This window comes from Mobula hypostoma, chromosome 7 (genome assembly GCF_963921235.1).
Source record: "Mobula hypostoma chromosome 7, sMobHyp1.1, whole genome shotgun sequence".
Classification (NCBI taxonomy): domain Eukaryota; kingdom Metazoa; phylum Chordata; class Chondrichthyes; order Myliobatiformes; family Myliobatidae; genus Mobula; species Mobula hypostoma.
In genome coordinates, this window is record NC_086103.1 from 90,650,254 (window position 1) to 90,938,611 (window position 288,358).

At 42.4% G+C, this 288,358-nt stretch overlaps 1 protein-coding gene across 3 annotated transcripts; it reads left to right on the plus strand.

Annotated features, from left to right (window-relative positions):
- The first annotated feature begins 14,742 nt into the window (after window positions 1-14,742).
- Window positions 14,743-239,077, plus strand: lcp2a (lymphocyte cytosolic protein 2a). Of its 3 annotated transcripts, none has more exons than XM_063053707.1 (21): window positions 14,743-14,904; window positions 37,849-37,911; window positions 48,933-48,979; window positions 108,769-108,834; window positions 130,287-130,318; window positions 136,004-136,047; window positions 136,151-136,358; window positions 156,253-156,350; window positions 157,097-157,178; window positions 157,606-157,686; window positions 167,259-167,284; window positions 171,613-171,632; window positions 173,730-173,834; window positions 199,552-199,579; window positions 199,723-199,735; window positions 202,651-202,786; window positions 210,157-210,197; window positions 219,390-219,490; window positions 222,032-222,106; window positions 233,125-233,280; window positions 235,269-239,077. In XM_063053707.1, exons 1-21 carry the CDS (start codon window positions 14,827-14,829, stop codon window positions 235,392-235,394), a joined length of 1,626 nt encoding a protein of 541 aa, XP_062909777.1. In that variant the 5' UTR covers window positions 14,743-14,826; the 3' UTR covers window positions 235,395-239,077. The 3 variants fall into 3 exon arrangements, with proteins under 3 accessions (XP_062909777.1, XP_062909779.1, XP_062909778.1); XM_063053709.1 differs by lacking the exon at window positions 14,743-14,904 and adding an exon at window positions 15,029-15,055; XM_063053708.1 differs by lacking the exon at window positions 14,743-14,904 and adding an exon at window positions 28,067-28,180.
- The last annotated feature ends 49,281 nt before the right edge of the window (window positions 239,078-288,358 follow it).

Sequence of the window (288,358 nt, forward strand, 5' to 3'; positions counted from 1 at the left end):
GTGGATGTGTGATCAGTAATGTTATTCTCAGTGTAGGTGTTTGATCCTTGATGTTATTCTCAGTGTAGTTCGGTGATCAGTGATGTTATTCTCAGTGTAAGTGTGTGATCAGTGATGTTATTCTCAGTGTAGGTGTGTGATCAGTGATGTTACTCAGTTTAGGTATATGATCAGTGATGTTATTCTCAGTGTTGGTGTGTGATTAGTGATGCTATTCTCAGTGTAAGTATGTGATCAGTGATATTATTCTCAGTGTAGGTGTTTGATCAGTGATGTTATTCTTAGTGTGAGTTGTGATCAGTGATGTTATTATCAGTGTAGGTGAGTGATTCGTGATTCTATTCTCAGTGTAAGTGTGTGATTAGTGATGTTATTCTGAGTGTGAGTTGTGAACAGTGATGTTCTTCTCAGTGTCGTTGTGTGATTAGTGATGCTATTCTCAGTGATGTTATTTGCAGTGTAGCTGTTTGATCAGTGATGTTATTCTGAGTGTGAGTTGTGATCAGTGATGTTCTTCTCAGTGCAGGTCTGTGATTAGTGATGTTATTCTCAGTGTAAGTGTGTGATCAGTGATGTTATTCTCAGTGTGAATGTGTGATCAGTAATGTTATTCTCAGTGTAGGTGTTTGATCCTTGATGTTATTCTCAGTGTAGTTTGGTGATCAGTGATGTTATTCTCAGTGTAGGTGTGTGATCAGTGATGTTATTCTCAGTGTGGGTGTTTGATCAGTGATGTTATTCTGTGTGTGGGTGTTTGATCAGTGATGTCATTCTGAATGTAGCTGTGTGGTCAGTGACGTTATTCTCAGTGCAGGTGTGTGATCAGTGATGTTATTCCGAGTGTAGGTGTATGATCAGTGATGTTACTCTCAGTTTAGGTATATGATCAGTGATGCTATTCTCAGTGGAAGTGTGTGATCAGTGATGTTCTTCTCAGTGTAGGTGTGTGATTAGTGTTGCTATTCTCAGTGTAAGTGTGTGATCAGTGATGTTATTCTCAGTGTAGGTGTGTGATCAGTGATGTTACTCAGTTTAGGTATATGATCAGTGATGCTATTCTCAGTGGAAGTGTGTGATCAGTGATGTTCTTCTCAGTGTAGGTGTGTGATTAGTGTTGCTATTCTCAGTGGAAGTGTGTGATCAGTGATGTTATTCTCAGTGTAGGTGTGTGATCAGTGATGTTACTCAGTTTAGGTATATGATCAGTGATGCTATTCTCAGTGGAAGTGTGTGATCAGTGATGTTCTTCTCAGTGTAGGTGTGTGATCAGTGATGTTCTTCTCAGTGTTGGTGTGTGATCAGTGATGTTCTTCTCAGTGTAAGTGTGTGATCAGTGATGTTATTTGCAGTGTAGGTGTGTGAACAGTGATGTAATTGACAGTGTAGGTGTGTGATTAGTGATGCTATTCTCAGTGTAAGTGTGTGATCAGTAATGTTATTCGCAGTGTAGGTGTGTGAACAGTGATGTAATTGACAGTGTAGGTGTGTGATCAGTGATATATTTCTCAGTGCAGGTGTGTCATAAGTGATGTTATTCTCAGCGTAATTTGGTTCAGTGATGTTATTCTCAGTGTAGGTGTGCAATCTGTGATATTATTCTCAGTGTATGTGTTTCATCAGTGATGTTAGTCTCAGTGTAGATGTTTGATGAGTGATGTTATTCTCAGCATAGGTGTTTGATGAGTAATGTTATTCTCAGTGTAGCTGTGCAATCAGTGATGTTATTTTCACTGTAGATGTTTGATAAGTGATGTTATTCTGAGTGTAAGTTGTGATCAGTGATGCTATTCTCAGTGTAGGTGTGTGATCAGATATGTTATTCTGACTGTCGGTGGTAGATCAGTGATGTTATTCTAGGTGTAGTTCTGTGACCAGTGGTGTTATTCACAGTGTAGGTGTGTGATTAGTGATGTTTTTCTCAGTGTAAGTGTGTGATCAGTGATGTTATTCTCAGTGTAGTTTGGTGATCAGTGATGTTATTTTCAATGTAGGTGTGTGATCAGCGATATTATTCTGTGTGTAGGTGTTTGAGCAGTGATGTTATTCTGAAGGTAGCTGTGTGGTCTGTGACGTTATTCTCAGTGTAGGTGTGTGATCAGTGACGTTATTCTCAGTGTAGGTGCGTGATCAGGGATGTTATTCTGACTGTAGGTGGTTGATCAGTGATGTTATTCTCAGTGTAGTTCTGTGACCAGTGGTGTTATTCACAGTGTAGGTGTGTGATTAGTGATGTTATTCTCAGTGTTGGTGTGTGATCTGTAATGGCATTCTCAGTGTCGGTCTGTCATCAGTGATGTTATTCTCAGTGTAGCTGTGTTATCAGTGAAGTTATTCTGAATGTAGGTGTGTGATCAGTGATGGTATTCTCAGTGTAGTTCTGTGATCAGTGATGTTACTCTCAGTTTAGGTATATGATTAGTGATGCTATTCTCAGTGTAAGTGTGTGATCAGTGATGTTATTCTCAGTGCAGGTGTGTGATCAGTGATATTTTTCTCAGTGTCGGTGTGTGATTAGTGACATTCTTCTCAGTGTAGTTGTGTTATCAGTGATGTTCTTCTCAGTGTAGGTGTGTGATCAGAGATGTTATTCTGTGCGTAGGGGTTTGATCAGTGATGTTATTCTCAGTGTAGGTGTGTGATCAGTGATGTTATTCTCAGTGGAGTTCGGTGATCAGTGACGTTATTTTAGTGTAGGTGTGTGATCAGATATGTTATTCTGACTGTAGGTGGTTGATCAGTGATGTTATTCTCAGTGTAGTTCTGTGACCAGTGGTGTTATTCACAGTGTAGGTGTGTGATTAGTCATGTTATTCTCAGTGTAGGTGTGTGATCTGTGATGGCATTCTCAGTGTAGGTCTGTGATCAGTGATGGTATTCTCAGTGTAGTTCTGTGATCTGAGATGTTATCCTTAGTGACGTTCTGTGAAGAATGATGTTATTCTCAGTACAGGTGTGTGATCAGTGACGTTATTTACAGTGTAGGTGTGTGATCAGTGATGTTATTCACAGTGCAGATGTTTGATCAGTGATGTTATTCTGAGTGTGAGCTGTGATTAGTGATGGTATTCTCAGTGCAGGTGTGTGATTAGTGATGTTATTCTGAGTGTAGGTGTGTGATAAGGGATCTTAGTCTCAGCGTAGGTGTTTGATCAGTGATGTTATTCGCAGTGTAGGTGTGTGATTAGTGATGCTATTCTCAGTGTAAGTGTGTGATCAGTGATGTTATTCTCAGTGTGGATGTGTGATCAGTAATGTTATTCTCAGTGTAGGTGTTTGATCCTTGATGTTATTCTCAGTGTAGTTCGGTGATCAGTGATGTTATTCTCAGTGTAAGTGTGTGATCAGTGATGTTATTCTCAGTGTAGGTGTGTGATCAGTGATGTTACTCAGTTTAGGTATATGATCAGTGATGTTATTCTCAGTGTTGGTGTGTGATTAGTGATGCTATTCTCAGTGTAAGTATGTGATCAGTGATATTATTCTCAGTGTAGGTGTTTGATCAGTGATGTTATTCTTAGTGTGAGTTGTGATCAGTGATGTTATTATCAGTGTAGGTGAGTGATTCGTGATTCTATTCTCAGTGTAAGTGTGTGATTAGTGATGTTATTCTGAGTGTGAGTTGTGAACAGTGATGTTCTTCTCAGTGTCGTTGTGTGATTAGTGATGCTATTCTCAGTGATGTTATTTGCAGTGTAGCTGTTTGATCAGTGATGTTATTCTGAGTGTGAGTTGTGATCAGTGATGTTCTTCTCAGTGCAGGTCTGTGATTAGTGATGTTATTCTCAGTGTAAGTGTGTGATCAGTGATGTTATTCTCAGTGTGAATGTGTGATCAGTAATGTTATTCTCAGTGTAGGTGTTTGATCCTTGATGTTATTCTCAGTGTAGTTTGGTGATCAGTGATGTTATTCTCAGTGTAGGTGTGTGATCAGTGATGTTATTCTCAGTGTGGGTGTTTGATCAGTGATGTTATTCTGTGTGTGGGTGTTTGATCAGTGATGTCATTCTGAATGTAGCTGTGTGGTCAGTGACGTTATTCTCAGTGCAGGTGTGTGATCAGTGATGTTATTCCGAGTGTAGGTGTATGATCAGTGATGTTACTCTCAGTTTAGGTATATGATCAGTGATGCTATTCTCAGTGGAAGTGTGTGATCAGTGATGTTCTTCTCAGTGTTGGTGTGTGATCAGTGATGTTCTTCTCAGTGTAAGTGTGTGATCAGTGATGTTATTTGCAGTGTAGGTGTGTGAACAGTGATGTAATTGACAGTGTAGGTGTGTGATTAGTGATGCTATTCTCAGTGTAAGTGTGTGATCAGTAATGTTATTCGCAGTGTAGGTGTGTGAACAGTGATGTAATTGACAGTGTAGGTGTGTGATCAGTGATATATTTCTCAGTGCAGGTGTGTCATAAGTGATGTTATTCTCAGCGTAGGTGTTGGTTCTGTGATGTTATTCTCAGTGTAGGTGTGCAATCAGTGATATTATTCTCAGTGTATGTGTTTCATCAGTGATGTTAGTCTCAGTGTAGATGTTTGATGAGTGATGTTATTCTCAGCATAGGTGTTTGATGAGTAATGTTATTCTCAGTGTAGCTGTGCAATCAGTGATGTTATTTTCACTGTAGATGTTTGATAAGTGATGTTATTCTGAGTGTAAGTTGTGATCAGTGATGCTATTCTCAGTGTAGGTGCGTGATCAGGGATGTTATTCTGACTGTAGGTGGTTGATCAGTGATGTTATTCTCAGTGTAGTTCTGTGACCAGTGGTGTTATTCACAGTGTAGGTGTGTGATTAGTGATGTTATTCTCAGTGTAGGTGTGTGATCTGTAATGGCATTCTCAGTGTCGGTCTGTCATCAGTGATGTTATTCTCAGTGTAGCTGTGTTATCAGTGAAGTTATTCTGAATGTAGGTGTGTGATCAGTGATGGTATTCTCAGTGTAGTTCTGTGATCAGTGATGTTACTCTCAGTTTAGGTATATGATTAGTGATGCTATTCTCAGTGTAAGTGTGTGATTAGTGATGTTATTCTCAGTGTAAGTGTGTGATTAGTGATGTTATTCTCAGTGCAGGTGTGTGATCAGTGATATTTTTCTCAGTGTCGGTGTGTGATTAGTGACATTCTTCTCAGTGTAGTTGTGTTATCAGTGATGTTCTTCTCAGTGTAGGTGTGTGATTAGTGATGCTATTTTCAGTGTAAGTGTGTGATCAGTGATGTTATTCGCAGTGTAGGTGTGTGAACAGTGATGTAATTGACAGTGTAGGTGTGTGATCAGTGATATATTTGTCAGTGTAGGTGTGTCATAAGTGATGTTATTCTCAGCGTAGGTGTTGGTTCTGTGATGTTATTCTCAGTGTAGGTGTGCAATGAGTGATATTATTCGCAGTGTATGTGTTTCATCAGTGATGTTAGTCTTAGTGTAGATGTTTGATGAGTGATGTTATTCTCAGTGTAGCTGTGCAATCAGTGATGTTATTCTCACTGTAGGTGTTTGATCAGTGATGTTATTCTCAGTGTAGGTTTTTGATAAGTGATGTTACTCTGAGTGTAAGTTGTGATCAGTGATGCTATTCTCAGTGTAAGTATGTGATCAGTGATATTATTCTCAGTGTAGGTGTTTGATCAGTGATGTTATTCTGAGTGTGAGTTGTGATCAGTGATGTTATTATCAGTGTCGGTGAGTGATTCGTGATGCTATTCTCAGTATAAGTGTGTGATCAGTAATGTTATTCTCAGTGTAGGTGTTTGATCCTTGATGTCATTCTCAGTGTAGTTCGGTGATCAGTGATGTTATTCTCAGTGTAGGTGTGTGATCAGTGATGTTATTCTCAGTGCGGGTGTTTAAACAGTGATGTTATTCTGTGTGTAGGTGTTTGATCAGTGATGTCATTCTGAATGTAGCTGTGTGGTCAGTGACGTTATTCTCAGTGCAGGTGTGTGATCAGTGATGTTATTCTGAGCGTAGGTGTATGATCAGTGATGTTATTCTCAGTGTAGGTGTGTGATCAGTGATGTTATTCTGAGCGTAGGTGTATTATCAGTGATGTTACTCTCAGTTGAGGTTTATGATCAGTGATGCTATTCTCAGTGTAAGTGTGTGATCAGTGATGCTATTCTCAGTGTAAGTGTGTGATCAGTAATGTTATTCGCAGTGTAGGTGTGTGAACAGTGATGTAATTGACAGTGTAGGTGTGTGATCAGTGATATATTTCTCAGTGCAGGTGTGTCATAAGTGATGTTATTCTCAGCGTAGGTGTTGGTTCAGTGATGTTATTCTCAGTGTAGGTGTTGGTTCAGTGATATTATTCTCAGTGTATGTGTTTCATCAGTGATGTTAGTCTCAGTGTAGATGTTTGATGAGTGATGTTATTCTCAGCATAGGTGTTTGATGAGTAATCAGTGATGTTATTTTCACTGTAGATGTTTGATAAGTGATGTTATTCTGAGTGTAAGTTGTGATCAGTGATGCTATTCTCAGTGTAGGTGTGTGATCAGATATGTTATTCTGACTGTAGGTGGTAGATCAGTGATGTTATTCTAGGTGTAGTTCTGTGACCAGTGGTGTTATTCACAGTGTAGGTGTGTGATTAGTGATGTTTTTCTCAGTGTAAGTGTGTGATCAGTGATGTTATTCTCAGTGTAGTTCGGTGATCAGTGATGTTATTTTCAATGTAGGTGTGTGATCAGCGATGTTATTCTGTGTGTAGGTGTTTGAGCAGGGATGTTATTCTGAAGGTAGCTGTGTGGTCTGTGACGTTATTCTCAGTGTAGGTGTGTGATCAGTGATGTTATTCTCAGTGTAGGTGTGTGATCAGTGATGTTATTCTGACTGTAGGTGGTTGATCAGTGATGTTATTCTCAGTGTAGGTGTGTGATCAGCGATGTTATTCTGTGTGTAGCTGTGTGATCAGTGATGTTATTCTCAGTGTAAGTGTGTGATCTGTGACGTTATTCTCAGTGTAGGTGTGTGATCAGTGATGTTATTCTCAGTGTAGGTGTGTGATCAGTGATGTTATTCTGACTGTAGGTGGTTGATCAGTGATGTTATTCTCACTGTAGGTGTGTGATCAGTGATGTTATTCTCAGTGTAGGTGTGTGATCAGTGATATTCTGTGTGTAGGTGTGTCATAAGTGATGTTATTCTCAGCGTAGGTGTTGGTTCTGTGATGTTATTCTCAGTGTAGGTGTGCAATCAGGGATATTAATCTCAGTGTATGTGTTTCATCAGTGATGTTATTCTCAGTGTAGATGTTTGATGAGTGATGTTATTCTCAGCATAGGTGTTTGATGAGTGATGTTATTTTCAGTGTAGCTGTGCAATCAGTGATATTTTTCTCAGTGTCGGTGTGAGATTAGTGACATTCTTCTCAATGTAGGTGTGTTATCAGTGATGTTCTCAGTGTAGGTGTGTGATTAGTGATGCTATTCTCAGTGTAAGTGTGTGATCAGTAATGTTATTCGCAGTGTAGGTGTGTGAACAGTGATGTAATTGACAGTGGAGGTGTGTGATCAGTGATATATTTCTCAGTGTAGGTGTGTCATAAGTGATGTTATTCTCAGCGTAGGTGTTGGCTCTGTGATGTTATTCTCAGTGTAGGTGTGCAATGAGTGATATTATTCGCAGTGTATGTGTTTCATCAGTGATGTTAGTCTTAGCGTAGATGTTTGATGAGTGATGTTATTCTCAGTGTAGCTGTGCAATCAGTGATGTTATTCTCACTGTAGGTGTTTGATCAGTGATGTTATTCTCAGTGTAGGTTTTTGATAAGTGATGTTATTCTGAGTGTAAGTTGTGATCAGTGATACTATTCTCAGTGTAAGTATGTGATCAGTGATGTTATTCGCAGTGTAGGTGTGTGATTAGTGATGCTATTCTCAGTGTAAGTGTGTGATCAGTGATGTTATTCGCAGTGTAGGTGTGTGATTAGTGATGCTATTCTCAGTGTAAGTGTGTGATCAGTGATGTTATTCTCAGTGTAGGTGTGTGATCAGTGATGTTATTCTCAGTGTAGGTGTGTGATCAGTGATGTTATTCTCAGTGCGGGTGTTTAATCAGTGATGTTATTCTGTGTGTAGGTGTTTGATCAGTGATGTCATTCTGAATGTAGCTGTGTGGTCAGTGACGTTATTCTCAGTGTAAGTGTGTGATCAGTGATGTTCTTCTCAGTGTAGTTGTGTGATCAGTGATGCTATTCTCAGTGTAGGTGTGTGATCAGTGATGTTATTCGCAGTGTAGGTGTGTGAACAGTGATGTAATTGACAGTGTAGGTGTGTGATCAGTGATATATTTCTCAGTGTAGGTGTGTCATAAGTGATGTTATTCTCAGCGTAGGTGTTGGTTCTGTGATGTTATTCTCAGTGTAGGTGTGCAGTCAGTGATGTTATTCTCAGTGTATGTGTTTCATCAGTGATGTTAGTCTCAGTGTAGATGTTTGATGAGTGATGTTATTCTCAGCATAGGTGTTTGATGAGTGATGTTATTCTCAGTGTAGCTGTGCAATCAGTGATGTTATTTTCACTGTAGGTGTTCGAATAGTGATGTTATTCTCAGTGTAGGTGTTTGATCAGTGATGTTATTCTGAGTGTGAGTTGTGATCAGTGATGTTATTATCAGTGTAGGTGAGTGATTCGTGATGCTATTCTCAGTGTAAGTGTGTGATCAGTGATGTTATTCTGAGTGTGAGTTGTGATCAGTGATGTTCTTCTCAGTGTTGTTGTGTAATCACTGATGTTATTCTCATTGTTGGTGTGTGATCAGAGATGTTATTCTGTGCGTAGGTGTTTGATCAGTGATGTTATTCTCAGTGGAGGTGTGTGATCAGATATGTTATTCTGACTGTAGGTGGTTGATCAGTGATGTTATTCTCAGTGTAGTTCTGTGACCAGTGGTGTTATTCACAGTGTAGGTGTGTGATTAGTGATGTTTTTCTCAGTGTCGGTCTGTGATCAGTGATGGTATTCTCAGTGTAGATGTTTGATCAGTGATGTTATTCTGAGTGTGAGCTGTGATTAGTGATGGTATTCTCAGTGCAGGTGTGTGATTAGTGATGTTATTCTGAGTGTAGGTGTGTGATAAGGGATCTTAGTCTCAGCGTAGGTGTTTGATCAGTGATGTTATTTTCAGTGTAGATGTTTTATCAGTGATGTTATTCTCAGTGTAGGTGTTTGATCAGTGATGTTATTCTGAGTGTGAGTTGTGATCAGTGATGTTATTCTCAGTGTAGGTGTGTGATCAGTGATGTTATTGACAGTGTAGTTGTGTGATCAGTGATAATTTTCTCAGTGTAGGTGTGTCATAAGTGATGTTATTCTCTGTGTAGGTGTGCAATCAGTGATGTTATTCTCACTGTAGGTGTGCAATCAGTGATGTTATTCTCACTGTAGGTGTTTCATCAGTGATGTTATTCTCAGTGTAGTTTTTTGATAAGTGAAGTTATTCTGAGTGTAAGTTGTGATCAGTGATGCTATTCTCAGTGTGGGTGAGTGATTCGTGATGCTATTCTCGGTGTAAGTGTGGGATCAATGATGTTATTCTCAGTGTAGATGTGTGATCAGTAATGTTATTCTCAGTGTAGATGTTTGATCCTTGATGTTATTCTCAGTGTAGTTTGGTGATCAGTGATGTTATTCTTAGTGTAGGTGTGTGATCAGTGATGTTATTCTCAGTGTGGGTGTTTGATCAGTGATGTTATTCTGTGTGTAGGTGTTTGATCAGTGATGTCATTCTGAATGTAGCTATGTGGTCAGTGACATTATTCTCAGTGCAGGTGTGTGATCAGTGATGTTATTCTCAGTGTAGGTGTTTGATCAGTGATGTTATTCTCAGTGTAGGTGTGTGATCAGTGATATTCTCAGTGTAGTTTGGTGATCAGTGACATTTTTCTTAGTGTAGGTGTGTGATCAGTGATGTTATTCTTAGTGTAGTTCGGTGATCAGTGACGTTATTCTTTGTGTAGGTGTGTGATCAAGGATGTTATTCTGACTGTAGGTGGTTGATCAGTGATGTTATTCTCAGTGTAGTTCTATGACCAGTGGTGTTATTCACAGTGTAGGTGTGTGATTAGTGATGTTATTCTCAGTGTAGGTGTGTGATCTGTGATGGCATTCTCAGTGTAGGTCTGTCATCAGTGATGTTATTCTCAGTGTAGCTGTGTTATCAGTGATGTTATTCTGAATGTAGGTGTGTGATCAGTGATGGTATTCTCAGTGTTGTTCTATGATCAGTGATGTTATCCTTAGTGACGTTCTGTGAAGAATGATGTTAATCTGAGTGTAGGTGTGTGCTCAGTAATGTTACTCTCAGTTTAGGTATATGATCAGTGATGCTATTATCAGTGTAAGTGTGTGATCAGTGATGTTATTCTCAGTGTAGGTGTGTGATCAGTGATGTTACTCAGTTTAGGTATATGATCAGTGATGCTATTCTCAGTGTAAGTGTGTGATCAGTGATGCTATTCTCAGTGTTGGTGTGTGATCAGTGATGTTATTCTCAGTGTAGGTGTGCGATCAGCAATGTTATTCTCAGTGTAGGTGTTTGATCCTTGATGTTATTCTCAGTGTAGTCCAGTGATCAGTGATGTTATTCTGTGTGTAGGTGTTTGATCAGTGATGTTATTCTCAGTGTAGGTGTGTGATCAGTGATGTTATTTTCAGTGTAGTTCGGTGATCAGTGACGTTATTCTTAGTGTAGGTGTGTGATCAGTAATGTTCTGACTAATGTTCTGACTCGGTGGCTGATCAGTGATGTTATTCTCAGTGTAGTTCTGTGACCAGTGGTGTTATTCACAGTGTAGGTGTGTGATTAGTGATGTTATTCTCAGTGTAGGTGTGTGATCTGTCGTGGCATTCTCAGTGTAGGTCTGTGATAAGTGATGTTATTCTCAGTGTAGCGGTGTTATCAGTGATTTTATTCTGAATGTAGGTGTGTGATCAGTGATGTTATTCTCAGTGTTGTTCTGTGATTAGTGATGCTATTCTCAGTGTAAGTATGTGATCAGTGATATTATTCTCAGTGTAGGTGTTTGATCAGTGATGTTATTCTCAGTGTAGTTCTATGACCAGTGGTGTTATTCACAGTGTAGGTGTGTGATTAGTGATGTTATTCTCAGTGTAGGTGTGTGATCTGTGATGGCATTCTCAGTGTAGGTCTGTCATCAGTGATGTTATTCTCAGTGTAGCTGTGTTATCAGTGATGTTATTCTGACTGTAGGTGGTTGATCAGTGATGTTATTCTCAGTGTAGTTCTATGACCAGTGGTGTTATTCACAGTGTAGGTGTGTGATTAGTGATGTTATTCTCAGTGTAGGTGTGTGATCTGTGATGGCATTCTCAGTGTAGGTCTGTCATCAGTGATGTTATTCTCAGTGTAGCTGTGTTATCAGTGATGTTATTCTGAATGTAGGTGTGTGATCAGTGATGGTATTCTCAGTGTTGTTCTATGATCAGTGATGTTATCCTTAGTGACGTTCTGTGAAGAATGATGTTAATCTGAGTGTAGGTGTGTGCTCAGTGATGTTACTCTCAGTTTAGGTATATGATCAGTGATGCTATTATCAGTGTAAGTGTGTGATCAGTGATGTTATTCTCAGTGTAGGTGTGTGATCAGTGATGTTACTCAGTTTAGGTATATGATCAGTGATGCTATTCTCAGTGTAAGTGTGTGATCAGTGATGCTATTCTCAGTGTAGGTGTGTGATCAGTGATGTTATTCTCAGTGTAGGTGTGCGATCAGTAATGTTATTCTCAGTGTAGGTGTTTGATCCTTGATGTTATTCTCAGTGTCGTCCAGTGATCAGTGATGTTATTCTGTGTGTAGGTGTTTGATCAGTGATGTTATTCTCAGTGTAGGTGTGTGATCAGTGACGTTATTTTCAGTGTAGTTCGGTGATCAGTGACGTTATTCTTAGTGTAGGTGTGTGATCAGTAATGTTCTGACTAATGTTCTGACTAGGTGGTTGATCAGTGATGTTATTCTCAGTGTAGTTCTGTGACCAGTGGTGTTATTCACAGTGTAGGTGTGTGATTAGTGATGTTATTCTCAGTGTAGGTGTGTGATCTGTTGTGGCATTCTCAGTGTAGGTCTGTGATAAGTGATGTTATTCTCAGTGTAGCGGTGTTATCAGTGATTTTATTCTGAATGTAGGTGTGTGATCAGTGATGTTATTCTCAGTGTTGTTCTGTGATTAGTGATGTTATCCTTCGTGACGTTCTGTGAAGAATGATGTTATTCTCAGTGTAGGTGTGTGATCAGTGATGTTATTCTCAGTGTAGGTGTGATCTGTGATGTTATTCTCAGTGTAGGTGTGTGATCAGTGATGTTATTCTCAGCGTAGGTGTGTGATCTGTGATGTTATTCTCAGTGTAGGTGTGTGATCTGTGATGTTATTCTCAGTGTAGGTGTGTGATCTGTGATGTTATTCTCAGTGTAGTTCAGTGATCAGTGACATTATCCTCAGTCTGGGTGTTTGATCAGCGATGTTATTCTGAGTGTATGTCTGTGATTAGTGATGTTATTCTCAGTGTTGTTGTGTAATCACTGATGTTATTCTCATTGTAGGTGTGTGTTCAGTGATGGTATTCTTGGTGTAGCTGTGTGATCAGTGATGTTATTCTCAGTGTGGGTGTTTGATAAGTGATGTTATTCTGAGTGTATGTGTGTGATTTGTGATGTTATTCTCAGCGTTGTTGTGTAATCACTGATGTTATTCTCTTTGTTGGTGTGTGATCAGTGGTGTTATTTTCAATGTCGATGTGTGTTTAGTGATGTTATTCTCAGTGTCGGTGTGTGATCAGTGATGTTATTGTGAGTGTAGGTGTTTGAGCAGTGATGTTATTCTGAATGTAGCTGTGTGGTCAGTGACGTTATTCACAGTGTAGATTGTGATCAGTGGTGTTATTATGGAATCATCGCTGGGATCCCTATTGTTCATGATATATAAAATCCTTTGCACAAAAATGTAGGTGAGCTGATTATTAAATTGGTATATGACACATAATTGTTGTAGTTATGGGTAGTGAAATACATTTTCAAATTGTTCCACTGCTGTTTGCGAGTATTTCATTTGTTGTTTCTGTGACCTCATGGGTTTCCTCCTGCATGCCTAAGATGTATAGATTTTAGGTTGGTCACATGGGTGTGTTTGGTTGACACAGGCTCGTTGGACCAGAGAGGCCTGCTAACGTTAAAATAAAATAGATATATGAATCAGTAGCAGTTGGTAATCTGGGCAACGAGATGGCTGATGGTGTTTAATTTGAAAACTGTGAGGTATTTAACAGGAAAGTGATCCTTTGGCAGCACTGAATTGTGGTGCAGTCTTTGGGTAGAAATCAACGGTGATAACACAATTAGACTGGGTGTGCAGACTTGTGGCCACCAGTCAGTGTGCTGAGTACAAAAATCAGCAAGTCATGGTTCTGCTGCACAAAACTTTGGTTGCTCACCTTTGGAGTTTTGTGACCAGCTCTGCTTTGTTAAAAGAAGGGTGTGGAGACTTTGGGGATGTTTCCGGAGAGCTTCACTCAAATATTGCCTGGATTACAGAGTATTCGCTATAAATAGAAGTCGGTAAACGCAGATAGTTTTGTCTCAAGCACTGGAGGCTGAGGAGTGACGTGATGGAATCTTCTAAGGTTATGTATTGATTGGGTAGATGGTCGGAGTTTTTGTCCCCATTTCTAGGGGGCAAACATTGAAGGTGAATGGGGCATGTCTCAAGTGATTTATAAGGCAAGTATTTTTTTACACAATATGCCACAGGCACTGCCAGCGCAATTATTGAAGCAGTTATGATAGCAATGTTTAGGCTGATAGAAATAAGAAGGATATAGATTATGTCCAGGCAGATGGGATTAGTTTGGATTGACATCATGGCTAGCACAGGCATCATAGTTGAAAGGTTTGCAGAATATAGAGCAGTGTAGCACCATTGATCCTGATTTTTAAAACTGAATTTCAATGTCACTAAATAACCAGTTCAGTTCCATGATATCTCTCCACCTGAACAAATTAAATTCCAAGTTGAAATTAATATGTGATTGTGCATTATTTTTTGTGATTTGTTGCTGGCACTAGAAACCTTACTCAGAAAATTATGAAAACTCCATTGATCAGGCAACAATGCTAAAGAAAGAATAACTTTCTAACTTTTCCCAGTTTGACCACCCTGAGATATTTACTCCACTTCTTTTTCCACAGTTGCTACCTGATTTCCAGTATTTACAGCATTTTTAATTTTTATTTCAACTTTACAGTATTTTACTTGTAAATCTCAATCAAATATCAAATCAATAATAATTTTGAGGATGTTTTTTCTTGGTGTAGTTGATCATTTTGTGTTCTGTACAAGTGGGCAGAATGTACGATTATCATATTTGGTTCAGATAAATATATTCAGCTCATAGTGAATAACTGCTGAATTATTCAGTTTATTAAAACATGGGTCTTGCTAGCTTTTGATATCATGGAAGAAGGGTGATTTCTGCTAAACTTCCTCCTCAATTCTATAGAATAAGGAAAGGAAGTAGCAAAAGGAAATTAGTCGTCCATTTCTGTGCAGATTTTTTGAAAGTAATGATGAAGGACAGCCGAAAGCCCCACTGAAATATTCCTGGCTGCTTCGTATTATTTCAAAGAGCATATTCATCAAACATTTACCGTATTAAGAATCATACGCTGTTTATTCATTAAACGGCACCCTACGCACTTCCTTTCTAACTTCTGTGGAGGTTGTGGTTTGTGACAGGAAGAGAAAAGACCAGTTTTTTTTTTACTGCTGGATGTTATAATATGAAATCAAGTAAAAAATAAACTGAGACATCAACAAAAATGGCTTTCAGAAAACTTCCAAATCGTAACGATGTACTTCAGTGGTCTTCGGCTCATTTGGCAGATTACTTCAGATTGGTAGGCAAATCTAAACAAAAGGTTTTTCTTCTCTCTCTCTCTCTCTCACTTGCTCTCTCTCTCTGCGTGTCTCTTGCTTCACCAATCTCCATGCAACAATCTGCTTTCAGTTATACAGGCCAGGTACTAAGCTAAAAAGTAAAGTTAAAAAGTAAGTAGTTTAATGATCTGCCATAAGTTTCTTAAAATCTTATCTTTAATATATTTTGCTCTTGCTGTAATGTTATAACATTCTCATCTCCACGTTTTTTGTTTGTGCCTTCTTTATTTTATTGCAGAATATCTATGCTTTTACTCAGACTGGCATAAATGATTGCTCATGAGAAGATGGTGGTACTGTGTGCTGTCGTCCTTGTGCACTACAGGGCTGTAACTTAGAGAGCCCTGGATTTTCACCGAGCAGTGATGAAATATTGTTAATGTGCTTCAGGAGAAAAACAGCTTTTGAATATTGTCTTCTTGGAAGTTATTTTTGTTTAACACTTATATTCAAACTGTTCCTTGCATTTGTTAGTCAGAACTTTACTGCTGTAATTTGTCTTGCTCAGCACAAATTGCACTTTGCATAAAACTGAACTCAGAAAACTCTGCTGCCGATATCCTATATCACGACAAATCCCATTCATCCAGTTTCCCTATAGTGACTGACAGTTCTAATTCAGCACTACTCAACATTAAACTTATTGGTTTTAAATCTCTGCCAGGGCTTCTTCTATTTTGTGTAACGCTTTGGATCCCTTAAGACCGTTGAACTCCAGTTCTGGCCTCACACACATCACCAATTCTTGTGACACTGTCCGATGATTGTGCTTTCAGCTGCCTAACGCTGAAGATCTGAAATTCTCTGCCTTACGTTTCTGCCTCTCTTTCTTCCTTTAAGTCCAGAGTACCAACTGACATATAAGAGAAACTGTTTTAGGCCTAACCAAGACATTTTGTGAGCTGAATGTTGTCAAAAGACTGCCAAAGGATACAGCGGGATCAGGTACAGATATGGGTGGAGAAAAAAAAACAGTTTAATCTGGCGAAGTGTGAAGGGTTGCACTTTAGGAGATCAAATGTAAAGGGGAAATACAAAGTTAATATTAGAAAGGCTAACAGCACTAATGTTCTGAGGGATACTGGGGTCCAAGCCCTTAGCTTCCTGAAATTTGTTGCACAGGTTGATAGGGTGTCAAGGCGGCTAATAACATGCTTGCCCTCATTTGCTGAGGCCTTCAGTTCAGGAGTCAGGAAGTTATTTTGCAGCTTTAGAAAACTCTGATCATACTATGTTTCGAATCGGGTTGAGTAGCGTAGAGTAGGCATTCAATATTGGTCATCCTATTATAGGAAGAATGAGGGTTTCAGTGAGGATGCAGAAGTTTTCCAGGAAGATGTACCACAAGGAGAAGTTGGAAAAACTAGTGTGATTTTTTTTTTCCCGGAGCATCAGAGACTGAAGTTTATAACATTATGAGAATTAGAATCGAAGGGATATCTTTTCCCAGGTCAAAATATCTAATACTGGAGGCCATGCGTTTAAAGTGAAGGGGATAAGACCCATCAGGCTTGGGCAAGTTAAGTATCTGATGTTTCTTCTTCCTCTTTAACTTTTCATTCCTTATCTTTTAGGACACAGTTAGCGCTGTGAAAATGGCTCTGGGGCAGTGCTTTGTTCTTTTTGTGAGATGTTGGAATTCTGGGAGACCTCCAGCCTCCTGGATAACCACGTCTGCAGCAGGTGCACTGAGCTGCAGTGCCTTAATGTGCTAAGGAGCTGGAGCTGCAGTTCATGATCTTCAACTCATACGGGAGACCGAGGAAGTGATAGCCAGGATCTACAGGAAGGTAGTCACCCCCAGGTTACAGAAAACACGTAACTGTGTGACTCTCAGGAGAAGGAAGGGAAATGGGCACCCAGTGCAGCGCACCCCTGAGGCCATCCCCCTCATGAAGAAGTATAACACTTTGGATACAGTTGAGGGGAATGACCTACAGGAGGGAGCCGCAGTGACTGGGTCTCTGGCATTGATTCTAGCACTGTGGCTCAAAATAGAAGAGAGGTGAAGAGGACTGCAATAGTGAAAGGAGATTCTATAGTTAGAGGAATAGAGACAATATTTTGTGGACACAATAGAGACACCCAGATGGTATGTTGCCTCCCAGGTGCCAGGGTCAGAGATTGGGTCTAGGATATTCCAAAGGGGGAGGGTGAGCAGCCAGAAGTCTTGGTACAGATTGGTACCAACGACGTAGGTAAGAAAGGTGAGGAGGTTATGAAGAGAGATTTTAGGGAACTAGGTAGAAAGCTGAAAAGCAGGACCTGCTGGGTAGTAACCTCTGAAATGCTGCTGTGCCACATGCCATGAAAGTAAGAATAGGATGATTTGGCAGGTGAATGCATGGCTGACGAACTGGTGCAAGGGGCAGAGGTTCAGATTTATGGGTCATTGGGATCTCTTCTGGGGAAGGTACGACCTGTACAATAGGTATGGGTTACACCTGAACCCGAGGGGGGGGGCAGTATCCTTGTGGGCAGGTTTGCTAGTGTTGTACAGGAGGGCTAAGGAAATGCAAGGGTGAAAAGATGTTTACAGGATTTATATACCGATCTATAAGCAGTAGGAAAGATATGGTTTGCAAATTACAAAAAGGCAATGTTATGAAGCCATGGGGGATTTCAATATGCAGGTAACTTGGGAAAATTAAGTTGGTGCTGGATCCCAAGAGGGTAAATTTGTAGAATGCCTATGAGATGGCATTTTAATGCAATCTGTGGTTGAGCCCAATAGGGGATCTGTTATTATGCAATTAACCGGAATTGATTAGAGAGCTTAGGTAAAGGAACCCTATGGGCCAGTAATCATAATATTATAGAGTTCATCCTGAATTTTGAGAAGGAGAAGCTAAAGTCAGATGTATTAGTATTCAAGTGGAGTAAAGGGAATTGCAGATGCTTGAGAGAGTAGCTGGCCAAAACTGATTGGAATGGAACACTAACAGGGATGCCAGCAAAACAGCAATGACTGGAATATCTGGGAGCAATTTGGAAAGTGCAGAGTAGATATATCCCAAAGAAGAAGTACTTGAAAGGCAAAATGACACAACTGTGGCTGACAAGAGAAGTCAAAGTCAATATGAAAGCCTAAGAGAGGGTACAGAATAGAGAAAAATTACCGGTAATTTAGGGGATTGGGAAACTTTTAAAAACTAACAGAAGGTAATCAAAAAAAGTCAAAAGAAACTGAAGATTGAATATGAAGGTAAGCTAGCCAATAATATTGAAGAGGATAGCAAAAGTTTCTTCAAGATGTCAAAGAGAAGTGAGAGTGGATATCAGACTGCTGGAAATTGATGCTGGAGAGGTAGTAATAGGAGACAAGGAAGCGGTGGACAAACTAAACAAGTGCTTTGCATCAGTCTTCACTGTGGAAGACACAAGCAATATACCAGAAGTTCAGGAGTATCGGGGGTATCGTGTGTGAAGTTGCCATTTCTAGGGAGAAGGTGCTTGGGAAGCTGAAAGGTCTGAATGTAGCTAAGTCACCAGGAACAGATTGTCTCCACTCCAGTGTTCTGAAGGAGGTGGCTGAAGATTTTGTGGAGGTATTAGTAATGATCTTTCAAGAATCAATTGATTCTGGCTTGGTTCCAAAGGACTGGAAAATTGCAAATGTCACTCCACTCTTCAAGAAGGCTGAAGGATAGAAGAAAGAAAGTTATAGGCCAGTTAGTCTGACCTCAATGGTTTGAAGATGTTAGATGTTAAAGATGTGGTTTGGGGTACTTGGAGGTACATGATAAAATAGGCCAAAGTTAGCAAAGCTTCCTTAAGGGAAAATCCTGCCTGACAAATCTGTTGGAATTCTTTGAAGGCACTGTAACGTAGAGGCCAGCGCAATGCCTAACTGTACTTGCAACACCAGCTTAATCCCAGCCACTGCCTGCAAGAAGTGTGTACATTCTCCCCAGTGATGGTGTCTGTTTCTGCCGGGCGCTCCGGTTCACTGCGTGCTTCCGCCGGGCACTCCGGTTCGCTGCGTGTTTCTGCCGGGCGCTCCGGTTCCCTCCCACAGTCCACAGATCTACCAATTGGTATGTTTATTGGTCATTGGTCATTGTAAATTGTCCGGCGATTACACTAGAGTTAAATAGAACGATCTCAATAAACAATAAATAAATAACAAGCAGGATAGACGGGAGAATCAGTTGATGTTGTGTATTTGGATTTTCAGAAGGTCTTTGACAAGGTACCACATACGAGGCTGCTTAACAAGTTAAGAGCCCATGGTATTACAGGAAAGATTCTAGCACGGATAAAACAGTAGCTGATTGTCGGGAGGCAAAGATTAGGAAATAAAGGGCGCCTTTTCTGACTGGCTGTCAGTGACTAGTGGTGTTCCACAGGGGTCTGTGTTGGGACCAATTCTTTTTATGTATATGCCAATGATTTGGATGATGGAATTGATGGTTTTGTGGCTAAGTTTCTAGACAACATAAAGATAGGTGGAAGGGCAGGTCATTTTAAGGAAGTAGAATAACGTAGACAGATTAAGAGAATGGGTAAAGAGGTGACAGATGGAATACAGTGTCAGGAAATGTATGGTCATTGTTACGTACCCCGTAACTGGGTTGCCAAACCAGCAGAAATGGATCACTCAGTTGGAGTCTAGATTACTAGAACTAAGAAAGTTTTATTAAAGAAACAAGCAACACAGTAATCGAAAGGATAATAAATGCAGCAGTTCAGCAATGATAAACACACATGTGCACAGAATTAAGATAACAGCATCAATCAAGCTCTATCGTTGTCTAGGGATAAATGACCAATTTCAAAGTGACACAAAGTTCAGTCCAATTTAGTAGTTCAGTTCGCAGTAATGGTTGCCATGGCGATGGACAACGTGGCGGGAGAGAGAGAACAGGAACAACTGATCATTCAGAAACGGCTTCCACTCACAGACCGGCGATAATTGCTCACAAGCAGCTTTCCGGGCGGGTCCTTGGTGATGTCACCTGAGGTCACCGACTGTGACCCCTCCTCCAGATGCGGTCGATTCTCTGCAGTGAACCCGGCACCCAAGCAAGGGCGGACACACACCAGGTTCCCGCTGATGGTACCTTTCCACCCTGTGCGTTGTCCGGTACTTCCCACCGACTCGTAAGAGGCGCACCGCTTCCAGGGTCTCATTACCTCGGGTGTCGTGTGTGTGTCTTAGCGAACCTGTCCCTTTTTATCCCCCTGCTGGGGTATTGCCTGTCCATCACTTCAAACAGTTCATGGTTCAAAGGGGGAGCATTCGATTTAAGGCATTCGATTCTTGATTAGTCAAGGCATGAAAGAATACGGGGAGAAAGCAGGAGATTAAGACTAAGAGGGAAAAGGATCAGTCATGATGAAATGGTGGAGCAGACTCACTGGCCCAAATGGCCTAATTCTGCTTCTATATCTGATGCTGCTGTATCTTATCTTAAGTTTAAAGAAGATGTATAGGGCAAGTTTTTTTTTACACTGAGTGGTGAGTGCAAAGCATTTCTGCTCAGGGTGGCAGTGGTGCCAATTATAATATAAGTGTTTAAGAGGCTTGTAGATAGGCACTTGAATGTGCAAAGACTAGAAAGATATGGACTTTATGTAGGCAGAAGGAATTAATTTAGTGAGGCATATATTTACCAGTTTAATTATTTTAGCACAACATTGTGGGCTGCTGAACTGTTCTATGTTATTTGTTCACCAGCAAAGTATTTATGTATTATTTGTCTGTCAAATCTTCAGGGGGATCAGCTTCTTTGCCTTTGGGAGAACTGAATGTGTTTATACTGTCACACTTTCAAATGTCTCTCATGCATCTAGACTGCCATTGACTCATGTATGATTTTTGCATATGGGGCCTCATGGGGCTCTAGAGAGTTTAGGTTCATTTGCATCACAGCCTTATTGTGAAAGTTTACATTGACATCGTGGGTTTGTCTTCAACTTGGTTCAATGTGAGAATATTGCATCCTTTATTGAAGAAGTATGATAGGACATACAGTACCTTCAAATATACCCTAAATTCAGAAGAATGTGCATCTTAGTATCAAATGATACCCTGAAGTATCTCTGGATTCTTTTGGTATTTTTGGCTTTAGAAACCTTGTTGTATTTGTTCCTGGACCATGTTTTTAAAATCCACTGTAATTTATGAAGACTACAAGACCATGTTGGTAAATGTGATTAGTATAGATAGGTACTGATGGCCAGCATGGACTGGTAGGCCTATCAGTGCCTTATGACTCTATGCTTTTACGTTAGGCCATGCCACACACCAAATTTCACATCAAAATCTTGGGGAAAAAAAGGGAAGCCTGTGGAGGGAATAGAGAGCTGTAAATAGGAGAACCCTTCAGGGATATAAAAAATTGTAAGAGGCACTTAGAAAATAAATTAGAAGGGCATCAACCAGTCCAGATGTTGATCAGGTCTCCCCTCATCTTAAATTCCAGAGAATATAGTCCCATTCTAGTCAATTTCTCCTCATATAACATAACACTTCATCAAGGCCTTGTAAGGAAACACCAATGCCCTTGAACAGATAAACCTACAGAAAGTAGTGGATATAGCCCAGTCTATCAAGGGTAAAGCCCTCCACACCATTGAGCACATCTACAATGACACCAACCATCCAGTCCATGCTCTTTTTGCCCATAGACCCTAAGACATAGGAGCTGAATTAGGTCATTCGGCATTCCATGATTTCTGATTCATTAGTCCTCTCAACCCCATTCTCCTACCTTTTCCCCATAATCTTTGACACCCCGATTAATCCAGAACCTTTCAATCTCTGCCCTAACTATGCCCAGTGACTTGCCCTGCTCAGCTATCTGTGGCAATGCGTTCTGCAGATTTTCCACCCTCTGGCTAAAGAAACTTTTCCTTAGCTCTTTTCTAGCTGGATGTCCCTCTATTCTGAAGCTGTGCCCTCTGGTTCTGCAACCCACCACTGTAGAAAATATCCTCTCCTACTCTATTTAGGCCTTTCAATATTCAATAGGTTTCATGGACTCTCCCCTCATTCTTCTAAACTACAACAAGTACAGGCCCAGAGCCATCAATTTTTCTTTATATTGTAAGGGTACTGGGTTTGCTGACCATGAAGTTCTAAACTCAAGCGAAGATGTTAAGCCCTATCAGATATAAATAGCCGCAAGTACTCTCTCTAAAGGGAGATTATACTGTAACCACCCAGTTCTCAAAGAATAGTTCACTTCCCTGTTTATTCTCCACAACGAGTTTCGATGCCAATACCCACTATTTGAGCAGTGAGTCCTCTCTCCCTACCAAGGGGAAGATACTTTCAGCTAACAAAGTAGTTTAAAACACAGTTCTTTTTTTTTTCAGCAATACACATTTAAATCCAACAACATTCTAAAAACGCATTTTAAACTAACAGAGGATCTCTGTCTTAAACATTTCCTCATTCTCATGCAGGAGCTCGATCTTAAACATTTCCCCATTCTCTTGCAGGATTTCTTTCTTAACTTGAATAATTGAATCATTATCTTGAAACTTAAAACATTATGAATCATTTCTAAAACACAAGCCATTTCCAAAATCTAAAAAATTAAGCATTTCTGAAACACAAAGGATAAAGCATAAAGCAAAAACAACAAAGGATTTCCAAAACATCAACATAATTTGTATGAACTATGAAGACATACCAAAGACATACCATTTCCGGAAGACTGAAAAATTGCAAACGTCACTCCACTCTTCAAGAAGGGAGAGAGACAGAAGAAAGGAAATTACAGGCCAGTTAGTCTGACCTCAGCACTTGGGAAGATGTTGGAGTCAATTGTTAAGGATGCGGTTTCGGGGTACTTGGAAGCACATGATAAAATAGGCCATAAACAGCATGGTTTCCTCAAGGGAAAATCTTGTCTGACAGACCTGTTGCAATTTTTTGAAGAAATAATAAACATGATAGACAAAGGAGAATTGTTTGATGTTGTTTACTTGAATTTTCAGAAGGCCTTTGAAAAGGTACCATGCATGAGGCTGTTTAAAAAGTTACAAGCCCATGTTATTATGGGAAAAATTCTAGTATGGATGAAACAGTAGCTGATTGGCGGAGGCAATGAGTGGGAATAAAGGGAGGCTTTTCTGGTTGTCTGCTGGTGACTAGCGGTGTTCCACAGTGGCCTGTGTTGGGACAGCTTTTTACATTATATGTCAATGACTTGGATGATGGAATTGATGACTTTGTTGCAAAATTTGCAAACAATATTAAGGTAGGTGGAGGGGCAGGTAGTTTTGAGGAAGAAGTGAGGCTGCAGAAGGACTTAGATAAATTAGGAGAACAGACAAAGAAATAGCAGATGGAATAAAGTGTCGGGAACTGTATGATCATGCACTTTGGTAGAAGAAGTGAAAGGTTGACTATTTTCTAAATGGAGAGAAAATACAAAAATCTGAGGTGTATATGATCTTGGGAGTCCTTGTGCAGGATTCCCTTCAGATCTATTTTTGTAGGTTGAGTCTGAGGTGTGAAAGCCAAATGCGATGTTAGCATTCATTTCAAAAGGACGAGAATATAAAAACAAGGATGCAATGTGGAGGCTTTATAAAGCACAGCTGAGGACTCATTTGGAGAATTGTGAGCAGTTTTGCCCCCCCCTTATCTTAGGAAGGATGTGCTGAAACTGGAGAGGGTTCAAAGGAGGTTCACAATAATGATTCCAGGATTGAACAGCTTGTCATATGAAGAGCATTTGATGGCTCTGGGCCTGTATTAGGCCATAAGATATAGGAGCAGAATTAGGCCATTTGCTCCATCGAGTCTGCTGTGCCACTTATGGCTGATGCTATTTTCCTCTCAGCCCCACCTCCTGCCTTCTACCCATATTTCTTCATGCCCTAGCCAATCAAGAATTTATCAACCACTGCCTTAAATATACATCAAGACTTGGCCTCCACAGCTGCCTGTGGGAGTGAATTCCACAGATTCACCACTCTCTGGATAAAGAAGTTCATAGAAACATAGAAACATAGAAAATAGGTGCAGGAGTAGGCCATTCGGCCCTTCGAGCCTGCACCGCCATTTATTATGATCATGGCTGATCATCCAACTCAGAACCCAGCCTTCCCTCCATACCCCCTGACCCCTGTAGCCACAAGGGCCATATCTAACTTCCTTTTAAACATAGCTAATGAACTGGCCTCAACAGTTTGCTGTGGCAGAGAATTCCACAGATTCACCACTCTCTGTGTGAAGAAGTTTTTCCTAACCTCGGTCCTAAAAGGCTTCCCCTCTATCCTCAAACTGTGACCCCTCGTTCTAGACCTCCCCAACATCGGGAACAATCTTCCCGCATCTAGCCTGTCCAATCCCTTTAGGATCTTATACGTTTCAATCAGATCCCCCCTCAATCTTCTAAATTCCAACGAGTACAAGCCCAGTTCATCCAGTCTTTCTTCATATGAAAGACCTGCCATCCCAGGAATCAATCTGGTGAACCTTCTTTGTACTCCCTCTATGGCAAAGATGTCTTTCCTCAGATTAGGGGACCAAAACTGCACACAATACTCCAGGTGTGGTCTCACCAAGGCCTTGTACAACTGCAGTAGTACCTCCCTGCTCCTGTACTCGAATCCTCTCGCTATAAATGCCAGCATACCGTTCGCCTTTTTCACCGCCTGCTGTACCTGCATGCCCACTTTCAATGACTGGTGTATAATGACACCCAGGTCTCGTTGCACCTCCCCTTTTCCTAATCGGCCACCATTCAGATAATAATCTGTTTTCCTATTTTTGCCACCAAAGTGGATAACTTCACATTTATCCACATTAAATTGCATCTGCCATGAGTTTGCCCACTCACCCAACCTATCCAAGTCACCCTGCATCCTCTTAGCATCCTCCTCACTGCTAACACTGCCACCCAGCTTCGTGTCATCCGCAAACTTGGAGATGCTGCATTTAATTCCCTCATCCAAGTCATTAATATATATTGTAAACAACTGGGGTCCCAGCACTGAGCCTTGCGGTACCCCACTAGTCACCGCCTGCCATTCTGAAAAGGTCCCGTTTATTCCCACTCTTTGCTTCCTGTCTGCTAACCAATTCTCCACCCACACCAATACCTTACCCCCAATACCGTAGTCTCTCACACCATAGGAAACATTCTATCCACATCCACTTTATCAAGGCCTTTCACCATTCATTAGGTTTCAATTAGGTCTCCCCTCATTCTTCTAAATTCCAATGAATACAGGTCCAGAGCCATCAAATGCCTTTCATATGACAAGCTATTTAATCCTGTAATCATTTCCGTGAACTTCCTTTGAACCCTCTCCAATTTTAGCACATCCTTTCTAAGATGAGGGACCCAAAAGTGCTCACAATACTCCAAGTGAGGACTCACCAGTGCTTTATAAAGTCTCAATGTTACATCCTTGATTTTATATTCTAGTCCTCTTGAAATGAATGTTAACATTGCACATCCCTTCACTAGAATTCAGAAGACTGAGGGGTGACCATTGAAACCTATCGAACATTGAAAGGCCTTGATAGAGTGGATGTAGAAAGGATGTTTCCTATGGAGGGAGAGTCTAAGACTAGAGGAACAACCTCAGAACAGAGGGGCATCCATTTAGAACAGAGATGAGGAGGAATATCTGTAACCATAGATGTTTCTTGATGTTGCTTACCACATTCCATGAGACTAAACTGCTCTTTACATTTATACCCTTTCAGCCACTTGAGTGATTTCACAAGCATGTACTATTTCCTCAGCTATCCTTTTAACACTAATGGCTTAAAGGCATCTTTTGGTGATGGAGATCTTAGTTAGCTATCATTAAAGTTCCAGGCACATTTATTACAAAAGTATGCCTACTATATACAACTGAAGTTCACAAAGTGAGACCTCAGCCGATCCAGCGGCCCATTAGTTGCAGACCACAGCCTAAGTTCAGTGTAGAGATGAGTAAACCTTGTGAGCAGAGAGCTGAACACTGTCCCATTCTCCTAGGACCATGACACCCTGATGACTTTTTCAATCTGGTCTGGTGCTTAAACTGGCTAAACAATGGGCCCTTGCTCTTGGACCTGGGTCCAACTGCATTGGTACACTTTATATCTGCCTGGACTCCACCTCCTTGATTTGGCCTGTATCCAACTTTTCCAATCAGGCCTGGTGCTTAAATTGGCCAAACATCAGCTTGTTCCTCGCTTTTGAGTCTGGGCACCACCACCTCACCTCTGCCGTGCCTCAGTTCTGTCTCTTCAAATCACCTCCAAGTCAGCTCAAGAAGCCAAACATTGACATGCTCTCTCTCTTGAGCCTGAACCTGCCACCTTGATTCAAACCATGTATACATGCTGCAACTGTCCTGTACCTTGAAGACTTCAGTTCTCACCACAAAGGTATAGGCGGTACCAAAAGGAAAGATACAGGGTATTGATTACACAGATTATTTTATAGAGAAAGTGTGATTGTTAAAGTAGTCAGTCATTCTGTTTGCTGACAGCAAGTCATCACTGTGTTCCACCAGCACCATCTTCAACCAAAACTGCTGTAAAGCTAGCTTCTTTGAGTAAATAAACCTTTCCAACTATAAACATATCTGTTATCGTAATGCTAAATGATATCATGCACCTGATCTACGAGCTTCCTTGAACTAAGCAACTTAAGAGTCAGCTTGTCTGTTTGAAACAACCCAAATTAAATAATGCATTTGTCTCAAACTCTGCTCTTAAGCAATAATAAAGTAGGTGCATTGACTCTTTACAGACAGAGGGTCCTCAAAATACGGACCCTATTTGCAAAGCTGTTTTACAAAAAGTGTTTTTCATTCACATTTTAAGAACTGAAGACTGACTTCTATTTACAACCAGAAGTTGAGCAATCTGTTAGTTGGAAGTTTACTTACAACTGCTTCATTTTACAAAATTCTGTGGTTAGAAAGCAAGGTTAGCAAAAAAAAAAGGAGGTGAATATCTATCACATATGTTAACGCTTTCATCCTGAGGATAATTTTCATAAACCTCCAAAGTCAGCACATTTTTTCTTTGATAAGGGGCTCAAAACTGCTCACAATACTTAAAGTGTAGTCTAAACAATGGTTTATAAAGCCTCAGCATTACACCCTGGTTTTTGTATTTTAATCCTCTTGAAATGAATGCTAACATTCCATTTGCCTTCCTTACCACCAACCTGCACGAAGACTCCCAAGTCCCTTTACACCTCTGAGTTTTGAATTTTCTCCCTACTTAGAAAATAGTCTACACATTTATTCCTTCTACCAAAGTGCATGACTATGCACTTCCTGACACTATATTCCATTTGTTACTTATTTACCAATTCTCCCAGTCTGTCCAAGTCCTTCTGATGACACTCTTCTTCCTCAACACTACCTGCCCCTCCACTTATCTTTGTATCCTCAGGCAAACTTGGCCACAAAGCCATCAATTCCTTCATCAAAATTATTGACTTATAATGTGAAAAGAAGCGGTTCTGAAACTAACCTCTGCAGAACACCACTAGTCACCAGGAGCCGACCAGAAAAGGCCCTCTTTAGTCCTATTCTTTGCCTCCTGCTAGAAAGCCAATCTTATCTCCATGCTAATCTCTTTCCTGCAATACCATGGGCTCTTATCTTGTTAAACAGTCTCATATGCGGCACCTTGTCAAAGGCCTTCTGAAAACCCAAATAAACACCATCCACAGACTCCCCTTTGTTCTATTCTGCCTATTAGCATGGATATGGTGGCACGTGTGTATCGCGAGGCTCAGTGTCTTACCGGATTTCGAAAAATAGTGTTAATTTATCTGCTTGATTTCTGCGTGTTTGCTCGATTCGGCTAAGCGAACTACACTTACAGCAAACAGTCACTTTTGGTCATTAACTACCGATGCATCAACACAGTTTTGGACTATCCATTCAACTTCGACCAACTACCTCTGGAGTTAGTAAGGACACCATGGACTTCCATTCAACTCATTCCAACCGGAAGGGCCCAGTGCTGGCGTCAAGACCGTAAACAAAGATGGGGGAAGTGTGGAGGCCTGCGTGCTAGGCTAAGGCTAAATCCACACTGGCCAGCGCTACCTAGCATCTTCCTCGCCAATGTCCGGTCTCTGATGAACAAGCAGGACGAACTAAGGATTTGGACCCTCACACAAAGAAGGCTTATGGATTGCAGTGTCATGTTTTTTATGGAGACGTGGCTAAACAGTGATGTCCCAAACAACATGGTGGAACTGGAAGGGCTCTCGGTCTTCAGGGCTGACAGAGCTGCAACAGCGACAGGTAAAAGTAGGGGAGCTGGTTTATGCATCTACGTGAATCGATCAAGGTGTACTAACTCTACCATTGCTTACACTTATTGCTTTGCTGATCTGGAATACCTGATTACTAAGTGCAGACCTTTTGATCAACCTCAGGAGTTTACATGCATCATTGCTGTCGCAGTTTATGTACCTCCGGATGCTAATGCTAAGGTAGCCATGAAAGACCTCAGCGCCGCTATTAGCAAGCTGCAGACATTGCATCCAGATGGAGCCTTTATTGTCTACGTAGTGTGTTTCCAAGGTTTTACCAAAATGTATCATGCACCACAAGGGGTAATAAAACCTTAGATCATGTCAACACAAATGTGGCTGACTCTTACAAAGCCACTACCCTCCCCTACCTGGGACAGTCCGATCATCTTTCATTGTTTCAGCTTCCCAAGTATAGCCCGGTCATAAAACGTGTGAAACCCACAATGAAGACTATTCAGGTCTGGCTGGAGGGTGCTCACTCTGCTCTTCAACACCAATTCCAGCACACAGACTGGAGTGCGCTTGCTGCCCATGTCACCACAGACTCTCAGATTAACATTGATTTATATACCAACTCTGTCCTTGAGCACATCAACAAGTGTGTAGATAGAGTGACATCACAAAAACAAATAAAAGTTTTCCCCAATCAGAAACCATGGATGAACAGAGAAGTTCGCCTCCTGCTCAAAGCCAGAGATTCAGCCTTCAGGTCTGGAGACCGGGAGGCTTACAGCTCAGCCAGGGCCAACCTGAGGAGGGGAATCTCTCAGGCTAAACAAATATACAAACAGAGCATCGAGGAGCATTTCAACTCCTCAGACCCCCGGCACATGTGGCATGGCATACAGGTCATTACAGACTTCAAACCACCTAGTACTGTGCCCCATTCCAGCTCTGTTTCCCTCCCTGACGAGCTCAATTACTTCTACGCTCGCTTTGACCGAGAGAACAAGGAGGTCACCTTCAAACCGGATCTCCCACCTTGTGAACTGCCTCTCTCACTTTCCACCTCTGACGTTTACACCACCCGCAGCAGGGTGAATGTACGGAAGGCAGCTGGTCTGGATGGAATACCTGGCCAAGTGCTCAGAGTCTGTGCAGGGCCGTTGGCCGGGGTCTTCACGGACATTTTCAATCTGTCACTGGCCCAGGCAGTTATCCCCAGAAGCTTCAAGATCGCCACCATCGTGCCAGTGCCAAAACATTCCACTGCCATGGGCCTGGATGACTTCCGCCTAGTTGCATTCACCCCCATCATTGCAAACTGCTTTGATAGACTGGTTCTATCACATCTGAAATCCTGCCTGCCCTCTACCCTGGACCCCCATCAATTTGCCTATCGCACCAACAGGTCTACAGAGGACGCCAACTCCACGGCACTTCACTCTGCCCTGACCCACCTGGACAGCCCCAACTCTTACGTCAGAATGCTGTTCATTGACTTTTGTTCGGCATTCAAAACTGTGATCCCCTCCAAGCTGATCGCCAAACTTTGCCAGCTGGGTATCAACTCATCCCTCTGCAATTGGACATTAGACTTTCTGACTAACAGACCCCAATCAGTTAAGTTAGACAACCTCTCCTCCTCCACTCTCACCCTGAATACCGGCATGCCTCAAGGCTGTGTGCTGAGCCCTCTTCTGTACTCCCTTTTCACCTATGACTGCGTTCCTGTACATGGTTCTAACTCCATAATCAAGTTCACAGATGACACCATGGTGGTTGGCCTGATCAGAGGGGATAACAAGACGGCCTACAGGGACAAGGTCCAGCACCTGGCTGCGTGGTGTGCCGATAACAACCTGGCCCTTAACTCCCAGAAGAGTAAGGAGATCATTGTGGAATTCAGGCGTGCTAGGAGCCACACTCACGTCCCCATTTACATCAATGGAGCTGTAGTGGAGCATGTATCAAGCTTCAAATTCCTTGGTGTCCATATTTCCGATTATCTCACCTGGTCCCTGAACTCCTCCATCCTGATCAAAAAGGCGCAACAGCGCCTTTATTTCCTGCGGAGCATCAAGGAAGCTCACCTCTGTCCCAGGATACTGACGGACTTTTACCACTCTACCATTGAGAGCATACTCACCAACTGCATCTCAGTGTGGTATGGCAATTGTCCCATATTGGACTGCAAAGCACTCCAGTGTGTGGTGAAAATTGCCCAGCGGTTTATCGGCACCCAATTGCCCACCATTGAGAACATCTACCATAAACACTGCCTGGGCAGGGTGAAAAGCATTATCAAGGATGCATCTCACCCTAACCATGGACTTTTTTACTCTCCTCCCATCCGGTAGGTGCTACAGGAGCCTCCGTTCCCGCACCAGCAGGCACAGGAAGATCTTCTTCCCTGAGGCTGTGACCCTGCTGAACCTCACATCACAGCGCTAAGCAATATTGCACCCTTATTGTACTGTCTCAGTACTTTTATATTTGTATGCTGTAGCACTTACTTTTTAATCGCAGTTATTTTGTAAATAATATTATTCTAATATTATTCTAATAATATTATTCTAAAATGCTAATTGCATTTTATTGGCTTTGTATCGGTTCTTGGCACAATAACAATAAAATTGAATCTCATCTAATCTAATCTAATCTAATTATTTCCTCACAGAATTTCAACAGAATTTTTAGGCAAGATTTCCCCTTAAGGAAACCAAACTGACTTTGGACTATTTTGTCAATTGCCTTCAAATACCTCATCTTTAATAATGGACTCCAGCACCTTCCCAACCACTGAAGTCAGGCTAACTGATCTATAATTTCCTTTCTTCTGCCTCCATCCCCTCTTAAAGAGTGAGGTGAAATTTGCAATTTTCTACTTTTTTGGAACCATGCCAAAAGGATCATTACTTAGGCTACTGGGGAGCGTTTAAACTAGAATTGTTGGGGGGTGGGAACCGAACTGAAGAGACTGGGGAAGAGGAGGTTGGCTTACAAATAGAGAAAGCTTGTAGACAGTGCGAAAGGGAGGATAGGGAGGTTGATAGAGAAGGGACGTGTTCAGACCGATGGTTTGAGATGTGTCTATTTTAACAAAAGCAGTATTGTGAACAAAGCGGATGAGCTTAGAGATTAGAGCTTGGAGCTATAATATGGTGGCTATTACAGAGACTTCGATGGCTCAGGGACAGGAATGGTTACTTCAAGTGCTGGGATTAGATGTTTCAGAAAGGACAGGGAGGGAGGCAAAAGAGGTGGGGGCGTGGCACTGTTGATCAGAGATAGTGTCATGGCTGCCGAAAAGGTGGACGTCATGGAGGGATTGTCTACGGAGTCTCTGTGGGTGGAGGTTAGGAACAGGAAGGGGTCAATAAATTTACCGGGTGTTTTTTATAGGCCACCGAATAGTAACAGGGATATCAATGAGCAGATAGGGAAACAAATGGCATGCTGGCCTTCATAACAAGGGGAATTGAGTATAGGAGCATAAAAGTCCTTCTGGAGCTGTACAGGGCCCTGGTGTGACCACACCTGGAGTATTGTGTGCAGTTTTGGTCTCCAAATTTGAGGAAGGACATTCTTGCTATTGAGGGAGTGCAGTGTAGGTTCACAAGGTTAATTCCCGGGATGGCGGGATTGTCATATGTTGAACGATTGGAGCGACCGGGCTTGTATACACTGGAATTTAGAATTTAAAAGGATGAGAGGGGATCTGATTGAAACATATAAGATTATTAAGGGATTGGACACGCTGGAGACAGGAAGCAAATCCCCACTGACGGGTGAGTCCAGGACCAGAGGTCACAGTTCAAGAATAAGGGGTAGGCCATCTAGAACGGAGTTGAGGAAAAACTTTTTCACCCAGAGAGTGGTGGATATGTGGAATGCTCTGCCCCAGAAGGCAGTGGAGGCCAAGTCTCTGGATGCTTTCAAGAAAGAGAGGATAGAGCTCTTAAAGATAGTGGAATCAAAGGTTATGGGGATAAGGCAGGAACTGAATACTGATTGTGGATGATCAGCCATGATCACAATGAATGGCGGTGCCGGCTCGAAGTGCCGAATAGCCTACTCCTGCACCTATTGCCTATTGTCAGATCCTGGAAAGGTGTAATAATAACAGAGTTGTCGTGATGGGAGATTTTAATTTCCTAAATATTGATTGGGATCTCCCTAGAGCAAGGGGTTTAAATGGGGTGCAGTTTGTCAGGTGTGTTCAGGAAGGTTTCTTGACACAATATGTAGATAAGCCTACAAGAGGAGAGGCTGTACTTGATTTGGTATTGGGAAATGAACCTAGTCAGGTGTCAGATCTCTCAGTGGGAGAGCATTTTGGAGATAGTGATCATAATTCTGTCTCCTTTACAATAGCATTAGAGAGAGAGATAGGAACAGACATGTTAGAAAAGCATTTAATTGGAGTAAGGGGAATTATGAGGCAATCAGGCAGGAAATTGGAAGCTTAAATTGGGAACAGATGTTCTCAGAGAAAAGTATGGAAGAAATGTGGCAAATGTTCAGGGGATACTTATGTGGAGTTCTACACAGATACGTTCCAATGAGACAGGGAAGTTATGGTAGGGTACAGGAACCGTGGTGTACAAAGGCTGTAATAAATCTAGTCCAGAAGAAAAGAAAAGCTTACAAAAGTTTCAGAGAGCTAGGTAATGTTAGAGATCTAGAAGATTACAAGGCTAACAGGAAGGAGCTTAAGAAGGAAATTAGGAGAGCCAGAAGGGGACATGAGAAGGCCTTGGCGGGCAGGATTAAGGAAAACCCCAAGGCATTCTACAAGTATGTGAAGAGCAAGAGGATAAGACGTGAAAGAATGGGACCTATCAAGTGTGACAGTGGGTAAGTGTGTATGGAACCGGAGGAAATAGCAGAGGTACTTAATGAATACTTTACTTCAGTATTCACTATGGAAAAGGATCTTGGTGATTGTAGTGATAATGTGCAGCAGACTGAAAAGCTTGTGCATGCAGATATTAAGGAAGAGGATGTGCTGGAGCTTTTGGAAAGCATCAAGTTGAATAAGTCGCCGGGACCAGATGAGATGTACCCCGGGCTACTGTAGAAGGCAAGGGAGGAGATTGCTGAGCCTCTGGCGATGATCTTTGTATCATCGATGGGGACAGGAGAGGTTCTGGAGGATTGGAGGGTTGCAGATCCTGTTCCTTTATTCAAAAAAGGCAGTAGAGATAGAGCAGAAAATTAGAGACCAGTGAGTCTTACTTCAGTGGTTGGTAAGTTGATGGGAAGATCCAGAGAGACAGGATTTATGAACACTTGGAGAGGTAAAATATGATTTGCAATAGTCAGCATGGCTTTGTCAAGGACAGGTCATGCCTTACGAGTCTGATTGAGTTTTTTGAGGATGTGACTAAACACATTGAAGAAGGAAGAGCAGTGGATGTAATGTATATGGATTTCAGCAAGGCATTTGATAAGGTACCACATGGAAGGCTTATTGAGAAAGTAAGGAGGCATGGGATCCAAGGGGACATTGCTTTGTGGATCTAGAGCTGGCTTGCCCACAGAATGCAAAGATGTAGATGGGTCATTTTCTGCATGGAGGTCGGTGACCAGTGGTGTGCCTCAGGGATCTGTTCTGAGACCCTTACTCTTTGTTATTTTTATAAATGACCTGGATGAGGAAGTGGAGGGATGGGTTAGCAAGTTTGCTGATGACACAAAGGTTGGAGGTGTTGTGGATAGTGTGTAGGGCCATTGATTGGATACAAAACTGGGCTGAGAAGTGGCAGATGGAGTTTAACTCAGATAAGTGTGAGGTTGTTCATTTTGGTAGGTCAAATATGATGGCAGAATATAGTATTAATGGTAAGACTCTTGGCAGTGTGGAGAATCAGAGAGATCTTGGGGTACTAGTCCATAGGATGCTCAAAGCAGCTGTGTAGGTTGACACTGTGGTTAAGAAGCATACGGTGTATTGGCCTTCATCAATCATGGAATTGAATTTAGGAGCTTAGAGGTAATGTTGCAGCTATATAGGACCCTGGTCAGACTCCACTTGGAGTACTGTGTTCAGTTCTGGTTACCTCACTACAGGAAGGATGTGGAAACCATAGAAAGGGTGCAGAGGAGATTTACAAGTACGTTGCCTGGTTTGGGGAGCATGCTTTATGAGAATAGGTTGAGTGAACTTGGCCTTTTTTCCTTGGAGCGATGGAGGATGAGAGGTGACCTGATAGAGGTGTATAAGGTGATGAGAGGCATTGATCGTGTGGATAGTCAGAGGCTTTTTCCCAGGGCTGAAATAGTTGCCACAAGAGGACACAGGTTTAAGGTGCTGGGGAGTAGGTACAGAGAAGATGTCAGGGTAAGTTTTTTTACTCAGAGAGTGGTGAGTGCGTGGAATGGACTGCCAACAACGGTGGTGGAGGTGGATACGATAGGGTGTTTTTTGAGAGACTTTTGGATAGGTACATGGAGCTTAGAAAAGTAGAGGGCTATGGGTAAGCCTAGTAATTTCTTAGGGAGGGACATGTTCGGCACAACTTTGTGGGCTGAAGGGCCTGTATTGTGCTGTAGGTTTTCTGTGTTTATGTTTATGCCTTCACAATCTCTTCAGCTACGTGTTTCAGAACCCTGGGGCATTGTCCATCTTGTGCAGGTGACCTTTTTTCCTTTTAACGTTTCACTGTTACCACCTGGAAGTGCAGCTCAGAATCCCCACCATCAGGTTCAGGAACAATTATTACTTGTCAATCATCAGGCTGCTATAGTCATAGTCATAGTCATACTTTATTGATCCCAGGGGAAATTTGGTTTTCGTTACTGTTGCACCATAAATAATAAATAGTAATAGAACCATAAATAGTTAAATAGCAATATGTAAATTATGCTAGAAAATTATTAAATAAGTCCAGGACCAGCCTATTGGCTCAGGATGTCTGACCCTCCAAAGGAGGAGTTGTAAAGTTTAATGGCCACAGGCAGGAATCAATTTTCTTTGATGTTCTGTGTTGCATCTTGGTGGAATGAGTTTCCGGCTGAATGTACTCCTGTGCCCACCCAGTACATTATGTAGTGGATGGGAGACATTGACTAAGATGGCATGCAATTTAGACAGCATCCTCTTCTCAGGCACCACCATGAGAGAGTCCAGTTCCATCCCCACAACATCACTGGCCTTACGAATAAGTTTGTTGATTCTGTTGGTGTCTGCTACCCTCAGCCTGCTGCCCCAGCACACAACAGCAAACATGATCGCACTGGCCACCATAGACTCGTAGAACATCCTCAGCATCGTCCGACAGATGTTAAAAGACCTCAGTCTCCTCAGGAAATAGAGATATAGAGATGGCTCGGTCCCTTCTTTTAGACAGCCTCAGTGTTCTTTGACCAGTTCAGTTTATTGTCAATTCGTATCCCCAGGTATTTGTTATCCTCCACCATGTCCACACTGACCCCCTGGATGGAAACAGGGGGCACCAGTACCTTAGCTCTCCTCAGGTCTACCACCAGCTCCTTAGTCTTTTTCACATTAAGCTGCAGATAATTCTGCTCACACCATGTGACAAAGTTTCCTACCGTAGCCCTGTACTCAGCCTCATCTCCCTTGCTGATGCATCCAACTATGGCAGAGTCATCAGAAAACTTCTGAAGATGACAAGACTCTGTGCAGTAGTTGAAGTCCGAGGTGTAAATGGTGAAGAGAAAGGGAGACAAGACAGTCCCCTATGCAGCCCCAGTGCTGCTGATCACTTTGTCGGACACACAATGTTGCAAGCACACGTACTGTGGTCTGCCAGTCAGGTAATCAAGAATCCATGACACCAGGGGAGCATCCACCTGCATCGCTGTCAGCTTCTCCCCCAGCAGAGCAGGGCGGATAGTGCTGAATGCACTGGAGAAGTCAAAAAACATGACTCTCACAGTGCTCGCTGGCTTGTCCAGGTGGGCGTAGACACAGTTCAGCAGGTAGACGATGGCATCCTCAACTCCTAGTCGGGGCTGGTAGGCGAACTGGAGGGGATCTAAGTGTGGCCTGACCATAGACCGGAGCAGCTCCAGAACAAGTCTCTCCAGGGTCTGTTGAACCAGAGGGAATAATTTCACTCACCTTCTCTGACCCCAGCACTGAACTCTTCCCATAAAACTATGACTCACTTCCAAGGACTCTTCATCTCATGTTCACAAAATTCTCTGTGTACATGATTCTTCCCAACTCCTAGAGACACATTTTTTCTGCATTATATTTTACCTGATATTTCCTCACCTATACAGGCTGCCCAGATTCCCCTTAAAGTACCTTTACATCCTCATGTATAGTCACCGTATCACCGAGTTTAGTTTTAATAGAAAACTTGGAAATATATGTGGTGATGCATTTTTGGAGTACTGATGAAGCTTGGACATACATCATGAATGGGAGGGTCTTAGGTCCTATTTAGGTCAAAAGGGGCCTGTACAAATTCAAAGCTTGAAGGTGGCAGCACAAATAAAAATAAATTTTTAGAAAGCATACAAGACGTTGGTCTTAATTAACTGGAACACAGAAAAGAAAAGCGGGGTGGGGGAATGTGATGCTCCAACTTTACAAAACATTGCTGAGACCTCAGACAGAATACTACTTGCAGTTCTGGTTACTACGTTATAGGAAGGATGTGAATGTACTGGAGAAGGTGCAGAGAGGGTGCACTTGAATGTTGCCTGGGATAGAATAGTTCAGTTATAAGCAAAGATGAGAGAGTTTAGGTCTCTTTTGTCTCTAGTGGAAGAGATTAAGAAGGGACATAACTGATGTACATAAAAATAGTCAGGTACCCCAGGGAACAATTCAAGAAAGTTGTCCCATATGAGAGGTAGATAAAACTAGTGGACATAGATTTAGAGCATGGAGAAGAGACTTGGAGGGAATCTGAGGGGATATTTTCACCCTGAGGGTGGTGAGTAATTGAAATGCACTGCCTGTGAGTGTGGTGGAAGCAGAGACACTGACAGCATTTCAGTGTCTAGATGAACACTTGAATTGCCTGAGCATAGAAGGATGAACTGAGTGCTGGAAGATAGGATTAATACTGAAGGACATCCACTGGTGGATATATAATGGTCTGTTTCAATGCTGTACGGCTATCTGATATTTTGTAATTTCAGCCAAATTATTGATAGAGACTGGGCCACAGCACTAATCCTTGCTTTGCTCCACTTGTCACAGCCTACCAACTTGAAAGTGAACCATTTATTCTGCTTTCTCTCCAATAACCAATTTTCAAATTCCATCAGTGCATTACACCTCAGTTCCACGTGCTCTAACTTTACTAACCTACTGTGAGAGGCATTTTTAAAACCTTCTAGAAATCCAAATGCACCACACCCATTTATTTCCTTTTACAAATTCTACGAGGCACATCCTCAAAGAACTTCTACAAGTTAATCAAACAGGAATTGTCTTTCATAATTCCATACTGCCTCTGCTCAATATAGTTACTTTTTCTCAGGGTGTTCTTTTACTTTATCTTTTGTTGTAGATTCCCGTGTCAATCAGTCTTGGCTACGTTGTATACATGACAGAGAATGATTTTATGGACAATTAATACATACTGTAACTATCCACAGCATGTTTCTTGCTTTTATTGAAAGATTGATGTTGTTTCTGTTCATTTGTTCCTTAAAGAAATTTTGTACAAAACTTCTATCGGCATGCATTGTAGCTAATGTTATCATTCCTTTTGTATTTAATAGCTGGACTGGAAAGACTGCGAAAAAGTTATAAAAAAGAACAGTATTAATGGGCAGAGATTTCTGGTAAGTGATCAGTTTATTTTTGGAGTGAAATATTGGAGTTAAGTTTTATTTTGCTTCAAGTTCTCTCAATGAATATGTGTGTGAAGGCATTGTGCTGTGTATTATAGAGCCACAAAGGGGGAAAGTCCCTGACAGAATATGACTCTCTTTCAGTGTCCTCACCAGCATTGCCAAATGGCACTGATAATTAACTGACATGCAACACAGTCAAGCTGCAAACCCTGAAGATTTTTCACTGAACTGAAAGTCTATCCTCATATCCGCAATCAGAGATAAACTAATAATTCCTTAATTCATTTCATCAACACTTTCCAATGTCTGCATACAGAATGCAGCACTGAGTCCAAATACAGTATGCAATGTTACTTACTGTGTACTCAACAGGCACAGCAGGGAATACAAGAATTTAAAAAAAAATGCTGACTTGTTTAAGGTCAAATTGTTGTAATGGATTTGCCTTTGAAGAGGGCCCTGGATGACATACTGAATTTATTAAGAGTTCTCCAAACTCTGGCAGACGGTTAAGCATTGCGCTCTCATCTATTTAGTAGATTACTGCCATAGATCCCAGTTGTCTTCTGACTGAGAGAACACCAGGGCATGGATGAGTGGATCAAGAAGGCAACAGGAAGAAAAGGCATTAAGGTTAATCACTCATCACAACAAACGTGTGGACAGAGTTGGGGTGGGAGGGCGGAGCACCGCCTTGCGTTCCATTTTAGGACATTATTACCAAGACATTCTGGCTGTCATAAAAGACTAAGATATTAAATCCACAGAAGGAGATGAGTAAAGCAAGCAACTTGTTGATATTGGGAAAAGTTTCAGGTGATATTGCTGTTTCTGACCTCATACAGTTCCATTTGTATCCTCTGTTTTGGAGAGAGGTTGCGCAAGACACACAATATACGTATGTCCTTGCATAAGAACAGGGGTAATCATTTGTTGAGACAATTTACCAATGATTTCCATGCCTTAGTAGACATTGTCCAGTCAGAGCTCAGACCCAGATTGCACACATTTACTCTGAATCATAAGTTTTAGAACTTCATGATTCACAGTCAATCTGATCTTCTTATGTCAAATGTTGCAATTAAAATTCTATAAACAACGACCATTATATGTTGTCTTCACAAGGGCAACACATAATGTGAGTGTGAGCAGGTATGTTGCTCCAGGAATTATTGCTGAAGGAGCCAACCAAATGTTAAAGCAGCTCAGTTTGTGTACCTTCCATGACAAGGTGGGTAGAGAGGTCAGCTATGACAGCCCTTTGAGATCATTGTGATTGTGCTAATGTGCGGACACTTATTGACATGTTCTTCTCACTGCTGCTATCCTGTGGTTTCTAATCACTCACAGAGAGTACCATTTACATACCAGAACTAACACACTAGAGCTTGCCTGCCTGCCAATGTCTTGCCTGCCTAAGAGCTAAGACAGGAGTGTACCAGGTCCATATCACGGAGTTAATTTATGCTGATGAGACAAGCAACTGATATGAGCAACATCTCTAGAAACTACTGGAAGAGATCTCACCTATGTAAAGAATTTGAACTGACCATCAGCTCCAAACATCATACCATTAATAAACATTGATGATGTACAACAAATACTGGACTGAAAGTGTTATACTTGAATGCACACAGCATAAGAAATAAAATAGACAATCTTGAAATTCAGCTACAGATTGGCAAGTATGATATTGTGGCCATCTCTGAAACTTGGCTAAAGGATGGCTGCCATTGGGGGTTGAATGTCCAAAGATATATGGTGTATCAGAAAGATAGGTTAGTAGGCAGAGGGGTGGTGTGGCCCTGTGTATAAGAAATAATATTAAATCATTAGAAAGGAATAACATAGGATTGGAAGGTGTAGAGTCTCTATGGGTTGAGTTAAGAAATGGCAAAGGTTAAAGGACCCTAATGGCAGTTGTATACAGACCTCCAAACAACAGCCAGGATGTGGATTACAAATTACAGCAGGAGATAGAAAAGGTGTGTCAGAAGGGCAATGTCATGATAATCATTGGGGATTTTCACATGAAAGTGAATTGGGAAAACCAGGCCAGTACTGGACCTCAAGAGAGAGCATTTGTGGAATGTCTAAGGGATGGTTTTTTAGAACAGCTTGTTGTTGAGCCCACTAGGGGATCAACTGTGCTGGATTGGGTGATGTGCAATGATCCGGAGATGATAAGAAAGCTTAAGGTTAAGGAACCCTTAGGAAACAGTGATCACAATATAATCGAGTTCACTTTGAAATTTGAGAAGGAGAAACTAAATTCCAATGTGTTGGTATTTCAGTGGAATAAAGGAAATTACAATGGCATGAGAGGGGAACTGGCCAAGATTGACTGGAAAAGGACACCAGCAGGAAGGACAGCAGAGCAGCAATGGCTGGAGTTTCTACGAAAAGTGAGGGAACTATAAGAGAGATATATTCCAAATAAGAAGAAATTTTCGAAAGGAGGAAGGATACTACCATGGCTGACAAGTGAAGTCAGAGCAAAAGTAAAAGCAAAAGAGAGGGCATAGAAGGAAGCCAAAGCTAGTGGGAAGATAAAGGATTGGGAAGCATTTAAAAACTTGCAGAAGGAAACTAAGAAGGTCATTAGGAAGGAAAAGATGAATTATGGAAGGAAGCTGACAACTAATATCAAGGAAGATACTAAAAGCTTTTTTAAGTGTAAAAAGGGTAAAAGGGAGTTGAGGGTAGATACAGAAATAGAAAATGATGCTGGCGATTGTAATAGAAACATAGAAAACCTACAGCACAATACAGGCCCTTTCGCCCACAAAGTTGTGCCGAACATGTCCCTACCTTAGAAATTACTAGGGTTACCCATAGCACACTATTTTTCTAAGCTCCATGTACTTATCCAAAAGTCTCTTAAAAGACCCTATCGAATCCACCTCCACCACCGTTGCTGGCAGCCCATTCCACGCACTCACCACACTCTGCATAAAAAAACTTATCCCTGACATCTCGTCTGTACCTACTCCCCAGCACCTTAAACCTGTGTCCTCTTGTGGCAACCATTTCAGCCCTGGGAAAAAGCCTCCGACTATCCACATGATCAGTGCCTCTCATCATCTTATACACCTCTATCAGGTCACCTCTCATCCTCCGTCACTCCAATGAGAAAAGGCCAAGTTCACTCAACCTGTTTTCATAAGGCATGCTCCCCAATCCAGGCAACATCCTTGTAAATACCTTTTCCATGGTTTCCACATCCTTCCTGTAGTGAGGCGACCAGAACTGAGCACAGTACTCCAAGTGGAGTCTGACCAGGGTCCAAGATTATAATGAGAGACGCAGAGATGGCAGAGGAATTGAATGTGTATTTTGCATCAGTCTTCACTGTGGAAGATATCTGCAGTATATCAGATATTCAAGAGTGTCAGGGAAGTGAAGAATGTGCAGTGAAAATTACAACTGAGAAGGTGCTCAGGAAGCTTAATGGTTTGAGGGTGGATAAATCTTCTGGACCTGGTGGAATGCACCCTTGGGTTCTGAAGGAAGGAGCTGGAGAGATTGTGGAAAGGCAAATTTTGACACTATGAGGCAGAAACTTGCAAAGCTTGATTGGAGTAGGTTGTTTGCAGGCAAAGGGATATTTGGTAAATGGGAGTTATTAAATGTGTGGAACTGAGAGTTCAAGATCTGCAAATCCTGTCAGAGTCAAGGGCAAGCTGGTAGGAACAGAGAATCCTGAATGGTGAGGGATATTGAGGCTCTGGTCAGGTAAAGGAAGTGAGCATGGGTCAGGTACAGGCAGCTGAGATCAAATGAATCCTAAGAGGGCTGTAAGGATTGCCACAGGACTTATAAGTATATTAGGGGAAATATATTTTAGAGACATGCCAAATCTGCACAAACTTCGAAGAAAATAGAGGTGCTGCTGTACCTTCATTTTAATGTCAGTTATGTGCTGGTCCCAGGGTAGATCTTCTAATGATAACGCCAAAGAATTTAAAATTATTGACCCTTTCCACCTCCAACCTCCTGATGAGGACTGGCTCACAGAGCTCCAGTTTCCCCACTCAGTTCTTTCGTTTTGCTGAGTTTGAGTGGGAGGATGTTGTTCTGGTGATGTTCAACCAGATTTTCAATCTTCCTCCCATAAGCCGATTCATCACCATCTTTGATTTGGCCAGGAACTTTGGTGTCATCAGCAAACCTGAATTTGGAGCTGCACTTAGCCTCAGCCATATATATAAAGTGTGTAGAGCAGGGGGTTAAGCATACAGCTTTGTGGTGCACCTGTGCTGATGGTGATTGTGGAGATGTTGTTGCGAGCTTGAACTGACTACAAGTGACAAAATCAAGGATCCAGTTGTACAAGGAGTTAGAGGACTAGGCCTTGAGGCTTACTGATTAGCTTTGAGGGGCTGATCGTGTTGAATACAGAGCTGTAATCAATGACGAGCATCCTAATGTATGCATCTTCACGGCCCAAATATTCCAGGGCAGAGTGAATCAGCAATGAAACAAAGAAACATAGAAAGCCTGCAGCACAATGCAGGCCCTTTGGCCCACAAAGTTGTGCTGAACATGTCCCTACCTTAGAAATTACTGGGGTTAGCCATAGCCCTCTATTTTTCTAAGCTCCAGGTACCTATCCAAAAGTCTCTCAAAAAATACCCTATCGTATCCACCTCCATCACCGTTGCCGGCAGCCCATTCCACACACTCACAACACTCTGCGTAAAAAATTTACCCCTGATATCTCCCCTGTACCTACTCCCTAGCACCTTAAACCTGTGTCCTCTTGTGGCAACCATTTCAGCCCTGGGAAAAAGCCTCTGACTATCCACACGATCAAAACCTCTCATCATCTTATACACCTCTATCAGGTCACCTCTCATCCTCTGTTGCTCCAAGGAGAAAAGGCCGAGTTCACTCAACCTGTTTTCATAAGGCATGCTCCCCAATCCAGACAACATCCTTGTAAATCTCCTCTGCACCCTTTCTGTGGTTTCCACATCTTTCCTGTAGTGAGGTGACCAGAACTGAGCACAGTACTCCAAGTGGGGTCTGACCAGGATCCTATATAGCTGCACATTACCTCTCGGCTCCTAAATTCAATTCCATGATTGATGAAGGCCAATACACCGTGTGCCTTCTTAAACACAGAGTCAACCTGCACGGTTGCCTTGAGCATCCTATGGACTGGTACCCCAAGATCCCTCTGATCCTCCACACTGTCTTACCATTAATACTATATTCTGCCATCATATTTGACCTATCAAAATAAACCGCTTCACACTTATCTGGGTTGAACTCCATCTGCCACTTCTCAGCCCAGTTTTGTATCCAATCAATGTCCCACTGTAACCTCTGACAGCCCTCCACACTATCCACAACATCCCCAACCTTTGTGTCATCAGCAAACTTGCTAACCCATCCCTCCACTTCCTCATCCAGGTCATTTATAAAAATTACGAAGAGCAAGAGTCCCAGAACGGATCCCTGAGGCACTCCACTGGACACAGACCTCCATGCAAAATATGACCCATCTACAACCACTCTTTGCCTTCTGTGGGCAAGCCAGTTCTGGATCCACAGAACAATGTCTCCTTGGATCCCATGCCTCCTTACTTTCTCAATAAGCCTTGTATGAGCGACTTTGTCACATGCCTTACCTTATGAAATAGCACTTGCTGTTGACCTGTTGTGACGATAAACCAATTGGAGCAGATCCAAGTGAATCCTGAGGGAGGAGTTGGTCTGTTGCATAATCAGCCTCTCAATGCCCTTCATCACAGTGGATGGAAGTGCTACTGGATGATAGTCATTGAGGCAGGTTGCTAAGTTCTTCTTGGACACGTTTATGATTGAAACCTGCTTGAAGCAGGTGGGTACTTCAGACTGGCAAAGTGAGAGGTCTTCAATATTGAGCCAGGTGCTTTCTGTGGGTTCACACTCCTGAAGGATGCTCTCACAAGTCTGAGAAGCTGAAATTGTAGTGTTGTCAGGGGCTGTGGGAGTTTGTGTGGGTGCCTCCATGTTCTGTTGGTCAAAACAACCATAAAAGGCATTGAGCTCATCTGGCAGTGAAACCTTGTTGCCGCATATGTTGCTTGGTTTTACTTTGTAAGAGATGATAGCATTCAAGTTTCATCACAGTTGAATAATAAAAATAAAATCTGATTCCTTGGGACATATTTGACATAATTATACTTCTTTTACAAGCATTACCCTTTTGTTGCAACCTTATATTGTATTTTTTATGTAAATACTTAGGATAGAAAACAATATAATGGAAATTTATCAAGCCATGAAGGCTGACATCGTTTCTGCTACTCCAGTCACATGCTGAGAGGTGCTGAACTTTGTTAAGTCCATCTACATACATATATTACTAAATGACAATGACCACTTCATTAAATGGATACACAGGAAAATGCTGATGCTGGAATGTGAGCAAGTCAATTATCAGGGGAGGACTGGGGAGATTGAAGTAAGTGTTGAACAAACTTCCAGTAGAAGTGGTTGAGGTAGGTTCGATATTATCATTTAAAGAAAAATTGGATAGATATATGGACAGGAAAGGAATGGAGGGTTATGAGCTGAGTGCGGGTCGATGGGACTAGGTGAGAGTAGCGTTCGGCACGGACTAGAAGGGCAGAGATGGCCTGTTTCCGTGCTGTAATTGTTATATGGTTATATGGTTATAAGAAGCAGGCAGCTGGAGGAACTCACCAAGTCAAGTAGCATAAACAAGAGAAATTCTGTGGATGCTGGAAATCCAAGCAACACACACAAAATGCTGCCGGAAGTCAGCAGACCAGGGTGCCTCTATGGAAAAAAGTACAGTCGACATTTCAGGCTGAAACCATTCGGCAGGACTGGAGAAAACGGGCTGAGGAATAGATTTGAAAGTTGGGGGTGGGGAGGGGAGACAGAAACACAAGGTGATAGGTGAAACCTGGAGGGGAAGGGATGAAGTAAAGATACCTGGGTGTAAAGTAGCATAGAAGGGCCAAAAGGGAAAAGAAAATTTTGTATTAGTTTTGGAATTCCACCTTCCTCCACCCATCCCCAAACAACATGGATACTGTACATTGTATTCTCAAATCCCCTAAAAAGAGCATGAGGTCATGTATGTTTTATATTATTTACCATAATGAAGTGCTTCAAGGGTTTGGTTATGGTAAAATTAAGCCCTTTCTGAACAATGGTCTGGATCCATTGTAGTTTGTCTATTACCACAACATCACTACAGTGGACACAATTTCACTGGTTCTCCACTTTGCTCTAGAGCACCTAGACAAAACACACATACACCAGGTTGCTGTTTATCAGTTACAGCTCAGCACCACCATCCCATTATTATTAATCAACAAGTTTCAAGGCTTTGTACGTCCCTCTGCAGCTGGATCCTCAACTTCCTCATCAGGAAACCACAGTCATTGTGGATTGGTAATGATATTTCCTTCCAGCTGACAATCGACACAGGTGTACCTCAAGGATACATATTTAGCCCACTGCTTATGATGCATGGCTAACCACAGCTCAAACGCTTTCTACAAATTTGTAGATGACACCTCTGTTAGTAAAATCTCAAATGGCTTTGAGGAGATATACACAAGAGAGATGCTTCCACTGGTTGAGCAATGTCACAATATCAACCTTAAACTCACTATCAGCAAGATCAAGGAAGTAATTGTGGACTTCAAGAAGGGAAAGTTGGGAGAAGACACACCCTTGGAGCGGGTAGGGTCAGCAGTGGAAATGGTAAGCAGTTTCAGATTCCTGGGCATCAGCATCTTGGAGGATAAATCCTGGGCCCTATCTAGTGGCAATCACAAAGACGGCATGCCAGTGGCTATTCTTTGATCAGAGGTTGAAGAGATATGGTGTGTTACAAAAGATTCTTGCTAATTTCTATAGATGCATCACAGCCTGATATGGAGGCTTTAATGCATAGAACTGCAAAAAGCTGCAGAGGCTTGTAGACTCAGTCTGCTTGATCATAGGCAGAGCTGTCCTCACCATCAAGGTCATTTCAAGAGGCAGTACCTCAGGAAGATGGCATCTATCACTAAAGACCCTCAACATCCTTTCGAATGCTTTCGTATTATTATTTCCACCAGGGAGAAGATCATGGAGCCTGAAGACTCAACTCAATGACTCGGGAACAGCTGCTTCTCTGCACCATCACATTTTGAAATGATGCATGAACCCTGAAAACTACCTTGTTATTCTGTTGGTTTACACTAAATTGGAAAATAAATATAGTAATTTTATGTCCACACTGTACTACTGTCATATAATGATAAATTTTATGGCTTACCAGTCAGTGATGATAAATCTGGTTCTGATTCTTGGAAGTCTGGCAAACAGTGAGATGAGGGAATGGCTGGTAGTATAGTTAAACATATGGTAGATGAAACTTAATGCAGGGATGTACAAACCGATGCATTTAGCATGGATATTTACAAGCATGTTTGAGAATTGTGCCGTGGACTGAGCACACAATCAAAAAAAATCAATGGAGGGGTCTCAAGCTTTATAAACAAAGAAACAAAAGGCACATGAGTAAGAAGATTATGTTGAAAAAAAAGCAAAAAGCCATAAAGAAGGCAGGACAGCTGCTATATTTCATGAGGAATGTGAGGAGATTTAGTCTGTCATCTAAGACAGTCGAAAACTTCTGTAGACGTACTGTGGAGAGTATTCTGACAGGCTGCATCACTGTCTGGTATGGGGGAGTGTTACTGCACAGGATTGAAAGAAGCTACAGAAAGTTGTAAAATAAGTCCACTCCATCTTAGGTACTAGCCTTGGTAGTATCTAAGATATCTTCAAGGGATGCTGTCTCAGAAAGGTGGCGTCCATCATTCAGAACCCACATCACCCAGGACATAAGACCATAAGGCCACGAGACATAGGAGCAGAATTGGGCCAGAATGGCAGTCTCATCATGGCTGATCCTGGATCCCACTCAACCCCACACACCTGCCTTCTCACCATATCCTTTGGTGCCCTGACCAATCAGGAAACGATCAACTTCCACATTAAATATATCCACGGACTTGGCCTCCACCGCATTCCGTGGCAGAGCATTCAACAGATTCACTACTCTCTGGCTAAAAAAATTCCTCCTTACCTCTGTTCTAAAAGCTTGCCTCTCAAATTTTAAGGCTGTGCTCTCCAGTTTCGGATACCCCATCATAGGAAGCATCCTTTCCACATCCAACTTTTCTAGTCCTTTCAACATTCAATAGGTTTCAATGAGATTCCGCGCATTCTTCTAAATTCCAGTGAGTACAGGCCCAAAGCCGCCAGATGCCCCTCATTGACATGCCCTCTTCTCGTAGTTATCTTTAGGAAAGCCTGAAGACGCACACTTGGAGATTCAGGAACAGCTTCTACCCTCTGATTTTGATTGGACTTGAACACTGCCTCACTTCTATTATTGCTGATTTAGCACTGTTTTCAATTTAACTATTTCATAGACATATAAACTTACTGTTATTTATTTATTTCACTCCCCCCCCCCCGTATTATCATGTATGTCACTGTACTGCTGCTGCTAAGATAACAAATTTCATGACATATGCCAGTGATATTAAATCAGTGAATCTGATTCTGATTCATCAACTCTTCTGGTAACTTCCTCAAAAACTCTGGATAGATGCAAATTTTTGGAGATGTATGTATCCTGTGCTGACAGCATATTAGTTTAACTCAGCATCATGATCACTGCAAACGCTGTCCTGTTCCATATTTTATGATAAAGTATGCACCCCACATTTGGTATAAGTTTCTTTCTCAAGCACAACAGTTGCATCCAGTAGAATGATGGTTACCGTCTCTCTCAGAGTGACAGTGATGCATCAGCATTCTTTTTCTAGCAACCACACAAAATGTTGGGGGAACTCAGCAGGCCAGGCAGCAAATACGGAGAAAAGTACAGTCAACATTTTGGGCTGAAACCCTTTTTTTGTTTAGCATTCTTTTCCTCCTGCTGTACCCTGCAGGTGACTGCCAAATCCCAGTTATATTACCTTGTTCCTCTCAAAAGTGCATTTTACACTTCACTCTGCCTTCTCTTCTGCAGTTCCTCTCAGAAAACATAGAAATCTACAGCACATTACAGGCCCTTCAGCCCACAATGTTGTACCGACCATGTAACTTACTCTAGAAACTGTCTGGAAATACCCTACCACATAGCCCTCTATTTTTCTAAGCTCCAGGTACCTATCTAAGAATCTCTTAAAAGATCCTATTGTATCTCCCACTACCACCTTCGCCAGCAGTGTATTTTATCATCCTTGTTTACTTGTTCACAGCTGTTCCTTGAAATGGAACCTTTATGCTCATTGTCTGAAATTCTCTGACAGACAGCACTTGTTTCAGCTGCATGGTTCCTTGGATATTTCAGTCTTCGTTTTCTCTGCATTCATTTAGTGTTCCAGCTCTGGTTTGATTCATTCATTCATTAGAACGTTCCTGATAGGTTTAACGTAGTTGTTCTGTCCTAGGCTAGCCACCTGCTTTCAAAACCTCATCACTGTCTCATAGCTTAAAATAACACCCTGGTTTTCACATCCAGCAATCTCTAAACATCATTTGTTTGCACACGTTCTTTGTAGTTAGCGTTGTTTCTGACCTAATTGATTGCACTGAGGTACAGAGTCCATGCATGTTGTAATTGCTTTAACCATTTATGCAACAATATTAAAACATTAAGACACAGCAGAAAGGCATTTAAAAAAAGCTTCACAATATCTTTTCATTTGCTCTGAGTAGATTTTATGTTTGACGTGATGAACATTTCATTCTTATAATGTAAATAATATGGTAGGTATTCCATCGCTCTACTGTATATATTACCATTTGTCTGTTAATTAGGTGTTAACGTTTTTGGTTCAAACAATGGTTATCATTTTCTGTGTATACTCATTGGACATTGGAGCTGTTCATTTAAGCACTATTTCTTGTAAGTCTACACACCAATTTCAAAATTATACACCTCTACTTAACTGATATTTTCTTTCACTTTACAGAACATGTCAGAAAATGACATTCAAAGATTCCCCACACTACGTGTGCCGTAAGTAATTCTAAGGATATTTATGCATGCAAAGTACAGCTTGAAAGAGGGAGTAATTCATGCAAACTATGCGGTACCTACATTACAGTCCATAGCACTGAAATCTGAGTGTTACCATATGAATTGCATTCTTCAACTTATGCGAGGCAACAAGCCTTTCCTTGGCCAACTGTTCATTCTCAAATAGATTTATTTGTAAACAATCCCATTTGCTACAAACATATTGGAATTGGAATATTATTGTAACATGCACTAAGGTATTGTACAGTAAAAAGCTGATCTTGTATACTGTTCATACAGTGCATTGAGGTAGAACAAGGTAAAACAGTAAAAGAATGCAGAATAAAATGTAACATCTACAGACAAAGTGCAGTGCAGGTAAACATTAAGATGCAAAATCATAACGAGGTAGATTGTGAGATCAATATTATCATACTTCGAAACCTTTATAGTCTTATAAAAAGTGGAGTACTTCTGAGTCCTTTAGCCTTGTGGAATGTGCTCTCAGGCTTAGAATGTGCTATCTTATCTTATGCATGTTGGGGAAGGGGAGAAGTGAAAATATTTGGGAAAGGTGGGGTCTTTGATTACACTGGCTGCTTTGCTGAGGCAGCAAGAAGTATGGAGTCCATAGAGGACAGGCTGGTTTCGATGGGGTGCTGAGTTGTGACCACAACTCTCTGCAGTTTAATACAACTTGGAACATGGAAGTGCAGGCCCTGCAGCCTACAATGTTGTACTAACCTTTTACTCTAAGATTAATCAAACCTTTCACACCTAAATAGCTCTCATTTTTTCTTTCACCTATGTAGCTATCTAAGAATCTCTTACATGTCCGTAATGTATCTGCCTTTACCATCACCTCTGGCAGTGTGTTCCATGCACCTACCATTCACAGGGTGAAAAAAATGATCTCCAACATCCCCACTATACTTTTCTCCAACCACCTTAAAATTATGTTTCCTCATATTACACACTTCCATTCTTGCTGTCTACTTTTTCTAGGTCTCATACCAAGACTCTTTATTCTACATGGAGATCATAGACCAGCGGTAAACAATGACCCTTTACTCCTCTCCAAAAATACTGTCTGACCTGCTGAGTTCCTCCATCATTTTCTATGTGTTACTCTGATTTTCAACATCTTCAGAATCTCTTGGGCTTATGTTATACTCCATCTACTACCTCCCTCTGCCTTCTGGGGACAAGCCAATTCTGAATCAATGCAGCTAAGTTCTCCTGGATCGCGTGCCTCCTGACTCTCAGAAAGAGCCTACCATTAGGAACCTTGTGAAGTGCCTTACTAAAATACATATACACTGCTCAATTTGTTTTGTCACTTCCTCAAAGAATTCACTCACGCTTGTGAGACAAGAATTGTCCTTTACAAAGTCATGCTGACTATCCCTAATCATGCTATGCTTTTCCAAATGCTTGTAAATCCTACCTCTAAGAATCCTTTCCCACCACAGATGTAAAACTCACTGGTCTATAATTCCTAGGGTTATCACTTGGAGTAACCCAATTGTCCTTTCTTGAACAAAGGAATAACATCCACCACCTTCCAAACTTCTGGTACTGTTCCTGTGGCCAGTGAGGACATAAAGATCAATCTCAAAGGTGCATACATCGCTTCCTTTACTTTCTATAGTAACCTGGTGTATATCCCTTCAGCCCTGGTGACTTACTTATCCTAATAGAAACATAGAAAACCTACAGCACAATACAGGCCCTTCGGTCCACAATGCTGTGCTGAACATGTCCTTACCTTAGAAATTACCCAGGGTTACCATAGCCCTCTATTTTTCTAAGCTCCATGTACCTACCCAGGCATCTCTTAAAAGACCCTATCGTAGTTGCCTCCACCAGTGTTGCCGGCAGCCCATTCCACGCACTCACCACTTTCTGTGTACAAAAACTTACCCCTGACATCTCTTCTGTACCTAATGTTTTTGAAAAGTTCCAGCACTTCCACTTTCATAACATCAACGTGTTCCAGCATACCATCTGTTTTATCCTGCCCTGACTTCCATCAAGGTCTGTCTTACTAATGAATACTGAAGCAAGGTATTCATAATGGACCTTCCCTATTTCTTCTGACTCCAGGCATATGTTCTCTCTTTCATCTCTGATCAGTCCTACCCTCACTCTGGTCATTCTGTTCTTCATGGGGTTTTCCTTAACCTTCCTTTGCCAAAACCTTCTCATGGCCCTTGTTTTCTCTCAAGTCCATTCTTAATTGTTTCTGATCGCATCCAAGAGATCCTGAAGTGGGAGAGAGAGGAGCCAGAGGTCATGGTACATATAGGTACCAATGACATAGATAGGAAAAGGGGAGAAATCCTGAAAGAAGAATATAGGGAGTTAGGAAGGTAGTTGAGAAAAAGGACCGCAAAGGTAGTAATCTCGGGATTACTGCCTATGCCACGCAACAGTGAGAGTAGGAATGCAGTGAGGTGGAGGATAAAAGCGTGGCTGAGGGATTGGAGCAGGGGGCAGGGATTCAAGTTTTTGGATCATTGGGACCTCTGTTGGCGCAGGCGTGACCTGTACAAAAAGGACAGGTTACACTTGAATCCTAGGGGGACCAATATCCTGGCGGGGAGATTTGCGAGGGCTACTGAGGTGACTAGAATGGTTGGGGGGGAGGGAATCAAATTCAAGAGACTAGGAGAGAGGAGGTTAGTTCACAAATAGAGAAAGCAGGTGGATAGTGTGTGAGAGAGGATAGGCAGGGGACAGAGATCAGGAGCATTCAGACCAAAGAGGTAGGGGACAAGGAAGAAAAAGATAACAAAGTTGTTTGCTCCATGGAGGAGGTGGGACCGGTACAAACAGGACGGTCTGCACCTGGGCTGGACTGGAACCAATGTCCTAGGGGGAGCGTTTGCTACTGTTGTTCAGGAGGATTTAAACTGATGTGGCAGGGGGATGGGAACAAGTGCAGAGAGACAGAGGGGTGTAAAATGAGGGTAGAAGCAAACAGTAGTAAGGTGAAAAGTAAAAGTGGCAGGCAGGTAAATCCAGGGCAAAAATAAAAAAGGGCCACTTTTCAACATAATTGTATAAGGGCGAAGAGTGTTGTAAAAGCAAGTCTGTGTGTGTCAAAGCAAGGAGCATTTGTAACAAGGTGGATGAATTGAATGTGCCGGTAGTTATGAATGAACATGATATAATTGGGATCACAGAGACATGGCTCCAGGGTGACCAACGATGGGAGCTCAACATGCAGGGATATTCAATATTCAGGAGGGATAGACATGAAAGAAAAGGAGGTGGGATGGCATTGCTGGTTAGAGAGGAGATTAATGCAATAGAAAGGAAGGACATTAACCAGGAGGATGTGGAATCGATATGGGTAGAGCTGCATAACACTAAGGGGCAGAAAAAGCTGGTGGGGGTTGTGTACAGGCCAGCTAACAGTAGTAGTGAGGTTGGGGATGGCATTAAACAGGAAATTAGAAATGCATGTAATAAGGGAACAGCAGTTATAATGGGTGACTTCAATCTGCATATAGATTGGGTGAACCAAATTGGTAAGGGTGCTGAGGAAGAGGATTTCTTGGAATATATCTGGGATAGTTTTCTGAACCAACATGTCGAGGAACCAACGAGAGAGCAGGCTAGTCTGGACTGGGTTTTGAGCAATGAGGAAGGGTTAGTTAGCAATCTTGTCATGCGAGGCCCCTTGGGTAAGAGTGACCGTATTATGGTGGAACTCTTCGTTAAGATGGAGAGTGATATAGTTAATTCAGTAACAAAGGTTCTGAACTGAAAGAAGGGTAACTTTGAAGGTATGAGACGTGAATTAGCTAAGATAGACTGGCAAATGATCCTTAAAGGGTAGACGATGGATATGCAATGGCTAGCACTTAAAGATCACATGGATGAACTACAACAATTGTTCATCCCAGTTTGGCAAAAGAATAAACCACGGAAGGTAATTAGGGATAGTACGAATTCCAAAGAAGAAACATACAATTTAGCCAGAAAAAGTGGCTCACCTGAAGACTGGGAGAAATTCAGAGTCCAGCAGAGGAGGACAAAGGGCTTAATTAGGAAAGGGAAAAAAGATTATGAGAGAAAGCTGGCAGGGAACATAAAAACTGACTGTAAAAGCTTTTATAGATATGTGAAAAGAAAAAGATTGGTTAAGACAAATGTAGGTCCCCTACAGACAGAAACAGGTGAATTGATTATGGGGAGCAAGGACATGGCAGACCAATAGAATAACTACTTTGGTTCTGTCTTCACTAAGGAGGACATAAATAATCTTCCGGAAATAGTAAGGGACCACGGGTCTCGTGAGATGGAGGAACTCAGGGAAATACATGTTAGTAGGGAAGTGGTGTTAGGCAAATTGAAGGGATTAAAGGCAGATAAATCCCCAAGGCCAGATGGTCTGCATCCCAGAGTACTTAAGGAAATAGCCCAAGAAATAGTGGATGCATTAGTGATAATTTTTCAAAACTCTTTAGATTCTGGATTAGTTCCCGAGGATTGGAGGGTGGCTAACGTAACCTCGCTTTTTAAAAAAGGAGGGAGAGAGAAACCGGGGAATTATAGACCGGTAAGCCTGACATTGGTGGTGGGGAAAATGCAAGAGTCAGTTATCAAGGATGTGATAACAGCACATTTGAAAAGCAGTGAAATCATCGGACAAAGTCACCATGGATTTGTGAAAGGAAACTCATGTCTGACGAATCTCACAGAATTTTTTGAGGATGTAACTAGTAGAGTGGATAGGGGAGAACTAGTGGATGTGGTATATTTGGATTTTCAAAAGGCTTTTGACAAGGTCCCGCTCAGGAGATTAGTGTGCAAACTTAAAGCACAGGGTATTGGGGGTAAGGTATTGATGTGGATAGAGAATTGGTTGGCAGACAGGAAGCAAAGAGTGGGAATAAACGGGACCTTTTCAGAATGGCAGGCAGTGACTAGTGGGGTACTGCAAGGCTCAGTGCTGGGACCCCAGTTGTTTACAATATATATTAATGACTCAGACGAGGGAATTAAATGCAGCATCTCCAAGTTTGCGGATGACATGAAGCTGGGCGGCATTGTTCGCTGTGAGGAGGATGCTAAGAGGATGCAGGGTGACTTGGATAGGTTAGGTGAGTGGGCAAATTCATGGCAGATGCAATTTAATGTGGATAAATGTGAGGTTATCCACTTTGGTGGCAAGAACAGGAAAACAGATTATTATCTGAATGGTGGCCGATTAGGAAACAGGGAGGTGCAACGAGACCTGGGTGTCATTGTACACCAGTCATTGAAAGTGGGCATGCAGGTACAGCAGGCAGTGAAAAAGGCGAATGGTATGCTGGCATTCATAGCAAGAGAATTCAAGTACAGGAGCAGGGAGGTACTACTGCAGTTTTAGTCCCCCTAATCTGAGGAAAGACATTCTTGCCATAGAGGGAGTACAAAGAAGGTTCACCAGATTGATTTCAAAAACTCAAACACAAAGAATTCTGCAGATGCTGGAAATTCAAGCAACATACATCAAAGTTGCTGGTGAACGCAGCATCTCCAGGAAGAGGTACAGTCGACGTTTCGGGCCAAGACCCTTCATCCGGACTAACTGAAGGAAGAGCTTGTAAGAGATTCCAGCAACACACATCAAAGTTGCTGGTGAACACAGCAGGCCAGGCAGAATCTCTAGGAAGAGGTACAGTCCACGTTTCGGGCCAAGACTCTTACTAGCTCTTCCTTCAGTTAGTCCTGACGAAGGGTCTCGGCCCAAAACGTTGACTGTACCTCTTCCTAGAGATGCTGCCTGGCCTGCTGCGTTCACCAGCAATTTTGATGTGTGTCACCAGATTGATTCTTGGATGGCAGGACTTTCATATGATGAAAGACTGGATCGACTAGGCTTATACTCTCTCTGGAATTTAGAAGGTTGAGGGGGGATCTTATTGAAACGTATAAAATTCTAAAGGGATCGGACAGGCTAGATGTAGGAAGATTGTTCCCAATGTTGGGGAAATCCAGAATGAGGGGTCACAGTTTGAGGATAAAGGGGAAGCCTTTTAGGGCCGAGATGAGGAAAAACTTCTTCACACAGAGAGTGGTGAATCTGTGGAATTCTCCGCACAGGAAACAGTTGAGGCCAGTTCATTGACTATATTTAAGAGGGAGTTAGATATGGCACTTGTGGCTAAAGGGATCAGGGGGTATGGAGAGAAGGCTTGTACAGGGTTCTGAGTTGGATGATCAGCCATGATCATACTGAATGGCGGTGCAGGCTCAAAGGGCCAAAGGGCCTACTCCTGCACCTATTTTCTATGTTTCTATGTTTAAACAGAGAGTAGGAGGTGGAGAGTTTCTTAAATGCATCTATTTTAATGCTAGGAGCATTGTAAGAAAGGTGGATGAGCTTAGAACATGGATTGATACCTGGAAATATGATGTTGTAGCTATTAGTGAAACGTGGTTGCAGGAGGGGTGTGATTGGCAACCAAATATTCCAGGATTTTGTTGCTTCAGGTGTGATAGAATAAGAGGGGCAAGGGGGGAGGTGTTGCATTGCTTGTCAGAGAAAATATAAGAGCGGTGCTCTGGCAGGATAAATTAGTGGACTTGTCCAGGGAGGCTATTTGGGTGGAATTGAGGAATAGGAAAGGTGTTTGTGAAGCTTATAGGGGTGTATTATAGACCACCTAATGGGGACCAAGAACTGGAGGAGCAAATGTGTCAGGAGATAGCAGATATTTATAGTAAGCACAAGGTTGTGATTTTAATTTTCCACACATAGACTGGGAAGCCCATTCTGTAAAAGGGCTGGATGGTTTGGAGTTTGTCAAATGTGTGCAAGATAGTTTTTTGCAGCAATACATAGAGGTACCAACTAGAGAAGGGGCAGTGTTGGATCTCCTGTTGGGGAATGAGGTAGGGCAGGAGACGGAGGTATATGTTGGGAAGCACTTTGGGTCCAGTGATCACAATACCATTAGTTTCAATATAATTATGGAGAAGGATAGGACTAGACCTGGGGTTGAGATTTTTGATTGGAGAAAGGATAACTTTAAGGAGATGCGAAAGGATTTAGAAGGAGTGAATTGGGATAATTTGTTTTATGGGAAGGATGTAATAGAGAAATGGAGGTCATTTAAAGGTGAGATTTTGAGGGTACAGGATCCTTATGTTCCTGTTAGGTTGAAAGGAAAGGTTAAAAGTTTGAGAGAGCCATGGTTTTCAAGGGATATTAGAAACTTGGTTCGGAAAAAGAGAGGGTTCTTCAATAAATATAGGCAGATTGGAGTTAATGAGGTGCTCGAGGAATATACAGAATGTGAAAAGAATCTTAAGAAAAATTAGAAAAGCTAAAAGAAGATACGAGGCTGCTTTGGCAAGTAAGGTGAAAATAAATCCAAAGTGTTTCTACAGTTATGTTAATAGCAAAAGGATGGTGAGGGATAAAATTGGTCCCTTAGAGAATGAGAGTGGGTGGCTATGTGTGGAGCCAAAAGAGATGGGGGAGATTTTGAACAATTTCTTTTCTTCGGTATTCACTAAGGAGAAGGAAATTGAATTGTATAAAGTAAAGGAAACAAGAAGGGTAGTTATGGAAAGTATGACGATTAAAGAAGAGGAAGTACTGGCGCTTTAAAGGAATATGAAAGCGGGTAAGTCTCTGGGTCCGGACAAGATATTCCCTAGGGCCTTAAGGGAAGTTAGTGTAGAAATAGCAGGGGCTCTGACAGAAATATTTCAAATGTAATTAGAAACAGGGGTGGTGTCGGAGGATTGGCATATTGCTCATGTTGTTCCATTGTTTAAAAAGGGTTCTAAGAGTAAACCTAGCAATTATCGGCCTGTGAGTTTGACGTCAGTGGTGGGTAAATTGATGAAAAGTATTCTTAGAGATGGTATATATAATTATCTGGATAGACAGGTTCTGATTAGGAACAGTCAACATAGATTTGTGTGTGGAAGGTCATGTTTGACAAATCTTATTGAATTTTTTGATGAGGTTACTAAGAAAGTTGACGAGGGTAAAGCGGTGGATGTTGTCTATATGGACTTCAGTAAGGCCTTTGACAAGGTTCCACACGGAAGGTTAGTGAGGAAGGTTCAATCGTTAGGCATTAATATCGAAATAGTAAAGTGGATTCAGCAGTGGCTGGATGGGAGATGCCAGAGAGTAGTGGTGGATAGCTGTTTGTCAGATTGGAGGCCGGTGACTAGTGGTGTGCCTCAGCGATCTGTACTGGGTCCAATGTTGTTTGTCATATATATTAATGATCTGGATGATGGGTTGGTAAATTGGATTACTAAGTATGCAGATGATACTAAGATAGGTGGCATTGTGGATAATGAACTAGGTTTTCAAATCTTGCAGAGAGATTTAGGCCCGTTAGAAGAGTGGGCTGAAAGATGGCAGATGGAGTTTAATGCTGAAAAATGTGAGGTGCTACATTTTGGTAGGATTAATCAAAATAGGACATACATGGTAAATGGTAGGGCATTGAAGAATGCCGTAGAACAGGGGGATCTAGGAATAATGGTGCATAGTTCCCTGAAGGTGGAATCCCATGTGGATAGGGTGGTGAAGAAAGCTTTTGGTGTGCTGGCCTTTATTAATCAGAGCATTGAGTATAGGAGTTGAGATGTAATGTTGAAATTGTATAAGGCTTTGGTAAGGCCAAATTTGGAGTATTGTGTACAGTTCTAGTCACTGAATTATAGGAAAGATATCAATAAAATTGAGAGAGTACAGAAGAGGTTTACTAATATGTTGCCTGGGTTTCATCTCCTACGTTACAGAGAAAGGTTGAACAAGTTAGGTCTTTATTCTTTGGAGCGTAGAAGGTTGAGGGGGGGACTTGATAGAGGTGTTTAAAATTATGAGGGGGATAGACAGAGTTGACATGGATAGGCTTCTTCCATTGAGACTGGGGGAGATTCAAACAAGAGGATATGAGTTGAGAGTTGAAGGGCAAAAGTTTAAGGGTAACATGAGGGGGACGTCTTTACTCAGAGAGTGGTAGCTGTGTGGAATGAGCTTCCAGCAGAAGTGGTTGAGGCAGGTTCGATGTTGTCGTTTAAGGTTAAATTGGATAGATTTATGGACAGGAAAGAAATGGAGGGTTATGGGCTGAGTGCAGGTCGATGGGACGAGGTGAGAGTAAAAGTTCGGCATGGACTAGATGGGCCGAGATGGCCTATTTCCATGCTGTAATTGTTATATGGTTATATAAGACCCTGGTCAGACCCCACTTGGAGTACTGTGCTCAGTTCTGGTTACCTCACTACAGGAAGGATGTGGAAGCCATAGAAAGGATGCAGAGGAGATTTACAAGGATGTTGCCTGGATTGGGGAGTATGCCTTATGAAAATAAGTTGAGTGAACTCGGCCTTTTCTCCCTGGATAACGGAGGATGAGAGGTGACCTGATAGAGGTGTGTAAGATGATGAGAGGCATTGATCGTGTGGATAGTCAGAGGCTTTTTCCCTGGGCTGAAATGGTTGCCACAAGAGGACACAGGTTTAAGGTGCTGGGGAGTAGGTACAGTGGAGATGTCAGGGGTAAGTTTTTTACTCAGAGAATGATGAGTGCATGGAATGGGCTGCCGGCAATGGTGGTGGAGGTGGATACAATAGGGTCTTTTAAGAGACTTTTGGATAGGTACATATAGCCCTCTTTTTATCTAAGCTCTATGTAAGCCCAGTAATTTCTCAGGTAGGGACATGTTCGGTCCAAATTTGTGGGCCGAAGGGCCTGTATTGTGCTGTAGGTTTTCCATATTTTTCTATGTTTCTATCCCCACAATGAAAATTCCTATTCTACTATCCCTGCAATGTCAATTCCCAGTCTACTATCCCCACCCAGACTATTCCCATTCTACTATCTCGACCCCAACTGTTCTGCTTCTACCATCCCCACAATGATAATTCCCATTCTACTATCCCTATCCCGACAAGTCCTATACTACCATCTCCACCCAGACTACTGCCATTCTACTATCCCCACCCTGACTATTCCCATTCTACTATCTCGACCCCGACTATTCTGCTTCTACTATCCCCACAATGATAATTCCCATTCTACTATCCCTATCCCGACAAGTCCTATACTACCATCTCCACCCAGACTACTGCCATTCTACTATCCCCACTCTGACTATTCCCATTCTACTATCCCTGCAATGTCAATTCCCATTCTACTATCCCCACCCCGACTATTCCCATTCTTCTATCTCTACACCGACAATTCCCTTTCTACTATCCTCACACCGAGTATTCCCATTCTACTATCTCCACCCCGACTATTCCCATTCTACTATCCCTGCAATGTCAATTCCCATTCTACTATCCCCACCCTGATCTTTCCCATTATATTATCCATACAATGTCAATTCCCAGTATACTATCCCCACTCCGACTATTCCCATACTACGATCCCCACCCTGACTATTCCCATTCTACTATCTCCACCCTAAATATTCCGATTCTAATGTCTCCACAATGACAATTCCCAATCTACTCTCCCCACCGATAATTCCATTTCTACTGTCAGCAGCCCAACTATTCCCATTCTGCTATCCGCACCCCGACTATTCCTATTCCACTATACCCACAATGGCAATTCCCATTCTACTATCCCCACCCCGACTATTCCCATTCTACTATTGCCACAATGACAATTCCCACTCTACGAATGTACTATCGCCACAATGACAATTCCCATTCTGTTATTCCCGTCTCGATTATTCCCATTCTACCATCCCCACAATGACAACTCTCATTCTACTATCCCTGTCCAGATTATTCCCATTCAACTGTCCCCTCAATGACAATTCCCATTCTACTATCCTCTGCACAACTATTCCCATTCTACTATCGCCACAATGACAATTCCCACTCTACTGTCCCCACCCAACTATTACCATTCTACAATCCCCACCTCGATTATTCCCCTTCTACAATCCCCACAATTGCAATTCCCATTTTACCATCCCCACAATGACAATTCCCATTCTATTATCCCTGTCCAGATTATTCCCATTCAACTGTCCCCTCAATGACAATTCCCATTCTACTGTCCTCACAATGACGATTCCTACTCTACTGTCCCCACTCTGACTATTACCATCCTACAATCCCCACCTCGATTATTCCCTTTCTACAATCCCTACAATGGCAATTCCCATTCTGCTATCCCTGCCCCGACTATTCCCATTCTACTATCCTCACCCTGTCTATTCCCATTCTTCTATCCCCAGCTAGAGAATTCCCATTCTACTATCCCCACACCGACTATTCCCATTCTACTATCTCCACCCCGTCCTTTCCCATTAAACTATCCCTACAATTTCAATTCCCAGACTACTATCCCCACCCCGGCTATTCCCATTCTACTACCCCCGCCTCGACTATTCCCATTCTTCTATCCCGACAATGACAATTCCCATTCTATATCCCCACAATGACAAATCCCATGGTTAAGCTCCTTCCTGGCTTCCTTATATAACTTTCCTTATATAACCCTTGGCCAATCCTGGCTTCCTAAACGTAAGTAAGCTTCTTTCTACCATTTGACTAGATGTTCCATCTCAGCCACATGACTGATTTACCTTCAGACCTTTCAGTTTCCCAATCACCTTCCCCCTTGTAAGAGCAGTAATTCACCCATCCCCAATTAAATGTATTCCCATACTGTTTGCTCCAATCCCTGTTCAAGACAATACAAGGGGTGATTGATAAGTTCGTGGCCTAAGGTAGAAGGAGTCAATTTTAGAAAACCTAGCACTTTTATTTTTCTTACATTTATACACTTAGTCCAGCGGTCGTGGAGCATACGGATGCCTTCTTTGTAGAAGTCATTGTCTTGGACCTCCAGAAGTGGTCCACAGCAGGAGTGATTGATAAGTTTGTTGTCTGAGGTAGAAGGAGATGCGTTACTAACTTCAAACTTTCTACATTTTCACTCAGAGTTGAACTGCTCGTGCATGTAATGAAAGCTGTATAACTCATCTCCTTCGACCTTAGGCCACAAATTTATCAGTCACCCCTGCTGTGCACCACCTGGAGGTGCAAGACGCTCTCGTTACATGAACGTGCAGTTCAACTCTTGGAGAAAGTTTGAAGTTAATAACTCATCTCCTTCTACCGTAGGCCACAAACTTATCAATCACTCCTGCTGTGGACCACTTCTACAAAGAAGGGGTCTGTATGCTCCACGACCGCTGGACTATGTGTGCACATGTAGGAGGGGACTATGTTGAAAAATAAATGTGCTTGGTTTTCTAAAACTGACTCCTTCTACCTTAGGCCACAGACTTATCAATCACCTCTTTTAGTAAAGGTCAGGAAGTTGTGGACACTGTCTCACTCACTGAAAGGCCTGTCACCTGACCTGGTTCATTGCCTGTCACCAGATCCATTATGGCCTCTCTAGTTGACCTGTCTACATATTGTATCAGGAGTCCTTCCTAACAAATTCTACCCCATCTAAAACTTCTGGTGGCAATCACTATTCGGGAAGTTAAAGTCACCCATGACACTGTTATTCTTATACCTTTCAAAAATCTGCCTCCCAAGCTGTTCCTCAGTGTTTCTGTTGCCCATTGGGGCCCGTGGATGGTTTATAAAATGCTCCCAGTAGAGTAACTGCTCTCTTTCTGTTTCTGATTTCTACCCACACTGACCTAGTAGCCAGTCTCTCCTCAACAATCTCCCTTTCTATAGCTGTTTCTTGTGGTCACAGGCCATCCTGGGGCAAGATAAGAAGAAAGATTTTCCACAAACTCGAAATGCTAATTATTGTATGCCAAGACATTTTTTTTTTTACTGAGTTTGCATTCATTCTGACTCTAAGATAACGCATAATTGCCAATATTACAAGTCTAAAACTATGCTTTGTTTATAACCTTCCAGGATAGGAACAAATATTTATTTTCAAATAAATTATCTGAGTTACCTCAGTTAACAGAAGTACATCTGAAACTATCATTATCGACAGTCCAAAAGAGGAGTTACATTATTATAGAGGTATAGAGTTATAGCATGGATTTCAGTCTTTGGCCCAAGGAGTCCATGCCAACATCAGTGTCAACCCAGCTAGTTCAAATTTCTTGCATTCAACCCATATCCCTCCAACCCTGCCCATGCATGCATCTTTTCCAAATGTTTTTTTATGACATTATCGTACCCATTTAGAACATTTCCTCTGGGAGCTTGTTCTATATCATCTTCAATGTGAAAATGTTGTCTCACAGGTCCCTTTCAAATCATTCCCCTTTCACTCTAAATCTATGCCCCCAGTTTTTGTCTCCCTTCCCTGGGGCAAAAAGTATTACTATCCAACTTATCAATGCCTCTCATCATTTTAAACACTTGAAGTCCATTTGCCACTCCTCAGCCCACTTCCTTAACTGATCAAGATCCCCTTGTAACCTACAATAACTTTCTTCACTATCAACAACACTTCCTAATTTCCTGTCAACTTACTGATCAAACCATATCTTTTTGCATCCAGATCCTTTATATACATAAATAATGAATAAGAAAGTTTCCAACACTAACCTTTGCAGCATTTCCGTTCTGAGAAAAAGCCAGTACTCTCTGCTTCCCATCTCCACGCCAGTTTTGAAACTACCTACCCAACCTTTCCAGACCAGCACCTTTTCAAAGGGTTTGCTAAAGTCCAAAGAGACAACATCCATAGTCCTACTCCATCTATCATTTTGGTTATTTAAGCATAATTACTTATTCCAAATGTCTGACAGAGAGCAGAACACAGTATTGTTAAGTGGACTGAGCATGAATGAGAACTTTACAAACATTTGCAAGGATGGTTAGTTTTACAAAGATAGTCTTTTTAACAGATCAAACTGATCTCTTAGAGCAGCTGTTGAAGTACAGTTTTATTTGGTTTGGTGTTGGTGTTTGGTGGAAGTATCAGATATGTGAGAAGGTAAATGGTAAAATAGGTTTGAGGGGATGACTCTGAGAGCCAGAATAAATGTGAAGGACAAATGGCCTCCTTCTGTGCCAGAAGCACAGAAGGGAGATTAGCGAGGGCTACTGAGGTGACTTTAAACTAGAATGGTTGTGGGGTGGGAATCAAATTAAAGAGGCTAGGCGAGAGGAAGTTAGTTCACAACAGGGGGATGGGAACTAGTGCAGAGAGACAGAGGGGTGTAAAGTGAGGGTAGAAGCAAAAAGTAGTAAAGAGAAAAGTAAAAGTGGCAGGCTGACAAATCCAGGGCAAGCATCAAAAAGGGCCACATTTCAACATAATTGTATAAGGGCTAAGAGAGTTGTAAAAGAGCGCCTGAAGGCTTGTGTGTCAATGCAAGGAGTATTTGTAAGAAGGTGGATGAATTGAAAGTGCAGATTGTTATTAATGATTATGATATAGTTGGGATCACAGAGACATGGCTCCAGGGTGACCAAGGATGGGAGCTCAACGTTCAGGGATATTCAATATTCAGGAGGGATAGACATGAAAGAAAAGGAGGTGGGGTGGCGTTGCTGGTTAAAGATGAGATTAACGCAATAGAAAGGAAGGACATAAGCTGGAAAGATGTGGAATCGATATGGGTAGAGCTGCATAACACTAAGGGGCAGAAAACGCTGGTGGGAGTTGTGTACAGGCCACCTAACAGTAGTAGTGAGGTCGGAGATGGTATTAAACAGAAAATTAGAAATGTGTGCAATAAAGGAACAGCAGTTATAATGGCTGACTTCAATCTACATGTAGACTGGGTGAACCAAATTGGTAAAGGTGCTGAGGAAGAGGATTTCTTGGAATGTATGCGGGATGGTTTTTTGAACCAACATGTCGAGGAACCAACTAGAGAGCAGGCTATTCTAGACTGGGTTTTGAGCAATGAGGAAGGGTTAATTAGCAATCTTGTCGTGAGAGGCCCCTTGGGTAAGAGTGACCATAATATGGTGGAATTCTTCATTAAGATGGAGAGTGACATAGTTAACTCAGAAACAAAGGTTCTGAACTTAAAGAGGGGTAACTTTGAAGGTATGAGACGTGAATTAGCTAAGATAGACTGGCAAATGACACTTAAAGGATTGACGGTGGATATGCAATGGCAAGCATTTAAGGATTGCATGGATGAACTACAACAATTGTTCATCCCAGTTTGGCAAATGAATAAATCAAGGAAGGTAGTGCACCCGTGGCTGACAAGAGAAATTAGGGATAGTATCAATTCCAAAGAAGAAGCATACAAATTAGCCAGAAAAAGTGGCTCACCTGAGGACTGGGAGGAATTCAGAGTTCAGCAGAGGAGGACAAAGGGCTTAATTAGGAAGGGGAAAAAAGATTATGAGAGAAAACTGGCGGGGAACATAAAAACTGACTGTAAAAGCTTTTATAGATATGTGAAAAGAAAAAGATTGGTTAAGACAAATGTAGGTCCCCTGCAGACAGAAACAGGTGAATTGATTATGGGGAGCAAGGACATGGCAGACCAATTGAATAATTACTTTGGTTCTGTCTTCACTAAGGAGGACATAAATAATCTTCCAGAAATAGTAGGGGACAGAGGGTCCAGTGAGATGGAGGAACTGATCAAAATACATGTTAGTAGGGAAGTGGTGTTGGGTAAATTGAAGGGATTAAAGGCAGATAAATCCCCAGGGCCAGATGGTCTGCATCCCAGAGTGCTTAAGGAAGTAGCCCAAGAAATAGTGGATGCATTAGTGATAATTTTTCAAAACTCGTTAGATTCTGGACTAGTTCCTGAGGATTGGAGGGTGGCTAATGTAACCCCACTTTTTAAAAAAGGAGGGAGAGAGAAACCGGGGAATTATAGACCGGTTAGCCTAACGTCGGTGGTGGGGAAACTGCTGGAGTCAGTTATCAAAGATGTGATAACAGCACATTTGGAAAGCGGTGAAATCATCAGACAAAGTCAGCATGGATTTGTGAGAGGAAAATCATGTCTGACGACATAGAATTTTTTGAGGATGTAACTAGTAGAGTGGATAGGGGAGAACCAGTGGATGTGGTATATTTGGATTTTCAAAAGGCTTTTGACAAGGTCCCACACAGGAGATTAGTGTGCAAACTTAAAGCACACGGTATTGGGGGTAAGGTATTGATTTGGATAGAGAATTGGTTGGCAGACAGGAAGCAAAGAATGGGAATAAATGGGACCTTTTCAGAATGGCAGGCAGTGACTAGTGGGGTACCGCAAGGCTCAGTGCTGGGACCCCAGTTGTTTACAATATATATTAATGACTTGGATGAGGGAATTAAATGCAGCATCTCCAAGTTTGCGGATGACACGAAGCTGGGCGGCAGTGTTAGCTGTGAGGAGGATGCTAAGAGGATGCAGGGTGACTTGGATAGGTTGGGTGAGTGGGAAAATTCATGGCAGATGCAATTTAATGTGGATAAATGTGAAGTTATCCACTTTGGTGGCAAAAATAGGAAAACAGATTATTATCTGAATGGTGGCCGATTAGGAAAAGGGGAGTTGCAATGAGACCTGGGTGTCATTATACACCAGTCATTGAAAGTGGGCATGCAGGTACAGCAGGCGGTGAAAAAGGTGAATGGTATGCTGGCATTCATAGCGAGAGGATTCGAGTACAGGAGCAGGGAGGTACTACTGCAGTTGTACAAGGCCTTGGTGAGACCACACCTGGAGTATTGTGTGCAGTTTTGGTCCCCTAATCTGAGGAAAGACATCCTTGCCATAGAGGGAGTACAAAGAAGGTTCACCAGATTGATTCCTGGGATGGCAGGACTTTCATATGAAGAAAGACTGGATGAACTGGGCTTGTACTCGTTGGAATTTAGAAGATTGAGGGGGGATCTGATTGAAACGTATAAAATCCTAAAGGGATTGGACAGGCTAGATGCAGGAAGATTGTTCCCGATGTTGGGGAAGTCCAGAACGAGGGGTCACAGTTTGAGGATAAAGGGGAAGCCTTTTAGGACCGAGATTAGGAAAAACTTCTTCACACAGAGAGTGGTGAATCTGTGGAATTCTCTGCCACAGGAAACAGTTGAGGCCAGTTCATTGGCTATATTTAAGAGGGAGTTAGATATGGCCCTTGTGGCTACGGGGATCATTGGGTATGGAGGGAAGGCTGGTGCAGGGTTCTGAGTTGGATGATCAGCCATGATCATAATAAATGGTGGTGCAGGCTCGAAGGGCCGAATGGCCTACTCCTGCACCTATTTTCTATGTTTCTATGTTTCTTTGTAAGCAAGTATAAGAAATACGCTAAATGGAATTTTACCTGAAAATTCTAAACATTAGCAGTTACTTCATACGCTGAACCAACTCCTGGACTTTTGTTTGGTATTTGTAGAGGATGTCTGGCTTGATGGACTTCATCCTAGCACCTTCAAAGAAGTGGCACCTTCAAAGAAGTGGCTAGAAAAGTCATTTTAATTTTGCATTGGTTTTAGTTTCCAGAATTTCCTGGATTTGGTGAAAGTTCCATTCAATTGGAAAGTAATAAATATAACTTGCTTTTTCAAAAAGGAGGGCTGTAGGTGGTCAGTCATTTTAACATCAGAAAAATAAACGAAGATATAATTAATCTCACGTTGGTGGGTACTTAGTAATCAGGAAGTCAACATGGTTTTGTAGTAAGGGAATCATGTGTGACCAGTTTTCTTGAAGCAGTAGCAGGTGTGTTGTATAATGGATAATGGACATCTGGTGGATGTGCTGTACTTAGTCTTCTAGATGGCATTTGATAAGGTGCTACATCAAAGAATATTGTAGAAAATAAAATGATGGTGTAGGAGGTAACATCCTACAGAATATTGGCTGATTAACAGGAAACAGAATAGGCATTAATGCGTCTTTTCCTGGCTAACAAATTTAAATTTAAACAATAGCGTCACATGTTAGACACAGACACTCATGATAAAGACTAAAGGATGTTACGTACCCCGTAACTGGGTTGCCAAACCAGCAGAAATGGATCACTCAGTTGGAGTCTGGAGTACTAGAACTAAGAAAGTTTTATTAAAGAAGCAAGCAACACAGTAATCGAAAGGATAATAAATGCAACAGTTCAGCAATGATAAACACACATGTGCACAGAATTAAGATAACAGCATCAATCAAGCTCTATCGTTGTCTAGGGGTAAATGACCAAATTTCAAAGTGACACAACAGTTCAGTCCAATTTAGTTCAGTTCGCAGTAATCGTTGCCATGGCGATGGACAACGTGGGGGGAGAGAGAGAGAGAACAGGAACAACTGATCATTCAGACACGGCTTCACTCACAGACCGGCGATATGGCTCACAAGCAGCTTTTGGGCAGGTCCTTGGTGATGTCACCTGAGGTCACCGACTGTGACCCCTCCTCCAGATGCGGTCGATCCTCTGCAGTGAACCCAGCACCCAAGCGAGGGTGGACACACACCGGGTTCCCGCTGATCGTACCTTTCCACCCTGGCCGTTGTCTGATACTTCCCACCGACTCGTGAGAGGCGTACCGCTTCCAGGGTCTCGTTACCTCGGGTGGCGTGTGTGTCCTGCCTTAGCGAACCTGTCCCTTTTTATCCCCCTGCTGGGGTATCGCCTGTCCATCACTTCAAACAGTTCAGGGTTCAAAGGGGGAGCCGCTCCAGACAGCTCTCTCTCCCCCATCCCTTCATTACACATCTCCAGACGCTGCTCCATTGTTCCTTATCTCTCCTTCCCTTGAGGGCAGGTGGCAGACCACTTGCTGATGTCACTGATGCTAACCCAGGCCAGCAAACATCTTAATTTTGTGTGTATTCTCGTCACAAGGATCATTAACAAACAAGAGAAAATCTGCAGATAATGGAAATCCTAGCAACACACACAAAGTGCTGGAGCAACTCAGCAGGTCAGGTTCAAGTCAAGTCAAGTCACTTTTTATTGTCATTTTGCCCCTAACTGCTGGTAGAGTACACAGTAAAAACGAGACAACATTTTTCAGGACCATGGTGCGACATGAAACAATACAAAAACTACACTGAACTACGTAAAACAACACAAAAACTACACTAGACTACAGATCTACTCAGGACTGCATAAAGTACACAGAACAATGCAGGCATTACAATAAATAATAAACAAGACAATGGGCACAGCGGAGGGCAGTAGGTTGGTAGTCCGATGGCTTGAGGAAAAAACTGTTACATAAATAAACAGCTGTACTCCCGCTGAGTATTTTGTTGGCAACACACATCAAAGTTGCCGGTGAATGTAGCAGGCCAGGCAGCATCTCTAGGAAGAGGTACAGTCGATGTTTCAGGCCGAGACCCTTCGTCAGGACTAACTGAAGGAAAAGTGAGTAAGAGATTTGAAAGTGGGAGGGGGAGGGGGAGATCCAAAATGATAGGAGAAGACAGGAGGGGGAGGGACGGAGCCAAGAGCTGGACAGGTGATTGGCAAAAAGGATACGAGAGGATCATGGGACAGGATGTCCAGGAAGAAAGACAAGCGGGTGGGGGGAGAACCCAGAGGATGGGCAAGGGGTATATTCAGAGGGACAGAGGGAGAAAAAGGAGAGTGAGAGAAAGAATGTGTGTATAAAAATAAATAACAGATGGGGTACGAGGGGGAGGTGGGGCATTAGCGGAAGTTAGAGAAGTCGATGTTCATGCCATCAGGTTGGAGGCTACCCAGACGGAATATAAGGTGTTGTTCCTCCAACCTGAGTGTGGCTTCATCTTTACAGTAGAGGAGGCCGTGGATAGACATGTCAGAATGGGAATGGGATGTGGAATTAAAATGTGTGGCCACTGGGAGATCCGCTTTCTCTGGCGGACAGAGCGTAGGTGTTCAGCAAAGCGGTCTCCCAGTCTGCGTCGGGTCTCGCCAATATATAGAAGGCCACATCGGGAGCACCGGACGCAGTATATCACCCCAGCCGACTCACAGGTGAAGTGTCGCCTCACCTGGAAGGACTGTTTGGGGCCCTGAATGGTGGTAAGGGAGGAAGTGTAAGGGCATGTGTAGCACTTGTTCCGCTTACAAGGATAAGTGCCAGGAGGGAGATCAGTGGGGAGGGATGGGCTGGACGAATGGACAAGGGAGTCGCGTAGGGAGCGATCCCTGCGGAAAGCAGGGGGGTGGAGGGAAAGATGTGCTTAGTGGTGGGATCTCGTTGGATGTGGCGGAAGTTACGGAGAATAATATGTTGGACCTGGAGGCTGGTGGGGTGGTAGGTGAGGACCAGGGAAACCCTATTCCTAGTGGGGTGGCGGGAGGATGGAGTGAGAGCAGATATGCGTGAAATGGGGGAGATGCGTTTAAGAGCAGAGTTGATAGTGGAGGAAGGGAAGCCCCTTTCATTAAAAAAGGACGACATCTCCCTTGTCCTAGAATGAAAAGCCTCATCCTGAGAGCAGATGCAGCGGAGACGGAGGAATTGCGAAAACGGGATGGCGATTTTGCACGAGACAGGGTGAGAAGAGGAATAGTCCAGATAGCTGTGAGAGTCCGTAGGCTTATAGTAGACATCAGTGGATAAGCTGTCTCCAGAGACAGAGACAGAGACAGAAAGATCTAGAAAGGGGAGGGAGGTGTCGGAAATGGACCAGGTAAACTTGAGGGCAGGGTGAAAGTTGGAGGCAAAGTTAATAAAGTCAACGAGCTCTGCATTTTGTTGGAGTCGGATGTAGTCCAATCTAATGTCCATTGGAGAGCAGAATGGACGGGAGAGCCGGCCGGCTAGGGCTTGCTTTTTTCCTGGCACGGACTCCTGCCTGCTCGCTCGCTTCCGCTTCCTCGCACACCGCTTACGACATCCCCACCAATAGAGACTTTGACTAAAACGGCAGGGAGATTACTCAAAAACTTTATGAAATATTGGTCCAGCCTCAGCTGCAATGTTATGTGTATTTCTGGTTGCCACATTATAGATAGGATATGAGGGCATCAAAGAGGAAGCAGAAATAGTCCATGAGAACAGTCTGTGGAATGAAGGATTACTATTACAGGGATGGATCAGAGAAGCTGAGGTTGACCTCTTCACGCAAGAAAAGGCTGAGGAGAGATTTCATAGGAGCATAAAAAATGATGTGTGGTCTAGACAGGGTGGTCAAAGGAAGGCGGGGGGGGGGAAACTTTGTGATATGTGGTTGGAATCTGGAATTCATTATCAGGAGATCTGTTGGAAGTAGATTCCATAATGACAAAGCCCTTACTAAACTCCACATAGACTAGCTCAACTGGACAACAGTTGTTTAACAAAAGCCAAACAGATTCAGCAAAGTCATTCACCAGCAAATCTGCACTGCCTATCCATGTGTAGATTAATCCTGTCTCCCAGAACTTTTTCCCCCAATAACTTCCCTACCACAACTTCCCTACTTTCCAAGTGCATGCTTCTCAAATTGCATGTACAACAAGTAAATAGGAAGGCCAACCATGTTTTGATTTACTGCCAGACAAATTGAATACGGAAATAGGAAAGATATGGTTGAGCTATACTGAGCATTGGCGTGACCACAATGCAATACAGTTTTGGTTACCTTAGATAAGAAAGGATGTTAGAACAGTAGAAGCTTTACTCATCAATGATCTACAACAAGACGAGCCAGTTCTGATAGAAAATAAAACAAACTCAACTGAAACCTTATAACACAATATTGAGTTCCAAAAGCAAAAGCTGCAAGGAAACAATATTGAAGATGATGTGTTTTTCCATGGTTTACGCTAGGCTTCATTGGAATTTTGCAGAAATTTAGAGAAAAATAGGTCAGAGGGTGAAGGGAATTGAAGTCTCAGCCAATTAGATGGAAATAATAGCTTTGAAATAAATTGGCTGGTGTTGTTTACTGTGGATGGGAGTTTTGGTGAACACATAATGACAGCATAACTAAAGAGAGGGCACGGAGGGGATAGTGGCAAGGGACAGTTTCAGTTGAGATCATTGGGCTCTCTTTCAGGACAAGTAGGACCTTTACAAGAAGATGGAGCACCAATATCCTCTGAGGGAAGTTTGCTAGCGCTACTTGAGCAGTGGCAGGGGGTGGTTAAACTAGTGAGGTAAGGGATAGGAATAACAGCAGCATTTCATAAGTGGAAAGATGTTCAAGTAGGTCTGATAGGAAGGATGGATTCTGTCAGGTTAACAACCCATGTAGATGATGGCTGGAATCTGCTTATTTCAATGCATAGAACATAAAAATCTACAGCACATTACAGGCGCTTCGGCCCACAATGTTGTTCCGACCATGTAACCGACTCTAGAAGCTGCCTAGAATTTCCCTAGTGCATAGCCCTCCATTTTTCTAAGCTCCATGTACCTATCTAAGAGTCTCTTAAAAGACCCTATTGTATCCACCTCTACCACCGCTGCTGGCAATGCATTCCACACACCCACCATGCTCTGTGTGAAAATCTTACCCCTGACATCCCTTCAGTACCTACTTCCAAGCACCTTAAAACTATGTCCCCTTGTGTTAGGCACTTCAACCCTGGGAAAAAGCCTCTGGCTATCCAACAATCAATGCCCGTCATCATCTTATACACCTCTTCCTAACCAACCTCAATGGAAGGTTGATTAGGAAGGTTCAATCGTTAGGTATTTATATTGAAGTAGTAAAATGGATTCAGCAGTGGCTGGATGGGCAACGCCAGAGAGTGGTGGTGGATAACTGTTTGTCAGATTGGAGGCTGGTGACTAGTAGTGTACCTCAGGGATCTGTATTGAGTCCAATGTTATTTGTCATATACATTAATTATCTGGATGATGGGGTGGTAAATTGGATGAGTAAGTATGCAGATGCTACTAAGATAGCTGGAGTTGTGGATAATCTCAGGAATACTGCCTGTGCTACGCGACAGTGAGAGTAGGAATGCAATGAGGTGGAGGATAAATGCTTGGCTGAGGGATTGGAGCAGGGGGCAGGGATTCAAGTTTTTGGATCATTGAGACCTCTTTTGGCGCAGGTATGACCTGTACAAAAAGGACGGGTTACACTTGAATCCCAGGGGAACCAATATCCTGGTGGGGAGATTTGCGAGGGCTACTGAGGTGACTTTAAACTAAAATGTTTGGGGGGTGGGAATCAAATTAAAGAGACTAAGAGAGAGGAGGTAAGTTCACAACAGGGGGATGGGAACAAGTGCAGAGAGACAGAAGGGTGTAAAATGAGGGTAGAAGCAAAAAGTAGTAAGGTGAAAAGTAAAAGTGGCAGGCCGGCAAATCCAGGACAAAAATCAAAAAGGACCACTTTTCAACATAATTGTATAAGGGCTAAGAGTGTTGTAAAAACGAGCCTGAAGGCTTTGTGTGTCAATGCAAGGAGCATTCGTAATAAGGTGGATGAATTAAAAGTGCAGATTGTTATTAATGATTATGATATAGTTGGGATCACAGAGACATGGCCCCAGGGTGACCAAGGATGGGAGCTCAACATTCAGGGATATTCAATATTCAGGAGGGATAGACATGAAAGAAAAGGAGGTGGGGTGGCATTGCTGGTTAGAAAGGAGATTAATGCAATAGAAAGGAAGGACATTAACCAGGAGGATGTGGAATCGATATGGGTAGAGCTGCATAACACTAAGGGGCAGAAAACGCTGGTGGGAGTTGTGTACAGGCCACCTAACAGTAGCAGTGAGGTTGGGGACGGTATTAAACAGGAAATTAGAAATGTGTGCAATAACGGAACAGCAGTTATAATGTGTGACTTCAATCTACATATAGATTGGGTGAACCAAATTGGTAAGGGTGCTGAGGAAGAGGATTTCTTGGAATGTATGCGGGATGGTTTTTTGAACCAACATGTCGAGGAACCAACTAGAGAGGCTATTCTAGACTGGGTATTGAGCAATGAGGAAGGGTTAATTAGCAATCTTGTCGTGAGAGGCCCCTTGGGCAAGAGTGACTATAATATGGTGAAATTCTTCATTAAGACGGAGAGTGACGTAGTTAATTCAGAAACAAAGGTTCTGAACTTAAAGAGGGGTAACTTTGAAGGTATGAGATGTGAATTAGCTAAGGTAGACTGGCAAATGACACTTATAGGGTTGACGGTGGATATGCAATGGCAAGCATTTAAAGATCGCATGGATGAACTACAACAATTGTTCATCCCAGATTGGCAAAAGAATAAATCAAGAAAGGTAGTGCACCCATGGCTGACAAGGAAAATTAGGGATAGTATCAATTCCAAAGAAAAAGCATACAAATTAGCCAGAAAAAGTGGCTCACCTGAGGACTGGGAGAAATTCAGAGTTCAGCAGAGGAGGACAAAGGGCTTAATTAGGAAGGGGAAAAAAGATTATGAGAGAAAGCTGGCAGGGAACATAAAAACTGACTGTAAAAGCTTTTATATATATGTGAAAAGAAAAAGATTGTTTAAGACAAATGTAGGTCCCCTACAGACAGAAACAGGTGAATTGATTATGGGGAGCAAGGACATGGCAGACCAATTGAATAACTACTTTGGTTCTGTCTTCACTAAGGAGGACATAAATAATCTTCCGGAAATAGTAGGGGACAGAGGGTCCAGTGAGATGGAGGAACTGAGGGAAATACATGTTAGTAGGGAAGTGGTGTTAGGTAAATTGAAGGGATTAAAGGCAGATAAATCCCCAGGGCCAGATGGTCTGCATCCCAGAGTGCTTAAGGAAATAGCCCAAGAAATAGTGGATGCATTAGTGATAATTTTTCAAAACTCTTTAGATTCTGGATTAGTTCCCGAGGATTGGAGGGTGGCTAACGTAACCCCGCTTTTTAAAAAAGGAGGGAGAGAGAAACTGGGGAATTATAGACTGGTTAGCCTGACATCAGTGGTGGGGAAAATGCTAGAGTCAGTTATCAAAGATATGATAACAGCACATTTGGAAAGCTGTGAAATCATTGGACAAAGTCAGCATGGATTTGTGAAAGGAAAATCATGTCTGACGAACCTCATACAATTTTTTGAGGATGTAACTAGTAGAGTGGATAGGGGAGAACCAGTGGATGTGGTATATTTGGATTTTCAAAAGGCTTTAGACAAGGTCCCACACAGGAGATTAGTGTGAAACTTAAAGCACACAGTATTGGGGGTAAGGTATTGATGTGGATAGAGAATTGGTTGGCAGGCAGGAATCAAAGAGTGGGAATAAACGGGACCTTTTCAGAATGGCAGGCAGTGACTAGTGGGATACTGCAAGGCTCAGTGCTGGGACCCCAGCTGTTTACAATATATATTAATGACTTAGATGAGGGAATTAAATGCAGCATCTCCAAGTTTGCGGATGACACGAAGCTGGACGGCAGTGTTAGCTGTGAAGAGGATGCTAATAGGATGCAGGGTGATTTGGATAGGTTAGGTGAGTGGGCAAATTCATGGCAGATGCAATTTAATGTGGATAAATGTGAAGTTATCCACTTTGGTGGCAAGAACAGGAAAACAGATTATTATCTGAATGGTGGCCAATTAGGAAAAGGGGAGGTGCAACGAGACCTGGGTGTCATTATACACCAGTCATTGAAAGTGGGCATGCAGGTACAGCAGGCGGTGAAAAAGGCGAATGGTATGCTGGCATTCATAGCAACAGGATTCGAGTACAGGAGCAGGGAGGTACTACTGCAGTTGTACAAGGCCTTGGTGAGACCACACCTGGAGTATTGTGTGCAGTTTTGGTCCCCTAATCTGAGGAAAGACATCCTTGCCATAGAGGGAGTACAAAGAAGGTTCACCAGATTGATTCCTGGGATGGCAGGACTTTCATATGATGAAAGACTGGATTGACTAGGCTTATACTCATTGGAATTTAGAAGATTGAGGGGGAATCTTATTGAAACATATAAAATCCTAAAGGGATTGGACAGGCTAGATGCAGGAAGATTGTTCCCGATGTTGGGGAAGTCCAGAACGAGGGGTCACAGTTTGAAGATAAAGGGGAAGCCTTTTAGGACCGAGATTAGGAAAAACTTCTTCACACAGAGAGTGGTGAATCTGTGGAATTCTCTGCCACAGGAAACAGTTGAGGCCAGTTCATTGGCTATATTTAAGAGGGAGTTAGATATGGCCCTTGTGGCTAAAAGGATCGGGGGTATGGGGGGAAGGCTTGTACAGGGTTCTGAGTTGGATGATTAGCCATGATCATACTGAATGGCGGTGCAGGCTTAAAGGGCCGAATGGCCTACTCCTGCACCTATTTTCTATGTTTCTATAATGAAGTAGGTTTTCAAAGCTTACAGAGAGATTTAGGCCAGTTAGAAGAGTGGGCTGGAAGATGGCAGATGGAGTTTAATGCTGATAAATGTGAGGTGCTACATTTTGGTAGGACTAATCAAAATAGGACATACATGGTAAATGGTAGGGCAGTGGAACAGAGGGATCTAGGAATAATCTTGTATAGTTCCCTGAAGGTGGAATCTCATGTGGATTGGGTGGTGAAGAAAGTTTTTGGTATGCTGGCCTTTATAAATCAGAGCATTGAGTATAGGAGTTGGGATGTAATGTTGAAATTGTGTAAGGCATTGGTGAGGCCAAATTTGGAGTATTGTGTACAGTTTTGGTCACCAAATTCTAGGAAAGATGTCAACAAAATAGAGAGAGTACAGTGAAGATTTGCTAGAATGTTACCTGGGTTTCATCACCTAAGTTACAGAGAGAGGTTGAACAAGTTAGATCTTTATTCTTTGGAACGTAGAAGGTTGAGGGGGAACTTAATTGAGGTATTTAAAATTATGTGGGGGATTGATAGAGTTGACGTGGATAGGCTTTTTCCATTGAGAATGGGGGAGATTCAAACAAGAGGACATGAGTTGAGAGTTAAAGGGCAAAAGTTTAGGGGTAACATGAGGGGGAACTTCTTTACTCAGAGAGTGGTAGCTGTGTGGAACGAACTTCCAGCAGAAGTGGTTGAGGCAAGTTTGATGTTGACGTTTAAGGTTAAGTTGGATAGATATATGGACAGGAAAGGAATGGAGGATTATGGGCTGAGTGCAGGTCAGTGGGACTAGGTGATAGTAAGAGTTCGGCATGGACTAGAAGGGCTGAGATGGCCTGTTTCCGTGCTGTAATTGGTATATGGTTATATGAGGCCACCTCTGATCCTCCATCGCTCCAAGGAGCAAAGGCGGAATACACTTAACCTATTTTCATAAGGAAAACTCTCCAATCCAGGCAAAATGCTTGTAAATCTCTTCTACCCTCCCTCTATAGTATCGCATCCTTCCTGTAGTGAGGTGACCAGAACTGAGCACAGTACTCCAAGTGGGGTCTAACCAAGATCTCGTATAACTGTAACATTACCTCATGGATCTTGAATTCTATCCCATGATTGATGAATGCCAACAAACCATCTGCCTTCTTAACAACCCTGTCAACCTGCGCAGCAGCTTTGAGTGTCCTATGGACACAGACGCCAAGATCTCTCTGATCCTCCACACTGCCAACAGTCATACCATTAATATTATATTCTGCCTTCCAAAGTGAACCACTTCACACTTATTTGGGTTGAAGTCCATTTGCCACTTCTTAGCCCAGTACTGTATCCTATTGATGTCCCACTGTAACCTCTAACATCTCTCCAGACTATCCACAACACCTCCGACCTTTGTATCATCAGAAAACCTAATAAACCACCCTTCGACTTCCGCATCCAGGTCACTTATAAAAATCACAAAAAGGAAGGGTCCCACGACAGATCCCTGTGGAACACCACTGGTCACCATCCTCCATGTAGAATATAAACCATCTACAACCACCCTTACTTATCTGTGGGCAAGCCAATTCTGGATACACAAAGCAGGGTGTCACTGGATCCCAAGCCCCCGTATTTTTTGAAGTAGCCTTGCATGGGGAGCCTTATGAAATGCCTGACTGAAATCCATACACACTACATCCTCTGCTCTACCTTCATCAATGTGTTTTTTACATCCTCAAAGAACTGTCAGGACGCTGGAGCAGGGATCCAATCGCAGACCCAGTACTGTGCACACAGTGATATTAATTGAGTAACAAATCCCAAAGTGCAAACAAAGTTTGTCTCAAAGTTCAGACAGAGATCAAAACATCCAGAGAAATCCAAAAACCAGAATCGGGAAATAGGCAAGGTCGATGTTCAGACAGACAGAGTACAGATACAAATGCTGGAAAGGCTCAGGAAAATTCACTGGCACAATCTGGCAGAACATAGGTGAAAACACGGGACTGAAATACACTGAGCAACAAACAGGCAGATGGACCAACAAACAGGTGGAGCACAATGAGACACAGGTGGCAGCAATACAGGTAATAATGAGAAACAGGTGAGAGACGGTGTACTCAGTTATACAGGGGCTGGAGCGGGGACAGGAGCACATGGCAATACAAAACCACAGACTGACAGCTAGGGGCAAACACAAAAAGACAAAGTTCAACTGGAGGTACTGACAAGAATTCAATCAGGTTCGTAAGGCACGACCTGCCCTTGACAAAGCCATGCTGACTAATCCTTAATCAAATTATGTCTCTCTAAATGCTCATAAATCCTGCCTCTCAGGATCTTCTCCAACAGTCTGTCCACTACTGAAGTAACATTCACTGGTCTATAATTTCCTGGGTTATCTCTACTCCCTTTCATAAACAAGACAACACCATCTGCAACCCTCCAATCCTCCAGTACTTCTCCTGTCCCTATTGATGATGCAAAGGTCATCATCAGAGGCTCAGCAATCTCCTCCCTCACTTCCCACAGAAGCCTGGGGGAGTTCTCATCCAGACTTGGCAACTTCCTCCAGAATGATATCACAAGAAAACACAGGACAAACCAAGACTAAAATGGACAAAAACACATAATTGTAATATAGTTACAACAGTGCAAAGCAATACCGTAATTTGATAAAGAGCAGACCATGGGCACCGTAAAAAAAAAGTCTCAAAGTCCCGATAGACTCATTATCTCACGCAGGCGGCAGAAGGGAGGAACTCTCCCTGCCTTGAACCTCCAAGAACCGCCAACTTGCCGATGCAGCACCATTGGAAGCACCCGACTGCAGTGGACTCTGAGTCCATCCGAAAATATCGAGCCTCCGACCAGCCCCTCCAACACAGCCTCTCTGAGCACCATCCTCTGCCCTGGCCCGGCCGCCGAGCAACCAGCAAAGCTGAGGACTCGGGGCCTTCTCCTCCGGAGATTTCGGACCACACAGTAGTAGCAGCAGCGAAGCAGGCATTTCAGAAGTTTCACCAGATATTCCTCCATGCCTCACGTCCAACTCCATCAAATCAGAATTGTGCACGGCACCCTACTTGACAAATAACAGACATCACCATCGGAGTGGCCGCTGTAAGCTGCGTTGCGCTGCCATCTTCTCTTCATTGTGCTAACTTAATGCTTTTCAAAAGCTCTAGCACATCCTCTTTCTTAATGTCTATAATCAAGCATTTCAGTCCACTGTAAGTCATCACCACAATTACCAAGGTCTTTTTCCCTGGTGAATACTGAAGCAAAGTATTCATTAAGTGCCCCTGCTACCTCTTCTGGCTCCATGCACACGTTTCCACTATCACATCTGATTGGTCCTTCCTTCTGGCTCATCCTTCTGGTCTTCACATACTTGTAGAATGCTTTGCAGTTTTCCTTAATCCTGCTCACCAAGGCCTTTTCGTAGCCTCTTCAAGCCCTAATTTAATTTTTGAGCTCCTTCTTGGCACCCTTGTAATTCTCCAGAGCTCTCACAGTACCTAGTTTCTTGAAGCTTTTGTAAGCTTTTCTTCTCTTCTTAACTATTTTTTCTACATCCTTTGTACACCCTGGTTCTTTTACCCTACCGTCCTTTCCCTGCCTCAATGGAACATATCTATGCTGAATGCTATGCAAATGTTCCCTGAACATTTGCCACATTTCTGATGTGCATTTCCCTGAGAACATCTGCTCCCAATTTATGTTCCCAGGTTCCTGCCTAATAGCATCATATTTCCCCCACCCCAATTAAATGTTTTCCCAAATTGTCTGCTCCTTTCCCTCTCCAGCGCTACGGTAAAGGAAATAGAGTTATGATCACTACCTCCAAGATATTCTCGCTCCAAGAGATCTGACACCTGACCAGGTTCATTTCCCAATTCCAAATCAAGTACAGCCTCTCCTCTTGTAGGCTTATCTACATATTTTGTCAGGAAACCTTCCTGAACACATCTAACAAACTCCACATCAACTAAACCCCTTGTTCTGAGGAAATACCAGTCAATATTAGGAAAGATAAGATCTCCCATCACAACAACCTTATTATTATTGCACCATTCCAGAATCTGCCTCCCTATCTGTCTCTGTTACTATTGAGGGGAGGACTATAAAAACACCCAGTAGAGTTATTGCCCCCTTCCTGTTTCTGTCTTCCACCCTCATTGAATCAGTAGATAATCCCTCCATGACTTCTTCCCTTTCTGCAGCCGCAACACTATCCCTGATTAGCAATGCCACGCCCCTACCTCTTTTGCCCCCCTCCCTGTCCTTTCTGAACCATCTAAAGCCTGGCACACTCAGCAGCCATTCCTGCCCGAGACATCCATGTCTCTGTAATGGCCATAACATCAAAGGTTCAAAGGTCGAATTAAATGTCAGAGAAATGTGTACAATATACATCCTGACATGCTTTTCCTACGCCAGTATACATGAAAACAGAGAAGTGCCCCAAAGAATGAACATAAACATAAGAACCCCAAAGTCTTCCCCTGCTCCCCTCCATCACACACGTACGCGGCAGTGAACAGCAATCCGCCCTCCCCCCACCGGCAAAAAAAAGCAAGCATCAGTACCGTCAGCAAGCATCAGTACCATCACTGAGCATCAGTACCATCGGCAAGCCTCAAACTGTCACCGAGCATCAGAACGGTCAGCGAGCACTCAGTACCGTCACCGAGCATCAGTACCATCACTGAGCATCTGTACCGTCAGCGAGCGTCAGTACTGTCACCGAGCATCTGTACCGTCAGCGACCGTCAGTACTGTCACCGAGTGTCAGTACCGACACCGAGCATGAGTACCGTCACCGAGCGTCTGTACCATCAGTGAGCATCTGTACCGTCACCGAGCATCTGTACCGTCAGCGAGCGTCAGTACCGTCACCGAGTATCAGTACCGACACCGAGCGTCTGTACCGTCACCGAGCGTCTGTACCGTCACCGAGCGTCTGTACCGTCACCGAGCATCTGTACCGTCAGCGAGCGTCAGTACCGTCACCGAGTGTCAGTACCGACACCAAGCATAAGTACCGTCACCGAGCGTCTGTACCATCAGTGAGCATCTGTACCGTCACCGAGCGTCAGTACCGTCACCGAGTGTCAGTACCGACACCGAGCATGAGTACCGTCACCGAGCGTCTGTACCATCAGTGAGCATCTGTACCGTCAGCAAGCGTCAGTACCGTCACCGAGTATCAGTACAGACACCGAGCATCTGTACCGTCACCGGGCACTCAGTACCGTCAGCAAGCGTCCGTTCTGTCAGCGAGCATCAGTACCGTCACCGAGCGTCAGACCGTCACCGAGTATCAGTACAGTCACCGGGCACTCAGTACCGTCAGCGAGCGTCAGTACTGTCACCGAGCATCAGTACCATCACCGAGCATCTGTACCGTCACCGGGCACTTAGTACCGTCAGCGAGCATCAGTACCGTCAGCAAGCGTCAGTACTGTCACCGAGCATCAGTACAGTCACCGGGCACTCAGTACCGTCAGCGAGCATCAGTACCGTCAGCGAGCGTCAGTACTGTCAGCATGCGTCAGACCGTCACCGAGTATCAGTACAGTCACCGGGCACTCAGTACCGTCAGCGAGCATCAGTACCGTCAGCAAGCGTCAGTACTGTCACCGAGCATCAGTACCATCACCGAGCATCTGTACCGTCACCGGGCACTTAGTACCGTCAGCGAGCATCAGTACCGTCAGCAAGCGTCAGTACTGTCACCGAGCATCAGTACAGTCACCGGGCACTCAGTACCGTCAGCGAGCATCAGTACCGTCAGCGAGCGTCAGTACTGTCAGCGTGCGTCAGACCGTCACCGAGTATCAGTACCGTCACTGAGCATCAGTGCTATCAGCAAGCGTCTGTACCATCAGTGAGCGTCAGTACAGTCACCGAGTATCTGTACTGTCACCGAGCATCAGTACCGTCACCGAGCATCAGTACAGACACCGAGCATCAGTACCGTCACCGAGCATCAGTACCGTCACCGAGCGTCAGTACCGTCACCGAGCGTCAGTACAGTCACCGAGTATCTGTACCGTCACCGAGCATCAGTACAGACACCGAGCATCAGTACCGTCACCGAGCATCAGTACAGACACCGAGGATCAGTACCGTCACCGAGCGTCAGTACAGACACCGAGCATCAGTACCGTCACCGAGCGTCAGTACAGTCACCGAGTATCTGTACCGTCACCGAGCATCAGTACTGTCACCGAGCATCAGTACTGTCACCGAGTATCTGTACCGTCACCGAGCATCAGTACCGTCACCGAGCGTCAGTACAGTCACCGAGTATCAGTACCGTCACCGAGCATCAGTACAGACACCGAGCATCAGTACAGTCACCGAGCATCAGTACAGTCACCGAGTATCTGTACTGTCACCGAGCATCAGTACAGACACCAAGCATCAGTACTGTCACCGAGTATCTGTACCATCACCAAGCACTCAGTACCGTCAACGAGCATCTGTACCATCACCGAGCACTCAGTACCGTTACGAGCATCAGTACCGTCAGCGAGCGTCAGTACCGTCAGCGTGCGTCAGACCGTCACCGAGCATCAGTGCCGTCAGTGGCGTCAGACCGTCACCGAGCATCAGTGCCGTCAGTGAGCGTCAGTACCGTCACCGAGCATCAGTACCGTCACCGAGCACTCTGTACCGTTACGAGCATCAGTACCGTCAGCAAGCGTCAGTACCGTCAGCGTGCGTCAGACCGTCACCGAGCATCTGTGCCGTCAGTGAGCGTCAGTACCGTCACTGAGCACTCAGCGTGAGTAAAGCATTAGCAAAGACACAGACTTGCACTTACCCCAAAGACTTTGCGTTTCACGCGGCATTTGACATATCACAGGTTCTCTCTCTCCCTAATAAGTGAGAAGGAATTGTCTCCATTTTCCCAGTGAGCGGAGAGACATAACAAACAACTCGCTGGTTTACGATGTTAAAAGTCCGTTACGTCACTTTTTTCGAGCTCTGTGCCTGAAGATCTCAAAGATCCCAGGCCTTCGGGCCCACAGCACTAGATTTTCCAACTCCCCCGACATGACCTCTACCCTCGATCGGCCCATCTCCAGAGCCCCGAGATCTTAGGCTTCCAAATTTGAGTTGAACCCTTGGCATGCCGAACAACGGCCAATTGCAAAACCCCAAGAATGGGTCCCATTCCCACAAAGAACCAAAGTCCGCGTGTCACTCCAGGTCAGGGTCTTCAAAACAACCCTGAAATGGAAAAATAAAGATATTAAAGATGGAAATAGAGCTGTTTCTGAAAATGCAAGCAAAGGAGTCGCTGTTTAGCGCCATCTTAACTTCACTTCACCTTCGCAATAGTTCCATGATTTAATCCAAACTTTAAGTTCATCCACCTTGTTTATGACACTTCTTGCATTAAAATAGATGCATCTCAAACCATTAGGCTGAGTGCATCTTTGCTCTAACATCTGCCTATCCTTCCTCACAAACTTCCTACAAACTGTCTCTATTTGTGCACCAACCTCCCCATCCTCTGCCTCTTCACTTTGGTTTCCACCCCCCTGCAAATCTGGTTTAAACCCTCCCCAATGCATTAACAAATCTCCCCACCAGGATATTGGTCCCCCTCGCATTCAAGTGCAACCTGTCCTTTCTGCTCTGGAAGAGGTCCCAATGATCCAAGAATTGGAATCCCTGCCTCCTGCTTCAATCCTTCAGCCACACATTTATCCTCCACCTCCTTCTATTCCTACACTCACTGTCGCATGGCACAGGCAGTAATCCTGAGATTACTACCTTTGAGATCCTGCTTCTCAGCTTCCTTCCTAACTCCCTGTATTCTGCTTTCAGGACCTCCACCCTTTTTACCTATGTCGTCGGTACCAATATATATCACAACCTCTGGCTGCTCACATTCCCATTTCAGGATAGTGGGGATGCGTTCAGAAACATCACGAACCCTGGCACCTGGGAGGCAAACTGCCATCTAAGTTTGTGTTTCATGCTCACAGAATCATCTATCTGTTCCCCTAACTATAGAGTCCCCTATTACTACTGCCACCCTCAAGTCCATTATATAATGCAAAGTGCATTTTAGGTAAGGCATATAAACTTAGCACTGGCATTAGTGCTGTAATGTTTTGGCCATTACAAAGATTTAGCACTGGCATTAGTGCTGTAATGTTTTGACCGTTACAGAGATTTAGCACTGGCATTAGTGCTGTAATATTTTGGCCATTACAGAGGTTTAGCACTGGCATTAGTTCTGTATCGTTTTGGCCAGTACAGAGGTTTAGCACTGGCATTAGTTCTGCAACATTTTGACCATTACAGAGGTTTAGCACTGGCATTAGTGCTGTAATGTTTAGGCCATTACAGAGGTTTAGTTGAGAATGGGACAGGATGAGTGTCCCAATGTTCTAGGAGTATTTGAAAAGGAGGAAAGGAAAGAGTTGCATTACTAATCAATATTGGTGATGTTGTGGATAGGGTAGAAGACTGTAAAAGAATGCAATTTGATATAGATCAATTACTGATATGGGCAGATTATGGGAAGATGTAAGGGCAATAGGGTTGTTTTAGTGGGTGACTTTCATTAAGTCCCAATATTGACTGGAACTCCATTAATGCAAGGTGCTAAGGTGGAGCAGGATTCAATTCTTGAAAGATTATGTAGGCAAGAGAGAAGATTGCTGGGGGCTTGACAGAGATCTTTGTATCCTTTCCAACCAGATGACGTCCTTGTGGCCAATGTTGTTCTGTTGTTAAAGAAGAGCAAAAGGAATAACCCAGCCTATTTTAGTTCACTGAGATTTCCAACATTGGTAGGTAAGCTGTAAGACAGGAGACTTAGTGATAACATTTAGAAAAAAAAGCACACTGGCTTTTTAGAGACAGCATGATTTTATACAGAGCAGATTATGCCTTAGGAACTTTATTGAGTTTTTTGAGCTGGTGATGAAGGATCAAAGATAAAGGATCATATTTATTTGATATATATGCACATGCAACAAAAACAGCATTCAGAAAATATAATAAACAACTATATTAAAATATATTAACCGAAAGGTTAAAGTATGAAAACGGAATCAAATGTGCATAAATACCACGTCCATAAGATATATAGGAGTAGAATTAGGCAAATTGGCCCATCGAGTCTGATCCTTTTTCTCCCCCTCGTCAGCCACATTGCCTGGCCTTCTCCCTGTAACCTTCAACTCACCATGGCCAATCAACAACCTATCAAGCTCTGTCTTAGTTATGCCCAACAACCTGGCCTCCACAGCTGTCTGTGGTAAAATATTCCACAAATTCACTACCCACTAGGTAAAGAAATTTCTCCACATCTCTGTTTTGAATGGACGTCCTCTATCCTGAGGCTGTGCCCTCTTGCCCTTGACTCTTCCACAATGGGACACATCTTTTCCACATCTACTCTGTCTAGACCTTTCAACATTTAAAAGGTTTCAATGAGATCCCCCCCACATCCTTCTAAATTCCAGTGAATACAGACCCAGAGCCATCAAACGCTCCTCCTATGATAACCCTTTCATTCCCAGAATCATCCTTGTGAACCTCCTCTGAACCCTCTCCAATACCAGTACACTTTTTCTAAGATGAGGAGCCCAGAAGTGGTGAGGCCTCCCTGGTGCGTTATAAAGCCTCAGCATCACATATCTGCTCTTGCATTCTCGAGCTCTTGAAATGAATGCTAATATTGCATTTTTCTTCCTCACCACTGATTCAACTTGCAAGTTAACCTTTAGGGTGTTTTGTACAAGGACATACCAGCATGTATTTACAATGTAAACAGCAATATAACCGTGCTTGGACGTGCTTACAGTGCCATGCAGTGACTGAAGTAATAGATGGGGGTGGGGTGACTAACTAAAATGGTTGATCAAATTAATTGCCTGGCAGAAGAAACTTTTAAGATGGCATGAAGATTTGTTTGAAGAATCCTATAGCACTTTCCAGAAGGGAACTTTTGGAAAAGGCAGTTTTCTGGGTGAGCAGAGTGATGCAGTGATTATTTTCCTGTTTGCTTCTTTGTCTGGATACATCCAAGTCCTGCAGTGATGGTAGACTTGAGTCAATGAAGATGATTGATTAGAGTAACGTAGTGAATGTTGTCTATAAGGACTTCAGTACAGCACTAAAGGAAGTCCCTTATGGAAGGCTGATCTAGGATCTAAGGTGACTTGGTAGATTGGATTCAAAGTTAGTTGAGAGTACCAGTGGAGGGGTATTTCTCTGACTGGAAGTCTGTGACCTTTGATAGAGCATAGAGCAGAACACATTGTGCACTGGATAGACCATTTGGCCCAGAATGTTGTGTTGATTTTGATGCCAGTTTATACTAAATATTCTCTTCTGGTTTATCAACCACATCCCTCCATTCCCTTCATGTTTATGTATCTAAAAGCCTGTTAAATGTGACCAGACTACCTGCTTGCGCTGTTAACCCTGGTAACCTATTCCAGGTGCCTACCACTCTGGGCATAATAATTTGCCCTTCACATCACCATTAAACTCTGCCAGCCCAGCCTTTAAAGCATGCCCTCTGGTGTTTGACAATTCTATCCTGGGGAAAAATTTTTACTGTTTACCCTATCTATGCCTCTTATCATTTTAACATGCGCAATCAGGCCTCAACCCAGTCTCTGAAACTGTAGGGAAACGAATCCTATTTTGTAAAACATTTCCTTACAGCTCATATATCCTGATTTGAGCAGCAACCTGATATTGCTCATCTGCATCCTTCCCACTCATCCTATAATGGAGCAATCAGAAACGTGCACAATATTCCAAGTGCAGCCTGACTAAAGGTTTCTAAAGCTGCAGCAGGACTTTCTTAATCTTATACTCAACACCCCTAACAATGAAGGCAAGCATTACATATAACAAACAACATTACATTACATAGGCATTACATATGCCTGCTTTATCACTTTATCCACCTCTGCACAGCCACTTGCAGTGAACGATGGATGTGAACTCCAAGATCTCTCCACACGTCAAAGCTATTAAGGGGTTTACCATTAACTATATAATTTCTTCTTTCATTTGATCACCCAAAGTACAAAATCTCACACTTGCCTGCATTAAACTCTATTTGTCATTTCTCAGCCCATACCTGTAACTGATTTATATTCTGTTGTATTCTTTCACGGTCCTTTACAGCATCCACAACTCAACCAATCATAATGCCATCTACAAATTTGCTGATCCACCCATCAACATTTTCATTCAAATTATTGATATATTAACACAAATAACAGGATGTTCCACAGGTATCAGTGTTGAGACCACTATTGTTTGTGATATATATGGAATGTTTTAATCAAAAATATTGATGGACTGATTAAATTTGAAGCCAAAACAAAAACTGATGGTGTTGTGAATAGTGGACAAAGTTTCCAGTGGGACATACAGCAGATAGATTGGAGAAAAGAGCAGGTAAATGACAGATGCAGGTTGGTCTGCACAAATATGATGTGCTGCACTCTGGGAGGTTAATTGTAAGGAGAACAGTAAATGTCAGGACACTTCTGAACGGCGATCCCACTTCTAAGCAGAGGGATCTTAGTGCTACAAGGTCATTGCCATAGAGGCAGGTGACCACGCTTGTTATTTCAGAAAAAACAACAGCGCATTTGCACCAACTTTAATTGTCTGCTCACGAATGCATGTACAAGCATATCATAACATCCCCCTTTTTATCAAAACAAAAAGGGACAATTGTACTAACAACTAAAACTCAATTTGTCTGAAATCTGCTTTCCAGTGTATTTTCATGGAATTAACTTTCAAAGCATTCATTAATCATGCCTTATGTCTCTTATGCCTGTCACAAATACATACCACTCATTATTTCCGTTTGTATGAGCATATATACAAAATATAAAACATACTAAAATTCGACTTTAACTTCAAACTACAAACTATAGAACCTCAAATAGGACATGGTCCTTCTTTGAGTATAAACATGACATTAAAATGCCAAGTAGTGTCACAGACTTATTGTTCAATCGTTCATGTGGGACAAAGTCTTCTAGATATTGTGGCCTTTTCACTGTGCGGCCAGAACGAGTTTTTACTGTTTTGTCCAAATCCCGTTGTTTGTTATTTGCATGTTTCAATGTTTGTGTTAGTGTTTGTGTTGTGTCATTAGCCTCTGCTAGTGTTTGGTTGTGTGCATTTGATGCGGTAGGCACACTGTGGTCATTGATCCCGGTTGTTTGACCTGGTTTTGCCTGTTCATATGTGATTAGCTTTTCAAGCGGTTCCTCAGCCGTCTTTCGTAGACGTGTGCGATTACGTCGTTAGATCCCAGAAGGGGCTTGAACTACGTATGAACGCTCATCGAGGCGCCGACACACAATTGCTTTCTCCCAATTCTTTTTACCTTGCACCAGGGGTTGCATGCTCACGGTATCCCCTTGGTTGAGTGGGGCAAGGTCTTTGGCTGATCTGTTGTAATTGTCGGCCTGCTGCTGGACGCGTTGTTTCATACGCTGGCGTTCGCGTACATCTCCGGGTTCCAGTAAACTCGCTGTTGTAGGCAGGAGCGTGCGTGTGCGGTGATTCATCAGCAGCTGGGCAGGACTCGTGCCGAGCCCTTGCGAGAGTGTGTTGCGATGGTCTAGAAGTGCGAGGTAGGGATCTGCTCGCGATGTGCTGCTCTTTGTGAGGATCTGCTTAGCTGTTTTAACTGCTGATTCAGCTTTTTTATTCGCTGTGCTATTTCCGGAGCTGCTACACAAGTGCTCAAAATCCCATTCTCGTGCAAATCTGTGAAACTCCGCTAACGTGTATTGTCGCCCATTATCACTAACCACTTGTGTTGGACTACTGTATCTCGCAAAATGAGCCTTCAATTTGCGAATAACGGCTGTGCTGGTCGTATCGCAAAGAAGATCTACCTCGAAGAAATTGTTGCAGTAATCAACGGTGACAAGGTACTCTTTTCCTTCGAATGTAAACAGGTCGGTACCTATCTTTTCCCACGGCCGAGCAGGTACCTTATGACTCATAAGCGATTCTTTCTGCTGAATCATTTCGTATGTGCGACAAATATCACATGTAGCAATATATTGCTTGATGTCGCTGCTCATGCCCGGCCAAAAAAGACATTGGCGTGCGTGTCTGAGGCGTCCTTCTCTGCCCAAGTGTGACGAATGAATTCTTTCCTTCATTTGCTTTCGCTCACTTTGCGGTATGATGACACGCTCACCTTTGAAGTTTAAGCCGTCTTGGACTGCGAGCTCATCCCTATAGCTATAGTAAGGTGTGAGTTGCGCTGGTAGCACGTCACGTTCAGTCGGCCATCCACTGATGATTAAGTGTTTCAACATCTGTAGTGTGTCATCTTTCGCTGCTTCTCTGCGAATCTGCTCTAGACGCTCATCGCGGATTGGCAGGTGCGATAGCATGTTGACTTGTCGAAGCTGTTCTCCTGACCTGGAGTACTGCTAACTGCTCGCGATAGCGTACCTGGGAGGTGACAGTAGGTGATGTCGAAGTCGTAGCTCTGCAGGTGAAGGAGCATTCCCTGTAGGCGTTTTGGTGCCTTCACCAACGGCTTCTTAATTATCATTTCGAGCAGCTTGTGATCGCTGAGTACTCTTGTGAAGCGGCCAAAAGTGTATGGATGAAAACGCTCAAGTGCGAAAACGATTGCGAGCATTTCCTTTTCGATCGCTGCATAACGCGTTTCTGTGTCCGTTAGCGCTCTGTTTGCATATGCGATCGGACGTCCATTCTGGAGGAGTGCTGCCCCTAGGCCTTTGCTGCTGGCGTCATGTTGGATGGTTAGCTCTTCCTTAGAATTGCAGTATGCTAACACCGGTGCTTCGGATATCATCCGCATGATCTTGGAGAGAGCGTTTTGCTGCTCAGCTGACCGCTCCCATGTTACATCCTGCTTTGTTAGCTGTCTTATTGGCTCAAGGGTACCTGAGAGACTTGGTAGAAAATGGCTCAGATAGTTGACAAATCCGATCAATCGCTGCACTCCCTGCACATCCGTGGGTGCTGACATGTTGAGAACGTCAGCGACCTTTTTAGGATCAGGCTGAAGTCCTTCACTTGTAATGAGATGCCCCAAAAAGGGTATCTCTGTCGCTCTGAAGACAGATTTGTTCTTGTTGAGCCTGATATGCTGCCCTGCACAATGCTGCAATAGCTGCTCAAGTTTCACATCGTGATTGGTGATTGCCTTTTCCTGCGTTTCCCCTTTCCTATACACCAGAATGTCATCTGCGACACAGATCACTCCCAGTAGTCCTTTCAACGCCTGATGCAGCCTGCGCTGGAAGATCTGCGATGAAACCTTGGTTCCAGATGGGAGTCTGAGCCATCTATACCGCCTGAAAGGTGTGTTGAAAGTGGTGAGCACACTTGATTCACTGTCCAATTTCACTTGCCAGAATGCAGAACTCATATCAAGCTTGCTGAAAACCTTAGCCTGGTCAAGATCTGGCAAAATACCCTCTATCACCGGAAGGGGGTAGTGTTCTCTCCTCAGCGCTTTGTTCAATGGTCGAGGGTCAATGCATATACGAAGATTGCCGTTCTTCTTCTCTGCGACCACCAACTGACTAACCCACCTTGTCGGTTCATGGACTGGAGCTATCACCTTGCGGTCTACCAGTTGATCAAGCTCAGCTTTCACCTTCCGCTTCATAGCGTGAGGTAGATGTTGTGGGGGTAACACTGTGGGTTGGACGTCCTCATCAATCTGCAGGTGGGCTGCACCCGGAAGCTCCCCGAGGGCATCATCGAACACCTCTGCATAGCGTTCTTCTGGTGTGCATTGTTTTTCTTTAAGTGTAGATGCATGCACCCTGTGGAAATTGTCATCGTTGACCATAATCAGCTTCATTTGCTGGCTGGCCCTGCTTCTTAGTAATGGTGTAAATTTGTCAATGACCATAACAAATTCGACAGAATACTTGCGGTTCGTCGTGGGGTTACGCAATTTCACTCTGCACATCCCTTCTGCATCCATGGTGGTCTTATTCCACATCATCAGCTTTTTTGTGCATTGTCTAAGTGTGTGGTCTACTCCCTCCAAGTATTTGCGGTGTAAAATGTTAATACTCGCCCCGCTGTCGACTTGGAAGTCTATTGGCTTTCCATTGATGAGCGTCTGTGCGAATACATCACCCTTTGTCTTCAGACTGTTGATCACCAGTGTGACATTGTCGATAAACTCGGTGCTGCTGTCACTGTCAGGTTGGTGATCGCTTTGTGCTTCCACCCCATGCACGGGCTTCTGCTTGCATACCTCTGCAAAGTGATTTCGAATGCCACACGTCTTGCACACCTGTCCGTATGCCGGGCACTGTTGCTTGTCTCTTGCATGTTCCGTGCCACAGTACTTGCAAGGGTTCACTTTGCTTCTGTGACTGTTTAAGGTGCCTTTTGCTCTGGTTCCATCACTAGCACTAGCCTTCTGTCCAAGATGCTTTGAACCTTTCTTGTTAGTGCGAGGTTTATTCCCATGGACAGTAGTGGACCTGCTATCTGCAGCTGTGCTGAGTGCTTGTAGGTCAGATTCAGCCATTTCTGTGCTTTTACAGATGTCAATGCAGTCATTGAGCGATAGCTTTCTCTCTTGTAACAGACATTTTCTGGTTTGGGAGTTGTTAATGCCCAGTACGATCTTGTCTGTCAGCAGACTGTTTGACATACAGGAGCAAAAATTACATGCCTTTGCAAGAGATCTAAGGCTGACAAGAAACGATTCAAAAGTCTTACCTTGTTCTTGTTGCCGCTTGTTGAACAAGTACTGTTCATATATCTCATTTTTCTTACCGATAGCATATCTGTCAAATGTAGCTAAAATCTTTGTGAGGTCTTGGCCTTCAGCCTCATCTGCGAACACAAAACTGTTGTAGACCTCAAGTCCTGATGGTCCAATTGTCTGTAAAAATAATGCCGTCAGGTGTGCTGGAACTTGTTCGTGCAGTTGTGCTATGACGCTGTAGTTAGTCCACATCTGCCGCCATGTCTTCCATCCGTCTATCACTCGGCGATTGACCGTCTCGGCTGGTGGCGGGCGGATGCCGCTGACTGGGGGAGGACTTCTGCCCTGACCATGGTTCCCCGGCACGGGGTCGCCCGCGGGTGCTGGGTGCCACTGAGATTCTGCTGTCTCACCTCCCGGCATTGCTACTGCACCCGTCTCTGTGGCTGTCGTCTCGGTCGACATTTTTCTACTCTTATACTCACCCTCCGATGTTTCAGAGTTGCACTATTATTATGCTGCCAAAAAAATTGGGCGCTGCGGTTGAAAAAAGCATTTTTCCGAGCCCCACCGCAGCCACCATGTTTCGAGACAGATATTTCAGATAAAAACAACAGCACATGCACTCCAACTTTAATTGTCTGCTCACGAGTGCATGTACAAGTATATCATAACAACGCTCTTCTTGGGCACCAGTATAATTGAAGCATGCTTGAAGCAGATGGGTACCACACACTCCCAAAGTGCGGGGTTAAAGATCCCAGTGTACACACTAGCCAGTTGATCAGCGCAGGTGTTTAATACTTGGCCCAGTACCCCTACTTTTTGTGGATTGACTCTCCTAAAGTATGTTGGGATCTCTGGTGCTATAGGTTATATGCTGATAGTTAATGGGCAGGGTTTTATTCGAGCAAGCCTGGTTGAGTTCTCTGACTATGATTTGAAACGCATTGGGACGGAGATGGCAGCATGCAATATCATGAGCACTTGAGTATCGCCAGCTGCTCTTGGTACGTGAACTGCAGACAGCATCAGGGATGAGAACTCACTGGGTAAAGAGAACAGACGGCATTTGACAGTTGGGTGTTCCTAGTCAGGGGAACATGAATTCGACAAATCTGCCACATCAGAGCACCATCGAGAGTTTATCATCAAGGAGTGATGTTCAAATCAGATATGGATACCACCATTTAAGAGGCATTTAGATAGGCTGATGAATATTGCAGGGTATGGAGGGATATAGGTGGAGGCTCTAAGTTTCTGGTAAGTTTTTTTTTCTTTCTTTGTCTATGAGTACATTCCTAATGCGGTGGAAATGGTTTTGGAGTTAGTGATATGTTCTTTGTGAGAGATATATGAACTCCAGAGACCTCCTGTCTCCAGAGGGATATGGACCATGTTAGGCAGATGGTATTAGTTTAATTTTGCATCATGACATGGTGGGCTGAGGGGGCTGTTCCTGGTTTCACTATTCTCAGAATCAGAAACAAAATTTTTATGTATTACATATATTATAATGAAGGAGAATTGGTTTCAGGGGTGTAATACACAGCAGCTCCATAACATTTATTTCAGCTTTTGCTGCAGACTATAAGTCTGTGGGTGGGGCCTGTTCTAGGATGAGAGTTGATTATAGTGAAGGAGAGTTGGTTTCAGGGGTGTAATACATCAAGTTTATTCCACCTTTTGCTGCCCTGAGTCTGTGGCTGGGGCCTGTTCCAGGACGAGAGCTCACTTTTGTTCTAAATGCTGTTTGCTTACTTTTATTGTTTGCATGATTTGTTTTTTTCTCTCTCTCTGCACATTGGGTGTTTGTTGGTCTTTTTAAAAATCTGACCTTTTGGGTTTCTTGTTTTGTGACTGCCTGTAAGGAGATGAATGTCAGTTTGTATAAGGTATATATATATTGATAATAAATGTACTTTGAAATTTGAATAAATGACTCAATGGGCTGAAAGGCCTAATTTAGCTCTTATGTCTGCGGGTCTTAAAGTCAGAATCACTGACATTTTGTAATTTTTTTTTGTTTTAGTGCAGCAATATAGTGCAGTACATAAAATATCAATAAATTATTTAGTATATAAAATAAACAAATAATGCAAAAAAGAAAGCAAAATAGTGAGGTAGTGTTCATGACAAGAAGAAGCTGTTGCTAAAATGCTGAGTGTGCATCTTCAGGTGTCTCTACCTCCTCATTAATATTAATAAGGAGAACAATATATGTTCATAAGACCAAGACAAAAGAGCAAAATGGAAAATTCTATAAAAAGTAGTGGATACAGCCTATTCCATCAGAGGTAAAGACACTACCTCCCATCATTGAGCACATCTACATGAAGTGTTGTCATAGGAAAGCAGCATCCATCATCCAAAACCACAGCACCAAGCTCATGCTTTCGTTTTGCTGCTGCCATCAGGAAGAAAATTCAGGAGCCTCAAGACTCACACCGCCAGGTTCAGGGACAGTTAATACCCCTCAACCATCAGGCTCCTGAGAACAAGGAATAATTTCACTCAACTTCACTTACCCCATCACTGAAATGTTCCTACAACTAATGGACTCACTTTCAAGGACTCTTCATTACATGTTCTTGATATGTATTGCTTACTAACTGTTTTCTCAGATCAAGCTGGTAAAACCTGAGGTAGGGTGTAGCCAAACAAACTCATTTCTAAATTGCTAAGAACCTTTAGACTATTCTAGTGGTGTTTAATAGGTCAATAGTTCCATTTAATATCAGGGAAATGTATACCTGAAGTTCTTGTTCTTCACAGACATCCACAAAAACAGAAGAGTGCCCCCAGAGAACGAGTGACACTAAAAAAATTAGAACCCCAAAGCCCTCCTACTCCCCCCATGTAGAAGCAGCAGCAAAGCAATGACCCTCCCCTCAACCAAAACGTCTGTGAAAGAAAGCATCATCACCCTCCACCCATCAAGCAAAGTCCTCAAAAAAGACCAAGACCTACAGTATAACAAAAAAACTAATCGTTCATCCTGAGAATTTGACATACCACAGGTTCTCACTCCATCCCCAATAACGGGGAGAGAGGACAAAACATTTCTTTTAGAGAGAGACATAGAGAGGAAGATAGAGATCTGGCTTGTTTATCCTGTATTATTATATCTGGACTGTGCTTATGGATAGTCCTATCTGTAATAACTGATCAGTCGTAATATAGTTCGTTGGACACTGACCCTACAACTGGATCAGGCATGTATCTGCAGTAAGCTATGCTTTCTTTTATGTGTTTGTATTTTAAAGCAAGATTTGTGGTGAATGATGTTTGCCATTTGATTGTGCTTCTGCAAGTAATCAGGTTTAGGATGCAGTAATGTGTTGGGTTGTTTCTGGTTTCTTCTGGCATTTTCTGCATTTATTGTCTTGAATTTATTAATCTTTTATCGTGTATTTTTGATAATTATTTGTGTTATATCCTATTATATTGTTATTTCTTTTCTTCTTTATTTTTTTTGTATTTCCACAGCTTGTTGTCTTTGCACACTGGTTGTCCATAGGATCATAAGACTATAAGATATAGGAGCAGAAATAGGCTATTTAACCTATCGAGTCTGCTCCGCCATTTCATCACTTCCCTCAGTCCCAATCCCTTGCTTCCTCCCTGTAACCCTTCATGCCTTGACCAATAAAGAATCTGTTTCAATTACACCCCATGACTTGGCCTCCACCCTAACCTTACCTATGGCAATGAGTTCTACAGATTCACCACTCTCTGCCGAACAAAATTCCTCCACATCTCCATTCTAAATGCAAATCCCTCTTTTCTGAGGCTGTGTCCTCTGATCCTAGACTTCCTCACCACAGCAAACATCCTCTCCACATCAACTCTATCAAGGCCTTTCAATGTTCGATAGGTTTCATAGACATCCCCTCTCAATCTTCTGAATTCCAGTGAGTACAAGCACAGAGCCATCAATTGCACCTTCATTTCCGGAATCATTCTCATGAACTTTCTCTGAACCATCCCCATATCCTTTCTTAGATAAGGGGCCCAAATCTGATCACAATACTCTAAGTGATGCCTTACCAATGCCTTACAAAGCCTCAACCTAACATCCGTCCTTCATATTCTATTCCTCGCGAAACAACTACTATAGGATTTGCCTTTCTCACCACTGAATCAACTTGCAACTACCACTTCTTTGCCTATACCCCTAATCAGTCTAAGTCCTTCTTCAGCCTCCCTACTTCCTCAACTCTACAAGCTACTCCACCTATCTTCATATCATCTGCACACCTTGTCACAAAGCCACCAGTCCTGTTACCCAAATCACAGACATATAACTTAAAAAACAGTCCCAATACAGACCACTGTGGAACACCACTATTCACCGGCAGCAAACGAGAAAAGGATCCCTTTATTACCACTTTTGCCTCAAGCTCCCTCCATGCCAGCATCTTCCCTGTAATACCATGAGCTCTTGTCAAAGGCCTTCTGAAAATTTAAGTACACAATATCCACTGATTCTCCTTTGCCTATCCTGCTTATTTACTTAAAGAATTCTAACAGATTTATTAGGCAGGATTTTCCCTTAAGGAATCCATGGTGACTTTGGCCTACTTTATCATGTGTCGCCAGGTACCCCAAAACTTCATCCATAACCATCGACTCCATCTTCTACCCTAAGTCAGAGTAGGGATTTTGAGGCTTTAGCTCTTTGAGGCTTCAGCTAGAGAAGGCAAAAAACTTTAGAGTATTTCTCCCCCTCCCCCCCACCCAGCACACACAGTTTATTGTTCTTCCCTCTTTATATTTGCTCAGTGAGAACAGTAGAGATGCCAGGCAAGATAGTGGAATGCTCTTCTTGCATGATGTGGGAAGTCAGAGAGACCTCCAGCCTTCCTGATGGCTACAACTGGGAGAAGTACATCCAGCTGCAGCTCCTAACAGTCTGTTTTAAGGAGTTGGAGCAGGAACTGGATGAACGCCAGATCATTCAGGAGGCTGAAGGGGTGATAGATAGAACATAGAGAGAGGTAGCTACACCCAAGGTGCAGGACACAGGAAACTTGGTGACAGTCTGGAAGAGGAAAGGGGTTAAGGATCCAGTGCGGAGTCCTCCTGTGGCCATCCGCCTCAACAACAGACATACCACTTTGGATACTGTGGGGGTGGGGGGATTGGGGATGACCTACGGAGGAATGTCACAGTGGTCAGGTCTCTGGCACAGTATTTGACTCTGTGACACAGAGGGAAGGAGGGGGAAGAGGCGAGCTGTGGTGACAGGGGATTCATTCATTAGGGGAACACAAGGGAGGTGCTGTGGATGAGAAGATTTCTAAATGGTATGTTGCCTCCTGTGTGCCAGAGTCCATAACATCCTGGATCCAGTCCTCAGCATTCTTAAGTGGGAGCATAAACAGCCAGAAATTGTGGTCCCTATTAGTAGCAATGACATGGGTAGGAAGTGTGACAGGGTTCCACAAAGTGAGCTGAGGGAGTTCACTAATGCACACAAAATGCTGGAGGAACTCAGCAGACCAGACAGCATCTACAGGAAAGAGTACAGTTGACATTTTGGGCTGAGACCCTTCAGTAGGACTTCTTGGGAGAGGGAGAGGGAGAGTCCTACTGAAGAGTCTTGGCCCAAAACACTCATTGTACTCTTTTCCATAGGTTCTGCCTGGCCTTCTGAGGTCCTCCAGCATTTTGTGTGTGTGTTAAACAGTCTGTGTTTCAGGGAGTCAAGTACCAAGTTAAAGAGCAGGACCGCCAAGGTTCTGATCTCAGGATTGCTACCTGTGCCATGTGCTAGTTAGTTACGTGGCTCAGGAGCTGGTGCAGGAGGGGAGGCATAAGATTTTTGGATCACTGTGCTCTCTTGTGGGACCTGTACAAAAAAGCCAGTTTTCACCTGAACTGGAATGGGACTAACAGCCTAGAGGGAAGTTTTGTTAATGCTGCACTGTGGGGTTTAAACTAGATTTGCAGGGTGATAGGAACTAGAGTGCCAGATCTCAGGATTGCTACCTGTGCCATGTGCTAGTTAGTTACGTGGCTTAGGAGCTGGTGCAGGAGGGGAGGCATAAGATTTTTGGATCATTGTGCTCTCTTGTGGGACCCGTACAAAAAAGCCAGTTTTCACCTGAACTGGAATGGGACTAACAACCTAGAGGGAAGTTTTGTTAATGCTGCACTGTGAGGTTTAATCTAGATTTGCAGGGTGATGGGAACTAGAGTGCCAGAACACAAATGTTGTTAAGTTTTCAGACGAAGTCAGGAGCCAAAAGGTTATTCATGGTGTGACTAATGTCCTTAGCTGCATTCATTTCAACGCAAGAACTATCATAGGGAAGACAGATGAACTCATAGTATGGATCAACACCTGAGATTATGATATTCTAGCCGTTAGTGAGACTTGGTTGTGGGAGGGGCAGGACTAGCAGCTCAATATTCCAGGGTTCTGTTTTAGATACAACAGAGCATAAGGGCTTAAAGGAGGAGGGGTGGCTTTACTAGTAAGGGAAAATGTCATGGCAGTGTTCAGTCCGGACAGACTGGAGAGCTTGTCTGGTGAGGCATTATGGGTGGAACTGAGAAATAAGACAGCAGCAACCACTTTAATGGGGTCATGTTGCAGACTGAGAGATTTAGAGGAACAAATTTGCAGAGAGATCACAAACTGTTGCAAGAAACTTAAGATTGTTATACTATGTGGAGGATCAGAGGGATCTTGGGGTTTGAGTCTATAGGACACTCAAAGCTGCTGTGCAAGTTGACTCTGTAGTTAAGAAGGCATACAGTGCATTGGCCTTCATCAACCAGGGGATTGAGTTTAGGTCAGACCCCACTTGGAGAACTGTGGAGTTCTGGTGGCCTCTCTATAGGAAGGATGTGGAAACTGTAGAAAGGGTGCAGAGGAGATTTACAAGGATGTTGCCTGGATTGGGGAGCATGCCTTATGAGAATAGGTTGAGTGAACTCGGCCTTTTTTCCTTGGAGCGACAGAGGATGAGAGGTGACCTGATAGAAGTGTATAAGATGATGAGAGACATTGATCGTGTGGATAGTCAGAGGCTTTTTCCCAGGGCTGAAATGGCTAACATGAGCGGGCACAGTTTTAGGGTGCTTGAAAGTTCGTGTGAGATGTCAGGGAAAGTTTTAAAAAAAACACAGAGAGTGGTGAGTGCATGAAATGGGCTGTTGGCAATGTGGTGAAGGCAGATACAATAGGGTGTTTTAAGAGACTCTTGGATAGGTACATGGAGCTTAGAAAAATAGAGGGCTATGGGTAACCCTAGGTAATTTCTAAAGTACATGTTTGGTACAGCATTTTGGGCTGAAGGGCCTGTATTGTGCTGTAGGTTTTCTATGTTTCTATGTGACTTTAACTTTTCACATATGATTGGGACTCCCATACTGTAAAAGGACTAGATGGGATAGAGTTTGTCAAATGTGTTCAGGAAAGTTTCCTTTGTCAGTACTTTGAAGCCCTAACAAAAGAGTGTGTGATACTTGATCTGTTATTAGGGAATAAGACAGGGCAGATGACAAGGGAACACTTTACATCTAGTGATCGCAATGCCAATAGTTTCAAAGCAAATATGCAACAAGATAGGTCTGGCCCATGGGTTGAAATTTTAATTTGGGGAAAGGCCAATTATGATGGTATCAGAAAGTATCTGTCAAGTGTGGACTGGGGCAGGGTAGTTTCAGGCAAAGGTGAACTTAGCAAGAGAGAGGTCTTCAAAAGTGAAATTTTGAGAGTATAAAGCTTGTATGTGACTGTCAGAATAAAAGGTAAAGACAACAGGTGTAGGGAACCTTGTTTTTCAAGAAATAATGAGGCCCAGGTTAAGAAAAAAAAGGTTCATTGTTGCTATAGACAGATGAGGTGCTTATGAAATGTTAAAAAAAATACAAGAGAACACTTAAGAAAGAAATCAGGAGGTCTAAAAGAAGGCATGAGGTTGCCCTAGCGGATAAGGTGAAGGAGAATCCCAAGAGATTCTACAGACAAGTTAAGAGGAAAAGGATTGCAAGGAACAAAATCGTTCTTCTGGAAGGTCAGATTGGAAGTCCATGCTCGGAAATAAAAGAGATAGGGAGATCTTAAATGGATTTTTTGCATCTGTATTTACTTGGAAGTTAGACATAGAGTCTATAGAAGAGAGGCAAGGCAGAAGTGAATTCATGGACCTGATACAGATTACAGAGGAGGAGGTGTTTCTTTGTCTTGAGGCAGATCAGGGTGGATAGTCCCTTGGGCCTGATAAGGTGTTCCCTCAGACCATGTGCGAGGCATGTCAGAAATTGCTGAGGCCCTAGTTGATATAAGTCATCCTTTGTGACAGGTGAGGTACCAGAGGATTTGGGGATAGACAATGTTGTTCTGCTGTTTAAAAAAGCTTTAAAAGTAAACCAGGAAATTATAGGTTGGTAAGCCTGACATCAGTAGTGGAATAGATATTGGAAGGGATTTGAAGAGACTAGATACATGAGTATCTGGATAGACATGGACTGATTAAAGATAGTCAGCATGGGTTCATGTGTGTCAGGTTGTATCTAATCAATCCTATAGAGCTTTTTGAGACTGTTACCAGGAACATTGATGAAACAGGGCAGTGGATATTGTCTACGTGGTCTTTAGCATTTGACAAGATACCGCATGAGAAGCTGATCAAGAAGGTTCAGTTACTCAGTATTCAAGATTTGGGAGTAAATTGGATTAGATATTGATATTGACATGGTGAAAAATGTTAAAGATTAGTAGTAGATGGTTGCCTCTCGGGGTTCATTGTTGTTTGTCATCTATATTAATGATCTGGATGACAATATGGTTAACTGGACCAGCAAATTTGCAGGTGACTCCAAGAGTGAGGTACAGTAGACAGCAGGGAAGACCTTCATGGCTTGCAGTGGATCAGCTGGAAAATTGAGCTGAAAAGTGGCAGATGGAATTTAATGCAGACAAATGCGAGGTGTTACCCTATGGTAGGACCAACCAGGAACGGTCTTACACAGTGAACAGCAGGGAAATGAGCTGTGCCTTAGAACCAAGGAACTGGGAATACTTATAGAACATAGAAATTTACAGCACATTACAGACCCTTTGACCCACAATATTGTGCCTACCCTGTAACCTACTCTAGAGACTGCCAAGAATTTCCCTAGCACATAACCCTCTAATTTTCTAAGCTCCATGTACCGATCTAAGAGGCTCTTAAAAGACCTTATTATATCCACTTCCACCACCGCCGCTGGCAGTGCATTCCATGCACCCACCACTCTCTGTGTGAAAACTGACCCCTGACATTCCCTTGGTACCTATTTCCAAGCACCGTAAAACTATGCCCCCCTTATGTTAGTCATTTCAGCCCTGGGTAAAAGCTTCTAGCTATCCACACCATCAATGCCCCTCTTCATTTTATGCACCTTTGTTAGGTCACCTCTCATCTCCTGTCACTCCAAGAAGAGGCCAAGTACGCTCAACCTATTCTCATAAGGTACACCCTCCAATCCAGGCAACATTCTTTTAAATCTCCTCTGCACTCTCTCTATTGTATCCACATCCTTCCTGTAGCAAGGTGACTAGAACTGAACACAGTACTCCAAGTGGGGTCTGATCGAAGTCTTATATAGCTGTAACATTAGCTCAGGACCCTTGAAGTCAATCCAGTAGTTGATGAATGCCAACACGCCATTTGCCGCCTTAAACAAACTGTCAACTTGTGTCACAGCTTTGAGTGTCCTATGGACACGTACCCCAAGATCTCTCAGATTCTCCACACTGCCAAGAGTCTTACCATTTATATTATATTCTGTCTTCAAATTGGACCTACCAAAATAAACCACTTCACACTTTTCTGGGTTGAACTCAATCTGTCACTTCTCAGCCCAGTTCTGCTTCCTATTGATGTCCTGCTGTAACCTCTGCCAATCCTCCAGACTCCCCACAACATCCCCAACTTCTGTGTCATCAGCAAACTTACTAAACCACTCTTCTACTTCCTCATCCAGGTCATTTATAAAAATCACAAAAAGGGTTCCCAAAACAGATCCCTGTGGGACACATCTGGTCACCAACCTCCATGCACAATACTAACCATCTACAACCATTCTTTACCTTCTGTGGGCAAGCCAATCCACAAAGCAAGGTCTCCTTGGATCCTATGCCTCATTACTTATGAATGAATTTCGCATGGGGAACCTTATCAAATGCCTTACTGCAATCCATATATACTACATCCACTGCTCTACCTTCATCGATGTGTTTTGTTACATCCTCAAAGAATTCAAGGGGAGTTGAGTATAGGAGCAAAAAGGTCCTTCACCAGTTGTACAGGGCCCTGGTGAGACCACACCTGGAGTATTGTGTACAGGTATTGGTCTTCAAATTTGAGGAAGGACGTTCTAGCTATTGAGTGCAGTTCACGAGGTTAATTCCTGGGATGGCGGGACTGTCATATGTTGAAAGATTGGAGCAACTGGGGTTGTGTACACTGGAATTTAGAAGGATGAGAGGGGATCTGATTGAAAATATAAGATTATTAAAGGATTGGACACGCTAGAGGCAGGAAACATGTTCCCGATGTTGGGGGAGTCCAGAACCAGAGGCCACAGTTTAAGAATAAGGGGTAGACAATTTAGAACGGAGTTGAGGAAAAACTTATTCACACAGAGGGTTGTGGTTCTGTGGAATGCTCTGCCTCAGAAGGCAGTGGAGGCCAATTCTCTGGATTCTTTCAAGAAAGAGTTAGATAGAGCTCTTAAAGATAGTGGAGTGAAGGGATATGGGGAGAAGGCAGGAAAAGGTTTCTGATTGTGGGTGATCAGCAATGATCACAGTGAATGGTGGTGCTGGCTCAAAGGGCTGAATGGCCTACTCCTGCACCTATTGTCTATTGTCAGTCTGAGCTATTGCGAAGCTGAGGCTTGCTGCTGAAGAAAAGCGCACTCGTCAGAAAAACAGCACCAAGACAACACTGAAGGACAGCGCCTTCAAGTGCAGTTGCTGCAGCCAAGACTGTCACTCCCGTGTGGGCCTCTACAGCCACAACAGACGCTGCTCTAACACAGACTGAAGCAAGACCTTCCAGGCGCAGATCCATGGTCTTGCGAGACTAACGGATGCCACTACTATTGTCAATCAGGCTCGTAAGGCACGACCTACCCTTGACAAAGCCATGCTGACTATTCCCAATCAGATTATACCTCTCCAAATGTTCATAAATCCTGCCCCTCAGGATCTTCTCCAACAACTTGCCCACTACTGAAGCCAGACTCACTGGATTATAATTTCCTAGGTTATCTCTACTCCCTTTCTTGAACAAGGAAACAACATTTGCAACCCTCCCCGTTCCTTTTGATGATGCAAGATAATCACCAGAGGCTCAGCAATCTCCTCCCTCACTTCCCACAGTAACCTGGGGTATATCTCATCCGGTCCCGGGGACTTATCTAGCTTAATACTTTTCAAAAGCTCCAGCATATCCTCTTTCTTAACGTCTATATGCTCAAGCATTTCAGTCGGCTGTAAGTCATCCCCATAATTGCCAAGGTCTTTTTCCTTGGTGAATACTGAAGCAAAGTATTCATTAAGTACCTCCAGTACCTTCTCCAACTCCATGCACACGTTTCCACTATCGCACCTGAATACAGGTCCATAATTCATTGAAAGTGGTGTCACAGTGACATTTAGAAAACTTTTGGCACATTAGCCTTCATAAATCAATGTATTGACTACAGGAGATGGGATGCGATGTTGAAGGTGTAGGAGAGGTTTAATTTGAGATATTGTGTGAAGTTTTGGTCACCTACCTACAGGAAAGATGTAAATAGGGTTGAAATAGCACAGAAAAAATTTACAAGGATGTTGCCATGTCTGGAGGCCCTGAGTTATAATGAAAGATTACATAGGTTAGGACTTTATTCCTTGGAACATGTGCTCCACTCAACATTGGAAAGAATTTCTTCAGCCTCCACGTGATCTAGCTCACTGGCCACTTTATCATGGATGGTATATGGAACTCGATGGACTTTATAAAACTTGGATGTGGCATTTTCATTTAACACTATTTTACCTTTGATATGCTTGAATATTCCAATGCCATTACTGAACATTGCAGTGGCATTATCCACCGCCTTTCTTAATTTGCTTTCAGTTGATTCTATTGCAGGGGATATGGTTTGCAAATGATTGATGGATCTCCAATCAAGTTGTAGTTTTCTCACCCAATAATGGCTCGACATTGTTGGCCCTCCTGTTTTTACCACATACAAACCCAATGTGGTTTGTTGATTGTCGTATTTCACTCTTGTCATTCACACAGAAATTAACCAGTGTAAGTTCTCAGTAGGTTATCTGCAATCATCAGTTCAGTATTTTTGAACTGCCATACAAATTCATTTTGTGGAATGACTGAAACAGCCAAGCCAGTGTCCAATTCCATTTTAATTAATTTGCCTTTCACTTCTGGTGTAAACCATATTGCTTGTCTCCTGTTAGTTTTCACATTGTAAGTCTCGAGGCTAGGCAGTTGTCTGTCACTCTCATCATCAGATTTTTCATCAACAGCAAGCAGGTTAGTGCTCTTTTAAAAATTTGTCTTGATTTTAAATTTTTTTTCTTCCCTGTGCTATCGATTTATTTTTGTCTGCCTGACACACTCTGTATATGTGTTCCACTTTGTTGCATTTCTGCAGGTTTTGCCTTTAAATCAACATAAGTCTGGTGTATGTGAGACTCCACCACAAAGTAACACAATTTGTTCAGCCAGGCAGGTTTCTGTTTAGACGTTACAATTTTGTTCATGCTCAGTTTCATTCCTGACTACAACTCAATTGTGTTTCTGGCTGCTTTTTCCATTTATAAAGTAATTTCAGGTGCTCTTTTAAATGTGAGTTGTGCTTCAGTTAGGAGCCATTTTTGATTGCTTCTTTGTAAGATTCTACAAACTGAATGATCTCTCAGTGCATCATTCAGCCCATCACTGAACTGACAATGCTCGTACACTTCCTTCAATTCAACCATATATGCTGAAATGGATTCTCCTTCCTTTTGATTCAGCTTATGAAATCTAAAGCGTTCTGCAATCAGCAATGGTTTTGGTTATAAATGCTTCTGTATTATATTCATGATATCATCAAAACTTATTTTAGCTGGTTAGGTTGGAGCAGTTAAACTTCTAAGCAAACTGTATGATCTTCCACCAATTTAGCACAGGCGCTCACTCTTCATTGGCCATTTCATTTTATGAAAATATCGCTCAATTCATTCAGTACAAATCACCTAGTTATCTGTTGTGCAATCAAATGTGTCTATCTTTCCGATGTAGCCAGCCATTTCTGCTTTTTAAAAAAAATATTATCACCCAGTACTCACTGTTTAAATCAAATTGACTTTATTACTATAAACCAAAGATTTAGAAACTCAGTGACTCAATGCAAAACATATCCAGGTGCAGACTGTAATAGTGACCATAACCCACTAGTATGTCATGTAAAAGTAAAACTTAAAAAACGAAAGAAGCAAAAACCTGAGTAATCCCTTGACTACTTACAATTAATTAAAGAAAGCTTAAGACAAAAATTTACAATTGAAGTAAGGAATAGATTTCGAAGTCTAGAAATAGAATCTGTTGAAGATGATAGCAATCATGTAGAAATGAAATTTAACTCTAAAGGATGCCTTGGTGGAATCAGCTAAGTCAATGATTCCTAAAAAAGAAAAAAAGCACACAGAATAAATGCATGAAATCAAAAATCTGATGGAAGGGGGCGTCACATGATGACGAGGGACTGAGACGTGTAAATCCAGCTCTCCCGTAAAAAATCAGCAAAGTACCGTTTAAACAAAGTAAAGTTAATAAATACTTTCTGAAAACTACTTATAAACTTCGTAAGACTACTCTACGATATGCCTCGTAAACCGCAGCAGAAGAAGTCTGTTGTTGTGAAGTCGCCGCGAGATGGGAAGAAAAAAGGGCCTACTGCAGCGGTGGAGCCTCGGATTCAGGTTGGATCTCCTTCGGAGGAGACGCATTTTATCTCTGGCGTAGAAAAACAGGGAGCAATGGCGGCAGTAGCGGTCTCTCGGAAGATGCCGGAAATGCGCATGCGCAAAGAAGTACGCATGCACAAATTGACACAACTTAAACTACAAGATCCGACGGCCACTGCAACTGAAAGTGACTCAGAGTCAGAATTGGATACCACAGAGAATACAGATGAAGAAGAGGAGGAAGAACTGGAAGAGACTGGAAGTAAAGGAGATGATAGAGACATATGAGAGGCTTTATTGCAATTAACGGCTGAACTAAGAAAATTAGGAACAGAGCTTAGAGACGTGAAGATGTGCTATGATAAAGCTATGAAAAGACAGGATAAAATGGATAAGAAACTTCAGAAGATGGAAAGAACAATGGAGCATATTAACGATAGAGTGGAAAAAATCAGAAAATGATGTGCTTTTTTGGAATACGGAAAGAAATCGACTCTTGGAGAAAGTGGACATTTTGGAAAATTTCAGTAGACGTAATAATATTAAAATTGTTGGTCTTAAAGAAGGTATACAGGGAGATAATCCAATAGAATTTTTTCAAAGATGGATCCCGAAAACCTTGCAAATGAAAGAGGAAGACCGATCAATTGAAATTGACTGGGTACATAGAGCTCTAAGACCAAAACCACAAGATGGCCAATATCCACGATCAATTTTAATAAAATTCTTAAGATTTCAAAACAAAGAAAGGATTCTACAGGCAGCTGTCCAAGCTGCCAAGAAGAGAAAAGGGCCACTGATGATAGAAGGGAAGAAAATTTTTTTCTACCCTGACATAAGTTATGAACTTTTGAAGAGAAGGAAGAAATTTAATCCAGTGAAAAAAGCCCTATGGGATCACGGTTATCAATTTATTGCGTTATCAGGCAACCTTGAAGATTTTTTTGGCTGGTGGAGAAAAAAGATGTTTTGACGATTACCAGAAAGCGGAGGAGTTTGTGCGAGATTCTTTGAATATTCACCAGATACAAGAACAAACCCAGGGGAGCGAGATGGATTGAAGATGAAGACTGGATTCAAGGAATAGGCCAGTTGGATTTTTAGGCGGATGAATATATAAATATATTATTAATTATATGGGGGGGGAAGAAAGGTTAAAATTTGAGGAATACTAGCTGGGAATAATGACATTAATTTCTTTTTTTTATATATATATATATACAATTTTTTGTTATGGGGAAGCTGGAAGAAATACTGACCAATCGCTACATTATTCATGTGTGCAAACGTGGCAATAGCCACGACCCGCAAAATGGAGGAGGGTAGTGTTGTGTATCTTTTCATTCACAACATTAGTGGGGGGGTATTTTGTTTTTTCTTTTGTTGTATCTTATCTATTTTTTCTTTTTGCCTGGATGATTGGGAGGGAAACACATAGCAACATGGTGAAGTTCAAAGAGATTCCCCAGGGAACTATGAGAGTTGAGAAGCTAAGTAATGTTTTAGATATGATAAAGATCTTGGTTCCTTGGGGAAAGTAACAAATATGTATTAAATTTATTTTTAATCCCGTAGAGCATGTGGAAACCTTCCAATATTCTGGCCGTCCTTCTTCTTTTTTCCTTTTTTTTTTCTTTTCTCTTTAGGTAGTAGTATATATCGGGGGGGGGGAGGGGGGAGGGTAGATATTTTTGTTCTCTTGTATTCACTTTGAAAACTCAATAAAAATTATATTTTAAAAAATCTAATGGAAGAAAAGAGACAGAAGAAAGCAAATCCTATAGAATATAAATCCTTAGATTAAAAAAGTTAAAAGTTTATGTCAAAAAGCCAAAGAAGAATGGTTAAACCAGGAATGTGAGCAAATAGAAAGAATCCCTATTACTGATTCAAAAAGGATACATCAACAAATCAAGAATATCACTGGTAAAAAGCTCCTCTGTTCTTCAGGTGGATGTTTGAAAGCTAAGGATGGTACCATTATCATGGAAAAAGATGAGATTATGAACAGATGGACTGAGTATATTGAGGAATTATTTGAAGATAATCGAGGCAAAAAAACAGAAATTAAGAAAAACATTGAAGGTCCAAGTATTTTAAAATCTGAAGTTCGTAATGCAATAAATAAGATGAAGAAAGGAAAGGCAGCAGGTCCTGATGAATTAGTAATAGAACAAATTATCGCCCTTGAAGATTATGGAATTGAAAAACTTACTGATTTAACTAATGACATTTATGAGACTGGAATAATACCAGAAGAGATGAAAAAAATCAGTACTTATCACTCTTCCTAAGAAACTTAGAGCAATAGAATGTGAATTACATAGGACCATAAGTTTAATGAGTCATATCACCAAGATACTTCTAAGAATTTTGATGACAAGAGCTACAAGTAAGATACAAGCTGAAATAGGCAAAGAACAATGTGGTTTTGTGAGACAAAGGTACAAGAGATGCAATACTGATGTTAAGGATACTATCAGAACGAGCTATTCAAGTGCGAAAAGAATTGTTTGTTTTATCGACTACACAAAAGCATTTGATAAAGTGAAGCACAATAAAATATTTGAAATATTACAAAAAACTCTAGATCTAGATTCAAAAGACCTCCGCCTAATCAGAAATCTGTACTGGGAACCAGCTGCCGCTGTAGGGATAGATGGAGAAATGAGTCAGTTTACAAAAATCAGGAGAGGCGATAGACAAGGGTGTATTTTCTCCCCCGATTTATTTAATGTGTACAGTGAGACAATATTACAACAAATAAGAGACATCTTGGGAATCAAAGTTGGTGGTTAATTGCAAGTACGGAGGAAGAACTACAAAACTTAATTGATATAATTGTTGAAGAAAGTCCAAAAATGGGTCTATCTATCAATTGCAAAAAGACAGAATGTATGGTGATATCCAAAAAGAAGGAGAATCCTATCTGCAGGCTGAGAATAAACGGGGAAGACAGAAAACAAGTACAGAACTTTTGCTACTTAAGAAGCTGGGTGACATCAGATGGCAGGTGCGACTTGGACATTAAAAGAAGAATAGACACCTTAACAAAAATGAAGGGTATAGTGACCAATACTAAACTAGGCATGACAACCCGCCTCAGAGTACTGAAATATTATGTTTATCCAGTTACGTTATATGGCTCAGAATGTTGGACAATATCTAGTAACATGAGGAAACGAAGCAGCAGAGATGTGGTTTTTGAGGAGGATGCAAAGAATATCATGGATGAAACAAATATCTAATGATGTCGTGAGCAGAGCAAACACAAAAAGAGAAATAATGTATGAGATCATGTAAAGGCAATGTAACTTCATTGGGCATGTGATTAGGAAAGAGGAGTTAGAATGCACAGTAATTATGGGAAAGATTGAAGGGAAGAAAGAGGAAGACAAAGACAAATGATGATGGAGACAGCAGCCAGAGAACTAGAAATGAATACCAATGAATTGATCCACTTGACCCGAAACAGGAGTGTGTGGGCCATGGCAGTCAAAACTCAAACTGGGCATGGCACCTGATGATGATGATGATGATGACTCACTGTTTATGAACCTGTGAATTCCATCTGTTTTCTGCTTTTTTAAAACTCAAATATCTCCCTTCTGGAAAAAATCATGCTGCCCTTCAACAGGTAGGCAGTCATCTTAGGTTCATTGCCATTGTTATACTTTGTAACTCAGAAACTAATTGAAAGGAGAACATGGGAGCCCGCAATACTTAGTATTTACTCAGTGAGATGCTCACTTATGACATGGTGGCCTCATACCATTTACATACTTCTTATATAACCCTTAATAAATTTTGTAACAAAAAAGAATGCTTAAATAATACATTTACAATATTACTGAAATATTAAATACACTAGGATATTTACAAAGGTTTTTAAATTATTTCAATAAATTGGAGAACTTGTGTTTTATATGACGTAGGAATGATAATCTCTGTTATCTAGTTCAATCATTTACACATGTTCCATTTTCTGTCTTACAGGCAGATTCATCAGTTGTGTCAGGAGATCAACAAAAGAGAAGAAAAAAAGAGCTTCTTCCCGAAGAGGTAAAGTTGCAAAATAAATATGACAACAAAAGAAATTACTCAAAAATATATTGGGAAGATTGAAATACTCATCAAGTCATTTAGTAAATAAAAGTTACAGATGGGCTCTAATTTCAGACCTACTTCTGCCACTGAAGGACTAATCAGTAAGAGTTTCACAATATATTAATTTCCGACTTCTGGTTTTAACTTACATTGTGTACTTGTCTCTTTCTGTCCATCTACCTTTGAAACTCTAATGCCCAGATATTGTAGTACAAGGTGTCAAGTCCAGAGGGAAAACGGATTGATTTTTCATTCCTGTCTGAACTACAGCTTTTCAGTCAAAGGTCATCTGCAGAGGTCATATTCACTTTAATAAGGCATTGTGCTTTATATTAATCCTGATAAAACTGCACAGCTTCTGTTAAAAGTACTTTGATTTCCCAACCTTGATGCTGAAAGAGGAACCCTTGAACAGTACACACTATTCTGTGTCCATTTAGGAGGACAGGAGTTAGATAATTATTGGGGTCCATCATCCCCTGATCTCACTGACACCAATCTGTCCAGATTCTGGGGAAGGAAAAGTAACAAGCACGCGGTGTCTCATGCCGGTAGAAGTAATTGATGTATTCATGCAAGTCAGAGTTTTTAGCAAATGCAAGATCGTCCTGATGATCCAAGCTGAAACATACAGTTTATTCGAACAAAGTCAATGAGGTATCTCAAGCAAATAGAAATACAAGGCAATAATACTAGTGTAGCTAGGAGGATGAGATTGTCACTTACCCTGCCAAAGTCAGTATTCTCCCCACCCTTCTTTATGATCACAGATTTCCATCTTTGCTCAACTTGGTACCATTCCTGATTCCACAGCTTTATAATGCAGCATTCACACTACAAGAGCATCCCAAATCCCTGCTCAGAAACTGATAGGATGGTCACAACAAGATTTTACCCATTGCACAACATAATTTATATCAAGCAGAACAGGCCTCATCCACACAATTTTGGGCTGTTTGGCTAAGAGAGGTATACTAACCATAGAACAAATATAGCATACATTCATTCACATGGCTGCTTCAAGGAGTTGCTGAGTGAGGAATAGTTAGGTAGGGTATGTTCATATTTCCTAAGAATAGAAGAATGAGGGCTGACCTCATTGATACTTACAAAGATCTTAAAAGCTTTACAGGCTACATGCAGGGATAATGTTTTGATTTTTGTGAAGACTTGAAGCTGGATCATAGTCTTGGAATAAGGATTTTGGACAAAAATGAGGAGAAACATTTTCACAGAGTGTTGAATTCTTGGAATGACCTGTCCCAGAGGATTGTGGAAGGTCAGTTATTAAATTTTTCAAAACAAAGATTGATAGATTTCTGGATGCCAAAGGAATCAATAAATATCGAGTTATATTAGTTGTATTTCTCTTCCCATGGATACAGACAGGCCTGCTGAGCATTTTCCAAAGTTTTATTTTAGATTTCCAGCTACAGCAGTTTATTTTGCAAGAACGATTGTGGCTTGAATCTAAAACCCTGCTACGTGCCTCTGGTGAAGAGTAAACCAGCAACCTCGAGGACAGTGAGGAAATGGTCAGAGGAGGCTTATGAGGCGCTCCAGGGTTGTTTTGAGGTGACAGACTGGCAGGCACTCTGTGAGCCACATGGAGAGGATATTGATGGGCTCACAGAGTGCATCACTGATTACATCAACTTCTGTGTGGACTGCAATGTTCCAACAAGAACTGTCCTTTGTTATTCAAATAATAAGCCATGGGTAACAAAGGACGTTAAGGACATCCTGAATGCTAAAAAGAGGGTGTTTAGAGATGGAAATAGGGAGGAGCTGAGGGCAATACAGAGAGACCTGAAAGCCAGGATCAGGGAGGCTAAAGACAGGTATAGGAGGAAGCTTGAGTGGAAACTCCAGCAGAACAACATGAGAGAGGTCTGGAGTGGGATGAGGACGATCACTGGGTTCCGGTAAACTAGCAACAGAGGAGCTGAAGGCAGTGTGGACAGGGCCAACGAACTTAACCTGTGCTTTAGCAGATTTGACATTGTGGCCCCTGCCCATCTCCCACATGAGTCATCTGTTGTCAGCCCCCAACCAACACATATTCCACTCTCCCCTCCTACCCCTCCTCACAGTCCCCCACCCTGCTCTCATGATTATACCCTTTCCCCACACGAAACCACCACGGTGGGCTCCACAGCTGAACAGGTGAGAAGACAGCTGAAATGTCTCAACCCAAGCGAGGCTGCAGGACCGGATGGTGTCAGTACCAGGGTGCTCAAAGCCTGTGCCCCTCAGCTATGTGGAGTACTTCGCCATGTCTTCACCCTAAGCCTGAGGCTCCGGAGGGTTCCTGTGCTGTGGAAGACGTCCTGCCTCGTCCCTGTGCCGAAGACGCCGCGCCCCAGTGCCCTCCATGACTACAGACTGGTGGCATTGACCTCCCACATCATGAAGACCCTGGAGAGACTTGTTCTGGAGCTGCTCCGGCCTATGGTTAGGCCACACGTAGATCCCCTCCAGTTCGCCTACCAGCCCCGACTAGGAGTTGAGGATGCCATCGTCTACCTGCTGAACCGTGTCTACGCCCACCTGGACAAGCCAGCGAGCACTGTGAGAGTCATGTTTTTTGACTTCTCCAGTGCGTTCAACACCATCCGCCCTGCTCTGCTGGGGGAGAAGCTGACAGCGATGCAGGTGGATGCTTTCCTGGTGTTATGGATTCTTGATTACCTGACTGGCAGACCACAGTACGTGTGCTTGCAACATTGTGTGTCCGACAAAGTGATCAGCAGCACTGGGGCTGCACAGGGGACTGTCTTGTCTCCCTTTCTCTTCACCATTTACACCTCGGACTTCAACTACTGCACAGAGTCTTGTCATCTTCAGAAGTTTTCTGATGACTCTGCCATAGTTGGATGCATCAGCAAGGGAGATGAGGCTGAGTACAGGGCTACGGTAGGAAACTTTGTCACATGGTGTGAGCAGAATTATCTGCAGCTTAATGTGAAAAAGACTAAGGAGCTGGTGGTAGACCTGATGTTTCCATCCAGGGAGTCAGTGTGGACATGGTGGAGGATTACAAATACCTGGGGATATGAATTAACAATAAACTGGACTGGTCAAAGAACACTGAGGCTGTCTACAAGAAGGGTCAGAGCCGTCTCTATTTCCTGAGGAGACTGAGGTCCTTTAACTTCTGTCGGACAATGCTGAGGATGTTCTACAAGTCTGTGGTGGCCAGTGCGATCATGTTTGCTGTTGTGTGCTGGGGCAGCAGGCTGAAGGTAGCAGACACCAACAGAATCAACAAACTCATTCGTAAGGCCAGTGATGTTGTGGGGATGGAACTGGACTCTCTTGACGGTGGTGTCTGAAAAGAGGATGCTGTCCAAGTTGCATGCCATCTTGGACAATGTCTCCCATCCACTACATAATGTACTGGGTGGGCACAGGAGTACATTCAGCCAGAGACTCATTCCACCGAGATGCAACACAGAACATCATAGGAAGTCATTCCTGCCTGTGGCCATCAAACTTTACAACTCCTCCCTTGGAGGGTCAGACATCCTGGAGCTAATAGGCTAGTCCTGGACTTATTCCCTGGCATAATTTACATATTACTATTTAATTATGGTTTTATTACTATTTAATTATTTATGGTGCAACTGTAACAAAAACCAATTTCCCCAGGGATCAATGAAGTATGACTATGACTAGATTCACCAAGCGAGGATGAAGTGTTTGGCGGGAGCAGGAGCAGCACAATGCGCAGGTGTCCAACCTGGTGAGACGAAGGAGGTGCCAGGCCCGGAGTCACCCCATAGTGCCCAGAACCTCCAAGTGTTGCAAACTAATCCCTCTAACATCAAGTCTAACAGGAGGCGGATCAAATGGCCTGCAGCTAACATGACTTCATTGAGGAAGCAGTTTGATAAAGATGTCAACCAAATTCTGGAGGCAACGGCGAAGGGAGGTGTTGATAGGAAGCTGCAAGCCATGACAACAGTTATTGTCAGTTTCGCAGCTGAACGGTTCGGAGAAGAGGAGAAGGAAGGCTCAAAAACACCTTACTCGAAGGACCAAAGCGTGTTGAGGATCCACAACATCAGGCAGGAGATGAAAGTGCTGACGTCCCAATACAAGGAGGCAGGAGAAGAGGAGCGCATTGGCTTAGCCCAGATGGTGTGCATACTACGAAAGAAGATCAGGGTCCTCCGCCGGGCAGAGTGGCATCGGAGGCGGCATCGTGAAAGGGCCCGAAAACGTGCTGCCTTTATCGCCAACCCCTTCAAGTTCACCAAGGAGTTGCTGGGGGAGAAGCGCAGTGGGACTGGCCTGTTCGCAGTAAGACATAGACCAACATCTGAAGAAGATATACAATGATCCTGAAAGAGAGCAGGAGTTGGGAGAGTGCAACATCCTAATAGACCAACTTGAACTGGATGTGCAGTTCGACATGTCAAAGCTGCAACTAAAGGAAGTCAGAGAGGTTGTCCGCAAAGCAAGGGCAAGCTTGGCTCCAGGACCAAGCAGCACCTCGTACAAAGTGTACAAGAACTGCCCCAAACTCCTGCTGCGTCTATGGAAGATCCTGAGAATCTTCTGGAGAAGGGGGAAGATCCCAGAACAGTGGAGAGGGCTGAAGGGGTGTGGATCCCAAAGGAGGAAAATGCCACCCAGATAGACCAGTTTCACATCATCTCCCTGCTGTGTGTCGAGGCGAAGATCTTCTTCAGTGCCGTTTCCAATCGGCTGTGCACCTACCTAGCAAAGAACACCTATATTGATACATCAGTCCAGAAGGGTGGCATTTCAGGGATGCCGGGCTGTCTGGAGCACATCGGTGTGGTGACACAGCTCATCAGGGAGGCCAGAGAGAACAAGGGCAACCTGTCAGTGTTGTGGCTCGACCTGGCAAATGCATATGGCTCCATTCCGTACAAGCTGGTGCAGCTCACACTGACCAAATGTCATGTCCCCAGCAGAATAGAGACCTTATCGCTGATTATTACAGCAACTTCAGGATGAGGGTCTCTTCAGGAGCAACCTGGCACAAGGTGGAGATCGGCATCATCACAGGGTGCACTCTCTCAGTGACACTGTTCTCCCTAGCCATGAACATGCTCACTAAGTCTGCTGAACCAGAGTGCAGAGGGCCCAGAATGAATTCTGCTCAATGGCAACCACCTATCAGGGCATTCATGGATGACCTCACAGTCACCACAGAATCAGTCCCAGGCTGCCGGTGGGTTCTGCAGGGGCTCGAAAAGCTGGTGGAGTGGGCCCGGATGCATTTCAAACCTGCCAAATCAAGATCGATGGTGCTGAGGAAAGGGAAGGTGGAGAACAAGTTCCGGTTCAGCATTCCAGGCACGGCCATTCCAACCATCACAGAAAAGCCAGTCAAGAGCTTAGGCAAGGTTTTTGATAGCTCTGTAAGGGAAATGACATCCATTCAGGTGACCTGTACCAAGTTGGATGGCTGCCTGAAATCTGTGGACAAATCTGGCCTACCTGGGAAGTTTAAAGCCTGGGTGTATCAGCATGGCATTCTTCCCAGAATCCTGTGGCCCCTCCTCATCTATACAGTTCCGATCTCGACAGTCAAAACCTGAGAGAAGAGGGTGAGCAACCACCTCAGGAGATGGCTGGGGCTGCCAAAGAGCCTGAGCAGTATCGCACTCTATGGACACCACAACACACTGCAACTGCCCTTCAAATCCTTGGAGGAAGAATTCAAGGTAACATGAGCCAGAGAAATACCACAGTATAGGGACTCAAGTGACCCGAAGGTGGCTAGAGCAGGGATCCAAGTAAGTACTGGCAGGAAGTGGAGGGCAGAGGAAGCTGTTCAGGAGGCAGAGGCGAGGCTGCGTCACAGGAGGCTGGTGGGTGTGGTCACACGAGGCCGAGCTGGGCTAGGATCCTTTCCAACTCCCCAGATGGACACCAGAGGAAAGGAAAGGCATCATCTAGTTCAGGAGGAGGTGAGAGCAGTAGTGGAGGAGATGAGAACCTGCAAGGCGGTGGGAATGGAGCAAGATGGGAGAATGCGGTTGAGAGGAAAGTGACCTGGGCTGAGCTTTGGAAAGCCGAACCACACCGCATCCAATTTCTCATCCAGGCAGTATAGGATGTGCTTCCAAGCCCATCAAACCTGCACACATGGGGCAAGGCAGAGTCATCTGTGCTCCCACTGTGCTCCAAGCGAGGAACCCTGGAGCACATCCTCAGCGGCTGTGCAAGGGCACTTGGTGAGGGACGGTACAGGTGGAGGCATGATCAGGTCCTGAAGACCATCGCTGAAGCCGTCAGCTCAGGAGTTGAGTGGGCGAAGCAGTCCCGACCCTCCAAGCAGACCATTGCCTTTGTCAGAGCTGGGGAGCTGCCAATACCTGCCAAAAGAACATCTGCAGGCATTCTGACCTCTGCAAGGGACTGGCAGCTGTTGGTGGACCGCGAAGGGCAGCTGAAGTTCCCCAACCATATCGCAGCCACCACCCTGCGACCAGACATTGCCTAGTGTCTGAGTCTACTAAGCAAGTGGTGCTGCTGGAGCTGACAGTCCCATGGGAAGATAGCTTGGGAGAGGCCTTTGAAAGGAAGCTCTCCAAGTACGCAGTACTGGTCAGCAACTGTCAGCAGGCTGGATGGAGAGCGAGGTGTCTCCCAGTGGAGGATGGTTGTAGGGGATTTGCAGCCCGTTCCTTAGCTAGAGCCTTCAGCAATTTGGGCATCGAGGGAGAGAGGAAGAGGAGAGCCATCCGCAGTACCACCGATGCGGCAGAGACGGCCTCAAGTTGGCTGTGGCTCAAAAGAGGGGAGCCATGAAGCCATAAGTAGCTAGCCATCTGGACACAAGCTCGAGTCTGATCAGCCCTGGCTGGGTCACCTGGAGGAGGGTGTATGATTTTGAAAGACCCGAAACAGCCGATGATTCCAGGAACATCACTGAAGATGTGTCCAGAGGCATCAGTAGATGTATGTACACAGCCAGATTTGCAATGAATTTAGAGATATTGCAGAAACTAGTATTTCGGTCGAAGATCAGCTATTAAAAGATGAGCTAATCTACTCCTACAACTATTTCTTCTGATATCCATCTTTCTGCCATCTTTCTCCACACCCGGTAACCTCTCAACATTCCCACTACCTCTTTCTGCTTCCAATGGATGTTCTACAATCCTCATTCTACTCTCTCAATCCTCTTAAGTGAACAATCTCTCACTGCATCTCCACACTTGCATTGTTTATCTTTAACCAAAACTGCCTCATGACCTCCATTCCAGAGGAGGTTCAGGAGAATGATTCTGGGATTGAAAGAGTTAAAGTATGAGTGGTGATGGCTCTGGGCCTGTATTCACTGGAGTCTAGAAGAATGTGGGGGGGGGGCAACTCATTGAAACCTATCATATATTGAAAGCCTGAGATAGAATTATTTTAGAAAGAATGTTTCCTATAGTGGGAGGGTCTAGGACCAGGGTGCACAGCCTCAGAATATTAGAAAGGATTTGGCAAGTGTGGATTGGGACATGTATTCTGGCAAAGGTCTACTTGGTAAGTGGGAGGCCTTCAAAAATTAAATTTTGAGAGTACATAGTTTGTATGTATCTGTCAGAATAAAAGGCAAGGATAATAGGTTCAGAGAACAACACACATCAAAGTTGCTGGTGAACGCAGCAGGACAGGCAGCATCTCTAGGAAGAGGTACAGTCGACGTTTCAGGCTGAGACCCTTCGTCAGGACTAACTGAAGGAAGAGTTAGTAAGAGATTTGAAAATGGGAGGGGGAGGGGGAGATCCAAAATGATAGGAGAAGACAGGAAGGGGAGGGATGGAGCCAAGAGCTGGATGGGTGATTGGCAAAAGGGATACGAGAGGATCATGGGACAGGAGGCACAGGGAGAAAGACCGGGGGGGAGGGTAACCCAGAGGATGGGCAAGGGGTATAGTCAGAGTGACAGAGGGAGAAAAAGGAGAGTGAGAGAGTGAGAGAAAGAATGTGTTTATATAAATAAATAACGGATGGGGTACGAGGGGGAGGTGGGGTATTAGCGGAAATTAGAGAAGTCAGTGTTTATGCCATTAGATTGGATGCTACCCAGATGGAATATCAGAGAACCTTGGGTTTCTGAGCGATGTTGAGGCCCATATTAAGGAAAAGGAGGCGGCTCATAAAAGGTACAGGCAGGTAAGAACAAATGAAATTCTTGAAGAGCACAAGAAATGCAAGAGACCACTTAACAAGGAAATCAGGAGGGCTAAAAGAATGCATGAGCAAGCTCTAGCAGACAAGCTGAGGGAGAATCCTAAATGCACCTATGGATATATTAAGACAAATAGGATAGCAGATAGCAAGGGACAAAATTAGTCCTCTGGAAAATCAGAGTGGTAATCTATGCATAGTGCTGAAAGAGATCTGGTAGATCTTAAATGGACTTCTTGCATCTGAATTTACACAGGGGATGTTACACAGTCTATAGAAGTGAGGCAAAGCAGTGACAAGGTCAAGGACCATATATACATTTCAGAGGTGGTATTGTTTGCTGAATTGAGGCAAATCAGGGTGAATAAATTCCAAGGACTTGACAAGGTGTTTCCTCGGACCCCGTGGGTGGCTTGTGCAGAAATTATGGGGGCTCTCATCATCTTAGTCACGGGCAAGGTGCTGGAGGATTGGAGGATATCCAATGTTGTTCTGTTGTTTAAGAAATGGTCTAAGAATAAATCGGGAATTTATAAGCTGGTGAGCCTGACATCAGTAGTGGGAAAGCTATTGGAAGGTATTCTAAGGGATGGGATATATAAGTATTTGAATAGTCAAGGTCATACGACATAGGAGCAGAATTAGGCCATCTGGCCCATCAAGTCTGCTCTGCCATTCAATCATGGCTGATCTTTTTTTCTATCTCCTTCTCAATCCCAGTTCTGGGCTTTCTCCTTGTAAACTTTGATGCCATGTCCAATCAAGAACCTATCAATCTGTGCCTTAAGTACACCCAGTGACTTGGCCTCCACAGCTGCCTGTGGCAACATATTCCACAAATTCACCCCTAAAGAAATTTCTCCACATCTGTGTTTCGAAAAGGCACCCCTCTATCCTGAGGCTGTGCCCTCTTGTCCTAGGCTCTCCCACCACGGGACACATCCTTTCCACCTCTACTCTGTCTAGGCCTTTCAACATTCGAAAAGTTTCAATGAGATCCTGCCTAGTCCTTCTGAATTCCAGTGAGTACAGACCCAGAGCCATCAAATGTTCCCCGTAGGATAACCCTTTCATTCCTGGAATCATCCTTGTGAACCTCCTCTGGACCTTCTCCAATGCCAACACATCTTTTCTAAGATGAGGGGCACAAAACTGTCCACAATACTCAAGGTGAGGCCTCACCAGTACCTTATAAAACCTTAACATGGCTTTTTGTATGGTAGGTCATGCCTAACCAATCTTATAGAGTTTCTCAAGGAAGTTACTTGGAAAGTTAATGAAGACAAGGTAGTGGATGTTGCCTTCATGGACTTTAGCAAGTCCTTTGACAAGGTCCCACATGGCAGGTTGGTTCAGAAGGTTCAGTTGCTTGGCATTCAAGATGAGATAGTAAATTGGATTAGACATTGACTTTGCAAAAGAAGCCAAAGAGTAGTAGTACATGGTTGTGTCTCCAACTGGAGGCTTGTGATTAGTGATGTGCCATAGGGACTGATACTGGTTCTGTTGTTGTTTGTTATCTATATCAACAATCTGGATGATAATTTGATAAACTGGATTAGCAAATTTGTGAATAACACCAAGTTTGTTCGTGTAGTGGACAACAAGGAAGAGTATCAAAACTTGCAGTGGAATCTGGAAATGCTTGATGTAATTTAATGCAGTCAAGGGAGCGATATTGCACTCTGTGGGAACCGACCAGGGTTGGCCTTAGACAGTGAGCAGTAGGGCACTGAGTGCATTAGAACAGAGGGATCTGAGAATACAGATACATAATTCTTTTAAAGTGGTGTCACAGGTAGATAGGGTCAGAAAGAAAACCTTTGGCATATTGGCCTTTTTAAATCAATGTATTGAGTACAGGAGATCGGATATTACATTGAAATTGTACAAGATATTGGTGAGGCCTAATTTGGAGTATTATGTGCAGTTCTTGTCACCTATTTACATGAAAGTGTGCAGAGAAAATTTACAAGGATGTTGCCAGGACTTGAGGACCTGAGTTATAAGGAAAGTCTGAATACGTTCGGACTTTATTCCCTGGAACCCTAAAGATTGAGGAGAGATTTAATGGAGATGTACAAAATTACGCGAGCTATAGATAGGGTAAATGCAAGCAGGCCTTTTCCACTGAGGTAGAACTAGAACTAGAGATCAAGAGTTAAGGGTTAAAGTTGGAAAGTTTACGTGGAACATAAGGGTGAACTTCTTCACCCAGAAGGTGGTGAGAGTGTGGAATGAGATGCCAGCGTAAGTGGTTTGATTTCAATGTTTAAGAGAAATTTGAATTTGTTCATGGATGGGAGGGGTATGGAGGACTATAGTCTGGGGCAGCTCAATGACAGTAGACATGTCTCAGAATGGACTACATGGTCTGAAGGTCCTGCTTCGTGTTGTAGTGTTCTAGGACTCTAACAAAGCAATATCCCTTTAGAACAGAAATGAAAAACAATTACGTTAGCCAGAGGGCGGGGAATCTGTGAAATTCATTGTGGAGGCCATGTCATTGAGTATATTTAAAGTGGAAGGTGATAGGTTCTTGATTAGTCAGGGTGTCAAACGTTATGGGGAGAAAGCAGGAGAATGGGGTTCAGAGAGATAATCCATAAACCATGGTAGAATGCTGGAGTAACCTCGATAGGTCGAATGGCCTAATTCAGCTCCTTTGTCTTAAGGTCTCATTCCTTCTGCTGGGCCTGATGTACTCAAACGCACTGCTCTCACTGCTGCTCAATCACCACAGCACTTATTCTCCTGATTTGAAGGGTGGAAATGTCAAATACAGGATATAACCTTATCGTGAGAGAAGGAAAATTTATAGGAGGTTTAATTAATTAATTAAAGAAAACACAGAGTGGTATGTTCCTGGAACATGCTGCCAGGGAAAGTGGTGAATATAGATAGGGTAGCAAAGTTAAAAAGGCATTTTGACAGGAATAAGAACAGGCAGGGAATAGAGGGATATAGATGGTCTTCAAGCTAATGGGATTAGTTTAATTTAGCTGCATGGCTGCATAAACATTGTGGACTGAAAGGATTATTCCTAATGCCATATTGCTTCATGTTCTGAATTTCTACTACCTCTCCATCTCAAGCTGTCTCTTTCTCTCCATCCTAAACCAAGTCAGTTGTATCAACCCTTATTCATCTTATAGTTTATAGCATGTAAATTTGACCTCATTATTATTTCTTAAACATAATAAAGATTTTAACCTCCTCTGCTTTTCACGTAGTGAGCTAAAGGACACCTTCAGAGCAGAGGCAAAATGAAAATACTGCAACTTACCTCCACTTTCTCTATTTAGTCATAGTCATAGTCATTCTTTATTGATCCCGGGGGAAATTGATTTTCGTTACAGTTGCACCATAAATAATTAAATAGTAATAAAACCATAAATAATTAAATAGTAATATGTAAATTATGCCAGGAAATAAGTCCAGGACCAGCCTATTGGCTCCAGGGTGTCTGACCCTCCAAGGGAGGAGTTGTAAAGTTTGATGGCCACAGGCAGGAATGACTGTGTTCTGTGTTGCATCTCGGTGGAATAAGTCTCTGGCTGAATGTACTCCTGTGCCCAACCAGTACATTATGTAGTGGATGGGAGACATTGTCCAAGATGGCATGCGACTTGGACAGCATCCTCTTTTCAGTCAGAGAGTCCAGTTCCATCCCCACAACGTCACTGGCCTTACGAATGAGAATGCCCTGGATCTGATCATTAAGGGCAACACATCACAACTCATCACTCTAATCCAGCTGCCATTACTTTATTCATCTCATTTAAAGGTCCAACATCTTTGGTTCAAAGGAAGAAAGCCAGACTCTCCTGCTCTGGGAAAAAAGACTGACTATGCCCTCATCGATACAATCCTAATCTTGTGACCCTCTATATTCTAGAATGACAAACATAGCCTACCCAGTTATATCTTGGTGAATCTCTTCTTCACTTTTTTTTAATGCTCACATCCTTCCTGTGGTGAAGCGACTAGTCCTCCAATTGCTGATGGTATAACCAGTGTTTTCTACAATATCAAAATAACATTCAAATTCTTAAACTCAGTGCCTCAATTAACAGAGGCAAGCATGTTAAATGCCTTTTTCAACACTTTATCCAGCTGTCTCTACATTTTCAGTGAGCTATCGACTTGCACCCTGAGATCTCTCTTTACTGTGCATGTCCTGCTAGTGTTTGATATCCTAAAGCAAATGACATCACACTTGTATGGGTTAATTCATGAGTTAAAGGAGAGGAACTATAGCTGCTCCATCATCTGGGAGTCCAAGCAATCTGCAAGCCAGCCCATCCTGAAGTATGTTCTTTTGGTGATTGCTCCCACACTCACCTCACTATTGATATATTTTGAAATATTTCAGCACACCAGTCCCCCTACCATCCCAACCATGCCCAATCTTGTGGTATTGGTGCTCACCAGTGAACATTAGTCTGAATTTATGTCTAGTTATTTTCATCCACAATCCCACATCTTGAGTTAATCATGTATCCAAACCTGCCATTCCCCACCATCTATGATGCGCTATCTCAATTTTGCTGACTGGCTGTCTCCCTGCACCACTGCCACTGGACTTCCACTCTATGCCTTGTTCAAACTACCCCTCAGTTCCCACTGGGAACCTGGTTTGATCTAGTATCCAAGCACACCTACCCGAGCCTTTGCCAACAACCCTCAGTGCTGCTGACCAATGATCTGCCATCGCTAGCTCTGCTCTCTAACTGCTTTACTACCTCTCTGGCTGTGATGCATGACCTGCCAGAGCACACATGGAACTGAGATTAGGAAGCTCTTTGGACATGGTCTGCTTCATCATCCATATAGCCATGGGCCTCTTCACATTACAATTTAGGAGCCAGGGTCTTGGCAAAATTGTTGTATATTTCCCAGGCTTGACCTAAACATGCCATTTCTAGTTTAGAAAAGTGTTTCCGTTGTGGTTGTTATTCATGTCTGCAGAAGTGGTTACATGAACTGACCTATTTTACACAATAGAATTTGCAAAAAGAATTGAATGTTAGTCAGCAGATTTGATATATTTTAACAGTCACATTGTGGTAGAAGCACACTCACCTCCATATCAGAAGACTGTAGGTTCAGTCTGCACTTCTTACACACAGCCCAACAGTCAAAGTGAAACAGCTGCTCCACCAGAGCTAAGTTTTATAATGAGACATTGCACTGAGCCATTGCTTGCCCTCAGACATCAGTCAAAGGGTCCTTGAGATTAGTGGTGAACTGCTATTTTTCTATTATTTTATTCTTATATGTATATAAATGGTTCCTCCTCCTCCTCTAGCAAAGTCTGTGGCAAAGGGAATAGCCCTAGCTTGCTCAGACTATCTTCACAAGATATTCCCTCCAGTCCAGGAAATATCCTTGTAAATATCCATTACACCTCTCTCCATATCTTACACATCCTTCCTATAATGAAGCAACCAGAACAGAGCACAATATTCTAAGTGTGGTCTAACCAGCATCTTAAAGAGCTACAAAATTACCTTACAACTCTTGAACTCAATCCCTCAGCTACTGAAGCCCAATACACATATCCCTTCTTAACCACCCTATCAACTTGCACAGCAACTTTGAAGGATCTATGGATGTGAACCCCAAGATCTCCCTTCCCTCCATGCTGCCAAGACTCATGTTATTAGTCCCATATTCTGCTTTCAGATTTGACCTTCCAAAGTGAACCACTTCACACTTCAAAATGAACTCCATCTGCTACTTCTCAGCCCAGCTCTGTATCGTATCAGTATCCCATCGTACCCTACAACAACCTTTTATGCTATCCACAGCTCCACAAGCCTTCAAGACATCGACAGACTTACTAATCCACCCATCCATTTCCTCATCCAAGTCATTTATAAAAGTCACAAAGAACAAGGGGTGCCGAACTCATTCCTGCAGAATGCCACTGGTCACCGACTTCCTGTCAGTATATGCACCACCTCTGCCTTCTACAGACAAGGCAATTCTGTATCCGTAGAGCCAGGTTTCTCTGAATCTCATGCCTCTTGAAACTGTGAACGAGCTTACCATGGGGTCTTTATCAAATGCTTTACTGAAATCCAATTACACCACATCCATTGCTTTACCTTCATGATGGAATTCCTTAAGAATGTGACAAAGTACATTCAAGGTCATGTGACATAATCTGCTCTTCACAAAGCCATACTGACTAACCCTAAAAAGACTATGTTTCTCCAAATGTTTGTAATTCTTGTTTCTAAGAACCTTCTCAATAATTTGCTCACTACTGAAGTAAGACTCATTGGTCTATAATTCCTAGGGTTATCACTACTTTCTTTCTTGAACAAAAGAATGACATTTACCAGCTTTCCAAAGAAATCTATTGACAAACTTCAACTCATTCAGAATGGAACTGTTAGACTTCTAGCTGAAACCAGAATGAGGGAGCATATCATTCCTGTCCTAGCTACTTCGCATTGGCTTCCTGTATCTTTTAGAATTTATCTTAAAATTCCTTTACTTGTTTTTAAAGTTCTCAATGGTTTGGGTACATCACAGAATTGATTTCATTTTTTAATTCTGCTTGAGCTCTAGGGTCCCTTCAACCAATTTTGTAAATGTAAGCAATCTCCCTCAAAAGATAATTCACAGGCCAGCTTTGCTGAATTACGCTACTAAACCCAATTCAATACCCAGAACTATAAATGAAGCATACATTTTTAAATGTCAGTTCAAAACCTATTTATTAAACTTTGTTTTCAATTGACATTTTTTATCTTTTAATTTCATGTTTGCGCTTTATGCCCTTGTAAAGCACTTTGAACAAGATTTTCTGGATGAAAAATGTTTGAGAAATAAGTTTATTAATATTGTTGTATTTTTATTATAAACGTTTAATATTATTGTTATTTTTAAATATTTTTCTCAGTTCAAGCTGATAAAACCTGAGGTACAGGCATGGCCAAGCACACTCATTTCTCAATTGCTAGGAACTTTTGGACTATTCTAGTGGTTTCCCGAAATTTTACATAAATATTGCTTTGTGGGTGTAATTGTTCAATGCTATCGTGTAGTGACTTTGGGAAGATACCAGTGGCAGATATTACAATCGGGACAATGTTTTGCCAACCAAGTAACCTACTCTAGAAATTGCCTAGAATATCCCTACCACATAACTCTCTATTTTTCTAAGCTCCATGCACCTATGTAAGAGTCTCTTAAAAGACCCTATTGTACCTGCCTCTACCACTGTCCTTCCTGGCTACTTTATAATTCCTATCTGATCCTTGCTTTCTGAAACGTACGTAAGCTTTCTTCTTCCTCTTCACAAGATGTTCTACATCTTGTCAACCATAGTTCCTTCATCCTACCTTCTTCCCTGCCTCAATCTATCCAGAACTCCATGCATGTGCTCCCTAAACATTGTTCAATCCCTCTTTTACTGCCACAGTTTGGAAGAGCAATATTTCATATTTCATCTGGAATGCCTCCAGCCTAATTACATGAACATCCATTTTTCTAATTTTTAGTAATTTCTCTCCCCTCTAACCTCTGCTTTGGTCATCCTTTCACTAATTATCTTCTCACCTGCCTATCACCTCCATCTGGTTCCCATCTTCCTTCTCTGGTCCACTACTAGACTCCTCCTTCTTCAGCTCGTTTCCCTTTCCACCTATCACCTCCCAGCTCCCTCCCCCACCCACTCACATTCCCCCTCTCCTGGAATCACCAATCTCCTGCTAGCATATACTCCTTTCTCTTGCCCCACCTTCTTAATCTGGCTTCTACCCCCTTTTCCAGTCTTGAAGGTTCAAACCAAAAAGTCATCTGTTTATTTCCCTCCATGGATGCAGCCTGACCTGCTGAGTTCCTCCAACATTTTGTGTGTGTTGGTCAAGTTTTCCATCTACAGATTTTCTTGTGTTTACATTAAAGGGTCAGGATGTGTCAAAACTTACAAAGAGGTAGTTGAAAAGAGGCAAGCCACTCGGAGAAAGATGGCTGGTGGAATGAGCAGAGATATGACATGTGCAATTTAATATAGCAAAGAGAATGTTCATACATTGCTTTAAGGAAAAGACCTAAGCTTCTGAAAGGGTACAAAGGTGATTTATCATGACAAAAGTAAGGATGGTGTATCAGATTATGCACTTGGTCTTTTATGTACCTTGACACACTGAGCCAATAGGCTGGTCCTGGACTTATTTCCTGGCATCATTTACATATTACTATTTAATTATTTATGGTTTTATTACTATTTATTTAACTGTTACGAAAACCAATTTCCCCTGGGATCAATAAAGTATGACTGTGACTATGACTATCCAGCCACTTTACACCTTGCTCCTTCTGTTTCCACGTCACACATTTGATATCCTGTCCATTGAATATTGAATGTTCCAACTGTAACATTCTCTTCAAGATTTATGCTCCATGTCCAATAGAGACTGATTACATCAGCATATTAGACACCATACCCATTACGTATCATGCCCAGTAGAAACATAGAAAACCTACAGGCCATACAGCCCACTATGCTGTGCCGAACATGTACTTAGTTTAGAAATTATCTACTGTTACCGTTAGCTCTCTATTTGTCTAAGCTCCATAACTAACCTATTATATAGCCTCATCATTATGTATGTTGCCTGTAATCCACTTAACCATTAAAAAAAAAAGTGAGTTCAGAGAGTTGGATGCCAAGTTAAAGAACAGGACCTCCAGAATTATCATCTCAGGATTGCTAACCTTGTCACGTGCTGGAGGGGCCAGAAATAGGAAGATCATGTGCAGTTTAACATAATGGCTAAGGAGTTGGTGTAGGACAGAGGGCCTCAGATTTTTGGATCATTGGGCTCTCTTCCAGGGAAAGTGAGACCTGTACAGAAAAGATGGTGTGCATCTAAACTAGAGGGAAACTAATATCCTAGCAGGAAGGTTTGCCATCACTGAACAGTGTGGGGGGAGGGGCTTGATATTGTAGACATCAGTGAGACTTTGTTGCAGGAGGGGCAAGGCTATCAGCTCAGCATTCTGGGTTTCCATTGCAGCCTGATCTGGATCAGCTGGAAAAAATGGCAGATCGAACTTAATGCAGTCAAATGTGAGGTGTTGCAGTTTGGGAGACCCAACCAGGCTATGTCTTACACAGTGATCGGTAGGACACTGAGGAGTGCAGTAGAACAAAGGGACAGGTCCATAATTCAAGTGGCAACATAGCTGTAGCTAAGGTTGCAAAGAAAGAAAGCTTTTGGTGCATTGGCCTTCATAGAACAAAATATTGACTACAGGACTTGAGATTTTATGTTGAAGTTGTATTAGGCCTAATTTGGAGTTTTGTGTGCAGTTTTGGTCAACTACCTACAGGGAAGTTGTAAGTGAGATTGAAAGAGGACAGAGAAAATTTACAAGAATATTGCCAGGTCGGGAGGACCTGAGCTACAAGGAAAGATTGAACTTTATTCCCTAGAATGTAGAAGATGAAGGGGAGATTTGACAGAGGTATACAAAATTATGAGGGGTATAGACAGGGTAAATGCAAGCAGGATTATTCCACTGAAGTTGGTTGAGATGACAACTAGAGGTCATGGGTTAAATGTGAAAGGTGAAATTTTTAAAGGGGACTTTAGGGGAAAATTCTTCACTCAGAGGGTGGGAAGAATGTGGAATGAGCTGGTGGCTGTAATTTCAATTTCATCCTTTAAGAGGTTTGGATAGGTACATGAATGGGAGGGGTATGGAGGTCTATTGTCAGGTCAATGGGAGTCTGCAGCTTAAATGGTCCAGCTTGGACCAGATGAACTGAAGGGTTTGTTTGTTGCTGTAGCTTTCTAAGACCTTTCTATGACTCTTTGAATGGAACATTGTAAATGTCCTTCCATCTTTAAGAAGAGAGGGAGGCAGAAGAATTTAAGTTGTAGGCCAGTTGAATTCAGTGGTTGGGAAGGTGTTGGAATCTATTTTTAAGGATGAGGTTTCAGGGTACTTGGAGGTACATGAAAAAAAATACACTAAAGGCAGCATTGTTTCCTTAAGAGAACATCTTGGCAGACAAATCTGTTAGAATTTTTTAAGGAAATAGCAAGCAGATTAGATGTTATCGATTTGGATTTGCAATAGGCCTCTGACGAGATGCCACACATGAGGCTGCTTAACAAGTTAAGAGCTTATGGTTTTAAGATTCTAGCACGGATAGAGAATTGGCAGATTGGCAGGAAGCAAAGAGTGGGAATAAAGGGAGCCTTTTCTGGTTGGCTGCTGGTGACGAGTGGTGTTCCTCAGGGGTTTGTGTTAGCATCACTTCTTTTTACGTTACATGTCAATAATTTGGATAACAGAATTGGCTTTGTGGCCAAGTTTGCAGAAGTTACAAAGATAGGTGGAGGGGTAAGTAGTATTGAGGAAGCAGGAAGTCTGCAGAAGACAGATTGTGAGAATGGATAAAGAAGTGCCAGATAGAATATAGTGCAGGGAAATGTATGATCATGCATTTTGGTAGAAGGAATAAAAAGCATAGACTGTTTTCTGATTTTTTAAATTTCTCCAAGAAAAGACTTGCTTCACTGGAGAGAGTCTGGAGGAGGTTCACAGCCTCAGAATAAGTTGACATCCATTTAGAACAGAGATGAGGAGGAATTACTTTAACTAGAGGCTAATTTATCTGTGGAATTCATTACCATGGATGGCTGTGGAGGCCAAGTTATTGAATTTATTTAAAGTGGTGGTTGATAGGTTTGTGATTAGTCAGGGCATCAAAGATTATGGAGAGGAGGCATGAGAGATGGTTTGAGGGGCATAATGAACCAGCCATGATGGAATGGTGCAGCAGACTTAATGGGTCAAATGGCCTAATTCTGCTTCTATGTCTTATGAATACAAGATGTAAATACAGGCAGGATTTACTGTATGTTAAAATGTATCACGGGAATCGTGTATAGCAGGCAAATGTATCAAGGGCATGCTGTAACAGTCGCAGGCTTACCAAGTTCTAGTTTACCGTCATTCAAACATACAAATGTATTCTGCCACATGAAATAATGGTCCTCCTCGCCAAGGTGCACAACACAGTACATATAACTCATGCACACACAAAGTAATATTGCCACAAATCAATTAACAAATAATAAATTATATTCTATGAGAATGATATTTAGCATAAGGTGTATTTATGACAAAAATTAAGAAGTAAACAGAATAACACTATTGGCGCTTCATAAGTGATGAGACCTGGGTGGTGACAGGGCGTTCAGTAGTCTCACAGTCTGGGGGAAGAACCTGTTTCCAATCCTAACAGTCCTTGTCCTAATGCTACAATACCTCCTGCCTGATGGTAAGGAATTAAAGAGATTGTGGGATGGATTGTTGACAATGTTAAGGGCCCTGCTTTTGCAACACTTCTGAGAAATATCCTGGATGGGTGGAAGAGAGACCCCAATGATCCCCTCAGTAGTCCTTGCATTCCTTTATCGGGTCTTGTGGTCAGATATTTTGAAATTTCCATACCAGATGGTACTTCTGTAAACATTGTTTAGAGTGGGAGGGTGGAGTCTTGTTCACTTTGATTTCCTAAGAAAGTGGAGATGCTGCTATGCTTTCATGACTAAAGAGGTTGTGTTGTGGGAACAGGTCAGATCATCTGTTATGTGCATTGCCAGAACCTTTGTGCTAACTCTCTCCACTGAGAAGCCATTTATGTGCAGTGAGGAGTGGTCAGCCTGTACCTTCCCAAAGTCCACAATCATCTCTTCAGTCTTGTTCACGTTAAGACTCAAGTTGTTGTGCTCACACATTCTACAATCTGCTCTACCTCCTCTTTGTATGAGGTCTTGCTGTCATTGTTGATGAGTTCTCCTCCTGTTGTTTCATCAGTGAACTTGATGATTCAGTTTGAGATGGATATGGCAGTACAGTCATGCATCAGCAGTGTGAACAGCAGCAGACTCAGCATGACGGAGCTGGAGATGTTGCTGCCAATACTGACTGACTGTGGCCTTCCTGACAAGGAGTCCAAGATCCAGTTGCAGAGAGAGACCCAACTTGTACAGTTACCCACCAGTTTCTGAGGAGTGATCGTATTAAAAACTGAGCTGAAGTCTATAAAAATCAACCTGGCATATGAGGCACCAGTTTTTAGGTGAGACAGGATGGAGTGGAGGGCAAAGGCTATGGCATTGTCAGTGGACCATTTTGAGTGATAAGCAAATTAGAAAGGGTCCAATGTAGTATGAAAATGACAATGATTTCTCAAAGCACTTTGTTATTGTTGGGGTCAGTACCACTAGATGGTAGGATTTAAGGCAGGTTACCATCATCCTCTTGGGAACCTGGATGATGGTGGCTGCCTTGAAACCTGTGGGGATAGTGGACTGTTCCTGGGAGATGTTTCTGTGGGTTGACCCTGGTTAGGATCTTGCTCACATCAGCTGCTGCCAGACAAAATATCCGCTCCTCTTGGGAAAGGAGGAATCTTCCTCACCGGTGCATCATTCCATATATCAAGCTATGTATAAAAGGCAATCAGGAAGAAGGGCATCACTGGCATTATCACGCAGGATGAACTTGTAGTCTGTTATGGTCTGAATACCCTGCCACTTGTACTTCATATCTCTGGTGTTGCAGCAATGGCTGTAAATTGCTGAGCTAGGAGTTGTCTTATTCCCTGAACTGAAAGCAGCATCCAGATCTCTCAGCAGTATTCAGACCTCTGCTGTTAATCATAGCTTTTGATTTGCTGTCAGAGATGTGCTTAATAATGATGATGTCTTCAATGCATGACATATATGCATTTAATAAAGGTGACTTGTAATGAGAGAGTGTGCAAAAGACATGATACCAGATGGGATATATGAGTGGGCACATGAGTAGGATGTATATGTAGAGGTACAGTGTATGGGGTGTATAACTAAAGGGTGGATATAGATGTCTATAATAGTTGAATATAATGGGAGGAAACAGCAGGAAGATGCATAAAAAGAGGATATTCATAACATGGGTGTGTGCATTTATTGAACAAAATATACAGCAAAATGGGGTATTACAGGCAAATGAATGCATCAGGGCATGTGCATTCACGAGAGAGCGTACAAAGGATGATGATGTATCATGGGTGTGGTGAAGTTAGGCAGGATGTTATTATGAGATGATTAATAAATAATCAACCATCCAGCAAATTTGACTCTTCCTCCTCGTGCTCCAGTAACAGAGTCTTTATTTCTAAAGTTAATCATCATTTAAACCTTTTATTTTATGTTTAGGAATCAGAATCCCGTAATCCAGGATTCTTCAGGTAAGACATTATAAAATAAAAGTAGTTCATTTCTATTTTCGTTTATGAAGATGTGCTTTTCTGAATTTAATATTTAATTATAATTAAAATGTACATGGACTTTTCACATTCTTAACATGAGCAAAACGCTATCCACTTGGTTCTAATTCTGATCGTATGTTAGACCTTTCTGGTGCACAAAATGGGTTTGACATGCAAATTAAAAATCACAGAAGAAAGTGGTTTGCTCTCATTAAAGACTCATCTACATGTTCCATGGACAGCAGCCACTTCCTTGACAGGTAGTGGCCATGCCAGGTCTTCTTCGTCTGATTTTTGATGGCGATTGGCAGTCCAACTTAAAGGTGCATTACCGCCACCAACTGGACTGGAGTGTGGTGTAAAGAGTTGGGAAATAAACCCCCTACTAGTTCTTCAAGTGAAAACTAAATTAGCCCAAAAAGCCCGATATATTTTAAATAATAAAAGTCAATATTGTCAATTAAAGTCACTTCTATAACTTAGTAAAGTGTAAATGAAAACTGTCAACCCCCAAAGCTAGTAGTACAGCCTGCATTTGCCTTCTTTCAACCTTATATGCTTTACATTGTAAAGGAATATTTTCAAAGGCTATATCCACACAAACAAGTACTTTATAGGAGGTATTTCCATTGGAGCTTCCATTATGGCTGTTTTGGTAGGAAAGGAGAGTCAGTGGCTGGAACATTGGTGCATGAGCCTTTCAGGAGGGAAACTGATATTACCCAGTAGCTGTGGATGTCCCAAAGTTACCCAGATCAATGACAATTTTAGATCCACAGATCAAAGAGTCTATGAGTCACGGGAGATCATAGAAGCCATTATCTTTACAGAGGCCTACAGGCAATAATTGTTAGCACATAAGAACTACATTCATGGATTGTTCACAACTTTCAAAGTGATGTGTTATTTATGAAAGCTTTTAAGTCACATTTTTAACCAACTTCCATCATGAAGTAGTTAAAATTCGTTGCACATTCTGATGACATCAACCACCTTTGCAAAATATAACTAAATGAAACCACATCAGTGTGAATTGTGACAGGAAGTGCCTAATCAAATTTTGTTGCAGATACTACAAAACAAGATCAAAATGCAAAAAACACAGGTGCAATTTGAGTCCATTTTCTTGGTAGTAGTTAAAGGTAATGCAGGCAAAAGCAACAACCAATTTCCATGCAGTGAAGTCCACAGTGATAAGACTGACTAGATGATAATCACCAATTATTGCTTCTGACTTGGGGATAGATAAGGTATGAAATGTGTGGGACTGACAAACTACAAATCAGTAAGTTCCTAATCTAGACATTCCACTACTCTTCGCTAGAGAAAGCCTGTTCTCAACTTCATATTTATTAGCTCAAATCTATATTTGCTACTCCTAGACTTCTCTGCCAGTATAAATAGGTCTTTATGTTCACCTTATCTAGGGTTTTCATCAGTGTTTTAACTATCTTGATTAAATCTTCTCAAAGCCTTCTATATTTACAGAAAATAACTTTAACTTAGTCAAACAGTTAATTCATTACCACCCTTTTCATTCCTGGCATAATTCTTTACTATCTCCCCTGAACCCTTCCTAGAAGAGGGCAATGATGCTACTTATCGGAAACCAGTCTTCACTGATATTGCAGGCAACACACACAAAAATTGCTGGTGAACGCAGCAGTCCAGACAGCATCTATAGGAAGAGGTACAGTCAACATTTCGGGCCAGGACCCTTCGTCAGGACTAACTGAAAGAAGAGATAGTAAGAGATTTGAAAGTAGGAGGAGGAGGGGGAGATGTGAAATGATAGGAGATGACAGGAGGGGGAGGGATGAAGCTAAGAGCTGGAAAGTTGATTGACAAAAAGGATACGAGGCTGGAGAGAGGGGAGAGGATCGTGGGACAGGAGGCCTAGGGAGAAAGAGAGTGGGGGGGGGATCCCAGATGATGGGCAAGGAGTTATAGTGAGAGGGACAGAGGGAGAAAAAAAAGAGAAAAAAGGGAAGAGAAAAATAAATAAATAAGGGATGGGGTACAAAGCGGAGGTGGGGCATTAACGGAAGTTAGAGAAGTCAATGTTCATGCCATCAGGTTGGAGACCTGATTATTATTATTATTTCTTTTTCTTTTCCCTTCCCCCCCCTCTTTTCTCTCCCTCTGTCCCTCTCACTATAACTCCTTGCCCATCCTCTGGGCTTCCCACCCTCCCCCTTTCTTTCTCCCTAGGCCTCCCATCCCATGATCCTCTCCCTTCTCCAGCCTCGTATCCCTTTTGCCAATCAACTTTCCAGCCCTTAGCTGTATCGCTCCCCTCCGTCTTCTCCTATCATTTCGGATCTCCCCCTCCCCCTCGCAAATCTTTTACCATCTCTTCTTTCAGTTAGTCCTGACGAAGGGTCTCAGCCTGAAACATCGACTGTACCTCCTCCTATAGATGCTGCCTTGCCTGCTGCGTTCACCAGCATTTTTTGTGTGTGTTGCTTGAATTTCCAGCATCTGCAGATTTCCTCGTCTTCACTGATATTGTTTTTTTATAAATGGATCTGTTCAATTTGTTGTGGAACTAGTGTAAAATGAAAATTAATTTAGTGGACAGTGAAGTTTAAGAAGGGAGTTGAGAAAAGGCAAAACCTGAAAAGAGATAAAATCATTGGAAAGATCATGGTGCTCATTAAATCACTGAATTTGTGTTCTTGTTCTTACTACTCTTTAACCAAATGCAATTTTGATTTATTTTGCTGGGGCAGTGAGAGTCATCAAATTGAAGTAATCTATGACAATATCCTGGCCATAAACTATCAGAAGAGAAACATTGAAAGTTTTGCTGATTAGTTCTTCAATTAACTGCTGACATTAGATTATGAAGGCACGTAGTCCTCTTTCATTGTCATTTAATAATGCATGCATTAAGAAATGATACAATATTTCCTCCGGTGTGATATCACAAAACGCAGGACAGACCAAGACTGAAAAAACTAACAAAACCACATAATTATAACATATAGTTACAACAGTGCAACAATACCATAACTTGACGAAGAAGTCCATGAGCACAGTAAAAAGTTCAAAGTCTCTCAAATGTCCCACATCTCACACAGACGGGAGAAGGAAGAAAAACTCTCCCTGCCATGCCGACCACAGTCCGACTCTGAGTCATCCAAAAACATTATTATCTGAAAACAGATTGTTGTCAATGAATAAAATCCTCTTAGGAAAAAGTCAATTTTACTAACTACTTCAATGGAATTTGGAGTACATTTAGGACAAAGAAGAATTACTGTATTCTTTTTATAGCATGTTTAATGACATCAAGATATCCCAGAAGTGTTTGCCACCACTTCAAGGTATAATGATGCAAGAGCAGAAAATATTAAGGCCAATGATGTTAGTCTATTTTTAAATAAAATTCTCACTGATATTCTAAAATGACAGGCCTTTCTTGTCCCATCTTTATTTCTCTAGGTAGCCTTAACACATTCATCTAACAAAACATTTCTCAATTACAGTAATTGTTCTAGTGGGCAATATACAGTAGGTGCCAATTCATACACAGCAAAATTTCACAAACAGCATTTTAAAACTCATAAGAGTATATACTTTGTACTTTATTGTCACCAAACAATTGATACTAGAACGTACGATCATCACAGCGATATTTGATTCTGCGCTTCCCGCTTCCTGGATTAGAAATCAATAGTAAATATTAAAAATTTAAATTATAAATCATAAATAGAAAATAGAAAAATAGAAAGCAAGGTAGTGCAAAAAAACTGAGAGGCAGGTCTGGATACTTGGAGGGTACGGCCCACATCCAGGTCAGGATCCATTCAGCAGTCTTATCACAGTTGGAAAGAAGCTGTTCCCAAATCTGGCCGTATGAGTCTTCAAGGTCCTGAGCCTTCTCCCGGAGGGAAGAGGGACAAAAAGTCTGTTGGCTGGGTGGGTCGTGTCCTTGATTATCCTGGCGGCGCTGCTCCGACAGCGTGCGGCGTAAAGTGAGTCCAAGGACGGAAGATTGGTTTGTGTGATGTGCTGGGCTGTGTTCACGATCTTCTGCAGCTTCTTCAGGTCTTGGACAGGATAACTTCCATACCAGGTTGTGATGCACCCTAGAAGAATGCTTTCTACGGTGCATCTATAAAAATTAGTGAGGGTTTTAGGGGACAAGCCAAATTTCTTCAGTTTTTTCAGGAAGTAAAGGCGCTAGTGGGCCTTTTTGGCAGTGGACTCTGCTTGGTTGGACCAAGTCAGGTCATTTGTGATATTGACCCCGGGGAACTTAAAGCTTTTGACCTGTTCCACTTGCGCACCACTGATGTAAATTGGATTGTGCGGTCCGCTACTCCTTCTGAAGTCAGCAACCAGTTCCTCGTCTTGCTGACGTTGAGGGATAGGTTATCATCTTCGCACCATGCCACCAGGTTCTTAATTTCCTCTCTGTACTCAAACTCATCATTACCCGAGATACGGGTAGGATTACCTAATTTGATTGTCTTGTTTGACATTTGATTAATTGGAGGATACTGGGGCAAAAATCACTTCCTCTGCTTTCAGCAACGCTTTAATATCTTTAATGTGCATCTGAAGCAATTGGGAGGGCTTCCACTTAGTGGGATGAAACAGGCCGAGTTGGACCAGCCATCTTCTCTCATTCAGTGATTTCAAGACACTGATGTAGTAGAGGGCTATAAAATAGAGTGGAGCCAAACGTGTGAGTATCATATCCCATTGCCCTGTCCATTCATTACTTCCCTGGGAACCTTTGACAGCTTATCCCTGTCTTGCTGTACACGTAGCTCCGAATTTAATATCAATAAAATGTATTAGAAGTAATTTAGCTTAATACATTTAGTTAATAATATAATAAATCATAAATTAATGCATATTAATTCATTAAAACACAAATCATAAATGTAATGTGAAATATAGAAAACATAAGACCATTAATCTATAAGACGTAGGAGCACAATTAGGCCATTTGACCCATTGAGTCTTCTCTGCCAGTCCATCATGGCTGATCCATTATTCCTCTCAGCCCCATTCTCCTGTCTTCTCCCCATTGGGAGTTGGCAGTTTAAATGGATCGGCATGGGCTAGATGGGCCAAAGGGCCTGTTTCTGTGCACAACCTTTCTTATGACTCTATGAATTTATCTTTTTACTGGTTGGGGTAAAGCTGAATGTAAAAATGCAATGTACATCTGGTTCCATGGGGTGTCCAGTGGCAGGGCAGGGCATGAGTTAGCCACATCAACAATATTGCTCAGCAGTGCAGAGATGCAGAAGTACAAAGCTCAGTATGATCCTGTTGCAGGTTGCCTACACCACTGCACAACCAGATACCAACAAACACAAACCAGCCGCTGTCTCCTTTCATAAGAAAATCTCTTGTTTGAAATTATACTGAAAAGCTGGTCTGCTCAGATCTCTGCAATTGTATACAGGTCTTGATTTAAGGAATCTAATAGTTTCCATGTCTTAGCTTAGAGTTTTCTAGCTTTATTTGCCTTCCTGATTATTCCTGCTCTGCACAGTTTTACTCCTGTGGAGCTCCTTGGAATGTTTTACTTTGTTGAAAGCAGTGCACAGATATAGCATTGGAAAAGCCATCCTAGGCCTGCTGCCTTGTTTCAACTGACATTTCATGTCCTACTTTTATTTGTTTTATTCTGTTTTACAGATTATAGACAAAATGATGACCTTGGATGGGATTCTGATGAATTTGTAAGTGATCTTCACAGTAAGGCTCAACTGAAAATAGCAGCTGAGATATTTTTATTGATCTTTCTATAGTCTTTTGATGTTAAACCTAAGTGATGTGCTTTAGACAGAGGATGAGGATGACTACGAGGACCCAGATCAAGATCTGGGCTCTGACGATGATGCTGATGGTGGAGATTACGAATCCCCAACTGAAGATGGTGAGGGCCACAACAGTGACAATGATTATGAACCCCCACCTTCAAATGATGAAGAAGCCCTTCAAACCAAAATATTCGCTGCAAAACCCATCTCTGATGATTCAGATTATGCAGGTATGATTTCAAAATTTGAACTTGGATTCAAGTAGAATAAGTACTTGTCTCAAATAGCAGAAAATTCATGCCTCTGCAATTTCACAAAATCAGAGGTATTATTATGACACTTGATATGTATGAATTTGAAGAAAGTTTGGCTAAGACTTCTCAAAGAAGCGTAGAAAGATAGGATCAGAAGCAGCCTTCTCTGTCATTCAATATGATTATGTCTAATACTCTATTCCCTTTCTCTCCTCTTGTACATCAAGAACATTACTGTGATCTGACACTTATGTAAGAAATCTGTTTCTGGATTTCAGTTCAGCATTTAGCACTTTTGTCCCACAGACCTTCGTAAACAAGTTCCTACTCCTTGCTCTAAGTACAAAATTGTGCACTGGGTGTTGGACTTCCTAGCCAATAGGTCTCAGACAGTCAAGATGAACAGTTGGTCCTCCCTCCCCATGATCCTCAACACGTGTGTCTCCCAGGGTTGTGTGCTGAGCCCACTGCTGTACACTCTGCTCACACACAACTGCACAGATAACCACCTGAGTAATCACATTGTCAAGTTCACCAATGACACCACTGTGGTGCAGCTCATCACCAACAATGAAGCTACCTACAAAGAGGAGGTGGAAGAACTCAAGGCCTGGTGCCAGGCAAATAACCTTTGAAGTGGTGAGAGATTGAAGATATCCTTAAACACTCCCACCATTTGGTTTTCAATTAGAGCGATGAAGGCTTGAGGGTTTACCTTCTTGAAAGATGTTCTGATGCCAGCCTCTGAGACAGTGATGACAGGGATACCAGATGCTACAGGATTTCACACAGGTAGTTTGATTTTCCCTTCCAAACATGTATGAAAGGCATTGAGCTCAACTGGGAGTGAAGTATCACAGCCATTCATGATATTAGGTTTTACCTTGTCGGAAGTAATGGCCTGCAAACCCCGTCAGAGCTGATAAGTGTACGATTCCATCTCTAACGTCAATCGAAATTGTTGAATGACCATTAAAATAGCTTTATAATCTTACCCATGTCCATGAGCAGGGCAAGTTGCCTCAACTATTATAGAAACATAGATACTTCATTGATCCCAAAGGAACTTACAGTGTCGCAGTAGCATTACAAGTTACAGATATACAAATATTAGAAGAGAAGTATAAAAGAGTTAAAAAAAAAGTTACATAGAAACATAGAAAACCTATAGCACAATGCAGGCCCTACGGCCTACAGAGTTGTGTGGAACATGTCCCTACCTTAGAAATTACTAGGCTTACCTATAGCCCTCTATTTTACTAAGCTCCATGTACCTATCCAAAAGTCTCTTAGAAGACCCTATCGTATCTGCTTCCACCACCATTGCCGGCAGCCCGTTCCACGCATTTACCACTCTGAGTAAAAAACTTACCCTGACATCTCCTCTGTACCGACTCCCCAGCACCTTAAACCTGTGCCCTCTTGTGGCAACCATTTCAGCCCTGGGAAAAAAAACCTCTGACTATCCACACGATCAGTGCCTGTCATCATCTTACACACCTCTATCAGGTCACCTCTCATTCTCCGTCGCTCCAAGGAGAAAAGGCCAAGTTCACTCAACCTATTCTCATAAGGCATGCTCCCCAATCCAGGCAACATCTTTGTAAATCTCCTCTGCACCCTTTCTATGGTTTCCACATCCTTCCTGTAGTGAGGTGACCAGAACTGAGCACAGTACTCTAAGTAGGGTCTGACCAGTGTCCTATATAGCTGCAACATTACCTCTCAGCTCCTGTTGCTCAGTGGCACACACATCTACTGTGATGAAGTGCTTTGGGAGGTTGGTCATGGCGAGAATCAACTCCTGCCTCAGCAAGAACCTGGACCCGTTGCAATGTGCCTTTCGCTGCAATAGAACTACAACAGATGCATTTTCACTAACCACTAACTGGGCCTTGAATCTCCTGGACAATTGTAATATCTATGTCTGTTTGCTGTTTACTAATTACAGCTCAGCATTCAATACAGTAATATCCTCAGTTCTAACCTTTGCAGGTTCGATGTTGTCGTTTAAAGTTAGATTGGATAGATATATGGACAGGAAAGGAATGGAGGGTTATGGGCTGAGTGCAGGTTGGTGGGACTATGTGAGAGTAAGAGTTCGGCACGGACTAGAAGGGTCGAGATGGCCTGTTTCCGTGCTGTAATTGTTATATGGTCAATCAAGAAGTTCCAAAACCTGGGCCTCTGTACAGCAGTGGAATCCTTGACATCATCACTGAGAGACCACAGTCTGTGTCGATCAGAAATAATATATCTTACTTGCTGATAATCAACACTGACGCATCTCAAAGATGTGTGCTTAGTCCACTACTCTACTCTCCCTACACCCATGTCTGTATGGCTAGGCATAGCTCAAATGACATATATAAAATTTGCTGACGCACAACTATTGTTCACAGAATTTCAGATGGTAATGAGAAGGCGTACAGGACAGAGATAGATCAGCTGGTTGAGTGGTGTCGCAGCAGCAACCTTGCACTCAGTGTTAGTAGAACCAAGAAATTGATTGTGGACTTCAGGAAGGGGAAGTTGAGGGAAAACACACCAGACCTCCTTGAGGAATCAAAAGTGGAAAAGGTGAACAGTTTCCTGGATGTCTATATTTGAGTATTTATCCTGGGCCCAACATATTGATGTAATTATAAAGAAGGCATAACAACAGCTATATTTTATTAAGAGTTTGAGAAGAATTGGTATGTCACCAAGGACACACTCAAATTTCTACAGATGTACAGTGGGGAGCCTTCTAACTGGTTGTATCAACATCTGATATGGAGGAGCCACTGCACAGGGTTGGAAAAGGCTGCAGTGAGCTCCATCAGAGGTACTAGCCTCCCCAGCATCCAGGACACCTTCAAAAGGCAACTCCTCAAGAAGAAATGGTATCTATCATTAAGGACCCCCATCAGCCAGGACATGCCCTCTTCTCATTGCTGCCATCGAGGAGATGGTACAGGAGCCTGAAGAGACACACTCAACATTTCAAAAACAGCTTCTTCCCCTCCAGCTTCAGATTTCTGAATGGACAATGAACTCATGAACATTGCCTCACTATTATTTCTGTTTTTCACTACTTATTTAATTTAATTTTCATTTTTATACACACTCACTGTAATTTATAGTTTCTATTACTAGGTATTACAATCTACTGCTGCCAGTGATATTAAAACTGATTCTGAAATGATTTCTTTATCGATGTCAACAAGACAAAAGAGATGGTTATTGACTTTAAAGTTCAATGCAAGTTTATTATCAGAGTACATATACGTTACCAAATGCAACTCTGAGATTCATTTTCTTGTAGGCATTCACAATATAATCAAAGGAAAACCACAGACAACAAATGGACAAACATCCAATGTGCAAAGAACTAGCACCATTCACATCCCTCTTTACATCAGCAGCACAGCATTGGAAACTGAGTTTCAAACTCCTGGGAGTGCACATCTCACACAACCTCTCATAATCCCAGGACACATCCTACACAAGGAAGGCTTTACAATCAGTAGTCAAAACTGCCTACCCGCCATTGAAGATATATATATATATACAATAAGGTACTGGAAAAAGGCCAGCAATATCGTGAAGGATATGAAGGATTCCAACCCCCGCCCCCCCCCCCCACTCCTCCTCATTCATGGACTGTTTGTTACACTGCCAGGGAGGTGGCTGTATACAGTAGCATACATGCTAGGGCCAGCAGACTCAAAAATGCAGCAAGGCTGATCAACACCTCCACCCACCCGTCCACTCCCCACACCACTACAACGTTATCATTTCCTGTCAGAGTCACCTTATGTAAAGACCCTCCTGTACCAAGCATTACTTTATGTACATATAATTAATGTATAAAAGCTAACTTAAGTATTTATTGTTTTTTATGTTAGTTTTTTTTTAGAAGCTGATTAGATCTGGAGTAACAATTATTTTCATTCTCCTTTACACTTGTGTACTGGAATGAGATTAAACAATCATGAGTTTTACAAGGCAGATGAGGTTACCTAATCTGAGTAGTTCCATTGTATCGCTAAGTGTTGATTGACAAGACCTGAAATGTCAATCAATGGCAAAGAACAGCCTCATTCATGGTTGAATCAATAACATGTATCATTATAAGGTTACTTCTGGTTTCTACATTATTATAACATTGCTGTTCTATCAACTTTACTTTGAAATTTATAAATTTAATGACAAATCCAATCTTATTTGGGATGTGTGCATGTGTGAGTGTGTGTATGTATGTGATATATGGATGGAGGAGCAATTTATTTCCAGGTCGGGATAGTATCAGGCTTGAAGAGGTATGTGAGGGTGCTTTTATTGCTGTTTGCCTGCTAGCCTTAGTAACAGTGAGGGTGGGGGTTGGAGTTAAGGGGAAGGTGGGGGTTGGGTTGAGATGCTATAGAAGAGCTGAATTTCTGCACTATGGTGAAAGGAATGAGTGTTCAAACTGATGGCTGGGATGTCAATCAAACAGGTTTCTTCATCCTTAATTGTCTGGAGTGTCTTCAGTGTCCAGGCAGATGGAGAATTTTCCATCACAGAAAATGAAAATAAAATTCCAAAATTAAAAAAAAACAGAATCTTCTGTTTAAAGGGTTATCAAATGATAACACCTCCAACATTGTTTTATTGTCTCAGTACTGTAATATCTGGAATACTGGCTGATATGTTGAAGATCCATAATGCTTCGACTCAGGTACATACATAAATTGTCATACTCTAACCAAGCATGCTTGCATGTTTTGAGACCGTACTGTCAAGCTATGGTTACCCTGATCTATATAAACATATAACCATATAACAATTACAGCATGGAAACAGGCCATCTCAGCCTTTCTAGTCCATGCCGAACTCTTACTCTCACCTAGTCCCACTGACCTGCACTCAGCCCATAACCCTCCATTCCTTTCCTGTCCATATATCTATCCAGTTTAACTTTAAATGACAACATTGAACCTGCCTCAACCACTTCTGCTGGAAGCTCGTTCCACACAGCTACCACTCTCTGAGTAAAGAAGTTCCCCCTCATGTTACCCCGAAACCTTTACCCTTTAACTCTTAACTCATGTCATCTTGTTTGAATCTCCCCCACTCTCAATGGAAAAAGCCTATCCATGTCAGCTCTATCAATGCCCCTCATAATTTTAAACACCTCTATCAAGTCCCCCCTCAACCTTCTATGTTCCAAAGAATAAAGACCCAACTTGTTCAACCTTTCTCTGTAACTTAGGAGATGAAACCCAGGCAACATTTTAGTAAACCTCCTCTGTACTCTCTCAATTTTATTGACATCTGTCCTATAATTCGGTGACCAGAACTGTACACAATACTGCAAATTTGGCCTTACCAATGCCTTATACAATTTCAACATTACATCCCAACTCCTATACTCAATGCTCTGATTAATAAAGGCCAGCAAACCAAAAGCGTTCTTCACCACCCTATCCACATGAGATTCCACCTTCAGGGAACTATGCACCATTATTCCTAGATCCCTCTGTTCTACAACATTCTTCAATGCCCTACCATTTACCATGTATGTCCTATTTTGATTAGTCCTACCAAAATGTAACACCTCACATTTTTCAGCATTAAACTCCATCTGCCATCTTTCAGCCCACTCTTCGGACGGGCCTAAATCTCTCTGCAAGCTTTGGAAACCTACTTCATTATCCACAACGCCACCTACCTTAGTATCATCCGCATACTTACTAATCCAATTTACTACCCCATCATCCAGATCATTAATATATATGACAAACAACATTGGATCCAGTACAGATTCCTGAGGCACACCGCTGCACACTGTCCTCCAATCTGACACACAGTTATCCACCACTACTCTCTGGCATCTCCCATCTAGCCACTGTATATAGACATCTGTTAGTCTCATGAGACCATGGATTTACACCTTGGAAGGTTTCCAGGGCGCAGGCCTGGGCAAGGTTGTATGGAAGCACAGCAGTTGCCCATGCTGCAAGTCTCCCCTCTCCACGCCACTGATGTTGTCCAAGGGAAGGGCGTTAGGACTCATATAGCTTGGCACCGGTGTCGTCGCAAAGCAATGTGTAGTTAAGTGCCTTGCCAAGGCTCAAACTAGCGACCTTCAAATCACCGGACGAATGCCTTAACCACTTGTCCACGTGCCTCCCTCACCAACAAATCCCAGCGGAACTCCAGTAGCTCTCCTATATTTGGTAAAGAATGGTAATGACTAACTAAGCAACCTTTCACTAAAATCCAAGAGTGTAACACCCTGGGAAAGGTTTCATTGCTGACATAATTTTTTTTTCTGCAGAAACAGCATTTGGGTTGTGGTTAGAGATAGCATGTGCTTTGGAATGTGAGCTGTGTCTTTTGTTCGGTGGGAGATGAAGGAGGAAAATGCTGGAGATAATCGAACTTAGGATTCGACCCAGTGGAGGACCATGATTTGATGGAGAAGGTGTCGCAGTCGACCTAGGATCAGTGAATATTACTTTTGGAAGAGCTGAACTCCAACTTGTGCACTTTTGACTGTTTAGTTATAATGGGCCCTTTTTGTTTTTTTTTCTTTTCTTTACTAACCCTTTATTTAAGATTCATAAATACAATTCCTTTAATCATATGCAGTATGCTGTCTATTATTTCTGGGCACTGAGTTGTCTTCTTCCTCTTCGATTATCCATCGAAATCTGATGACGACGTCCACTCCTTTAATGTTGAGATCTTTGATGACTATACAGTCCTAACCTTGACCCACAAGCTCTGTTGCAGGTGGGACATGTATATGTGGTAGTGATGGCAACCATGGCTGCATCTCTCCTGGCTCTCTTCTGCTGTCTTCTGGTTGTTCTTTCTATCTCCAGAATACGAACCCCATCCCTACACAGCTGTCGCCAAGTGGTACGGTCAGCAGCAACCTCCTCCAGGTCCTCAGGTCTGATCTTGCACTTCCTTAAAGCTTTCTTCATCTGATCCTTATAGCGCTTCTTTGGCCTTCCAGCTGAGCGTCGACCATGATGTAGCTGACCGTATAACACTCTGTGGGTTAGCCGACATGGGGGCATCCTTATCACATGCCCAGCCACTGCAGCTGAGGCTGGGTGATCATGGCCTCAATACTTCTGCAATTGGTCTTTACAAGTATTTCAGTGTGAGGCACCCACTCACGCCAGGTGATTCCCAGGATATGCTGGAGGCAGCTTATGTGGAAGCGCTCCAAGGACTTGGTGTGACAGCTGTAGGTTACCCAAGCTTCACAGCTATAAAAGAGGGCGGTGACACAGACCGCTTGGTATATGGCAATCTTTGTGGAGGGACAAAGGCTCCTGTTCTGAAAGACTCAACGCCGAAGTCTCCCAAAGGCAGCTGATGCCTGTTTAATGTGGCTCTGGATGTCATTGTCAATGCTGCTATCCTCAGAGAGAATGCTCCCCAGATATTTGAAAGATGGCACTACTGACAGCTTTTCATCACCAACGGTGAAGGCAGGTAGAGTGGGTGGGACACTGGTACTCCATTTACAAACCACTTCTGTCTTGGTGGTATTGACAGTCAACCCCATCCTGCTGTACGCTCTCACCGTCACAGCAAGGACAGTCTGAACATCCTCTGGAGTATGGGCCACAAGAGCACAGTCGTCTGCATACTGCAGCTCCAGGACCCCCTCTCTACGGAGCTTAGTGGTTGCCTGGAGCCTCCTGATGTCAAAGAGGTTGCCATCTAATCTGACATCCACTGCCACACCACTGCTGTCTTCAATCTCATTGCGGAGAAGCTTGGTAACACACAAGAGGAAGATGTTAAAGAGCACTGGCGCTATTACACACCCCTGCCTCACCCCATGCGTACAAGGAAGGGCTCGGACTCTTGTTCTCCTATGGTCACCCAAGCAGTCATCCCATCGTGGAACTGGTGGAGGATGTTAACAAATTTATTGGGACAGCCAAACTTAAGGAGGACATCCCATAAGAGCTCTCTTTGCACAGTGTCGAATGCTTTAAAGAGGTCGACAAAAGCCATAAACAGGTCCTGATGTTTCTCCCGGCACTTTTCCTGAAGCTGCCGGGCTGTAAAGATCATGTCGATCGTGCTCCTGTTCTTCCTAAATCCACACTGCGATTCAGGCAGCATTGACTCAGTGATGTTGCTAATGAGACTCCAAAGCATCACCTTAGCCAGGACCTTTCCAGCAACAGAAAAGAGTGATATGCCCCTACTATTGCCACAGATGGCCTTGTCACCCTTGTTCTTATAAATGACAACGATGTTTGCATTTCTCCATTGCTGCGGGATGTTCTCATCAGTCCAGGCCTTGGTGATGTACTGGTAGAGGGTGTGCATACACCTGTACCCTCTGTTCTTCAGTAACTCAGCAGGGATATTGTCAGTGCCAGGGGACTTGTTGTTCTTAAGGGAATGGACAGCTGATAGAACCTCCTGGAAGCCACTGCTGAATCCATTTTACTACTTCGATATTAATGCCTAACGATTGAACCTTCCTAACTAACCTTACGTGTGGAACCTTGTCAAAGGCCTTACTGAAGTCCATATAGACAATATACACCGCTTTACCCTCGTCAACTTTCTTGGTAACCTCATCAAAAAATTCAATAAGATTTGTCAAACATGACCTTCCACGCACAAATCCATGTTGACTGTTCCTAATCAGACCCTGTCTATCCAGATAATTATATATACCATCTCTAAGAATACTTTCCATCAATTTACTCACCACTGATGTCAAACTCACAGGCCGATAATTGCTAGGTTTACTCTTAGAATCCTTTTTAAACAATGGAACCACATGAGCAATACACCAATCCTCCGGCACCATCCCCATTTCTAATGACATTTGAAATATTTCTGTCAGAGCCCCTGCTATTTCCGCACTAACTTCTCTCAAGGTCCTAGGAAATATCTTGTCCGGACCTGGAGACTTACCCACCTTTATATTCCTTAAAAGCACCAGTACCTCCTCTTCTTTAATCGTCATACTTTCCATAACTACCCTTCTTGTTTCCTTTACTTTACACAATTCAATATCCTTCTCCTTAGTGAATACCGAAGAAATCGTTCAAAATCTCCCCCATCTCTTTTGGCTCCGCACATAGCCGTCCACTCTGATTCTCTAAGGGACCAATTTTATCCCTCACTATCCTTTTGCTATTAATTTAACTGTAGAAACACTTCGGATTTTTTTTCACCTCACTTGCCAAAGCAGCCTCATACCTTCTTTTAGCTTTTCTAATTTCTTTCTTAAGATTCTTTTTACATTCTTTATATTCCTCGAGCACCTCATTAACTCCAAGCTGCCTATATTTATTGAAGATCCCTCTCTTTTTCTGAACCAAGTTTTCAATATCCCTTGAAAACCATGGCTCTCTCAAACTTTTAACCTTTCCTTTCAACCTAACAGGAACATAAAGATCCTGTACCCTCAAAATTTCACCTTTAAATGACCTCCATTTCTCTATTACATCCTTCCCATAAAACAAATTATCCCAATCCACTCCTTCTAAATCCTTTTGCATCTCCTCAAAGTTAGCCTTTCTCCAATCAAAAATCTCAACCCTAGGTCCAGTCCTATCCTTCTCCATAATTATATTGAAACTAATGGTATTGTGATCACTGGACCCGAAGTGCTCCCCAACACACACCTCCATCTCCTGCCCTACCTCATTCCCTAACAGGAGATCCAATACTGCCCCTTCTCTAGTTGCTACCTCTATGTATTGCTGCAAAAAAACCTATCTTGCACACATTTGAAAAACTCCAAACCATCCAGCCCTTTTATAGAATGGGCTTCCCAGTCTATGTGTGGAAAATTAAAATCTGCCACAATCACAACCTTGTGCTTACTACAAATATCTGCTATCTCCTTACAAATTTGCTCCTCCAGTTCTCAGTCCCCATTAGGTGGTCTATAATACACCCCTCTAAGCGTCACAACACCTTTCCTATTCCTCAATTCCACCCAAGTAGCCTCCCTAGATGAGTCCACTAATCTATCCTGCCAGAGCACAGCTGTTATATTTTCTCTGACAAGCAATGAAACACCTCCCCCTCTTCCCCTCCTATTCTATCACACCTGAAGCAGCAAAATCCTGGAATATTTAGTTGCCAATCACACCCCTCCTGCAACCTCGTTTCTCTAATAGCTACATCATATTTCCAGGTATCAATCCATGCTCTAAGCTCATCCACCTTTCTTACAATGCTCCCAGCATTAAAATAGATGCATTTAAGAAACTCACCACCTCCTACTCTGTTTATCCTTCATGAAGCAAACAACTTTGTTATCTTTTTCTTCCTTGTCCCCTACATCTCTGGTCTGAGTGCTCCTGATCTCTGACCCCTGCCTATCCTCCTCGCACACTGTCTACTAGCTTTGTCTATTTGTGAACTAACCTCCTTTCTCCTAGTCTCTTTAATTTGATTCCCAATCTACAATTGTGAAAATTGGGTTGGTTACCAGATTTTGACCATGGTTACTTTGTACCAAAATCTGCAGATACTGAAAATTAGAAATTGATAGAAATAATCAGTAGGTCAGGCAGCAAGTGAGGCTTGGTTGAAGCTGAAAAGTAGAAAGGAACTCTTTTTTAAAAACCTATTTTGAACAATTTTGTAGGACAAAACTAGTATCATCAGTAAAGAAGAGCCAAAGAGATACAGAATTAGAAAAAAAATTATAGCTAATGAGAACATTTCAGGTCACACTTCAAAACCGTGAAATGCTGAAAATCATACAATGACAGTACAGCTCCAGAGAGTGCAAGAGCTGAGGAGTGGATGGAGAAGCTCAAAGCTAATAAAGGTTTCCAGAGCAACGGCAGATTGCAAAAGACGGGAGGGACAAGAATGTAAAGGAACTTTAAAGATATTAAAATTGAGTCATTGTTTTATCAAAGACCAATTTATGTCCATATTAGAGGGGCAGGTAGAAGTGGAATTTAGAGTGCATTTAGAACAAAAACAATAAGATGTTGAATCACCTCAAGATGACACATAGAACAGTACAGCATAGGCCCACAATGTTGTGCCAAACCTGCTTAAAAGTAATCAAAAAATCAGAAAAGAAAATCTCTCTTACCTTGAAAATGTCCATCTCCCTCCATCTTCCTCATATTCATGTGCCTATCTAAATGTCTTTTAAAAGTCTCTGATGTATTTGCTGCCACCACCATACCAGGCAGCACATTCCAGGCATTCATGACTCTGAGTGAAAAAAGCACCCCTCACATCCTCCTTCAACCAACCTCTCTTACTTTCAATGCAACCATCTAGTATTAGACATCTTTTGCCCTGGGAAAAAGATACTCCCTGTCTACTCCACCTGTGCCTCTCATTTTCTTATAAACCTCTATCAGATCTCCCCTCAGCCTTCACAGCTCCAGAGAAAACAACTCAAGTTTGTTCAGCCTCTCGTGACAATATGTCCTCAAAGCAAGGCAGCATCCTGTTAAACCTCTTCTGTACTGTCTCCAAAGCCTTCACATCCTTCCTATATGGGGCAACCAGAACTGTGTGCAATCCTCCAGATGTGATCTGACCAGAATTCTGTGAAGCTGCAACATAACCTCCCAATTTTTAAACTCAATGCCTCTGTCAGGACACTGGAGCAGGGACCCAATCACAGACCAAGTACTATGCACATTGTAATATTTATTGAGTAACAAATCCAAAAGGGCAACAAAGTCGGTGTCAAAGTTCAGGCAGAGGTCAAAAAATCCGGAGAAATCCAAAAATCAGAATCAGGAAACAGGCAGAGTCGATACTCAGAAGGACAGAGTTTGGATATGAGTGCTGGAAAGGCTCAGGAAAACTCACTGGCACAGTCTGGCAGAACACAGGCGAAAACACAGGAGAAAACACAGGACTGAAATACACTGAGCAATAAACAGAGAGGCAGATGATAGGTGGAGCAGAATGAAACAGGTGGCAGCAATACAGGTAATAAGGAGAAATGGGTGAGGGGCAGAGTACTCAGGAATACAGGGGCCGGAGTAGAGCAGGAGTGGGTACAGGAGCACATGGGGCATGAAAACAGACAAGAGCACATGGTAATACAAAATCTCAGACTGATGGCTAGGAGGAAAACACACAAAAAGACAGAGTTCAACTGGCAGCCTTGACTAATGAAAGCAAGCATTCCATAAGTCTTCTTACCCACTCGATCGACCTGCATAGCCACTTTCAACCAGCTATGAACCTGGACTCCAAGGTCTCTCTGCTCAGCAAAACGATTAAGGGTCTTGCCCTTAACAGTGTACTGCCTCCTTGCATTTTCCCTACCAAGGTGCAACATCTCACATTTATCTGGGTTAAACTCAAATCTGCCATTTCTCAACCTATATCCGCAACTGATCTATATTGTGTTGTATTCTTTGCCAGTCTTTTACACTATCCACAAAAGAAGACGGTTACTTCTTCAGCGGTTTGATCGGGGCACGACTGTGCAAGCACGTGGATGTCAGCCAGTTAGAGCAGCGAGAACAGTTTGAAAGGAGACAGCCTTATAGAGCAGCGTCAGAGGAGCGGGCGATGGAGGAGTGGGCAACAGAGTAGAGGGAGACAGAATAGGAGGGCTTTGCCTCAATAGGGCTTTGACGATAGCACGTTGAGGTGAGGTAGGTTGCCTGTGTAGAGCACAGATAGGAAAGTATGTGCGTGAGGCCGGTGTTCTGTGCACGGTGTCAATGTGGGAAGTCCTGGAGACTCCCAGCCTCCCGGACGGCCACATTTGCGCCAGGTGCATTGAGCTGCAGCTCCTTAGGGACTGCATTAGGGAACTGGAGATGCAGCTCGATGACCTTTGTCTGATCAAGGAAAGTGAGGAGGTGATAGAGAGGAGCTATAGGCAAGTAGTCACACCGGGGCCTCGGTAGACAGATAAGTGGTTAAAAGTCAGGAGAGGGAAGGGCAAGAATTAAATGCTAGAGAGTACCCCTGTGGCTGTCCCCCTTAACAATAAATACTCCTGTTTGAGTACTGTTGGGGGAACGGCCTACCTGGGGGAAACAACAGCCTCTGGCACAAAGTCTGGCCCTGTGGCTCAGAAGGGTAGGGAAAGGAAGAGGACGGCAGCAGTGATAGGGGACTATAGTCAGAGGATCAGACAGGCGATTTTGTGGACGCAGGAAAGAAAGGCAGATAGTAGTTTGCCCCCCAGGTGCCAGGGTCTGGGATGTTTGTAATCGTGTCCATGATATCCTGAAGTAGGAAGGTGAACAGCCAGAGGTCATGGTACATATTGGTACTAACGACGTAGGTAGGAAAAGGGAAGTGGTCCTTAAAACAGAGTACAGGGAGTTAGGACGGAAGTTGAGAAACAGGACCTCAGAAGTAGTAACATAGAAACATAGAAAACCTGCAGCACAATACAGGCCCTTTAGCCCACAAAGTTGTGCTGAACCTGTCCCTACCTCAGAAATTACTAGGCTTACATATAGCCCTCTATTTTTCTAAGCTCCATGTACCTATCCAAAAGTCACTTAAAAGACCCTATCGTTACCGCCTCCACCACCATTGCCGGAAGCCCATTCCATGAACCCAACACACTCTGAGTAAAAAACTTACCCCTGACATCTCCTCTGTACCTACTCCCCAGCACCTTAAACCTGTGTCCTCTTGTGGCAACCATTTCAGCCCTGGGAAAAAGCCTCTGACTATCCACACGATCAATGCCTCTCATCATCTTATATACTTCTATCAGGTCACCTCTCATCCTCCATCGCTCCAAGGAGAAAAGGCCAGTTCACTCGACCTATTCTCATAAGGCATGCTCCCCAATCCAGGCAACATCCTTGTAGATCTCCTCTGCACCCTTTCTATGGCTTCCCTATCCTTCCTGTACTGAGGTGACCAGAACTGAGCACAGTACTCCAAGTGGGGTCTGACCAGCGTCCTATATAGCTGCAACATTACAGCACTGGTCACCAACCTCCATGCAGAATATGAAATGTCTACAGCTACCCTTCTGTGGGCAAACCAATTCTAGATCCACAAAGCAATGTTCCCTTGGATCCCATGCCTCCTTATGTTCTCAATAAGCCTTGCATGTGGTACCTTATCAAATGCCTTGCTGAAATCCATATACACTACATCTACTACTCTTCCTTCATTAATGTGTTTAGTCACATCCTCAAAATATTCAATCAGGTTTGTAAGGCATGACCTGCCCTTGCAAAGCCATGCTGAGCATTCCTAATCATATTACACCTCTCCACATGTTCACGAATCCTGCCTCTTAGGATTTTCTCCATCAACTTACCAACCACTGAAATAAGACTCACTGGTCTATAATTTCCTGAGCTATCTCTACTCCCTTTCTTGAATAAAGGAACAACATCTGCAACCCTCCAATCCTCCGGAGCTTCTCCCGTCCCCATTGATGATGCAAAGATCATCGCCAGAGGCTCAGTAATCTCCTCCCTCGCTTCCCACAGTGGCCTGGGGTGCATCTCATCCAGTGCTGGTGACTTATCCAACTTGATGCTTTCCAAAAGCTCCAGCACATCGTCCTTCTTAATATCTACATGCTCAAGCGATTCAGTCTGCTGCAAATCATCACTACAATCACCAAGATCCTTTTCCATAGTGAATACTGAAGTACCTCTGCTATTTCCTCCGGTTCCAAACACACTTTCCCACTGTCACACTTGATAGGTCCTATTCTTTCACGTCTTATCCTCTTGCTCTTCACATACTTGTAGAATGCCTTGGGATTTTCTTTAATCCTGCCCGCCAAGGCCTTCTCATGGCCCCTTCTGGCTCTCCTAATTTCCTTCTTAAGCTACTTCCTATTAGCCTTATAATCTTCTAGATCTCTAACATTACCTAGCTCTCTGAACCTTTTGTAAGCTTTTCTTTTCTTTTTGACTAGATTTATTATAGCCTTTGTACACCGCGGTTCCTGTACCCTACCATAACTTCCCTGTCTCATTGGCATGTTCCTATGCAGAACTCCACACAAATATCCCATGAACATTTGCCACATTTCTTCCGTACTTTTCCCTGATAACATCGGTTTCCAATTTAAGCTTCCAATTTGCTGCCTGATAGCCTCATAATTTCCCTTACTCCAATTAAATGCTTTTCTAACATGTCTGTTCCTATCTCTCTCTAATGCTATTGTAAGGGAGATAGAATTATGATCACTATTTCCAAAATGCTCTCCTGCTGAGAGATCTGACACCTGACCAGGTTCATTTCCCAATACCAAATCAAGTACAGTCTCTCCTTTTGTAGGCTTATCTACATATTGTCTCAAGAAACCCTCCTGAACACACCTTAAAAACTCCACTCCATCTAAACCCCTTGGCTCTAGGGAGATGCCAGTCGATATTTGGGAAATTCAAATCTCCCATTACGACAACTCTGTTATTATTACACCTTTCCAGGATCTGCTTCCCTATCTGGTCCTCGATATCCCTGTTACTATTGGGCAGCCTATAAAAAATACCCAGTAAAGTTATTGACCTCTTCCTGTTCCTAACCTCCACCCACAGAGACTCTGTAGACAATCCCTTCACGTCTTCCTCCCTTTCCTGCAGCCGTGACACTATCTCTGATCAACAGTGCCGCACGCCCACCTCTTTTGCCTCCCTCCCTGTCCTTTCTGAAACATGTAAAACCCGGCACTTGAAGTAACCATTCCTGTCCCTGAGCCATCCAAGTCTCTGTAATGGCCACCACATCATAGCTCCAAGTACTGATCCACGCTCTGAGCTCATCCGCTTTGTTCACAACACTCCTTGCGTTAAAATAGACACATCTCAAACCTTCGGTCTGAGCGCATCCCTTCTGTATCACCTGCCTAACCTCCCTCTCACCCTGTCTACAAGCTTTCTCTGTTTGTGAGCCAGCCTCCTCTTCCCCAGTCTCTTCAGTTCCGTTTCCACCTCCCAACAATTCTAGTTTAAACTCTCCCTAGTAGCCTTAGCAAACCTCCCTGCCAGGATATTGGTCCCCCTGGGATTCAAGTGCAACCCATCCTTTTTGTACAGGTCACACCTGCCCGAAAGAGGTCCCTATGATCCAGAAATCTAAATCCCTGCCCCCTCCTACAATCTCTCAGCCACACATTTATCCTTCACCTCATTATATTCCTATTCTCACAGTCGCGTGGCACATTCGTAATCTTGGGATTACTGCCTGTGCCACGTGACAGTGAGTATAGGAATAGAATGAGGTGGAGGATAAATGCGTGGCTGAGGGATTGGATCAGGGGGCAGGGATTCAGATTTCTGGATCATTGGGACCACTTTTGGGGCAGGTGGTGACCTGTAAAAAAAAAAGGATGGGTTGCACTTGAATCCCAAGGGGACGAATATTTTGGTGGGGAGGTTTGCTAAGGTTATTGGGGAGAGTTTAAACTAGAATTATTGCAGGGTGGGAACCGAACTGAAGAGACAGAGGAAGAGGTGGTTGGATCACAAATAGTGAAAGCTTGGAGACAGTGCAAGAGGGAGGATAGGCAGGTGGTAAAAGAAAGGATGTGCTGACACTGATGGGTTGAGATGTGTCTATTTTAAAGCAAGGAGTATTATGAACAAGCAGATGAGCTTAAAGCGTGGATCAGTACTTGGAGCTATGATGTTGTGGCCATTACAGAGACTTGGATGGTGCAGGGGCAGGAACGGCTACTTCAAGTGCCAGGATTTAGATATTTCAGAAAGGACAGGGAGGGAGACAAAAGAGGTGGGGGCGTGGCACTGTTGTTAGCCACAGCTGTAGAAAAGGAGGAAGTCATGGATGTATTATCTTTGGAGTCTCTGTCGGTGGAAGTTAGGAACAGGAAGGGGTCAATAACTCTACTGGGTGTTTTTTATAGACCTCCCAATAGTAACAGGGACATCGAGGAGCAGACAGGGAGAAAGATTCTGGAAAGGTGTAATGATAACAGGGTTGTTGTGGTGAGAGATTTTAATTTCCCAAATATCAATTGGCATCTCCCTAGAGCAAGGAGTTTAGATGGGGTGGAGTTTGTTAGGTGTGTTCAGGAAAGTTTCTTGACAAAATATGTAGATAAGCCTACAAGAGGAGAGGCTGTACTTGATCTGGAATTGGGAAATGAAACTGGTCAGATGTCAGATCTCTCACTGGGAGAGCATTTTGGAGATGGTAACCACAATCCTCTCTCCTTTACCATAACATTGGAGAGGGATAGGAAAGCATTTAATTGGAGTAAGGGGAAATATTAGGCTATCAGGCAGAGACTTGGAAGCATAAATTGGGAATGGATGTTCTCAGGGAAATGTATGAAAGAAATATGGCAAAAGTTCAGAGGATATTTCTGTGGAGTTCTGCATAGGTATGTTCCAATGAGACAGGGAAAAGATGGGAGGGTACAGGAACCATGATGTACAAAGGCTATTGTAAACCTAGTCAAGGTGCAAAGAAAAGCTTACGAACGGTTCAAAAAACTAGGTAATGATAGAGATCTAGAAGATTATAAGACTAGCAGGAAGGAGCTTAAGAATGAAATTAGGAGAGCCAGAAGGGGCCATGAGAAGGCCTTGGCAGACAGGATTAAGGAAAACCCCAAGGCATTCTACAAGTATGTGAACAGCAAGAGGATAAGACGTGAGAGAATAGGCCCAATCAAGTGTGACAGTGAAAAGGTGTGTATGGAACCAGAGGAGATAGCAGAGGTACTTAATGAATATTCTGGTTCAGTATTCACTACGGAAAAGGATCTTGGCGATTGCAGGGATGACTTGCAGCAGACTGAAAAGCTTGAGCATGTAGATATTAAGAGGATGTGCTGGAACTTTTGTAAACCATCAAGTTGGATAAGTCACCGAGACCGGACGTGATGTACCCCAGGCTGCTGTGGGAGATGAGGGAGGAAATTGCTGAGCCTCTGGCGATGAGCTTTGCATCATCAATGGGGATGAGAGAGGTTCCAGAGGATTGGAGGGTTGAGGATGTTTTTCCCTTATTCAAGCAAGGGAGTAGAGATAGCCCATGAAATTATATACCAGTGAGTCTTTCTTCAGTGGTTGGTAAGTTGATTGAAAGATCCTGAGAGGCACGATCTATGAACATTTGGAGAGGCATAATGTGATTCGGAATAGTCAGCTTGGCTTTGTCAAAGGCAGGTTGTTCCTTACGAGCCTGATTGAATTTTTGAAGATGTGACTAAACACATTGATGAAGGTAGAGCCATAGGTGTAGTGTATATGGATTTCAGCAAGGCATTTGATAAGGTACCCCATGCAAGGCTTATTGAGAATGTAAAGAGGCATGGGATCCAAGGGGACATTGCTTTGTGGATCCAGAATTGGCTTGTCCACAGAAGGGTAGCTGTGGACATTTCATATTCTGCGTGGAGGTTGGTGACCAGTGCTGTGCCTCAAGGATCTGTTCTGGGACCCCTATTCTTTGTGAATTTTATAAATGACCTGGATGAGGAAGTGGAGGGATTGGTTAGTAAATTTGCTGATGACACAAAGGTTGTGGATGTTGTGGATAGTGTGGAGGGCTGTCAGAGGTTACAATGGGACATCAATAGGATGCAAAACTGGGCTGAGAAGTGGCAGATGGAGTTCAACCCAGATAAGTGTGAGGTGGTTCATTTTGGTAGGTCAAATATTATGGCAGTATGGAGGATCAGAGGGATCTGGCAGTGTGGAGGATCAGAGGGATCTTAGGGTCCAAGTCTATAGGACACTCAAAGCTGCTCCACACGTTAACTGTGCTTAAGAAAGCATATGGTGTATTGGTCTTCATCAGTCGTGGGTTTGAGTTCAGGAGTCGAGAGGTAATGTTGCAGCTATATAGGACCCTGGTCAGATCCCACGTGTAGTACTGTGCTCATTTCTGGTCACCTCACTACAGGAAGTCTGTGGAAACCATAGAAAGGGTGCAGAGGAGATTTACTGAGATGTTGCCTGGATTTGGGAGCATGCCTTATGAAAATAGGTTGAGTGAACTTGGCCTTTTCTTCTTGGAGTGACGGAGGATCAAGTGACCTGATAGAGGTGTATAAACTGATGAAAGGCATTGATTGTGTGGATAGTCAGAGGCTTTTTCCCAGGGCTGAAATGGCTAGCATGAGAGGGCACAGTTTTATGGTGCTTGGAAGTAGGTACAGAGGAGATGTCAGGGATCAGTATTTTACGCAGAGTGGTAAGTGCATGAAATGGGCTGCTGGCGACGGTGGTGGAGGCGAATACGATAGGGTCTTTTTAAGATACCTCTGGATAGATACATGGAGCTTAGAAAAATAGAGGGCTGTGGGTAACCCTAGGTAATTTCTAAGCTAAAGACATGTTCGGCACTGCTTTGTGGGCCGAAGGGTCTGTATTGTGCTGTAGGTTTTCTATGATTCTATGTTCTAACTCCACCAATCTTGGTATCATCTGCAAATTTACCAACCCACCCATCTACATTTTCAGCCAGGTCATTTATATACATCTCAAACAGCATTGTCCCCGTACCGGTCCCTGCAGAACTCTACTATTTACAGACCAACATCAATAAGTCCTTTCAACCCTTCTATATGCAAGCCCGTTCTGAATCCAAACACCCAATGCACTGTGAACTCCATGCATCTCAGTCTTCTGGATTAGCCTCCCATGAAGGACTTTGTCAACTTTGTCAAATGCCTTACTAGAATTCTGGTAAATACTGAAGCAAAATAATTATTAAGGACCTCACTGACAAACTCTACTCCCAAGCAAATGTTCCTGCCTTTATCCTTGAGTGGTCTTATCCTCTCCCTGTTTATCCTCTTCCTCTGAGGAATGTATAGAATGATATAGAATGGTAGCCAGGTGGCTGTTAAAGGGAGCTTTCGAGGTGGAAATGTCAGCTGTACATGTTATTCATAAGGTTATAAACTTGAAAATAAAATATTATTTTTGCCCTTTAGATAAACGGACCACTCAAAAATCAGGAAGCCACCCACCTGTTCCTCCTCAACGACCTGGGTCAGTGCCAATAGTTCCAGCTGGCAACAAGGGCAATATGGTGAGCAGTTATTCGCTGAAAGATCGGTGATATTATTAATTTCCCTTTATCATCTTCATTCCATTTCTTGGAAAAATAACAAATTATTGAGACAAAGCGAGGAGAGAATTTAAGAACCTGACCAAGCTGCCTGTTTGGAGTACTCTTTTGAAACTTTCCTGAAGATGGCAAGAAGAAGCATGGAATTAAACATTTCCCTTTTCCAACTCTCTCTCTCAGGAATTAAATACAGAGCAGCCAGATTTCCATCATCATCTATGTGGATTTTGCCAATGTTGTTCAAGAAGTTGGCCCACATGCAAACTGATTGAAGTAAATACCTTTGCATAATTCTGGTAATCACATGACAAAGTAACAAGTAACTGAAAAGATTGCACCATTCTCATCCATTGCGGAATTGCCAGATGCCCCACCACCTCTGGGTCCATGTTATATTGCGGTATCTTTATCTTTTCATTCTATGCCTTCTTGCATAAATCAGAACATTGTGAAACCCAGCCAATATGTCTAGTCATATTTTCAAGTTAAGTTAATTAAACAACAACGCTTTAAAATGCATTTGGCAATCATTACAATCCAAAAACAACCGACAAGACTGTAAAATTATACCTTTCCTAATGGAAAGGTTTACTTCTTTGGTACTGATATTCATGGGTTAAGTTTAAACACAGACACAAATTTTATGTCATGAAAAAGAACACAAGAGCTTTTACCAGCAATTTTGTTAATTATGATTTTGCTTCCAGCCGTGCATGTTCTCCAATCTGTCAGTCAACGACGATGCAGGTTTCAACAAGGATCGAGGATTCTCAGGACCTGGTTACAGAGGTACTTTCACATTTATTTTTATTTTATTTAGAGATACAGCTGGTCATTGAGCCACCTGCCCGTAACCCTCAATTTAATCCTCAACTAATCATAGGACAATTTACCTGTTGCAATGTATAACACCTCTGCAGTTTAGGATAAGAATCAGAATCAGAGTCAGGTTTATTGTCACTGAAAAATGCCATATGATTTGTCATTTTGTGGCAGCAGCAGAGTGCAATACATAGGAAGTCACTTTAAGTTACAACACCGTGATATTGTTTCAGAATTCACTTTGACCTATTTTTGAGAGAAACCCAAAGCATCCTTGGTGATAAACAATGACAATTTGCACACCTTGAAGAATACATTCTCATCACAACTATTTTAATAAGTGATAATTTTGGTATCTTTCAGTTTTGTAAATTTGTAATATGTTTCCTTGCAGCTCCCAAAGTCGATAGAAGTAGGAAACCTGCTTTAGATCAGCCAGTCATCCAACAGAGTGAAAGAGATTCCCCATCAATGGGTAAGTGAAATTTCTGAACATCTCCTCTCAATTCTTGCATCAACTCATAGAAACCTGGGCTGCACTTCTGTTGCTATGATGTGGAAGGCTGTGGATTCATTCATCTTCACCCTTAACTCAAGATTTCCTCCTTAAAACACTCTGTCCTACCACCTTCCCCAAGATAATCTTCATCACATGTTTCTCTGACAAAGTGTTTGGTCACTTGTCCTATCATCTACTGACATAGAACATACAAAAATATAGCAGAGGAACAGATTCTCTGTTGTGCCTAATGAATTAAGCTAGTGAATAAATGCCAAAACAAATTCATCTCCTCGGCCTACACAATATCCATATTCCTCATTTCTCTGCGTATCTATGTGGCAATCTAAGAGTCTTTTAAATGGTTCCACACCACTTCCCCCCCCCACCCCCCGTGATATCTAGACACCTAGCACTCTATATAAATTTAAAAAACTTAAGACCATAAGACATAAGAGCAGAATTAGGCTATTCAGACCATCAAGTCTGCTCCGCCGTTCTATCATTGCTGATCCCAGATCCAACTCAATCCCAAACACCTGCCTTCTCACTATATCCTTTGATGCCTTCACTGATCAGGAGACTATCAACTTCTGCCTTAAATACCTATGGACTTGGCCTCCACCATAGTCTGTGGCAGAGCATTCCACAGATTCACTACTCTCTGGCGAAAAAATTCCTCCTTACCTCTGTTCTAAAGGGTTGCCCCTCAATTTTGAGGCTGTGCCCTCTAGTGCTGGATACCCCCGCCAGAAGAAAGATCCTCTCCACATCCACCCTATTTAGTCCTTTCAATATTCAGTAGGTTTCAATGAGATCCACATGCATTCTGAATTCCAGTGAGTACAGGCCCAAACCTGCCAAACCCTTTCATTCCTGTAATCATCCTCATGAACCTCCTCTGGATTCTCTCTAATGAAAACACATCCTTTCTGAGATATGGCTTCCAAAACTGTTGACAATACTCCAAGTGTGGCCTGACTAGTGTCTTATAAAGCCTCAGCATTATCTTCTTGCTTTTAAATTCTATTCCCCTTGAAGTAAATGCCAGCATTGCATTTGCCTTCTTTACCACAGGCTCATCATCTATCGGTCCCCACCAATGCCCAGCTCTCACCTGTGGCTCCCCGTAGCTGTTTGCATGCGACAGCGGCCACACCCCGGGCAACGGCTTTGACAGACCGGCTAAACCAGGTGAGGGTAGCCGACGGGTCTCAAACCCTCGGTGAGATAGGAATTTGCTCATCCCAGCATGCAAAGACTGCTTCGATGGATCAGGCAGAGGAAACCCCAGGGGTTCAACGGCTGAGAAGGTGTTGCAACAGTGCATGGCAGAGTGCGTAGGGCACGGCAAAGCACTTAAGAAGTTGTGGCCATCCAATGCAGACAAGGAAGTTGCCAGACGTAATGATTCTTTGTGCCACTGAATCCTGACCTCTGGGGCTGAGAGAGTGGGATCGTCTCTGTGCAAGGCTTTTCCACTTTAATATCATTCACACACTGGTTACATTGTGCAACATTCATCTCCCAACTTTCAATTCCTACCAGTCTTCTACAAGTCCTACGGCGATGGGGGAGTAGCGAAGCAACAGGTGGAGATGACCACTGGGAGTTGTAGTCACAAACCCACATGTAGGCGGCCTTTGGACAAGTGGTCATTCTTCTCTGTACCCAGGGCAGCAGAGGAATCCGGCAGCACCAGTGGTGACTGAGCAGCACTGCTCACCCTTTGATAGGAAGGGCCTAGAAAAGGTGGTATAAACATTGCCTGCCCTACAGACAGATAACTGGCCAGCTTGCCACGGCTGGCAGTTCATCCGCCAATGCGGCTACACTCAAAGGAGAAGAAAGAAACTTCTGTTAGAATCATGGAATGTCCACACACTTATGGACAGAGAGAACTCAGCAAGACCCCAAAGAAGAACAGCCCTTGTTGCCAAGGAGCTTCCATGCCACAGCATCGACATCGCAGCCCTAAGTGAAACCAGGCTTGCGGAGGAAGGATCCCTGACTGAAACCACCAGCGGCTACACTTTCTTTCGGAAAGGAAAAGCGCAAGATGAAGAGAGGATTCATGGAGTTGGATTTGCAGTCAAGTCCAGATTCCTGAAACAACTCTCCAACCTGCCCGTGAGAATCAACAAAAGGTTTACGTGGCTACGTCTGCCCCTCAGCCACAAACGTCATGCAACAGTCATCAGCGCTTATGCCCCCACCATGACCTGCAAATACGAGACCATTGAACAGTCCTACGCCGACCTTAGCTCTGTTCTGTGCTCAGTCCCTGCCAACAACAAGCTAATCCTGCTCAGTGACTTCAATGCTCGAGTAGGCTGCGCTCACAGTCGCTGGGAAGGGGTACTAGGCAAGCATGGTATTGGCAATATGAACAGCAATGGCCTCTTGCTCCTTAGCAAATGTGCAGAATATGACCTCCTCATCACAAACACAGTGTTCAGGCTGGCGAACAAGTACAAGACAACATGGATGCACCCAAGATCCAAACATTGGCACATGATCGACTACGTTATAGTACATCGCCGAGACGTCCGGGATGTCCTCATCACCAGAGCCGTGTGAGGAGTGGAGTGCTGGACTGACCACAGGCTTGTCTGCACCACATTGAAGCTACGTATTGCTCCCCACCATCCCAAGTGCCCCAAGTTCATCAGAACAGCTTCTAACACTGCCAGACTCCAAGAGCCGCTGTATCTTTGCAAGTTCCAGACCACCCTTGATGAGAAGCTGTCTGCCAACGGACCACTGACTGGTGGGCCAACCGTGAAGTGGAATCAATTGAGAGAGATGGTGACGGAGACAGCAAAATCAGTCCTCGGCCCCAAGGACCGGAACTGCCAAGATTGGTCTGACGAGAATGACAGTGCCATCATAGATCTCCTGGCCAGGAAGAACTAAGCATTCATGGAGTGGCAAAACGACCCAAGCCCCACTCCCAAAAAAGAGTGGTTCAAGTCCCTTCAGGCCCATGCCCAACGGGAAATTCGTAAGATGCATGACCTGTGGTGGGATAGGAAAGCTGAAGAGGTGCAACGTTTCGCCGACATCAACTACTCGAAGCTGCTCTTCAACTCCATCAAGATGATCTTCGGTCCCTCAAGATTTAGCTCATCTCCACTGTTGTCCACTGATGGAACCACACTGCTAAAGGACAAAGAGAGCATCCAACACAGATGGAAAGGGCATTTCAGCCAGCTCCTGAACCGCCCTTCATCAGTCGACCAGTCTGCTCTGGACCAAATCCCCCAACAGCCTATTCACGAGGAACTAGATGATCCTCCCTCGATAGATGAAGTCAAGAAGGCTATCACGCAGATGAGCAGTGGCAAGGTGCCCAGCAAGGATGGAATACCTGCTGAACTGTACAAGGTACTCAGCAAGCTATCACTTAAGACTTTCCACAGCACCCTGACTAGCATTTGGGAAGAAGAAGAGATGCCCCCTGACCTCAGAGTCTACAAAAATAAAGGTTCAAGGACCGACTGCGGGAACTACAGAGGCAACTCTACTTTCCATTGCCGGAAAAATGCTCGCCCGCATCATCCTCAACAGACTGATTCCAACAGTGTCAGAAGAGAACTTTCCCAAGTTGCAATGCGGCTTTCATCCCGAACGCAGCACTGTTGATATGATCTTCACAGTGAGACAGATACAGGAGAAGTGCCTGGAACAGGACATGACATTATACTCTGTCTTCATTGATCTGATGAAGGCGTTTGACACGGTCAACAGAAATGCGCTGTGGATCATCCTTAGAAAGCTTGGCTGCCTGCAGAAATTCATTACACTCATCCGCCTGCTCCACGATGGCATGACAGGAGAAGTGTTCTCAGATGGTTCCCCAGCTGAGATTTTCAACATCTCAAATGGCATGAAGCAAAGGTGCGTTCCAGCACCAGTGCTCTTCAACCTCTTCTTCACCCAAATGCTGAAGCATGCTGTTAAGGACCTAGACCTGGGTATTTACATAAGATACCACCTAGATGGATCGATGTTTGACCTGAGATGCCTTGCTGCAAAGACCAAAACTTTGAGGAGGCTCATCACTGTTTGCTGATGACTGTGCCCTCATGGCCCACCAGGAGAACCACCTGCAGATGATTGTCAACAAGTTCTCAGCAGCCTCAAAGCTATTCGGCCTGACAATCAGCCTCGGTAAGACAGAAGTTCTCCTACAGCCTGCACCAAACAGTCACCCTCGTCAGCCATGCATCACCATCGACGGCACTGTCCTGAAGAATGTGGAGAGCTTCAAGTATCTAGGAAGCACCATCTCCAGTGACGGATCCCTTGACAAAGAGATCATAGCAAGGATCCAGAAAGCCAGCCAGGCACTCGGGAAACTTTGTGTCAAAGTTCTGGAGCACAAGGGCATTCAGCTTTCAACCAAGCTCAAGGTGTACAAGGCTGTGGTCCTCACCTCTCTCCTGTACGGCTGCGAAACCTGGACCCTGTACCGCAGCCACATCAAACAGCTGGAGCGGTTTCACATGTGCTCTCTGCGGTCGATCATGAGGATTCGATGGCAGGACCGAATGACCAACCAGGAAGTTGACAGAGCCAACAGCACAAGCATTGAAGCAAGGATCCTCCAGGCCCAGCTACGCTGGACTGGCCATGTAATCCGCATGGGTGAAACAAGAATCCCTAGGCAGCTGCTCTACGGTGAGCTTGAGCATGGCAGTCGCAATCAGGGCCGCCCCAAAAAAAGATTCAAAGACAATCTGAAATTGTACATCAAATGGGCAGACCTCCAGCCTCAACAACTTGAGGTGCCGCAGCCGACAGAGCTGCATGGTGCGCCCTGACCAGAAGAGCTGCATCTGACTTTGAGAATGGCTGAAATCAGCACCTTGCAGCAGTACGAGACTGACACCATAAAGCTGTGTATGCACCTGTTCTAACAATGGCCATTCCATGCCCAACCTGCAACCGCATGTGTGCTTTGGCCTTTGGCCTCTGAAGCCACATGCATAACAATGGCTAGTCTTCCTCGGATCCCAAGAGACGACCGCCAACCACAGACCCAACCTGTAAATTAACCTTCTGGGAATCTTGCACTAGGACTCCTAAGTCCCTCTGTACCTCTGATATTTGAATATTCTCCCCACTTAGAAAGTAGTTAGCACTATTGCTTCTTTTACCAAAACGTATTATCATACAATACCCAACACTGTATTCCATCTGCCACATTTTTTTCCATTTGTCCGTTTTCTTTAAGTCCTGCTGCATTTGCATTGCTTCCTCAGCACTACCTACCCCTCCAGCTATCTTTGTATCATCCACAAACTTTGCCACAAAGCTACCAATTCCATTATCCAAATTATTGATAGACAATGTGAAAAGTAGTGGTCCCAATACTGACCCCTGAGGAACACCGCGAGTCACTGGCAGCCATCCAGAAGAGGCCCCCTTTGTTCCCACTCACTGCCTCCTGCCTTTCAGCCATTCCTCTATCCATGCCAATATCTTTTCTGTAATGACACAGAATTTTATCTTGTTAAGCAGCCTCATATGTGGCACCTCATCAAATGCCTTCTGGAAATCCAAGTAAATGACATCCACTGTCTCTTCTTTATCCACCCCGCTTGTTACTTCCTTGAAGAACTCAAACAGATTTATCAGGCAAGATTTCCCTTCACAGAAGCCATTCTGACTTTGATTTATTTTAACATTAGTCTCCAAATACCCTGAAACCTCATCCTTAATAATAGACTCCAACACTTTCCCAACCACTGAGGTTCCGCTACTGCTTATAATTTCCTTTCTTTTGTCTTCTTCCCTTCTTAAAGAGTGGAGTGACATTTGCAATTTTCCAGTCCTTTGGGACCATGCCAGAATCAAATGAATCTTGAAAGATCATGACCAATGCATCCATTATCTCTTCAGCAACCTCTTCCAGTTTGCCTAGTACTTTTTCCTTTGTGATAGCAATGGCACTCAATCCTGTTCCCTGACACTCACAGACCTCTGGCACACTGCTTGTGTCTTACACAGTGAAGACTGCTGCAAAGTACCTACTAATTTCAACTACCATTTCTTTGTCCCCCATTACTACCTCACCAGCATCATTTTTCAGTGGTCGAATATCAACTCTCACCTCCCTTTCACTTTTTATATATCTGAAAAAGCTTTTAGTATCCTGCTTTATATTATTGGCTAGTTTACCCTCATAATTCATCTTTTCCCTTCTTATAGCTTTTTTAGTTACCCTTTGTTGGATTTTAAAAGTTTCCCAATCATCCAACTTTCCACTCACTTTTGCTACCTTATTTGCCTTTTCCTTGGCTTTTTTGCAGTCCTTAACTTCTTCTGTCAGCCATGATTGCCTACCCCTGCCATTTGAGAACTTCTTCCTCTATGGGACTTATCTATCCTGTGCCTTGTGAGCTATTCCCAGAAACTTCAGCCATCTCTACTCTGTCATCATCCCCTCCAGTATTCTCCTCCAATCCACCTGGGCAAGCTCCTCTCTCATGCCTCTGTAGTTCCCTTTATTCCACTGTGATATGATACATGCTTCTTCCTCTCAATTGCAGTTTGAATTCAATTATATTATGACCATTGCCTTTCCTTTACATTAAGCTCCCTAACAAGATCTGGGTAATTACACAACACCCAATTTAAGATAGCCTTTCCCCAAGTAGGCTCAAGCACAAGCTGCTCTAAAAAGCCATCTGATAGGCATTCAACAAATTCCCTCTCTTCCGATCCGACAACCTGATTTTCCCAATCCTTTTGCATATTGAATTCCCTCCTCACAATTGTGTCATTATCTTTATTACGTGCCTTTTCCAGTTCCCTTTGCAATCTCAACCCCACATCTTGGCTACTATTTAGAGGCCTATATATGATTCCCAGAATGCTCTTTTTTGCCCTTGCAGTTTCTTAATACTACCCACAAAGATTCAGCATTCTCTCACCCTATATCACCTCTTTCTGAAGACGGAATTCCATTTTTTACCAATAGAGCCACATCACTGCCTATGCCTTCCTGCCTGTCCTTTTGATACAAAGTATATCCTTTGATTTTAGGCTCCCAACAATGGCCTTCTTTCAGCCACAACTCAGTAATGCCCACAACATCATACTGACCAATTTGTAATTGTGTCAAGAGTTTGCCCACTTTATTCTGAATGCTAAGCACATTTCTGCATTCTGCGCCCTTAGGAATTTTGCCTCTGTGCTACAATTTAACTTTTGGCCCTGTCTGCATCTGTACGCAATCAATGCTTCCTTACATTAATGTTACTTCCATTATCTACTTGTAAACCTCCTGGTTCATTCTCAGCTCTATCATACTGGTTCCTATCCCCCTGCCATATTAAACCACTCTTAACAGCTCCAGTATACCTGCCCACAAGCATATTGGCCCAACCCCCTCAGGTTCAAGTGCAAACCGTCCCTTTTGTACAGGTCCCGTCTATCCCAGAGAAGTCTCAATCCAGAAATCTGAATCCCTACCCCAGAGAGGCCCCAATCCAGAAATCCGAATCCCTGCCCCAGAGAGGTCCCAATCCAGAAATCTGAATCCCTGCCCCAGAGAGGTCCCAATCCAGAAATCCGAATTCCTGCCCCAGAGAGGTCCCAATCCAGAAATCTGAATCCCTGCCCCAGAGAGGTCTCAATCAAGAAATCCGAATCCCTGCCCCAGAGAGGTCTCAATCCAGAAATCCGAATTCCTGCCCCAGAGAGGTCCCAATCCAGAAATCTGAATCCCTGCCCCAGAGCGGTCCCAATCCAGAAATCTGAATCACTGCCCCAGAGAGGTCCCAATCCAGAAATCTGAATCACTGCCCCAGAGAGGTCCCAATCCAGAAATCTGAATCACTGCCCCAGAGAGGTCCCAATCCAGAAATCTGAGTCCCTGCCCCGAGAGGTCTCAATCCAGAAATCCGAATCCCTGCCCCAGAGAGGTCCCAATCCAGAAATCTGAATCACTGCCCCAGAGATGTCCCAATCCAGAAATCTGAATCACTGCCCCAGAGAGGTCTTAATCCAGAAATCTGAATCACTGCCCCCGCTCCAATTCTTCAGCCCCACATTTATCTGTGATACATATTTAACTTCTGCTACACGTCTTTTGAACTTACACCCTATCACCTTAACTGCATACCCTGTAGGTTTAGGCATACATATCAACACTGAAAGAAGATACCAACTGCTTACTCTCTCTACACCTCTCATAATCTTATAAATTTCTTTCCAGTCTCTCCTCAGCCTCCGCCGCTTCTGAGAAAGCGATCAAATTTTGTCCAACCTTTCTTTGTAGCATGTGCCCTCTAATCCAGGGAATATCCTGGTAAATATTTTCTACAGCCCCTCCAAAGCCTCCACTTTGTTTCTATAATGTGGTGAACAGAATTGAATGCATATTCCATTCTGTATCCCAGGGTCTTTTTTAAAATCTGAATAGGCGACTTCAAAGTACTGGATTAAACATGCAGTCTAAATCAAGTTGCTATAGTTCTAGCTACAAACTACATATGTCGTTGATAAAGTGAATAATTATAAATGAAGAAAGCACTAGTCATTATAATATTGATATTTCAAGTGCATAATAGTCACTAAACATGGGATTTGTAGCTAGGCATTAGAAATTGGATAGCATTGTCTGAAATTTTTTGGTTGTTATACTGCCCAGTTTCAACGCTTTATTGACGAGTTGCTCATTCTGTAGGTGCTTGAGTGATGACATCACAGGCAGCCCTCCACTACCAAAAATGCTGTTAAAGCTTTGGCCATCAAGATGGTTTAAGGACCTCAGGGCAAAGCACCCCTATCAGGAATGAGCCTTCATAAATACCACATCCTATTGAGACCACTTTGATGAAGAATATACTTGTAGTCCTCGGGTTTCTATATCTGTCCCAAGGATCTGTGCCAAGTGTTCCATTAATAATCCTGATTTTAAATGACTATGGAAGTCTCACTTGAAGCAAGATTCCGAAAGGAGGTAGATAGTCATTGATGCCAGCTGAAGTGCTTAAGTACATCTAATTAAAAGAATGAGGGGTGACCTCATTGAAACCTCTTAAACGTTGAAAGGCCTCGAAAGGGTGGATGTGGAGAGGATATTTCCTGCGGTGGGGGAGTCTAAGACCAGGGGACACAGCCTCAGAACAGAGGGGCGTCCTTTTAGAACAGAGATGAAGAGGAATTTCTTTAGCTAGAGAATGTTGTATTGGTGGAATTCATTGCTGTAGGCAGCTGTGGAGGCCAGGTCATTGGGTATAATTAGGGCAGAGATTGATAGCTTCTTGATTAGCCAGGGTATGAAGGGATACAGGGAGAAGGCAGGAGATCGGGACCGAGAGGGAAAATGGATCAGCCATGGTGATGTGGTGGAGCAGATTCAATGGGCTAAATGGCCTAATCCTTCTCCTATCTCTTATGATCTGATTAACTAACACTGAGCAGTTCAATAATATAAAGATATCTATTTGTTTGACGCATAAGATTCATCTTCTGATCAGTAACTTGTATATTTTGTGGAACATTAATATATCATATTTACGAATATTTTTCAGTAAAGAAATCTCCATTTCCCGATAAGGTAAGAAAATACTTTTGTTCAACTCTCTGCCTCAGCCACCTTTCAAACTGAAGGTCGAGGGAAGTGCCGGCAGCCACTTCACTACCCATTGTCACAGAGGAGCCATTTTAGTGTTGTCAAAAATGCAGAAATAAGCTTTTCAGCTCTGTCCATGCTGACCATTGTACCTGTCTAACGTAAGTATACTGTTCCCTGTCAATAAACACTTAGTCCAGAGCCTTCTACACTTTTGTGATTCTGGTGCTCATCAAAATTCTTGTCAAAATGCTTCAACCACCTACTAATGCATCTGTTCCAAATACCAATAAACCTCCAGGGTATCAAATTCTTTTTCTCTGGTACCATCTGTACCTAACACTCCTTATCCTAAATGTATGAATATTTTTGTAGAAGGAAACATTTTGGAGATCTACAAACCCAGCACATCCAGTTACTCCTCATAATTGAAATGTTCCATCTCAGACGGCATCCCACTGCACCTCTGCACCCTCTCCAGTGCAATCACATCCTTCCTATATAGTGCTTTTGCTTTACCCTCTCCAAAGTTTTATAAAGTTATACCATAAGCACCTTGATGTTTAACTCTATGCCCCTGCTAATGCCTAGGCAGACTCTTCAGAAATTCCTGGTCTTGTACACCAAAGTCCCTCTGCTTCTCAATACTCCCTGAGCCACTACATTCACTGTCTCTATCCTTATAAAGTGCATCACTTCACACTTGTAGGCATAAATTTCTATCCAGCTTACTAGCTGATCAGTATCATCAAGAAGCCTATGACCATCATGTTCACCTTGAACAATAGTGCTAATGTTGGTGTCATCTGAGGCCTCCGTCGGTCAGGGTTGACCATGGATATCACATCCTAGCTGTCTAGATAGGCAAGCCTGGGCAGTATAATATGGAGAGAAAGCTCTTGCCCATTCAGTAAGCTCCCTTCTCCACGTAACTGATGAGCCTAAAGGAACAGCAGAGACCAGTACAGTTTGGTATCAACAGCATCGCAGAGTTGTCAGTCAGCATTAAACTTATTGTAGGACCGCCTTAGGGACTCCAGCTCCGACTTTTCCCTTCGGGTTTACTCCCGGTCTTCCCCATGAATGGGTATAGCCGCAAGGCAGCAGAGGTCTAAGATCAGAGTTTTCCTTCTAGATGAACTGCCAACCATGGCTGACAAGCCCCATCTGCTCAAAGCAATAAGTTTTAAGGCACTAGTAACTTGGCTTTATCCCTTCTCCTGTCAGTAGAAACGGTTCGACCGGGCTTAGTAGCTAAGCCACACATAAAGGCCAGGAGCTGGACTTGGTTGTCAGAGGCTATTTGAGGTGCACACCATTGGGAGGATTTAATAGGTAGTGGGAGCCACCCCACTCCATACTCCATACCTTCATATCCAAATTAACAAAATCTAACAAACAGTCCAAAACCTGGGCATGACTAATAGGAGCTTCCAAAATTTGACTGGGAGACTGTTTGCAAGAAAAGAGACATCTAGCAAGTAGGAGCCTTCTAAAATAGAGATAGGGAGAGTTCAAGGCCAGCATGTTCTTATTACAGTGAAAGACAAGGCTGGCATGATTAGAGAAGCATAACTGACAAGGAAAATTGAGGCTCTGATCAGTAAAAAACAAATCATGTTAGGTAGAGGTAGCTGGGATCAGGAGAATTTTTTGAGAAATACAAGGGATTTAAGGAGTACACTAAAGAAGATGACGAGAGCTAAAAGGAGACACAGGATATCCTTGGAAGATAACATAAAGGAGAATCCTATGAGATTCTATAAGTATATCAAGAGCAAAGGAGTAACTAGAGAGAGGATGTCCAGGTACTGGTCTGTGTGGTCATTTTTGTGTAGAGCACGGGACATGGGCGAGGTATCAAGTGAATATTTCTTGTATTTAAGGTGGAGTTCAAGGAAGAGAACAGTGATATCTTGAAACATGTTGTTATTACAAAAGAGATGGTGTCATTGGTTTTGAGATGCATAAAGATGGATAGATCCTCTGAGCCTGACCAGGTGTATTCTAGGACGTTGCAGGAAGCAAGAGAAGACACTGTTCAACATGTGGTAGAGTTTTTGTACCTTTCATAGTTAAAGGGTGAGGTACCAGAAAACTGGAGGATGGGTAATGATGTTCTTTCATTTTAAACGGGCTTCAAGGACAACCAGGGAGCTAGAGGCCAATAAACCTAACATCAGTGGTGGGGATTCTGAAAGATAAAATTTTTGTATTTTAAAAGCAAGGACCGTTTAGGGATTTGTGCATCAGAAATTATGTCTCATAAATTAAATCAAGTTTGTTTTTCTTTGAAAAGGTGGCCAAGGTAATGGCAGGACAGTGAACATTGTCTACATAGACCTCAGCAAGACCTATAATATAGCCTGAAATGGTAGGCAGGTTCAGAAGATTAGATTACAGGGGTTCTGGGGTAAGTTAGCTAATTGGATACAAAATTGCTTGGTGCAAGGAGTCAGAGGGTGGTAGCGAAGGGTTAGTTTTCAGCATGGAGGCCTGTGATTAAAGTTCAAAGTACATTTATTATCAAACAAGTCATGTAAACAATAAAAGGAAGCAAATAAATTTCAGGTTTGTAGTGTTCTGACGGAATCGGTTCTATGTAGCTTATTATTTATTATACACATTAATGATTGAGATGACAATGTGCCTGGTATAATCTATAGATTTGTTGATAACACAAACATTTATTGTTAATGTGTGACAGTGAATGATGTCTAACATTACAAGTGGATCCAGATCAACTGGAAAAGTGAGCAAGTTAATGGCAGATGAAATTTAACTCAGACAAGTGTGAAATAATGCATTTTGGGAAGTTAGACCAGGACAGGACATTGTATATTGTGCAATATCTTACCCTGGTTTAACTCCCCAAATATTGTGCATTGTACATACAAGGCACTCGGAATGAAGAGCACAGGTCTACAAATGTATAGTTCTCTAAAAGTGGTGTCACAAATTTACAAGGCGATGAAAAATTACATTGCAAACTTGCCTTCATCAGACAGGGTATTGAGCACAAGAGATGTATCGAACATTGGGAGCACAGCATCTGGAACATTGTCTGAAGTTCTAGTCGCCATATCATACAAAGAATGAAATTAAGTTAAGGAAGGTTCAGCAAAGTTTCTCAAGGATGTCACTGGGACAGAAGAGCATAAATTACAAGAAGAAACTTGATAGACTGGGATTTTCTTCCTTGAAGTGAAGGAGGCTGAGCGCATAGCTTATAGAGTTGCATCAGATAATGTGGGTTATACATACAGTGAATGGTCAATCTTTAGCCAGGGCATCAAAGGGTTTGGGGAGAAGGCAAGGGAGTGGGAATGACTGGAAGAATTGGATCAGCCCATGATTGAATGGCAGGAGCAGACTTGATGGGCTGAATGGCTTACTTCTGCTCCTTTATCTTATGGCACCTTGGTTGGCATGGACAAGTTAGGTTAACAGTAGCATTGTTTCCTGTGATACACACTGGTCATAGACTTCAAATCATATATACAACTATACACCATCTCCGTCTATCTCCTTTAATGAAGTTAATTTTGCATTCAATATGTATCTTGCCCTCAATGCCATGGGCTGTAACCTTTTGGACTTGCAGGGTAATAGAATTGGGAGAAATGTACATAATTCACAACCACTGACATTGAGTTGGGGTTTCGCTTCAAGAGGCTGGCCTGATTTTATCAAGTGAAAGGTTTGTAGCCACTTTGGTGTATAGGTTTTAGAGCTCAATAAAATGTGTTATGGGTTGTGTTAAACATAAAATGCCTCACTTAGTTTTATTTGTGGAAACCTACAGACTGATTGAGGGCATTATTGAGCTTATTTCTTTGAAAAATTTGATTACCATGGTCAGACAGGATCTCCCACCAATTAATCTGTGCTACCCTTGATTAATCCCTGCTAGTCCAAATGAAGATTAATCCTACCTTCAAATTTCTTTTCTAAGGACCTGCTTAACACAGTTCAGATAAGTGTACGGTTAAGAACCCAGGTTTTTGCAGCTGTATTATTTTGCTCCAATTGTTGTTTACTTTTATCAGTGCACCATGACCAGTTTAACTGATGTTGATTGGAGAAGGTGCAGGCCAACTCTTTACGTTTCTCTATTGAATCAACTTCATAACTGTAGTGCCCAATACTATAAGGAAATAGAGGAGAAACATCAGAATATACTTTCAGCAATATTTTACAAATAATATCTTGTTACAAAGTAAAGTTCAGTCAACCGTTACCTCGTTTGATAACAACTTCATTCACCACATTCATGTTAACTTGCACATTTATTTTTTTTCTTCTTTCTTCAGCATCCCATGGGACCACCCAGGTAAGCTATATTTCAGATGTACCTTTTCACCTTGTCTCGTCCCCTTCTTCCTCTACCTGAACTTTGTACATAAGGTCCATGTAAATCTGATGTCTAGATTCAGCTCATTTCCCCTGCAGTAGATCTCCATCCCCTCTCAACTGAGAACCCAGGGGAAAACTAGAAGAGATTTCTTGAGGCTATTTGCTGATTTTTTTTTTAATTTCAGGGCAACATTCATCTTCCCCAAGTGAGAAGTTAGTGAGTAGGTGAGAATGTATAGATGGCATCTCTGATCTGCACCCCAACTCCATATTCATCATCACTTGCTGGATTTAAATATCCAAAAAAATGTAGCTTAAAAGCCACTTTTGAACCTGGATGTCCATAGTCTTTTCAAGGAGAGGATTTCAGATTACCATGTAAAAGAATGCTGCATGATGCAACAACCCCATCAGTATATCACAACCTGGCATGGAAATACCAATGCCTTTGAATGGAAAATCCAACAAAAAGTAATGGATTTTGTCCAGTCCATCATGGGTAAAGCCCGCCCAACCACTGAGCACACTTACATCATCAGGTATCTTCACTCTCTCCTCGCTGGACATGCTCTCTTCTCGCTGCTGCCATCAGGAAGAAGGAACAAGAGCCTCAGGACTCACACCACCAGGTTCAAGAATATTGTCTACTCCTCAACCATCAGGCTCTTGAATAAAAAGGGATAACTGCACTTATGCCCCATCATTGAAATTTCCGACAACCAATCACTGAGGTCTCACTTTAAGGACTCTTTATCTCAATATCTCATGTTCTCATTATTTATTGCTATTTATTTATACTTGCATCTACACAGTCCGTTCTCTTCTGCACTCTGGTTGACCTTCATTGATCCTGTTATAGTTAATGTTCTATAGATTTACTGAGTATATCCATAGGAAATAAATCTTAGCATTGTATATGGTGACATATATGTACTTTGATAATAGATTTACTTTAAATTTTGAACTTTATCTGGGTACAAGATTCAAAGTAATTTATTACCAAAGAATGTATAAATTTCACAACCTTGAGATTTGTTTGCTCACAGGTAGCCACAAAGCAAGAAACCCAAAATAACCTAATTAAAAAAAAGATTAAAAAAAAATAAAAGACAAACCCTTGATGTGCAAGAGAAAGAAAATGAAAACAAATCATGGAAACAATTGAAGTGAGCAACAGCATTCCGAACCAAAATGGAGTCCTCAGATCTGAAGCTCGGAGCAGCCCAGAGAAGGCCCAAAGCCTTGCTTATCAGGTCATCATATTAGCAGGCACGGAGCACAGAGCCGGGGCAGCCTTTAATAGCCTCGCTGCCGTGGAGATGACCATCGAGGAAAACGAGTGAAATCGGCTTTCGCTCTGGATCCAGACACCCTGCCTTTTCAGTCTATCTGAGCTGGCATTTAAATTGAACAAACAACAGAACCACAAAGAGCTCCAGTGTCCTGGAGAAAGGAGCAAAACATTGTTATGAGTGAGCGAAATTGGCTCTCGCTTCTGATCTGGATCGTTAGTTAAATGAGTTAAATTACTTCATTTCAGTCACATGTTCTATTTTTTTGAATTAAGGCAATAGCTCAGTTTTAGAATGTCCAAGTTGTTGGAAGCTCAGGTAGACTCCCTTCAACATTGAATGTCTTCAGGGTTTCCCACCTAGATGAGCATTGTTAATAGGTTTCACGTTGACTCCATTGACCAAGTCTTTGTGGCAGGAAAGATTATGACCAGAAACTCAACCCACCCTTTACAGTGAGATCAGTTAATCAATGAGTTAGTTGATCAGTTTTACTGGTCAGGCAGAATTTCAGTCTTCTTCAGTTAGGACTTTATCTTATTTTTTACCTCAATGGGTGGATAGACTTTGGTTTAACATCTAACAATATTATAATATCACTGTATACTATGCTGCACCACCAATGCAATGTTGGATCACCAGGGTAATGTGACTAAAAGCATGAGGCAAGGATACTATCTCTAAGTCAGATTGCAATAACTATTCATCCCTAAATTATATATCTTCTGGGAATAATTTTTCAGAATGAAAATAATTTATCTGCTGATTTTCAATCTATCCAGACCTCCATTTAGCAGTAGACCTGACCCTGTCTGTAGGATGCCAAAGCCAATGATACCGGGGGAGAGGGGTAATGCCTCATTGACACGGAGGCAGACATCTCCAAGGTAAGAGTTTTTGCCAGTTCTCAAACCTTAACTGTAACCCACATAGAGTATATGTAATTAAAATACAAAGTCCATAAAGAGGGAGTCACGTTAATATATTAAGTTGTTTCAAGTTGGTGTGTTTTCACTGAACACCTGTACAGTTTTCAATATCCAACTCAAATTACACCCAGAAATGTAATATGCTCTATTAATTTTCTGATAATAAATTATTTTTCTTGACGTTCTTAGGGGTTCCATTGATTATCAATGTCTCCAATCCTTTGCACTGTTGTAACTATATGTTATAATTATGTGGTTTTGTTAGTTTTTAAGTCGGTTTGTCATGTGTTTCTGTGATATCATTCTGGAAAAACATTGTATCATTTCTTAATGCATGCATTACTAAGTGACAATGAAAGAGGACTGCGTGTCCTCATAACCTAATCTAATCTAATTCCCTGGTTTATTTCAACTCTACCTAATGCATTGTTTAGTGGCTAACACAGAACAGTGCAGACCTTTCAAACCATAAAGTTGTGCCAACTCTTAAACTACTCTAAGATTATTTTAACACTTCCCTCCCACATAGCGCTCCATTTTTATTTCAGCTATGTGCCCATTTAGGAGTCTTTCAAATATCCCCAGCGTGTAGTATCTGCCTCTGCCACCACACCTGACAGCAACATTCCGTGAGCCCACCTCTCTGTGCATAAAAACCCTCCTCTATCATGCTTTCCTCCAACACTGTAAAATTATACACCCTTGTATTAGCCATTTACACCCGGGGGAAAAAGGCAGGATATCTACTCTATCTATGCCTCTAGGCTCCTATAACACCTCTTTCAAGTCATCATTCATCTTTCTTCAAATAGAAAAGCCCTAGCTCACCCAACCTTTTCTCATAAGATATCTTTTCTAATTCAGGCTGCATCTCTCCTTGCTGATGTTTCCTCATCCTTCCTATAATTAGATGTCTGAAAAGGAATGCAATGGTCAGAGAGGTCTAACCAGAGTTTACAAGAGCTGCAACATTACCTCAATCCTGAGTAATGAAGTGTAACACACCATATGCCTCCTGAACCATCCTACTGATCGTGCGGCAACTTTGAAAGATCTATAGAAGTAGACTCCAGGATCGCTCTGTTGCTCTACTCTGTTAACAAACGTGCTATTAGCCTTGTAGTCTGCCTTCAAGTTAGACCTTCCATTACTCCACACTTTTCTGAATTAAACTCTATCTGCCACCTTTCAGACCAACACTGCATCCTATCAGTGTCCTCTTGTAACTTACGGCAACTTTTTATTCTATCCATAATGGCACCGATCTTTATTTATTTATTGAGATACAATGTGGAATAAGCCCTTCTGGCCCTTCCAGCCAGGCTGTCCAGAAAACCCCGAATTAATCTTAGCCTAACCACAGGACAATTTACAATGACCAATTAACCTACCAACCAGTACATCTTTGGTAGGAAACCCACACAGTCACAAGGAAAACATGCTAACTCCTTACCGGCAGTGACAGGAATTGAACTGGGGTCGTTGAGCTAATCACGATACTACTGAGCTGCACTTATGCTAGCATGTTGCACCAATCTTGGTGTCACCTGCAAACTAACAAAGTAACCTCCAGGCAGAATATGCTCCACCTACTGCCACTTAGTCTTGTCGTTGAGCCTATTACGAATCCACACAGACAAGCTTCCCAGGATGCTATGCCTCTTGACTATCTGAACTAGCCTAGCACAGAGAACATTTCTGAATGCCTTACTAACTTCCATAATCACCACATCCACTGTTCTACTTTCATCAATTTGCTTTGTCATAACCGGGAAGAATTCAATCAGACTTGTGAAGCCCTCATCACAGTCATCACACTTGTCACCATCCTCACAATCTTCACACTCCTAACCGACCTCACATTCATCACCGTCTACACTGTCCTCACACTCCTCACTGGCCTCTCACTTGTCACAATTGTCACCATCTCACTGCCCTCACACCTGTCACTTGTCACAGCCCTCACAATCATCACCATCTACAGTCCTCACACTTGTCACACACCTCTAACTCATCACTGTCCTCACACTTGTCACTGTGATCCCACTGAGCACACTCGCCAGTGTCCTCACAGTCCGCTCTGTTCTCACACTTGTCACCATCTACACTGCCCTCACAATCATCTCCATCATCACTGTTCTCACACACCGCTCCATCCTCACACTCCTCAGTGAACTCACATTTGTCATTGTCCTCACACTCGTCACCATCCTCACATTGGTCACACTAGTCCCCATCCTCACAGTCCTCACCATTCTCACACTTGTTACCATCTACACTGTCCTCATAATCATCAACTTCCTCATTGTTCCCCCACACACCATCTTTTTTTTGTAATATAATTTTTATTGAATTTTCAAAAAGAATACATGAAAAGAAAATCTACCCTCCCCCCTCCCCTTAACCCTCCCCCCCCCATATATAATCCTACCTAAAAAGAAGAAAAAGAAAAAAAAAGAAAAGAACCGCCTGGGTATTGGAAGGGTTTCCACATGCTCCATGGGATTCAAAATAAATTTGGTATAATTATTTGTTACCTTCCCCAAGTGACCAAAGTCTTTATCGGAGCACTTAAATATGCCATCCTATCTTTTGTAAATAAGGGCGCCAAATATTCAAAAATGTTACATATTTATCTCTTAAATTATAAGTAATTTTTTCAAGTGGAATAGAACTAGCCATTTCATTATTCCAACGATCCATACTTAAATACGAATCAGATTTCCAAGTAACTGCTATAGTCTTCTTAGCTACTGCCAATGCAATTTTTATAAATTCTTTCTGATATTTATTCAATTTAAGTTTCGGTTTTATCCCTTCAATATCACCTAATAAAAATAATACAGGGTTATGTGGAAGTTGAGTTGCAGTAATTTGTTCCAATAAGATTCTTAAATTTATCCAAAAGGGTTGAATTTTAAAACAAGACCAAGTAGAATGTAAAAAAGTACCAATTTCTTGATTACACCGAAAACATTTATCAGATAGATTTGAATTTAATCTATTTATTTTTTGCTGTGTAATATATAATTGGTGTAAAAAATTATATTGTACTAATCTAAGTCGAACATTTATTGTATTTGTCATACTGTCAAGACAAAGTCTTGACCAATTTGTTTCATCAATAATAATATTCAGATCTGTTTCCCATTTTTGCTTTGACTTATGGGTTCCTTGTTTAATTGTCTGTTCTTGAATCAAATTATACATACAAGAAATAAATTTTTTAATTTTCCCTTTTTGAATTAAAATTTCAATTTCATTAGGTTTTGGCAAAAACATTGTTTGACCCAGCTTACCTTTTAAGTAAGCCCTTAATTGAAAGTAACAAAAGAAAGTATTATTAGATATTTTATATTTATCCTTTAATTGTTCAAATGACATCAATATACCTCGTTCAAAACAATCTCCTATAAATTTAATCCCTTTTTGGTACCAATTATATAAAAGTTGATTGTCCATTGTAAAAGGAATAAGTCTGTTTTGGAACAAAGGTCTCCTTGCTAATAGAGATTTCTGTGTTTCATTATCAACATTTATCTTATTCCATAGATCAATCAAATGTAGGAGATTCTTTCTTTTCCCGTATCGTTTTAGATTCCCATTTATATATAAAATCTTCAGGTCTATTTTCTCCTATCTTGTCTAGTTCTATTTTAATCCATGCTGGTTTTCGATTATTGAAGAAAGATGCAATAAATCTAAGTTGATTTGCTTTATAATAGTTTTTAAAGTTTGGAAGTTGTAACCCTCCTAACCCAAATTTACATGTCAATTTTTCCAATGATATTCTTGACATTTTACCTTTCCAAAGAAATTTTCGCACACATTTATTTAACTCTTGAAAAAATTTCTGTGTCAATTGTATTGGTAATGTTTGAAACAAATACTGTAATCTAGGAAATATATTTATTTTTACAACATTGACTCTACCTACTAATGTTATTGGTAATATCATCCATTTGTCAAGATCTTCTTGAATTTTTTTCAATAGTGGTAAATAATTAAATTTATATAAATTCTTTAGATCATTATCAAGTCCTATACCTAAATACTTTATACCATTTACCGGCCATCTAAATTGGGTTACTAATCGACATTGACTATAGTCTCCTTTAGTAAGAGGTAAAATTTCACTTTTATCCCAATTTATTTTGTAACCTGATACCTTCCCATATTCATCCAATCTAGAAGATAATTTATATAACGAATGTTGTGGGTTTGTTAAATAGATCAAAACATCATCGGCAAAAAGATTAATTTTATATTCCTCCTGATTAACTCTAAAACCCATAATATCTGGATCAATTCTAATTAGTTCTGCTAATGGCTCTATCACCAATACAAATAAAGCAGGTGATAGTGGACAACCTTGTCTAGTTGACCTTTTTAACTGGAATGGTGTTGAAATTTGAGAGTTTGTCACCACTTTAGCTTTAGGGTTAGAATTTAAAGTTTTAATCCAATTTATAAAAGATGTTCCTAACCCATATTTTTCTAGTACTTTAAATAAAAAATCCCATTCTAATCTATCAAATGCTTTTTCTGCATCCAAAGCTACTACTATACTCTTCTCATCCCTTTTTTGTGCCAAATGAATTATACTGAGTAGCCGAGTTACATTATCTGCCAATTGTCTATTTTTAATAAATCCTGTTTGATCCATATGTATTAATTTTGGTAAATATCTAGATAGTCTATTCGATAAAATTTTTGCTATTATTTTATAATCCGTATTCAATAAAGAAATAGGCCTATATGATGCTGGTTTCATAGGATCTCTCTTTTTTTGGCAATACTATTACAATCGCTGTTGAAAAAGATTCTGGAAGTTCATGTATTTTTTCTGCTTGACGTATTAGTTCCATAAAAAGAGGAAATAATAAATCTTTAAATTTTTTATACAATTCAGGTGGAAAACCATCTTCTCCTGGAGATTTATTACTTTGGAGTGATCCTAAAGCTTCTTCAACTTCTTTTAATGTAAAAGGCATATCTAATCCCTTCTGTTCTTCCAAATTCAATTTTGGAAGAGAAACTTGTGATAAAAACCTTTCTATCTCATTAACATCATTTTGGGATTCTGATTTATATAATTCAGAATAGAAATTTTTAAAAGTTTCATTTATTTCAAGAGGTTTATAAGATATTTTATTTGCCCTTGTTCTAACTGCATTTATTGTTTTGGAAGCTTGTTCTGTTTTCAACTGCCAGGCAAGAATTTTATGTGCTCTCTCACCTAGCTCATAATACCTTTGTTTAGTTCTTATAATTGCTTTTTCCGTTCTATATGTCTGAAGCGTATTATATTGTAACTTCTTATTGACAAGTTGTTTTCGTTTTTCTTCTGACATATATCTTTGAGATTCTTTTCCTATTTTTGTAATCTCTTTTTCCAATTGATCTAGTTCTGCCATATATTCTTCCTTAATTTTAGACGTATAACTTATTATCTGGCCCCTAAGATATGCTTTCATCGCATCCCATAATATAAATTTATCATCCACTGAATGAAAATTTGTATCCAAAAAAAATTGAATCTGCTTTTTCATAAAATCACAAAAATCTTGACGTTTTAATAATGTTGAATTAAATCTCCATCTATAAGCCACTTCTTCCTTATCAGCCATTATTATTGTCATTAATAAAGGGGAATAATCTGATAATATTCTTGCTTTATATTCCATATTTTTCACTCTGTGTTGAATATGCATTGATAATAGAAACAAATCTATCCTTGAGAAAGTTTTATGTCTATGGGAGTAGAACGAATAGTCTCTTTCTTTAGGATTGATTCTTCTCCATATATCAATCAGATTTAAATCCTTCATCAATGATAAAGTTAAATTTATTACCTTCGATTTTATAACAGCCTTGGTTGATCTATCTAAGACTGGGTCTAAGCAAAAATTAAAGTCTCCTCCAATTAATATTTTTTCATGCGCATCCGCCAAATTCAGAAAAGCTTCTTGTATGAATTTTGCATCATTTTCATTTGGTGTATAAATATTCATAAAAGTCCATAGTTCAGAAAATAAGTTGACAATGTATAATCACATATCTCCCCGCAGAATCAGTTATTACATTTTGTATTCTAATTGGTAACGTTTTATTGATCAAAATTGCTACTCCCCTCGCTTTTGAATTAAATGAAGCCGCAACAACACTACCCACCCAATCTCTCTTTAGTTTCTGATGTTCTGTTTCCGTTAGGTGCGTTTCCTGTAAAAAAGCTAAATCTATCTTCATTTTTTTAATATGTGTTAAGATTCTTTTTCTTTTCACTGGTCCATTAAGCCCGTTAACATTAAAACTCAAAAAATTCAATAAATTAGTCATTATTCTTAACAAAGTTACTCCAATCTAAAACATTATTTATCTTCTCAACTTTCATAGTTCCTTGGGGAATCTCTTTAAACTTCACCATGTTGCTATGTGTCTCCCTCCCAACCTTCCAGGCAGAAAGAAAAAAGAAGAAAGAAAAAGTACAAAAAAAGAAAAAACAAAATACCCCCCCACTAATGTTGTGATTGAAAAGATACACAACACTACCCCCCTCCATTTTACGGGTCGTGGCAAAAGCCACGCTTGCACACATGACTAGTGTAGCAATCGATCAGTGCTTCTTCCAGCTCCCCCGCAACAAAAAAACATTATATATATATAGACAAAATTAGTATTACTATTCCCAACTAATATTCCTCCAGTTTTAACCTTTCTTACCCCCTTCGTATAATTAATAATATACTTATACATTCATCCAGCTTCAAAAATCCATCAAGTCCATTCTTTAACCCAATCTTCATCTTCAATCTATCTCACTCTCCTGGGTTTGTTCTTGTATCTGGTGAGTTTTCAGAGAAATTCACACAAACTGCTCTGCTTTCTGATAATCATCAAAAAATCTCTTTTCTCCACCAGACAAAAAAATCTTCAAGGTTGCAGGATAACACAGTGTAAATTGATAACCATGATCCCATAGGGTTTTTTTCACTGGATTAAATTTCTTCCTTCTCTTCAAAAGTTCGTAACTTATATCAGGATAGAAAAAAACTTTGTTCCCTTCAATTATCAATGGCCCTTTTCTATCTTTGGCAGCTCGAGCAGCTGCCTGTAGAATCCTTTCCTTGTCTTGAAATCTTAAGAATTTTATTTAAATCGATCGTGGATATTGGTCATCTTTTGGTTTTGGTCTTAAAGCTCTATGTGCCCGCTCAATTTCAATTGATCGAACCTCCTCTTCCATTTGCAAAACATCCGGGATCCATCTTTGAAAAAATTCTATTGGTTTATCTCCCTCCATACCTTCTTTAAGACCAACAATTTTAATATTATTACGTCTACCAAAATTTTCCAACACGTCCACTTTCTCCAAGAGTCGGTTTCTTTCCGAATTCCAGACAAGCAAATCATTTTGTTTTTTCCACTCTATCATTCATATGCCCCATTGCTCTTTCCATCTTCTGAAGCTTCTTATCCATTTTGTCCTGTCTTGCCATAACTTTATCATAGCACATCTTCGTATCTCTAAGTTCTTCTCTTACTTTTCTTAATTCAGCCATTAATTGCAATATAACCTCTCTCATGTCTCTATCATCTCCTTTACTTCCAATCGCTTCCAATTCTTCCTCCTCTTCTTCATCTGTGTTCTCTGCAGAATCCGATTCTGACTCTGAGTCATTTTCAATTGCAGTGGCTGTCGGTTTTTGTAGTTTGTGTTGTGTCGGTTTGCGCATGCGCATTTCCGGTGTCTTCTTCGAAGAAGCCGTTGCCACCGCCATTGCTCCCTGTTCTACTGAAGGAGATCCAACCTGAGTCCGAGGCTCCATCGTTGCAGTAGGCCCTTTTTTCTTCCCCTCTTGCGGCTGCTTCGCAACAGCAGACTTCTTTTGTTGCGATTTAGGAGGCATATCGTAAAGTAATCTTACAAAGTTTATAAATAGTTTTCAGAAAATATTTACTAACTTTGTTTTGTTTAAACGGTACTTTACTGACTTGTTGCGGGAGAGCTGGATTTACACGTCTCAATCCCACGTCATCACGTGACGCCCCCCCCCACACACACCATCTTCACATTCATCACACTTGTCAGTGTCCTTACATTAGTTACACTCACCACACACACTTGCCACTGTCCACTCACTCATCACTGTCCTCACACTCATCACCAACCTCAGAATCTTCACACTACTTTCCGACCTCACATTCATCACCATCTATACCATCCTCACACTTTGTCACACTCTTCTAACTCATCACTGCCCTCACACTTATCATCACTCATCATACTCGTAAATGTCCTCACAGTCCTCTGTTCTCACACCCATCACTGTCTATTCTGTCCTCACAATCGTCACAATCACTGTTCTCTCACATGGCACCATCCTCACACTCGTTACACTCGTCACCATCCTCACAATATTCACACTCCTAACTGACCTCACACTCATCACCATCTACACTGTCCTCACACTTGTCACACTCATCACTGTCCTCACTGCCCTCACACTTGTCACTGTCAGCAGAGTCATCATACTCATCAACGTCCTCACAATCCTCACCTGTTCTCAAACTTATCACCGTCTACACTGTCCTCACAATCATCACCTCGCTGTTCTCTCACATTGGTCACCGTCCTCACACTTGTCACCATCCACACGCTCGTCACCATCCACACACTCTTCACATTCCTAACCAATCTCACACTGTCTACACTGTCTTCACAATCATCACCATCATCACTGTTCTCACACATGGCTCCATCCTCATACTTGTCAGTGTCCTCACATTAGTCACACTCATCATCATTCTCACACTTGTCACCATCCTCACTGTCCTCACCGTTCTCACACTCATCATTGTCTACACTGACTTCACACTCATCACTGTCCAAACTGTCATCACACTCATCAGCGTTCTCACAGTCCTCACCACTTCACACTCGCCAATGTCTACACTGTCCTTATACTCCTCACTGTCCTCACACTTGTCACACTCATTACCTTTCTCACAATCGTCACACTCATCACCATCCTCATGCTCGGCACCATCCTCACGCTTATACTCATCTCTTCCTCACTGTCTTTATTCTTGTCATCTTCCTCACTGTCCTCACACTCATCAAACGTCAACATCCTCACACTTGGCACTGTCCTCACATCCAACACTGTCCTCACACTCCTCACACTTGACAGCGTCCTCACAGTCCTCACCATTCTCACACGCATAATTGTATACACTGTCCTCACACTCGTCACCATCCTCACTGTCCTCATGCTCGTCATTGTCCTCACTGTTCTCACGCTTATCACGTCACCATCCTCACACTTGTCAATGTCCTCCCGATCCTCACCATCCTCACACTCATCAGCATCCACACAGTACTCACCATCCTCACACTCATCATTGTCTACACTGTCCTCACACTGATTACTATCTACAGTACTCACACTGGTCAGACTCCTTTCACTCATCACTGTCGTCACCCCCATCACTGTCTACACTATCCTCACACTCATCAACATCCTCACAATCACCACACTCATCACCGTCATCACTATCCTCACACTTGACACCGTCTGTCCTCACACTCTTCACCATGTCCACTCTGCTCACATGCCTCACTGACCTCACACACATCACCGCCCTCACACTCATTACTGTCCAAACTGTCCTCACACTCATCACCATTCTCACATGCCACTGTCTTCACACTCCCCCCTGTCCTCATGCTTCTCACACTCGTCACCATCTATACTGTCCTCACATGCATCACCGTCTACACTTTCATCACACTCTTCTCTGTCCTCACACTCGTCATTGTCTATACTGTCCTCACACTCATCACCATTCTCACACGCCACTGTCCTCGCACTCCTCCCTGTCCTCATGCTTCTCATACTTGTCACCAGCTATACTGTCCTCACATGCATCAGCGTCTACACTTTCATCACACTCCTCTCTGTCCTCACACTCATCACTGTCTATACTGTCCTCACGCTTATCACTGTCTATACTGTCCATACATTTGTCACCACCTACAGTTCTGACACTTGTCACACTCCTCCCACTCATCACTGTCCTCACACTCCTCACCATCTTCACTGTCTTCACACTCTTCACAGTCCATACTATCCTCAGACTCATCACCGTCCTCACGATTGTCATACTCATCACCATCCTCACAATCATCCAGTTGTCACCATCCTCATGAAGGTCACACTCGTCAGTGTCCTCTTGAACAACACACTCGTCACCATCCTCCCAATTGTTACATATATCCGTGTCCGCTTAGTCATCACCATTCTCCAACTCATCATTGTTGACACTGTCCTCACACTCCTACTATCCTCACATTGTCACACTCAGCTCTGCCCTCACTGTCCTCATGATCATCACGTCCTCACTGTCCTCACACTCAACACCTTCTACACTGTCTTCACACTCGGCACGGTTCTCACACGTGTCACACTCATCACTGATCTCACTGCCCTCACACTTATCACCATCAACATTGTCCTCACACTTGTATTCATCTTCACACTCATTGCTGTCCTCACACTCCTCACTTGTCACACATCATGTCACTGTCCTCACACTCATCACCATCCTCACACTCATCATACTCATCTCTGTCCTCACACTTGTCACACTCATCACCATCCTTACTGTCCTCACATACTTCACCATCCTCACGATCATCAGCGTCTTGACTGTCTTCACCCTTGTCATGATCTCACTGTTCTCAAACTCATCACGCAACACCATCCTCACACTAGTCGCCATCACACACTCGTCACACTCAGCATGGTCCTCACACTTGTCACACTCAGCACAGTTCTCACACTTGCCACTCGTCACTGTCCTCACACTCATTAGACATCACTGCCCTCACACTAATCACTATCTACATTGTCCTCACACTCATCACTGTATACACTGTCCTCACACTCATCACTGTATACACACTCATCACTGGCCTCATACTTGTCACACTCATCACATCACTGGCCTCATACTCGTCACTCATCACATCACTGTACTCACACTCGTCAGCATCCTCACAATTGTTATACTCGTTACTGTCCTCACGCTGGTTACACACCACTGCCCTCACTCATCACATGTCACATCCTCACATTTATCACTGTCCTCACACTTGTCACCTTCTACACTGTCCTCATACTCACACTCTTCACAGCCCTCACACTGGTCACACTCATCACTGTCCTCACGCATGTTACACGTCACTGTCCTCACACTCATCACTGTCGTCATATTGTCGTCACCATATAACCATATAACAATTACAGCATTGAACCAGGTCATCTCGGCCCTTCTAGTCCGTGCCGAACTCTTACTCTCACCTAGTCCCACCGACCTGCACTCGGCCCATAACCCTCCATTCCTTTCCTGTCCATATATCTATCCAATTTAACTTTAAATGACAACACCGAACCTGCCTCAACCACTTCTGCTGGAAACTCGTTCCACACAGCTACCATTCTCTGAGTAAAGAAGTTCCCCCTCATGTTACCCCTAAACTTTTGCCCTTTAACTCTCAACTCATGTCCTTTTGTTTGACTCTCCTCCACTCTCAATGGAAAAAGCCGATCCATGTCAACTCTATTTTCCCCCTCATAATTTAAAATACCTCTATCAAGTCCCCCCTCAACCTTCTACGCTCCAAAGAATAAAGACCCAACTTGTTCAAACTTTCTCTGTAATTTAGGAGATGAAATCCAGGCAGCATTCCAGTAAATCTCCTCTGTACTCTCAATTTTATTGACATCTTGTCTTTAAACTAGAATGGTTGGGGGTTGGGAATCAAATTAAAGAGACTAGGAGAGATGAGGTTAGTTCACAACAGTGGGATGGGAACCAGTGCAGAGAGACAGAGGGGTGTAAAATAAGGGTAGAAGCGAAAAGTAGTAAGGTGAAAAGTAAAAGTGGCATGCCGGCAAATCCAGGGCAAAAATCAAAAAGGGCCACTTTTCAACATAATTGTATAAGGGCTAAGAGAGTTGTAAAAGCGAGGTGAAGGCTTTGTGTGTCAATTCAAGGAGCATTAGTAACAAGGTGGATGAATTAAAAGTGCAGATTGTTATTAATGAATATGATATAGTTGGGATCACAGAGACATGGCTCCAGGGTGACCAAGGATGGGAGCTCAGCATTAAGGGATATTCAATATTCAGGAGGGATAGACATGAAAGAAAAGGAGGTGGGGTAGCATTGCTGGTTAGACAGGAGATTAACGCAATAGAAAGGAAGGACATTGGCTGGGAGGATGTGGAATCGATATGGGTAGAGCTGCATAACACTAAGGGGCAGAAAACGCTGGTGGGAGTTGTGTACAGGCCACCTAACAGTAGTAGTGAGGTTAGGGATGGTACTAAACAGGAAATTAGAAACGTGTGCAACAAAGGAACAGCAGTTATAATGGGTGACTTCAATCGACATATAGACTGGGCGAACCAATTTGGTAAGGGTGCTGAGGAAGAGGATTTCTTGGAATGTATGCGGGATGGTTTTTTGAACCAACATGTCGAGGATCCAACCAGAGAGCAGGCTATTGTAGACTGGGTATTGAGCAATGAGGAAGGGTTAATTAGCAATCTTGTTGTGAGAGGCCCCTTGGGTAAGAGTGACCATAATATGGTGGAATTCTTCATTAGGATGGAGAGTGACATAGTTAATTCAGAAACAAAGGTTCTGAACTTAAAGAAGGGTAACTTTGAAGGTATGATACTTGAATTAGCTAAGATAGACTGGCAAATGATACTTAAAGAGTTGACGGTGGATATGCAATGGCAAGCATTTAAAGATTGCATGGATGAACTACAACAATTGTTCATCCCAGTTTGGCAAAAGAATAAATCAAGGAAGGTAATGCACCTGTGGCTGACAAGTGAAATTAGGATTAGTATCAATTCCAAAGAAGAAGCATACAAATTAGCCAGAGAAAGTGGCTCACCTGAGGACTGGGAGAAATTCAGAGTTCAGCAGAGGAGGACAAAGGGCTTAATTAGGAAGGGGAAAAAAGATTATGAGAGAAAACTGGCAGGGAACATAAAAACTGACTGTAAAAGCTTTTATAGATATGTGAAAAGAAAAAGATTGGTTAAGGCAAATGTAGGTCCCCTACAGACAGAAACAGGTGAATTGATTATGGGGAACAAGGACATGGCAGACCAATTGATTAATTACTTTGGTTCTGTCTTCACTAAGGAGGACATAAATAATCTTCCAGAAATAGTAGGGGACAGAGGGTCCAGTGAGATGGAGGAACTGAGGGAAATACATGTTAGTAGGGAAGTGGTGTTAGGTAAATTGAAGGGATTAAAGGCAGATAAATCCCCAGGGCCAGATGGTCTGCATCCCAGAGTGCTTAAGGAAGTAGTCCAAGATATAGTGGATGCATTAGTGATAATTTTTCAAAACTCTTTAGATTCTGGACGAGTTCCTGAGGATTGGAGGGTCGCTAATGTAACCCCACTTTTTAAAAAAGGAGGGAGGGAGAAACCGGGGAATTATAGATCGGTTAGCCTGACATCGGTGGTGGGGAAACTGCATAGAGTCAGTTATCAAAGATGTGATAACAGCACATTTGGAAAGCGGTGAAATCATCGGACAAAGCCAGCATAGATTTGAGAAAGGAAAATCGTGTCTGACGAATCTCAGAATTTTTTGAGGATGTAACTAGTGGAGTGGATAGGGGAGAACCAGTGGATGTGGTATATTTGGATTTTCAAAGGGCTTTTGATAAGGTCCCACACAGGAGATTAGTGTGCAAACTTAAAGCACACGGTATTGGGGGTAAGGTATTGATGTGGATAGAGAATTGGTTGGCAGACAGGAAGCAAAGAGTGGGAATAAACGGGACCTTTTCAGAATGGCAGGCAGTGACTAGTGGGGTACCACAAGGCTCAGTGCTGGGACCCCAGTTGTTTACAATATATATTAATGACTTGGATGAGGGAATTAAATGCAGCATCTCCAAGTTTGAGGATGACACGAAGCTGGGCGGCAGTGTTAGCTGCGAGGAGGATGCTAAGAGGATGCAGGGTGACTTGGACAGGTTAGGTGAGTGGGCAATTTCATGGCAGCTACAATTTAATGTGGATAAGTGTGAGGTTATCCACTTTGGTGACAAAAACTGGAAAACAGATTATTATCTGAATCGTGGCTGATTAGGAAAAGGGGAGGTGCAACGAGACCTGGGTGTCATTATACACCAGTCATTGAAAGTGGGCATGCAGGTACAGCAGGCGGTGAAAAAGGCGAATGGTATGCTGGCATTCATAGCAAGAGGATTCGAGTACAGGAACAGGGAGGTACTACTGCAGTTGTACAAGGCCTTGGTGAGACCACACCTGGAGTATTGTTTTTAAACGCAAACAACAGGAATTCTGCAGATGCTGGAAATTCAAGCAACACACATCAAAGTTGCTGGTGAACGCAGCAGGCCAGGCAGCATCTATAGGAAGAGGTCCTGACGAAGGGTCTCGGCCTGAAACGTCGACTGCACCTCTTCCTATAGATGCTGCCTGGCCTGCTGCGTTCACCAGCAACTTTGATGTGTGTTCCTGGAGTATTGTGTACAGTTTTGGTCCCCTACTCTGAGGAAAGACATCCTTGCAAAGAGGGAGTACAAAGAAGGTTCACCAGATTGATTCCTGGGATGGCAGGACTTTCATATGAAGAAAGACTGGATGAACTAGGCTTATACTCGTTGGAATTTATAAGATTGAGGGGGGATCTTATTGAAATGTATAAAGTCCTAAAGGGATTGGGCAGGCTAGATGCAGGAAGATTGTTCCCAATGTTGGGGAAGTCCAGAACGAGGGTTCACAGTTTGAGGATAAAGGGGAAGCCTTTTAGGACCGAGATTAGGAAAAACTTCTTCACACAGAGAGTGGTGAATCTGTGGAATTCTCTGCCACGGGAAACAGTTGAGGCCAGTTCACTGGCTATATTTAAGAGGGAAGTTAGATATGGCCCTTGTGGCTAAAGGTATCAGGGGGTATGGAGGGAAGGTTGGTACAGGGTTCTGACTTAGATGATCAGCCATGATCATACTGAATGGCGGTGCAGGCTCGAAGGGCCGAATGGCCTACTCCTGCACCTATTTTCTATGTTTCTATGTTAATTCGGTGACCAGAACTGTACACAATACTCCAAATTTGGCCTTATACAATTTCAACATTACATCCCAACTCCTATACTCAATGCTCTGATTGATAAAGGTCGCATACCAAAAGCTTTCTTCACCACCCTATCCCCATGAGATTCCACCTTCAGGGAACTATGCACCATTATTCCTAGATCCCTTTGTTCTACTGCATTCTTCAATGTCCTACCATTTACCATGTGTGTCGTATTTTGATTAGTTCTACCAAAATAGAGCACCTCACATTTATCAGCATTAAACTCCATCTGCCATCTTTCAGCCCACTCTTCTAACTGGTCTAAATCTCTCTGCAAGCTTTGAAAACCTACTTCATTATCCACAACTCCACCTATCTTAGTATCATCTGCATGCTTACTCATCCAATTTACCACCCCATCATCCAGATGGGGTCTCATCCAGATGCGGTCTAACCCAGTCACACTCCTATTCATCTTCTCAATCATCACCGTATACACTGTCCTCACACTCCTCACTGTCTTCACACTCATCACCACACTTGTCACGCTCATCACATTACTGTCCTCACAATCATCAGCGTCCTCACACTCGTCACACACATCAGTGTCCTGACTGTCCTCACCTTTGTGAAATCCTCACTGCTCTCACCTTTGTCAGGTCCTCACTGTCCTCACACTCATCACTTGTCACCATCCTCACACTCATCACAATCCTCTCATTCGTCACCTCCCTCATACTTGTCACCATGTACACTGTACTCACCCTCATCACATCCTCACAATCGTCATGCTCATCTTCATCCTCACAGTTGTCACATTCATCACCGTCCTCACAATCTTCCACATCCTCATATTCGTCCCACTGATCAGCGTCCTTACTGTTCTCACACTCAGTACACATCAGCATCTTCACACTCATCACCGTCCTCAATGTCCTCACCCTTGTCACGTCCTCATTGTCCTCACATTCATCACACATCACCATCCTCACACTTGTCACCATGTACACCATTTTCACGTTTGTCACATATTGACAATCATCATACTCACATCCATCCTCACACCTGTCACACTCGTCACTATCCTCACAATCATTAGCGTCCTTACACTTGTCCCACTCATCAGTGTCCTCACTGTCCTCACCCTTGTCAGGTCCTCACTGTCCTCACACTCATCACACATCACCATCCTCACACTCATCACCATCCTCATGCTCCTCACCATCCTCAGTCTTCACACTCATTGCTTGTCACCATCCTTACACTTGTCACTATTTTCATACTCGTCACCATGCACACTGGCCTCCCACTAGTCACCTTGTACACTCTCCTCACAGTCATTACACTCATTACATCCTCGCACTTGTCACACTTGTCACAGACCTCACGCTCATCACATGTCAGTGTCCTCACACTCATCACCATCTATATTATCCTCACACTTGTATTCATCTTCACACTTGTCACTGTATACACTGCCTTCACACTCATCACCATCCTCACACTTGTCCCACTCAACACATCACTGTCCTCACACTTGTCATCGTCCTCATGATCATCAGCATCCTCACTCTCATCACACTCATCAGCGTCCTCACTGTCCTCACCATTGTCATGTCCTCAATATTCTCACACTCATCACCATCCTCACACTCATGACCGTCCTCGCTGTCCTCACGCTTGTCACGTCCTCAGTGTCCTCACACTCATCACTGTCCTCACATTTGTCATGTCCTCAGTCCTTATGTGCATCGCTTGTCACCATCCTCACACTGGTCACCATTTTCAGAGTCGTCACCGTGTACACTGTCTTCGCTCTTGTCACCATCCTCACAATTGTCATACTCACCACTATCCTCACACTTGTCACCTTCTACACTGTCCGCACACTCTTCACAGTCCTCACCCTGGTCACGCTCGTCACCATCCTCACTGTGCCCACGCTCGTCACACATCACTGTCTTCACACTCCTAGTCATCTTCATACTCATCAACTGTCATCACACTCGTCACCGTCCTCACAATCATCATACTCACTGTCCTCACACGTCACCTTCTACACTGTCATCACACTTGTCACTGTACAAATTGTCCTCACGCTCTTCACACATCACTGTCCTTACACTCATCACACGTCATCAACCTCACACTCGTCACTGTCTTCACACTTGTCACACTCATTACTGTCCAAACTGTCCTTACACTTGTCACAGTCCTCACACTCATCATGGTTCTCATGCTTGCTACTGTCTACACTGTCTTCACACTCCTCATATTTGTCACACAGCACTGTCCTCACAGTCCTCACTGTCCTCACTCTCCTCACACTTGTCATCATCCTCACACTCACAACACTCATCATTTTCTCACACTGATCACTGTCTACAGTGTCCTCACTCTCATCACTGTTCTCACACTCATCACTTTCTATAGTGTCCGCACACTCATCACTATCTATTCTGTCCTCACACTCATCACCATCCTCACACTCGTAACCATCTATTTTACATTCATCACCGTCTAGACTATCCTCATATTGGTTTATGTCCCTGTTGAATACTGAAGCAAACTTGAAACAACCTAAAATGTGAACTTGTTTTCCCCCCGATTGGTCCTACCCTTACTTTAGTCATCCTCCTGTTCTTCACATTTGGGGTTTTCCTTAATCCTACTCATCAAGACTTTCTTGTGTTCCATTCTAGCTCTAAGTTATTTTTAAAGCTCCCTCCTGTGTACCATATATCTATCAATATCTGTTTTATCCTTACTCCCTACACCTGAAGTATGTTCCTTTCTTCCTCTTGAGTAGATGTTCCATATCTCTTGTCAACCATGGTTCCTTCATCCCACCACCCTTTTCCTGCCTCAAATGGACAAACCTATCCAGTGCTCAAGAAACCTCCAGATTTCTGTTGTGCATATCTCTGAGAACAGCAGTTGACAATTTACACTCCCAAGTTCCACCCTAATAGCATCATTCCCCAATTAAATACTTTTCCATTCCTTCTGCTCCTATCCCTGTCCAAGGCCAGGAAATTGTGGTCACAGTCTCCAAATTACTCACCCACACAAAGATCTGTTTTTTGACTGAGATCACTGTCTAGAACTAGATCGAGTATAGCCTCCTCTCTATTCAGCCTCTCTGAATCCTTTCTGATCCACCTTACAAATTCTCCCCTCTTGTACTAACGCTATAAGATTGGTTAGTTACAACCTTGCATGCACGATGGCACAATAACTACACTTAATTTGTCCCAGTTTACTGACATACTTACATATCTGGTCCTTTAGAATACTTCACAATAACTTCCTGATATCAGGCTCACTGGCATATCATTTCCCAACTTATTCTTAGAGCCTTTCTTAAACAACGGAACAATATTAGCTAACCTCCAATACTCTGTCACCTCTCCCATGGCTAAGGACATTTTAAATACATCTCACAAAATGCTGAGTTCCTCCAGCATTTTCTGTATGTTGCTTGGATTTTGAGCATCTGCAGAATCTTGTGTTTTAAATACCTGTGACAGGGCCCGTGGAATTTCTGTATTAGTCTCCCACAAAGTCTGAGAGAACTGTTTGTCAGGCCCTTGGGATTAATACACCCTAATTTACCTCAAGATAGGAAGTTCCTCTTTCTCTGTAATCCTGACCTCACTACTACATTGCCTCAACTCTATAGACTTTGGTCGCACTTCAAAAGAAATACACATACAATTAATCCATTTAAAATCTTGCCCATCTCTTGGCGCCATTCATTGAAAATCATTCTGATCTTTAAAAGAATCAATTTTGTCCCTGCTATCTTTTTATTTTTACTACTTCTGTAGAAGCCCTTAGGATTGTCCTTCTCCTTGTCTGCCAGAGCAACCCCCTGTTTTATTTTGGTCCTCCTGAGTGCTGTCTTGCTTTTCTTATACTCTTCAAGCCTGCAGTTTGTTCCTTGCCTCCTATGCCTGCTATGCACCTTCTTTTTCTTCACAATATCTCTTAACCATATAACAATTACAGCACGGAAACTGGCCATCTCGGCCCTTCTAGTCCGTGCTGAACTCCTACTCTCACCTAATCCCACCGACCTGCACTTGGCCCATAACCCTCCATTCCTTTCCTGTTCATATATCCATCCAATTTAACTTTAAATGACAATATCAAACCTGCCTCAACCACTTCTGCTGGAAGCTTGTTCCACACAGCTACCACTCTCTGAGTAAAGAAGTTCCCCCTCATGTTACCCCTAAACTTTTGCCCTTTAACTCTCAACTCATGTCCTCTTGTTTGATCTCCCCCACTCTCAATGGAAAAAGCCTATCCACGTCAACTCTATCAATCCCCCACATAATTTTAAACACCTCTATCCAGTTCCCCCTCAACCTTCTACGCTCCAAAGAATAAAGACCTAACTTGTTCAACCTTTCTCTGTAACCTAGGAGATGAAACCCAGGCAACATTTTAGTAAACCTCCTCTGTACTCTCTCAATTTTATTGACATCTTTCCTATAATTCGGTGACCAGAACTGTACCCAATACTCCAAATTTGGCCTTACCAATGCCTTGTACGATTTTAACATTACATCCCAACTCCTATACTCAATGCTCTGATTTATAAAGGCCAGCATACCAAAAGCTTTCTTCACCACCCTATCCACATGAGATTCCACCTTCAGGGAACTATGCACCATTATTTCCAGATCCCTCTGTTCTACTGCATTCTTCAGTGTCCTACCATTTTCCATGTATAAGTCCTATTTTGATTAGTCCTACAAAAATGTAGCACCTCACATTTTTCAGCATTAAATTTACCACCCCATCATCCAGATCTTTAATGTATATGACAAACAACATTGGACCCAGTACAGATCCCTGAGGCACACCGCTACACACCATCCTCCAATCTGACACACAGTTATCCACCACTACTCTTTGGCATCTCCCATCCAGCCACTGCTGAATCCATTTTACTACTTCGATATTAATGCCTAACGATTGATCCTTCCTAACTAACCTTCCATGTTGAACCTTGTCAAAGGCCTTACTGAAGTCCATATAGACAGCATCCACCGCTTTACCCTCGTCAACTTTCCTAGTAACTTCACCAAAAAATTCAATAAGATTTGTCAAACATGACCTTCCACGCACAAATCCATGTTGACTGTTCCTAATCAGACCCTGTCTATCCAGATAATTATACATACCATCTCTAAGAATACTTTCCATCAATTTACTCACCATTGACGTCAAACTCACAGGCCGATAATTGCTAGGTTTGCTTTTGGAACCCTTTTTAAACAATGGAACCACATGAGCAATACACCAATCCTCCGGCACCATCCCTGTTTCTAATGACATTTGAAATATTTCTGTCATAGCCCCTGCCCTTTCCCCACTAACTTCCCTCAAAGTCCTAGGGAATATCTTGTACGGACCCGGAGACTTATCTATTTTTATATTCCTTAAAAGCGCCAGTACTTCCTCTTCTTTAATCGCCATACTTTCCATAACTACCCTTCTTGTTTCCTTTACCTTACACAATTCAATATCCTTCTCCTTAGTGAATACCGAAGAAAAGAAATTGCTCAAAATCTCCCCCATCTCTTTTGGCTCCGCACATAGCCATCCACTCTGATTCTCTAAGGGACCAATTTTATCCCTCACTATCCTTTTGCTATTAATATAACTGTAGAAACGCTTTGGATTTATTTTCACCTTACTTGCCAAAGCAACCTCATATCTTCTTTTAGCTTTTTAATTTCTTTCTTAAGATTCTTTTAACATTCTTTATATTCCTCGAGCACCTCATTAACTCCAAGCTGCCTATATTTATTGAATAAACAATGTTCCCTAAACCTGTTATTCCTGAGTTTTATTCTAATAGGAACATACAAAGTCTCTACTCTCAAAATTTCACTTATGAAAGCTTCCCATTTACCAAACATGCCTTTGTCGAAAAAAACAATCTGCCCCAATATACACATGCCAGATTCTTTTGATGTCATCACAATTGACCTTTCTCCAATTTAGAATCAGAACCCAAGGACCAGTCCTATCCTTCTGCATAATTATGTTGAAACCAATGAACTTATTAGAGATAAGAGAGCTTGTTAAGGAATCCTTAGGGAACACAAAATGATCAAGTTCGCTTTGAAAACAGAGAAGGAGAAACTAACATCCAATGTGTCAGTATTTCAGTGGAATAAAGAAATTACAGTGACATGAAAGGAGAATTGGCCAAAGTTGAATGGAAAGGGACGCTAGCAGGAAGGACAGCACAGCAGCAATGGCTGGATTTTCTGTGAAAAGTGAGGGAAGTGCAAGGCAGATATATTCCAAATAAGAAGAAATTTTCAAAGGGAAGAAGGACACTACCATGGCTGACCAGTGAAGCCAGAGCCAAAGTAAAAGCAAAAGAGAGGATGTACAAGGAAGCCAAAGCTAGTGGGAAGATAGAGGATTGGGAAGCTTTTAAAAACTTGCAGAAGGAAACTAAGAAGGCCATTAGGAAGGTAAAGATGAATTATGAAAGGAAATTGGCGACTAATATTATAAAAGCTTTTTAAGTATATAAAGGGTAAAAGAGAGTCGAGGGTAGACATAGGACCAATAGAAAATGATGCTAGGAGATATTATAATGAGAGCCACAGAGATGGCAGAGGAACTGAACACGTATTTTGCATCAGTCTTCACAGTGGAAAACATCTGCAGTATACTGGACATTCAAGAGTGTCAGGGAAGTGAAGTATGTGCAGTGAAAATTATGACTGAGTAGGTGCTCAGGAAGTTTAATGGTCTGAGGGTGGATATATCTGCTGGACCTGATGGAATGCACCCTCGGGTCCTGAAGGAAGTAGATGGAAAGATTGCGGAGGCATTAACAATAATCTTTCAAGAATCAATAGATTCTGGAATTGTACTGGATGACTGGAAAATAGCAAATGTTACTCTACTATTTAAAAAGGGTGGGAGGCAGTATAAAGGAAACTATAGACATCAGTCATTGGGAAGTTGTTGGAATCGATTGTTAGGGATGAGATTATGGAGTACCTGGAGGCACATGACAAGATAGGCCAAAGCCAGCATGGTTTCCTGAAAGGATAATCCTGCCTGACAAACCTACTGCAATTCTTTGAGGAAATTACAAGCCGGGTAGACAAAGGAAATGCAGTAGATGTGGTACGCTTGGACTTTCAGAAGGCCTTTGACAAGGTGTCGCAGATGAGGCTGCTTAGCAAGATAAGAGCCCATGGAATAACAAGGAAGTTACTTGTGTAGGTGGAGCATTGGCTGGTTGGCAGAAAACAGAGAGTGCGAATAAAGGGATCCTATTCTGGCTGGCTGCCGGTTACCAGTGGAGTTCCATAGGGGTCGGAGTTGGGACCGCAGCTTTTTACGATACATATCAATGATTTGGACTATGAGATTAATGGATTTGTGGCTAAATTTGCTGATGATACAAAGATAGGTGGAGAAGCAAGTAGTGTTGGGGAAACACAGGGCATGCAGAGAGACCTAGATAGTTTAGATGAATGGGCAAAGAAGTGGCAAATGAAATACAATGTTGGAAAGTGTATGGTCGTGCACTTTTGTGGAAGAAATAAACGGGCAGACTATTATTAAGATAGGGAGAGAATTCAAAATGCAGAAATGCAAATGGACTTGGAAGTCCTTGTGCAAGAGACCCTAAAGGTTAACCTCCAGGTTGAGTCGGTGGTGAAGGCGAATGCAATTTTGGCATTCATTTCTAGGGATATGGAATATAAGAGCCGGGATGTGATGTTGAGGCTCTATAAGGCACTCGTGAGACCACACTTGGGATATCGTGTGCAGTTTTGGGCTCCTTATTTTAGAAAGAATATACTGACATTGGAAAGTGTCCAGAGAAGATTCACGAGAATGATTCCAAGAATGAAAGGGTTACCGTACGAGAAATGTCTGGCAGCTTTTGGGCTTTATTTCCTTTAGTTCAGGAGAATGAGGGGGGATTTCATAGAAACATTCCAAATGTTAGAAGGCCTGAACAGATTAGATATGGCAAATTTATTTCCCATGGTAGGGGAGAATCGGGTAAGAGGGTACGACTTCAGGATTGAAGTACGTCCATTTAGAACAGAGATGCAGAGAAATTACTTTAGTCAGAGGGTGGTAGACCTGTGGAATTTGTTGCCATGGGAGACTGTGGAGGCCAAGTCTTTGGGTGTATTTAAGGCAGAGATAGATAGGTTTTTATTAGCCAGGGCATCAAAGGGTATGGGGAGAAGGCAGGAAAGTGGGAATGACTGGAAGGATTTGATCAGCCCATGCTTGAATGGTTCAGCAGACTTGATGGGCTGAATGGCCTATTTTTCTCCTATATCTTATGGTCTTATGATTACTAGATCTAAAGTATCCCCCTACACACACTGCTGTCTCCTGCCCCATCTTGTTCCCTAACAGGAGATCCAGTATCATACTCTCTCTGGTTAGAACATCTGCATATTGTCAAACATGATCCCATCTGATTTTTTACAGTATAGAAGTCCCAGTCAATATGTGGAAATGTAAAATCATCTACACTCACAACCTTATGTTTCCTGCAATTGTCTGTAATCTCCCTACAATTTCTCTCCTCGAAATCATGCTGAATATTGGGTGGTCTATAATACAATCCCATTAATGTAGCCATTCCTTTCTTATTCTTCATCTGCCTCCATATATCCTCAGCAGACAAGCTCTCCTTTCTGTCCTGACTGAGCTATGCCATGACATATTCCTTGACTAGTAATGCCACATCTTTCTCTTTAATCCTTCCTGCTGCATCTTGTTTAAAACAACTGGACCCCAGAACACGGAGTTGCCAGTCGTGCTCCTCCTGGAACGAAGTTTCACTATTGTTTACAATGTCGTAATTCCACTTGCTGATCCATGCTCTAAGCTCACCCCCAATTCTCCTTGTATTGAAATAGGTGAAACTCAGAACATTATTCCCACCATGCTCGACCTTTTGATTCCTGTCTTTATACGTAGGGTTAACAGCATCTTTCCCCACAACCACTCCACTATCTGTCTTGACACATTGGTTCACATCCCTCTGCAACTCTAGTATAAACCCTGCAAAGCAGCACTAGCAAATCTTCCCCCTTAGTTCGCCTCCAGTTCAGGTACAGACTATCCTGTTTGTACAGGTCCCTAGAAGAGACCACAATGATTCAAGAATCTGAAGCCTTCCTCCTGCACCATCTCCTTGCCACATCATGTTAAAATGTGTGATCTTCCTATTTCTGGTCTCACTGTACATGGCACGGGTGGCAAACCTGAGATCACAAATCCGTGGTGGTTTCGTCTTTTAACTCACTGTGCAGGATCTTGTCGCCCTTCTTATCCATGTCATTGGAACCACATGGAACACGACTTCTGGAGGCTCACCCTCGCATGATGATCAATCCAAGATGTCTCTGCCCCGGCCCCTGGGATGCATTCTATCTGGGAATCGCATTGTCCACAAAAACTCCTTTCTGTTTCACTAACCAATGAAGCCCCTATCACTACGACACACCTCTTCACTCTCCCACTTCCCCTCTAAGCCGCAGAGCCAGATTTAGTGCCAGAGACCTGACTGCTGTAACTTTCCTCTGCTAGGTCATTCCCCCCACAACAGTATCCAGAGTGGTAGATTTGTTATTGAGGGAAACGGCCACAGAGGTATCCTGCACTGGCTATCCATCTCCTTCCTCTTTGTGATAGTCACCCAGTTACATGTGTCCTACAGCTTAGGTATAACCAGATCCAGAGTTCTTCCAGTGTCAGCTCTAATTCCCTACACGGATTGTTAGAAGCTGCAGCTGGATGCATTTCTTCAGGTGTGGTCGTCATGGACTCTGGGGATCTCTCCTCTTCACACATCCCACAAGAGGCAGCATTGTTATTGTGATGCTATTCCAGCTCAGGGCCTTCCAAAGTTCAGAGCCCAGTTCTGGTGTTGTTCTGAAGGGAGTCCCTGTACATTCTCCCCACAGAATGCGTGGGCTTCCCCTTGTGCTCCAGTTTCCTCCCACACTCCAAAGACATACCTGGTAGTTTAACTGGCCATTGTAAATTGTCCCGTGATTAGGTTAGTGTTAACTGGGGTTGTGGGGTTGCTGGGGCAGTGCGGCTGGAAGGGGAGGGACGACTCTGTGCTGTATCGCTAAGTAGATAAATAATTCCACTATCCTGCCTCACATTCCCACTGCTCCAAGTGTTTCCAAGATTTTGGTACTTTCCGAACAATTCAAATTAATTAATAAAATTGCTTATTATATTTTAACAACTGAAATAGTTTAGTTTCAGAATGCTGGGAAAATTAACATAATGCATTAAAATTTGTAAATAGCTTTGTGTTACTGGATTTAAATCTCTCATCAGTATTAAATCAATATGAAATATGCTTAACTTTTTCAACTGACCACAGTTAAACCCACATTCCACAGGGCTCACTTGGAGAGGTTCCTATCAGAATATTAAATTCAATCACATTAAAGAAATATTAATCTGAAAATGTTTTCTTTTCTCAGACCAGTTATACCAGACAGAAAGCTTGAGGTAAGAATAGAATAACTTTTGTAATGTTTCCAAGAACAAATTCAAATAATAACTGAAAAAGTAAATTTGTAAGTAATTTGTTACTGTACAAAGTGAACAAGGATTTTCTATAAACACTACCTTCTTTTTCCTTTGCATTTCAGGATGAAGTTGATGGTAAGTAAACAGTATCAAATATCACTCTTACTAAACATCTATATTTATGTTGCCTATACCTTTAAGAACAAGATTTCGGATGTTAATTATGGAATTTAGTATTGTAGATCTTTTGTTTTGAAGTATTCTGCTGCAAAATACACCATATCCACTTTATAAGTCCTTCTGGAGTTATCCATTACCAGCTTGCCTGGTGAGGGTCCGACAAGATGCCACACAGTTTTACTTTACTGTGCCTTCAATAGGATGGGTTACAAAACATACTTTGTTTCTAATATATACAGTAAATACAATTGGCAATATTATCATCATTCACTGTAACAAGTCATTGTCAATGCCTCTACTATTTTATCCATAACATAAAAAATTATGAGGGGGATAGATAGAGTTGACGTGAATAGGCTTTTTCCATTGAGAGTGGGGGAGATTCAAACACGAGGACATGACTTGAGAGTTAAAGGGCAAAAGTTTAGGGGTAACATGAGGGGGAACTTCTTTACTCAGAGAGTGGTAGCTGTGTGGAATGAACTTCCAGCAGAAGTGGTTGAGGCAGGTTTGATGTTGTCATTTAAAGTTAAATTGGATAGATACATGGACAGGAAAGGAATGGAGGGTTATGGGCTGAGTGCAGGTCAGTGGGACTAGGTGAGAGTAAGCGTTCGGCAGGGACTAGAAGGGCAGAGATGGCCTGTTTCCATGCTGTAATTGTTATATGGTTATATGGTAACATTGCAAAGCTGAACTGTTTGAGATCCAGCCTCTTAGTATCCCTTAGATGTTTATTTGCACAGGAAGATCAGCAAGTTTTGGGCAGATATGCACTTTTCTCCATATTGATGATCTCCTAGCAATTATCGTTATCCCAGTGTGGCTCCCTAGAAATGCTCCTGTGTTACACAGCTGTTCCAGCCTTTGACAAAGATCACTGCATCGCTCTCCAAATATCTTCTACCACACTGTTATCAGACTCTCGAACAAACCTCTCATACACTAAAACATGAACATCAATAGATCTCCCAATTTACCTTGTGAATATCCTTACTCTTTATTTGTCTCCTGCAATGCATTTTCTCTGTAACAGTAACACTATAGTCTGCATTTTGATTTCCTTCTTAGTTTCCTTGCTATATTTTATATGGTATGACCTGTTTGGATGGCATGCAAACAAAGGCTTTTGACTACCTTAGTACATGTGACAATGATAAACCAATTCCAATACAAACAGCTGAAGAAGGGTCTCTGCCCGAAACATCAACTGTTTTTCATTTCCATAACTGCTGCATGATCTGGTGAATACCTTCAGCAACTTGTGTGTATTGCACTGGATTTCTAGTATCTGCAGAATCTCTTGTGTTAAATGTTAAACATTTAAGTTGCTAGATAGGGTAATCAATAAATTAACCGCATTTCCAGAATGGTGTTGAGCCCTTTGACATGATGTTGGAGCTGAACACATCCAGCAAGTGTAAATTATTCCATCTGAACGTGGCTTCAGGAAATGCTTTGACTTGCTCTTGTAACAACAATATCAAGCCTCAATCTGCTGTAATTTTGAAAGTTAAAACTCAAAGCACTTTCTATAGTTGAAGAAATATAAATGAAGTCTCCTCCTTATGGGTTCATGATCAAAACTTACTTGCTTCCACCTTTCCAAGAATGGAGCAAGAGGTACTTGATATTAGTTTGTAAGGAGGTATATTCCTTCCATGTTTCCTCAGTGCTTCTGCTCGTTCTGGTACTGGAATCTGAGGTCCTCAATTCCATCCCAAATGCTCCTTCTCCACCTTTAATTGTGGTGAGTCAGGGATTCCCATTGTCAGTGAAGCTGGAAGGCTTAGGTTATAAGGATTTGTTTTTTTTTTGATAGGATTTACTGCTTTCCATGATAGTCTAAAATAGAAGGTGTATGTCTAAGATGAGGGGAAGTAGTGTATCGTGTATCAGAGGAATTAAGTTTTCATATGGAGAATAGCTAGTACCAGGAATGAGCTACCAGAGCAGGAAAAGTAGCCCCATTTAAGGGGCATCTGGACAGGTGTTTAAATGAGCAAAGTATATGAAATTAATACAGGCAAGTGGGATTAGTATAGCTAGGTATGATGTTTAGCATAGGCATAGGGCCCATTTGTGTTTGCCATTGATCAGTATTTCACTGTATCTTGATACACATGACAATTACAATTCCATTCCAAGATCATTGTGGACTTCAGGCATGCCAGGAGTCACATTCACGTCGCCGTCTACATCAACGGAGTTGTAGTGGAGTGTGTATCAAGCTTCAAATTCCTTGGTGTCCACATTTCCGAGGATCTCACCTGGTCCCTGAACTCCTCCATCCTGATCAAAAAGGTGCAACAGCACCTTTATTTCCTGCGGAGCATCAAGAAAGCTCACCTCTGTCCCAGGACACTGACGGGCTTTTACCGCTGTACGATTGAGAGCATACTCACCAACTGCATCTCAGTGTAGTATGGCAATTGTCCCGTATCAGACCGCAAAACACTCCAGCATGTGGTGAAAACTGCCCAGCGGATTATCGGCACCCAATTGCCCACCATTGAGAACATCTACCATAAACGCTGCCTGGGCAGGGCGAAAAGCATTATCAGGGATGCATCTCACCCTAACCATGGACTTTTTACTCTCCTCCCATCCAGTAGGCACTACAGGAGCCTCTGCTCTCGCACCAGCAGGCACAGGAAGAGCTTCTTCCCTGAGGTGAACAAGTAAACAAGCACATCCTGTGAATGAAATCAAAAGTATTTAACCTTTCTTCCTTTCTGTGAATATAGATATTAAAGAAAAACATAGTTTTGGAAAGAAAATAATCCCAATCATCCATTGCAGAGGCTGGGAAACAAGTCCATAGATGGGTCTCATTGAGATTAAAGTCATTTCATCCAATTCTCTTTCAGGATTTTCTTCCAGATCCATTCCTCGACCAATTGACTCTGCTCTGAATTCCAACACCTTTCCATATAGATCCTCCCGACCAGGACCGAAGCCTAATTACTCAGGAGGGAATCAAATGCCACTATCTAATGCTGAAAGGTATTACTCCGAATAGGTTTACAACTTGATCTGTGCTGTAGAAAATAGATTGTCATAACACTGTTATCCTAAAATGAAATATAGAAGAGCAACAGACTACTGCTGTCTCTATGTGTTTGTGGAAATTCCATCGCGTGGCCTTTTCGGATCGGAATCGGAAGATGTTGAATCCTTGTGGGTTGGGTTAAGAAACTGCAAGAGTAAAAGGATGTTGATGGGAGTTATATACAGGCCTCCCAACAGTGGCTGGGAGGTGGACCACAGATTAAAACAGGAAATAGAAAAGGTGTGTCGAAAGGGCAAAGTTATGGTAGTCATGGGAGATTTTAATATGCAGATCATTTGGGAAAATCAGGTTGGTACTGGATCTCAGGAGAGTGAGTTTGTTGAATGCCTAAGAGGTAGCTTTTTAGAGCAGTTTGTCATTGACCCTACCAGGGGATCAGTTATACTGGATTAGGTGTAATATACTGAACCGGAGGTGATTAGGGAGCTTAAGGCAAAAGAACCCTTGGGAACCAATGATCACTGTATGATTGTGTTCAACTTAAAATTTAATAGGGAGGAAGTAACGTCTGATGTAGCAGTATTTCAGTGGAGTAAGGGAAATTATAGTGGTATGAGAGAGGAGTTGGCCAAAGTAAATTAGAAGGAGCTGCTGGCAGGGATGTCAGCAGAGCAGCAGTGGTGTGAGCTTCTGGGAAAAATGAGGAAGGTGCAGGACACATGTATTCCAAAAATGAAGAAATACTCAAATGGTAAAGTAATACAACCGTGGCTGACAAGGGAAGTCAAAGCTAATGTAAAAGCAAAAGAAAGGGCATACAACAAAGCAAAAATTAGTGGGAAGATAGAGGATTGGGAAGTTTTTAAAAACCTACAGAGAGCAACTAAAAAAAATCATTAGAAGGGAAAAGATGAAATATGAAAGCAAGCTAGCAAATAATATCTAACTGGACAGTAAAAGTTTTTTCAAGTTTGTTAAAAATAAAAGAAAAACGAGAGTGGATATAGGACTAGAAAATGAGGCAGAAGAAATAATAACAGGGAACAAGGAGATGGCTAAATGAGTATTTTGCATCAGTTTTCACTGTGGAAGACATCAGCAGTATGCCTGATGTTATAGTGTTTGAAGGAAGAGAAGTAGGTGCAGTTACTATTACAAGACAGAAGGTGCTCAAGAAGCTGAAAGACCTAAAGTACATAAGTCACCCGGATCAAATAAACTGCACCCCAAGGTTCTGAAAGAGAGAGTGTTAGAGATTGTGGTGGCATTAGAAATTATCTGTCAAAAATCATTGGACTCTGGCATGGTGACAGAGGAATGGAAAATTGCAAATGTTACTCCATTCTTTAAGAAAGGAGGAAGGCAGCAGAAAGGAAATTATAGACAGTTAGCCTGACCTCAGTGGTTGGGAAGATGTTAGAGTGAATTGTTAAGGATGAGGTGATGGAGTACTTGGCGACACAGGACAAGATAGTACAAAGTTGGCATGGTTTCCTTCAAGGAAAATCCTGCCTGATGAACCTGTTGAAATTCTTTGAAGAGATTACAAATAAGATAGATAAAGGGCATGCAGTGGATGTTGTGTATTTGAACTTTCAGAAGGCCTTTGAAAAGGTGCCATACATGAGGGGACTTACCTAGTTAGGAGCTCATGGTATTACAGGAAAGTTACTACATGGTTAGAGCACTGGCTGATTGGTAGGAGGCAGTGATTGGGAATAAAAGAGTCCTTTTCTAGTTGGCTGCCAGTGACTAGTGGTGTTCTTCAGGGGTCGATGATGGGACCACTTCTTTTTATTCTGTATATAAATGATTTAGATGATGGAATAGATGGCTTTGTTGCCAAGTTTGCAGATAATACGAAGATTGGTGGAGGGGCAGGCAGTGTTAAGGAAACGGGTAGGATGCAGAAGGACTTGGACAGATTAGGAGAATGGGCAAGAAAGTGGCAAATGAAATACGATGTTGGAAAATGCATGGTCATGCACTATGTTAGTAGAAATAAACGTGCTGACTATTTTCTAAATGGGGAGAAAAATCCAGGAATCTGAGATACAGAGGGACTTGAGAGAACTTGTGAAGAACACCCTGAAGGTTAACTTGCAGGTTGAGTTGGTGGGAGGAAGCAAATGGCATGTTAGCATTCATCTCAAGAGGTCTAGAATACAAGAGCAAGAATGTGATGCTGAGGCTTTGTAAGGCACTGGTGAGACCTCACCTTGAGTATTGTAAACAGTTTTGGGTCCCTGCTCTTAGAAAAATTGTGCTGGCATTGGAGAGGATCCAGAGGAGGTTCACAAGGATGATTCCAGGAATGAAAAGGTTATCATATGAGGAACGTTTTATAGCTCTGGGCCGGTACTCGCTGGAATTCAGAAGGATGAGGGGGGATCTCATTGAAACCTTGTGAATGTTGAAAGGCCTAGACAGTAGATGTGGAAAGGATGTTTCCCATGGTGGGGGAGTCTAGGACAAGAGGGAGACAGCCCTAGGGTAGAGGGGCACCTGTTTAAAACAGAGATACTGAGGAATTTCTTGAGCCAAAGGCTGGTGACTTTGTGGAATTTGTTGCCACATTCAGCTAGGGAGGCCAGGTTGTTGGGTGTATTTAACACAGTGATGGTAGGTTCTTGATTGGACATGGCATCAAAAGTTATGGGGATAAGGCCGGGAACTGGGCTTGAGGTGGAGATGGGAAAAAGGGATCAGTCATGATTGAATGGTGGAGCAGACTTGATGGACCAGATGGCCTAATTCTGCTCCTATGTCTTATGGTCTTTTGCCAGGGTAAACAGCAATTTTCCAGAACCTTTCATTTCTACTTTACCCCATCATTATTGATTAGCTTCCCCAGTTAGCTAGACTAATTGCAAAATGGGCTGAAATTAAATGTTATAAACCAACTTAAAGTAACTTAGGAAACAACTTGCTATAGATTCATAGAAAATAATCAATTTAAAATAGAATGTGGAAGCTAATACTACAGAAGTACATTTCAAAATGGAATGATATTATGTTGTTCTTACAGTAGTCTATAGTGATAAAGTAATCTCACTCTGGATTTTATTAAGTCAAGCAATTGAGAATCTGTCTCAACTCTAGTTAGTCTCCAATTCATTGCTTATAGAAACATAGAATAGAAAACCTACAGCACAGTACAAGCCCTTCAGTCCACAAAGCTGTGCCGAACATGTCCTTTAAAAATGACCTAGGGTTACCCATAGCCCTCTATTTTTCTAAGCTCCATGTACCTATTGAGGAGTCTGTTAAAAGGCCCTATCGTATCCGCCCTCACCACCGTTGCCGACAGCCCATTCCACGCACTCACCACTCTCTGCATAAAAAAATCACACCCCTGCCATCCCCTCTGTACCTGCTTCCAAGCACCTTAAAATTGTGCACTCTCGTGTTAGCCATTTTAGCCCTGGAAAAGAGCCTCTGACTATCCACACAATCCATACCTCTCATCATCTTATACACCTCTATCAGATCACCTCTCATCCTCTGTCGCTCCAGGGAGAAAAGGCCGAGTTCACTCAACCTGTTCTCATAAGGCATGCTCCCCAATCCAGGAAACATCCTCATAAATCTCCTCTGCACCCTTTCTATGGTTTCCACATCCTTCCTGTAGCAAGGTAACCAGATCTGAGCACAGTACTCCAAGTGGGGTCTGACCAGGGTCCTATATAGCTGCAACATTACCTCTCAGCTCTTAAACTCAATCCCAAGGTTGATGAAGGCCCATGCACCGTATGCTTTCTTAACCACAGAGTCAACCTGCGTAGCAGCTTCGAGTGTCCTATGGACTCGGACCCAAAGATCCCTCTGATCCTCCACACTGCTAAGAGTCTTCCATTAATACTATATTCTGCCATCATGTTTGACCTACCAAAATGAATCACCTCACACTTATCTGGGTTGAACTCCATTTGCCACTTCTCAGCCTAGTTTTGCATCCTATCAATGTCCCGCTGTAACCTCTGACATACCTCCACACGATCCACAACACTCCCAACCTTTGTGTCATCAGCAAATTTACTAACCCATCCCTCCACTTCCTTATCTAGGTCATTTGTAAAAATCACGAAGAGAAGTCGTCCCAGAACAGATCCCTGAGGCACACCACTTGTCACCGATCTCCATGCATAATATGACGCGTCTATTACCACTCTTAGCATTCTGGATCCAAAAAGCAATGTCCACTTGGATCTCATGCCACCTTACTTCCTTACCCAATCAAATGCCTTGCTGAAATCCATATACACTACATCCACTGCTCTACCTTCATCAATGTGTTTAGTCACATCCTCAATCAGGCTGGTAAGGCATAACCTGCCTTTGACAAAGTTATGCTGGCTATTCCTAAGCCTATTATGCATCTCCAAATGTTCATAAATCCTGCATCTCAGGATCTTCTCCATCAACTTACCAACCACTGAGTTAAGACTCACTGGTCTATAATTTCCTGGGCTATCTCTACTCCCTTTCTTGAATAGAGGAACAACATCAGCAACCCTCCAATCCTCCGGCACCTCTCCCGTCCCCATTGATGATGCAAAGATTACCACCAGAGGCACAGCACTCATCCCTCACTTCCCACAGTAGCCTGGGGTACATCTCATCCAGTCTCGGCAACTTATCCACCTTGATGCTTTCCAAAAGCTCCAGCACATCCTCTTTTTTAATATCTACATGCTCAAGCTTTTCAATCTGCTGCAAGTCAGCACTACAATCACCAAGATCCTTTTCCATAGTGAATACTGAAGTAAAGTATTCATTAAGTACCTCTGCTATTTCCTCCGGTTCCATACACACTTTTCCACTGTCACACTTGATAGGTCCTATTCTTTCAAGTCTTATCCTCTTGTTCTTCACATACTTGTAGAATGCCTTGGGGTTTTCCTTAATCCTGCCTGCTAAGGTCTTCTCATGGCCGCTTCTGGCTCTCCTAATTTCCTTCTTGAGCTCCTTCCTGTTAGCCTTATAATATTCTGGATCTCGAACATTACCTAGCTCTCTGAACCTTTTGTAAGCTTATCTTTTCTTGTTGACCAGATTTATTACAGCCTTTATACACCACGATTCCTGTCCCTTACCATAACTTCCCTGTCTCATTGGAACATACCTATGCAGAACTCCACACAAATATCCGCTGGACATTTGCCACATTTCTTCAGTACTTCTCCCTTAGAACATTTGTTTCCAATTTAAGCTTCCAATTTTCTGTCTGATAGCTTCATAGTTCCCCTTATTCCAATTAAACGCTTTTCTAACTTGTCTGTTCCTATCTCTCTCCAATGCTATTGTAAAGGTGATAGAATTATGATCACTATCTCTAAAATGCTCTCCCACTGTGAGATTTGACACCTGACCAGGTTCATTTCCCAATACCAGATCAAGCACAGCTTCTCCTCTTGTAGGCTTATCTACATATTGTGTCAAGAAATCTCCCTGAACACACCTAACAAGCTCCACCCCATCTAAACCCCTCACTCTAGGGACATGCAATCGATATTTGGGAAATTAAAATCTCCCATCACGACAACTCTGTTATTATTATACCTTTACAGAATCTGTCTCCCTGTCTGGTCCTCAATATCCCTGTTACTATTGGGCGGCCTATAAAAAACACCCAGTACAGTTATTGACCCCTTGTTCCTAACCTCCACCCAGAGAGACTCCATAGACAATCCCTCCATGACTTTCTTCTCTTCTGCAGTCGTGACACTATCTCTGATCAACAGTGCCACGCCCCCACCTCTTTTGCCTCCCTCCCTGTCCTTTCTGAAACATCTAAAGCCTGACACTCGAAGTAACCATTCCTGCCCCTGAGCCATCCAAGTCTGTGTAATGGCCACCACATCATAGCTCCAAGTACTGATCCACGCTCTAAGCTCATCCGCTTTGCTCATAATACTCCTTGCTTTAAAATAGAGACATCTTAAATCATCAATCTGAGCGCATCCCTTCTCTGTCATCTGCCTATCCTCCCTCTCGCACTGTCTCCAGACTTTCCCTATTTGTGAGCCAACAGTACCTACCTCCGTCTCTTCAGTTCGGTTCCAACCCCCCAACAATTCTAGTTTAAACTCTCCCCCATAGCCTTAGCAAACCTCCCTGCTGGGATATTGGTCCCCCTCGGATTCAAGTGCAACCCATCATTTTTGTACAGGTCATGCCTGCCCCAAAAGATGTCCCTATGATCCAGAAATCTGAAACCCTGCCCCCTGCTCCAATCCCTCAGCCACACATTTATCCTCCACCTCACTCTATTCCTATACTCACTGTTGCGTGGCACAGGCAGTAATCCCGAGATTACTACCTTTGAGGTCCTGCTTCTCAACTTCCTTCAGGTAGTCTGTTTTCAGGACCTCCTCCCTTTTCCTGCCTATGTCATTAGTGCCAATATGTACCACGACCTCTGGCTGTTCACCTTCCCACTTCAGGATATCGTGGAAGTGTTCAGTCACATCCCAGGCCCTGGCACCTGGGAGGGAAGCTACCATCTGTTTTTCTTTCCTGCATCCACAGAATCACCTCTCTGACCCCTAACTATAGTCCCATATCACTGCTGCCTTCTTCCTTTCCCTACCCTTCTGAGCCACAGGGCCAGACTCTGTGCCAGAGGCGCAGTAACCCAGGTAGGCTGTTCCCTCCAACAGTACTCAAACAGGAGTACTTATTGTTAAGGGGGACAGCCATAGGTGTACTCTCTAGTATCTGTCTCCTACGCTTCCCTTTCCATACTGTGACGCACTTATCTGTCTCCCAAGGCCCCAGTGTGACTACTTGCCTATAGCTCCTCTCTATCACCTCCTCACCTTCCCTGACCAGATGAAGGTCATCGATCTGCATCTTCAGTTCCGTAACGGGATCCCTAAGGATCTGCAGTTCGATGCACCTGGTGCTGATATGGCCATTCGGGAGGCTGGGAGTCTCCAGGACTTCCCACATCTGACACCCAGTACAGAACACCGGCCTCACTTCCTGTTTCTACAGGTAACCTACCTCGCCTCGATCTGTTGTCGCTGAAGCCCCATTGAGCCAAAGCCCTCGTATTCTGACTCCTATTACTCTGTCACCCGCTCTATAAAGCTGTTGCCTTTTAAACTCTTGGCGCCGCTCTAATTCACTGACGCCCACGCACTTGCGCAGTCGACCCTCAATCATGTTTGTGCTTATATTCATTCCTTCGTGGATATTTTTAAAAAGTAATTTTGACCTGGCTACTGTTAGTACATAGAGAAGTATCAATAATTTTATAATAATTTGATGTCATATCAGATGTCACTTCTGTTTCTTTTCATCCTATTAACATTCTTCTTCATCTCCTTTCCCTGAACCACCCACCCTTCACGACAAGCCTTTCACCAAGTGCGTCCTTGCCACCACGGTTTCAACAAGGTACGAAACTGGTTTATTATTTTCTTCCTGTGTAAAATGTTCACTGTCTAATGACAAAGTTGATTCCTAACTTATTTGGTACCATTGCTGAGAGGCTGTTGCATTGCAAAAGGTGTTTTCTTTTGCTTCAGTTGTTTAATCTAAGAATTTGTTTTCTCTCTCAGATAAATGTAGAAAATTTGACAGCATTATTTCAATAAAAAAACATAATATTTATCCCTATGTTCTTGCTAATGTGATGGAGTGGTTAAAATAATATTTCTACTGCTACGCTGTTGGGCATTTTATTCTCGCAAACACGAGGAATTCTGCAGATGCTGGAAATTCAAGCAACACACACAAAAATTGCTGGTGAACGCAACAGGCCAGGCAGCATCTATAGGAAGAGGTACAGTGGACGTTTCGGGCTGAGATCCTTCGTCAGGACTAACTGAAAGAAGAGACAGTAAGAGATTTGAAAGTGTGAGGGGGAGGGGGAGATCCAAAATGATAGGAAAAGACAGGAGGGGGAGGGAGGGAGCTAAGAGCTGGAAAGTTGATTGGCAAAAGGGATACCAAGCTGGAAGAGAACATGGGACAGGAGGCCTAGGGAGAAAGAAAGGGGGAGCTGAGCCCAGAGGATGGAGAGCAGGCAAGGAGTTATAGTGAGAGGGACAGAGGGAGAAAAAAGAGAGAGAGAGAGAGAGAAAAAAGGGTAAAATAATAATAAATAAATAAATAAATAAGGGATGGGGTACGAAGGGGAGGAGGGGCATTAGCGGAAGTTAGAGAAGTCGATGTTCATGCCATCAGGTTGGAGGCTACCCAGACGGAGTATGACGTGTTGTTCATCCAACCTGAGTGTGGCTTCATCTTGACAGTAGAGGAGGCCGTGGATAGACATGTCAGAATGGGAATGGGATGTGGAATTAAAATGTGTGGCCACTGGGAGATCCTGCTTTCTCTGGTGGACAGAGCGTAGGTGTTCAGCAAAACGATCTCCCAGTCTGTATCAGGTCTCAGCAATATATAGAAGGTCACATCGGGAGCACCGGAGGTAGTATATCACCCCAGCCGACTCACAGGTGAATTGTCACCTCGCCTGGAAGGACTGTCTGGGGCCCTGAATGGTGGTGAAGGAGGAAGTGTAAGGGCATGCGTAGCACTTGTTCCATTTACAAGGATAAGTGCCAAGAGGGAGATCGGTAGGAAGGGATGGGGGGAGCAAATAGACAAGGGAGTCACGTAGGGAGTGATCCCTGCGGAAAGCGGGGGGGGGGAGGGAAAGATGTGTTTAGTGGTGGGATCCCGTTGGAGGAGGTGGAAGTTACGGAGAATTATATATTGGACCCGGAGGTTGGTGAGGTGGTAGGTGAGGACAAGGGGAACCCTTCCCCAGTGGGGTGATGGGAGGATGGGGTGAAAGCAGATGTGCGTGAAATGGGAGTGATGCGTTTAAGAGCAGAGTTGATAGTGGAGGAAGGGAAGCCCCTTTCTTTAAAAAAGGAGGACATTTCCTTCGTCCTGGAATGAAAAACCTCATCCTGAGAGCAGATGCGGCGGAGACGGAGGAATTGCGAGAAGGGGATGGCATTTTTGCAAGAGACAGGGTGGGAAGAGGAATAGTCCAGGTAGCTGTGAGAGTCCGTAGCTTTATAGTAGACATCAGTAGATAAGCTGTCTCCAGAGATAGAAACAGAAAGATCAAGAAAGGGGAAGGAGATGTCGGAAATGGACCAGGTAAACTTGAGGGCAGGGTGAAAGTTGGAGGCAAAGTTAATGAAGTCAACGAGCTCAGCATGCGTGCAGGAAGCAGCGACAATGCAGTCGTTGATGTAGCGAGAGAAAAGTGGGGGACAGATACCAGTACAGGCTTGGAACATGGATTGTTCCACACAGCTAACAAAAGGGCAGGCTCAGCTGGGACCCATACGGGTGCCCATGGCTACACCTTTAGTTTGGAGGAAGTGGGAGGAGCCAAAGGAGAAATTATTAAGAGTAAGGACTAATTCCGCGAGACGGAGGAGAGCAGTGGTCTTCGAACACACTTCTTTGGCAAGGACTCTCCCACCCCGACCAATGACCCTTTCTCCTGTCTTCAACCCTCCTCCTCTTTATGGACACCCTGCTCTGGTCTTCTGCCTGCTCTGGATCTCTTTATTGCTAACTACCGACAGGACATCAACCATTAACTTCACCACACCTTGTTCCCATTGCAACCGCATTCATTCTGAATGCTCTGCTCTCCACTCTCTCCGCACTAATCCTAACCTGACTATAAAACCCACCGATAAGGGGGGTGCTTTGTAGTCTGGCGTACTGACCTCTACCTTGCCGAGGCACAGTGACAGCTCTTGGATACCTCCTCTTATTTACCCCTCGATCATGACCCCACTAAGGAGAACCAGGCTATTGTTTCATACACCATCACCAACTTTATCAGTTCAGGGGATCTCCCATCCACTGCTACTAACCTCATAGTTCCCACACCCCGCACTTCCCGTTTCAACCTCCTACTCAAGATCCACAAACCTGCCTGTCCAGGTAGACCCATTGTCTCAGCTTGCTCCTGCCCCACCGAACTCATTTCTGCATACCTCGACACTGTTTTATTACCCCATTGTTCAATTCCTTCCCACCTACATTCGTGACACTTCTCACGCTCTGAATTTTTTCAATGATTTTAAGTTCCCTGGCCCTCACCGCTTTATTTTCACCATGGATGTCAAATCCCTATATACTTCCATCCCCCACCAGGAAGGTCTCAAAGCTCTCCACTTCTTTTTGGATTCCAGACCTAACCAGTTACCCTCTACCACCACTCTCCTCCATCTAGCGGAATTAGTCCTTACTCTTAATAATTTCTCCTTTGGCTCATCCCACTTCCTCTAAACGAAAGGTGTAGCCATGGGCACCCGTATGGACCCACCTATGCCTGCCTTTTTGTTGGCTGTGTGGAACAATCCCTGTTCCAAGCCTGTACTGGTATCTGTCCCCCAATTTTCCTTTGCTACATTGATGACTGCATTGGTGCTGCTTGCTGCATGCATGCTGAGCTCGTTGACTTCATTAACTTTGCCTCCAACTTTCACCCTGCCCTCAAGTTTACCTGGTCCATTTCCGACATCTCCTTCCCCTTTCTTGATCTTTCTGTTTCTATCTCTGGAGACAGCTTATCTATTGATGTCTGCTATAAAGCTATGGACTCTCACAGCTACCTGGACTATTCCTCTTCCCACCCTGTCTCTTGCAAGAATGCCATCCCATTCTCGCAATTCCTCCGTCTCTGCCGCATCTGCTCTCAGGATGAGGCTTTTCATTCCAGGACGAGGGAGATAGCCTCCTTTTTTAAAGAAAGGGGCTTCCCTTCCGCCACCATCAACTCTGCTCTCAAATGCATCACTCCCACATCTCACGCACATTTCACGCACATCTGCTCTTACCCCATCTTCCCACCACCCCACTAGGGAAGGGTTCCCCTTGTCCTCACCTACCACCTCACCAAACTCCGGGTCCAACATATAATCTACGTAACTTCTGCCACCTCCAACGGGATCCCACCACCAAGTACATCTTTCCCTCCCGTCCTCTCTCTGATTTCTGCAGGGATCGCTCCCTACGCGACTCCCTTGTCCATTCATTCCCCCCCCCCCCACAATCCCTCCCCACCGATCTCCCTCCTGGCACTTATCCTTGTAAATGGAACAAGTGCTACACATGCCCTTACACTTCCTCCCTCACCACCATTCAGGGCCCCAGACAGTCCTTCCAGGTGAGGCGACACTTCACCTGTGAGTCAGCTGGTGTGATGTACTGCGTCCGGAGCTCCCGATGTGGCCTTCTGTATATTGGTGAGACCCGACGCAAACTGGGAGACCGTTTCGCTGAACACCTATATTCTGTCCGCCGGAGAAAGCAGGATCTCCCAGTGACCACACATTTTAATTCCATGTCCCATTTCCATTCTGATATGTCTATCCACAGCCTGCTCTACTGTCAAGATGAAGCCACACTCAGGTTGGAGGAACAACACCTTATATTCCGTCTGGTTAGCCTCCAACCTGAGTGCATGAACATTGACTTCTCTAACTTCCATTAGTGCCCCTCCTCCCCTTCGTACCCGATCCCTTATTTATTTATTAATTATTTTTCCTCCTTTTTTTCTCCCTCTGTTCCTCTCACTATAACTCCTTGCCCATCCTCTGGGCTCACCTCCCCCTTTCTTTCTCCCTGGGCCTCCCGTCCCATGATCCTCTCCCTTCTCCAGCCTTGTGTCCCTTTTGCCAATCCACTTTCCAGCTCTTGCTCCATCTCTCCCCCTCCTGTCTTCTCCTATCATTTTGGAACTCCCCCTCCCCCTCCCACTTTCAAATCTCTTACTATCTCTTCTTTCAGTTCGTCCTGATGAAGGGTCTCATCCCGAAACGTCGACTGTACCTCTTCCTATAGATTCTGCCTTGCCTGCTGTGTTCACCAGTATTTTTTGTGTATGTTGCGGACATTTTATTTTAGCAGTTTTCTGCAAATGCTTTGTGTCCTTTTAGTAAAGCTTGATAGACTAATGTTTTGACTTCAGCTGAGGTAAGGAGTATTTGCTCAAGCTAAGAATGTTATGCCAGCTGATTGCAGGGGAATCAGATTTCTGAATGACAGTAGTCTGGTTTGTGGTCTTTTGTTAGTGGGTGTGTAGAAGAGCACAAGGGAAGATGCTCGGAGGATCCCACCTGAAGGGGAGATCCTATTGTAAGAAGTGCTTTGTGTCGATGAATGGTTCAAAGGAGGAAGTGCCAATACTCCTGTGTTAGCCGGTTCATTTGAAATGGGCTTTGAGGGAAGTTCAAACTGTGGCTAGTGTCTTTCATGCAGAACATGGGTTCAGCGCTTGAGTAGTTAAAGCTCCAACGTGTGCACATTTAGACTGGGCCCTTTTTCTACTAACTGTTTGCTAAATTTGAAACCTCCATTCATGTACTTCCACTTTAATTTTATGCTGGTGTAAGGTCTGCATTTTTCGGGCCAACGCTAACAGTGAATGGGGCAGTATACAGGTTTTCTCCGCTATCCGAAAGTAGAGCGTTCCTATGAAACTTTTCCTAAGCCGAAATGGTGTAAAGCGAAGAAGCAATTACCATTAATTTATATGGGAAAAATTTTTGAGCATTCCCAGACCCAAAAAATAACCTACCAAATAACACATAGAAACATAGAAAATAGGTGCAGGAGTAGGCCATTCGGCCCTTTGAGCCTGCACCGCCATTCAGTATGATCATGGCTGATCATCCAACTCAGAACCCTGTACCAGCTTTCCCTCCATACCCGCTGATCTCTTTAGCCACAAGGGCCAATACTAACTCCCTCTTAAATATAGCCAATGAACTGGCCTCAACTGTTTCCCGTGGCAGAGAATTCCACAGATTCACCACTCTCTGTGTAAAGAAGTTTTTCCTAATCTCGGTCCTAAAAGGCTTCCCCTTGATCCTCAAATTGTGACCCCTCGTTCTGGACTTCCCCAACATCGGGAACAATCTTCCTGCATCTAGCCTGTCCAATCCCTTTAGGATTTTATACGTTTCAATCAGATCCCCCCTCAATCTTCTAAATTCCAACGAGTATTAGCCTAGTTCATCCAGTTTTTCATCATATGAAAGTCCTGCCATCCCAGGAATCAATCTGGTGAACCTTTTTTGTACTCCCTCTATGGCAAGGATGTCTTTCCTCAGATTAGGAGACCAAAACTGCACACAATACTCCAGGTGTGGTCTCACCAAGTCCTTGTACAACTGCAGTAGTACCTCCCTGCTCCTGTACTCGAATCTTCTTGCTATGAATGCCAGCATACCATTCGTCTTTTTCACTGCCTGCTGTACCTGCATGCCCACTTTCAATGACTGGTGTATAATGAAACCCAGGTCTCGTTGCACTTCCCCTTTTCCTAACTGGCCACCATTCAGATAATAATCTTTTTTCCTGTTTTTGCCACCAAAGTGGATAACTTCACATTTATCCACATTAAATTGCATCTGCCATGAATTTGCCCATTCACCCAACCTATCCAAGTCACCCTGCATCCTCTTAGCATCCTCCTCACAGCTAACACTGCCGCCCAGCTTCGTGTCATCCGCAAACTTGGAGATGCTGCATTTAATTCCCTCATCCAAGTCATTAATATATATTGTAAACAACTGGGGTCCCAGCACTGAGCCTTGCGGTTCCCCACTAGTCACTGCCTGCCATTCTGAAAATGTCCCATTTATTCCCACTCTTTGCTTCCTGTCTGCCAACCAATTCTCTATCCACATCAATACCTTACCCCCAATACCCTGTGCTTTAAGTTTGCACACTAATCTCCTGTGTGGGACCTTGTCAATAGCCTTTTGAAAATCCAAACCTAAAATAACACTATCATATATGCGTAACACCCTTACGAGCTCTCTTCGGCTTTTCTGATACCTTAGGACACATCTTGCTAACGGATGCACAAAATAAATCGAGATAAAGCACAGATGCTCACAGACACAGTTCAAAGCTATGGCGGCTTGATGCTGAGATGCTGAGTGTAGTTCCCGGGGAAGGTGCTTGGCGGTGCCACTCTCGCTGCTCAGGGTGCGCACTGCGTCTATAACGCTGCAAAACAAACGCTGAACGCTATTTTCGCTTTTCACCTTTTTTCGTAAAAGCTAAAATCCTCTTTGGATTTCTTTCGGTTAGCAAAAACAGGTACTAATGTAGGACTTTCGTAAAAGCGAAGTGGCGCAAAGCGAACTTTCAAAAAGCGGGGGATACCTTTATACACAACGTTCACTACAATCGATGTTCCTTAATTGGATTATTCCAACCTTCCAGTTTGGCTTAAACCAAATCGTAATGGCCCTGGATGTGTTTTACTTCTCGAAGTTGACCTCCTCACCGCTGGGTCACGTGGCTATTGGCAGAGTTAGCTAGCAAGCCATGTTTGTATTCGACTTGGTGAGAGAGTTGCACTGAAGTTCATCCCTCACATCAGATGCCAGTTTTCTACTTTTGATCAGCAGTTATACTTCAAGAGTAGGATATTGCTTGTGAAGTGTTTTGATGTGTCCTGGGATTGGAAAAGATACAATGTGGATACACTTTGTGATGAGTCCTACAAAGGGAAGCTTCTATAAGGTGATTATTTGGCACTTCAAACATCTGTTAGAGGCAACATTCATTCCCAGGTGAGCTCTTACAGAGATGAAATCAGAGTAAATATTACCAGAAACCTATCAATTGCCTAGAGCTATTTTTCTATGGGAAATGTTTTATGAAAGTCACTTACAACAAAAATATGAAAACTGTGGTAAATTATGACAAAATCAAGACTAGTCATATTTCATATGGCAGCATTACTTGATCATTATCTGTCGTCCTTATTGGCGGTACACTTGCCAATATTGTGAATCTAGATGAAGGTCTCAACTTGAAACATCATCAGTCCACTTGCCTCCACAAATTTTGCCTATCTCGTTGAGTTTCTTCAGCAGCATACTTAGTGCTCCACTGTGAAGATAAACTCAGATTCAGGCTTATCTATGATGGCCTATGTTGGCCAATGGCCTGTTCCTCCTCATCTTATGCAATAAAGGGAAAGTGAGACAAAGCTTTCAGGTTTATTTACCTATCTCAGGTACATTGAAACATACAGTGAAATGTGTTCTTTGTATTAACAACCAATACAACTCAGAACGTGCAAGGGCTGCCAGCTATTGTCTAGTTGAGGTGACCTCAGTGATGCAGTAACAAGCAGAATATGCAGTATGACGTGGCACAGACCCTTATCAGTAGCATGGGCTGACTCTGAGGCTGGGAAATTGAGTGTGATGATGAGCATAAATTTCTTTGTGAGAACAATCCAAGTAGAGATGAAACTTTGTATTTGTGACTGCATCAGGTTTTGGTGAGGACAGTGTTGCACAGAATTTTCTCAGAGAAATTTAGATAGAAGCATGGAACACTGTAGAGCCTGGCTGGGTAAGGTCTTCCTTCTTCTTGCACCTGATTTCCCAGATGACTGAAGTACCACTTACAATGCCATCCACAAAGAGTGTCATAACTTCCGCTTTGAAAGTCAGTTAGTAAATATTGTTTCTGAGAAATTGGCATTAATCAAAGATGATTTAAAAGCATAAAACAAAGCTTCAAAAACTGGAAACCTGAAATAAAACCAGGAATTGTTTAATATATTTGGCCGAGACAGAATTTGGGAAGAAAGAAAAAGTTAACATTTCAGGTTGATTATCTTTCATCAGCACGCTTCTGTTTTGTAAGTAAACAAGAATGGTTGTGTTCAGAAAAAGTGAGCTTCAAAATCAAACCTTATAACAAAAGGTGAATGTGTACTATTGTTAATATCACTGGAAAGATTTCACTCCAAGGCATATCGAAAACACTGAGCTAGATCTTGAGAGGAAGGCTTGGGTTTTTTGAAGAGACATGAAATGGTACAACTTTGGGGACGTACAGTATGTAAGAAAGCATTTTGACTCACTGAGAGTGCTTGATCAATCATCAAGCATCCATTTCCTTCGATCCCATTTGTATTCTCCACACATTCCTAACAACTTCTACCAGACACAGTAACTTTTAATTGGCCATTTGATGACTAATATAATTAATTCTGTACAACATTGTGAGCCGAAGGGCCTGTTTTTGTGTTGAGCTGCTCAATATTCTGTGCTTTATGTTCTGATTAACTACCAAACCTTCGGTCTTTGAAATGTGGAAGAAACAAGATTACCCAGAGGAAATTTGTTCAGACTCTACAGAGAGTGAACGGGAGGTCCAGCCTGAACTGTCACCATGAGGCAGAAGCTTTGTTCACTATAGCACTCTCCTGGTCTGCCATTCTGATTCAAATCAAATTCACCTACATTACACCATTTTGTTCAGTCCTGTGGACATGGATTTCTAGGCCCTGGTTTGCACTGCCTGAAAAAGTGCTGGAGGTAGATTCAGTATTTATTTTTATGAGGGTCATATACTTGAAACAAAACATTTGTGGGGATAGATGAAAATCAAGCAAATGTACTTAAATGAATTAACTTTGTAAAGAGCCAATAAAGGTACTCTTGGCCAAATAGCTGTATGATTGTATAATTGCCTGGTAAAAGCATGCGATGAACCAGTGTCCAAAAGTCCATAGGTAATGTTGCTACGTAACTATCACTTTGGTTGACTTTGCTTTTTTCCACACAGAGGCCAAACAGTCTTTCTCAAGAGGCCCTAATGATGCCAGACCACCCCAGCCTCTACCAATCAATAAAGACCGATCTGCACCAGCAGCACCACAAGAAGAGGTATGAGAAAAACTGCACTGATGTCATTTTCAATACCTCCAATCAAGGAAACACCACCATTCAGCTCTTAACTGTGATTTACAATTCTATCTGATGCACTGAATGGGAGTGATATTGGTTGTATGAGTTGTTAAACACCAGTTTTCCTCAGCTGATGTAAAATATACCTTGATACAAATTTGAAGAACAGCAAGGAACTGCTACCATGGCCAATAGTTATCTATCCACTAATATCATTAAACACAAATAAATTGGTTGGTTTTGAATCTGCTGAAGTCTTACCTCATATACTGATCAGGGGTTCCAAACTTCTAGAAAAGCAGCTTTGATAAAAGGAAAAACACTCACACGATGACTTTCCCAACCTTGGTGAGTCCCAATGAGAAATACAACCAGTGAAGTGATTTTTAAAAGTTTCAAGGGCCACAGCATTCTCTAACACATGACTGTGGGGTAAAGTCCTGATTGGCTGCCTGAGTATTGATGATTGAGAGATACTGTTTGGCCAGGAACCGGCTCTTCTTCAGATCATGTCACAGGACCAATTACTTCCGTCTGTGGGAGCAGACAAGGCCTCACTTTAATGTCACATTTGAAACAATACTCATTCAGTTTGTTCTTAAACACGAGGAAATCTGCAGACGCTGGAATTTCAAGCAACACACATAAAAGTTGCTGGTGAACGCAGCAGGCCAGGCAGCATCTCTAGGAAGAGGTACAGTCGACGTTTCAGGCCGAGACCCTTCGTCAGGACTAACTGAAAGAAGAGCTAGTAAGAGATTTGAAAGTGGGAGGGGGAGGGGGAGATCTGAAATGATAGGAGAAGACAGGAGGGGGAGAGATGGAGCTGAGAGCTGGACAGGTGATTGGCAAAAGGGATATGAGAGGATCATGGGACAGGAGGCCCAGGGAGAAGGAAAAGAGGGAGGGGGGGAAAAACAGAGGATGGGCAAGGGGTATAGTGAGGAGGACACAGGAAGAAAAAGGAGAGAGTGAAAAAGAACGTGTGTATATAAATAAATAATGGATGGGATACAAGGGGGAGGTGGGGCATTAGCGGAAGTTTGAGAAGTCAATGTTCATGCCATCAGGTTGGCGGCTACCCAGACGGAATATAAGGTGTTGTTCCTCCAACTGAGCCTTCTAAATATTGGCGAGACCCAACACAGACTGGGAGATCGTTTCGCTGAACACATACGCTCTGTCTGCCAGAGAAAGCAGGATCTCCCAGTGGCCACACATTTTAATTCCACATCCCATTCCCATTCTGATATTTCTATCCACGGCCTCCTCTACTGTAAAGATGAAGCCACACTCAGGTTAGAGGAACAACACCTTATATTCCGTCTGGGTAGCCTCCAATCTGATGGTGTGAACATTGACTTCTCAAACTTCCGCTAATGCCCCACCTCTCCCTTGTACCCCAACCATTATTTATTTATATACAGATGTTCTTTTTCTCTCTCTCCTTTTTCTCCCTCTGTCCCCCTCACTTATACCCCTTGCCCATCCCCTGTTTTTTTCCCCTCCTCCCCCTTTTCTTTCTCCCTAGGCCTCCTGTCCCATGATCCTCTCATATCCCTTTTGCCAATCACCTGTCCAGCTCTTGGCTCCATCCCTCCCCCTTCTGTCTTCTCCTATCATTTCGGATCTCCCCCTCCCCCTCCCACTTTCAAATCTCTTACAAGCTCTTCTTTCAGTTAGTCCTGACGAAGGGTCTCGGCCCAAAATGTCAACTGTACCTCTTCCTAGAGGTGCTGTCTGGCCTGCTGCGTTCACCAGCAACTTTTATGTGTGTAAGTTTGTTCTTATCTCTCTGGGATGGGGCTTAAACCTGAAATTGATGACACAGGATTGAGTGTGTGTAGATCAAAGCCTCCATCATGGGCTTTTATCTCTAGGATGGTCAGGACCGAGACCTCTAAACATTGTGACAGTGTCTTGCTGCATTTCTGCCCCAGTACACTTTATTCTTATGGTGATGCATCACTGAGCCAGAGTGGTAGCACTCTCTCCTCCCTAGAGAGAGTCTTAAAAACCACAAATTTGTTATGGTTTTGCAGTCTCTTAAGGGATAAGTGCAACATTTAGTTTGCCCTTTCAGTGCACTTCCAAATACAGTCTGATGATGGGTGGCTTGTTTCCTACTGATTGTTACTCATGCCGTAATAAAGCCTTCCAGATCTCCACTGACAATAACTTATTCAACACTACAGAGTTAAAATGCACTGCTTTCAAAACAACTAATTACAGTTACCTCCTGGTTGATGGACTGTGTTTATTTATTTCTGGAGATACAGCTTGGAAAAAGTCCTTCCGGCCCTTCAAGCTGTGCCACCCAGCAACCTTATACTTTGCCCTCATGTAACCTAATGCTATCTAATGGCAGTGTCCTAATGCTCCCTGGAGAACCTATCATTTCATTGGAATAAAATTGTTCATGTTGTTATTTCCCCAGATTTGAGGGGTTGTGCTGTGATTTTTATGACTTGTCTTTGGATAAATGACCATCATTCCCAAGAAAGATTTTTTGCATTTCAGTGTCTTTCCAGAGAGTGGTACGCAGGTTGCATCAGTCGATCAGAAGCTGAATCAGCTCTTCGGCATATTAATGAGGTACTGAAAGTTCTGTTTCTTCAATCAGAACCATCCCACAAGATGAATATTTTCCTTAGAAAGGCACAAATAAATTAATTAATAGACAAACATGAGATTTAACCCAATGCTATGTGTAGGGAATTAACTCTCCAAGTGAGCAGCACCTGCACTATTCCCTCACACATCTAGTCAATCTCATTGAAAATGTTGACTCAGTTTCTACCTTAATCATGGAAGGTAGATTCCACAGCCATACACCTCTGCACAAAGAGGTTTATCTTAACTGTTCTCCACCTTCTACAATTAATCTTGAACAATAAGACCATAAGGTACAGGAGCAGAATTTGGCCATTTGGCCCATTGAATCTGCTCCACCATTTCATCATGGCTGAACTGTTTTCCCTCTCAGTCCCAATCTCCTGCCTTCTCCCCGATTTCCATCATGCTCTGACTAATCAAGTAATCAATGTTTGCATTAAATATACCAAATGACTTGGCCTCCACAGCTGCCTGTGGCAACGAATTCTACAGATTCACTACTCTCTGGCTAAAGAAGTTCCTCCTCATCTCCTTTCTAAAAGGATGCCCCTCTATTCTGAGGCTGTGTTTTCTGGTCTTAGACTCTCCCATCATAGGAAGCATCTTCTCCACATCCACTCTACTGATGCCTTTCAACATTCAATAGGGTTCAATGAAGTCACCCCGCATTCTTTTGAATTCCAATGAGTACAGGCTCGGAACCATCAAATGCTCCTCATATGACAAGCCATTCAATCCTGGATTCATTTTTCTGAACATCCTTTGAACCCTCTCCAATGTCAGCACATCCCTTCTTAGATAAGGGTCCAAAAATACTCCCAAGTGTTTTATAAAACCTCAACATTATATCCTTGTTTTAAATTCTAGTCCTCTCAAAATGAATGCTAACATTGTATTTGCCTTCGTCACCACTGAATCAACCTGAAAATTAACCTGTAGGGAATCATGCGCAAGGTCTCCCAAGTCTCTTTGCACCTCAGATTTTAGAATTTTCTCTCCACTTAGAAAATAGTCTACGCTTTTATTTTTTCTACCAAAGTGTGTGACCATGCACTTCCTGACATTGTATTCCATCTGCCATTTCTTTGCCCATTCTCTTTATCTAAGTCCTTTTGTAACCTTTCTACTTCCTCAAAACTACTTGCCCCTCCACCTATCTTTGTATTGTCCACAAACTTGGCCACAAAGTTATCAATATTTTCCACGATCCCCATACTTTGCCCCCTCCAAAAAATGCAACCATGTTGAAACACTTCTACCTTGTCGCCCATAATCTGCCAACATAGCTCCCTCCCTAAAAATATTTTGTTTTGCCTGTTTGAACATTGCCACCTTTAAAGTTTTGTCCGAAACTCGCTTTGTCTCCCATATCTATGCTTATTTCTCTCAAAAACCCTTGCTTAAGTTTATCTGATCAGCTTTCTGCCTCTGGTGCAATATTGAAAGAGCTCTCATCAATCTCAAAACAATTACATCCTTTGTGAATGTTTCCTTATGATTTTTTAACAGAAAACATCTTGGTGTCTGCTGATCCAAAATCTGCTGCATATGTCATAACCAATATCAGGCCATTTTTCTCCAATGCCGGAGTTAAGCAACCTTTCTAAAATTCCTATTTTTGCTTGAAAGTTCCTTGGTGGCCTCAGCCTTTCCAGCCCTACAACAATTCAAGATCCCTATAACACCACCCCCTCCAACTGCCATTTCTAGCTTCTAATATACAGTGGGTAAAGAGTGGCAAGATTGCACAGGCGTGTGACATCAGCCAGTAGAGCGGGAAAGGTTTAAAAAGAAGACCGCCATATCCAGCGGACAGCATTCGGAGCAGGCAGCGGAGTGAGATGGTAGCAGAGTGATAGATCTTTGGCTCAATGGGCTTAGGTGGTAACGGGACGAGGTGAGATAGGTTTACCTGTGTTAATTGCGGAAAGGAAGAATGTGTGTGAGGCCAGTTTTTTCTGCTCGGTGTCAGATGTGGGAAGTCCTGGAGTCTCCCAGCCTCCCGGACGGCCATGTCTGCACCCGGTGTGTTGAGCTGCAGCTCCAAAGGGACCGCTTTAGGGAACTGGAGATGCAGCTCGATGACCTTCACCTGGCCAGGGAGAGCGAGGAAGTGAAAGGAAGGAGTTATAGGCAAGTGGTTACACCAGGGTCGCGGGAGAGGACAAGTGGGTCACAGTCAGGAGGGGGAAGGGGAAGAGTCAGGTACTAGAGAGTACCCCTGTGGCTGTACCCCTTGACAATATGTACTCCTGTTTGAGTACTGTTGGGGGGGGGAACAGGCTACCTGGGGGAAGCAACAGTGGTCGTGCCTCCGGCACAGAGTCTGGCCCTGTGGCTCAGAAGGGTAGGGAAAGGAAGAGGAAGGCAGTAGTGATAAGGGACTCTATAGTTAGGGGGTCAGACAGGCAATTCTGTGGACGCAGGAAAGAAACTCAGATAGTAGTTTACCTCCCAGGTGTCAGGGTCCGGGATGTTTCACATTGCATCCATGATATCTTGCAGTGGGAGGGAGAACAGCTAGAGGTCATAGTACATATTGGTACCAACAACATAGGTAGGAAAAGGGAGGAGGTCCTGAAAACAGACTGCAGGGAGTTAGGAAGGACGTTGAGAAACATGACCACAAAGTTAATCATCTCGGGATACTTGCCTGTGCCATGCGATAGTGAGCATAGGAATAGAGTGAGGGGGAGGATAAAAGCGTGGCTAAGGGATTGGAGCAGGGGGCATGGATTCAGATTTCTGGATCATTGGGACCTCTTTAGCGGCAGGTGTGACCTGTACAAAAAGGATGAGTTGCACTTGAATCCGAGGGGGACCAATATCCTGATGGGGTGGTTTGCTAAGGGGAGAGTTTAAACTAGAATTGTTGGGGGGTGGGAACTGAACTGAAGAGACTGGGAAAGGGGCTGTTGGCTCAAAAATACAGAAAGCTTGGAGACAGTGCGAAAGGGAGGATAGGCAGGTGATAGAGAAAGGACGAGCTCAGACCAATGGTTTGAGATATGTCTACTTTAACGCAAGGAGTGTTGTGAACAAAGTGGATGAGCTTAGAACATGGATCAGTACTTGCAGCTATGATGTTTCAGAAAGGACAGGGAAGGAGGTAAAAGAGGTGGGGGGTGGCACTGCTGATCAGAGATAGTGTCACGGCTGCAGAAAAGGTGGACGTCATGGAGGGATTGTCTACAGAGTCTCTGTGGTTGGAGGTTAGGAACAGGAAGGGGTCAATAACTTTACTGGGTGTTTTTATAGGCCGCCCAATAGTAACAGGGATATCGAGGAGCAGACAGGGAAACAGCTCCTGGAAAGGTGTAATAATAACAGAGTTGTCGTGATGGGAGATTTTAATTTCCCAAATATTGATTGGGATCTCCATAGAACAAGTGCTTTAGATGGGGTAGAGTTTGTTAGGTGTATTCAAGAAGGTTTCTTGACACAATATGTAGATAAGCCTACAAGAAGAGAGGCTGTACTTGATTTGGTATTGGGAATTAATCTGGTTATGTGACAGATCTCTCAGTGGGAGAGCATTTTGGAGATAGTGATCATAATTCTATCTCCTTTACAATAGCATTGGAGAGAGATAGGAACAGACAAGTTAGAAAAGCATTTAATTGGAGTAAGGGAAATTATGAGGCCATCAGGCAAGAAATTGGAAGCTTAAATTGGGAAGAGATGTTCTCAGGGAAAAGTACGGAAGTAATGTGGCAAACGTTCATGGGATATTTGTGTGGAGTTCTGCATAGGTACGTTCCAATGAGACAGGGAAGTTATGGTAGGGGACAGGAGCCGTGGTGTACAAAGGCTGTAGTAAATCTAGTCAAGCAGAAAAGAAAAGCTTACAAAAGGTTCAGAGAGCTAGGTAATGTTCGAGATCTAGAATATTATAAGGCTAACAGGAAGGAGCTTAAGAATGAAATTAGGAGAGCCAGAAGTGGCCATGAGAAGGCCTTGGCGGGCAGGATTAAGGAAACCTTCAAGGCATTCTACAAGTATGTGAAGAGCAAGAGGATAAGATGTGAAAGAATAGGACCTATCAATTATGGCAGTGGGAAAGTGTGTATGGAACCGGAGGAAATAGCAGAGGTACTTAATGAATACTATACTTCAGTATTCACTATGGAAGAGGGTCTTGGTAATTGCAGTGATGACTTTCAGTGAACTGAAAAGCTTGAGCATGTAGATATTAAGAAAGAGGATGTGTTGAAGCTTTTGGAAAGCATCAAGTTAGATAAATCGCCGGGACCAGATCAGATGTACCCCAGGCTACTTTGGGAGGGAAGGGAGGAGATTGCTGAGCCTCCGGCAATGATCTTTGAATCATTATTGGGGACTGAAGAGGTTCCGGAGGATTGGAGGTTTGCGGATATTGTTCCATTATTCAAGACAGTGAGTCTTACTTCAGTGGTTAGTAAGTTGATGGAGAAGATCCTGAGATGCAGGATTTATGAACATTTGGAGAGGTATAGTATGATTAGGAATAGTCAGCATGGCTTTGTCAAGGGCAGGTCGTGCCTTATAAGCCTGACTGAATTTTTTGAGGATGTGACAAAACACATTTATGAAGGAAGAGCTGTAGATGTAGTGGAGATGGATTTCAGTAAGGCATTTGATAAGGTACACTGTGCAAGGCTTATTGATAAAGTAAGGAGGCATGGGATCCTAGGGGACATTGCTTTGTGGATCCAGAACTGGCTTGCCCACAGAAGGCAAAGAGTGGTTGTAGATGGGTCAAATTCTGTATCACAGTCATTGACCAGTGGAGTGCCTCAAAGATCTGTTCTGGGACCTTTAGTCTTCGTGGTTTTTATAAATGACCTGGATGAGGAAGTGGAAGGATGGGTTAGTATGTCTGCTGATGACACAAAGGTTGGGGGTTTTGTGGATTGTGTGGAGGGCTGTCAGAGTTTACAGCGGAACATTGATAGGTTGCAAAATAGGACTGAGAAGTGGCAGATGGAGTTCAACCCAGATAAGTGTGAAGTGGTTCATTTTGGTAGGTCAAATATGATGGCGGAATATAGTATTAATGGTAAGACTCTTGGCAGTGTGGAGGATAAGAGGGATCTTGGAGTCTGAGTCCATAGGATGCTCAAAGCAGCTGTGCAGGTTGACTCTGTGTTTAAGAAGGCACACGGTGTATTGGCCTTCTTCAATCATGGAATTGAATTTAGGAGCCAAGAGGTAATGTTGCAGCTATATAGGACCCTGGTCAGACCCCACTTGGAGTACTGTGCTCAATTCTGGTTGCCTCACTACAGGAAGGATGTGAAGACCATAGAAAGGGTGCAGAGGATATCTACAAGGATGTTGCCTGGATTGGGGAGCATGCCGTATGATGACAGGTTGAATGAACTCGGCCTTTTCTCCTTGGAGTGACGGAGGATGAGAGGTGACCTGATAGAGGTGTATAAGATGATGAGAGGCATTGATCATGTGGATAGTCAGAGGCTTTTTCTCAGGGCTGAAATGGTGGCCAGAAGAGGGCACAGGTTTAAGGTGCTGGGGAGCAGGTACAGAGGAGATGTCAAGGGTAAGTTTTTTACACAGAGAATGGTGAGTGCATGGAATGGGCTGCCGGCAATGGTGGTGGAGGCGGATACAATAGGGTCTTTTTAAGAGACTTTTGGATAGGTACTTGGAGCTTAGAAAAATAGAGGGCTATTAGTAACCCTAGTGGTTTCTATGGTAGGGACATGTTCGGTACAACTTTGTGGGCCGAAGGGCCTGTATTGTGCTGTATTTTTCTATGTTTCTATGGATTCTATTTATTTGGACATATTGGGACGGCTGCCCCAATTAGCCAAAGTTTCATGGAGATAGTTAAAAAGATCTAAATAAGGACAAATTGAGTAATAAATTATGTATTTAAATCAAGCACAGAACAAATTAGAACACTACCAATAGTACTACAGTACTATAAAGCTGTGCATTAGCTCCTAATAGTTATCAATGGAGGAATTCATCCAGTGCATTCAATGAACAAAATCAGAGCAGACACTCAGTGCAGATAATGGACTGCCTTCATACAATGCTACATCCTCCAAATCTTTACTTTCATTGTATCATTCAAGATGTCAATTTCTTCATAGGTCCAAACGTGTTGAAATAGTGAAATCGTTTAATTTTCTCTCCCAGCCATTTCTGACATCTCCAAGGTGGTGGGAAAGATGCTGGAGTTAATTATAAAAGATGAAATTACGACACATCTGGATAGCAGTAACAGGATTGGTGCGAGTCAGCATGGATTTACGAAGGGGAAATCGTGCTTGACTAATCTTCTGGAATTTTTTTAAGGATGTAACTATGAAAATGGACAAGGGAGAGCCAGTGGATGTAGTGTACCTGGACTTTCAGAAAGCCTTTGATAAAGTCCCACATGGGAGATTAGTGGGCAAAATTTGGGCACATGGTATTGGGGGCAGAGTACTGACATGGATTGAAAATTGGCTGGCTGACAGAAAACAAAGAGTAGCGATTAATGGGTCCCTTTTGGAATGGCAGGCGGTGACCAGTGGGGTACTGCAGGGCTCAGTGCTGGGAACGCAGCTGTTTACAATATATATTAATGATTTAGATGAGGGAATTAAAAGTAACATTAGCAAATTTGCCAATGACACAAAGCTGGGTGGCAGTGTGAAATGTGAGGAGGATGTTATGAGAATGCAGGGTGACTTGGACAGGCTGGGTGAGTAGGCAGATGCAAGGCAGATGCAGTTTAATGTGGATAAATGTGAGGTTATCCACTTTGGTGGTAAGAATAGGAAGGCAGATTATTATCTAAATGGAGTCAACTTAGGAAAAGGGGAAGTACAACGAGATCTAGGTGTTCTTGTAGATCAGTCACTGAAAGCAAGCATGCAAGTACAGCAGGCAGTGAAGAAAGCTAATGGCATGCTGGCTTTCATAACAAGGGGAGTTGAGTATAGGAACAAAGAGGTCCTTCCACAGCTGTACAGGGCCCTGGTGAGACCACACCTGGAGTACTGTGTGCAGTTTTGGTCTCCAAATTTGAGGAAGGACATTCTTGCTATTGAGGGAGTGCAGCGTAGGTTCACAAGGTTAATTCCCGGGATGGCGGGGCTGTCATATGCCGAAAGATTGGAGCGGCTGGGCTTGTACACTCTGGAATTTAGAAGGCTGGGAGGGGATCTTATTGAAACATATAAGATTATTAAGGGATTGGACACGCTGGAAGCAGGAAGCATGTTCCTGCTGATGGGTGAGTCCAGAACCAGAGGCCACAGTTTAAGAATAAGGGGTAGGCCATTTAGAACGGAGTTGAGGAAAAACTTTTTCACCCAGAGAGTGGTGGATGTATGGAATGCTCTGCCCCAGAAGGCTGTGGAGGCCAAGTCTCTGAATGCTTTCAAGAAAGAGATGGATAGAGCTCTTAAAGATAGCAGAATCAAAGATTATGGGGATAAGGCAGGAACTGGATACTGATTGTGGATGATCAGCCATGATCACAGTGAATGGCGGTGCTGGCTCGAAGGGCTGAATAGCCTACTCCTGCACCTATTGTCTATTGGCATAGGATATATATATATCCTAAAGAGGAAGGAGTATTCTAAAGACAAGATGACACAACCACAGCTAAAAAAGGAAGTTAAAGCCAACATTAAAGCCAAAGGGAGGGCATATAATAGAGCAAAAATTAGTGGGAAGTAAGGGGATTGGGAAGCTTTTAAATACTAACAGAAGGCAACTAAAAAGTCATTAGGTAGAGATGCAACACATAAGTAATCTAGTCAATAATATTAAAGAAGATAACAAAAGTTTCTTTGGATACATAAAGTGTAAAAGAGAGACAAAAATGGATTTCAGGCCACTGGTAAATGGTGCTGGAGAGGTAGTAATGAGGTCAAGGAAACGGCTGACAAACTGAATAAATATTTTGCATCAGTCTTCACTGTGGAAGACATTAGCAGTATGGTGGAAGTTCCAGGTGTCAGGGGTCATGAAGTGTGTTAAGTTACCATTACCAGAGAGAAGGTCATTGGGAAACAGAAAGGCCTGAAGGTAGGTAAGTCACCTGGGCCAGATAGTCTGCACCCTAGGCTTCTAAAAGAAGTGGCTGAAGAGATTGTGGAGGCATTGGTAAATATTTTTTCAAGAATCACTAGATTCCGAATGATTCTGGAAGACTGGAAAATTGAAAATGTCACTCCACTGTTCAAGAATGGAAAGAGACAGAAAAAAGGAAATTTAGTTAGTCTGATCTCAGTGCTTGAGTCAATTGTTAAGGATGTGGTTTCGGGCTACTTGAAGGGAGATGATAAAATAGGCCATAGTCAGTATAGTTTCCTCAAGGAAAAATCTTGCCTGACAATCCTTTGAAGAAATAATAAGCAAGATAGGCAAAGGAGAATTGGTTGATGTTGTGTGCTTGGATTTTCAGAAAGCCTTTGATAAGGTGCTACACATGAGGCTGCTTAGCAATCTACGAGCCCATGGAAACACAGGAAAGATTCGAGCATGGATAAAGCAGTGGCTGATTGGTAGAAGGCAACGAGTGGGAATAAAGAGAATCTTTTCTGGTTGTTGCCGGTGACTAGTGGTGTTCTGCAGGATCTATGTTGGGACCAATTCTTCTTACGTTATATGTCAATGATTTGGATGATGGAATTGATGGCTTTGTTGCAAAGTTTGTGGATGATACGAAGAAATGTGGAAGGGCCAATAATTTTGAGGAACTAGGCGGGGTACAGAAGGACAGACAGATTAGGAGAATGGGCAAAGAAACGGCTGATGGAATACAGTGTCAGGAAGTGTATGGTCGTACACTTTGGTAAAAGAAATGAAAGGGTTGGCTATTTTCTAAATGGAGAGAAAATATAAAAATCTGAGATGCAAAGGGATTTAGGAGCCCTTTTGCAGGATTCTGTCAAGGTTAATTTGCAATTTGAGTCTGTGGTGAGGAAGGCAAGCGCAATGTTAGCATTCATTTCAAGCGGACTGGAATATAAAAGCAAGGATGTAATGTTGAGACTTTATAAAGCACTGATGAGGGCTCAGTTGGAGTATTGTATGCAAATTTGTGCCCCTTACCTGAGAAAGGATGTGCTGAAACTGGAGAGTGTTCAAAGGAGGTTCACAAATGTGATTTCAGGATTAAATGGCTTGTCACATGAAGAGAGTTTGATGCTTCATGGCTGTATTCACTGGAATTTAGAAGAATGAGGGGTGGTCCTAATGGAAACCTATCGCAAGTGAAAGGCCTTGATAGAGTCAATGTGGAAAGGATGGTGGGAGAGTCTAAGATCAGAGGACACAGCCTCAGAATAGAGGGGCATCCTTTTAGAATGGGGATGAGGAGGAATTTCATTAGCCAGAGAGTGGTGAATCCATGGAATTCCTTGCCACAGGCAGCTGTGGATGCAAAGTCTTTATGTATATTTAAGGCAGAGGCTGATACATTTTATATTGGTCAGGGCATGATGGGTTACGGCTGGAAGGCCGGAGATTGTGGCTGAGAGGAAAAGTAGATCAGCCATGATGAAATGACAGAGTAGACTCGATGGGCCAAAAGGCCTAATTCTACTGCTATAGCTTACGATTTTGTTTCTGAAACCTTAAGTAAGCTTTTTCCCTCATGACTAGAAAGTAAGCTTTTTTCCTCACAACTTCCATATCTCTTATCAAACATGATTCCTTAACCCACCACTTTTCCCTGCCTCAAAGGGACATATCTATCCAGAACTCCCTTCATGTGCTCACTAAAGTAGGGTCTTTTAAGAAACTCTTGGATACATGGAGCTTAGAAAAGTAGAGGGCTATGTGGTAGGGTAATTCTCGGCAGTTTCTAGAGTAGGTTACATGGTCGGCACAACGTTGTGGGCCAAAGGGCTTGTAATGTGCTGTAGATTTCTATGATTCCAAACAACCTCCATATTTCTGTTGTGCATCCATTCCAATTTATGCTTTTCAGTTCCTGCCTGATGGTATCATGATTCTCCTTCCCTAGAAATCAATACTTCCCCATACCATCAGTTCCTATCCCTCTCCAATGGTCTGGGAGGTTTTGGTCACTGTCTCCAAAATGCTTACCCACTGAGGGATCTGACACCTGACCTGGTTCATTGCCGAGCAGCAGATCTGGTGTGGCTTCTCCTCTCATCAGCTTATTGAGTCGAGAACCTTTCGTGGATGCACCTAACAAATTCTACCCCATTCAAACCTTTTGCACTAAGATGGAAATCAATACTAGGGAAGTTGGAGCCCCATCACAACAAGCCTGTTATTTTTGCACCTTTCCAAATCTGCCTCCCAATCTGTTCCTCGGTGTCTCTGTCCCTGTTGGGATGGGGGAAGGGGGTGTTTCTATAGAATACCTCTCCCTTCTTGTTTCTGACTTCCAGCTACACTGACTCAGTAAACATTTACTCCACAACATCTTCCTTTTCTGCAGTTGTGATACTCTCTTATTAACAATACTACACCCCCACACATTTTTATCACCATCCCTGTCCCTTTTTTAAACTTCTCATGCCTGAAACATTGAGCAGCCATTTCTGACCTTGTAACAGCCAAATCTTTGTAATGGCCACAACATCGTAGTTCCATGTACTGACCTATGCTCTAAATTCATCCTTGTTCCTGATACCCACTGACTGCAATTTTGTCCTTTCCCTCAGTGACTGCATCTGCCTATATGCTAACTGCCCCATTGTCTGACATATCCTTCTGGTTCCTATTCCTCTGCAAAATAAGTTGAAACGCTCCTCAATAGCTCTTGGAAATCTGCCCCAATGATACTGCTGTAGCTTTCCCTGGAAGGTCTTCCCTGCCCCCCACAGTATCCAAAGGGGTGTGATTGTTATTGAGTCAAGTAGTCTAATGCTGAAAATCACTAAGGGCTGCAGCTCAATAATATGATTCATCGTGATGTTTGATGATGGACACTCTTACACTCTGCAGCAAACTGTACCATCTTTTGCCACTGGGATCTCCCAGTATTACTGACTTTCAGTTCATATATTGCTTTTCAGGATGGGACATTCTTAGTCAGAGACAGCTCACGGAGCAACAGTGAACACCCTTTTGTCCTGATGGTACTGTACGGGGACAAGGTATACAACATTCAAATCCGCTATCAGGCAGACGTCGCTATGTACCTGTTGGGAACTGGACTTAGAGGAAAGGAAGTGAGTTGAGTAGTATCTCATATGTTTTTCTTGTGTTTATTGCATGGAATAATAGAGAACATTTAGCAGACAAATAGGGCACTTGGCCCGGCCAATCAGCATCAATGTCTATACACTAGTTAATGGTCGTTATTCCTTATTCAATTGGCAATACCTCCTAAACTCTTCCACAATATGAGTAAACTACCCTGAACTGTATCAAAACTACTTATCCCAACCAGTACTTTGAAATTGCAGAGATTCTAGAAAGAATCTCACAGTTTGGGAGATCCCATGAGTTAAGATGAGAGCTCTGAAGTACATAACTATCTACCTGACAGCTGTAGGGAAAATTCTGGAAAATATTTTTAAGGAAATGGTAACAGAGCACTTAGGTAATAGTCCTGATGAAGGGTCTCGGCCCAAAATGTCAACTGTACCTCTTCCTAGAGATGCTGCCCAGACTGCTGCGTTCACCAGCAACTTTTATGTGTGTTGTTAGGTAATAGTATCTGGATTAGGCAGGATCAGCGTGGTTTAATGAAAGGGAGATCATGTCACTGGCATGGATCGAGGACTGGTTAATAGGCAGATAACAATAAGATTAAATTTTGGGCTAGGTGCATGCAAATAAGGTGCCAAAGGACTGGTGGTAGAGCCCAGCTGTTCAGAACCTGTTCAGAATTCTGAACAAAATTGTAATGTAGGCAAGTTTGCTGATAACAAAAACACCATGTGGTTGTGTGAAGGTTACAGAGCATTTGCAGGGAAATAAAATTTGGCTAACAGATTGGCCAGGAATATGACCAAAGAAATACTATGTAGAAACGTCTGGTCAGGTCACTCGTCTGAGTGCTACTGGTTCCATGTAACCCAGTACTACCTGTCGCATGGTCAGGTGGTCGGTGACTAAACCGGCTCCACCACTAGGCTTGCCTGCTGAGGAGGGTGGCTAGACACCCTGCAGGATGAAAAACAAGACCTGCCAAAGGACAGATGAACCCTCTCGTAGGGTCAACAGCCATCTAGCAAACACGTGCTGCAAAGCGCAGAAAGGACATTCACTGCAACAGAAGTTCCCCCAGCCGTCTTGGACCCCACCATGCCACTGAATCCGGGAGGGGATATCGAGAGGGTGGGTGTGGACCTGTGCAACCCCCTACTCACCTAAAATCCAGTCACACACACGCTGTTCCTTTCTGAGGAGTGAGGTACCACCCCACTAACTGACTGAAAGGAACCATCATCATCCTATGGGATGGATAGCAACGCAGAGAGAGAGGGAGAGAGAGAGAGAGATGTAGAAACGTGATCATCAAGTTTGGTAAGGAAAAAGGGAAATGCGGGGTAATGTTTAAATGGTGAGAGATTGGAAGATGCTTCACAGAGGTACTGGGTGCTTTGGTACTCAAGTCACTGGAAAGTTAACACACAGGTACAGTGACCAATTAGGAATACATAGAAAAAGGTTTGGAGGAGAAGAATAGAGATGTGTTACTGCAATCATGTGGGGTCCTGGTTTCATTTTCAAAGGAAGGATGTCAAGGAATGCAAAGAGGAATCATTGATTGATACCTGGGAGAGGAGTTTATGAGAAAAGATAGGCAAATTGATCCATGTATCCTTTTAAATTTAGGAGAACATGACAATCTTATTGAAATATACAAAATTAATATAGGGATTGGCAAAGTATCTACTGATACTTCCCCATCCCCAAGTCCACAAAAAGGCACAGGCCAATCAGGAATGATGTGATAAGAAAAACTGGATAATTTTAACACCAATGCTTGAATTTCCATCTTCCCCATTGATAATCCCAGTCCATAATTTAATAGGTATGGTCTTCTTGAGTAAATCTTTGAACCCTTTCCAAGACCTGAAGTGTGAGAGAAATTCAACAACACTTCAGCAAAGACCAAATCGATGATTCTTTTACAAAGCCACCCAGATCCAAATAATTCATTACAAACCTTGGCATTGTACTCAAATTGTTTTGATTTATTCTGCAGAACTTCAGTTCAGTGACCGAACTTGTGGAGTACCATACACAGGCGCCACTTATGCTGATTGATGGCAAAGATCAGCGAGGAGGACAGAGGAAACAGTGTACACTGATATATCCTGCAGCTCCATAGACACAGCTATACATCAGGCTGACTGTCAATGCTCAAAGCAGCCAGTTGGAACTCTTAGATCTTTTTAAACAAGAAACAAAATGAAAGTGGATCGTGTTCTCCCTCCACTGCAGAGATGTTAAGTATCTTCAATTGCATTTTCTGTAACTCTGTATTTAGCTCAATGTCACAATGGAAGGGAGGATTATGATTAGCCCTCAGAGATAGGTACTGCCCTCACATCCAAACAACTCCCAAAATTACAACACCAAACACACTGTCCCAACACACCGTCCCATCACAGTATCCCAACACACCGTCCCATCAGTGTCCCAACACATCATCCCATCACACACTCCCATCACAGTGTCCCAACACACCGTCCCATCATACCGTCCCATCACACCGACCCATCCCATCACACCGTCCCATCACAGTGTCCTAACACACCATTCCATCACACCGTCCTATCACACATTCCCATCACACCGTCCCATCACAGTGTCCCATCACACGGTCCCAACACACCATCCCATCACACTGTCCCATCACACACTCCCATCACACCGTCCCATCACACCGTCCCATCACACACTCCCATCACACCGTCCCATCACACCGTCCCATCACACACTCCCATCACACCGTCCCATCACAACATCCCATCACACACTCCCATCACACCGTCCCATCAGTGTCCCAACACACCGTTCCATCACACTGTCCCAACACACCATCCCATCACACACTCCCATCACACCATCCTATCCCACCGTCCCATCCCATCCCACCGTCCCATTCCACCATCCCATCACACTGTCCCATCACACCGTCCCATCACACACTCCCATCACACCAACCCATAACAGTGTCCCATCACAGCGTCCAATCAAACCAACTGATCATGTCTATCAAACTCTCCAACACACAATTCCGTTCCCCTGCCTCACCAACTGCTCTCATCAATAGATTTCCATCCTTAAGAACCAAAATAACTTCTGCAATTCCCAATCCATTTGACCTACACCTAACATATTGGCTCATTCTCCTTCTTTCAGCATCACCTGCCACTGTGTAGCCCTTAGTCTTATGAATTACTCTGTGTGAGCAGAGAGACTCATTCACACATTTTGAAGATGTGGGTATGTACAGACTTCAGGGTTATCCTAGTCTTTCATGCATCCCATAATACACGGTTATGCACCCCTTGCTTCGTAAAGCATGTCCTCCGGCTTGACTGATTGTAAATATAACTGAGAAAAAATACAAAAGTGGATGAAATCAGCTTGTTTCACCTAGGCTGTTGTGTAACAAAATACATCATTTGTGATTTGAACCTTGTACCATGAAATGTGTTTTAAATTACTTATATGTATTTGTGTTTAAAACAAGAAAATTAACAATAGAGTTTTGCTGCAAGTGATAGTCTACAATAAAAGTGAAAGATGTTTTTGAAAGTGAAGAACTGTAGATACTGGTTGTCTGAATTAAAAGCAGATCCTGTTAGAGGTACTGATAAGGTCAAGTGTATAATTTAGTACAGTTGGGCTTTTGAATCCCATGCAAAATCTATCGCAATGGCTAACATTGTAGTTTATAACCTCAATAGTGTTTATTTTTAGTTTGCCTACTGACAAGGTTTCCCAGTGCTGCTGAATGCACGGGATTAGTTTGCTGATGAACATGAAACTCAATGGACTGTGATGGAAAGTTGCATTGAAATGTTGATGATATAGTATATATTAGACCTGGGGCAGAACGCCACAATGGATTTGTCTCATAAGATTATTTTTGTCAACAAAATAATTCTGAGAATTATAATAAACATCAATTGCTTTGTTTCAACTTCAATGTGTTGTACAAAAATAGATCTGAACTGATAACCATCATTCTGTAGATTAACTTTACAAGTAATCTTTGATGTGATCATGTTAATAATAGTGTTAATTAGCATGGAAACAGGCATTTCAGCCCATCTGATTAAAAATAGAACAAAATAGACCTATCCATATTGATCCCATCTGTCAATACTTGGTGCTGAGCCTTCTATGCCTAGGTGATTCAAGTGTTCATCTAAACATTTCCTAAACGCTGTCAGTATCTTTGCTTCCACTACTCCCTCTGACAGGGTATTCCATGTACACTCACAGGAAAAATGTGGTCAAAGGCTCTAAAGGTAGGGCAGGGCAGGGTGACACTGGGAACATATTAAAAACACTTAAAAGTTGCAAAATACAGGTCATTGGACCTGTTGGGTCGGCCAAACTATAATCATGGAGAGGGAAACTGTGTCAATAATCACAAACAGGTGACCAAGAACAGAAATGGCCATTTCTGATGTAAACAGAGAGAACAAATTACTTGAAACTCATTGGATACAGAGGGCTACAACATAACCAGACAGAAGATGAGCTTCTGTTTCATAACCTTATAAAAATAGATTGCAATGGTTCAGGACAGAGTGGGAGCAGGATGACAAGTTAAGGTGGCAGGCAAGAGTCAACCTTTGCAGACTGAATGTCAGTACTCCAGAAAGTGGTTACCCAATCATATTTTGAACGCTGATTGCTAAACGAGTTTGGAAGAAGTGCAAGTGCCCTCCTATTCCACTTGGAAGGACTATTAGGATCCCTGGAAGACAGGAAAAGAAGAGATCAGTAATGTGGAAGGGTCATAAGATTAGGGAAGTCAGTGAGGATACAGGAAGGGGACAGTTACTTTGAAGTGCTGGAATGGGAGGGGAATATGTGTTGGTTGATGGAACCTCGTACAGATTGGTGGGGTTCGCAAAGGACAACCTATTGAATGGAGGCACTGATGATGTGGAAGGTCATGGAAACTCTATCCTTCCCTTTCCAGAAGGAGAGAGGTTGAGAGCAGAAGTATAGAGAACCAAGGAATATGGAAGGTTGGATAAAGAGAAGACAGGAAGCATGTGGCAGGTACAGAGAACCTGCCACATGCAGATTTGGGGCAATTATTATGTGAGATCCATTAGTGTGGTTATGTGCTTAAAAAGAAAATAGGGAAGGCAAAGAGAAGTTATGAAATATCACTAGAGGGCAGGATGATAAATATTTTATAAATATTCCAAGGGCAAAATTAAAAAGAAAGAATATGGCCTTATTAAGAAGAGAGGATATGAATACTTTTCATTAGTATTCATAAAGGAAGCATATTTTATTGTTGGAGAATTCAGTAAAAACATAGATGAATTCTAGCGCAAAACTCCAAAAATAAAGAGGATGTACACGCAATCCACACATAGAATGTTTGCATTGCAAGAAAACCATTCGTTCCACAATTTTCCATAAAGATAACTCTATTTCCAATTAAATCTTGTAATATAAATGCAAATGCAGTCCTACAGGATGTTTTCTGTCAAGAGTAATGATAGTACACAGCTGCTGGTGAACAGCATGGGGCCACCTTGTAAGTTTCCAAAGCAAACCTCTTATGCGGCCAGCAGCTGCATTTGGAGACACAAGCAACTGCAGATGCTAATTACCTTCCAGACATACATTTTTAAATGCATATCAAATATAGTTAGTATAGTTTAATGATATAACTCACAATAAATAACAATGGTCATTTAGGCTTGCAACGAGTACATAAATTTATAGACTGGTGTTAGACATCTTGTGAATAAATAGTATGGAAAATTCATAAAATATCCACTTGACAGCACAGAGAATTTACCATGCTAAAATACCACCACTTTATCTATGTCTGTGTCAAGAAATGTAAATTGAAAAAAATAAAGACAAAATGTGCTTTATTTCATATTTCATGTTTATTTATTTAACTTCTCCCCCCACATAAATTCTGTAAAAACAAATCTGAGATTCCACATCTCAGACTTTTGTAGTGATTTGTGAATTTCATAAGGATAATTTTCCATTGTATGGATAACATTGATCTAGGGGTTAATTGTGCCTGTTTCCATTGTAAGAATAACATTGATCTCGGGGTTAACTGTGCACATTTCCTTTGTATGGATAACACTGATCTCGGGGTTAACTGTGCTCGTTTTCTTTGTATGGATAACATTGATATAGGGGTTAACTGTGCTCATTTCCTCGGAGGGTTGAAGGGTGGATTAATTCCCCAGGACCATATGAGGTGTATCCCAGACTGCTGAAGAAAAGAAAGGAAGAGAATTTTGCATTTCCACTGTCCACAAGTATGGTACCAGATGAATGGAGGATGGCAAATCTGGACCCTCTTTTTGAAAAGTTCAGCAAGGAAGAACCTGGTAATTACAGATCTGTAAGTCTATCATCAGTGGTAAAGAAGATATTGGAAAAAAATATAAAGAGAAGAGCTAATGAGCATTTTCATCAACCTTATTCATTCCCTCATGGAAAAAAAAACATGCAATTGGTTGAATATGATTAAGTTTTAAAGATCTGTGCTGGTCTCCCTTTATTAATACATTCACCCAAGATGATTATTAGATCTGTACCAGGTCGATGTTTGTTAAAGCTTTCCCATCACTGACACTAAACTGACTGTTTTCTAGTTACTGGCCTATCCTCAGCCATACTTGTGAACATGGGAATAGCAATCATTACTCTCTGATCCCCTCACATTACTTCTGTACCTGAAGAACACTGACTGGAAATTTATTGTCATTGTCTCATGATTTCTTCTCTTGCTTCTCTCAAAATCCTGGGATGTATCCCATCCATTCCTGGTGAGGTAGTTTCCATCTACTTCTCCATTAATTATTTTTGTACACCATGGCTCAATTATCTGCTCCTTCACTAATACTTTGAAAATCCCCTCTTTCCTGTCACCTTTTGAGAAAGAGAGTTCCAATCTCTTACCACCCTCCAACAGGAAAATAAATTGCCTTATCTTTATGTAAATTTCTTTTAAAAAAAATCTTTTTCAAAAAAAAGGGCAGGCTCACTGCATCTGATAAGGCCAGAGACAACAAAAGGAAGAAAAGATGACTTTGCTTGCTTTTAGTTCTTGTGTTAGATCATTAAAGCTCTTCAGGTTTTTGAAGTTTCCCGAATACACATTCAGAGGACCTTATTCAACTCCCTCTTCATCCATCCCCTCCATCCAACTACCCCATGAACCGCAGTTAGATACCACCTCTATGCTTCTTTCCATTTCATTCCCCAAGTTTTCCAGAGTTTGAACACTCAGTGTTCATGTTCAGACAGTCCTCAAATTATCAAAGGACAGAATAACCACATTTTGTATCCATATCGTGAGGTGTGCCTGTCTTTAAATGGCACAAGCACAGAGCCAAATAATAGTCTGGATATTTCTGGCTGGAACAGGATTTCCAGTAGTGCATTTAAATGCCCTGTTAATTGTATTTTACAATTCCAGTTGCCTTTCTTCAGTTGTTATCCTTTACACTGGAAACATCTTCACTGGAAAATCCTATTTATATTCTGGATAACACTACGAGTGTCAGTTCAGATCCCCATCTCTTGTCTGAGATGAGAGTGCTTGATAACACCACATAGGCTGTCTGTTCTAGGTTTCCGCATGCTTGCTTCACATTTCCTGATGCACGGACTAATAGTTGCATCATTTGATTTCTTTCCAGGATCTTTCTTTAATGCAAGTAACATCAGTTGAATTGGAATATTTTCAGGTGGAATTTTTAACAAAAGCATTTTAAAAACACAATAGATCACATCATAAGAATGTACCATGGTAAAATTCTCACCACAGAGACAGACAGTTGAGGTTCAAATCACACTTCAGAAACTTACAGATTTACTAACATTGCAGGGGTGCCATGTTTCTGATTAGATGCTTAACCATGGCCTCTTCGTAGGGACCTAGAAGATTATACAATACTGTACTGAAGATCAAGAGGCAACATCACTAAGCTCATTATAAAGATAGCATTTTGTGAAATTTTTCTATTGATGAATTCCCTATTGCATTTCTTACATTCCATCAATAACCACATCTCAAAACTGTAAAGTTCTTTTGGACATCCTATGGTTGTGTCAACATGATACATGTAGCCTTTATAGAAACATAGAAAACAGGTGCAGGAGTAGGCCATTCGGCCCTTCGAGCCTGCACCGCCATTTATTATGATCATGGCTGATCATCCAACTCAGAACCCCGCCCCAGCCTTCCCTCCATGCCCACTGATCCCCGTAGCCACAAGGGCCATATCTAACTCCCTCTTAAATATAGCCAATGAACTGGCCTCAACTGTTTCCTGTGGCAGAGAATTCCACAGATTCACCACTCTCTGTGTGAAAAAGTTTTTCCTAATCTCAGTCCTAAAAGGCTTCCCCTTTATCCTCAAACTGTGACCCCTTGTTCTGGACTTCCCCAACATCGGGAACAATCTTCCTGCATCTAGCCTGTCCAATCCCTTTAGGATTTTATACGTTTCAATCAGATCCCCCCTCAATCTTCTAAATTCCAACGAGTACAAGCCCAGTTCATCCAGTTTTTCTTCATATGAAAGTCCTGCCATCCCAGGAATCAATCTGGTGAACCTTCTTTGTACTCCCTCTATGGCAAGGATGTCTTTCCTCAGATTAGGGGACCAAAACTGCACACAATACTCCAGGTGTGGTCTCACCAAGGCCTTGTACAACTGCAGTAGTACCTCCCTGCTCCTGTACTCGAATCCTCTCGCTATAAATGCCAGCATACAATTCGCCTTTTTCACCGCCTGCTGTACCTGCATGCCCACTTTCAATGACTGGTGTATAATGACACCCAGGTCTCGTTGCACCTCCCCTTTTCCTAATCGGCCACCATTCAGATAATAATCTGTTTTCCTATTTTTGCCACCAAAGTGGATAACTTCACATTTATCCACATTAAATCGCATCTGCCATGAATTTGCCCACTCACCCAACCTATCCAAGTCACTCTGCATCCTCCTCACAGCTAACACTGCCACCCAGCTTCGTGTCATCCGCAAACTTGGAGATGCTGCATTTAATTCCCTCATCCAAGTCATTAATATATATTGTAAACAACTGGGGTCCCAGCACTGAGCCTTGCAGTACCCCACTAGTCACCGCCTGCCATTCTGAAAATATCTCAACACATCTCAACATATCTCAACATGTGCGTGTGCATATTTGCATAAATATGTGCCTCCCACAAATGCTGGAGTAATTTGTAGCAAAAAGGATAGCGTTACCTCAGGTTTAATCACTATAATTGTAAATACAAAACAGAGTAGATTTCAGGTCAGGTCTCAGAACTTACCACCAAATCCTCCAAGTAACTCAGCACTCTGCTCTCAGCCCCTAAACTGTCTCTTAATTAGCACATATGACATTGTTTACATACCCAGCCTCATAAATTGGTAACAATTCTATAAGCACAGGTTAAAATCACAGGAATGAGCAACAATCCTGATTCTTGCTGGTCTGAAATGGCTGAACTTCTCAACAAAACCACCAGGTGGTGACAGAAGACCTTGCACAGGAACGGAATCTCTGCGGCATTCGTACTATTCCCAACGAGATTGTGGGAAGCTAATTCAATGTAATATCCATGCCGCTCTCATAAAAGAGAAAGCATGTGGAACTAATTTTCTTGGTGCCACAGAGCTCAACATAAGGGCATTTCACCAGCCACTGGGACAGAAGAAACTGCAGATGCTGTTTGCCGAAGGAATTCAGCGGGTCAAGCACCCAGATGGGGGGAATTATCAGATTGTAGCCTGGATATAGGATGCAAATTAAATCAAGAGTTAAAATTGGCATGTTGCAAAGGTAATACTACAGTTATTATGGGGAATTTCAACATACAGGTAGACTGGGAAAATCAGGTTGGTTGTGGACCCCTAGAAAGGGAGTTTGTGGAATGCCTCAGAGATGGGTTCTTTGAGCAGTTTGTATTAGAGCCTACCAGAGAGAAGGTAATTCTGGATTTAATGTTGTGTAATGAGCCAGATTTGATAAGGGAACTTGAGGTAAAGGAGCCATTAGGAGGTAGTGACCATAATATGATAAGTTTTAATCTACAATTTGAAAGGGAGAAGGGAAAATCAGAAGTGACAGTTTTACAGTTGAACAAAGGGGACTATGGACCCATGAGGGAGGAGCTGGCCAAAGTTGACTGGAAAGATACCCTGGCAGGGATGACAATGGAACAAGAATGGCAGGTATTTCTGGGAATAATACAGAAGGTGCAGGATCAGTTCATTCCAAAGAGGAAGAATGATTCTAACGGGACTAAGGGGCAACCGTGGATGACAAGGGAAGTCAAGGACAGTATAAAAATAAAAAAGAGGAAGTATAACATAGCAAGGATGAGTGGGAAGCCAGAGGACTGGGAGACTTTTAAGGAGCAACAGAAGATAACTGAAAAGGCAATACTGAGGGAAAAGATGATGTACGAAAGTAAACTAGCCAAGAATATAAAAGAGGATAGTAAAAGCTTCTTTAGGTATGTGAAGAGGAAAAAATTAGTTAAGACCAAAGTTGGGCCCTTGAAGACAGAAACGGGTGTAATTATTATGGGGAACAAGGAAATGCCAGATGAGCTGAACAGGTACTTTGGATCTGTCTTCACTAGCGAAGACATAGTCTCCCAAATGTAATATAGGACCTAGGGTAACGGAGGAACTGAAGGAAATTCCCATTAGGCAGAAAATGGTGTTGGGTAAATGATGGGCACCCACGTGGCCAAGTGGTTAAGGCATTGGACTAGTGATCTGAAGGTCGTGAGTTCGATCCCCAGCTGAGGCAGCGTGTTGTGTCCTTGAGCAGAGCAAGGCACTTAACCACGCATTGCTCTGTGACAACACTGGTGCCAAGCTGTATTTGCCTTTGCCCTTCCCTTTGACAACATCGGCGTCGTGGAGAGGGGAGACTTGCAGCATGGGCAACTGCCAGTCTTCTGTACAACCTTGCCCAGGCCTGCGCCCTGGGACCTTCCAGGTGCAGATCCATGGTCTCGCAAGACTAACGGATGCCTTTAATTTAATTTAAACTGATGGGACTGAAGGCTGATAAATCCCCAGGGCCTGATGGTCTGCATCCCAGGCAACTTAAGGAGGTGGCTCTAGAAATCGTGGATGCATTGGTAATCATTTTCCAATGTTCTATAGATTCAGGACCTGTTCCTGCGGATTGGAGGGCAGCTAATGTTATCCCACTTTTTAAGAAAGGAGGGGGAGAGAAAACAGGCAAATATAGACCAGTTAGTCTGATACCAGTGGTGGGGAAGATGCTGGAGTCAATTATAAAAGATGAAATAGCAGCACATTTGGATAGCAGTAACAGGATCGGTCCGAGTCAGCATGGATTTACGAAGGGGAAATCATGCTTGACTAATCTTCTGGAGTTTTTTGAGGATGTAACTATGAAAATGGGCATGGGAAAGCCAGTGGATGTAGTGTACCTGGACTTTCAGAAAGCCTTTGATAAGGTCCCACATAGGAGGTTAGTGGGCAAAATTAGAGCACTTGGTATTGGGGGTAGGGTACTGACATGGATTGAAAATTGGTTGGCAGACAGGAAACAAAGAGTAGGGATTAACGGCTCCCTTTCAGAATGGCAGGCAGTGACTAGTGGGGTATGGCAAGGCACAGTGCTGGGACCCCAGTTGTTTACAGTATATATTAATGATTTAGATGAGGGAATTAAATGCAGCATCTCCAAGTTTGTGGATGACATGAAGCTGGGCGGCAGTGTTAGCTGCGAGGAGGATGCTAAGAGGATGCAGGGTGACTTGGATAGGCTAGATGAGTGGGCAAATTCATGGCAGATGCAATTTAACGTGGATAAATGTGAGGTTATACACTTTGGTGGCAAGAACAGGAAAACAGATTATTATCTGAATGGTGGCCAATGAGGAAAGGGGGAGGTGCAATGAGACCTGGGTGTCATTGTACACCAGTTTGTTGAAAATGGGTATGCAGGTACAGCAGGCGGTGAAAAAGGTGAATGGTATGTTGGCATTCATAGCAAGAGGATTCAAGTACAGGAGCAGGGAGGTTCTACTGCAGTTGTACAAGGCCTTGGTGAGACCACACCTGGAGTATTGGTCCCCTAATCTGAGGAAAGACATCCTTGCCATAGAGGGAGTACAAAAAAGGTTCACCAGATTGATTCCTCGGATGGCAGGACTTTCATATGATGAAAAACTGGATGAACTAGGCTTATACTCGCTGGAATTTAGAAGATTGAGGGGAGATCTTATTGAAACGTATAAAATCCTAAAGGGATTGGACAGGCTAGATGCAGGAAGATTGTTCCTGATGTTAGGAAGTCCAGAACAAGGGGTCACAGTTTAAGGATAAAGGGGAAGCCTTTTAGGACCGAGATGAGGAAAAACTTCTTCACACAGAGAGTGGTGAATCTGTGGAATTCTCTGCCACAGGAAACAGTTGAGGCCAGTTCATTGGTTATATTTAAGAGGGAGTTAGATATGGCCCTTGTGGCTAAAGGGATCAGGGGGTATGGAGAGAAAGCAGGTACAGGGTTCTGAGTTGGATGATCAGCCATGATCATATTGAATGGTGGTGCAGGCTCGAAGGGACGAATGGCCTACTCCTGCACCTACTCTCTATGTTTCTATGAAACATATAAGACTATTAAGGGATTGGACACGCTGGAGGCAGGAAACATGTTCTCAATGTTGGGGGAGCCCAGAACCAGAGGCCACAGTTTAAGAATTGGGGTGGACCATTTAGAACAGAGTTGAGGAAACACTTTTTCACACAGAGGGTTGTGGTTCTGTGGAATGCTCTGCCTCAGAAGGCAATGGAGGCCAACTCTCTGGATTCTTTCAAGAAAGAGTTAGATAGAGCTCTTAAAGATAGTGGAGTCAAGGTATATGGGGATAAGGCAGGAACTGGATACTGATTGTGGATGATCAGCCATGATCACAGTGAATGGCGATGCTGGCTCAAAGGGCCGAATGGCTTACTCCTGCACCTATTGTCTATTGTCTATTATGGGCTAAGACCCTGCATCAGAACCAAGAGTGTAGATGCAAGATGGTCAGCAGAGAGAAGAAATGAAGAGTGGCAAGAAAGGACTGAGGTGATTGGTAGACTGAGGAGGGATGTGAGTTGACAGGTAGGGGATGTGCGTGGGGCTGGAACTGAAATACTGTGGCAGGTGAAGGATAGGTGGACCAGACAAAGAGAGAGAGAGGGAGAGAGAAAGAGAGACAGGCAGACAGACAGACAGAGAGAGAGAGAGAGAGAGAGAGAGACAGGCAGAGCAGGCACATAGAGAGAGAGTGAGAGAAGAAGAATAAACAGCAGATGGTTTGCGTAAGGGGATAGGAGTGTGAAGATAAGAGATAAGAGTGTGGGAATAGAGACAAAAATGGGAGGACAAGAAGGAAAACAAAGTTCAAGAGAGTTACCTAAAACTGGAAAATTCAATATTGTAAATAATTTATGCATAATCTAAAATAATTTGTGCATAATATAAAATGTTGTTCCTCAAGTTTGCATTGGACTTCATCCTGACAGTAGAGAAAGCCAAGCATGGCCAGGTCAGTGTGGAGGGGAAATGAAGTGGTCTGCAACTGGAAGCTCAGGATAGCCATTACAGATTGAGTGTAGGTGTTCTATGAAATGTTCACTGTCTCTGCACTTGGTCTCAGGCACTAAATACAGTAGATAAGGTTAGAGGAGATGCCTGTGAACCTTTACATTGATGGACTATTTAATTCCAGATATTACTACCATTGAGGGTCATATTTCAAATAAAAAAGTGTCAAAGTACAAGAAGGAGATAAAGAGCTTGACGACAGCCTTTCCCTCAATCTCAATGAGACAAGAGCTGGTCATTGATGTTCGGAGGGAGTGGGGAATGGTGTAACAGTTCAAGTTGCCAGGAGTAAACATCAGAAATAGCCTGTCCTGGTCCAACAGACACAAGTAGACACACAGCCAAGTAAGTTCACTATTTCCTCAGGAGTTAATGAAATTTGACATGTTCCCTTCAACCCTTATCATTTTTTATCCATACACCATAGAAAGCATCCTATCTGAATGAATAATGTCTTGATAAGGAAACTGTTCTGCACATAAGTGAAAGAAACAAATGAGAGTTATGGATGCAACACCGTCCATGGACTCAGTCAACATTTCTTGTTGCTTCAATAAAGCAGCCATGGTTTTCAAGGGATATTGGAATCTTGGTTTGGAAAAAGAGAGATATCTACAATAAATATAGGCAGCATGGAGTAAATGAGGTGTTCGAGGAATATAAAGAATGTAAAAAGAATCTTAAGAAAGAAATTAGAAAAGCTAAAAGAAGATAGGAGGTTGCTTTGGCAAGTAAGGTGAAAATAAATCCAAAGGGTTTCTACAGTTATATTAATAGCAAAAGAATAGTGAGGGATAAAATTGGTCCCTTAGAGAATCAGAGTGGACAGCTATGTGTGGAGCCAAAAGAGATGGGGGAGATTTTGAACAATTTCTTTTCTTCGGTATTCACTAAGGAGAAGGATATTGAATTGTGTAAGGTAAGGGAAACAAGTAGGGTAGTTATGGAAACTATGATGATTAAAGAAGAGGAAGTATTGGCACTTTTAAGGAACACATTACTCACCTAATGGAGAATGGGGAAACTCTTATTTCCAGCACTTAACCCTCCCCGTGGAGAATGGGAACTTATATTATGAGGCACCCTTGCCCTCCTAGTGAAGAAAATGCTGAGCGTTCACGTTTATCTTTTGGACTTAGTTTTCCCATGGAGTTGAGTGAGGAATTCAATTTTTGTTGTAACCATATACCTCCAAGAAAAGGGAAGGGCTTTTGTTTCACTTTGGACCATAGCATACTGGATGTGAGAATTAGAAGCAGAAGTAAACCAATCTGATCTGATTCACAATTCAATAAGATCATGTCTGGTTCAGTCTTGGCCTCAAGTTTCCTCTTTATAATTGATGTTGATTTTCAAAAGTTCCCTCTGCTCTTGCTGACTATAAGTCACTGTCTGGTATGGAGGGGCTACTGCACAGGACTGAAAGAAGCTGCAGAAGGTTGTAAATCTAGTCAGCTCTATCTTGGGCACTAGCCTACAAATTACCCAGGACATCTTCAGGGAGCGGTGTCTCAGAAAGACAGCGTCCATTATTAAGGACCTCCAGCATCCAGGGCATGCACTTTTCTCACTGTTACAATCCGGTAGGAGGTACAGTAACCTGAAGGCACACACCCAGTGATTCAGGAACAGCTTCTTCTCCTCTGCCATCCGATTCCTGAATGGACATTACGCCACTTTTTTTAACATACAGTATTTCTGTTTTTGCACATTTAAAAATATCTATTCAATATACGTAAACAACAGGAATTCTGCAGATGCTGGAAATTCAAGCAACATAATGTTTTATTTTATTTATTATTGTTTTCTCTCTCAGCTAGAGGATATAATGCATTGAACTGCTGCTGCTAAGCTAACAAATTTCACGTCACATGCCAGCGATAATAAACCTGATTCTGATTCTGATAATACAGCAAGAAATATATACTTTGGCCCACTTCTTCCATGCCAAACTCAATGCCTACCTATGCTTGACCTATCTTACTCTAAATCCTTCCCGTCTATGGATAATTTTTATGATATATCCTTTCCCTTCATATTGGAAATATACTCAGTTAGCCATAGGATCCTTCTTGACATATACCTTTGCAGAAATATATGAAATAAATGTTTGCCACTGGTGCACTAATGATCTTATCTTTGATCTATTTTCTCAGTACCTGCTACAGAACAGGACTTGAGGTTGTGTTGGATCATAGAAACATAGAAACTTAGAAAACCTACAGCACAATACAGACCCTTTGGCCAAAAAAGCTGTGAGAAATATATCCTTACCTTAGAACTATCTAGCCTTATCCATAGCCCATTATTTTTCTAAGCTCCATGTACCTGTCCAGGAGTCTCTTAAAAGACCCTATCATTTCCGCCTCCACCACCGCCACTGGCAGCCCATTCCACACATTCACCACTCTCTGCATAAAAAACTTACCATGACATCTCCTCTGTACCTACTTCCAAGCACCTTAAAACTATGCCCTCTCATGCTAGCCATTTCAGCCCTGGGAAAAAGCCTCTGACTATCCACATGATCAATACCTCTCATTATCTTGTACACCTCTATCAGGTCACCTCTCATCCTCCGTCACTCCAAGGAGAAAAGGCCGAGTTCACTCACCCTATTCTCATAAGGCATGCTCCCCAATCCAGGCAACATCCTTGTAAATCTCCTCTGCACCCTTTCAAACACATGGTTGATGAAGTCCAATGCACTGTATGCCTTCTTAACCACAGAGTAAACCTGCGTAGCAGCTTTGAGTGTCCTATGAACTCGGACCCAAAGATCCCTCTGATCCTCCACACTGCCAAGAGTCTTACCATTGATGCTATATTCTGCCATCATATTCAACCTACCAAAATGAACCACCTCACACTTACCTGGGTTGAACTCCATCTGCCACTTCTCTGCCTAGTTTTGCATCCTATCAATGTCCTTCTGTAACCTCTGACAGCCCTCCACACTATCCACAACACCCCCAACCTTTGTGTCATCAGCAAAATTACTAACCCATCCCACCACTTCCTCATCCACGTCATTTATAAAAATCACAAAGAGTAGAGGTCCCAGAACAGATCCCTGAGGCACACCACTAGTCACTGACCTCCATGCAGAATACGACCCCTCTACAACCACTCTTTGCCTTCTGTGGGCAAGCCAGTTCTGGATCCACAAAGCAATGTCCCCTTGGATCCCATGCCTCCTTACTTTCTCAATAAGCCTTGCATGGGGTACATTGTCAAATGCCTTGCTGAAATCCATATACACTACATCTACGGCTCTACCTTCATCAGTGTGTTTAGTCATATCCTCAAAAAATTCAATCAGGTTCATAAGGCATATTGCCTATTCCTAATCATTTTATGTCTCTCCAAATGTTCATAAATCCTGCCTCTCAGGAAACTCTCCATCAACTTACCAACCATTGAAGTAAGACTCACTGGTCTATAATTTCTTGAGCTATCTCTACTCCTTTTCTTGAATAAGGGAACAATATCCGCAACCCTCCAATCCTCCAGAACCTCTCCCATCCTCCATTGATGATGCAAAATCATCACCAGAGGCTCAGCAATCTCCTCCCTTGCTTCCCACAGTAGCCTGGGGTACATCTCGTCTGGTCCCGGTGTCTTATCCAAGTTGATGCTTTCCAAAAGCTCCAACACATCCTCTTCCTAATATCTACATGCTCAAGCTTTTCAGTCCGCTGCAAATTATCCCGACAATCGCCAAGATCCTTTTCCATATTTAATACTGAAGCAGAGTATTCAATAAGTACCTCTGCTATCTCCTCCGGTTCCATACACGTTTTTTCACTGTCACAGTTGATTTGTCCTATTCTGTCACATCCTATCCTCTTGCTCTTCACATACTTTTAGAATGCCTTGGGGTTTTCCTTAATCCTGCCCGCCAAGGCCTTCTCATGGCCCTTTCTTGTCATGGTCCAGTCCGTGAAGTCCGGATTCCAGTTTCCGGTCTGGTCCATCGTTCCTTATTCTAGGTTTTCTGGTGTTCCCTTTTTCTGTTGGGTGTTCTAATTGAGGCAACTGATTCACATTTTGGGCTGGCTACATAAATAGCTCCTTGGTTCAGCTTCGTTGCCAGGAAGGAGCTTAAGAATGAAATTAGTAGAGCCAGAAGGGGCCATGAGAAGGCCTTGGTGAGCAGGATTAAGGAAAACCTAAAGGCAGTCTACAAGTATGTGAAGAGCAAGAGGATGAGCCATGTGAGAATAGGACCAATCAGGTGCAATAGTGCATGAAGTCAGAGGAGGTAGCAGAGGTACTTAATGAATACTTTGCTTCAGAATTCACCAGGGAAAAAGACCTTGGTAATTGTGGGGATGACTGAAACACTTGAGCATACAGACGTTAAGAAAGAAGATGGGCTGGAGCTTTTGAAAAGCATTAAGTTAGATAAGTCACTAGGACCGGATGAGATATACCCCAGTCTACTGTGGGAAGCGAGGGAAGAGATTGCTAAGCCTCTGGTGATGATCTTTGCATCATCAATAGGGATGGGAGAAGTACCGGAGGATTGGAGGGTTGCAAATGCTGTTCCCTTGTTCAAGAAAGGGAGTAGAGATAACCCAGGAAATTATAGACCAGTGAGTCTTATTCCAGTGGTGGGCAAGTTGTTGGAGAAGATTCTGAGAAGGAGGATTTATGAGCATTTGGAGAGACATAATCTGATTCAGGATGGTCAGCATGGCTTTATCAAGGGCAGGTCATGCCTTACGAGCCTGACTGAATTCTTTGTGGTGTCAGTACCTCCAGTTGAACTCTGTCCCTAGCCGTCAGTTTGTGGTTTTGTATTGCCGTGTGCTCTTGTTTGTTTTCATGCCCCATCTGATCCTGCTCCTGCTCTACTCCGGCCCCTGTATTACTGAGTACTCCACCTCTCACCTGTTTCTCATTATTACCTGTTTTGCTGCCACTTCCGTCTCATTGTGCTCCAGCTATCATCTGTCTCTCTGTTTATTGCTCAGTGTATTTCAGTCCTGTGTTTTCACCTGTGTTCTGCCAGACTGTGCCAGTCAGTATTCCTGAGCCTTTCCAGCACTCATATCTAAACTCTGTCCTTCTGAGTATTGACTCTGCCTGTTTGTTGACCCTGATTCACCTGTTTATCTTGATTCTTCTGGTTTTTGACTCTGCCTGTTTCCTGATTCTGATTTTTGGATTTCTCTGGATTTTTTGATCTCTGCCTGAACTTTGATGCTGACTTTGTTGCTCTTCTGGATTTGTTACTCAGTAAATATCACAGTACGCACAGTACTTGGTCTGTGATTGGGGTCCCTGTTCCAGTGCCCCTGTAACAAAGCACCTTGATGAAGGTAGAGCAGTGGATGTAGTGTTAATGGATTTCGGTAAGTCATTTGATAAGGTTCCCCATGTAAGGTTCTTTCAGAAAGTAAGGAGGTATGGGATCCAAGGAGACCTTTCTTTGTGGATCCAGAATTGGCTTCCCCACAGAAAGCAAACTGTGGTTGTAGATAGTTTGTATTCTGCTTGGAGGATGATGACCAGTGGTGTTCGAGAGGGATCTGTTCCAGAACCCCTCCTCTTTGTGATTATTATAAATGACCTGGATGAAGAAGTGGAAGGGTGGGTTAGTCAGTTTGCTGATGACACAAAAGTTGGGCGTGTTGTGGATAATCTGGAGAGTTGTCAGAGGTTACAGCGGGACATCGATAGGATACAGAACTGAAATAACTTTATTACTTATATCCTTCATATACATGAGAAGTAAAAATCTTTAGGTTACGTCTCTGTCTAACTGTGCAATTTGTAGTGATTTGTAAATAAATAGTATGTACAACAGGTCAGTCAATATAACATAGAAATGCAATTGTAGCAGCATGAGTTAATCAGTCTGATGGCCTGGTGAAAGAAGCTGTCCCGGAGCCTGTTGGTTCTGGCTTTAATGCTTTTGGGCTGAGAAATGACGGATGGATCTTAACCCAGATAAGTGTGAAGTAGTTCATTTTGGTAGGTCAAATTTGAAGATAGAATATAGTTAATGGTAAGGCAGTTGATAGTGTGGAGGATCAGGGAGATCTTGGGGGTCTGTGTCTATAAAACACTGAAAGCTACTGCGCAGGTTGACAGTGTTGTTAAGAAGGCCTATGGTGTGTGGCATTCATCAACTGTGGAATTGAGTTCCGGAGCTGTGAAGTAATGTTACAACTATATAAGTTATTTGGAGTGCTATGTTCAGTTCTGGTCACCTCACTACAGGAAGGATGTGGATACTATAGAGATAGTGCAGAGAGGATTTCTTGCCTGGATTGGAGAGGATGCCTTATGAGAATAGGTTGTGTGACCTTGGCCTTCACATCCTTGAAGTGATGGACAATGAGAGGTGGCCTGATAGAGGTGTATAAATTGATGAGAGGCATTGATTGTGTGGATAGTCAGAGGCTTTTTCCCAGGGTTGAAATGACTAACATGAGGGGGTATAGTTTTAAGGTCCTTGGAAGTAGATACAAGGGGATATCAGGGGCAAGTTTTTCCACACAGACCAGTGAGTGCGTGGAATGTACTGCCAGCTCGTAATGTGCTGTACATTTCTAGATTCTAAAATAAATCCACTGTGATTCAATGATGTAAAACAATAAAACATGAAAACTTTCAAGCGGGGGAGGGAGATACTTTTTAAAGGCACTGTCTATTACACAATACAAGAAACACTGCAATTTAGCTCAGTTTATATTAGACAGTACACTGTAGGTTATCTCAGTTTATGTTGCACTGTAAACTAGGATGGCTTAGTCTATGTTACACAGTATACAGTAGGTTGGCTCAGTTTATGCTACACAGTACACTGTAGGTTGGCTCAGTTTGTATGACACAGTACACTGTAGGTTGGCTCAGTGTATGTAACATAGTACACTGTATGTTAGCTCAGTTTGTATTACACAGTACACTGTTGGTTGGCTCAGTTTGTATTACACTGTACACTGTAGCTTGGCTCAGTTTGTATTACACAGTACACTGTAGGTTGGCTCAGTGTATGTAACATAGTACGCTGTATGTTAGCTCAGTTTGTATTACACAGTACACTGTAGGTTGGCTCAGTTTGTATTACACTGTACACTGTAGGTTGGCTCAGTTTGTATTACACAGTACACTGTAGGTTGGCTCAGTTTGTATTACACAGTTCACTGTAGGTTGGCTCAGTTTGTATTACACAGTACACTGTAGGTTGGCTCAGTTTGTATTACACAGTACACTGTAGCTTGGCTCAGTTTGTATTACACAGTACACTGTAGGTTGGCTCAGTTTATGTTACACAGTACACTGTAGGTTGGCTCAGTTTGTATTACACAGTACACTGTAGGTTGGCTCAGTTTGTATTACACAGTACACTGTAGGTTGGCTCAGTTTGTATTACACAGTACACTGTAGGTTGGCTCAGTTTATGTTACACAGTACACTGTAGGTTAGCTCAGTTTGTATTACACAGTACACTGTTGGTTGGCTCAGTTTGTATTACACTGTACACTGTAGCTTGGCTCAGTTTGTATTACACAGTTCACTGTAGGTTGGCTCAGTTTGTATTACACAGTACACTGTAGGTTGGCTCAGTTTGTATTACACTGTACACTGTAGGTTGGCTCAGTTTGTATTACACAGTACACTGTAGGTTGGCTCAGTTTGTGTTACACAGTACACTGTAGGTTGGCTCAGTTTGTGTTACACAGTTCACTGTAGGTTGGCTCAGTTTATATTACACAGTACACTGTAGCTTGGCTCAGTTTGTATTACACAGTACACTGTAGGTTGGCTCAGTTTGTATTACACAGTACACTGTAGGTTGGCTCAGTTTATGTTACACAGTACACTGTAGGTTGGCTCAGTTTGTATTACACAGTACACTGTAGGTTGGCTCAGTTTGTATTACACAGTACACTGTAGGTTGGCTCAGTTTGTATTACACAGTTCACTGTAGGTTGGCTCAGTTTGTATTACACAGTACACTGTAGGTTGGCTCAGTTTGTATTACACAGTACACTGTAGGTTGGCTCAGTTTGTGTTACACAGTACACTGTAGGTTGGCTCAGTTTATGTTACACAGTACACTGTAGGTTGGCTCAGTTTGTATTACACAGTTCACTGTAGGTTGGCTCAGTTTGTATTACACAGTACACTGTAGGTTGGCTCAGTTTGTATTACACAGTACACTGTAGGTTGGCTCAGTTTGTATTACACAGTACACTGTAGGTTGGCTCAGTTTGTATTACACAGTACACTGTAGGTTGGCTCAGTTTATGTTACACAGTACACTGTAGGTTTGCTCAGTTTGTATTACACAGTTCACTGTAGGTTGGCTCAATTTGTATTACACAGCACACTGTAGGTTGACTCAGTTTGTGTTACACAGTACACTGTAGGTTAGCTCAGTTTATATTACACCGTACACCGTAGGTTGGCTCAGTTTGTATTACACAGTACACTGTAGGTTGGCTCAGTTTGTATTACACAGTACACTGTAGGTTGGCTCAGTTTGTATTACACAGTACACTGTAGGTTGGCTCAGTTTGTATTACACAGTACACTGTAGGTTGGCTCAGTTTATGTTACACAGTACACTGTAGGTTGGCTCAGTTTGTATTACACAGTACACTGTAGGTTGGCTCAGTTTATGTTACACAGTACACTGTAGGTTGGCTCAGTTTGTATTACACAGTTCACTGTAGGTTGGCTGAGTTTGTATTACACAGTACACTGCAGGTTGGCTCAGTTTATGTTACACAGTACACTGTAGGTTGGCTCAGTTTGTATTACACAGTTCACTGTAGGTTGGCTCAGTTTGTATTACACAGTACACTGTAGGTTGGGTCAGTTTGTATTACACAGGACACTGTAGGTTGGCTCAGTAAATGTTACACAGTACAGTATAGGTTGGATCAGTTTGTGTTACACAGTACACTGTAGGTTAGCTCAGTTTGTATTACACAGTACACTGTAGGTTGGCTCAGTTTGTATTACACAGTACACTGTAGGTTGGCTCAGTTTGTATTACACAGTACACTGTAGGTTGGCTCAGTTTATGTTACACAGTACACTGTAGGTTGGCTCAGTTTGTGTTACACTGTACACTGTAGGTTGGCTCAGTTTATGTTACTCAGTACACTGTAGGTTTGCTCAGTTTGTATTATGCAGTTCACTGTAGGTTGGCTCAATTTGTATTACACAGTACACTGTATGCTGGGTAAGGTTGTGTTACACAGAACACTGTAGGTTGGCTCAGTTTGTATTACACAGTACACTGTAGGTTGGCTCAGTTTGTATTACACAGTACACTGTAGGTTGGCTCAGTTTGTATTACACAGTTCACTGTAGGTTGGCTGAGTTTGTATTACACAGTACACTGTAGGTTGGCTCAGTTTGTATTACACAGTACACTGTAGGTTGGCTCAGTTTGTATTACACAGTTCACTGTAGGTTGGCTCAGTTTGTATTACACAGTACACTGTAGGTTGGCTCAGTTTATGTTACACAGTACACTGTAGGTTGGCTCAGTTTGTATTACACAGTACACTGTAGGTTGGCTCAGTTTGTATTACACAGTACACTGTAGGTTGGCTCAGTTTGCATTACACAGTACACTGTAGGTTGGCTCAGTTTGTATTACACAGTACACTGTAGGTTAGCTGAGTTTGTATTGAACAGTACACTGTAGGTTGGCTCAGTAAAGGTTACACAATACACTATAGGTTGGCTCAGTTTATGTTACACAGTACACTGTAGGTTAGCTCAGTTTATGTTACACAGTACACCGTAGGTTGACTCAGTTTGTATTACAGAGTACACTGTAGGTTGGCTCAGTTTGTATTACACAGTACACTGTAGGTTGGCTCAGTTTGTATTACACATTACACTGTAGGTTGGCTCAGCTTGTATTACACAGTTCACTGTCGGTTGGCTCAGTTTGTATTACACAGTACACTGCAGGTTGGCTCAATTTGTATTACACAGTACACTGTAGGTTGGCTCAGTTTGTATTACAGAGTACACTGAAGGTTGGCTCAGTTTGTATTATACAGTACACTGCAGGTTGGCTCAGTTTGTATTACACAGTATACTGTAGGATGTCTCAGTTTGTATTACACAGTACACTATAGGTTGGCTCAGTTTGTATTACAGAGTACACTGAAGGTTGGCTCAGTTTGTATTATACAGTACACTGCAGGTTGGCTCAGTTTGTATTACACAGTACATTGCAGGTTTGCTCAGTTTGTATTACACAGTCTACTGTAGGTTGGCTCAGTTTGTATTACACAGTGATCCGTAGGTTGGCTCAGTTTGTATTACACAGTACACTGTAGGTTGGCTCAGTTTATGTTACACAGTACACTGTAGGTTGGCTCAGTTTGTATTACACAGTACACTGTAGGTTAGCTCAGTTTGTATTACACAGTACACTGTAGGTTGGCTCAGTTTGTATTACACAGTACACTGTAGGTTGGCTCAGTTTGTATTACACAGTACACTCTAGGTTGACTCAGTTTATGTTACACAGTACACTGTAGGTTGGCTCAGTTTGTATTACACAGTACACTGTAGGTTGGCTCAGTTTGTATTACACAGTACACTGTAGGTTGGCTCAGTTTGTATTACACAGTACACTGTAGGTTGGCTCAGTTTGTATTACACTGTACACTGTAGGTTGGCTTAGTTTGTATTACACAGTACACTGTAGGTTGGCTCAGTTTGTATTACACAGTACACTGTAGGTTGGCTCAGTTTGTATTACACAGTACACTGTAGGTTGGCTCAGTTTATGTTACACAGTACACTGTAGGTTGGCTCAGTTTGTATTACACAGTACACTGTAGGTTGGCTCAGTTTATGTTACACAGTACACTGTAGGTTGGCTCAGTTTGTATTACACAGTTCACTGTAGGTTGTCTCAGTTTGTGTTACACATTACACTGTAGGTTGGGTCAGTTTGTATTACACAGGACACTGTAGGTTGGCTCAGTAAATGTTACACAGTACAGTATAGGTTGGATCAGTTTGTGTTACACAGTACACTGTAGGTTGGCTCAGTTTATATTACACAGTACACTGTAGGTTGGCTCAGTTTGTATTACACAGTACACTGTAGGTTGGCTCAGTTTGTATTATTCACAGTACACTGTAGGTTGGCTCAGTTTATGTTACACAGTACACTGTAGCTTGGCTCAGTTTGTGTTACACTGTACACTGTAGGTTGGCTCAGTTTATGTTACACAGTACACTGAAGGGAGGCTCGGTTTGTATTATGCAGTTCACTTTAGGTTGGCTCAATTTGTATTACACAGTATACTGTAGGTTGTCTCAGTTTGTATTACACAGTGCACTGTAGGTTGGCTCACTTTATATCACACAGTACACTGTAGGTTGGCTCAGTTTGTATTACACAGTACACTGTAGGTTGGCTCAGTTTGTATTATACAGTTCACTGTAGGTTGGCTCAGTTTGTATTACACAGTACACTGTAGGTTGACTCAGTTTATGTTACACAGTACACTGTAGGTTGGCTCAGTTTGTATTATACAGTACACTGTAGGTATCTCTGTTTGTATTACACAGTACACTGTAGGTTGACTCAGTTTGTATTACACAGTTCACTGCAGGTTGGCTCAGATTGTATTACACAGCACATTGCAGTTTGGCTCAGTTTGTATTACACAGTACACTGTAGGTTTGCTCAGTTTGTATTGCACAGTATACTGTAGGTTGACTCAGTAAATGTTACACAATACACTAAAGGTTGGCTCAGTATATGTTACACAGTACACTGTAGGTTAGCTCAGTTTATGTTACACTGTACACCGTAGGTTGGCTCAGTTTGTATTACACTGTACACTGTAGGTTGGCTCAGTTTGTATTACACAGTACACTGTAGGTTGGCTCAGTTTGTATTACACAGTACACTGTAGGTTGGCTCAGTTTGTATTACACAGTTCACTGTAGGTTGGCTCAGTTTGTATTACACAGTACACTGCAGGTTGGCTCAATTTGTATTACACAGTACACTGTAGGTTGGCTCAGTTTGTATTACAGAGTACACTGAAGGTTGGCTCAGTTTGTATTATACAGTACACTGCAGGTTGGCTCAGTTTGTATTACACAGTATACTGTAGGATGTCTCAGTTTGTATTACATAGTACACTATAGGTTGGCTCAGTTTGTATTACAGAGTACACTGAAGGTTGGCTCAGTTTGTATTATACAGTACACTGCAGGTTGGCTCAGTTTGTATTACACAGTACACTGTAGGTTGGCTCAGTTTGTATTACACAGTACACTGTAGGTTGGCTCAGTTTGTATTACACAGTACACTGTAGGTTGGCTCAGTTTGTATTACACAGTACACTGCAGGTTGGCTCAGTTTATGTTACACAGTACACTATAGGTTGGCTCAGTTTGTATTACACAGTTCACTGTAGGTTGGCTGAATTAGTATTACACAGTAAACTGTAGGTTGACTCAGTTTGTATTACACAGTACACTGTAGGTTGGCTCAGTTTGTATTACACAGTACACTGTAGGTTGGCTCAGTAAATGTTACACAATACACTAAAGGTTGGCTCAGTATATGTTACACAGTACACTATACGTTGGCTCAGTTTGTATTACACAGTACACTGTAGGTTGGCTCAGTTTGTATTACACAGTACACTGTAGGTTGGCTCAGTTTGTATTACACAGTACACTGTAGGTTGGCTCAGTTTGTATTACACAGTACACTGTAGGTTGGCTCAGTTTGTATTACACAGTACACTGTAGGTTGACTCAGTTTATGTTACACAGTACACTGTAGGTTGGCTCAGTTTGTATTACACAGTACACTGTAGGTTAGCTCAGTTTATGTTACACAGTACACTGTAGGTTGGCTCAGTTTGTATTACACAGTAAACTGCAGGTTGGCTGAGTCTGTATTACACTGTACACTGTAGGTTGGCTCAGTTTGTATTACACAGTACACTGCAGGTTGGCTCAGTTTATGTTACACAGTACACAGTACACTGTAGGTTGGCTCAGTTTATGTTACACAGTACACTGTAGGTTGGCTCAGTTTGTATTACACAGTACACTGTAGGTTGACTCAGTTTGTATTACACAGTACACTGCAGGTTGGAACAGTGAATGTTACACAGTACACTGTAGGTTGGCTCAGTTTGTGTTACACAGTTCACTGAAGGTTGACTCAGTTTGTATTACACAGTTCACTGTAGGTTGGCTCAGTTTGTATTACACAGTACACTCTAGGTTGGCTCAGTTTATGTTACACAGTACACTGTAGGTTGGCTCAGTTTGTATTACACAGTACACTGTAGGTTGGCTCAGTTTATGTTACACAGTACACTGTAGGTTGCCTCAGTTTGTATTACACAGTTCACTGTAGGTTGGCTCAATTTGTATTACACAGTACACTGTAGGTTGGCTCAGTTTGTATTACACAGTACACTGTAGGTTGGCTCAGTACACAGTATACTGTAGGTTAGCTCAGTTTGCATTACACAGTACACTGTCGTTTGGCTCAGTTTGTATCACACAGTACACTGTAGGTTGGCTCAGTTTGTATTACACAGTACACTGTAGGTTGGCTCAGTTTGTATTACACAGTACACTGTAGGTTGGCTCAGTTTGTATTACACAGTACACTGTAGGTTGGCTCAGTTTGTATTACACAGTACACTGTAGGTTGGCTCAGTTTATGTTACACAGTACACTGTAGGTTGGCTCAGTTTGTATTACACTGTACACTGTAGGTTGGCTCAGTTTATGTTACACAGTACACTGTAGGTTGGCTCAGTTTGTATTACACAGTACACTGTAGGTTGGCTCAGTTTGTATTACACAGTACACTGTAGGTTGGCTCAGTTTGTATTACACAGTACACTGTAGGTTGGCTCAGTTTGTATTACACAGTACACTGTAGGTTGGCTCAGTTTGTATTACACAGTACACTGTAGGTTGGCTCAGTTTGTGTTACACAGTACACTGTAGGTTGGCTCAGTTTGTATTACACAGTACACTCTAGGTTGACTCAGTTTATGTTACACATTACACTGTAGGTTGGCTCAGTTTGTATTACACAGTACACTGTAGGTTGGCTCAGTTTGTATTACACAGAACACTGTAGATTGACTCAGTTTGTATTACACTGTTCACTGTAGGTTTGCTCAGTTGGTATTACACAGCACACTGTAGGTTGACTCAGTTTGTGTTACACAGTACACTGTAGGTTTGCTCAGTTTGTATTGCACAGTATACTGTAGGTTGACTCAGTAAATGTTACACAATACACTAAAGGTTGGCTCAGTTTGTGTTACACAGTACACTGTAGGTTAGCTCAGTTTATGTTACACTGTACACCGTAGGTTGGCTCAGTTTGTATTACACAGTACACTGTAGGTTGGCTGAGTTTGTATTACACAGTACACTGTAGGTTGGCTCAGTTTGTATTACACAGTACACTGTAGGGAGGCTCAGTTTGTATTATGCAGTTCACTGTAGGTTGGCTCAATTTGTATTACACAGTATACTGTAGGATGTCTCAGTTTGTATTACAAAGTACACTGTAGGTTGGCTCAGTTTGTATTACAGAGTACACTGAAGGTTGGCTCAGTTTGTATTATACAGTACACTGCAGGTTGGCTCAGTTTGTATTACACAGTATACTGTAGGATGTCTCAGTTTGTATTACACAGTACACTATAGGTTGGCTCAGTTTGTATTACAGAGTACACTGAAGGTTGGCTCAGTTTGTATTATACAGTACACTGCAGGTTGGCTCAGTTTGTATTACACAGTACACTGTAGGTTAGCTCAGTTTGTATTACACAGTACACTGTAGGCTGGGTAAGGTTGTGTTACACAGAACACTGTAGGTTGGCTCAGTTTGTATTACACAGTACACTGTAGGTTAGCTCAGTTTATGTTACACAGTACACTGTAGGTTGGCTCAGTTTGTATTACACAGTTCACTGTAGGTTGGCTGAATTTGTATTACACAGTACACTGTAGGTTGGCTCAGTTTGTATTACACAGTTCACTGTAGGTTGTCTCAATTTGTATTACGCAGTACACTGTAGGTTGGCTCAGTAAATGTAACACAATACACTAAAGGTTGGCTCAGTTTATGTTACACAGTACACTATACGTTGGCTCAGTTTGTATTACACAGTACACTGTAGGTTGGCTTAGTTTATGTTACACAGTACACTGTAGGTTGGCTCAGTTTGTATTACACAGTACACTGTAGGTTGGCTCAGTTTGTATTACACAGTACACTGTAGGTTGGCTCAGTTTGTGTTACACAGTACACTGTAGGTTGGCTCAGTTTATGTTACACAGTACACTGTAGGTTGGCTCAGTTTGTATTACACAGTACACTGTAGGTTAGCTCAGTTTGTATTACACAGTACACTGTAGGTTGGCAGAGTTTGTGTTACACAGTACACTGTAGGTTGGCTCAGTTTGTATTACACAGAACACTGTAGGTTGGCTCAGTTTGTATTACACAGTACACTGCAGGTTGGCTCAGTTTATGTTACACAGTACACTGCAGGTTGGCTCAGTTTATGTTACACAGTACACTGTAGGTTGGCTCAGTTTGTATTGCACTGTACACTATAGGTTGACTCAGTTTGAATTACACAGTACACTGCAGGTTGGATCAGTGAATGTTACACAGTACACTGTAGGTTGGCTCAGTTTGTATTACACAGTTCACTGTAGGTTGGCTCAGTTTGTATTACACAGTTCACTGTAGGTTGGCTCAATTTGTATTACGCAGTACACTGTAGGTTGACTCAGTTTATGTTACACAGTACACTGTAGGTTGGCTCAGTTTGTATTACACAGTACACTGTAGGTTGGCTCAGTTTATGTTACACAGTACACTGTAGGTTGGCTCAGTTTGTATTACACAGTTCACTGTAGGTTGGCTCAGTTTGTATTACACAGTACACTGTAGGTTGGCTCAGTTTGTATTACACAGTACACTGTAGGTTGGCTCAGTAAATGTAACACAATACACTAAAGGTTGTCTCAGTTTGTATTATACAGTACACTGTAGGTTGGCTCAGTTTGTGTTACACAGTTCACTGCAGGTTGGCTCAGTTTGTATTACACAGTACACTGTAGGTTGGCTCAGTTTGTATTACACAGTACACTGTAGGTTGGCTCAGTTTGTATTACACAGTACACTGTAGGTTGGCTCAGTTTATGTTACACAGTACACTGTAGGTTGGCTCAGTTTGTATTACACAGTACACTGTAGGTTGGCTCAGTTTGTATTACACAGTACACTGTAGGTTGGCTCAGTTTGTGTTACACAGTACACTGTAGGTTGGCTCAGTTTGTGTTACACAGTGCACTGCAGGTTGGCTCAGTTTGTATTACACAGTACACTGTAGGTTGGCTCAGTTTGTATTACACAGTACACTGTAGGTTGGCTCAGTTTGTATTACACAGTACACTGTAGGTTGGCTCAGTTTATGTTACACAGTACACTGTTGGTTGGCTCATTTTGTATTACACAGTACACTGCAGGTTGGCTCAGTTTATGTTACACAGTACACTATAGGTTGGCTCAGTTTGTATTACACAGTTCACTGTAGGTTGGCTCAGTTTGTATTACACAGTTCACTGTAGGTTGGCTCAGTTTGTATTACACAGTACACTGTAGGTTGGCTCAGTTTGTATTACACAGTACACTGTAGGTTGGCTCAGTTTGTATTACACAGTACACTGTAGGTTGGCTCAGTTTGTATTACACAGTACACTGTAGGTTGGCTCAGTTTGTATTACACAGTACACTGTAGGTTGGCTCAGTTTGTATTACACAGTACACTGTAGGTTGGCTCAGTTTGTATTACACAGTTCACTGTAGGTTGGCTCAGTTTGTATTACACAGTACACTCTAGGTTGACTCAGTTTATGTTACACAGTACACTGTAGGTTGGCTCAGTTTGTATTACACAGTACACTGTAGGTTGGCTCAGTTTGTATTACACAGTACACTGCAGGTTGGCTCAGTTTATGTTACACAGTACACTGTAGGTTGGCTCAGTTTGTATTACACAGTTCACTGTAGGTTGGCTCAGTTTGTATTACACAGTACACTGTAGGTTGGCTCAGTTTGTATTACACAGTACACTGTAGGTTGGCTCAGTTTATGTTACACAGTACACTGTAGGTTGGCTCAGTTTGTATTACACAGTACACTGTAGGTTGGCTCAGTTTATGTTACACAGTACACTGTAGGTTGGCTCAGTTTGTATTACACAGTTCACTGTAGGTTGGCTCAATTTGTATTACACAGTACACTGTAGGTTGGCTCAGTTTGTATTACACAGTACACTGTAGGTTGGCTCAGTTTGTATTACACAGTACACTGTAGGTTGACTCAGTTTGTATTACACAGTACACTGTAGGTTGGCTCAGTTTGTATTACACAGTACACTGTAGGTTGGCTCGGTTTGTATTACACAGTACACTGTAGGTTAGCTCAGTTTGTATTACACAGTACACTGTAGGTTGGCAGAGTTTGTGTTACACAGTATACTGTAGGTTGGCTCAGTTTATGTTACACAGTACACTGTAGGTTGGCTCAGTTTGTATTACACAGTACACTGTAGGTTGGCTCAGTTTGTATTACACAGTACACTGTAGGTTGGCTCAGTAAATGTTACACAGTACACTATAGGTTGGCTCAGTTTATGTTACACAGTACACTGTTGGTTGGCTCACTTTGTATTACACAGTACACTGTAGGTTGGCTCAGTTTGTATTACACAGTACACTGTAGGTTGGCTCAGTTTGTATTACACAGTACACTGTAGGTTGGCTCAGTTTATGTTACACAGTACACTGTAGGTTGGCTCAGTTTGTATTACACAGTACACTGTAGGTTGGCTCAGTTTATGTTACACAGTACACTATAGGTTGCCTCAGTTTGTATTACACAGTTCACTGTAGGTTGGCTCAATTTGTATTACCCAGTACACTGTAGGTTGGCTCAGTTGGTATTACACAGTACACTGTAGGTTGGCTCAGTTTGTATTACACAGTACACTGTAGGTTGACTCAGTTTGTATTACACAGTACACTGTAGGTTGGCTCAGTTTGTATTACACAGTACACTGTAGGTTGGCTGAGTTTGTATTACACAGTTCACTGTAGGTTGGCTCAGTTTGTATTACACAGTACACTGTAGGTTGGCTCAGTTTGTATTACACAGTTCACTGTAGGTTGGCTCAGTTTGTATTACACAGTACACTGTAGGTTGGCTCAGTTTATGTTACACAGTACACTGTAGGTTGGCTCAGTTTGTATTACACAGTACACTGTAGGTTGACTCAGTTTGTATTACACAGTTCACTGTAGGTTGGCTCAGTTTGTGTTACACAGTACACTGTAGGTTGGCTCAGTTTGTATTACACAGTACACTGTAGGTTGGCTCAGTTTGTATTACACAGTTCACTGTAGGTTGGCTCAGTTTGTATTACACAGTACACTGTAGGTTGGCTCAGTTTATGTTACACAGTACACTGTAGGTTGGCTCAGTTTGTATTACACAGTACACTGTAGGTTGGCTCAGTTTATGTTACACAGTACACTGTAGGTTGGCTCAGTTTGTATTACACAGTTCACTGTAGGTTGGCTCAGTTTGTATTACACAGTACACTGTAGGTTGGCTCAGTTTGTATTACACAGTACACTGTAGGTTGGCTCAGTACAGTACACTGTAGGTTGGCTCAGTTTGTATTACACAGTACACTGTAGGTTGGCTCAGTTTGTATTACACAGTACACTGTAGGTTGGCTCAGTTTGTATTACACAGTACACTGTAGGTTGGCTCAGTTTGTATTACACAGTTCACTGTAGGTTGGCTCAATTTGTATTACGCAGTACACTGTAGGTTGACTCAGTTTATGTTACACAGTACACTGTAGGTTGGCTCAGTTTGTATTACACAGTACACTGTAGGTTGGCTCAGTTTGTATTACACAGTACACTGTAGGTTGGCTCAGTTTATGTTACACAGTACACTGTAGGTTGGCTCAGTTTATGTTACACAGTACACTGTAGGTTGGCTCAGTTTGTATTACACAGTACACTGTAGGTTGGCTCAGTTTGTATTACACAGTTCACTGTAGGTTGGCTCAGTTTGTATTACACAGTACACTGTAGGTTGGCTCAGTTTATGTTACACAGTACACTGTAGGTTGGCTCAGTTTGTATTACACAGTACACTGTAGGTTGGCTCAGTTTATGTTACACAGTACACTGTAGGTTGGCTCAGTTTGTATTACACAGTTCACTGTAGGTTGGCTCAGTTTGTATTACACAGTACACTGTAGGTTGGCTCAGTTTGTATTACACAGTACACTGTAGGTTGGCTCAGTTTGTATTACACAGTACACTGTAGGTTGGCTCAGTTTGTATTACACAGTACACTGTAGGTTGGCTCAGTTTGTATTACACAGTACACTGTAGGTTGGCTCAGTTTGTATTACACAGTACACTGTAGGTTGACTCAGTTTGTATTACACAGTACACTGTAGGTTGACTCAGTTTGTATTACACAGTTCACTGTAGGTTGGCTCAGTTTGTATTACACAGTACACTGTAGGTTGGCTCAGTTTATGTTACACAGTTCACTGTAGGTTGGCTCAGTTTGTATTACACAGTACACTGTAGGTTGACTCAGTTTGTATTACACAGTTCACTGTAGGTTTGCTCAGTTGGTATTACACAGCACACTGTAGGTTGACTCAGTTTGTGTTACACAGTACACTGTAGGTTGGGTCAGTTTGTTATTACACAGGACACTGTAGGTTGGCTCAGTAAATGTTACACAGTACACTATAGGTTGACTCAGTTTGTGTTACAGAGTACACTGTAGGTTAGCTCAGTTTATGTTACACCGTACACCGTAGGTTGACTCAGTTTGTATTACAGAGTACACTGTAGGTTGGCTCAGTTTGTATTACACAGTACACTGTAGGTTGGCTCAGTTTGTATTACACAGTTCACTGTAGGTTGGCTGAGATTGTATTATACAGTTCACTGTAGGTTGGCTCAGTTTGTATTACACAGTACACTGTAGGTTGGCTCAGCTTGTATTACACGGTTCACTACAGGTTGGCTCAGTTTGTATTACACAGTACACTGTAGGTTGGCTCAGTTTGTATTATACAGTACACTGCAGGTTGGCTCAGTTTGTATTACACAGTATACTGTAGGATGTCTCAGTTTGTATTACACAGTACACTATAGGTTGGCTCAGTTTGTATTACAGAGTACACTGAAGGTTGGCTCAGTTTGTATTATACAGTACACTGCAGGTTGGCTCAGTTTGTATTACACAGTACACTGTAGGTTAGCTCAGTTTGTATTACACAGTACACTGTAGGCTGGGTAAGGTTGTGTTACACAGAACACTGTAGGTTGGCTCAGTTTGTATTACACAGTACACTGCAGGTTAGCTCAGTTTATGTTACACAGTACACTGTAGGTTGGCTCAGTTTGTATTACACAGTTCACTGTAGGTTGGCTCAGTTTGTATTACACAGTACACTGTAGGTTGGCTCAGTTTGTATTATACAGTACACTGTAGGTTGGCTCAGTTTGTATTACACAGTACACTGTAGGTTGGATCAGTAAATGTTACACAGTACACTGTAGGTTGTCTCAGTTTATGTTACACAGTACACTGTTGGTTGGCTCATTTTGTATTACACAGTACACTGTAGGTTGGCTCAGTTTGTATTACACAGTACACTGTAGGTTGGCTCAGTTTATGTTACACAGTACACTGTAGGTTGGCTCAGTTTGTATTACACAGTTCACTGTAGGTTGGCTCAGTTTGTATTACACAGTACACTGTAGGTTGGCTCAGTTTGTATTACACAGTACACTGTAGGTTGGCTCAGTAAATGTTACACAGTACAGTATAGGTTGGATCAGTTTGTGTTACACAGTACACTTTCGGTTGACTCACTTTATATTACACCATACACCGTAGGTTGGCTCAGTTTGTATTACACAGTACACTGTAGGTTGGCTCAGTTTGTATTACACAGTACACTGTAGGTTAGCTCAGTTTATGTTACACAGTACACTGTAGGTTGGCTCAGTTTGTATTACACAGTACACTGTAGGTTGGCTCAGTTTATGTTACACAGTACACTGTAGGTTGGCTCAGTTTGTATTACACAGTTCACTGTAGGTTGGCTCAATTTGTATTACACAGTACACTGTAGGTTGGCTCAGTTTGTATTACACAGTACACTGTAGGTTGGCTCAGTTTGTATTACACAGTACACTGTAGGTTGACTCAGTTTGTATTACACAGTACACTGTAGGTTGGCTCAGTTTGTATTACACAGTACACTGTAGGTTGGCTCAGTTTGTATTACACAGTACACTGTAGGTTGGCTCTGTTTGTATTACACAGTACACTGTAGGTTGGCTCAGTTTGTATTACACAGTTCACTGTAGGTTGGCTGAGTTTGTATTACACAGTACACTCTAGGTTGACTCAGTTTATGTTACACAGTACACTGTAGGTTGGCTCAGTTTGTATTACACAGTACACTGTAGGTTGGCTCAGTTTGTATTACACAGTACACTGTAGGTTGGCTCAGTTTATGTTACACAGTTCACTGTAGGTTGGCTCAGTTTGTATTACACAGTACACTGTAGGTTGACTCAGTTTGTATTACACAGTACACTGTAGGTTGGCTCAGTTTGTATTACACAGTTCACTGTAGGTTGGCTCAGTTTGTATTACACAGTACACTGTAGGTTGGCTCAGTTTGTATTACACAGTTCACTGTAGGTTGTCTCAATTTGTATTACACAGTACACTGTAGGTTGGCTCAGTAAATGTAACACAATACACTAAAGGTTGGCTCAGTTTATGTTACACAGTACACTGTAGGTTAGCTCAGTTTATGTTACACAGTACACCGTAGGTTGGCTCAGTTTGTATTACACAGTACACTGTAGGTTGGCTCAGTTTGTATTACACAGTACACTGTAGGTTGGCTCAGTTTGTATTACACAGTACACTGTAGGTTGGCTCAGTTTGTATTACACAGTTCACTGTAGGTTGGCTCAGTTTGTATTACACAGAACACTGTAGGATGTCTCAGTTTGTATTACACAGTACACTGTAGGTTGGCTCAGTTTGTATTACAGAGTACACTGAAGGTTGGCTCAGTTTGTATTATACAGTACACTGCAGGTTGGCTCAGTTTGTATTACACAGTACACTGTAGGATGTCTCAGTTTGTATTACACAGTACACTATAGGTTGGCTCAGTTTGTATTACAGAGTACACTGAAGGTTGGCTCAGTTTGTATTATACAGTACACTGCAGGTTGGCTCAGTTTGTATTACACAGTACACATTAGGTTGGCTCACATGGTGTTACACAGTACACTGTAAGTTGGGTAAGTTTGTGTTACACAGTACACTGTAGGTTGGCTCAGTTTGTATTACACAGTACACTGTAGGTTGGCTCAGTTTATGTTACACAGTACACTGTAGGTTGGCTCAGTTTGTATTACACAGTTCACTGTAGGTTGGCTCAGTTTGTATTACACAGTACACTGTAGGTTGGCTCAGTTTGTATTACACAGTTCACTGTAGGTTGGCTCAGTTTGTATTACACAGTACACTCTAGGCTGACTCAGTTTATGTTACACAGTACACTGTAGGTTGGCTCAGTTTGTATTACACAGTACACTGTAGGTTGGCTCAGTTTGTATTACACAGTACACTGTAGGTTGGCTCAGTTTGTATTACACAGTACACTGTAGGTTGGCTCAGTTTGTATTACACAGTACACTGTAGGTTGGCTCAGTTTGTATTACACAGTACACTGTAGGTTGGCTCAGTTTATGTTACACAGTACACTGTAGGTTGGCTCAGTTTGTATTACACAGTACACTGTAGGTTGGCTCAGTTTATGTTACACAGTACACTGTAGGTTGGCTCAGTTTGTATTACACAGTACACTGTAGGTTGGCTCAGTTTATGTTACACAGTACACTGTAGGTTGGCTCAGTTTGTATTACACAGTTCACTGTAGGTTGGCTCAGTTTGTATTACACAGTACACTGTAGGTTGTCTCAGTTTGTATTACACAGTGCACTGTAGGTTGGCTCTGTAAATGTAACACAATACACTAAAGGTTGGCTCAGTATTGTTACACAGTACACTGTAGGTTGGCTCAGTTTGTATTACACAGTACACTGTAGGTTGGCTCAGTTTGTATTACACAGTACACTGTAGGTTGGCTCAGTTTGTATTACACAGTACACTGTAGGTTGGCTCAGTTTATGTTACACAGTACACTGTAGGTTGGCTCAGTTTGTATTACACAGTACACTGTAGGTTGGCTCAGTTTATGTTACAAAGTACACTATAGGTTGCCTCAGTTTCTATTACACAGTTCACTGTAGGTTGGCTCAATTTGTATTACCCAGTACACTGTAGGTTGGCTCAGTTGGTATTACACAGTACACTGTAGGTTGGCTCACTTTATATCACACAGTACACTGTAGGTTGGCTCAGTTTGTATTATACAGTACACTGTAGGTTGGCTCAGTTTGTGTTACACAGTACACTGTAGGTTGGCTAAGTTTGTGTTACACAGTTCACTGCAGGTTGGCTCAGTTTGTATTACACAGTACACTGTAGGTTGGCTCAGTTTGTATTACACTGTTCACTGTAGGTTTGCTCAGTTGGTATTACACAGCACACTATAGGTTGACTCAGTTTGTGTTACACAGTACACTGTAGGTTGTCTCAGTTTGTATTACACATTCCACTGTAGGTTGGCTCAGTTTGTATTACACAGAACACTGTAGATTGACTCAGTTTGTATTACACTGTTCACTGTAGGTTTGCTCAGTTGGTATTACACAGCACACTGTAGTTTGGCTCAGTTTGTATTACACAGTACACTGTAGGTTTGCTCAGTTTGTATTGCACAGTATACTGTAGGTTGACTCAGTAAATGTTACACAGCACACTATAGGTTGACTCAGTTTGTGTTACAGAGTACACTGTAGGTTAGCTCAGTTTATGTTACACCGTACACCGTAGGTTGACTCAGTTTGTATTACACCGTACACTGTAGGTTAGCTCAGTTTGTATTACACAGTACACTGTAGGTTGGCTCAGTTTGTATTACACAGTACACTGTAGGTTGGCTCAGTTTGTATTACACAGTTCACTGTAGGTTGGCTCAGTTTGTATTACACAGAACACTGTAGGTTGACTCAGTTTGTATTACACTGTTCACTGTAGGTTTGCTCAGTTGGTATTACACAGTACACTGTAGGTTGTCTCAGTTTGTATTACACAGTACACTGTAGGTTGGCTCAGTTTGTATTACACAGTACACTGTAGGTTGGCTCAGTTTGTATTACACAGTACACTGTAGGTTGGCTCAGTTTGTATTACACAGTACACTGTAGGTTGGCTCAGTTTGTATTACACAGTACACTGTAGGTTGGCTCAGTTTGTATTACACAGTACACTGTAGGTTGGCTCAGTTTGTGTTACACAGTACACTGTAGGTTGGCTCAGTTTGTATTACACAGTACACTGTAGGTTGGCTCAGTTTATGTTACACAGTACACTGTAGGTTGCCTCAGTTTGTATTACACAGTTCACGGTCGGTTGGCTCAATTTGTATTCCACATTATCCTGTAGGTTGTCTCAGTTTGTGTTACACATTACACTGTAGGTTGGGTCAGTTTGTATTACACAGTACACTGTAGGTTGGATCAGTAAATGTTACACAGTACACTGTAGGTTGTCTCAGTTTATGTTACACAGTACACTGTAGGTTGGCTCAGTTTGTATTACACAGTACACTGTAGGTTGGCTCAGTTTGTATTACACAGTACACTGTAGGTTGGCTCAGTTTGTATTACACAGTACACTGTAGGTTGGCTCAGTTTGTATTACACAGTACACTGTAGGTTGGCTCAGTTTGTATTACACAGTACACTGTAGGTTGGCTCAGTTTATGTTACACAGTACACTGTAGGTTGGCTCAGTTTGTATTACACAGTACACTGTAGGTTAGCTCAGTTTATGTTACACAGTACACTGTAGGTTGGCTCAGTTTGTATTACACAGTACACTGTAGGTTGGCTCAGTTTGTATTACACAGAACACTGTAGGTTGGCTCAGTTTGTATTACACAGTACACTGCAGGTTGGCTCAGTTTATGTTACACAGTACACAGTACACTGTAGGTTGGCTCAGTTTGTATTGCACTGTACACTATAGGTTGACTCAGTTTGTATTACACAGTACACTGTAGGTTGACTCAGTTTGAATTACACAGTACACTGCAGGTTGGATCAGTGAATGTTACACAGTACACTGTAGGTTGGCTCAGTTTGTATTACACAGTACACTGCTAGGTTGACTCAGTTTGTATTACACAGTACACTGCAGGTTGGCTCAGTTTGTATTACACAGTACACTGTAGGTTGGCTCAGTTTGTATTACACAGTACACTGTAGGTTGGCTCAGTTTATGTTACACAGTACACTGTAGGTTGGCTCAGTTTGTATTACACAGTTCACTGTAGGTTGGCTCAGTTTGTATTACACAGTACACTGTAGGTTGGCTCAGTTTGTATTACACAGTACACTGTAGGTTGGCTCAGTTACACTGTAGGTTGGCTCAGTTTGTATTACACAGTACACTGTAGGTTGGCTCAGTTTGTATTACACAGTTCACTGTAGGTTGGCTCAGTTTGTATTACACAGTACACTGTAGGTTGGCTCAGTTTGTATTACACAGTTCACTGTAGGTTGGCTCAGTTTGTATTACACAGTACACTCTAGGTTGACTCAGTTTATGTTACACAGTACACTGTAGGTTGGCTCAGTTTGTATTACACAGTACACTGTAGGTTGGCTCAGTTTGTATTACACAGTACACTGTAGGTTGGCTCAGTTTGTGTTACACAATACACTAAAGGTTGGCTCAGTATATGTTACACAGTACACTGTAGGTTAGCTCAGTTTGTATTACACAGTACACTGTAGGTTGGCTCAGTTTGTATTACACAGTACACTGTAGGTTGGCTCAGTTTGTATTACACAGTACACTGTAGGTTGGCTCAGTTTATGTTACACAGTACACTGTAGCCCTATCTCAGTTTGTGTTGCACTGTACACTGTAGGTTGGCTCAGTTTATGTTACTCAGTACACTGTAGGTTGGCTCAGTTGGTATTACACAGTTTACTGTAGGTTGGCTCAGTTTGTATTACACAGTACACTGTAGGTTGGCTCAGTTTGTATTACACAGTACACTGTAGGTTGGCTCAGTTTGTATTACACAGTACACTGTAGGTTGGCTCAGTTTGTATTACACAGTACACTGTAGGTTGGCTCAGTTTGTATTACACAGTACACTGTAGGTTGGCTCAGTTTGTATTACACAGTTCACTGTAGGTTGGCTCAGTTTGTATTACACAGTACACTGTAGGTTGACTCAGTTTATGTTACACAATACACTGTAGGTTGGCTCAGTTTGTATTACACAGTACACTGTAGGTTGGCTCAGTTTGTATTACACAGTACACTGTAGGTTGGCTCAGTTTGTATTACACAGTTCACTGTAGGTTGGCTCAGTTTGTATTACACAGTACACTGTAGGTTGGCTCAGTTTGTATTACACAGTACACTGTAGGTTGGCTCAGTTTGTATTGCACAGTATACTGTAGGTTGACTCAGTAAATGTTACACAATACACTAAAGGTTGGCTCAGTATATGTTACACAGTACACTGTAGGTTAGCTCAGTTTATGCTACACAGTACACGGTAGGTTGGCTCAGTTTGTATTAGCAGTACACTGTAGGTTGGCTGAGTTTGTATTACACAGTACACTGTAGGTAGGCTCAGTTTGTATTACACAGTACACTGTAGGGAGGCTCAGTTTGTATTATGCAGTTCACTGTAGGTTGGCTGAATTTGTATTGCACAGTATACTGTAGGTTGTCTCAGTTTGTATTACACAGTACACTGTAGGTTGGCTCAGTTTGTATTACAGAGTACACTGTAGGTTGGCTCAGTTTGTATTATACAGTACACTGCAGGTTGGCTCAGTTTGTATTACACAGTATACTGTAGGATGTCTCAGTTTGTATTACACAGTACACTATAGGTTGGCTCAGTTTGTATTACAGAGTACACTGAAGGTTGGCTCAGTTTGTATTATACAGTACACTGCAGGTTGGCTCAGTTTGTATTACACAGTACACATTAGGTTGGCTCAGTTTGTATTACACAGTACACTGTATGTTGGGTCAGTTTGTGTTACACAGTTCACAGTAGGTTGGCTGAGTTTGTATTACACAGTACACTGTAGGTTGGCTCAGTTTATGTTACACAGTACACTGTAGGTTGGCTCAGTTTGTATTACACAGTTCACTGTAGGTTGGCTGAATTTGTATTACACATTACACTGTAGGTTGGCTCAGTTTGTATTACACAGTTCACTGTAGGTTGGCTCAGTTTGTATTACACAGTACACTGTAGGTTGGCTCAGTAAATGTTACACAGTACACTGTAGGTTGTCTCAGTTTATGTTACACAGTACACTGTAGGTTGGCTCAGTTTGTATTACACAGTACACTGTAGGTTGGCTCAGTTTGTATTACACAGTACACTGTAGGTTGGCTCAGTTTGTATTACACAGTACACTGTAGGTTGGCTCAGTTTGTATTACACAGTACACTGTAGGTTGGCTCAGTTTGTATTACACAGTACACTGTAGGTTGGCTCAGTTTATGTTACACAGTACACTGTAGGTTGGCTCAGTTTGTATTACACAGTACACTGTAGGTTAGCTCAGTTTGTATTACACAGTACACTGCAGGTTGGCTCAGTTTCTTTTACACTCTAAAATGCAGGTTGGCTGAGTCTGTATTACACTGTACACTGTAGGTTGGCTCAGTGTATGTTACGCAGTACACTGTAGGTTGACTCAGTTTACGTTACACAGTACACAGTATACTGTAGGTTAGCTCAGTTTGCATTACACAGTACACTGTAGGTTGGCTCAGTTTGTATTACACAGTACACTGTAGGTTGACTCAGTTTGTATTACACAGTACACTGTAGGTTGGCTCAGTTTATGTTACACAGTACACTGTAGGTTGGCTCAGTTTGTATTACACAGTTCACTGTAGGTTGGCTCAGTTTGTATTACACAGTACACTGCAGGTTGGCTCAATTTGTATTACACAGTACACTGTAGGTTGGCTCAGTTTATGTTACACAGTACACTGTAGGTTGGCTCAGTTTGTATTACACAGTACACTGTAGGTTGGCTCAGTTTATGTTACACAGTACACTGTAGGTTGGCTCAGTTTGTATTACACAGAACACTGTAGATTGACTCAGTTTGTATTACACAGTATACTGTAGGTTGTCTCAGTTTGTATTACACAGTGCACTGTAGGTTGGCTCAGTAAATGTAACACAATACACTAAAGGTTGTCTCAGTTTGTATTATACAGTACACTGTAGGTTGGCTCAGTTTGTGTTACACAGTTCACTGCAGGTTGGCTCAGTTTGTATTACACAGTACACTGCAGGTTGGCTCAGTTTGTATTACACAGTTCACTGTAGGTTGGCTCAGTTTGTATTACACAGTACACTGTAGGTTGACTCAGTTTATGTTACACAGTACACTGTAGGTTGGCTCAGTTTGTATTACACAGTACACTGTAGGTTGGCTCAGTTTGTATTACACAGTACACTGTAGGTTGGCTCAGTTTATGTTACACAGTACACTGTAGGTTGGCTCAGTTTGTGTTACACAGTACACTGTAGGTTGGCTCAGTTTGTATTACACAGTACACTGTAGGTTGGCTCAGTTTGTATTACACAGTACACTGTAGGTTGGCTCAGTTTGTATTACACAGTACACTGTAGGTTGGCTCAGTTTATGTTACACAGTACACTGTAGGTTGGCTCAGTTTGTATTACACAGTACACTGTAGGTTGGCTCAGTTTATGTTACACAGTACACTGTAGGTTGGCTCAGTTTGTATTACACAGTTCACTGTAGGTTGGCTCAGTTTGTATTACACAGTACACTGTAGGTTGGCTCAGTTTGTATTACACAGTACACTGTAGGTTGGCTCAGTTTGTATTACACAGTACACTGTAGGTTCACTCAGTTTGTATTACACAGTACACTGTAGGTTGGCTCAGTTTGTATTACACAGTACACTGTAGGTTGGCTCAGTTTGTATTATACAGTACACTGTAGGTTGGCTCAGTTTGTATTACACAGTACACTGTAGGTTGACTCAGTTTGTATTACACAGTTCACTGTAGGTTGGCTCAGTTTGTATTACACAGTACACTGTAGGTTGACTCAGTTTATGTTACACAGTATACTGTAGGTTTGCTCAGTTTGTATTACACAGTACACTGTAGGTTGGCTAGGTTTGTATTACACAGTACACTGTAGGTTGGCTCAGTTTGTATTACACAGTACACTGTAGGTTGACTCAGTTTGTATTACACAGTACACTGTAGGTTGGCTCAGTTTGTATTACACAGTACACTGTAGGTTGGCTCAGTTTGTATTACACAGTACACTGTAGGTTGACTCAGTAAATGTTACACAGTACACTGTAGGTTGGCTCAGTTTGTGTTACACTGTACACTGTAGGTTGGCTCAGTTTATGTTACACAGTACACTGTAGGTTGGCTCAGTTTGTATTACACAGTACACTGTAGGTTGGCTCAGTTTGTATTACACAGTACACTGTAGGTTGGCTCAGTTTGTATTACACAGTACACTGTAGGTTGGCTCAGTTTGTATTACACAGTTCACTGTAGGTTGGCTCAGTTTGTATTACACAGTACACTGTAGGTTGGCTCAGTTTGTATTACACAGTACACTGTAGGTTGGCTCAGTTTGTATTACAGAGTACACTGAAGGTTGGCTCAGTTTGTATTATACAGTACACTGCAGGTTGGCTCAGTTTGTATTACACAGTATACTGTAGGATGTCTCAGTTTGTATTACACAGTACACTATAGGTTGGCTCAGTTTGTATTACACAGTACACTGTAGGTTGGCTCAGTTTGTATTACACAGTACACTGTAGGTTGACTCAGTTTGTATTACACAGTACACTGCAGGTTGGCTCAGTGAATGTTACACAGTACACTGTAGGTTGGCTCAGTTTGTATTACACAGTACACTGTAGGTTGGCTCAGTTTGTATTACACAGTACACTGTAGGTTGGCTCAGTTTGTATTACACAGTTCACTGTAGGTTGGCTCAGTTTGTATTACACAGTACACTGTAGGTTGGCTCAGTTTGTATTACACAGTACACTGTAGGTTGGCTCAGTTTGTATTACACAGTACACTGTAGGTTGGCTCAGTTTGTGTTACACAGTACACTGTAGGTTGGCTCAGTTTGTGTTACACAGTACACTGTAGGTTGGCTCAGTTTATGTTACACAGTACACTGTAGGTTGGCTCAGTTTGTATTACACAGTACACTGTAGGTTGGCTCAGTTTGTATTACACAGTACACTGTAGGTTGGCTCAGTTTGTATTACACAGTACACTGTAGGTTGGCTCAGTTTGTATTACACAGTACACTGTAGGTTGGCTCAATTTGTATTACACAGTATACTGTAGGTTGTCTCAGTTTGTATTACACAGTGCACTGTAGGTTGGCTCAGTAAATGTAACACAATACACTGTAGGTTGCCTCAGTTTGTATTACACAGTACACTGTAGGTTGGCTCAGTTTGTATTACACAGTACACTGTAGGTTGGCTCAGTTTGTATTACACAGTTCACTGTAGGTTGGCTCAGTTTGTATTACACAGTACACTGTAGGTTGGCTCAGTTTATGTTACACAGTACACTGTAGGTTGGCTCAGTTTGTATTACACAGTACACTGTAGGTTGGCTCAGTTTGTATTACACAGTACACTGTAGGTTGGCTCAGTTGGTGTTACACAGTACACTGTAGGTTGGCTCAGTTTGTGTTACACAGTACACTGTAGGTTGGCTCAGTTTGTATTACACAGTACACTGTAGGTTGGCTCAGTTTGTATTACACAGTACACTGTAGGTTGGCTCAGTTTGTATTACACAGTACACTGTAGGTTGGCTCAGTTTATGTTACACAGTACACTGTAGGTTGGCTCAGTTTGTATTACACAGTACACTGTAGGTTGGCTCAGTTTATGTTACACAGTACACTGTAGGGAGGCTCAGATTGTATTATGCAGTTCACTGTAGGTTGGCTCAATTTGTATTACACAGTACACTGTAGGTTGTCTCAGTTTGTATTACACAGTACACTGTAGGTTGGCTCAGTTTGTATTACACAGTACACTGTAGGTTGGCTCAGTTTGTATTACACAGTACACTGTAGGTTGGCTCAGTTTGTATTACACAGTACACTGTAGGTTGGCTCAGTTTGTATTACACAGTACACTGTAGGTTGGCTCAGTTTGTATTACACAGTACACTGTAGGTTGGCTCAGTTTGTATTACACAGTTCACTGTAGGTTGGCTGAGTTTGTATTACACAGTACACTGTAGGTTGACTCAGTTTATGTTACACAGTACACTGTAGGTTGGCTCAGTTTGTATTACACAGTACACTGTAGGTATCTCTGTTTGTATTACACAGTACACTGTAGGTTGACTCAGTTTGTATTACACAGTTCACTGTAGGTTGGCTCAGTTTGTATTACACAGTACACTGTAGGTTGACTCAGTTTGTGTTACACAGTACACTGTAGGTTGACTCAGTTTGTATTACACAGTACACTTTAGGTTGGCTCAGTAAATGTTACACAATACACTCAAGGTTGGCTCAGTATATGTTACACAGTACACTGTAGGTTAGCTCAGTTTATATTACACCGTACACCGTAGGTTGACTCAGATTGTATTACAGAGTACACTGTCGGTTGGCTCAGTTTGTATTACACAGTACACTGTAGGTTGGCTCAGTTTGTATTACACAGTACACTGTAGGTTGACTCAGTTTGTATTACACAGTTCACTGTAGGTTGGCTCAGTTTGTATTACACAGTACACTGTAGGTTGGCTCAGTTTGTATTACACAGTACACTGTAGGTTGGCTCAGTTTGTATTACAGAGTACACTGAAGGTTGGCTCAGTTTGTATTATACAGTACACTGCAGGTTGGCTCAGTTTATATTACACAGTACACTGTAGGTTGGCTCAGTTTGTATTACACAGTACACTGTAGGTTGGCTCAGTTTGTATTACACAGTACACTGTAGGTTGGCTCAGTTTGTATTACACAGTACACTGTAGGTTGACTCAGTTTGTATTACACAGTACACTGTAGGTTGACTCAGTTTACGTTACACAGTATACTGTAGGTTGGCTCAGTTTGTATTACACAGTACACTGTAGGTTGGCTCAGTTTGTATTACACAGTACACTGTAGGTTGGCTCAGTTTGTATTACACAGTACACTGTAGGTTGGCTCAGTTTATGTTACACAGTACACTGTTGGTTGGCTCAGTTTGTATTACACAGTACACTGTAGGTTGGCTCAGTTTATGTTACACAGTACACTGTAGGTTGGCTCAGTTTGTATTACACAGTTCACTGTAGGTTGGCTCAGTTTGTATTACACAGTACACTGTAGGTTGGCTCAGTTTGTATTACACAGTACACTGTAGGTTGGCTCAGTTTGTATTACACAGTACACTGTAGGTTGGCTCAGTTTGTATTACACAGTACACTGTAGGTTAGCTCAGTTTGTATTACACAGTACATTGTAGGTTGGCTCAGTTTGTATTACACAGTACACTGTAGGTTGGCTCAGTTTGTATTACACAGAACACTGTAGATTGACTCAGTTTGTATTACACTGTTCACTGTAGGTTTGCTCAGTTGGTATTACACAGCACACTGTAGGTTGACTCAGTTTGTGTTACACAGTACACTGTAGGTTAGCTCAGTTTATATTACACCGTACACCGTAGGTTGACTCAGATTGTATTACACAGTACACTGTAGGTTGGCTCAGTTTGTATTACACAGTTCACTGTAGGTTGGCTCAGTTTGTATTCCACATTATCCTGTAGGTTGTCTCAGTTTGTGTTACACATTACACTGTAGGTTGGGTCAGTTTGTATTACACAGGACACTGTAGGTTGGCTCAGTAAATGTTACACAGTACAGTATAGGTTGGATCAGTTTGTGTTACACAGTACACTTTCGGTTGACTCAGTTTATGTTACACAGTACACTGTAGGTTGGCTCAGTTTGTATTACACAGTACACTGTAGGTTGGCTCAGTTTGTATTACACAGTACACTGTAGGTTGGCTCAATTTGTATTACACATTACACTGTAGGTTGGCTCAGTTTGTATTACACAGTTCACTGTAGGTTGGCTCAGTTTGTATTACACAGTACACTGTAGGTTGGCTCAGTTTGTATTACACAGTACACTGTAGGTTGGCTCAGTTTGTATTACACAGTACACTGTAGGTTGGCTCAGTTTGTATTACACAGTACACTGTAGGTTGGCTCAGTTTGTATTACACAGTACACTGTAGGTTTGCTCAGTTTGTATTACACAGTACACTGTAGGTTGGCTCAGTTTGTATTACACAGTACACTGTAGGTTGGCTCAGTTTGTATTACACAGTACACTGTAGGTTGACTCAGTTTGTATTACACAGTACACTGCAGGTTGGAACAGTGAATGTTACACAGTACACTGTAGGTTGGCTCAGTTTGTATTACACAGTTCACTGTAGGTTGGCTCAGTTTGTATTACACAGTACACTGTAGGTTGGCTCAGTTTGTATTACACAGTACACTGTAGGTTGGCTCAGTTTATGTTACACAGTACACTGTAGGTTGGCTCAGTTTGTATTACACAGTACACTGTAGGTTGGCTCAGTTTATGTTACACAGTACACTGTAGGTTGGCTCAGTTTGTATTACACAGTTCACTGTAGGTTGGCTCAGTTTGTATTACACAGTACACTGTAGGTTGGCTCAGTTTGTATTACACAGTACACTGTAGGTTGGCTCACAGTGTATTACACAGTACACTGTAGGTTGGCTCAGTTTGTATTACACAGTACACTGTAGGTTGGCTCAGTTTGTATTACACAGTACACTGTAGGTTGGCTCAGTTTGTATTACACAGTACACTGTAGGTTGGCTCAGTTTGTATTACACAGTACACTGTAGGTTGGCTCAGTTTGTATTACACAGTACACTGTAGGTTGGCTCAGTTTATGTTACACAGTACACTGTAGGTTGGCTCAGTTTGTATTACACAGTACACTGTAGGTTGGCTCAGTTTGTATTACACAGTACACTGTAGGTTAGCTCAGTTTGTATTACACAGTACACTGTAGGTTGGCTCAGTTTATGTTACACAGTACACTGTAGGTTGGCTGAGTTTGTATTACACAGTACACTGCAGTTTGGCTCAGTTTAAGTTACACAGAACACTATAGGTTGTCTCAGTTTGTATTACACAGTTCACTGTAGGTTTCCTCAGTTTGTATTACACAGTACACTGTAGGTTGTCTCAGTTTGTATTACACAGTGCACTGTAGGTTGGCTCAGTAAATGTAACACAATACACTAAAGGTTGTCTCAGTTTGTATTACACAGTACACTGTAGGTTGGCTCAGTTTGTATTACACAGTTCACTGTAGGTTGGCTCAGTTTGTATTACACAGTACACTGTAGGTTGGCTCAGTTTGTATTACACAGTTCACTGTAGGTTGGCTCAGTTTGTATTACACAGTACACTGTAGGTTGACTCAGTTTATGTAACACAGTACACTGTAGGTTGGCTCAGTTTGTATTACACAGTACACTGTAGGTTGGCTCAGTTTGTATTACACAGTGCACTGTAGGTTGGCTCAGTAAATGTAACACAATACACTGTAGGTTGGCTCAGTTTGTGTTACACAGTACACTGTAGGTTGGCTCAGTTTGTATTACACAGTACACTGTAGGTTGGCTCAGTTTGTATTACACAGTTCACTGTAGGTTGGCTCAGTTTGTATTACACAGTACACTGTAGGTTGGCTCAGTTTATGTTACACAGTACACTGTAGCTTGGCTCAGTTTGTGTTACACTGTACACTGTAGGTTGGCTCAGTTTATGTTACACAGTACACTGTAGGGAGGCTCAGATTGTATTATGCAGTTCACTGTAGGTTGGCTCAATTTGTATTACACAGTATACTGTAGGTTGTCTCAGTTTGTATTACACAGTACACTGTAGGTTGGCTCAGTTTGTATTACACAGTACACTGTAGGTTGGCTCAGTTTGTATTACACAGTACACTGTAGGTTGGCTCAGTTTGTATTACACAGTACACTGTAGGTTGGCTCAGTTTGTATTACACAGTACACTGTAGGTTGGCTCAGTTTGTATTACACAGTACACTGTAGGTTGGCTCAGTTTGTATTACACAGTTCACTGTAGGTTGGCTCAGTTTGTATTACACAGTACACTGTAGGTTGACTCAGTTTATGTTACACAGTACACTGTAGGTTGGCTCAGTTTGTATTACACAGTACACTGTAGGTTGGCTCAGTTTGTATTACACAGTACACTGTAGGTTGGCTCAGTTTGTATTACACAGTTCACTGTAGGTTGGCTCAGTTTGTATTACACAGTACACTGTAGGTTGGCTCAGTTTGTATTACACAGTACACTGTAGGTTTGCTCAGTTTGTATTGCACAGTATACTGTAGGTTGACTCAGTAAATGTTACACAATACACTAAAGGTTGGCTCAGTTTGTGTTACACAGTACACTGTAGGTTAGCTCAGTTTATGTTACACAGTACACCGTAGGTTGGCTCAGTTTGTATTACACAGTACACTGTAGGTTGGCTCAGTTTGTATTACACAGTACACTGTAGGTTGGCTCAGTTTGTATTACACAGTACACTGTAGGTTGGCTCAGTTTGTATTACACAGTTCACTGTAGGTTGGCTCAATGTGTATTACACAGTATACTGTAGGGTGGCTCAGTTTGTATTACACAGCACATTGCAGTTTGGCTCAGTTTGTATTACACAGTACACTGTAGGTTGGCTCAGTTTGTGTTACACAGTACACTGCAGGTTGGCTCAGTTTGTATTACACAGTATACTGTAGGATGTCTCAGTTTGTATTACACAGTACACTATAGGTTGGCTCAGTTTGTATTACAGAGTACACTGAAGGTTGGCTCAGTTTGTATTATACAGTACACTGCAGGTTGGCTCAGTTTGTATTACACAGGACACATTAGGTTGGCTCACATGGTTTTACACAGTACACTGTATGTTGGGTAAGTTTGTGTTATACAGTATACTGTAGGTTGGCTCAGTTTGTATTACACAGTACACTGTAGGTTGGCTCAGTTTATGTTACACAGTACACTGTAGGTTGGCTCAGTTTGTATTACACAGTTCACTGTAGGTTGGCTCAATTTGTATTACACAGTACACTGTAGGTTGTCTCAGTTTGTATTACACAGTACACTGTAGGTTGGGTCAGTTTGTATTACACAGTACACTGTAGGTTGGCTCAGTAAATGTTACACAATACACTAAAGGTTGGCTCAGTATATGTTACACAGTACACTGTAGGTTGGCTCAGTTTGTATTACACAGTACACTGTAGGTTGGCTCAGTTTGTATTACACAGTACACTGTAGGTTGGCTCAGTTTGTATTACACAGTACACTGTAGGTTGGCTCAGTTTGTATTACACAGTACACTGTAGGTTGGCTCAGTTTGTATTACACAGTACACTGTAGGTTGGCTTAGTTTATGTTACACAGTACACTGCAGGTTGGCTCAGTTTGTATTACACAGTACACTGTAGGTTAGCTCAGTTTATGTTACACTGTACACTGCAGGTTGGCTCAGTTTGTATTACACTGTAAACTGCAGGTTGGCTGAGTCTGTATTACACTGACACTGTATGTTGGCTCAGTTTGTATTACACAGTACACTGCAGGTTGGCTCAGTTTATGTTACACAGTACACAGTACACTGTAGGTTGGCTCAGTTTATGTTACACAGTACATAGTACACTGTAGGTTAGCTCAGTTTGTATTACACAGTACACTGTAGGTTGACTCAGTTTGAATTACACAGTACACTGCAGGTTGGATCAGTGAATGTTACACAGTACACTGTAGGTTGGCTCAGTTTGTATTACACAGTACACTGTAGGTTGGCTCAGTTTGTATTACACAGTTCACTGTAGGTTGGCTCAGTTTGTATTACACAGTACACTGTAGGTTGGCTCAGTTTATGTTACACAGTACACTGTAGGTTGGCTCAGTTTGTATTACACAGTACACTGTAGGTTGGCTCAGTTTATGTTACACAGTACACTGTAGGTTGGCTCAGTTTGTATTACACAGTTCACTGTAGGTTGGCTCAGTTTGTATTACACAGTACACTGTAGGTTGGCTCAGTTTGTATTACACAGTACACTGTAGGTTGGCTCAGTACACTGTAGGTTGGCTCAGTTTGTATTACACAGTACACTGTAGGTTGGCTCAGTTTGTATTACACAGTACACTGTAGGTTGGCTCAGTTTGTATTACACAGTACACTGTAGGTTGGCTCAGTTTGTATTACACAGTACACTGTAGGTTGGCTCAGTTTGTATTACACAGTACACTCTAGGTTGACTCAGTTTATGTTACACAGTACACTGTAGGTTGGCTCAGTTTGTATTACACAGTACACTGTAGGTTGGCTCAGTTTGTATTACACAGTACACTGTAGGTTGGCTCAGTTTGTATTACACAGTTCACTGTAGGTTGGCTCAGTTTGTATTACACAGTACACTGTAGGTTGGCTCAGTTTGTATTACACAGTTCACTGTAGGTTGTCTCAATTTGTATTACGCAGTACACTGTAGGTTGGCTCAGTAAATGTAACACAATACACTAAAGGTTGGCTCAGTATATGTTACACAGTACACTGTAGGTTAGCTCAGTTTATGTTACACAGTACACTATAGGTTGGCTCAGTTTGTATTACACAGTACACTGTAGGTTGGCTCAGTTTGTATTACACAGTACACTGTAGGTTGGCTCAGTTTGTATTACACAGTACACTGTAGGTTGGCTCAGTTTGTATTACACAGTTCACTGTAGGTTGGCTCAGTTTGTATTACACAGTACACTGTAGGTTGGCTCAGTTTGTATTACACAGTACACTGTAGGTTGGCTCAGTTTGTATTACACAGTACACTGTAGGTTGGCTCAGTTTATGTTACACAGTACACTGTAGGTTGGCTCAGTTTGTATTACACAGTACACTGTAGGTTGGCTCAGTTTATGTTACACAGTACACTGTAGGTTGGCTCAGTTTGTATTACACAGTTCACTGTAGGTTGGCTCAGTTTGTATTACACAGTACACTGTAGGTTGGCTCAGTTTGTATCACACAGTACACTTTAGGTTGGCTCAGTTTGTATTACACAGTATACTGTGGTTGGCTCAGTAAATGTTACACAATACACTAAAGGTTGGCTCAGTTTATGTTACACAGTACACTATAGGTTGGCTCAGTTTGTATTACAGAGTACACTGAAGGTTGGCTCAGTTTGTATTATACAGTACACTGTAGGTTGGCTCAGTTTGTATTACACAGTACACTTAGGTTGGCTCACTTGGTGTTACACAGTACACTGTAGTTTGGCTCAGTTTGTATTACACTGTACACTGTAGGTTGGCTCAGTTTATGTTACACAGTACACTGTAGGTTGGCTCAGTTTGTATTACACAGTACACTGTAGGTTGGCTCAGTTTGTATTACACAGTACACTGTAGGTTGGCTCAGTTTGTATTACACAGTACACTGTAGGTTGGCTCAGTTTGTATTACACAGTACACTGTAGGTTGGCTCAGTTTGTATTACACCGTACACTGTAGGTTGGCTCAGTTTATGTTACACAGTTCACTGTAGGTTGGCTCAGTTTGTATTACACAGTACACTGTAGGTTGACTCAGTTTGTATTACACAGTTCACTGTAGGTTGGCTCAGTTTGTATTACACAGTACACTGTAGGTTGGCTCAGTTTGTATTACACAGTACACTGTAGGTTGGCTCAGTTTGTATTACACAGTACACTGTAGGTTGACTCAGTAAATGTTACACAATACACTGTAGGTTGACTCAGTTTGTGTTACACAGTACACTGTAGGTTAGCTCAGTTTATATTACACCGTACACCGTAGGTTGACTCAGATTGTATTGCAGAGTACACTGTAGGTTGGCTCAGTTTGTATTACACAGTACACTGTAGGTTGGCTCAGTTTGTATTACACAGTACACTGTAGGTTGGCTCAGTTTGTATTACACAGTTCACTGTAGGTTGGCTCAATTTGTATTACACAGTACACTGTAGGTTGGCTCAGTTTGTATTACACAGTACACTGTAGGTTGGCTCAGTTTGTATTACACAGTACACTGTAGGTTGGCTCAGTTTGTATTACACAGTACACTGTAGGTTGGCTCAGTTTGTATTACACAGTATACTGTAGGATGTCTCAGTTTGTATTACACAGTACACTATAGGTTGGCTCAGTTTGTATTACACAGTACACTGTAGGTTGGCTCAGTTTGTATTACACAGTACACTGTAGGTTGGCTCAGTTTGTATTACACAGTACACTGTAGGTTGGCTCAGTTTGTATTACACAGTACACTGTAGGCTGGGTAAGTTTGTGTTACACAGAACACTGTAGGTTGGCTCAGTTTGTATTACACAGTACACTGCAGGTTGGCTCAGTTTATGTTACACAGTACACTGTAGGTTGGCTCAGTTTGTATTACACAGTTCACTGTAGGTTGGCTGAATTAGTATTACACAGTAAACTGTAGGTTGACTCAGTTTGTATTACACAGTACACTTTAGGTTGGCTCAGTTTGTATTACACAGTATACTGTCGGTTGGCTCAGTAAATGTTACACAATACACTAAAGGTTGGCTCAGTTTATGTTACACAGTACACTGTAGGTTGGCTCAGTTTGTATTACACAGTACACTGTAGGTTGGCTCAGTTTGTATTACACAGTACACTGTAGGTTGGCTCAGTTTGTATTACACAGTACACTGTAGGTTGGCTCAGTTTGTATTACACAGTACACTGTAGGTTGGCTCAGTTTGTATTACACAGTACACTGTAGGTTGGCTCAGTTTATGTTACACAGTACACTGTAGGTTGGCTCAGTTTGTATTACACAGTACACTGTAGGTTGGCTCAGTTTGTATTACACAGTACACTGTAGGTTGGCTCAGTTTGTATTACACTGTAAACTGCAGGTTGGCTGAGTCTGTATTACACTGACACTGTATGTTGGCTCAGTTTGTATTACACAGTACACTGCAGGTTGGCTCAGTTTATGTTACACAGTACACAGAACACTGTAGGTTAGCTCAGTTTATGTTACACAGTACACTGTAGGTTGGCTCAGTTTGTATTGCGCTGTACACTATAGGTTGACTCAGTTTGAATTACACAGTACACTGCAGGTTGGATCAGTGAATGTTACACAGTACACTGTAGGTTGGCTCAGTTTGTATTACACAGTTCACTGTAGGTTGGCTCAGTTTGTATTACACAGTTCACTGTAGGTTGGCTCAGTTTGTATTACACAGTACACTGCAGGTTGGCTCAGTTTATGTTACACAGTACACTGTAGGTTGGCTCAGTTTGTATTACACAGTTCACTCTAGGTTGGCTCAGTTTATGTTACACAGTACACTGTAGGTTGGCTCAGTTTGTATTACACAGTTCACTGTAGGTTGGCTCAATTTGTATTACACAGTATACTGTAGGTTGGCTCAGTTTGTATTACACATTACACTGTAGGTTGGCTCAGTTTGTATTACACAGTACACTGTAGGTTGGCTCAGTTTGTATTACACAGTACACTGTAGGTTGGCTCAGTTTGTATTACACAGTACACTGTAGGTTGGCTCAGTTTGTATTACACAGTACACTGTAGGTTGGCTCAGTTTGTATTACACAGTACACTGTAGGTTGACTCAGTTTATGTTACACAGTACACTGTAGGTTGGCTCAGTTTGTATTACACAGTACACTGTAGGTTGGCTCAGTTTGTATTACACAGTACACTGTAGGTTGACTCAGTTTGTATTACACAGTTCACTGCAGGTTGGCTCAGTTTGTATTACACAGCACATTGAGGTTGGCTCAGTTTGTATTACACAGTTCACTGTAGGTTGGCTCAGTTTGTATTACACAGTACACTCTAGGTTGACTCAGATAATGTTACACAGTACACTGTAGGTTAGCTCAGTTTATGTTACACAGTACACCGTAGGTTGACTCAGTTTGTATTACACAG

Excerpts from the sequence above, each read along its gene's own strand:
- lcp2a (XM_063053707.1), top strand. The coding sequence starts at position 14,827 with ATGGCTTTCAGAAAACTTCCAAATCGTAACGATGTACTTCAGTGGTCT. Across the intron at positions 48,980-108,768 it reads TTCCCCACACTACGTGTGCC|GCAGATTCATCAGTTGTGTC; the intron begins GTAAGTAATTCT and ends TCTGTCTTACAG. Across the intron at positions 157,179-157,605 it reads CTCAGGACCTGGTTACAGAG|CTCCCAAAGTCGATAGAAGT; the intron begins GTACTTTCACAT and ends GTTTCCTTGCAG.